At 48.6% G+C, this 288,358-nt stretch overlaps 2 protein-coding genes across 2 annotated transcripts; one reads left to right on the forward strand and one right to left on the reverse strand.

Annotated features, from left to right (window-relative positions):
• The first annotated feature begins 10,481 nt into the window (after nucleotides 1-10,481).
• On the forward strand, nucleotides 10,482-76,572 carry Pgbd5 (piggyBac transposable element derived 5). The gene is given in 8 exon segments (XM_052727051.1): nucleotides 10,482-10,511; nucleotides 10,514-10,826; nucleotides 58,522-58,949; nucleotides 63,872-64,006; nucleotides 69,218-69,398; nucleotides 71,157-71,354; nucleotides 72,836-72,941; nucleotides 74,913-76,572. Coding segments are annotated over 8 exon segments (1,572 nt in total). The 5' UTR covers nucleotides 10,482-10,496; the 3' UTR covers nucleotides 75,109-76,572.
• Nucleotides 76,573-106,294: 29,722 nt separating this feature from the next.
• Galnt2 (polypeptide N-acetylgalactosaminyltransferase 2) lies at nucleotides 106,295-239,375 on the reverse strand. The gene is made up of 16 exons (XM_052727102.1): nucleotides 239,193-239,375; nucleotides 169,194-169,287; nucleotides 158,556-158,709; nucleotides 132,919-133,017; nucleotides 132,624-132,691; nucleotides 132,343-132,408; nucleotides 125,815-125,936; nucleotides 123,973-124,060; nucleotides 122,165-122,252; nucleotides 121,632-121,735; nucleotides 118,313-118,439; nucleotides 116,348-116,440; nucleotides 116,060-116,143; nucleotides 114,786-114,912; nucleotides 111,548-111,667; nucleotides 106,295-108,758 (listed from the first exon to the last, which is right to left on the reverse strand). Exons 1-16 carry the CDS (start codon nucleotides 239,313-239,315, stop codon nucleotides 108,603-108,605), a joined length of 1,713 nt encoding a protein of 570 aa, XP_052583062.1. The 5' UTR covers nucleotides 239,316-239,375; the 3' UTR covers nucleotides 106,295-108,602.
• Nucleotides 239,376-288,358: the final 48,983 nt, after the last annotated feature.

A 288,358-nucleotide genomic window follows, 5' to 3' on the forward strand; every position in this document is an offset into this window, starting at 1 on the left:
CTCATGCAGGTGACAGCATGGAGCTGTGGCTCTGTCAGCCTTTGCAACAACACTGGTGAGGTGAACACTTCATGAACATTCTGGATTCTTCCTAGAGAAAGCTTCCCAATGGAGACAATACAGAGAGATGGGCTCTTCAGAGAAGCAAGCACATGGCTATTATTATTTTTTAACCAATTAAAAGTACATTGGTACAGAAGATACCCAGCAAATATCTTTCATTTGATAAGTTTTGGATTCTGCATGAAGCCTGTCTTTTATGTGTAAAAATAATGGAAATACTAGCAGTAATGAAAGAGACCCACAGTGGCTAGTGACATGTAATTAACCTCACCCCTGCTCTGTGTAGCCAGCAGTTAATTAGGTTTGGACGACTGCACCAAGTAGGATTAAAAACAAACTCCACAGAGATGCCCAAATGTTCAGTTCCTCTCCCTGTTAATTTTATGCTAGAACAAAGGAAAAGCCTCAGGCAGGTGTTTTCTGTCACTGAGCATAAGGTGGCCAGATCCCAAATTAGGGGCCATTGGTTTGTTTTGATTGCAGACATGTGGAATTATATGAAAACACTCTTTGTTTTTCTTCAGGAGGTTTCACTAGGAAACTATAGATATGTATTAGTATAGACTGAGGAGCACAAAAAAATTAATGTTAATTTTTTTAAAGGCACATCATTAGTTTCAATGCAATTTGCCTATTGTAAGCAGCTGAATTGATATTTCTAGCCCCACAATCCATATGCTGAAGTCAAAACTCTTGATACTGCACAAAGTGTTTGGAGACAGGGATTTTACAGAATTCATTAAGTAAAAAGAGGCCTGGAGATGTGCTCAGCTGGTAGGGTGCCTGCATACTGTACATGGGTTCAATCCATGCACCACATAAACTTGGTATAATGGCATATACCTGTAGCCACAGCACCCAGAAGGCAGAGGCAGGAGGATCAGAAGTTCAAAGTCATCCTTAATTATGTAGGGTCTTTGAGTCCAGCCTGGGCTAGAGAACTTGTCTCCTAAAAAAGTGGTTAAGAGTAATTAAGTTAATATTAGAAGCATGTATTAGTCAGGGTTCTCTGGAGTAGCAGAACTTATACAATGAATCTCTCTGTACATAGAAAGGGGATTTATTAGAATGACTTACAGGCTGTGGTCCAGCTAATCCAATAATGTCTGCCTATGAATGGAAGATCCAATAATCCAGTAGTTGTTCAGTCCACAAGGCTTGATGTCTCAGCTGGTCTTCAGTAGACATTGGAATCCCAAAGAAGTAGGCTCTAATGCCAGCGAAGGAATGAATGGACTTGCTATCAAGGTGAAAGCAAGCAGGCAAAGAGGAAAGGCTTCCTTATTCCATGTCCTTATATAGGTTTCTATCAGAAAGTGTGGCTCAGATTAGAGGCTGATCTTTCCACCTCAAAAGATCTGGATTAAAGGTGTGTCTTCCCACATCAAAGATCCAGATTAGAAGTGAACCTTCTGCTTCAACTTAAGCAAAAGTTCCTCACAAATGTGCCCCAGTTTGGGGGTTTTTTGTTAATTCTAGATGTAGTCAACTTGACAACCAAGAATAGCCATCACAGGGCAGTAGGGTAGGTCCTGATCTGATCTGACAGTGAGCAGGACACAGGCATGCACAAAGGGATGACCACATGAGGACACAGAAGGAAGATGCCATCAGCAAGGAGGAACTAGGCCTGCTCACACCTTGACCTTGAATTCCCAGTGTTCTGCTTAAATTTCTCTTCTGACTTGTTGTTGTCGTTGTTATAGAAGAGCAAATACCTCTTGGAAAACTGGGATCTGCCAATGCACATATCTCCCTGCTTACGCACATGCCTCCCTCACCACTGGATCATCAACCTCACTCAAATGACACAAGCTCAGAGTTAAACTGCTCACAACTTCAAGACAAAAACAGCAGAGCACCACCCAAGCTCCTAGTCCATCTGAGGGATAGACCTGGACCACCATGGGTTGCCCATAGCAAAGCTGGTCATGAAGCAGGATAGAAGGACAGGGAACATTATGGGGACATGAGGAGAAGACCCCTCTCCCAGGAATATTTTGAAGCAGCTGAAAGTCAAGAATTCCAACACAGTTGGCATTTGTTCAAGCCTTCACCCCCTTTCCAGCTGTCAGCCCACAGTTTTCTATAACCTCGCCTGAAATCTCTCAACACTCTTGCACTGGTAGCGAGGTTCCTACATACATGACATTTGGGGAACACATTTAGACTGCTGCTCCTGCCAGTGAGGTGATGGGGCACATTAGGAAGGGGCCTGGACACTTGGAAAGGACAGGGAAGTGGACTCTGAAGTCACCATCCCCCTATGCTGTCAATATCTTATTAAACGTGAGGTTCCACAACCAAGGGGATGGCCTTAACAAAGCATATTAATATTCTGAAAATAATATTCTTTGTTGATTCCAAAGACAGACAATTATGGAAACAAGTGCTTATGTCTCAACCTGGAGTCAGTAAGACTTCAGCTTGGCAATGGTAGGGGGATGGTGAGGAGGAGGTCAGAGTCATATAATGTGGGATGTCTTTCTGTACATTGTGAATATGTGTTGCCCTGATTGGCTGATAAATAAAGCTGCATTGGCCTATGGCAGGGCAGGATGGAGCCAGGTGGGAAAATTGAAGAGAGATAGTGAAAGGAGAAAGGAGAACAGGAGAGATGCTAGACCACTGTCCAGGGAGCAGCAAGATGCCAGCAGACCGGTAATGCCATGGCCACATGGCAACTTATAGGTTAATAGAAATGGGTTATGCTATAAGAGCTAGCTAGCAAGAAGCTTGAGCCATAGGCCATCCAGTTCATAATTAATATAAGCCTCTGAGTGATTATTTTATAGGCATCTGTGGGACTGCGGGGCCAGGCGGGATCGGAGAAACTTCTGGCTACAATTATAAGACCCTTTGGAGCTAAAACCCTACCATTGGTGACTTTGGTGACACTTTTCTTCAAACGAAGGCCTTCGTATGCTGAGGGGCCTGGAGTAGATAGCGCTATGTTGTTAAGGAGTGTCCCTGTCTCTGCTTTGGTGGGAAAATACTGTCCTCTGGGCATTCTGTGCCCTGCGGGTCTCCCAAGGCAGCATAGGGTCTACCCTCAGTTGCTGCTGGGTAGTCAGCAGTGCCTTAGGCACTATCTCCCTTCAAGACTCAGGGAGGTAGAGAGGGGTCTTGTGATGAATATAAAAACATTTGCTATTTTTTTTTAGTATATTATCTCTGCATGTATACCTTTATGACTATATTTACATATATTTGCATGCAATTTGCAAGTGTGCTTATAAAATATAATGATTATCTAAAATACTGATTTGCTCTCTATTTTGGTAAGACGGGACATGTGACAATTAAAAACATGTGGCATCTTCCCCAACTCTGTGATGTCAATTTAATGTTTTCCTAACCCTCAGAGCATCTCTACCTTTTAGATACTATAATTAAGGTACAGACTCTTGTGCACAGCAACATATCACTATGTGGCTTCCAGCTTTTGTCTAGCAGACCAGACAGGGCATCTAGCCAGGCAGCAGAGGATGCGAGGGCCAGAGCCCCTGAGCAGGAGCAGAAAGCTTGGTTTGTCTTCTTGGGCCAAGTATAGTGTCTGTAAAGAGTCTCAAAACCAAAAGGAGGAAAGGTCCCACAGGTCCTGCTTGTCTGTGGGGTGCTGTGGGAAGTCTAGGGAAATACTTCAGTGGGGAACACCAGGTTTCTGTTCTGGGGAATTGTACCTGACTCTCACCAGAGCCCTGTCTGAATCTTGTCACTCTGTCCTTAAATGGCTTTCCCAGAAGAAGGATAGTGTTTACATCCAAACAGTAGAATTTTGAGAAGTAGGGTGATGTGTTGATCCATCCTGGGAGCACTAACTATACCAAGGTTGCTATTTGTGACCCCGACACTAATATTTATAAAAAGTTTCTGGGAAGGATGCTAGGGGAATGGACAGAAATTGAACTAAATATTATGAAAGTCCCAATTTGAGCATTTCAATTTCCTTCTTTCTCTTCCATGAGGATGCAGGTGGAGGTGAAGGCCCACCTAAGTTTGGTGGCTTTTTGTAGGTATCTGGCCTTTACCACAGTGACTATGAAGTGAAGTTCAGAGATCAGTATGGTGATTCCAGGTAACATAAGGGCTGCCTAGCATGATGGTCTGGAAACCCCCCTGGGATTTCTTCCTAATGTTCCTCATCCTTCCTTCTCGTCTCCCGGTGAATGCCATGCTCTTTGGCAGTTCTTAGGGAACTATGTAGGACATAGTAAACTGAGTGTGACCCCTGCAACTTAATTGGTTCCTGAAGAACAATGCTGATGGCTCGAAGGAGCGTTCTTTTCCTGGGCAGAGCCAAGCTCTGAACCAGACTGCAGGAGGCAGCCCTTGCACTCAGGACATAAATAATTACTATTGGTAGTCACCTTTCCTGCATGATCCCTCGACTTAGGTACTGCTAAGTGTTCTTAACTGGGAGGGGAATGAGGTACAAATGACAGTTAAATAAATCCTAGGTAGCCACCATTAAGAGTGTACTATGAAGAGATGGCGTAGTGCATACAGTAGAGAGCAAAGAGATCCCTTTTAAAATTCAGAATTTCATACACATATATAACATGGTTTGACCAAATCCACACCCCTATTCCCTCCCCTCCATTCCCTCCTCTACCCCCTCACCACAACTTTTCCCTTCAAACTTCATATACTCTTTTATTTATTTTTAAAAACTCACTGTGCCCACTTATTAGTTCCTGTGTGTACATGGATATAGGGCCATTTACTAGAGCATGGATATATTAGAGAGTATCCTGAGTATACTCAGTTATCTTTAAGGGGGTGGCTACTGGGAGTTTGACCATGCTCCAGTGAGTACATGGACAACACAAATTGGACTTGGTGAATTTTTTTCTTTTTAGGGGAGGAGGGCACAAGGGTGGGAAGGTTAACCTGGGTGGAATGGGAAACAAGTGTGATCTGGGTGCATTGTGTGAAATTCCCAAATACCAATAAAAATATTGTGTTAAACAAAAGGCATGCACCACCACAGCTAGCCCATGAAAGAACTTTTAAAGGAAAAAAAACCAACAAAACAAAACACTTCCAAGGGAAGAAGCCAGACAGAGAAGGGCAAAAGTTAGCAGCTCAAATGGGCATTCTGTACAAAGAGCTGGGCTTATATGGTGCTTTAGCCATGTTTTTTTTAGCTTCTTTGCACAGTAACATAGGTTTTCTCAAGCATGCTCCACTGTCTAAAATCTAAAGATTTATTTATTTGTGTGTGTGTTCACGTGTGTGCCCCAGCTTGTATGCACACACCACATGTGTATAGGTAACTGTGAAGTTCAGAAAAATGTGTTTGATCCCATGGAGCTGGAGTTTCAAGCAGTTATGAGCCACTAGATATGGGCTCTGGCAACTGAACTCATGTATGTCCTCTGGAAGAGCAGAAAGTACTCTTAACTGCTGAGCTATCTCTCCAGCCCTTCAGTAATTCTAGATATGACTTCCTGCATCGGATGCCTAATTGGCATCTTAAATATCCAACCAGTATTGCTCCCACAATGAGACAAAGATTGCATTCAGAGCTCTAGTGTGTGTCTGTGCCTGGGCCAGCAGTTCCAGACAACAGACAGGGAGTTTCTAGTTTTCCTCTTTTCCAACTTGTGATTTCTCAAATGTTGATTCCATAAGTTCTGTGTGAGGCTTTCTGGACCTTACTGTTCACCTCATTTTTCTGCTGTAGGAGGATTACTAGGAGTTCAAGGCCAGCAGCATGGGCTACATAGGGTGACTACAGCTTAGGAGGGGGAGATAAAGGAGGAGGAAGACGGGGAGAGAAAAACTGACAGATCCACATCTAAAATGCAATGTAGGCAATGTAGATGACGCTATCTACAAAGACAAAAACAAACTTTGCAGACAGAGTTTTGGAATCAGCACAGATGCTTCAAATTGCTGTTATCTAAGAATGTAAGAACCTAACTTGGCAATATGTATTTTCTTCTTCACTCTAAACATTTCATAATATTCACTTGGAAAAAAATTATTTCAAACCCTGGGTAAAGAAAGGTGGGTTGAAACATTAATCAGTTACCTGTGCTGCCTGGCAGGGGTCTAGCTGCCCTAAGTCAGCACATGGAAATGTAAATCATCTAAATAACTCAAGGAGAAAAAAAAATCCTTGGAATGAGAAGCCACTTCCCCATCTTTTCACGTCCTTCCCTAGATTCTTGCTTACCGACCTCACCAGTGTTAACCCTAAACCCCCAAGTCTGAGGGGGAGTTTCTGTAATAGAAGGGCTTATTGATTGGTTTTGGATGCTGGTCAGAAAGGGACCTGGCTCTGGGGCACATTTCCTCAACTCCTAGCAGTTTAGCTCTATACAACATGAATGGCAGATGTGGCAATCGATCAGCTGGTAAAATAAATAAATTAAAAAAACAAATACATAATGCATACATACATACATATATACATACATACATACATACATACATACATACATACATACATAAAAAGCTGGGCATGGTAGCACATGCCATGTGCTAACTCTTAAGCTGTGAACCAGAATAAACCTGTTCTCTCTTAAATTGCTCCTGTAGGACTATTTTATCATATCAATAGGGAAAAAAATAAACTAAGGAAGTACACTATAAAAAGAGACTCAGGGGCTGGGAATACAGCACAATAGCAGAGCTCTTGCCCAAGTATACAAGGCCCCGAGTTCAATCCCAACCACTGCAGTCAATCAATCCATCAAAAATATAAAAAGTAAGTAAAAGAAGGCTCAGGCACAATTGCAAATGACAACAGCTTTTAATTTTGAAAAAGTTTGATTTGTTTTTATGTTGTGTGTGAGTGTTTTGCCTGCACACATGTCTGTGCACCATGTGCAAGCCTGTTGCCCTTGAAGGCTAGAAGAGGACATCAGATTCCCTGCAACTAGAATTGTAGACAGTTGTGAGCTACCACATGGGTGCTGGGCACTAAACCAAGTCCTTTGCAAAAGCAGCGAGTCCTCTTAACCACTGAGCCATCTCCCCAGCCCCACCAATGGTTTTGACATAAAAACATACACCTTTGGTTTAACAAAACCCAGGAAGTCTACAATAGATGAATTACTTTCACTGCCTAGAAGTCTTTCAGAAACCCAAAATCTAAAAATCCAATGTTAATCTAAGATGAATTCTTTTTGATGTTAAATTATTTGGAGGATGTTTTTAAATGACTCAAAGGTAAACAACTTCAATGTAATATCCATTCTCCAGTCATTCTCACAAATTATGTTTCAGCTATAGGCAATGACAAGGAGTCAATGGTGGCATCCAGCATCGGTACTGGACAGACCGGAACTTATTTTCCCTTAATTCTTCTGTCTCCCCTCTCTCCCTTACTTTGTGCCAGAAGCAGCTGCCTGTCTTTAAAGGTTGGCATGTTTTCACTTTTTCTTGCTTGGATAACCTTGCTGAAACAAAATAACATGTTAAGTGCTTGACTATAAGCTGAAGCAGTCATCTAACTTTAATTTTTATATGTATTTATTTGGTGTTATGGGTGTGTGGTGGTTTAAATGAGAGTGGCCCCCATAAGCTCATGCATTTGATTACTTGGTCCCCAGGTGGTGGAACTGTCGGGGAAAGACTGGGAGGTTTGGCTTTGTTGGAGGAGGTGGAGGTGGGCTTTGAGGTTGCTTGGTTGAGAAGCTGGATCAGACACTAAAACAGTCTCCGTCAACAACTGTCGTGTGAGGGCGGCAATACGGCGGAGGTGGCTCGTCTTTCCTTGCAGTCCTTGGTGCTAGTTCAAGCTAGTTCTCTGTACCTTGTGTCTGTGGCTTGAAACGAGAGCTGTCGGCTGCCCTGCTCTGATGCCTTGTCCCACCATCATGGACTCTAGCCATCTGGAAATGTCAGCCCAATTAAATGCTTTCTTCTATAAGTTCCCTTGGTCATGATGGGTTATTACAGCAATAAGTAACTAACACAAGATGTTTTAAAGTCTGCAAGTTGGAGGACAGCCTGGGCATGTCAGACACTGTCTCAAAAAGAAAAAAAAATAAAGAAAGGGAAGAGAACAGGGGACAGTAGTTTATCGAATAGAAATTAGATAAGGGAGCTGAAGAGATTGCTTAGCAGTTCAGAGCAGCAGGTGTTCTCCCATGGACATGTATGTATCCTGTGAGTGCCTGGTGCCTGCAGAAGCCAGAAGAGGGCACTGGGCCCCTTGACACTGGAGTCAGCCAGTTGGAAGCTGTCGTGGAAGTGCTGGCAATTGCACCTGGGTCCTCTGGAAGAACAGCCTGGCCTCCAACTTGCTCTCTCAGTGTGTAGCTGAGGATGACCTTGAACTTCTGATTCTAGTGCCTCCATCTCCCAAGTGCTTGGATTACAGGCTGTACCACCACAGTCACTCTGTGTGTCCCTGGGGATCAAACCAAGGGGTTCTGGCATCCTTGGTAACAGTTTGCTAGCTGAACTAAATCCCCAGGCCCATAAGCCTGTTTCTTTCCTGACCATATAATCCTCTTCCCTCTGTTACTCCCCATATGAGCTACTGGAAAGCACAAAGGCCCTGTATTTCCTTGGTATGAGCACCATATCAGGGTCAATGAATTACTGTCTGTGCTTTAGCTGTTACTGTTTGGTCCTATGCTCCCATGCTGACAAAGCAACCAGAATCACACTCACATTGGCTGCTTTTGTCATCCTTGACTGGGGAAGGGTGGACTCTTTCTTATAGACTGTACTCTCTAGTGACACACACACACACACACACCCTTTTTTTGGTCACTTCATTATTTTTAATAGGTAACACAAAATCTTACAAGAGTCCTTCCTACCTAGAATTTGACCTATGAAGTCTTATTTTGTTCCTTTAACCTATGATTCCCCATGGCTCTTTCTGATTAAGTCTGTTTATAGGCACCCTACTTTCCAACCTTTGGCAGTTTGCTGTACACAGGAATGCTAGAAACCTCCCTTTCCTTGGCATACTTTCCCAGAAGAGTTGTAATACTTTGCAAGCACTTTCTTGTTTATCAGCTAATACACACGGAGGAGAATGATATGTAAGTCCCTTTCTTTTTCCATCCTGTCTGCTTGTGATTATCAATGGATTCATGCCTGTGCAGAGACCCGGTTTGGAGGTCGCAGGGTCTGAGGCTAGGAAGACATGAGTGAAAGGTTCAGCTGGTGGCAGGTTGGTCCCAGCACCTTCATTCCATATGCACACTCAGGAATAGCAACCTCCCGTCTCTTGTTTTGTGTAATTATCATTTAGTATACCCAGTAGGGTTTTCAAGCCTTTCATATCTACGTGGATTTATTTTATTTTAGAGTGAAAGTGACTTTATGACCCAATTACCATTAATGTGACTTATTGCATGATGTTAGGGAGGAGGAGGGGAAAAGACATTCTGATGAGGGGAGGCCGGCTGGCCTCATGCTCCTGCCCCAGAAAAGAGGAAACCGAACTCTGCTCCATTGTTACCGCGCCCGAAGCCCTGGCGACCCAGCTGTTTCTTTCCTGACTATATAACCCTTTTCAAGATTGCGTGTTCCAGATATCCTACCAGATGTGCGTGTTCAAGGCCTGTGCAAGCAATACCAGAGCGCAGGTGGCGACAGATCTGGAAGCAATTTTGAGTTCAGAAGGTGTCAGCGTCAAGGACTGTAAGGAAAGACGAGCCACCTCAGTCCAGTGTTGCCGCCCTTACACGACAGTTGTTGACTGTTTTAGTGTCTGACCTAGCTTCTCAACCAAGCACGATTGGGGAAGCCAGGACGGCAGCCTGAAATTCACAGGAGCGTGCGGCCCCGCCTGGCGGGCCGCCCACCTGGAGCGTGTCCGCGGCATGAATTTCAGAACCGCTGGGCGGACAGCTCCCCGGCGCCGGGCGCGGCTGCGCAAGGGGCGGGCCAGAGCGCACGGACCACGAGGACCCGCCTTCCTCCCCACGCCCGCGGGCCGCTAGGAGCCTGTGGGAGGTGATCCCCGCGACAGCCTGGCCGCGCGCCACGCCCCAAGGAGGTGGGGCGTCCGAGTATCCCCGCCCCCTCGAGGCCCGCGATCTCCATTGGCCAGCGGCTGGAGGTGCTGGAGGCGGGCCCGGTCCGCGGCTCGCGCCGGGGAAGGTCGGCGGCGCAACGCGGCTGCCGCGGGGAGGGCGCACGGGGACGCGACGGGGCCGGGCGCGGCGGAGACGCAGCGGGCGGGGGCGGCGGTGGCGGCGGTGGCGGCGGCGGCGCCGGGCAGTGACTGAATCTCTTCCCGCCGCGGCCGCAGCTAGCGGCGCCTGAGCTCCAAGGCGCATCCCGGGCTCGCGGCCCGAGCGGCCAAGACGGCGGGCCGGCCGGGCGCGGGGCGGCGCGCGCTGTGCTGCGGGCTGCGCTGGTGGGGAGCCGCGGGCCGCGGCGGGGGTCCGGGGCCCGGCGTGTGCGGCTGGGAGGCGCTGTGGGGTGTGGGCACGCGGGCGGCGGCCGGGGCTATGGCCGAGGGCGGCGGGGGGGCGCGCGGAGGAGGGCTCCGGCGCTGCTGGAAGCAGCCCGCGCGCGGTACGAGAGCCTGCACATCTCAGACGACGTGTTCGGCGAGTCGGGCCCGGACAGCGGCGGGAACCCCTTCTACAGCACCTCCGCAGCCTCGCACTCCTCCTCGGCCGCCTCCTCGGACGATGAGCGCGAGCGCCCCGCTCCTCTGGGGACCGCCCCGCCACCCCAAGCAGCAGATCCTTTGGAGCTGGAGGAGGATGAGGCCGGTGGAGGCTGGAGCGCCGCGCTGCGGGATCGCCCGCCCCCGCGCTTCGAGGACACCGGTGGTGAGGATCGGCCGGGGACACTGGGATGCAGGGGCGCAGGGCGCGGCCTGAAGGCTGGAGTAAGAGTCAGGCGGGTTCCAGACGCTCCCAATCCACACCTGTAATTTTCTGGAAGCAGATGGTTTTGGGAGCAGGGATTTAAACTAGAGATGGTCCCACTGCCCAAGGGGGTGGTCCCAGGTTTCTCGTGGGTGGAGACCACATGAGCACTTTGCCAGAGGATTTCTGTCATCTGGTAGTGTCACACCTGTGGGGTCAGTAAAGTATGGCCTTCTTGGTGTAGGGGATCCAAATGCCTGGCAGGGCTGAGGCAGGGTCATTTGCAATACGCAGGACCTAGGTGCCAGGGGTGAGGCTGGTCACAACTGAAGCGCAGTGAGCGCCCAGTGGGAGGTCACCTCAGCATCTTCACTGAGCTCTGTTTTCCTGAGAAACTTCCTGTGGTGCCAGTCGATCTCTCGCTGAGAGGAGGGCGCGTGCTCTAAATTCGAGTTACTTTCAAGGTTTATAGACCAGACCCGGATTATCTGGAGGTGACTGGAGTTGAGCGCAGTGACTGCCACTCCAGGACCTCAGGCTACTCTTGGCTTCTGAGGGGTCGAATTCTAATTTGCAGCAGCTCAGCCCTCTGCTTTCTGAGAAAGTGGAGGCTGCATTCCCATTTGACACCCCCCCCTATCTCACCCCCCACCCCTACCCCGGTGCTGCTGTTCAGACTCCATGACTTCCAGGCAGGAGGATGTTACACCACATTCTTCTGTGAAGTGCACACAACCAGTGTGGATGCCCTTTGCATGATCCCCCCGCTACACACACACACACACACACACACACACACACACACACACACACACACTTTGGATTAACCCAGGGTAGTGTATGCTTAGTGACACTGTAGTTATTGTTCAACCCAGCAAGAATGCATGTGCCCGCGAGGCAGGCCCCAGGGACTGGATCTGGAAACCTTGCTGCAGGGAGCTGGAGGTGGGAAAGGTTGGCCCAGCTCTGGAGGGAGTGGTCTGCAACCTTGCCAGGCTGCGGTGTGGATGGGCAAAGTTGCAGCTGGATTGGAGTGCAAGGCTCCAAGTGGGTGTATTTTAAAGCAGGGCCATTTGGCCGTGATTAACCGTACTCTAAATCTTGCTGTTGTGCTGTCCTGCATTTGCCGGTGTGCCATAAAGGGCCTCCTGCCCTGGACAGCTGTTTTCCATATTGACTCTTGGGACTGTACCAGCCCAGTGCCCTGGTTTGGCAGTCTTTGTGCTGTGAGCCTTGGTGATCTCACGTTGTAGCACTTGAGATAGAAGTCTACAGAGGAAAACACAGCAACCTCATAGGTCTCAGGGCACAATAAGGACATTGTGCTGGGTTAGGCCTAGTTTAAGAATAATGAAGGTTCTGGGGTTGAGAAGTGTAAACACACCAGAGTGACTTTTTACACAGTAGTTTACTGTAGAAACCTGTAAGTCAAGATTCTGAAGCAGGGCCCTTTACTCTGTCCATTGCGCACTCCTCATCATGAAGACCAGTATTACTTGTTAGGAACCTGTAAGTCAAGATTCTGAAGTATTACTTGCCACTGGCATTAGATTCAAATCCTGCTTCCTGTCGGTGCCACAGAGTTTGCACCTGAGCCCAAGAGTCACTGCAGGTACCATAGGTAGGCAAAGGCATTCGTGGCTGGTGGCTGGTATTTGTGGCCAGTGTTGTTTTTTTGCTCTAGGAGTGGTCTTGTCTTTTAAACTTAGGTCCGATTTAGCATTTCCTCTTTGTGGTACCATCTCCCTGAGGGAAACATGGGGGAAGGGTAGAGGGGCAAAGTTGATGGCTTGAAGCACATGGAATGTGATATATCAGGGCTTAAAATAGATGGTGATTTCCAGGGTGGCTTGAGAAGATCCTCGAGCCCAGGATCGTGGAGAGGGATGGATGTGTTTATTAGGAGGCCAGCTGCTGCAGCACTCAGCCAAGAGGTTGAGCTACCCACCTCCAGCATCGGGGACAGTCCAACAATTGCTCTGCAGCTCCAGGAATGCTCCTGCATCCCTCTCCCTTCTCTGCCATCCAGTTTGACTGGGTGGGTAGGGTGGGAGAGGGAGAGGAAGAGAGTGGCATTTTGATCGGCTACCAGGTTTCATAATGGAGCATTTGCAGTTGCTGTGGCTGCTGCAGCCTGGTGAGGACTGCACAGGACTCTGGGTTGATATGGAACTTACTGACTTGCCCCACTGTAAACAATTGTATCTGTGCGTGAGTGTGACTATGCAGATAGTGTGTGGGAAGGTGTGTGTTGCCATTGCTGGTGGAGCTGGGGAGAGTGTCTCTCTGGGGGAGAATGCAGCTGTGTGTTCTCTTGACTCCTTTGATGACCTGGAGACCTTTGCTGCATCTTTGGGCAGGAAAGAGATGCATGGCTCCATGGAGATGGTGCACAGAGAGAGACATGGGTGCTAAGCTGAGAGGCAGAGGGGCGGAGAGATACCCATGGTTACTGGTGAGAGTCCTGTTCCTTCAGACTGTTCAGGTCTTCGCAGCCTCACCCCTATTTCCCATGGCTTCAGCTTGCTGGGTGGAGCATGCGTGGGGAAGCACGGCCAGCAACGGCAGGGGAGTGGCTCTTTCACCTCTCTCAGGCTCTGCTCTGAGGTGTTGGTCCCCTTGGGAAGACTTACATATACGCACTGCTGGTAGGCTGGGTGGCACGCTTTAACCCTTGCGTTGATGGGAGAGTCTTCCTGGGAACTGAACTGCTCTCTGGGAGCACAGGGTCCAGACTTGCAGCTGAAACCCCTAAAATAGCCCAGCCTCACTTGCCTTCCCGTTGTGCAGATCACCAGCGGTGTGCCCAGACGCCTTCCTGGGAGCAGTGTGGAATTCAGGCAGGCTGTGTTTGGGGCCTCTGACCTTCAGGTTTCCTCCCCTGAGCAGGCCTTCCATCACCTCTTACAGGAGGCAGAGGAGCAGGCAGCACCACGGTCTCGGCTCCCCTGTTCTAGCTTTGTTGGGTTTTTGTGGTGACTGACTATGGTTGGGCTGTTGGAAGGAGAAGTTCACAGACAAGTCCCCTCCCATCCATCCGTGATACCCTGCCAACAACTGCCTGTGACTCCAGGAGGAGCCTGACCTTGGGAAGATGAGAGGAACATATGGGGCTGGAAATTAACTTGGTTGAATTTTTGTCCTTAGAGTTTACTGTTGGCTTATTTTATTATTATTATTATCATTACCGTTATTATTATTTTTGAGACAGGTTTCTCTGTGTAACAGCCCTGGTGGTCCTGGAACTTACTTTGTAGACTAGGCAAGTCTTTTATATTTAACGTTTGTAATACTTATTTATTATATATATTTATTCTCCGAGAGTTGCATGCATTGCATGCAATGTCCTTTGATCATATTCACACTCTTCCTGCCTCCAACTCTTCCTGGACCCTCTTCCCCCACATCTGCCTCCCAACTTTGCGTTCTCTCTCTCTCATAACCTGCGGAGTCTGATTTATGCTGTCCATCTATGCATGGATATGGGACTATCCACTGGAGCATGGTCAACCTAGCAGGTAGCACAGCCCTAAAGAAAACTCTCTTTCCCAGCAGATATCAGCTCTATAGATCCTTAGCTAGGGATGGGGCAGCTGTGCCCTGCCCCCACCCATCCTGGAATATAGACTGGCTTGATCTTGATCTTATGAATTCCTGAGTATTGTGGTTCTGTCATGTCCAGAAAACACTGCACCGCCCCACTCCTCTCCAGCCTCTGGCTCTTACATTTTCTACCCCCTCTTCTGCAGCGTTTCCTGAGCCTTTCTGGCAGGGTTGTGATGTAGATGTTCCACTTATGGCTGCGCCCTCCACAGACATTCCTTGAACTCTAACCATTTGTGAATCTCTCTAATAACACCATCTAGTGAAGCCTTTCAGCTAATGAGTAAGAAGAGAAAAGGGTTTCTCTTTAAGGCTAGAGTTAAGTGGGGTCTATGACCTGGGAGAGTGGGAGACCCTCCTGTGGAATCGGGAAATCGGTGCTTTCTGTCTTGGCTCTGTGCCAGGCTGCATGGCAGCAGGAGGAGCCTGGGGCTTAGGGAGCTGCGACTGCAGTCTCAGGCAGTCCTGCCTGACAGCTGAGCAGCCATGCAGGGGCAGTGCAGCTGGCTTCCTGGGAGCTCCGTATGCCAAGGATGCCCAGGGTGGGGAGCCTGGGGCTCCCGGGTGTAGTTCACATCAGTAATTGCTCATCTGTGTGTTGGCACACGTCATGTTCACACAGACCCTGTGGTAGAGAAGTTGTCATTTCTGCGGATGAAGACAATCCTAACTTCCTAGCTGTGGGGCAGATGGAGAGACTTGGCCCGGTGGACACAAGGACACCATCCCCTAGTCAGCCCTACAGCTCTGGACAGGCAGTTCCACCCCTTTTTGTTATGGAACGTCTTTCAGCCCTGCCACCGTACCTGGCTTATCTCCACGTTAATACATAGAACTGCTTTTTCCCTAGGTGGGTGTGGGGGTTACTGTTCTGTGAGTTTTAACACATGAGTATACTTTCATAACGAACCCTTGTCAGGATAGAGCAGGAGGAATCTACATTCCCTAGGAACATAGTGCTGCTTTTCTGGAGGCGGGACTTCCTGTGCAGGAGGTGTGGCTATGGATGCTGGCAGGGCCTGTGTAAAGTCACCCCTCATTCTAGAGTGTCAAACTCTAGAAATAAAGTTTCTAAAAGCCGTGCTTGTATATTTTTCTTAACATCATAACAAGCATCTTCACTCTAGAAAATAAAAAATCTATTAAAATTTTTTTAGTCCCACACTTTTCCATTGTCTGGAGAAAACCAATTGTGATGCTAAATCCGCAAGTCATGTATAAGATTACATCATGATGGGTGGACTGAGTTTTAATTGCAATTAATGACTTGTGGACATTTTCCATTAAATTTTAAAGTTGTAAAATTTTAATGGATATGTAATACTCTGGTGATCTTTCTGGTTAGCCTTGAGCCTATGGCCTTAAAAATTATGATTGGGTATGTGTGTGTATGTGATGTGTTGGGGGGCATGTGTGCCATGGTGTGTGTTTAGAGATCAGAGGACAGTTGTATGGAGTCAGTTCTTGCCTTCTACAGTATATGGGTTCCAGGGATGTAACTTAGCTCTTTTGGCTTGCATGGCTAACACCTTTACCTACTGAGCCGTCTCGCTGATTAAATCAATGCTGTGATGACTGTTTTCAAAACTTAGGGTTTTTTTGACCCTTTATTTGACCCTTAACATAAAACCATACATTCCTGTTTACACTCTTGCCAACAGTGAGTGCCCTGGTTCATCCATGAGAAGTTTTGGTCATGTGACAAATACCTTCGAGAATTTAAGGCAGAATGGAGATTGGCTCCTGGTTTCAGAGTGTCCAGTCCCTGGCTGGCTCCACTGCTTGGGGTCTGAGGTGAGACAGGGCATTGTGGCAGAACTGGCGGTGGACTAAAGTGTTTCACCTCAGTAACAGCTGGGATGCAGGGAGAGGACAGAGATGGAGGAGCAGGGGACAAGAAACATCCCTCAGTGGCAGGCCTCCAGTGACCTGTTTCCTTCAGCCAGACTCACCTTCTAGAGTTCGTATCACCACCTCACTAAAATGCCACCAGCTTGTGATCCACAAGTGGATGAAGGCTGCTTGCCTTGGGGACCAAGTCTTCATATCCAAGCCTTTCTTGGGGAGGCGCTGTTGTAGTCCCCTTCTGTTGCAGTGATAAAACATGGACTAAAAGCAACTTGTGGGGAGAAGGTGTTTATTTCATCCTATGCTTTCAAGTCGTAATCTGTCATTAAGGGAAGACAGGGCTTCAAGGCAGAGAGCTGTCCAGATAATGCCCACAGGCCAGCCTGGTCTAGGCAATTCCTCAGTTGAGGTTCCTTCCTCCCCCGTGACTCTAGATTGTGTCAATTTGACAATGACAGCTAATCCGGACAGATGCTCAGCTCCAAAGTGATTAACATCTTCCTTTCAGGATAGCAAACCAGCGTGTGATTTTGGAGGTGCGCCTAGACTTGTGGGGAGTCTTGCACTCAATGAAGTATAGGTAGGGGGTATAACAGACTTGGGGTGCCTGTGTTCTGAATCCCCAGCAGAGTGAATTTTTACATAGTGCATTCATGCACCCACACAGATACAAGTCAGGGGCACCCCAACACCTGAAAGATCCTCCTGCTCTTCTTTTTTTTTTTTTTTTTTTTTTTTAGGTTTTTCGAGACAGGGTTTCTCTGTGTAGCTTTGCGCCTTTCCTGGATCTCGCTCTCTAGACCAGGCTGGCCTCGAACTCACAAAGATCCGCCTGCCTCTGCCTCCCAAGTGCTGGGATTAAAGGCGTGCGCCACCACCGCCCGGCCTCCTGCTCTTCTTAGCCAGTACCTTCCTCTTCTAGAGACAGTCATTAGAGTTTTATCATGTAGAGTAACTTTGCTTATATTATGCTTTCAAGACTAAGTCCTATTATTGCATGTCTCAACTTTTTTAAACAATTACTGGTAATGTTTAAAGATTTATTATTTTAAGTTATGTGTCAGTATGTGTCTGCATGTAGGTATGTGCACATGAGTGCAGGTTCCCAAGGAAGCCAGAGGCGTCAGATCCCCTGGAGCTGGAGTTAGAGATGGTGGTTAACTACCTGATATGGGTGCTGGGAACTGGACTCTGCTCCTGGAAGAGCAGCAAGTGCTCTTAACCCCTGACCCATCCATCTTTGCAGCTACCTGCATGTGTTTTTGTGGATCTGTAGTCCTGTTTCTTTGGGGCATGAATACCTAAGAGTAGACTGCTGGGCATAATCTAGATGTCTGTTGAGATTTTAGACTGGATGATTCTTGATTGTTGGGGTCTGTCCTGTGCGTCATACGACATTAAGCAGCATGTCAGGCCCACTTGCTTTTGCCCTTCTCCTCGGTGGTAACAGGCCTGTTTCTGGACTTTGCAGGGCTGGGGGACAGGATGACCACTGCTGTAGTGGGTGGCGACAGTTTTCCCGTTTACTGTCCGTCAGCAGGGAGTGAGACCTGCCAGGTATTAATTCAGCAAGCACATTGAGCCCTGCTGAGATAGGAAGCTGAGCAAGTTCAGTCTCCTGGGACTTGGGAGGTGGGGGGAGGGGGCTGACAGTGGAGGAGAAAGAGATGAGCCTCGGTGTGCGGCGATCAGGGGAAAGAGATTTACAAGGGATTCCAGAACAGGGTGGAAGAACAAGTGAAAATTAGTCAGGGATGAAAACTGTCTCAGGAGAGATGCCACAGTGGTTAAGATCTTGCAGAGGATCCAGCATCTATATAGTGGCTCACAGTTGTCTATAACTCCAGCTTCGGGGATCTGGCATCCACTTTGCAGCTTCTGTGGGCACCGCGTGCACATGGTATACTTCCATACATGCAGGAAAAACACATAAAAATAAAAATAAAAAAATAAATAAAGCTCTTTAAAAAGAGAAAGAGAAGCTGGGTGGTGGTGGTGCATGCCTTGAATCACAGGCAAAGGCAGGTGGATCTTTGAGTTCAAGTCCATCCTGGTCTACGATGTGACTTCCAGGGCATCCAGGGCTACACATGGAAACCCTGTCTCGAAAAAGAAAGATGAGAGAGAGGAGGGGAAGGGACTCCATCTTGCTGCAGGTAGCTGCGAGCTTCCCTGTGTAAAGGAACCCTGGGTGAGGACGCTTTGAGACTTGGAGTTTGTATAGTTGCACCTCAAGTAACCCTGAGGAGCTGGACTCTGAGTTGACCTTGAGGAGCACAGGACTCTCCCCGGCGGGGATGGAGGGTTTTAGGAGGTTTGTGGAGTGAGAGCTTGGAGGGGATGGTAGGGGCCTTCCAGGAAGATGGCTAGGAACTGGCAGTGTGGTAAAGTGGTCATAGTAGACTGGCGGCACTCGGGTCTCTGACCAGGGACTCTTGCTGTCTAAGCTGCGGTGTGCTGTGCTGGCCTTTGGCTCATGGTGCTTTGCTGGGGCTCCTCTTCTGCTTCTCCTTAGATCTAAGAGTTTGTTTCTTGTTTAGAGTTTCTTCGTTTATTTTTATTTGTTGGTTTCAGAGACAAGATCATACTCAGTACCTCAGGCTGACGTGGAACTTGACATGGAACCCAAACTGGACTTTCAGTTCCCAGTGCGACCTGTACCACCACACCTGAATGGGATATCATTTTTAAAAAAGTTTTGGATTTTGGGGCATTTTGAATTTTACTTTCAGATTACAGGTACTCAGTTCAGGCTACTTTATCTGTTCATCAATTAGTTGAGATTTGTTTGGGTTGTAACAACATTTTGGAATAAGAGCCCAAACCTTCAATCTTTGTGTGAATGTATCCTCATCCTTCTTGGGTCTGTACCTCAAGGGTGGAGTTGCTCCTTCCTACAGGAATGTTTTGGGGTCTCACTGACTGTTTTCCTTCGGGGCTACACTGTGCGCAGGTCTCAGGAGCAGGATGTGGCTTGCTAGGGGTTTCTTGTTGCCCCCTCACACTGGCTGTAGGTTTTGATTTTAGTCGGTCTGCTGAGGGCAGAGGAGATCTAAGAAGGTCCTGATTTGGGCTCCCCCAGTGACGACTGCTGGAGTTGAGCGTCTCTCTTATGTTTATTGTCTTTTGAATATTCTTTGTGTGAGTATACATGCTCGAGTGTACCTGTTCTATTCTTTTGCATGTAGATGTTCACTTTCTCAGCACGGTTCTTTGGAAAGACCACCCTTTCTCCATTGGGTTGTTTTGGTACCCTTGTCAAATACCTGTTGGCTGCTATTTCTAGTTATGATCCCACCCTCCCCTTCCTCCCTCATCCCCTCCCTCCCTCTGCACCCCCCTTTCTCTGGAGATTAAAGCCAGGTCTTGTGCATGCTAGGCATGCACCTCACTACTGATCTAGTCCCTATTTTCTCTCTTAATTCTATTTATGTCTCTTTTTCTTCCCATACTTTATAGTGAAATGTCTATTTCTCCACACTAATTTGAAAATAATATGCTGATTCCCCAACCAAGATCTTTTTTAGGCTGGGAGGATGTGACTTTCTGACAGAGCACCTGCTCACCATGCACAAAGCGCCAGCTTTGGTCCCCAGCACTGAGAATTAAAAAAAAAAAAAAGAGTAAGACCTTCCGTATGTAAAACTTTTAACTTTCTGTCATACAGTTCCAGGGTTTATAACTTGTAATCTTTTCATGTCACACATTCATGGATGTGATCACAGACACTAATACACACATGCACACGATAGATCAAATACACATTTTACCCAAATGGCTAACTGTTTGCTTAAGTCACGACGGAAGCTGACTGTAGACTGGACTTCCGAGATAAAAAGAATACCTTCTGAAGTTTTGTTTAAAAGCACGTACATTAAAATCTGTGAGTTGAGTGTTGAAAGGATCCACGGCATAGCTCAGGAGTAATAATTTTTCACCCTGTCAGAGCCTGGATCTTGCCTGCAGCTGCTCTACTGGGAGCTCATGAGGAGAGAGAGATGTTCACTTTCAGTGGGTTCAGGGGGTCCCCTCATCTGGGATGTGCTTCCCTTCCTCCGCTGGCTCCTCTTGCAGGTTGGAGTATAGCCCTGAGGATTTGCGTGGTGGAAGGATGCCATTTCATTCACCCAAGCCGGAGCCATGAACCTTCTCACTGCCTCAGGCGTTCTTTGGGCATTTGTAGGAGCAAGTTTCAGGTTGGCCCCCTTGTGGGTTTTGTTTTTTGTTTTTGTTTTTTAACTCCCGTTTCTGCACATCGTCGCTGTTCCTAGGATCACGTGGAAAGGCCAGGAATGTGGCAGAGGACCAATGTGCTTTTCTTTCAAGCTAACAAAAATCATTGGTTTTGTGTCTTCCTGCAGAGATAAGTGGTGTGCAGTGAGGAGCGCCTCCCCTCCCAAGACTGATCACTTGGTTCCCAGGGTTCTTAGGGACAGCAAAGCAGGAACAAGTCTGGGGGCTCCTTAGTCTGTTGGGCTGTTGACCGCAGAGGCCTGTGTGCTGGCATGTCCAAATGTCTGCTGCTCAGGGACAGGAAATGCACGTTAACCAGGAAAAATCTTCTCTCAGTACCACATTTTCCAGGAGGAGCTTCCTAACAGTGAGTCATAGAGCAGATCTCAGCGAGCCTTTGTCTCTTGGTGGACAAATATTGGTGGCCCGTCTCTGGTGCTCACACCAGCCTCATGTAGAGTGGGGCTTTAGTCTCTAGAAATGAAAATGACAAGGACTTATTCCCACCCTTTGGCAAAGTCTCAGTGTGTGGTGTGGGCTGGTCTTGAACATATGGCAATCCAGCCGCCTCAACCTCGGCTGGTATCACAGATGAGAATCATAAGAAATCGACTTCATTTGGCAGTCCTATAGGATTTGAGTAAGTTCCAGGAGTGAAGACAGTTTTTCTCTAGAACTTCCTTTTTTTTCCCTGTACTTTGTGTATTCTTTTTAGGTCTAGACTGTTTGCCATGAGTGGTGTATTAAAGAGTGTTGGATTTTTGACCTGTTCCACAATTTTCAACTTCTTGCTTTTCTGCTTTTAACACCTACTCACTAGATGAATTCCCAGATAGGACATTTCTCTGAAATAGTTATATCCCAAATGAAATTAAATGGCTATAAAATTACATTAAATTCTTAAGGGCTATTCAGTTTAGTTTTATACAGTATTAACTGTTTTAATACATAAAACAGTTCTACAAAGATTATTCTACATTCTAAGCTATTTTTTCTGCCTTTTATCATGTCAGCTCTAAAAGGATGTTCTTTAAAAAAGTGTGTCTGTCTGTCTGTGCATGTGTGTAGTTCCCCACAGAGGCCAGAAGAGGGTGTTGGATCCCTTGGAGCTGGAGACTTAACAGGTACTTGTGGGCCACTTGACATGGGTGCTGGGAACAGAACCTGGGGCCTCTGGAAGAGCAGGAAGTGCTCTTGACTCTTGGGCCATCTCTCCAGCCCCAAGGATAAATATTCTCTAGAATGTTTGTCTAGGCTTTGGGGCTGGAGAGCTGGCTAAGCAGTTAAGAGTACTTCTGCTCGCCGGGCGGTGGTGGCGCACGCCTTTAATCCCAGCACTCGGGAGGCAGAGCCAGGCGGATCTCTGTGAGTTCGAGGCCAGCCTGGGCTACCAAGTGAGTTCCAGGAAAGGCACAAAGCTACACAGAGAAACCCTGTCTCGAAAAACCAAAAAAAAAAAAAAAAAAAGAGTACTTCTGCTCTTCCAGAGGACCTGGGATCGATTCCCATCACCCACGTGATAGCACACATCTGTTTGTAACTCTGGTTCTCGTGGATCTGACTCCCTCTTTTGGCCTCCGAGGGCATCAGGTACACACATGGTTCACAGCCAAAACACCCATACACATGCAGTAGTAAACAGATTTTTTTTTTTTTTTTTTTTTTTTTTTTTGGTTTTTCGAGACAGGGTTTCTCTGTGTAGCTTTGCGCCTTTCCTGGAACTCACTTGGTAGCCCAGGCTGGCCTCGAACCCACAGAGATCCGCCTGGCTCTGCCTCCCGAGTGCTGGGATTAAAGGCGTGCGCCACCACCGCCCGGCAGTAAACAGATTTTTAAAACTTACCTGGGCAACATACTTATTACATTTTGTATTGACGGTCTAATTTTTGGGTACAGAAAACTTTTTAAAGTCTTATTTTATTTTGTGTGTGGTATGTATGTGTTTGTGGGTGTGTAGTGGATGCAGAGGCTAGGAACCTGTTAAGCTCGTATTTCTGTTCTAAATTCAGCAGTAATGAAAAATTTTAATTATTGAAAACTTCTCCCTTGTCATTGAGGACATTTATTCCTTTAAAAATTTTTATTCCACTTAAAGCCAGGTATAGTAGCACACACCTTTAATCCTAGCACTCGGGAAGCAGAGGCACGTAGATTTCTGAGTTCGAGGCTAGCCTGATCTAGAGTGAGTTCCAGGACAGCCAGGGCACACAGAGAAACCCTGTCTCAAAAAACAAATGAAGTAACAAATAAGTTTATTCCACTTACATTTTGTACATTTTGTATGTGGAGGTCAGGCAACCTGTAGGAGTCAGCTCTCTACCATGTGGGTCCCAGGGATTGAACACAGGATGTCAGGCTCTGTGGCAAGCCCCCTTGTCATCGTGCCAGCTCTGGGTATAGTCATTCTTTCAGAATTTCAGTCTGTGTGGAGTTTGAGAATGCCTTTAGTTGGAGGCATGTCTATGTTGCTTAACTGTAGTTGCCAGTGACCAGCCAGATAGTAGTAAAGGTCTGAGTCACTTGTCTGGTGTGTGCTCCTGAGGTGGGTTTACTGAGGCATGGTGGGAGGCTCCACGATTGACATTGATCACCCCTTCGGTGGGCTCCTGCTCAGGCCAAGCCTTGGCTCCGTGCTGGCCGATTGCCTCCTGACTCGTCTTGTTTTCTCAGGCATGGCTTCTGCGGTTATGACCTTCCCTGCTGTTACCCCAGCTGTGGGTCTGGGGTGTCCACACAACTCTGAAAATGTGTTCCCTACCTTGAGAGTGGGGGATTTGCAGAGGGGAGCGTCCCCAGGAGCCTGGTGTGCCATCCTTGTGGCCTGCCCAGAGCTGCCCTGGCAGGGCCGTGGCCGGTCTGTGTCTAGTTCCTTGTCGGTTGAGTTCGCTCCCCGTGAGAGATGGACCTTGTTTCCCTTTCATCTGAGATCCAGACATGTCACCAGGGAACACCCTGTGTCTTTTCTTGTCACCTCCGGGCAGAGCTTGTGCTTTGTTGCGGCTCCCTGGCTATCCCTTTCATCCCTGCATCTCAGAATGAAGCCTCGAGTCTCTGGCCTTACCTTTTGTGCTGCTCTCTTCATTCACCCCTGCTTTGCTCTTCTCAGTCTTGATCTCCCAAGTCAGTCGTTCAGCAGTCGTTGTGACCACCTTTGCGGGAAGAGCTGTTTAGGGGGGAGATCGGGTGTCATTGTGGCGGTCCTGTCATGACGCCCTTCCCCCTCCATGTATTGCAGGGGAAATCCTTTGGGTACTGTGATTATTTTAATTAAAATTCAAGCTACACCTGTACCCTCCAGCTGCTCTTTCTTCTGGGGTGTGTGGTCTGTTTCTTCTGAGCAGGCTTTCTGCCTCTGTTCCTGAGACTCTTTTTTGTTTGTTTGCTTGCTGTTGGTTTTTTTTGTTTGTTTGTTTTGGGGTTTTTGAGACAGAGTTTCTCTGTGTAGTTTTAGTGCCTGTCCTGGATTTCACTCTGTAAGCTGGCCTCGAACTCACAGAGATCCTCCTGGCTCTGCCTCCCAAGTGCTGGGATTAAAGGCGTGCGCCACCACCACCCGGCTTCCTGTGACTCTTAAAGTCAGCACTTCCTACAGGCTCCTGGGATCTAGGTTGGTAAGGAACTGGCACCCTACTCCCATGAGATTTTGCTTCTGGCAGCAGCTTTGGAATTAGGGTCCTGCTGCTGTTTGTTAAGGCAGATGGGGAGCCTGTGCCAACTCTGGTTCCTGTCTGGAGTCCATGCACCTCTAAAAAGCTACATGCTGACCTATTCCAAGTGTGGTGGAAAGGTGGGTACCGCTGAGGTGACTTTAGACACCTTATATGTTTCTTTGAAAAAACATAGTGAGTATGTCTGCACACGCGTGTGTACATGCTATGGCATGGGTGTGGAGGTCAGAGGATAACTTGTAGGAGTTGGGTTTTTCCACCATGTGGGTTTAGGGATGGAATTGAGGTCATCAGTTTAGGTAGACAGCGCCTTTACCTGCTGAGCCCTCTCAATGGCCCCTACCTTGGGTGTTTCTCAGGGTGGTGAGGGAATCAGAATCATACAGGTCTTGATACTGAGCGATGATAGCCATTGTCTGTTGCTTTACAGCTGATATAGGCATCTCTGACGGCTTCTCTCAGTGGTACAGCAGAGAATGTCGCAGCCACCCTTCCCAGGGAGCTGTGGGCGTTACAGTGTAACATCACTGAGCCTGGCACTTGGGTGCCCCGGGGGCAGCTGGCTCTTTCTTCCGCTCTTCTGTTACCTGTGTGGTGCGTGGAGAGGCATATGAGGGTCTCGGTTCTGAGCACATTATATCTCAAGTACTGATCCAGGCTCTCGGGACGTGCTTGTGAACAGAATCGAGGCCTGCCTGGGTGAGGCATGTGCTCTGTAATGAGATCGTAGCCAGCAGGAAACATGACGCATGGATAGCATGTTAGGAGAAATGTTACAGAAGAAGCAGTGGGCAGGATTCAGGGTCTCAGAAGTGACGGCAGGGGAAGGATCACACCGAGAAGACCACACTCGCAGGTAGTAAGGGTGTTGGCCAAGTGCCCATGCAGGAAGTGGATGTTGTGCCCACACAGGCAGGTAAAGTCCTTCATGAGATCTGGACTGCAAGCTCAGTGGCCGTAAGGTCCCAGGAGGGGTGAGGGGCAAGCCCACGAAGTGGGGACATAGAAGAAGGAGGTCAGAAAGTTAAGAAAGGGGAGGTGTGAAGGGGTCTTGTGGGACATGGCTTGCAGGGTAAGATGTGGAGTCTCTGGTGTCCTTTAACAAAGGAATATGGGGCCTAGCATGGGTTTTGAAGAAATGTGCCCAGTCGACAAGATGCCACAGGGCCTGTGTGTGATTGGACACTTGTAACCCAGGAAGAGATGGTGGAGGTGTTGTGCCCAGGTCGCAAGTCCCCCAAGCAAGACCACCACAGAGCCGATATCCGATGCAAGCACACAGAGGTTTTTTAATAACAAAACAAGCAAGCCCGGGGCTTGGTCCGACATCTGATACAGAGGGTGGAGGAGGACGGCCCTGAGCACTCACTTTAAGGGGTTTATATAGGAAAGGTTTACTTGCAGCTTGGGATTGGACGAGGGGGCTAGGGGTGAGGTAGTTCTTTGAAGTTACTGTCTGAACTATAAGCATGAGGTTACTGTTGACTAACAGGATTCAGGGTATCTTAGAGGCATAAATTTTTACTCCCTGTGTCCTGCTTTTGCTGAACCTAGGATATACACATTCAGATTTATTATTCCAGTCCTATTTTCCCATAAGTTCAATTTCTTGTCAGTTGAGTCCATTACTCCCCATATCCTGTTTTGCCAAGTCCAGGATATATAGATTTATTGTTCCAGCCTTATCTTCCCATGGGTTCAACTTCTACCTTTGGGGGTGGGGGGAGTGTCTCTCAAGATGGCTACTGATTTTTCCCTTTCAGAGACAGGAGTGTTTGTTTCTTGGTGTGTTTTGAGTTCTGGTGCCTTGATAGGTTGAGAGGTTGACCCTGGGAACTGAGTAAAGGAGGGATCGCCAGCACCATGGGCAAAGAAATAGTGCTGTCTTGGCGAGCTTTGGATTTAGCAGAGGTTCCGGATGCCATCAACAGTATCTTCTGGAGACTGCCCAGCCACCTGGCCCTTTTCCTGTTATGTAACTGTTGCTGTTGACAGTGTTGATTGTGTCCATCTGAGACCAGACCAGAAGCATGGCACATATGGTCCATGATGTTGAGTGCATGGATGTTGAGGCATGGGGTGTCATGGTGTTCCTTTGTGGAGTGAATAGGTGCGGCCCTGTATTGTGTTCTTTTCTTATTGTGGTGACAATAAAAAAGCAGCTTAAGGAAAGAAGGGCTTTATTTTGGCTCACATCTTGAAGATATAGTCCTTCATAGATATCGTATGTCTTTTTAATGACCAGGGGGTTGTCTTCTAGGTGATTTAGATCTTGTCAGTTTCACAATATTAACCATCACAAGCTCCATGAGAAGACTGGAGGAAGCTGGGTCTAGATGAGAATGTGTTTAAACTCTCACTAGTACTAGAGTGACTCACCCCAGTAACATCAACAACCTCTTAATCTAAGTTTGTCCCAGATACTCCTCAGGGGCACACTTGCATAGGAAAACATACACTGTTTATTGGATATTGAAATTGAACTGGGAGCTCTGCACTTTGATTTGCTAAATCTGGTCCCTCTTCCTGGCAAGTTCTTGTTCATTACACATGCCACCTTAGTAACCTGTCAGGTTGCTAAGTAACAGGACTTGACTTTGAAAGAGCCACTTGATTTCTGTTGGTTCCACTGGGCCCCTGGGTCAGCCTTTTTAACCCGGTCACTGAGCTGCATGTTGGAGAGTGGGAGTCCTCCACATGTCCTGACCACCTTCAGCTTCAGTTTCTTCTTCATGGACGAGTCGTTCTCGGGCCTGAAACTGGGTCTGCCGTCCTGCTGGCTGTGCCGGCCACAGGGAGGAGATACAGGTAGAAGATGATGCACAGAGGTGCGGAGTCCTCAGTGCCCGGAAACTGACGTGGTAACCAGCGGGGGAGTCCCATGCTGAAGCACAGAGGCCTTAGGCAGGTTCTGTTGGGGCAGACAACTCTGCCCGAGACCTGTTTGTAATTCTGTCCTCAGCATTTGGCCTGCTGATGGTTACCTCTTGTCCATTCAGGGCTGAACAGTGTGTCTATGTTGTCCCACCCCCACCCTGCACCCACATCTAAACTCATGCATTGAAATCTTAATCCCACTACCTCCGGATGGGACTTTATTTAGACACAGGGTCTTGAAAGAAGTGATGAAGTCTTAAGTGGAGTCATTAGGGTAGGCCCTCGTACCATCTCACTGGTGTTTTTAAGAGGGGATTAGGATGTAGACACACAAAGGGATGAGAACATGTGACCACATGGAGAAGATGGTCCACAGGTCAAGGGGAGAGACCTCAGGGGGAGCCTGGTTTTGCTCTTGTATTCCCTCCAGATCTGGGGAGATTCCTTATGTGCATGGGACTTCTTATAGTAACTACACAACTGATGTGTCTGTCATCCAGTGAGAGGAGGTGAGAAAGATCAGATGATTAGCTGACTCTAGGGTTCAGAGGAGATGTTTTCGAGGGGGTGGGCCCTAGCCATAACCTGCTGGGACCACAGTGCCGGGAATAAGAGGTGTCAATACAGACTTGTAGGTGATCTGGGGCTGCTGCTCTACAGCTCCTCTGGGGCACAGCTCCTGAACAGAGGAGCCTCCAAGCCAGTGTGTGTATATAGGGGCAGGGGATGCTACCCAGAATGAGTCTGCGGTTGTGTGTCCCAGCCTTGGATGTGAAACTTCCCCTGGTGGCAGAGGTTGGGTCCCATGAGGAAAATGTCACCCTACTCAGAAGCCATCAACAATGTTTGTTTGTTTGTTTGTTTGTTTGTTTTGCCTAGGGTAGCTAAGAGAGACTGTGCAGTCTGAAGACACAGCTCTCACTGAATCTGCATGTGTAACACCCATGGGTTCCTTGAGGAGGTTTGAGGAAATACCCTAGAGCGATCCTTATGGCAGTGACATCGCTGAGTAATTAAAGAATCTCTTTTATGTCATTGTTCTTAGGAATCGACTTGATAAATATTCTTAATTCCCTGGTGTTGCTTGGATTAGCGTGCCATTTAAAGATGTGACTTTCTTTATAAAAATGTCACCTCAGATTCAGAAACAAGTCTTAGAAGTCAGGGTTAATTGGAGAGGACACCATCGAAGCTGGGTTCTGGATTTCCAGTTTGCTGTGCTTAGCTCTTGTGATGTGCTGCTCATCCTGGTTAGGATGGAGGAGGCTAGCTGAGGAGGCTGTGCTTTCAATTGCCTTTCTAGGGACTTGGGCTGAGAGATTTGGCCAGCGAGGTTGGAGTGCCACTTCATAGACAAGGGAGCTTGCCACGTGGGCTTCCCTCACAGGTCTCAAGCTGGGATCGCTGGAGGGACTCCATCTACAGTGCCCAGTTCAAGGGTCAGAGTGAGTGTGCAGGTGTGTGTGCTCACACAGGCATATGTGCACGTACGTGTAGGCTTACTTGTAAGCTCCTGTGGTTGTGCTCATTCAGGCTTGGGTGTGCTCATGCAGATGTGTGCTCGTGCAGGCATGTACTTGTACATGTGTGTGTTGGTGCAGACATGTACCCTGCAACTGTGTTCCTGGATGGGCTGGTGTGGACCATGGCACAGTGTGACTCCTCCTCCTGGGACCCGAACAGACATCTGGGGTTTTGGCACACAAAAGCCTGAAACTCTATCCTCGGCTGTGCCGACATGCCTTCCAGCTGTGCCTGGAAAGGCTCAGGTGTGGCTCTTGGCCTTTAAGGAGGCCCACAGGTATGTGAAGTTGCATGGAGCCACCGGGTTTACAGAAGGATATTAAAACATTGGGGGCCATTTTACTTGGCTGGTGTAAACAGGCTTGTGACTGATCTACCTCGTGGGTAGACTCTCTCCATTGGTGTTTTATGCAGGGAAGCAGGGCTCTGAGAGGGCACTGACCTGCTTGGATTCTCAGGACAGTAAGAATGTAGGATTAGGGGTAAATTTCATTCCTCTGGGGGTGGTCCATATGAGGGACGCCTTCCATGCCTGAGTGTGGAGTGACCCCGACCAAGGGTTGGGTCTCCAAGGAAACTGAAAGGTAGTAAGCTTGTTTTGTTGAGCCCCGAATGAGGGCTGTGAGGGGCATATGTTGAGGAGCTGTGGGCAGAGTGTGGATGAGAGAATCTGGTTTTCTTCAAGGTTCGCAACCCACCCAGAGAGTGATGAGCAGAGAGTGGGAGGGAGGTGGAGGCGTCCCAGAGATTCATGGGTTCTAGGGGCCTGTGGAATCTTTTCTTCTTCTCTGTTGGGGTTGCTGCCTTGGGACAGAAGTCTGCTCTGTGAGGGACAGACCCTCTCCTGTCCCATGAGAACCTCTGGTCCTTAAAGGTCTATGGTGGAAGGTCCCAGATGGACTTACCATTGTGTGTCTCCCCTTCTCACATCCTCCCATCCCCTCCAGGTCTGGAGCAAAATCTACCCTCCCTTCTCTACCCAGCTGCCCATCTCCTGCTGTTCCAGGTGCTTGGCTGGGTGGGCTATGAGGGTACTGCTGCCATCGGTCCTCTTCCTTGGCTCTCCTTCCTACCAGCCAGTACTGTTCCCTGTGGCTCTGTCTTCCATCCATGACCCTCAGGATTTGTTTGGCGTGCCCCTCCATCAACTTCCAAGCCTCAGCAGGAGCCTGGGGGAGGGACAGGGGCTGATAAAAGCCACTGCACTAAGGGACCATGTGGGCTTCAGCTGGATGCGTGGACCAGTACGAGACAGGACCATTCAGCCAAAATTTTGGAGGTAGGAAATAAAGACAATTTTCTGGCTGTGGATGTGTCTCCATGGAGCTCGAGATGAAGCCACACGAGCAGATGCAAGAGTAGGACAGAGCCCCAGTTCCAAGGCACCCTCCCAGTTCCTGTGAGCAGAGATAAAGTGAAAGCTTTTAAACTGGGCTTTGGTGGGGGATGGAGCCACTCAGTGACATTTGAAGCTTTTGTGAGCAAGGCTTGGATGGTGGCCTGTCTTTGCTCAGAAGGGGCTTTGCCTTTGTGAGCTTTCGCTCCTGCCCAATGGGTTATAGGGAGAGAAGAAGGCTGCGGTCTCTCGGAGGTTTCTCAGCCACACCCTTGTGATATGATGCCAGTTCCCTCCACCCTCTCAGCACAGTCCAGGTGTGGTGTGGAACCAGGGCCAGCTGGGGATCACTGTCTTATAGCACACAGAGGCCTGAAAATGGGGAAGCAGGCATCCAAGGAAGTTAGGTTTCCATCTGCACATCTGGTTGGGAAGCTTTGCAGCCCAGTAAGCCTCGAGCCAGCTTTCCCCTGTGAGATGTTCATTTTGTCTCCTGCTCCTTTCTAACTTCGTCTGTCTGTGAAATGAGCGCATGCCCAACAGGATGCGTGTCTGGCTCCCTGTGCAGAAGGAAGGTAGCTGGGTCCTCCCAGCTTCTTCTCACTGCCACTGAGCACCGAGGGAAGGTACATGGTGGGGACTCATTTAGTCTAATAGTGTCAGAGAGACGAACACCTTGAGTGTCTGTGTTGGGAAGCCTCTTCTGTTTATTGCTATTGGAAATGATATGGGTGGGGTTTATCTCTGGAAAGAATGCATTTGCTTCACTGTGCTCCAAACGCCATGGCAGTGGAATTTGTGCATGACTAGGTACTACTACTCTGTGTGCCATTGGGGTCCTAGAAACTGTTCCATTGCATCAAAAGCAAGTGTCAAGGAGTGTCTGGTGTCACATTTCTCCCTGACACCAGCATTGGGTGGCAATGCATCCTGGGACAGTCCCTGTTGACACAGACTCCATCACATCCTCGTGGGTGATGATGAGGCAAATTCATGTTTTCCCTGGGACAGAATGAGGGGCAAAATGGGAAAATTGCATGATTGTCGTTCCATGTGCAGCTTCTGACTCCTTCCCAACTGCTTCAGCGACTAAACAAGAGTGAGTCAGGGCCCGCCCTGCACCTGCCCTTGGAGCTGCTGCCGTCTGCAGGAGTGGACTCTCGGCCACCCCACCCCACCCACACTCAGGAGCACAGGCTTTGGTATGTGCTGTGCCTTCCCGATAACTTCAGCCTAGGCACAGTGGCTAGTCAGTGTGAAATGAGATGGACAAGCCGGCAAGCATCCATACCGTTCTAGAGTAGGGTCCTTCCGGGTACTGCAGGCAAATGAGCTCCTTCCAGCCGTGGGATTTATTTATTTATCTATTTATTCACTTATTTATTGAGACCCAGCTCCACGTAACCCAGGCTGTCCTCAAACTTGCTGTATAGCCAAGGATAACCTTGAACTGCTGACCCTGCTGCCTGCACTCTCCCGAAGCTAGAATGATAGGTGTGCACCACCAGGCCTACTTTTGTGCAATGTTGGCAGATGATCTGCCAGCTGAGCTACATCCTCAGCCTCAACCCATGATTCTGAGCTATGGGTACAAACCGGGCAGAGAGGGGTGGGTGTTGTCTGAGAACACCACTCTGGTGATCCTGACATCATACTTATGCTCCATCATACCTGTGCTCCAGGTGAGAGGCCCAGCCATGAACTTGGGTCTGGACGCCCCCCTCGCCAACCACATTTATTCATCTTATGTGTGTGAGTGTTTTGCCTGCATGTGTATGTGTGTACCACCCATGTGCTTGGTACCCATGGCAGTCAGAAGAAGATGTCTATTCCCCTGGGGACTGGAGTTACAAAAAGTTGTAAGCTGCCATGTGCTTAACTGGGAATTGAACCCAGTTCTCTGTAAGAGCAATAAGTACTCTTAACCACTGAGCCCACTCTCCAGCCTGCCCTCACGTTTTCTGAAGCCTGCTCACAGACTGCTGGGAACACAGCGTCTCAAACATGCCTGGGTTGGTTTTGCTTGCTGTTGTCAGAAAAGATAGGCTGCAGATGAGCCGGGAAACAGTTGAGAGGCTGGGGCTTTTGCTGGGTGACATCAGGGTCTGTGAGGAAGCTGAGGCCAGGGAAAATGGGCCAGTATGTACATGTAGGTGTGTGGAGGGTTGTGCCATGTCTGGACCTTTTTGCTCTGAAAGGCAGAGAGAGCATGGACCTGAGTTAGCGGTGGTAAAGAGTAGTGGTCACTCAGATGTGGTGATGTAGGGAAGGGCGTCTAATTACTCTTCCCTGCTCTCTGCCTGATGCTGTCCTGTGATAGAGTGACCTCCAGAGTGACTTGCTATGTTCTGGGGGCATTGTTTCTGCTCGGCTGCTTCTATCCTAGCTTGGTGATTAGCTGCTGACCCCTGAGCTGGGCTATCCCACCTTAGCTGTCAGCTGCTGAGCTCTGGAGGGGCTGGAGCTAGCCCAGCTTGGCTGTCCGCTGCTGAGCTCTGAAGGAGCTGGAGCTAGCCCAGCTTGGCTGTCCGCTGCTGACCCAGGCAGTTTTCATCTTCTCATCCTCTGCCTCCCTGCTGTATGATTTGGGCAGGCCACTTTCTCTCTGGGCCTCGGTTTCTCCATTTATTTAGTTACTGTTTTGATTTATTGTTTATTTATGTATATGCTTATTCGTGCATATGTACATGTGTGCAGGTATGTGTGAAGGCCAGAGGACAACCGTGGGCGTCCTTCCTCGGGAGCCGTCTAGCTTGTCTTTTAAGACAGTTGGTCTCACTGGCCTGGAGTTCACCTGGTGGGCTAGGCTGGCTGGTCACCGAGCCCCAGGGACCCGCCTGTCACTAGGGTTATAACTAGGAACCACAGTCCCAGCCGTTTTTAAACCTGGGCTCTGGGGGTTGAGCCCAGGTCCCCATGTCTGCACAGCAGGCAACTTTACCAGCTGAGCTGGCTCCCTGGCTCACGCTCCTCCTTTCTTAAAGGACAGGGTAAGGACAGCTTTCTCATTGTAGGTACTGCCCCTTTGGGGGCAGAATGGTGCCCTAAGTCGTTGCAAATGGGTTGCACTTTTCCATCTCCCAGGTCACAGGTGAACTCTAAAGACTGAGTCGAGTTGCTCTTGTTTTGGCTTAAATTAGCGACGATGACAAAATACCCAGGGTAAATAACCTATACGGAAGAGAGGTTTGGTTTGTCTCACAGTTTCCGTTCGTGGTTGGCTGGCCCCACATCCTAGAGGCAGACACATTGCCTAGAGCAGACAGCCTTCCACGCGAACTTTCCTGAGACACTCCAGATCCAAACTGTAGTGTATCTTAAGGCTGAATTTTGTATGTTGTAGCTGAACATACCACACATGACTTTTCAGTACCTGTTGTTTTTTTAATGATTTATTTATTTTTATTTTATGTTGCATTGGTATTTTGCCTGTACATGGGTCTGTATGAGGGCATTAGATCCCCCTGGAACAGGAGTTACAGACAGTTGTGAGCTACCAAGTGGGTGCTGGGAATTGAACCCAGGTCCTCTGGAAGAGCAACAGTACTCTTAACCACTGAGGCATCTCTCCAGCCCCTTCAGTCCCTGTTTTTAATAAATCCTTTTGCAGAACTTGCACATTTCCACGGTCCTTCTAAAACTCCGGCTTCTGGGCTCTATGCCCAGTGCCTGCAGGATGAACAGCCTACCTCCCCCTCCAGACATCCTGAAGACTGTGGTTCTTGTAGGTGGAGGCACCCAGCCTGGGGAGTCTGGGCAGCCTTTCATCTGTCATGGAAACAGTACCCATGAGTACACCATGTGTGTTTCTTTGGTTCTTTTTTTTGTATGTACGTATGTGTATATGTCACATGTGTATGATTGTATGTACATGTACTGCACATGTGTGAGTGTACATGTGGAGGTCCCAGGTTGACATCGAGACTTTCTTGATCATTCTTCAACTTGTTCATTGAGGTAGAGTCTCTCAGTTGAACCCAGAGCTCCTGATACAAGCTAGTCTTGCTAGCCAGCTTGTTTCAGAGATCCCCATCTCTGCCTTGTGAGTCCTGGACTTTCAGGTGGGCCCATAGCCACTGGCCCTTTGTGTAGATTCTAAGGCTCTCAACTCCAGTCTTCATGCCTGTGCTGCAAGCCCTTACCCCCAGGCCCTGTTTGCTTGTTTATTTACTTTTGAAGCAGGGTCTCATGTAACACAGGGTGGTCTAATATGACAGAGGATGATCTTGAACTTCTGATCCTCCTTCTTTCACTCCCAAGTGCCCAGATTACTGTCATACCTAGTTTATGTAGTGCTAGGATTGAGCCAAGGGCTTTGTACGCGCTAGGCAGCACTCTTAACAACTGAGCTATAACTACAGTCCCCACCATATATACAGATATATATATATATATCTGAGGAAAATTCCATTTACTTCACAGAGCCGCAGAGGTTTGGAAACATCACTACAGAGTTTTAGTGATGCCTCTTCTTCTGAAGGAATTCATTCAGCAGGGGACTCACCTCAGCTTCCTCCCAGCCTTTCCAGAGAACTGGCCATAGCAGATAGAGAACGGGTTGACAAGTGTCTGCATAGGAGTACCCAGCTGTAGAAGTCCTTCCTTCACGCTCTCGGGCCTGACTCCGCCACAGCCTGAGGTGGTAGAGTCACTTTGCCATGTTCTTTGCCAGAACAATGACAGGTGGCTGGCTCCTCAGGAGGCCTTCTATCCTCCTGCTCACTCTGCAGTTTATTCCTGGGCCAATGTGGGTAATAAAACCAGAGGAAGCTGGGGTGCATGTTTGAATCAGAGGGCAATGCTGGGCTCATTCAACGCTGCCATGGCTGGCTGGCCCACTGTATGCCAGAGTCCTACACTCAGTCACATTGAAATTCGACTCGTAGACCATGGCATAGTGTATCATCTCAAGGGTCCCAGCCAAGCTCTATGCTGGTTTTTCTCATCTGTGATGTACAGATGTATATCTACTTCGGCGGCCATCTACCATGGTTGGTCAGGGATACCGGAGTTTGGTTCTGGGCAACAGGCCCTGGCTGGCAGAATAGTGGACTTGGAAAGTAACCCAATGGTAACATACTTAGCTAACAGTTCCTGGTTACAGTCCATCATTGTAGAGAAGTCACGGGGACAGAGCTAGTTGGTCACACTGCACTCAGTTAAGCCGCAGAGTTCAATGAAGGCTTGCATTCTGCTGTTCAGCCCCTCCCTCCACAGTCTAGGATTCCAGTTAAAGAATGGCCCTACTTGGGCTGGAGAGATGGCTCAGAGGTTAAGAGTACCGACTGCTCTTCCAGAGGTCCTGAGTTCAATTCCCAGCCCCCACATGGTGGCTCACAACCATCTGTAATGAAATCTGGCACCCTCTTCTGTATACATAATAAATAAAATAATAAATAAATAAAAAAAGAATGATCCTACTCACAAAGGGTGGGTCTCTCCACCTCTATGCCTCAGGCCCACCTTCGAGGTGATTTAGAGTCAGTCAGATGGACTGCACCACCCACCACAGCCTGAGAGTCCTCCTTGGCAAACCACTTGCTGTGGTAGGGATGTCACATGGGCCTGAGTGATCCGGGAGCTTGCTACAACTTTGAAAAGGAGGTTAAGTTTCCTGGACAGATCCTCTCATAAGCAGCCGTGGAAGGGCTGTCCCTGTGACCTTTTTACTTTCTTCACTGGGGTTGTGGACCTGCTGATCCCTGACTGTCTCCACGGTGTGCCTCAGCTTTCTCACGGTTTCTGATAGGCAGAAAATCAGGTTGAGGGCCAACCCGCTAAGTGCTTGGGAAAAGCAAGGGGCCTTCTGTCTTCCTACCTGCCTGGTCCAGCTACCTGGCCTCAGGGCCTCTGGCCTGCTCACTGCTGGTAAAGAAAATGTTCCTTCCCCCAGGGGCACAAGACAAGCCCCATTCTCTCCTTTAATCTTCATTCTGAACCGCATGGATGACATCTTCACAAGGAACTGAATCAGGGTCAAGAGAGAAAGGTGTTCTTAGTACAACCTCATTTACTGCTGGCTCAGAAACACTGGCTCTGGAAATGAGGTCGGAAAAGACTGTGCGACGGGAAGCCGACAGTGCGGTTGCTATCTGGGTCTCTGCTCACCTTTTAGAAAATTTAAAATTTCATATAAATGGCCTTCTGCATTACGACTGCCAGTCTGCCAGGCTGCGGGGTTATTAAAAAATAAAAAGTGCTTCTAGCACTTGCTTTTAAAACTCTGTCACCTGAGAGCGAAGGCCCCAAGTGAAGCCTCAAGCTCACCTTGATGTTTTGTGATTCTGGGGATTGAACCCAGTATCTCATGCATCCTAGGCAAGTACTCTACCACCGAGCTATAGCCCCAGCCCCCTCCTTATTTTCTTAACGTTGCTGGCCTTGAACTCACTGTGTAGCCCAGGGAGGCTTTGAGCTTCCAGTCCTCCTGCCTCAGCTTCCTGAGTAGCTGGGTTTACAGTCCTACAACTCCAGGCTCCTCTTCACCTTGATTTTTTTTTTTTTAATTTATATGTGTGAATATTTTACCTGGATGTTTTGTCTCTTCAACATACGCATTCCTGCTGCCCACAGAGGCCAGAAGAGGGCATCGTGTCCTTTGGGGCGCGAGTTAACAGACAGTTTGCAAGGCACCATGTGGGTGTTGGGAATCAAGTACACACACGTTTAACACACACACACACACACACACACACACACACACACACACACACACACACACACACACGGCAGGGCTAAGAACTTACAACAGTGCCTAGCATGAAGCTTTGGCAAAGGCATTTTTAACTTTTGAGTTCCTTTTCTTTGCCGGCTCTGCGCCGGGTGCCCGCTGCCCTTGTTATCACAGGGACAGTAGCCAGCGTTCTCAACTGCTGAGCCATCTTTCTAGCCTCTTCAGCTTGATTTTGTTGCCAGTTTCAGGAAGAAGGGCTCAGGAGTGAGGTGAACATGGCTCAGCCTTCCTTCATAAAACCCCCTCTTGACTTGGGGATACAGTCCAACACTGGGCAAAATGCCACATTTGAAATTTGTACTATATTGGTAATATTTCAAACATGTATGTTCTAAATATATAAAAGCATCTTGCCAACTCGGAAAAGCCAAGGACAGTCATCTCAAGGAAGAGCCAGTGGCTGGCCTGAAGACGCGGCGTGATTGAATGGGCTCGGGTTTGGCCACACTGGGGTTCCTGATGAAGTGTCCTTGAGTCTACCAGAGAAGACTTACAAAGAGGGCGGCTCAGCATGGCACTGGACAGGCTGTGGCATCCTCCTGCCACCATGTCCCTGGGGTCTCAGGGTTGGGATTCTGAGTCTCTGGACTCCGCATTAGGAAGGTAGACACTCCCGTTCTGTTTTTCCTGTCACCTAAAAATGTCTGGCCTGTCTCTTTTGGGCTCAAAATTCTCCCTTCAAAGCAAGGCAGTGACTCGCCAGTTTTCCACTGTCAGGAGCAAGCCTGGTAATTACCAGGCATCTGTCTCTTTATTCAAAGTCAAGGCCCTGCAGGCAGAGGCACTATGAATCAGCAAGCGAAAGGACAGGGGGTTGCTGGGGAGAGAGATGGGGCTGTGGAACCTGGAGGCTGAAATCCCAACTTCAAGGCTGAGCATTGGCGTACTAGACTGGCTGGCAGAGTCAAAGGCTTTCGCTGTCTGTTTTCCCGAGGGCAGAGCTATGCCGAGGGGCTGAAAACACACTTATATAAAATCAGCCCTTTAGCGGGGGCTTTGCTGCAGCTCAGCTGTAAGAAGAGTAGGTAAAACAACTGTCTGGAGCTGACGTTTTGTTTCTGGTGACGGCGTTTTAGAGCAATGAGTGGGCCAAACAGGCAGGGAAGTGGGGAAGGGTGCCACCCAACCAGGTACCAGTTTTGTTGGAGCTCTGATCTGTAACCACACATTCCCACGCGAGAGGTGGCCCGGCATCATGGGAGCCAAACCAACCTCATTCTGCCCCTCTGCCTGAGTAGCCTTGAAGAAGTTACTGCTAGGCTACTTCATTTGTAAGACTGCATAGCTTTTGAGACTAAGGAAGGGTATATGTAGTGATGTCTGTCTAGCAGAGTGCCCAGCCTGTGATGGCTGCTTAGTAGATGGAAGGCTGTTAGATGGAGGACAGCTTGCAGAGGACACCATCCCCACGGGCCAGAGCTGGGTTTAACCAGGATGGTGTCAGTCCTGAAGTCTCCATGCACCACACTGAGCCACCTAGCCGAGCCCCCAGAAACATCCCTCAAGCTTTCTGCCTTGCTGCTTCCCACTCCTTGTTAGAATCCAAGACCCCAAATCAGAGTAGTGGAAGAATCTGCATACATTCCTCTCTCCTCCACTTTGGCATCTTTTCTCAACACAATACTCAATAACCTTAAACTTAGCAGGCCACCCAGCAAACCAGCTCACTTAATGCTGGGGGCTTTCTGGTGTGTGTAGGTAGGACAGGCAGGTGCACCGCTGTACACAGAGTCCACCCACTCTGCTTATCTCTGATGTCACGGGAATTGTCCTGGCATGCTCTGCCCATCTTTGTCTTGGCTTCTCACCATCTGGCCTCTGTCCCTTTCTCTGCTTTCCTGGCCAGCCCACATAGCCTTCTGTCCACAAGGTCTGAGACCAGAGAGTTTGGGAAGCTGGAAATGGAGGTAGGGAAAGCCAGCTAGGGTTCAGGCTGCACACTACAAGTATAGAGTCCTTCAAAGGCGCTCCAGTCCCAGGCACCATACCTGTTGCCCCAGGCTCAGACACTGTGAGTCAGTGGGCTGGCACAGAAGCCTGGCACGTGGCTGCCCCAGCAGTTCCAGCCAGAGAGCATTGTAAACAAGGGTCAATGCCCCTGCCACAGTAACCAGCATCTGACACTTGAAGAGACCTGGGTGCCGGAGACACACCTTTCACACCAGGCTTATCATCTGACACCTAGCATCCTAATTTGCTCTGGTTGTTCTGGTTTCAGAGCTGAAGTCCTGGGTCCAGGAATATCTCCTAATCCTTTGCAAACCTGGGTGAGTGTTAGTCCTGTGACCTTCCCAACAGTGACGAACCAACTCCATGTCCTCATGACCATGCAGAGTAGAGGCTGGAGTCCCCACCTGCCATCAGCAAGACTGCAGTGCTGGGCTGCCTCAGGAGTGGTCAGCTCCGGATGTCCCTTACCTGGCCATGGGAAATATCATCACTCAAACACAGGGTGCCACATGTTGCCGATTGGTTCCTGCTGGCTAGGACCCTCAACAGAAAGGGACCACTTGGTCACAAGGAATGGAATTGCACATTAAAGTATTTATGTTATAGTTGGAAATCAAACTTTGTATGAGAAAGATGCAAAAGATGTGGCCTTTGAAAGATGAGGGCACCTCTGAAGTTTTCACGAGGAAGTGGAGGCTGAGCAAGGTTCGAGAGCTCTGCAGATGATGCAAGAGCAGGGTAGGGTGATGTGGAAGAGGAAGCATAGGCGTGGCCACAGGGATCCTCAGAGCACTGAGGCTCTAGGAGTGACAGGTGGGGTAGTAAATGAGAGGGAGAGGGGACAGGTCAGTTCTACTCAGTCCTGCATGCCAGCTGGGATGTCTAAAGGAAAGCCCAGTGTGTGGCTCTCCATGGACTCAGAGAAGCAGGGGTCTGGCCTGCCTGCCAGGGGTGCCCTGCTCACACAGTTGGGACTCAGATCAGTGACCAGTGAGGACTCTGACAGCAGAGAAGTTGATGGAGGTCTCACCTTGCTCTGTCAGAGGCTTCAGGCCAACAAGGTATCTGCCAAGGCAGTCGAAAACCTCCACAGAACAAATGTCGGTCTCTGCCGGGTAGGGAGGGATAGCTCCCTCCCTCATGGTGTAAGTCTGCTGATGGCTTCAGATGCCCTGGCTGTGTGGGAGGTGCTGTGCCTATTATGGACTTCCCTGGAAATGGCTGGGCTTTGAGTGGCTCTAGGGTCCAGTCACAGAGCCAAGGTACCTTTCCATGGGGATATCCAGGGAGTGGCTGGTGGCTTCTGCCATCAGTCTGCTGGCCTTGTGTGCACTATCAGGGTTTGACTGTGGCCAGGCATGCCCACTGCCTTGGGGCCAGGCTGAGAGAGCAGGCACTCTGCATTGGCAGGTAGAAAAAAATATGGGCCAGTGCAGTCAATTCTGCAGCCTAGCTTGGGCGTCCGCTTCCTTACATACTACCTGGGCAGAAGCTCACGCACTTTAAAGGCTGGTCACGTGAATGTACACTGTAAAGTAATGGGAACAAAGAAGGTACCTGCCTCACTCTCCCTCTTCCCTGAGGAAAATGTGGCAGCAGGCACTCACCTGTCCCACCCTGCTGCAACTCTGCCTTCTGTGGGCAAGGGCTAGGGCACATTCTTTGCTGTTGTGTTTTCAAAATGGGCCTCACTATGTTGGTCAGGCTGACCTTGAACTTGTGATGATCCTCCTGCCTCTGCCTCCCTGATGCTAGGATTACATAACGTGTACCACCATGCCTCATTGGTGCCCATTGATTCTCCCTCCATTTCTGCTGACTCGGCCCTTTGCTCTTGTGTGTCGATTCAGCTACACACTCTTATTTGGGACAGCTCAGCTCTTGGGTGGTCAACACATCCACGCACTGCCTTGGAACCAGGACATTGGTCTGGTGGGTAGAAGTTGAGCACCCGGGTCCCTGTGAAGATGTGACCTGGCTCTGCCCAGTGCCTTCTCTGCCAGGTGGGCTTTTGCTTGTAAGGCTTTCTTGGAGTTCTGACCCTCCCACTCCTACCCCGACCCCAGCGAGGAGCACACACAGCTCCTTTCCTTCTGCAGGGGCACAGAGGCCAAGCAAAGCTTCTATCAACTTGTCAAGTCAGCCAGACATTTGTGGACTCCCACCCAAGAGACAGGTGTGGGCATTCTGGTCTTGAATGCCCAGGCCTCAGGGTGGTCACACTAGTCTCACTGTCCAGTACCAGCCAAGCCGGGATGTTTCCTGCCTAGAGCCCCACACCAGGAAGCAGAGCACTGGGAGCCTATGTGGCACCAGTTTGGCACCCGAGTTAACCACTCCAAACAGGGCTCATGTCTCCATACAATTAAGTGAAGGGAGTGACATGAAAATACTGCTTGTCTCTTCTAGGGTCGGGCTCCACCCTCTATTTTGCCATTTTCCTTAATTATCCTGGAAAGTGCCAGGCTGCTTTTGGTATGTGGCACAGGGCCTTGGGTCCAGAGCAAAGGTAGCTGCAGAGCTGCTATGCACATCAGATAAGCAGACACAGGATAATTTAACAATAGGCTTCACTGATGTAGTGATTCGGAATTGCTGGGCAGGGGTCAGGAGATATGACTAAGCAGTTAAGAGCACTTGCTGCTCTTCCAGAGGACCCAGGTTTTGTTCCTAGCACCCACACGACAGCTCACAACCTTCTCTAACTCCAGTTCTAGGATATCTGACATCTTATGGCATATCAGGGCACTAGGCATGCACAGGGTGCACATGCAGATATGCAAGGAAAGCACTCTTACATGTTAAATAAATGAATCTCTTTAAAAAAAGTGATTGTCAGGCAGGGTCAGGTTCAGGCCCTGGGGAAGCTGCCAGGTCCCTAGCTTCAGTTTGCCTCACCTGTGAAGTGATGACAGTCAGGTTTTGTGGAGAGACCTAACTCAGCTCACACGATGGCACCAACACTGTGGAGGACATGATAACGGGCTGTAGGTGCTGTGTGTCATGTTAGGAGAGCCTGAGCCTCTAAGATCAAAGAGGGAAGAACAGGCCAGTCTTTGGACTAGATGAGAAGGCTGATCGTGACCTGGGAATGAGGTTATAGGAGGTGAGAGGTTAACAGACGGGAGCGAAATTGTCCACTGTGCTGGTGAGCAAGTACCTTTGGTACCAAATCATGAAATGACGTGACAGTTCTTGATACAGTAGACACAAGGTGCCTGCAGAACACCTGAAGCAGGAGACTGGTTGAAAAGGATTGTTTTTTTTTTTAACTAACTCTGCGTGCTGGGCATGCGGCTCAGTGGGCCCAAGGCCCTGGAAACTGGAGGCAAGAGACTCAGAAATTTAAAGGCATCCTTGGCAATGCATCACGTTCGAAGCCAGCCTGAATAACATGAGACCTTGTCTTTTTTAAAAAAAAAGACAAACAACAAAATCATGGAATTGGGGGTGCGGCTCAGTTGGGAGAGTGCTTCTCTAGCATGCACAGAGTCCTGCGTTTGATCCTCAGCAGCACATAAATTTGGTGTGGTGATGAACGCCTGTAGCCCTGGCACTTGGGGGTGAAGCAGGAGGATCAGAATTTAGTTTCTCAGCTACAAAATGAGTTTGAGGCCAGCCTGGGATACATGATCTCCCCCCCCCCCCCAAAAAAAAAAAAAAACTAAACAAGCATGGGGCTAGAGAAATGGCTTAGCAGTTCAGAGTACTTGCACTCCAGCAGAGGATTCATGTTCAGTTCCTAGCACTCACATAGCAGCTCACAACCACCCAGTTCCAGAGGCTCGGACACCCTCTTCTGGCCTCCACAGGCACCAGGCACACACGTGGTGTACATGGATATGTGCAGGCAAAACATTCATACTCATGAAATAAGTTAATCTGTTTTAAAAAAAACAAACCTAAAAAGCTGTTAATCAGATGGGTGGGAAACTGCAATTCTGGCAGCTGTAGTTTCTCCTAAAGGTGCTGGGGATGCACTGAGAAAGCAGGAGTTTGGGAGAGGCAAATGAGACCTGTGGAGAGCAGCTAGAATGTGGGTAGGAGACACTGGAGGAAGTTGTGTCTGGGAAGTTGGTGGTTGGCAGAGAGCCAGAAGCTGGTGGGCTGGAGGGCTGGGAATGAGGTCCTTCCACTCACTTGGGCATGTCAGGCTCAGCTCAGGAAGGCACTGGACTTGAATGGACATCAGAAAGGAGTGTAGGCCATTTCTCTAGGCCTCCTAGGTTGACGAGGAGTTTCTGGTCTTTAGGGTGGCTGTATGGGCCAGAAAAAAAGGTCCTTCCCGTTGGTGTTGCTTACAGCCCAGCAGGCAAGTGATTCCATCTCATGTGTAGGATGCTGGACAGCTGCTCTTCCCGTTGGGTTGGCTCACACAAAGGAGGATAATATCATCTGGTGTGGTGATGTATATCTGTCATTCTAGCACACAGGAGGATGGAGAGTTGGAGGGCAGCCTGGGCTATATAATGAAGTCCTGTCTCAAAAAAGGAGACGAAAAGAAAAAGGTGGGGAGGGGATGAGGAGGATGTTGTCCCTGTTCACAGTGGTGTTGACATGCTGCATAGCCAAAGGCCTTGAAAGGACACTTTCTCTTTTGGACACCACTGGCTGTGCCCACTTCTAGAAGGTGGTGTCACCATGCCCAGTGTTGGTAGGTGCAGGAAGTGATGTGTTAGGCTGTGAGGATGCATAAGAAAAGAATATGTAGGGTAGTATGCAGCAGACAAGGTGCGGGGGAGTGGTTCATGGAGCTGGAGAGGTGTGGCAGCTTCCTGTACACAGGAAGAGCCCCAGCTCCAGGCCATACACCATACTTGCCTCTAACCGAGTCCCAGCCTGCTTGGATTGTGTGGGTGGGATGCAGAAGCCGGCTGGCCGTGTGGCCCAAGTGCTGAGAACTTGGATGCAGGGAGGGGAGCAGTGAAAGGTTTTCCTCTGTGCTCGGAGGGTGCTTAGCAGCAGAGCCTTTTCTGGAGGTGGTTCCTGACCACCATCTCATCAACCTGCACACCGACCAACGCTCCTTAGTGCTCGGCGAGGTCATCTTAATATGGATCACAGGAGGTGGAGCACAGTCGGAGACTGGAGGCCCGCAAAGAGCATCCCCCAAATACCTTCTGCCACCATTGACTTCAGAATGTGTGCTTGGGGGTCTGTTAACCCCTGACGCTCTGTCCTGCTGAGCCCTGTGCTTGAACTTGGAGGATTAGCTAAGAGGCCTGAAGGGGGTACATCTTTCATTGTTGGTATGTAAAAACTGCATCCCTTCTCCTCAGGTGCAGAGTCGACCTCAAGGTGGATACCTAGTTTTTCCGTAGAGGGAGCCTTCGATGGAGTCACTGTGCCTGTGTTGAGGCAGCATGTTGGCAGATGACTTTCATAATAGCAATGGTTAGTGGCTAGTCCATATCCAGTGTGAACCTCATGCTACCCCCTGCTTCCTGCACAGTATTGTTTTATTCTTAAGACTGCTCGTTGTGTTGAAAACTCTTATTCTGCAGATGGGGAAATGAAGGCTTTGTGTTTGCTGTGCCCTAGCTGGAGAACCTATTTGGAAGGTAGATATGCGTGGCTGCAGACCTGGGCCTTCTTCCTGCAAGGTGACCCTGAGGCTCTGCAGGCAGCCTGAGCCACTGTGGTCAGCCTGGTGCTCCCCCAGCCTCCGGCCAAAGGGATCCACTCCACGTAGCTCTGTCTTGGCAAGGGCCCTGGCTCTGCATTCCAGGCCCTCTTGTGGGTTGGCATTGTCTTGATGGAATCTTCTCCTCTTGAGGTATACGTACATGTGTGCCTGGCACTGCAGGATTCAGCACTTCACCCCAGCTGCCGTTTCGTCTCTGCTGCCGTGGTCCTCAAATTCAGCAACACGTAGTATTGGAATTGGCAATTAGCTTCAAGGGAGTCGGAAATCAGTACCGGTATTTCTTCGGCCTTTGCTTCTGGGGGCTGCTTGTACTTGGAGTTGGAAGGGGCGCCCTCCAGAGGCTGTATAGACCAGAGTGGAGGAAAGGATCTGGAGACTTGTAAAACCGGAGTCAGGGAGGGGGACTTCCAGGGACAAAGTGAGCTTGAAGTCAGGAAAGCCTGCAGGTGCTTGTACTTGGAGTCTGGGGACTCTGGAGTCGGAGGACTTTCCCATCCTAGGAAGATGTCCTGTCAGGCCCTGTCCACAGATCGGAGGTTGTGCCTCGGCTGGCTTTTGCCTGCTTCCTAGCCATGTTTGTGACCGCCCTTCTTTGAGAATGTAGTCCGTGCCTTCAGCATGCTAACAACTCCTTTTCAGAGACCTCCAGCCTCTCTCCTGTGCCCTGGGGGTGATGGGCATTTTTTTCCCTTCCCACAGTGGGAGCAGCAGCAGTGAGTTGAGAACCCACTGACTGATTGGAACAGTTGTTCAATGAGCCAGAAAGGTACATTTTCAGCATTTTTTTTTCTGTAGAGGAGGAAACTGATTCCTTTGCCTGGCATCTGCATAGGGACTCAAACCTGTCTGCCCCTCTCTCCCCAGCCTCCTCTGCTGGCCTGCCATCTGAGAAACATCTCAGTACTCCTCGCAGTCCCCAGGCTTCAGTGTGATGACTGGGCTCTGTAACCCTTGGAGTCAGAATGAGAACTCTGAGCAGTGGTGAGGGGAATAGACTGTTAGGTGATGGGCATGGCAGCCGAGGGGCCCCTCTGGAGGGTTGGGAAGAGCACAGAGGCCAGGCCCTCAGCTTGTTTGGGGGTAGGTGAGGCTGCTGGATGACTCTATTCTATATCTATTTTTGACCTCATCATGTAAGGATCCTGCAGCCTGAAAAGACAATAGAATCTAGCAGGAAAGATGGGCCAGCCTGGAAGATAGGGCTGCTCCAAGGACTGTTAGACAAGTTGGGCTTGAAGGAGCAGCTTTCTTCCAGCCTGGGTCCTCCCCTTAGCAAGATATCCCCTCTCTAGACGTGCCTTGGAAATGTGCCTTCGTAATGGTACACTCAGTGCAGTCAGCCGTGGTGCTCTGGCTACACGCCGCTCTTGGTAGACTCTGGAGGAAATGACAATAGCAGCACTGGTAGGAATGGCCTGTGTTTCCTCTATGCCAGGGGGTCCTCACTCCATCCTGCAGCACTCCTGCAGGGCAGGTGGACCAAGACAGATGCCATGGTCAGCTGGGCCCCTGGTACCGGGAGCTGTACTCACAAGCCTCTCTAGTCATTGGGGAAGGATGAGAGAAGAAGAAAGAGATGGTACCTGGGGGCCGGTGAGACAGCCAGGCAGGCGAGGGTGCTTAGCACAAAGCAGATGACCAGAGGTGGATCCCAGGGACACAGCTGGTGGAAGGAGAGACTTGAGTCCCACAAGTTGTTATCCTCAGATCTACACATGCACTCCATCTACACATGTGCTCATGCCCACACATATACATGTATACATGCGTGCTCACACACACAGATAAACATAAAAAAGAAAACAACATGGTGTGTGGGAGCTGTTGGCCCTCAGAAGGACTGTGGAGGAAGAAAGCTACTCTTATTTGTGCCCTGCTATTTTATTGTCATTTTGTTCCCATCTACAAAAAAAGCCAGGTGTGATGGCCCACATCCATAATCACCAGCACTGAGGAGGCTGAGGTAGAAGGGTTGCCATAGTTTGAGGCCACCCTGGGTCTATGGAGTGAGTTCTAGGCCAGCCTGGGCCACAGAATGAGATCCTGTCTCAAAAACCAAATTAAAATAAATAGCAACAACAATCAAAAAAGTACACAGGGAAGGAAAGCTGAGCTGAGCTAGTTTTAGAAAACTCAAGTCCAACCTGATCTTACCGGGATGATCCATCCTGTGGTACATCTAAAGCATCCATGTAGACTTCTCCGCTGGCCGTTGGGTCTGGGACCAACTCAGAGTCATCTGGAAGAGGGTGTGTGTGAGGTGTGTCTGCTGTCCCTGGCTGTCCCTGCCCTCACTTGCTCACCATGGACAGCCTCCTCTTCCTCCCGCTTGCCATTTCACCAGCATCTGCCAACAGCTGTATTTTCTACCCTGAGTTTGACAAACAATACCCTTGGTTATCAAGAGGACTATTTATAGCCAGGGGAAAGTATAAACAACTATTTGACTGCCATAGCAACATTTTTGGGATCCTCTTTGTTTTGTTTTTACAGCCTCATTAAACATGCATCTTTTGAGGTTTGTTGCTTTCAGCCTGCACGTACACATTTGGGTGATTTTTGCCTTCCGTGCCTGCTTGCTTATTCCTTTTTGGAAACTTTGTGCAGGAGGGGGAAGCCAAAGATGTTACGGAAGCTTCTGGAAGTCTGTGAAGAGGAAAAGAGGTAAGCAGTGGTCTCTGAAAGCTGCCCAGGGCTAAACACTGTATCTGCTCCCCATGGGGCTCTTATGGCTCCTGTTAGGGAATAAATGTGGGCCCAGAGACAGGTTGGCTGCAACACACAGAATGTCCACTCTAGGAGGATGGACATCACAGTATCCTGCGCAGCTTTTGCAGGTGAAACCACCCCTTCACTTGGAGGGACAGGCAGAGTATGGGGAATTAGGACTGCCTGAGCACTTAGAGTACACCCTTGGCTTGTGTTGGCTTGTGTATTGGTCGCTTTTCTTGTCACGGTGACAAAATACCTCACAAAAGCAACTCAAGGCTTTATCTTGGCTCACAGTTTGAGGGTGCAGTTCATCATGATGGGCAAGGCATGACAGCAGGAACACGTGAGGTGGCTGGTCACATGACATCCACAGTCAGGAAGTCGAGAGCTCACATCCCCTTGTTATACAGCTCGAGACCACAGCTTGTGGAAGGGTACTGCCCACATTCAGGGTGGGTCTTCCCACTTTAGTTGATCATATCTAGAAGATCCCTCACTGACATGCATAGAGACCTATCTCTCGGATGGTTCTAGATCTCGTGAAGTTGACGATATTAGCTAATATACTGCAGCTTAGGATTCTGTTCCCAGCACATACACACACCCGCGCGCGCACATACACACACTCCATTGGGACTCCATTGCTACCTTTACTAGCCATATATTTAGTTGTGTCAATGATTTCCAGAAATCATAATTCAAATGTATAAAGAAGAAGTTAAGAGATCTCCTAGGATCCTTCTAGGCTGAAGCATGTGCGGCTCACCCTCAGCTTTACATGTTTGCAAACTCATCTTTTAAATTTTTAAGTAAGTTTGGGCTTTTTTGCTCATATTACTTTATAATCTTTTTAAAAACTGTTTATTCTGTGTATGTGAGTGTGTTGTCTACATAGTTGTATGTGTACTACATGTGTGCAGTACCCATGGAAGCCAGAAGAGGGCATTGGATTCCCCTGGAACTGCAGCGACAGTTACAGGCTGCCTCGTGGGTGCTTCCAGTCATCTGTAATTCCAGTTCCTGGGATCTAGTGACCTCCTCTGGCCTCCGACCTCTGCGGTCACTGCATGTACATGGTATGCTTAACACTGGCACACACAAAATAAAAATACATTAAAAAACGCTCGTATTTGGGAAGAAACACTCTTCCTGATTTCCCTCCTATAGGGAGCGTGACAAGCATGGCCCCTGGGCCCCTGGTCCTCATCACCTGAAGCAGGCATTGAGCTTCAGTCACAGCACCAGGGGGCTTTAGACTCCTTGTCGCACATGTGTAGACTTGGTGGATTGACTCAAGAGCAGAAGCTTGTGCCACCTCTGCACAGGGGTCCCTATTTCACCGTGGTGTGCCATGTCCCGTCTCGCTCATCCCTGGAGCGTGTGTCTGGAGAGGGGAGGCAAGGCTGATTGGGGAAGCAGCTGTGTGGATGTGTCCATAGGCCTCTGGGCACCCATCACAGCACCATGCATTGTCCTCCTGCCCTCATAGCCACTCTGTCCTCAGCCTGCCTCGAGATGAAGCCGTTTTCAAAATAAATCCCCTCCCTTTGGTCTTCACCTGCTGAGCTTCCTTCTCAGCCCACAACCTGGCAGAGCTTCAGTTGGAGCAGTGGGGTACTGCAGGGGAGGGGGCTGCACCAGGAGAAGGCCCAGTTGAAGACTGGGGAGGGAGGGCACGGCCACCTGCTGCAGGCCTTGGAGTGTCGCTGCGAACACTCAGGTGGCCATGGTGAGAATCTGTAAGAGGGATTTTGTGCTGATGGGCTCCTGTCGAGTGAGCCCACCTGCACCAGGGCACATGGGGTAAGAAGACAGATCCCTCCCGTCTCCATGGGCGTCAACTGTCAGGCATCTCTGGAGAGCATGCTGGTGACTACGAGGGATAGAAGTGCTGTGGCGTCCTGGCTGTCTACTTCCATGCACAGGGCTCTCCTTGGACAGGTGTGTCCTGTACCCTTTGTATTTGTGCAGATACGAAGGACTCTCTAGAACTGAGGAATGAGGGTGGATGGTGGTAATGTTGCTGGGGAAAGCCACATGGTGCCATGCCCCAGCAGCAGCAGTCAGGGAGTTCTCTTCAGAGATCTCCACTCGGGCAAAACTGGGATTCGTGGCTTAGACAACAAAATACATTTCAGAGTGAGCCAACTATGAAGCAAAGTTGGGTTTGTTGAAAAGAAAAGAAAAAGTGCTCTAGGAGAGTGAAGCCGTCTGATTTGACAAGCGTGGGCTCTGCATACTCAGATTCCTCTGCACATATATGGGAGATCTGTGCCTCTCAAGTTAGATCTCTGAAGGTTGCTAAGAAACCACCTTGTTTCTTTCCAACATTGCCCAGAGAGTGTAATGTGTAACAAGCTTTAAAGTTCGAGTTTTTCTCAGTAAACAAAATTGTGAGTTAGATTTATAAGGTATCTTCTACATCTGAGAACTGGAATGCTAGCAACGTTGTATCCATAGGTAACCACAGCCCTGATTAATTATGGTCTTTTGATAGTCTTAATTGAAGTGTTTTGGGGAACGCTTCATTGGGCCCTTAAATAAGCACAATTTATCGTCTTTGATAAGACGCCTTTCAGAAAACACACACTGTCTCAGTGAGTCCTTGTCAGTTGTATCTGAAGACTGCTATTTTTCATCACCAAAAGCACATCAGGTCCCGGAGCCTTCCCTCTCTCTCAGGCTTTTCTCCCTCCCTCTGTCACCCCGGACCTTTCCATCCTGCCTCAGAGGGAAAGACATCTTGAGTTTGCCGTGGCTGGCTCACAGTGTTCTGTGTCTCCTTCCCTTTTGGTCACACGCTACATGTGTGTGTTTGTGAGGTCAGCAGGGTGAGGTGTGGATTGGAGTCTTTCTAGGGTAGGATTGGCTCTAATAGTGTAATCCAGGGAAACCCAACAGCACGAAACTGCTCCAGCCACCCCAGCGAAGTCCAGCGGGCGTGCAGAGACCGGCAAAGGGTGCGTGCTGAGTACAAGGCCCCTGCTTTTCCGTCACTCACCTCCAATTGACTGTTTTCTGATCTCACCGGAATGCAGCTGACTCAGGTGTCCTCGAACATTCTCTGGAGGGCCTTGCCGCCCTGTCTCACTGTGGTGGAACACAGACCTCCCGGCACTGCATGGCCGAGCAGATGTCCTGTATCGAGAAGCCTCTGTTTGCTTCCTCCCTTCCCTCATGCCTCCCCAGCCTCCTCTCCAGGGCTGGAGTAGCTTGTCACAGGTTTTGCCAGCACCAGAGTGGGAGCTCCTGAGCACAGACTCTGGCCCTGTCCTTCGGAGGGTGCTGTGGGACGGGGTGTCTGAGCCTTGTGGCTGGCCCTCACCTGTAAAGTTTCCTCAGAGTTGTGGTAATGAGCTCTCACAGTCACTAGCAGACCTCCTGGTACATGGTAGGCTGAATTAAGTCCTCCACATAAAGTGTCACCTCACATAAAGTGCCTCTGGAGTTAAAGGTACCACCTGGCAGCTTCCTTCCTGAAGGGATGTGAAAGTTGAACAAGTTCACTGGGAGCAAAATGCTTGCCATGAGTCTGTAATCCTATGGTTTTTTTTTTTTTTTAATGTTATGTCCATTGGTGTTTTTACTTGTATGTGTGTGTGTGTAAAGGTGTCAGAACTCCTGGAGTTGTGATTATAGACAGTAGTGAGCTGCCATGTGGATGCTGGGAATTGAACCCAGGTCTTCTGGAAGAGTAGCCAGTACTCTTAACCACTACGCCATCTTTCCAGCCATAATCCTATATTCTTTTAAGCAGTGCCATGCATGTAGAGCGGACGGGTAGTGGTCATTGAGTTGCTTCTCACGACTGCCTGGGTCCCTAATAAAAGCCCCACCAGGGGGCTGTCCTCACCAGAGACTTTTTCCCATCTCTTCTTTTGTCTTTGTGCGAGCTCATAATCTGAAGAAAAGAATAGCTGTTGCCGCAAGATGGAACAATTAGAGAAGCTTTTGTGCTGGAAAGCTTCAATTGCAGTTTAAAAATACTTCGACAGACTTGGGATGTGCCTCAGTTGGTAGAGTGCTTGCCTAATGTGCATGAGTCCCCTGGGGTTAACTCCCAGCACCATAGAAACCAGGCATGGTGGTGCATGCCTGTCATTTCAGCCCTTCGGAAGTGGAGGCAGGAGGATCAGAAGTTCAAGATCATGTTCAGCTACATAGAGAGTTTGAACCCAGCCTGGGATATATGAGATTCTGTCTCAAAACTACACAGGCCGCTGTATGACTGTCACTGTACTTATAAGTCTCCCTTTTGAAGTGTGTGGGGACTGTGCCCTGGACAGGGCTGTGAGTACCTAGCTCCATCCACATGCAGAAGGAGCAAGGAGGCCTTAGTCATATTGGGGACATGTCACTCTATATTCTATGTTCATTGAGCACTTTTGTCCTGTGCCTGTGGGTTATATTCCTAAGACATGGGGTCTGATCTCAGCAGATGATGGCTTTCAGGGTGTTGGTTTTCTTCATCTAGTCGTGGGCTGTATTGTGTTGAGGTTGTGGAGTTATGTTGAAGGCCTTTGTTACAGGGGACTCTGACAATAAAATGGAACCAGCTGCAAAGGTGAAGGTGCCTTCTACAGAGCTGGGCTGTTGGGTTTATTCTGGTTATAACACTGTATTATTAGTCAGATTTCTTGACAAATACCTGACAGGAGCAGCTTTAGTTAGGGTGGGATGTGAAAGTTGAACAAGTTCACTGGGAGCAAAATGCTCTGAGTCTGTAATCCTGTGTTTTTTGTTTGTTTGTTTTAACAGATTTCTTTTTGCTTTTTAAAAAAATTTTTTTTTTAATTTTGGCTCACAGTTCAGAAGTATACAAGTCACCGTGGAGGGGAATGCACAGAGGCAGGAGCATGAGGCTGCTGGTCACATTGTGTCTCTAGGAAGGAAGGGAAGCTAATGAATGTTGGTGCTCACTGTCTGCTTCTTGGTGCATTCTGCTACCCTAGATTGTAGGGTGGTGCCACCCACATCCTGGGGATGGTCTCCCATCTCAGTTAAGTCTCTGGGAATAGCCTCCCAGATGCTCCAAGGGGCATTTCCATGATGATTTTAAATCCAGTCAAGCTGACAGTGCAGAGTAATCACCACAAACACTACCAGATGCATGACCTTGGAAATGGCCCTTACAACAACAACAACAGCAACATCCCTCTGTGACTTAGTTTCCCCTTCGGGTCAGTGGGGTTAATAACAGAACAGATTGCGTGGAGCTGGTATCCAGGAACAAGTAAATGATCATTTGTGAAGCAGACAGCACACGCCTACGTGTAAGAGCATGGTAAATGCTGTGCGTGTGTTAAGTGAAGTGAATTCGACATTCTTATATTTATGGATAAACAAGCGAAGTGTTCCCTTGGCAATGCTTTTGGAGCTAATACTCTTGAAGTATGTTGAAATGTGGCTAGGAGACGACAGTCCCTCAGCTCCCGTCCTGGGGAGACAGGAGTGCCCTGCCTGTACCTCTTCAGGCCTTTGCCCTTTGGTCTCCTGGGCCTGCTGTTCCTTGCTCTGTCCCAGCCCAGTGCTCACTATCAAATGAGGACACTGAAGTTTGTGCCTTGTCATTCTCGTGCTTCTGAGCCATGCCGTCATCTTGGGATCCGTTTCTGTACCCCAACTCCCCTTTCTCATTTTCTTCTTTCTCTTCTCTCCCAGCAGGGCGTGGGTGGGTGCACAAGGGATGGGAGGGATATAATTAGCATCCAGGGAGAAGCAGCTCCAGCCTGCATTTTTTCTGGGACAGCAGTGTGGTGAGGAGGACATGGGTATCCAGGGACCTAGCTCCCGGCTGCCATTGACCCCAGCTGTCCTGCAACTTTTTGTTCATACCCAGAGTCAAAACAAACAGAGGACCCAGTGATGGGGCAGGGGTCTCTGGGCCCCACGAGCTGGGCTGTGTGTCCTTGAAGGATCTTGGGTCTATGTGAGCTGTGATGGGCTGGACCTTTGGTGCCTCTTAGCTGGATGTCTTCAGGAGGATGGGAGGCAGCCACTTGCCCAGATGTCCAGGTGGGAAGGTGGTCCATCTGGGAAGGAAGTCTGGTACTGTCTCCACTACACACACACAGGCCAGGAAGATCCAGCTCCCATGTTGGGCAGGGAACATAAAAGCTGGTCCAAGGCAGGGGTCATAGGTCAGGTAGAGGAGGACTTGCATCCATACCTGTCTGTTATGCAGTGTGGTTGTCAGTGACATCATTTTCACCATCCCCCTGTCTCCCTCAGTCTTGCTGTTGCTGAGGAGCTGTGTTTAAACAGGGATCTGGCCTGAGTTAGAGGTCTGAGCTTTACCCTTTTGTTTGGGCTGGAAGAGCCAGACCTGTTCCTTGAGCCTTGTAGAGCCTCTTTGATTTGTTTCTTTGGACTCCCAGTTATTTTTCAAGTGCTGGGGCAGGGTTATGAGAATAGAAACGTGTTTCCTGTGTCCAACCTGTCCTGTGAACCCCTGTTACCCTCTGGTTAAGTTCGTTTGAACATAAGAACAAAGATTTGAAGCCAGGGTTTCGGAGACTGAGGTCTAGAGCAAGTTCATCCATGCCTTCTGCACACAGGCGCATGGGCACCAAGGCTTCTGCACACAGGCACATGGGCACCAAGGCTTCTGCACACAGGCACATGGGCACCAAGGCTTCTGCACACAGGCGCATGGGCGCCATGGCTTCTGCACACAGGCGCATGGGCACCAAGGCTTCTGCACACAGGCACATGGGCACCAAGGCTTCTGCACACAGGGGCATGGGCGCCATGCCTTCTGTACACAGGCGCATGGGCACCAAGGCTTCTGCAAACAGGCGCATGGGCACCATGGCTTCTGCACACAGGCGCATGGGCTCCAAGGCTTCTGCACACAGGCGCATGGGCACCAAGGCTTCTGCACACAGGCGCATGGGCGCCAAGGCTTCTGCACACATGGGCGCCATGGCTTCTGCACATATGGGCGCCAAGGCTTCTGCACACATGGGCGCCAAGGCTTCTGCACACATGGGCGCCAAGGCTTCTGCACACATGGACGCCAAGGCTTCTGCACACATGGGCGCCAAGGCTTCTGCACATAGGCGCATGGGCGCTGCACACTCTCCCCGCTTCTTCCCTGTCTGTGGGTTCCTCCTGTGTTTCAGCTGCTCCCGGTCCCAGGCTGAACTGCCCGGAGCTACTGGCTGCCCTGTTACCTTCCTCTACCCCTCATTTCCTCAGGGACACCTCTGTCCTTTCTCTGCCCTTTCCCCCTTCCATGTCCCTTCCCCTTCCTCTCCTTTCCTTGACAGGGTGTCACTCTATGTAGCCCAGGCTGGACTATAACTTGCTATGTAAACTAGGCTAGCCTTGAACTCACAGTAGTCCACCTGCCTCAGTTTCCCAAGTGCTGGGATTATAGGCACACACTGGCCTGCAGGCCTCTCTCTGCACCACCCTTCACCGAATGAGATTCCTGATGTCTCCAGAGAGGGGCAGTTTGTGGTGATGTGAGCCATTCTAGTTACGGTTTTTGAACTTACTTGATTTAGCCTGGAGAGAAGTGATTCCAGGATTTTAAATTCAGCATTTAAAATACAAATTGATCTTTAGCTGTGCCCCAAAACTATTGACAGTATCTGCCCCAAATGTGTTCAAATGGCCATCTCTACCCCAAGCAGCATGGCTGCTCCAGAAATGCAAGAAGACACTCTTCCCAGTCCAGTGAGTGGTGCTGGGGATTCGTTGTACCTTTGGGGTGCTTATTGACTACCACATTGATGGTCATGAAGTGTGTTGCATGAATGAAGAATGAGCAACCCAGTAGGTCACTTGCAGTCAAGGTTCGTCCTGCCTGTGTGAAGCTTTGTGACTCTCCTCCTATTTGGAGACTAAAGGTTGTGTTATTTGCTTTTGGCTTAGTGCTTGAGATGGGAGGAAGGCAGAGGGAAGTGAGGAAGGCCAGGAGTGGGCCTTCCACCAGGGGCTTTCCCCAGTCGGAGAAAGGAGGTTGAGAGCAGGGAAAACAAGGCTGGGCCCATTGTTGCTCCAGGCAGGCTATGCATTTACCACTTCCTGCCCAACACCCAGAACATCCCGACTTTTCAGGTGGGCTCCCTCACATGCTCTGAACCTCTATTTGTCCTGTAAGTCCTCCATGTCACCCTTCAAGGTATGGTGGACAAGGCTGACCCAAACCTGTCACCAAGCGGTGACACAGGTACTCTATTCTTCCTACTGAACTCAGCAAAGATACCCTTTGCATCTCATGGAGTGTGGTGCCCATTCTCCCCTTTGTTAACCTCTAAAATGTTGGGCACACCACATCCTGAACTTGGAGGACAGGAAGCATACGGCAGCCATGGTATTGGCCTTCTTGCTTCAATAGGTGTCAGAGTGGGTGGCACAGGCAGCCACGTCTGAGCTGGGACCTGTGCAAAGAGGGCAGTCTGTGAAGTCGGATAGAAGAAGCTCCAGTGCGGGGCTGAGCTCCTATTGGCTATCAGGAGAGTGAGGGGAAGGAAGCCTGCTCAGGGGACTGGGTGATAAAGGCAGGCCCTTAACACGGTGACCTGTGGTGTGAACTCTTGCTCTGGACTTTGGACTTAGATCTTCCACTCCCACTAGACCCTAAGGACACCTCTTTCAGATCTCCCACCACCCATGCCCCAGGCCTCCCTGCAGTCAGTGACGTAAGGTCCCTGCTTCCTTTAGCTACCCACTAGGTGCCTTTACCCTTTCACTCCACAGCAGGAGGGTGTCGCGGAGGGGAGAGATACATGGTTGTTGTTCCCATGGGGACATGTGGCATTCTCAGTAATCTCCACAGACAGCAGGCAAAGTCCCACGCAGAGCTACGAAGTCATCCAGCTATGTCACTTAGAGAGCACATGCTGTGTCCTCCTTCTAACCTTCTCTCTGCATGGGGGTAGTGCCCCTTGGGGCTGATGTCAAGTTGCACAGGCCACGCTAGAAAGCTAAGTGGCCTTATTGTGAGGCTGTAGGTAGGAGCTGGAGCAACCACTCACCTCCTTCTTCATGACAACAAACCCGTGTCACCTAATTCCAAGTGGCAGGGATCACAGCAACCATGAAAGACCACCACGGGAGCTTGTCAGTCTGCATAGGTCAGGGAAGCCAGCCGCTCTGCCGTCTGTTCAGGAGGCAAGCTGGAGTAGGCCTCCTTAGGAATCCATCTAGAAATGGCATGCATGGGAAGGAAGACAGCTTTAGACATAGCTTTAGGAGGAGAAAAATTCCATGCCTCTCAGTCAGCATGATGCAGCAGTTACGATGCTGGCCTTCCCCCTTGCTGAACGCCATTCTGAATAATTTATGGCTCCACCCACAGGAGGCTGCCAGGCCTACTGAAATGCTGAGATGCTCACCAGGGCAGTTATGGAACACCAGTAAACATAGCCCTGTGTTTCAGCATTCCCATGCCAACTGGACTGCTTCCTGGGTCAGTTTGTTGCACTGGTACTAGCTAGGCTACCTTTCTATGGTGTGGCTAGGTACAGTGGATGCGGGAGCTGCCCTGCTGTCTGGGTGGACTGAAAACAGGATTTGCTTTGCAAAGCCCTCAGTGATTTCCTTGGGTTTGTCTCTTCCTGCCAGTGTTGTGTGGGGAATCTGGTATGTGGCCTTGCTCATTTTACTTTGTAGACAGTCTTTCGAAGCTGGTTTCACTCAGTCCGTTCTACAAAGAGAATAGTAGAGCTGGGAGTGGCAAATCTGATGTACAGTGAGCTGAATTTTAAGGAATCAGGCTAGGGAGGTGGTTGAAGTGCTTACCACGCAAGTGTGAGGATTAGAGTTTGGGTCCTTATCGGTGAGCTCTGGGTTTGATTAAGAACCCCTGTCTCAATGAATAATATGGAAATGAATGATTGAAGATTCACAATTTCAACCTTGGGCTTCATTTGTATGTGCGCATGCATAGGTGTGTGTGCACTCCTGCATGTACCCACACACATGGGAACATCCACAGACACACATCACACACACACACACACACACACACACACACACACACACACACACACACACCCATATAAATGGGGAAAAAATGTAGGTAGTTGCATCCGTGGATCTGACCACTGCTCAAAAACCCACCTGTCTCATTGGCTTTATCGGTCTTTGTTTTGCTGTGAACAGCTTGGTTTTTCACAGACCGAACAAGTTGGTGGGAAAGGAAGGCCTTTGAAACTCTGGAGAATCCACACGGTTTTTATTAAAAATTGCCACACAAAAGAAAGCTTGACTCCTACAAATCAGAGCATGCTGCTTCAAGCCTGTTTAATAGAATTGCAATCAGTGGCTCCTAAGGATCATCTAAACACAATGCACACGTGCACACACATATACACATATGCTCACACACCCACAGAAGGAGAGAGAGACCTCAGTTTAAGAGTTCTTGACTTAAACAGGGCAGTGGTGGCCTATGCCTTTAATCCCAGCACTCAGGAGGCAGAGAGGCAGCTGGATCTCTGGGTTTGAGACCAGCCTGGTCTACAGAGCGAGTTCCAAGACAGCCAGGTCTACTCAAAGAAACTCTTTGAAAAAAAAAAAAAAAGAAAGAAAGAAGAGAGAGTTCTTGACTTTAGGGTAATGCAAAAGCAGTGGTGTATTTGAGTAGGAACCATATTTGCATTTAAAACTTGGATCTTTTCTCTGGCTGGCTTTATGTCAGCTGATAATTCTCCTGAGGTTTGAAGCAGTGATGTTGAGCTCTGGCTCCCAGTCAGTTGCCACTGTGAGGGGAGCAGCTGACACCCTGCCGTGAATTAGAGCAATCTGGTTAGGATGGCACATGCATTTTCCACTTAAGATGTTTTTGGTTCATGATGAGAATGTTAGAGTAAGTTGAAGTGTGTGTGTGTGTGTGTGTGTGTGTGTGTGTGTGTGTGTGTGTGTGTACGTACATGTGCAAAGAAGCTGTATCAGTTAAAATTTGTGAGGTCTGTCTCCCAATGGTGGAACTGTCTTCTTACATTACTCCCTTTGAATGACTCCACCAGTAGTTTCCAATTCTGTGAGAATCCTTAGTAAAGTTTGCTCTCTGCTGGCTGCAACGGAAGCATTATAGTTACAGAGTCCCCATACCTTCCACAGTACAAGCTGGAGAGTGACAGTGGAGCTGTGATGCCCCCTCCCCTCCGTGTCTCTCCTCAGATCAGTCTTCACTGGGTGGGCTGCATTTGGCAGGACTCCTGTTTGGCTAGATTCTTGAAAGAGTATTGCCACCGATGTCCTATAGGGTGAATGTGGGGACAGCCTAGGTGTGATGGATCGGGCAGCAGGAGGACCAGGGGACAGGAGGTCAGGGATGAAAGGAACAGAACAGAGGGCTTGGGCTATGGGAGACAGGTTTGGAAGAAAGGTGGGAATGATACCTGTGTTCTGGGAGACAAGAGAGGAGCATCTGAGTGACAAGAAGTCCAGGGGATGGGAGAGCGGGCCCATGGCCTCCAGTGGGCAAGGTGTCAGATGAAGGAGGGAAGGGAGGCTAGACAGGGGTGGTGGCTTGGGAAGTGAATACTTGGCCTGTCTTTGGGTTTCAGGTCCAATCAGAAAGATGCCTCCCAGCGCTAGTGCAGTGGACTTCTTTCAGCTTTTTGTTCCGGACAACGTGCTCAAGAACATGGTAGTACAGACCAACATGTATGCCAGGAAGTTCCAGGAACGCTTTGGCAGTGATGGTGCCTGGGTGGAGGTGACATTGGCCGAGATGAAGGCCTTCCTGGGCTATGTGATATCTACCAGCGTCTCTCACTGTGAGTCGGTACTCAGCATTTGGAGTGGAGGCTTCTATAGCAACAGGAGCCTTGCCCTCGTCATGAGCCAGGCCCGCTTCGAGAAGATCCTCAAGTACTTCCATGTGGTGGCCTTCCGTTCCAGCCAGACCACGCATGGGCTCTACAAGGTCCAGCCCTTCCTGGACTCGCTGCAGAGCAGCTTTGATGCTGCCTTCAGGCCGTCTCAGACCCAGGTGAGGCCAGTGTGTGTGTGCATGTGTGTGTGTGCCTGTGTATGTGTGCCTGTGTGTCCATATGCCTGTATGTGTGCCTGTGTGTGTGTCTGTGTGCCTATGTGCGTATGTGTGTGTGTGTGTGTGCCTGAGTATGTGTATGTGTGTTTGTGTGTGTGTGTGCCTGTGTGTGTGTGCCTGAGTATGTATATGTGTGTTTGTGTGTGTGTCCGTGTGCCTATGTGTGTATGTGTGCCTGTGTGTGTGTCCGTGTGCCTATGTGTGTGTGTGCCTGAGTATGTGTATGTGTGTTTGTGTGTATGTGTGCCTGTGTGTGTGTGTCCATGTGCCTGTGTATGTGTGTCCGTGTGCCTCTGTGTGTGCCTGAGTATGTGTGTTTGTGTGTGTGTGTGTGTGTGTGTGTGTGTGTGTGTGTGTGTGCGCGCGCACCAGATGTCATTGAATGCCCTGAGCCTTTTCTTGCCTAGGGACAGGGTTTAGGATGTCCTTTCTCCCTGTCCAGCCATACTTTCTCCAGTGACTCAAACAAGTCCCTTCAAGGTCACCAGTCATACCCTTTATGATCCAAACATGTTTGTAAGGATGGAAGGGATAGTGGGGGCTTGAACTGCAGCCCCCAGACAGTTGGAATTCAACTCTTTGCTCAGAGGTACATCAGTCTCCTCTTTCCACATCTTCCTGTTCCATGGCTCTTCCTGCACTAGGCTTTACACAGACTAGCCTTGAGATCCCTGTCATGTTCACTGAGGGGCACATACCTGGTAGTGTGCCTTCACCTTTTGGACAGTGAAAAAAATGAACTGGAATTGTAGCTATTCTTTTGGTCATTGAGACTTCTACATGCAAAGGTCCACCTGGTCACTCAGGGCAGAACCTGGAGCCTTTTCCAGGGTTTGGTGGCCCAGCACCCCTGGCACAGCCCCCCGACTCCTTCCAGATATTCCAGGAGGCAGCCACTGTTGGCTCTCAGCTCCTGATCCACCCTGCCTTCCATGTCCGCCTGTAGTCAGCCCTGTCGCGCTGTCCAACACACACAGTCTGGTGCCAGAATCTGAGACTCTGCTCAGAATTCTCTGTTGATCTAGCACATCAAGGAGGTGGCTGATACCTGTAAAGCTCTCTAACTCAAATTAAGAAGTTGTGTGCCTAGGTAAGTAAGCAGAGTTCCCTCTGTGGAGAGATCCAGTTACACAGACGTACCATTCTTTATGTCCATGACTATCTTTTAAGAGACTCCTGCTAGGCTCCCACTCAAGGTTCACTTCTGCCCGAGTCTGTAATGTTCCCTTGTTCTGCACAACTGGAAACATCAGGACTTTTATGGGGACGTTATTGTGTCTCCGGTCCATGGACTTTTGAATACCCTGCACAGGTTTCCCTTCTGTTCTAGAACTTGCCAGGCACCTTGTGAGAGCCAGAGCCGGGGTGATAGGAGGGGATGGCAAGCTACATTCTTGCCTGGGAACTTGTCTGCCTTTGCCTGTTGAGACCATTTGAGATGGTGTTCTTCCCAATGCTCTTGTCAATTGGGGTCAGACTTGCTCTGGTCCCCAGGAGTGACCCAGAGCCAGCTCCCTTGTACCATCATGCCTCCGCCCTAAACACATGCACATGAGCATACACACACACACACACACACACACACACACACACACACACACACGCACAGAGGTGCATGAACTATCAGTGTGCAATCTTGGGAGCTATCATTCTAGCAAATGTTACCCTTTGTAGAAGGCTTTACAGAGTCCTCAGAAGACCCCAGAATCTACCAGTAAACAAGCCATTTTTGTGTGTGATGTTCACATACAAGTACAAAATAGGAGGCATTACTCTCATCAAAACTGGAGCCAGATTAATCAGAGAAATATCCCTGGAGAGGGATTATGTAAATAAGTAAAAGATGTTTTGTCTACCATACGTGCTACCTGGCACACCCTGAGTGGCTTGTCGCACAGAGGGGACTCGGGGACAACGCTGTATGACAGGGATGCTGGATGTTTTCCCCAGAGGAGGAGGAGACTCAGATTCCTGCTGGCCCTGCTGTGATGCACTTATAAATGTAGTTGAAGATCATGTAGAGATGTACTTACTCACTCACTGAGGAGGAGGACATTTGGGTGGCTGAGAAACCACAGATGCATCTAGGCAAGGAGATGGGCAGGGGAAGAGCAGGGAGCCAGGACACCTCCATGCTGTCTCTCCCCTGTTCCTATGACCTCCTTAGATTGTCCATTTTTGCTAGACGGTTCCACATGGGGCCTTGAATATTTCATAAGCTGCAAGGAGCCAGGGACTGTGAGGACCTGGGCGTGAGGGTCTCAGTTGCAGCACAGGCAGGGCCAGCTTGTCCATTCCCATACTGAATAGAGGCAGGGGCACATCCTGAAGTCACTTTCAAGATTTTCCAACAATAAAAATTCAAGGGGCAGAGTATATACAGTGCATACCAGTGAGTTGTGGCTGGTGCTTTAAAAAAAAATTTATTTTATGTTTATGAGTGTTTTGCCTGCATGTCTGTAAGTACACTACATGTGTGCAGTGCCCACAGAGATCAGAAGAGGGCATTGGATCCCCTAGAACTGGAGTTCCATAAGATTGTGAGCCACCATGTGGGTGCTGGAAACCAAACATGGGTCCTTTGCAAGAGGAGCCATCTATAAAGCCCTGAGGCTGATGCTGGTTTGTTTTGTTTTGGTTTTTGGTTTTTGGTTTTTTGAGACAGGGTTTCTCTGTGTAGCTTTGGTACCTGTCCTGGATCTCACTCTGTAGACCAGGCTGGCCTCGAATTCACAGAGATTCGCCTGCCTCTGCCTCCCGAGTGCTGGGATTAAAGGTTTGTGCCACCACCGCCCGGCTTGAGGCTGAAGCTTTTTAAAAATAGAACCAAAGGCACCATTACCAAAAGAATGCTGGGTCACAAGAGCAGAGCTCACCTTCCAGGGTGCCTATGCCAGGCCATGGACTGTTGTGGCTCTTTGGGAAGGCCTCATGCCCTGAGCTGACTCAAACCTGCTGAGAGAGACACACTTGACCACCATCTCTAGGAGCTGAGATCCTCAAAACTTTCTGCATGTGGTCAAAGACTGAGATCCTCAAAACTTTCTGCATGTGGTCAAAGACTGCCTTAGAGTTCTGTGGCCTCTGTTGGATCTTGTCCCTTTCATGTGGTCACAAAGCTGCAGTGGATGAAAACAGAGGATTATTCCAATAAATTTTGTTTACAAAAGTAGGCAGTGGTTTGATGATCCTCGATCTAGAGCGTTGTGTGGTGTGGAAGTCAGTGTGTATGCACATCATCTTATTTAGCTGCAGATGTGCACTCTAACTTGTAACTGTGGAACAGGCCTGGGGAGGGAATTGCGGTGTGTACTGTATTGCCACAGTGTACTCCAAAGCCTCCCAAGCATTTTAGTTTGAAAAACCAACTTGGAGTCTTTTTTATTGTTCTGTCTTTGAAAAGGTCATAGAATCATGTTATCAAGAAGTTGACATAATGGGGCTGGAGAGATGGCTCAGAGGTTAAGAGCACCGACTGCTCTTCCAAAGGACCCAGGTTCAATTCCCAGCACCCACATGGCAGTTCACAACTGTCTGTAATTCCAATTCCAGGAGATCTGACACCCTCATATAGATACACATACAGGCAAAACTCCAAAGTACATTAAATAAATACATCTTTTTTTTTAAAGTTGACATAGGTGAAGTACAGTTAATAATTGCTTAGGGATGTCAGAGCCAGAGAGATGCTCAGTGGCTAAGAATGCTTTTTGTTCTTGCGAGGATCCAGGTTCACTTCAGAGCACACGTACTGGACAGCTCACAACCACTTGTACCCCCAGTCCCAGGGAATCAGATACCTTGGGCCCCTGTAGACACCTTTGTAGTTGGGTTTTGTTTTGTTTTACTCTTTGGGGGCCCGCCACCCAGCTCCCAGATAAATACATGGAAACTTATTACTTATGAATGCCTGGCCTTGGCTTGGCTTGTTTCTAGCCAGCGTTTTAACTTAAATTATCCCATCTACCTTGCCTCTGGGCTTTTACCTTTCTCTATTCTATATACCTTTCTTTCCTTCTTACCTTGGGGCTGGCTGGGTAGCTGGCCCCTGTCATCCTCCGCTCCTCCCATCTTCTCCTCTTTATTCTCTCTGCCTGACAGCCCCACCTATCCCTCTCCTGCTTAGCTATTGGCCAGTTAGCTCTTTATTAGACCAATCATGTGTTCTAGGCAAGCAAAGTAGCATAGCTTTACAGAGTTAAACATGCAATGTAAGAGAATGTAACACATCTTTGCATCATTAAACAAATATTCCACAGCATAAACGAATGTAACACATCTTAAAATAATATTCCATACACCTTCACTCATATGCACTTATTCTCACACACACACACACACACACACACACACACACACACACACACACACACCTCCACACACAAGGACACAAGTTGGGCCTGGAGACCCTGGGTCAGTGATAAAGGTCACTGATATGGGCTGCAGTCATACCTGGCTCCATCCCTGTGATGTAGGGTTTTGAGAAGGATCTAGGGTTCCAGACACTCACAGTCACCAAAGATGGGCCTGGGATAGTGGCTCTGAGTTTGTTGACTCATGCCAGTGAAGATTACAGGCACAACCAGTGTGGGACTATGTAAAGAGGATAGCAAGAAGCACAGTCATCTCTGCTAAAGGAATGCCTGCTGAGCATCAGTATGCAGGTGAATGCGCCCATGCTTCCCAGCTGAGCCCTCCTGAGAGCACCAGTGCAGTTACGCTAATCCTTCACAGATAAGGAGACTCCAGGTCAGTCAGAGAGGTCGGGCAGCTTGGTCATGGTCACACAGGCTTCTGAAGGTGTTGCTGAGAGCCAAGCTCACACTGCCCCGTGAGAACTTCCGTTTTCCCCTTTCTTGCAGGTGCTACATGAACCCCTGATTGATGAGGACCCTGTGTTCATCGCCACATGCACGGAGCGTGAGCTGCGCAAGAGGAAAAAGCGGAAATTCAGCCTGTGGGTCCGCCAGTGCTCTTCAACTGGCTTCATCATCCAGGTGAGCCAGGGGGCATTGTGGAGGGGATGAGAGGTTTCAGAAATGGGGGGGGGGGGCTGCTGGGGATGTGCAGGCACTGGGGAGATGGGAAGAATGAAATGGAGTGCCATGGGCCCAGTTAGTTCACTTTCTTTTTTTTTTTAATATTTATTTTTTAATGTATGAGTGCTCTGTCTGCATGTGTGCCTGCATACCAGAAGAGGGCACCAGATCTCACTATAGATGGTGGTGAGCCACCATGTGGTTGATGGGAATTGAACTCAGGACCTCTGCAAGAGCAGCCAGTGCTCTTAACCGCTGCGCCATCTCTCCAGCCCCGTTAACTCACTTCCTTCCCACTGTATGTCACACTGGGCCCCAGCACTCCAGCAGAGGCCAGTCTGGTCTCACTTGGCCTACTGTGGGGTAGCTGGTCCTTGGCGAGGACACAGTCATACCTGGCTCCACCCCTGTCATGTAGGGTTCTTGACATGACCCAAGGACCAAGGGTGCCGGACACTCAGAGGCACCAAAGCTGGCCTGGGATGCTCGCTCTGAGTTTGTCTCAAGCCAGTGAAGATTAAAGACACAGACAGCTGGAGTATGTAAAGCAGAAGCAAGCTGTGTTAAGGAGAATTAGGGAAAGGTGAGAGATTGAGGCAAAGAAAGAAAAGCCCCCGAGAGCTGGAGGGTTTCCAGGAGGGAATGCCATCAGACTCCCTTGTCTGGGGTTCGTCGAAGGTCATGGCAGAGACCAGACAACAGCTGAAGTAATTGCTTTGAGCTTGGTTAGTCCTCCTGACTGTTGTGGGCTGAGCCAGCAGAGGGCCCACATGCTCCATGCATGTCCCCTGACCCAGATATGGAGATTATCATGTGTTGTTCAGGCCATTAGGGGTGGTTGGAACCCCCACTCTGTCTATCTCTGGGTCCATCGACAAAGTGCTGACCTTGACTGTCTGTCAGCCATTGGCCATGTTACTACCTCCAGCCTTACAGGTGCCTCAGGTGCTGTTACTTACACTATGTTCTCTCTGTTCACATTTACATGACCAGCCCCCAGTTTCTAGTTCCAGGTACCTGCAGTGAATCGCCATCTGGAAATATCATGCAAAACACTCCAGAAATAACCGGCTCTAAAGTTCTGTGCGTTTCTTGAGTAGGGAAACCCACCTTAAGAAGTGAGTCATCCGTTTGCCCAGCATATCCACTCTGTGTACTCCACCTGCCCGGAGGTCACTGGGCTGTTGTCTGCCATCAGGTCATCTGTCACAGTGCTTATGCCCAAGACCAGTCGTGTTTCCTTATAGCGACCCCCCAATCAAGAGTCAGGATGCTGACCACTCAGATTTGTCAAAAACGTATGGCAAGTGCCTCTCCTAGATGCAAGGTGAAAGTTTTTGAATTGATAAGAGAAACAGTGGACTGGCAGTTGCTAAGCTCTGTGCTAAGAAGGAATCTCCCCGCGAAGCTGTGCAGGAGGGAGGTTGGGACTTACTTTGTTGGCATATCTCAAGCTGCAAAGGTTGTAGGCACAGCTTGTGACAAGACACAGAGCATAGTGCTGTCTGTCAAGTGTCTGCTGGGGGTCGTGCAACAGCCCTAGGAGAGTGGTGATGGCTGCATTAAAAAAGCACTTTTGGGGCTAGGGATGGAGCATGGTAGAGCTTTCCTAGCATGCACAAAGCCCCGGATTTGATCTCCAGTCCTGCATAGCCTGGTAGTTCATGCCTGTAAACTCAGCACTTGGGCAGTTGAGGCAGCAGGATCAGAAGTTCAAGGTCGTCCTCAGCTACATCCAAGACCAAGGCCAAGCTGTCATACATGAAACACCCTGTCTGGAAAGATAAATATTAAACAAACAAGCAAACAAACAAACAAAAATACACTTCCAGGTCCCCGACTTCACAGTGGGCTTGTAGGCTGCATGCAGCCCATCATCCTTGTGGACCAGGAAAGCAAGGCTCCAAGCATGTAATCTGCCTGCTCACAGCTACACAAGCAGTGAGTGATGCAGCCAGGCCTCCACTCTGGCACTCACGCCCTGGTGTCTCCAGGATCTCTTGTGAGGGGATGTTTACAAGTCTCAGGGCTCTCTGGCATGGCCAGACACCTCCGCCATCTCACCTGTGTCTTTCCTGTGAGCATCGGTTATGCGTCTTTGTGCCGTTTGCCCATGACTGCATCGTATATGTCCTCCCTGGCTCCTCACACAGCTGCTGACGAGATTCACCAGTTTTACGTCCCCCGGTACATTCTGTACTAGCAGCAGGGAACTCCAATTCTGTCCTATTCCAAAGGAGAGGAAGTCATGCCAGTGAATGTGACGGGGCTTCCGGCTCATTTTTCTAGAGGCCCCAGTGCACCAGACCCCAGTGACAGTGGAGTGTCAGCTGGTGCATCTCAGTGGCCTCTGCGTCCACCAGATCAGTTGCCAAAGTGGCCCTCATGTTATTTGAAGGAATCAGGGAGAAGCGGGAGGAATGCTGTTGAGTTCCAGGCCAGCCTGGGCTACAGAGTGAGACTGTATCTCTAAACAAGTATAGAGGGTCTATGAGACGGCTCAGTGGGTAAGGGTGCTTGCTGCTAAGCCTGACAATTGAGTTTGATCTCTAGGACCTACATGGTGGAAAGAGAGAACTAATTCCCCATGTTGTCCTCTGACTTCTACATACCGATGACCATGGTGCACAGTGACATGTTCACATGTAGGCATGCATGTATACACACACACACACATATACACACAATAAATAAACTAATACATTTAATTTTTTTAAGTATAGAACTTACTATTGTATACTAGTGAGTTCTCCACACTTGGGAGTCTCTGAGCACCTCTCTGGTGCTGCTTCCAGATTCCTTGACAGGGAGGAGAAGGCTCTTGGCTCAGCAGAAGTCCATATTACACCATGCCCACACCTCGAGAAGAGACTAGCTAGAATGCCCGGACTTACCCATGCGGGCACAGTGCTGAGCAATTTCAGATGGTCTTGCAAATGTGTGTCCCAAGCCAAGGGCAGACTCTCAGCTGCCCATTGCTGGTATTTGGGGAAATTGCCAGTTCCAGGAGAGCAAGATCCAGGCCTAGCTTTGAGTCCTGGTCATCTCCTGGCCTGCACAAAAGGTAGTACGCACCAATGACCACAAACTTATGTCCCAGAACACAGCAATTTCCAGCTGCACTTATCAATGCTGGTGAGGAAGGTCTTCCTAATTTAATTTTATGTTCAGTAACCCCCCCCCCCAAAAAAAAAACCCAGGACATCTGTAATTCCCGTAAATGCTTTATTTTTTTAAGATTCCTTTCTTTTCATTTTTATGTACAGGAGTTTTGTGTACATATGTAAGTATATGTGCACCACATGTGTGCCTGGTGCCTATGAAGGCCAGAAGAGCATATCGGATCTCCTGGAATGATTACAGACTGTTGTGAGCCACCATGTGAGCGCTAGGACCAAACAGAAGAGCAACCAGTGCTCTTAAACCACTCAGCCATCTCCCTAGCCCTAGTAAATGCATACTGTTCTCTGTATTAGTCACCCTTTTTTGTCACTAAGACCAAATGCATGACATAAAGCAGCTTAGAGGTTTCTGCTAGCTCAGTGCTAGGCCGACACAGTGGCAGCAGGAGTGGCCCAGGCCTGGGGCAGTGGGGGAGGTAAGTAGCTGGTGACGTTGTGTTGACAGGAAGCAGAGAGCTCAATAGAAAACAGAGACCAGGATGGAATCCTCAAGGCTAGCATACCACCCCCTTCAAGAAGGCCCCACCGCCAAAAGGTTCCGTAACCTCTCAGAACAATGCCACCCTCTGGGGACCAACTGGCCAAACACACAAATGTGGAGAACATTTTGCATTCTAACCACAACCTGCAGAGTATATAGTCAGCATGTTTATATAAACCATGCTGGCTGAAGCTAGAGGGGTAGAGGCATAGACCATCCTCACGGCTCCCAGAGAGTGATGGACATTCTCAGCCCTGTAATCTAATTGCCCCAGCAGGTTCTTGAACCCTAGGTGAAAACACACCAGCTGATGTTTTGACTTCAACCTTGTGGGCCATGAACACAAGAGCTACCTATACCTCGCACAGGCTCCCCTCCTGTAGCGTTGGGTGCCAACATAGACGTCTGTGGTACATGCAGTAATTTGTAAAAACCCTGGAGCAATGTTTCTGAAGCTAAGTGTGGATGTGTGTAGAGTCAGCTACGAATTACAGAAGATCCATGGCTGGCCAGGACCCACCAACTTCACAACCATTGCTGAACCAGTGGCTCTGGTGTCCTGCACCATTTCTCAGTGAAGTAGTGCTCATGCCTTTGAAGGTTTTCTTGCTAAGTCATATTCCTGTGCATCGACCTAAACACAGAGTTGGGCCTCAAGGACACCTGGGCTTGGTAGGTGACCTCCCAAACTCATCAGACAGGATGGATCCTGACATGGTAGCTGTGTCTTCCACATGTTCCCTCTGGGTGTTTCTCAGAGAACAATGTTGGTATCCCAGCTCCTGGCAGTTCTGGCATAGTCAGATTGCTCCAATGGCAGCGTGCTCTGCAGGGCAGGGCAGGACAGGCAGGACAGTGATAGCGCCTGCTGGTCTGTCTACAGAAGTCTCTGAGCATTCCCAGGACCTTCTCCTCTCCTTCGGGGAGGGGACTAGTCATGCCCTACATTGAACCTATTCTCTTTCTCACATCCACTCCTTTGGTGGTGATCATGGAGCTGGTATGGACTGTGTTAGGGACGGCTTCCTCAGCTCAGCACACCCTCTTTGATTACCTGGCCCTTGGAGTGTGTCTGACCTCCATTGTGTCTCTGGTATGGTGAGACAGATGAGGCCTGTTCTGCCTGTCTTTGAGTTGACTCGTCGTTTTGCCCAGTGGGCAGTACCCATATAAGAGCATGCCTAGCCCTTGAAGTGACCCTTGATTCTATTTTTTGTGACTTTTATTTATGTTTGGGAACTTAGAAGCAGGTTTGCATCATGTTGACTGCCAGTTTTGCCATCCATAACTGCTAATTTCCTGCCTAGACTCTTCCAAACAGAAGGCTCCAAGCTAAACATCCAGCTGCTCAGGTTTTGGGTTGCCGTGGTGGTGACCTAGGACCGTATGGGGCTGATGAGACAATGGGGTGATCTCCCCATCTTCTCTGACCCCATGTTTCCTGCAGCTTCAGGCTATGGTCCATGTTGCCCTTGGCTCTCTGACCTCTGTGCATTTCCATTCAAGATCTATGTCCACCTGAAGGAAGGTGGTGGCCCAGATGGCCTGGACGCTCTGAAAAACAAGCCACAGCTCCACAGCATGGTGGCCCGGAGCCTGTGCCGGAATGCAGCTGGGAAGAATTACATCATCTTCACGGGGCCCAGCATCACCAGCCTCACCCTGTTTGAAGAATTTGAGAAGCAAGGTTTGTCCAGTGGCTGTCCCAGCATGGCCAGCGCCTTGGGGAAGTGGTAAGAGGGTGAAGAGACAGGAGTAGTGGCTAGCACAGACTGCATAAGCATCTCAGCCGCCCTGTGTCTGGATTCTGCTGCTCTCAAGGTGTGTGAATCCTGGGCTCACCATCTAGAGACGGCATTGGCGCAGAGCTCTGCCAGTCTTCTGGGAACTCCTGTGTGTGTCCTTTGCTGTGTGGTTCTGGCCATCAAAGGCCTGAAGGAAAAGCCCCTAGTAAAAAGGATCTGAAAAGTACGGGAATCATCCACCATAACTAGCGAGTCTCCTTCCCTTCTGGCAGAGATCTGTGTGGTCAGGAACAATCCCGTGGGCCTCAGAAAGGCTTCTTGTGGCAAGAGGTTCTGTTCGTTCTTTGCAGACTGGATAAGCCTCCCGTGGCTTTGACAGAAGTTGGATGTAAAAATGAAGACCTAAATGCTAAGCTCTGCTTGGAGACAGCTCAGAAAGTGTCACTCATAGACAGAAGCTGCTAGAATTGAGGCATTTTGCTGTGCCGCACAGTGGACACCAGGCCTTCAAACTGATTCCTCTTGTATTGTGGAGGAATAAGCAGCCTACATCCTGGGCCTTGGAAGCTGTGTAGAAGTGAGGGAGCAGCCCACCTCTGTGCCTTGCAGGCTGGGTTAGGGTGACCCTCGGCACTGGCCAGTGCAGGCAGGCTCAGAGCTCATCTGTGGCAAGAGCTCAGCAAGAGATCAGACTGAGGAGGAACGGAAAGCTGCAGGAACTGATCCTAGAACACAGGACACAGCTGCTTGGAGGAGCTCTGGCTCCCCCGTGAAGCACAGTGGGGAGCTGGCCTGCTGCCTGAGCCCATGTGTCTGTGGAGGCATGTATTAGAGGTGTAACCTCTGATGCTGTGTGCATATGTATGTATGTGATGGTCCACTCCTGGATTTGCTATCAGCACTAGGAGTTGGACTGTGTGTGTGTGTGTGTGTGTGTGTGTGTGTGTGTGTGTGTGTGTGTGTGTGTGTGTGTGTGATGTGCAGAGCAGCATGAGTGTTGGTACCAGAGCATGGCCTGGACCACTGGGGCTGCTTCCCCAGGAGTCAGGAGTGTTGCTTCTGAGATCCAAGGGGGAAAAGTATTCCCTGGCTCAGCAAGCTAGGAGATGGGCAGAGAACTCTAGCTGGAAGAGAGTGATTGGGTATGGGGTTTTGTCTTTTTCTAAGGTTAGGCAATATAAAAGTGACAGCATTGTGAATTTTTGGAAGCATCTAGAGTTACTGAGCTCTTGGCAATGGAGTGCCATGTGCCTCGTCTCCAGTGACAAGGGTCCTAAGAACTGTCAGGTGTGTCCGTCCCGAGGACTCTGGCTGCATGGTTGGGCACAGCCACACCCCCTTTGCCACCTCAGCTGTGACCTGGGGGCCTTTCCTCCTTTGGAGCTCCTTCCTCTCTTCTTCTGTACATGTGAGAACCCAGCAAGTGCAGGTTTCTGGAAGCAGATGGGGTGATATGCCCCACAGTGCCAACAAAGAGCCCTGTCGATAAGGGCCGTGTTGTTGCATTTATCCATCGCTTACATTAGCCATGGCCTTAGTGACCTTAGGGGGAGTTCTTACAGAGGAAGGGGGCGGCCAGAGAAGAAGAGGCCCAGCGGCTGCTTGTGGAGGGTCCGCTCTTGCCAGGCTCTCCTTACCTTTGTTGTGGTTTGGAGCACCCTCACAATGGCACATGTGAGAGTTTGTGTCTTTCCTGCCAGGGATCTACTGCTGTGGCCTGCTGAGCTCTAGGAAAAGCGACTGCACTGGCCTCCCTCCATCCATGTTGACCAACCCTGCCACCCCACTGGCCCGGGGCCAGCACCAGATCAGGACCAAGGGGAACATGTCTCTGATCTGCTGGTACAACAAGGGGCACTTCCGCTTCCTGACCAACGCCTACTCCCCTGTGCAGCAAGGTGAGTAGGGAGTGGGAGCGTGGGTGTAGGAAGTGGGGGAGCATACAGGGCACGAGCCTGGAGGACCCTCATGCTGTCTGTGTCCCTAGTAGGTGGTTGTTCTGTCTGGGAAGGGGCAGGGAAGAGCCTCATGAAGCCCTTAGCTTGCCTTGGCAAGCTGGGAGGGTTTGATTGACAAGTGGCTTTGTGCCCTCACCTGCTTGTGAGGGTGTGATGATTCTATCGTTTAGGGCATGATGTCGGGCTACATTCTGGGAGGAATTTGTGGATCATTTTATCATCATAGACTCCTGGAAGCAAAGCGCCCGTGTAATCCTGGCTGCCAGGCGGCCCGCTGTTTTCCTCACTAATTCTCCGGGGATTTAAAATCGATTCAGAACAGAGGGACTTAATTAGCCCAGAGTCTGTATTTAAAGTAACTGACAGTTAAGACAGTGTTAAACTGCTGAGAGAAAAAAAATTGAGAGGATTGCAAAGGAATCTGCAGAGATGCTTCCAGTGTGGTATGCACACGAGCAGTTTGCATTCCCGTGTGTGCGTGCTGGGAGTGTGACGTGCATGTTCCTGCGGTGTGGCGTGTGTGTGTGTGTGTGTGTGTGTGTGTGTGTGTGTGTGTGTGTATGTAGTGGTACAATATACAGTATGTGTGTGTGTGTGTGTGTGTGTGTGTGTGTGTGTGTGTGTATAGTGGTACAATGTATGTATGGTCATGTTACATGTGTGGTCCACATGTGCTTCTGTAGCAGTGTGTGTATGTTTATGTTCTCCATATAGTGTGTGCTCCTGTAGTGTGACCTAAAACTGACCAGCACAGTGGGAAACCCTGCGCATGCCCAGTGCAGACACACGGTGCTAGGAAGGACCACCTCCATCTTTGTCCCTGTGTCCAGAGGCGAGGCAGACTGTGCACAGGCAGGCCCGGGGACAGGCATCATACAGCAGCCATTTGTGCAGTGGAATGGTGCGGTCCTGTGGGTTCCCTTTTGGTCCCCGGGCTCTGCGGGATGTGAATTGTGCCATGGCTCTGGAGGCGCCTCAGCTGCATTCCCTTTGTGTGCATGGAAGGGGTGGCCTCCTTGTTCCCTGTGACATGATCCCACCCACACAGAAGGGGACGCAGAGAACTAACTGCCACTGTCCCCCCTCCCGGCAGCCTTTGACCACATCCGCCAGTATGGGGAGGAAGAGAGAGCCCCGCTTCCCCCCCTTCCTCTCAGGTCCGTCTGACCCGTAGTCTGTATGTGCCTCTTAGGGTTGCCTGCGGGTGGGTCACTGTCCCTGGGCCCATGAAGCTACCGAGTCTTGGTGGCAGATGTCTGCACTTGTTTGTTCCGTGTCCCCTCCCCCCACTCTGCTAAAGCACCTGATGGATGGGGCCAGTCTAGTGCCCCACCCCACCCCACCCTAGGAGCAGGATCTGGGCAGCCAGGAACATTGTGGGTAAGTGCCTGGAAGAGGGCTGAGCGCTGTCTCCCCGACAGGTGTCATCATCAAGAGGAGGAGTGGGGAGATCCCCTGCCCGCTGGCTGTGGAGGCCTTCGCTGCTCACCTCAGCTACATCTGCAGATATGACGACAAATATAGCAAGTGAGTGTGAGCGGCTGGGGTGCACTCGGGTGCCGATGGATGGGGTGTGCAGGGTGAACAACACTACAGCAAGTGAGTGTGAGCGGCTGGGGTGCACTCGGGTGCCGATGGATGGGATGTGCAAGGTGAACAACACTACAGCAAGTGAGTGTGAGCGGCTGGGGTGCACTCGGGTGCCGATGGATGGGGTGTGCAGGGTGAACAACACTACAGCAAGTGAGTGTGAGCGGCTGGGGTGCACTCGGGTGCCGATGGATGGGGTGTGGAGGGTGAACAACACTACAGCAAGTGAGTGTGAGCGGCTGGGGTGCACTCGGGTGCCGATGGATGGGGTGTGCAGGGTGAACAACACTACAGCAAGTGAGTGTGAGCGGCTGGGGTGCACTCGGGTGCCGTTGGATGGGGTGTGCAAGGTGAACAACACCGGCCCAGTGGTGGGACGGGAGGACAGTGTTGGCCCAGACGTGTTGAAGAACATGAGTTTGGAACGTGAGGACCTACAGGGTAGTCCCTGGCCCTCACCCTGGCCCCAGGTGGCCTATACACCCATCTTACCTCTAGAGACTTCTGCACTCCACTCACACCCCAGGCCTCCAGCCCCACCTGAGGTCCCCTTCCCTGCCCACACCTCAGTGGTGGGCATCTCGGCACACAATTTAGCCTCCATCCTCTCTGTGGGCTTCGTCCATCCTGCCCCCTCAGTCAGTCCACAATGCCAGGAGTCAGCTCAAGGCCTTTTCCTGAGTTCTTGGTCCCTTTACACAAGGATGCCCGAGATCAGGTGTGGGCTTGTGCTGTGCTCATACAGAAGGCACATGCAGTGTGTACAGTAGGTGTGTGTGACTGACATCTACACAGAGCCAGCCTACCAGTTGTCCTGATAACCACACAGGAGTCTGTTGAGCATGTAGATGCCTCCACCACGGTCTTCCTACCTAGATCAAAGCTAGTCCAGCAGCTTGGCTGCCTCGGGAAACTTGCTTGCCCTATGACCTGGTCAGGAGGGGAGAATAAGACCTGTGTCTTCTCTGGAGCATCTAGCCTTCCCTCGAGAAGCCACATCTCCTACCTTGACAGGCCCCTTGCCACATCAGTGTCACGGTGTTTCAAAAATGGTGGTGGTTTAGTGGACACAGAGGGGGGGTGTCCTGGGCTAGACACCCCGGTGGTCTTCAGACATGTTGGCCAGGATGCAGAGAAATACACAGGAAAAGATAATCCTAAAATAAGCTTCTGGACTTAATAGCGTTCAGGGTCAGTCCCAAGGAAAGACAAATGGATAACAGAAACACATGTGGGAAGGAGAGAGCACATTGCAGGGCCTGGAGCTGAGGGATTAAGCACTTCAGGTGTGGCTGGGCCTAGAGAAGGGCTTTGAGAAGAGGGATGCTGGGGGCTGGGGTAGGGCCCTAAATACCTGTTTTCTTTGTCTTCATTTCCTTGAGTGATGTTCACTGTGATGGAGTCCTGCCCACAGCTGGTCCCTGGTACCCTCACCGATGGGAGTCTGCAGATACCATGGCCAAATGCAGAGCCTCTGGGCTCTTCTTCCCGGGGAGCTGTAACCAGCTTACCTGCTGTGTGACTTTTCTGAGGAGAGGTTGACAAATACCTGTCTTCCCCAGCTTGGGCACTGGCGACAGATTAAAGGAATAGTTCCACCCGAGTCTAGCCCAGTCAACCAGTGTGAGTTTATCACAGTCACTTAACAAAGGCTGTATCCCTGGAGCTCCCTCAGCTGATTGGAGAGTCCCCTCTTCCCAGTATTTGCCAGGGCTGATGTAGCCTTGGGATGGGAGCCGTGTGAGCCCCTCGGGTTCCAACGAGCTCCCCCAGCCTTATGGGTTTTGTTTCCTCCTGTGCTTTGGGGGTTTCATTTACTTCCTGAGTCTTAAAACGCTTCCCTCCACAAGGGGGCGTTCAAAGCCTAGGCAGTAGCCACCCAACATGGCCGCTCCCCTCTGTCCCCAGGTATTTCATCTCTCACAAGCCAAACAAGACGTGGCAGCAGGTGTTCTGGTTTGCCGTCAGCATTGCGGTCAACAACGCCTACATCCTGTACAAAATGTCAGACGCCTACCACGTGAAGAGGTACAGCCGGGCCCAGTTTGGAGAAAGACTTGTCAGAGAGTTACTGGGCCTGGAGGACGCATCGCCAGCCCACTGAGACTGTGCTGGCCCAGGGGTGGCGGGGACAAGGAAGGAGCCTGTCACCTGCCTGCCTAGTGGAGGGCCCACGTGTGGCCCGAGGGTCTGCTTTCAGCACCCCCCCCAAGAGGGGGGCTCCCCAGAGCCTAATACAGGTGACTGGAGGGGCTGTGACCTTGGAAGGTACCAGCAATAGGGACCAGTGGACCATGCTCTGCTTCCCAGAGCCTGAGAGCTTATGACGGGCTCAATCTCAGACCGGGCAAGCTTGCAAAATGGACCACTCAGTGCCACCACTCAGCACCTAGGGACATGTGTGTTCAGCTTCGATGGCTCCCTTGAAAGAAGAAATGCAATGTGGTGCCATTAAAACTCAGAGTCGATGAGAGGAGCGGTTGCGGGTTGCGGCTTGCTGACTACAAACAGGGTGTTCCTGCTACATCCTCCACGGGGCTAGTGGAGGGCAGGGCCGAGAGGGAACCGCCTGGTTCACAGTCAAGAGGGATGCTGGTTTTTTATTTTTCAATATATCTTCAGGTTATTTTCCTACTGTTGCTTAAGGTCTACTGTAAACAAGATGTGTCCCCCTCCTCCCCCACCCCCACACCCTCCTGCATGACCACAGTTCTGTGTCTGGCCTGTGATGGGGGAGGAAGGGCCCGATGTGGCTGCACCTCCCAAGGCCTGGGGAGCCTGCAGGCCGTGCGCTTTGTCACACGTTCGTCACGTCACGTTCGTCGTTGGCAGAATTACTTGTTTTGAGAACTATGTAGCAATTGTGAAAACAAAATCCTCCACCATCCTTTCTCCGTGTGTGGTGGTCCCCCGGAAAGGTACAGCTGGATTGGGAGGCCCTGGCTAGGGAACCACCTGGTGACCTGACCTGGGGTTGGAGATGTCCCACAGCAGGGACAGGCAGCAGCTGGTAGGAAGGCATGTGGAACCCATAGACCCAGCCCCTTCCTGCCCGAGGTTGACACGTCTCCATGGATCCTCAGCCCCAAGGTGGACCCGCTGTCCCCACAGCTGGGAAACAAGTGATTCCTGCACTCTGCAGCCCCTCATCTGATCTCCACAGCCACCTCACTTCTTCAGATACACAATGTCCTCAGCGGGCGCTTTGGGACACTCTTCCTCATACATCCGGTGAGCTGAGGTGTGGCTGGCGGTGTGCCCTCCACACCTTATCACTTCTGTGTCCTCGCTCCCACAAGTACCCTCACCTGTGGTGGGACCTGCGATGCCGTGGATCGTGGGCCCCATTTCAGATCATGTTTGAGATAACCTTTGCTGTACCCTTAATCGGATTGAAAGCACTTTTACCACATGGAGAAATATATTTTTAATTTGTGATGCTTTTCTACAAGGTCCACTTTTTCTGAGTTCAGGTGTTTCCAACACTTAGGGAGACTAATGAAGGCCAATGACTTTTTCTTTTCTGTCCAAACAAGAAAAATAAAAATAAAAGTCTATTTAGATGTTGGCTGTTAGTACGTGGCTTTGTTTCAAAGGTCAGGGTTAGAAAACTACTCCTTTGACCTCGCTTCCCCACCGTGTGGCCAGGGATGTGTTAGCTGAACTGTTCTTGGAACCTTGAACCACTGAACAGTTTATAAAAAGAAATCAGTTAGAGTTCCATGTGTGAAAATATATATATATATCTGAATGAATGACAGTAGTTCTGAGTGTAGTTGTCCACACACACACCCCACCATTATTTTTAGTCTTGGTTACCTGAGGTCAACTGTGATCCAAAAATACTAAATGGAAAATTCCAGAAATAAACAATCCATAAGTTGTAAACTTTTATTATAGCACATTGCTACAGTTGTTGTATTTTATCGTTAACTTCTTACTGTGCCTAATTAAACTTTATCGCAAGAGTGTAAGTAAAGGGAGAAACATAGTGTGTAATTCTAGCACCCACGGATGGTCTTGGGTCTCAGGAACATTCCCTGCTGAAGGGATGATGGGTAGGGACGGCCGAGTCTCCCCAGACTGTAGTGTGTATCTGAAGCCAGCAGGTGGCGCTGTTCTACAGGGTGTTCGCGCCTGTGAACTGGGGGAGCCCCCGCAGCGGGGAGGTGCTGTTTGTGGCTCTGTCGCCACCTGCTTTCTCTAAATACTGGGAAGGTGGCAGCGAGGCAGTGGGGGCGCTGCAGCCTGTGAGGCCCGTGTGGGCTGAAGAGCTTTCCTTCAGTTCACGAAGGTCAGCATGGCGTGTGGTGTGGGGTTAGAAAGCCTTCAAGCTTGGGCCTTGCCTCCCTCCAGGGGTGACCTGGAATAGCTTCAGGCACTGCAGTCGTTAAACTCACTGGATGAGGCCAGTGTCTCTTGGTCCTCAAGCAGACGCGGGCTGTGCAGGGGTTAGACATCCCTGGTGATCAGGGAGAAGTCCCTGTGTCAGCTTCCTGTCACCAGACGGAAGGCCGGTCTGTTAGATTGCAAGGACTGGACGTCTGCTTGGTTCTCACTCTGAGCACATAGGCGGCCCACTCTTCTGCTTTGGGTTAACAAGGCAGAAGGTCCTGACAGGAGGGCATGGTAGAACAAGGCTGTTGGCTTCGTGGCAGCCGGGAAGTAAAGTGAGAGATGGGGGAGCCAGGGTCCCAGTATCCTCTTCAAAGGCACACCCTGATGGCCTCACCTCCTTCCACTAGACGCCCCTCCTAAAGGTTCTGCCACCTCCCAATAGTGCCACAGACTGATGAAGATGTCTTCAACACACCCCCTTTGGGAGGACGGTGACGATCCATAGCCCAGTGCCCCAGGAAGTGCTTCTCATGAGAGGTGTAGCACAGGTCCCAGATCCTTCCTGCATATCCCACAAGCCACCACTTCCCCAGGGATTGCCCTGGCAGAATACACGAGGCTGGTGGCACCTCCACATCCCATGACCAGTGAGGTTTGTTATTAGGCATAGAAATGAAAGAACCATGAGCTCCAGACCCCTCGTGTGAAACAAAACCCCAGAATTTCTCCAAGGCAAATGGCCCCTGAGGCCCCCTGAACAGGTCATCTGTTGTTCTGGGGCTGCAGTGTGTGGTCAGCAGCGGCCTCTGGTGAACTCAGTTCAGATCGTAAGGATCTGTGTATTTGCCCTTTTCCTTTCTAGGGTCAATATTTGGCTGACGAGAGCCTCAGACTGTGACATTGTTTTCTATGGCCTTTGAGTCATCTTTGAAAACTTGGGTGGGTCGTTCTAGGCAAAGACTCCCTGGCTGCTGACTCATTAAGGAGACTCTCCACCAAGATTGAGTAACCCGTGTGCTGGAGTCAAGATGAACACTACCACGACCCAAGGCCCAAGGTTCTAAATCTCTCATCTACAGCCAGTCCATGGGCTACCACTTCCTCAGCACCTGACAGTGTGGGTGTGGGACAGGGTATGGGGGCAGTCGCCACAAGGGTGGCTGGCACCATGGGCACTTCCTATGAGGCAGGTGGGACAGATCCCACATTTTGTGGGCTCGTCAAAGGTCACGTTCTGTCAGTGTGTGGCCTACAGTGAGTTAGCACAAACAAGCAGTTGAGCATGAACAGGCCAAAGGGAGGCCCTCTGTTCCTACCCATTGAATACACATAGGTCAGGCCCAGAGTGAGGCCCCCTGTTCCTACCCCACACATACACAAAGGCCAAGTGTGTACACATAGATCAAAAAATTAACAAGACAGTAAAATTTAAGGGTGTTTTTACTCTAAGATTCCTTCTAATTTTTCTGCAAGAAAGACAAAGGAAGGAAGGGGAGGGAGGAAGGGAGAAAGAAAAAAGAATACATCCAGGGGCTAGAGAGATGACTCTGGTTAAGAACACTTGCTGCTCTTATAGAGGATCCAAATTCAGTTCCCAGCACCCACACTAGGTGGTCCACAACTACCTGTAACTCCAGCTCCAGAGATCCCACATCCTCATTCTCGACTCTGCAGAAACCTGCATTCCGACATGGCACATTCACACACACACACACACACACACTCATATGCACATAAGAATAAAATAAGCATTTCAAAAGTTCACCTTGAGTTTTGCAAGGTATAGATGGATGCATTCAGTTCTTGCATTTTTAGATAGAAGTTCAGGGTCTGGGGTTAAGGACTGTGGTGGATTTTCATCTGAAGCTTTCTTCCCCTCCATCATTTTGCTCTGATGCCCAATGCCAAGTAACATCCAAATCCATAGGAGGACAGTGTCCACTTAAACATGCAGGCAAGGCTCTCTGGGATCCTAACATCAAACCAGGTATCCAGTCCTGAACTCACCCACAACTAGAGCCAGTGCCAAGATGGGGGTTCCACATCAAGGCTAAGTGCAAGGGAGGGGTGAGAGAACTGGGGGTGATACTTGGTCAGCCCTGACCCAGGGGGGTCTGGACATTGGCCTCTGAGTTTCTTGGTCGTTTTTCAAAAGGTATTATGTACCAGGCTTTTTCTTTTGGGCCACCAACCAGCTCCCAAATCATGACATAGAGACTTCTTAGTTTGAATGCTCGGCCCACCTTAGGCTCTTTTCTGGCTAGCTCTTTTATCTTAAATTAACCTGTTTCTCTTTATCGACCTTTTACCTCCGGGCTTTTTACTTTTCTTTCCTTCTGTGTATCTTACTTTCGCTACTTCCCGATGTCTGGCTGGCTGGAGGCTGGCTGGCTTCCTGCCCCAGGCATGTCCCTCTTTCTCTCCTTTTCTCATTCTTCCCTTCTGAGCCTAGACTTCTCCTGTTTATTCTCTCTCCCTGCCAACCACACCTACCCTTTTCCTGCCTAGCTATTGGCTGTTCAGCTCTTTATTAGACCAATCAGGTGCCTTAGGCAGGCAAGGTGAAACAAATGCAACACATCTTTATGTAACTAAACAAATGCAGTGTAAACAAATGCAACACACCTTTACATAGTTAGAGTAATGTTCTGCAGCATAAACAAATGTAACACACCTTTGCCCAGTTAAAATAATATTCTACAACAATATTAGATTTGAGTGACCCCAAGGTTGGATGGAGCATGGGGGAGGAAGGGGAGGAAGTGTCTAACATTCAGTGCTGGCTAGATGGAGAAAGGGCATTTCCAGAGGCTGGGAACAACCTGCCAGGGGCAGTTGGTCCTAAAAGTTGCTCTCAAGGAGCACTGGCGCCCTGTGGGTGGGTGGGGGTTCTAAGTCCACCTGTAGGCCTGAGCAGGACACCTGTTTGAAGTACTGACCCTCAAGGAAAACGCATGTTCAGGAAGCCAAGCCCTACCTCTGGGCTCACAGGAAGAGCTAGCATCACAAATAGTGACTTAGGACAGCCTATCCTGAGTCCTCCTCCTCCTGTAAGGGGAATATGGACTAACATCATGAACAGTCTGTACCTGGGAACTCTTACAAGCCCCCCCCTTCAGGTGGAGGTTCCTGCCCTCTCCTGGGGAGCAGCCATGCATGATAAGGAAACCTGTGGTCAGAGAAGATTGTAGATCTAAATTTCTACCACTTCTCAGTGTTTTCCCTCATTTTCTCCTTGTGGTTTTTATTTAGCAGTTTTCCAGGGCAGACAATCAACTTCATCAGAACTTACATGTGTAGCTCTCCAGGATGTCATAGCCACAGCCCCTCCGAGTGACACAGAGCACGCCCTCATTGAGGTGATCCCCATTTGCACTCAAGTACATTTTGCATGATTTGTTTATTTACAAATTTCCTAGACCTTGGGCCGGGCAGTAGTGGTGCACACCTTTAATCCCAGCAATTGAGAGGCAGGGGCAGGTGAATCTCAGTGAGTTCGAGTCCAGCCTGGTCTACAGAGTAAGTTCCAGAACAGCCAGGACTGTTACACAGAGAAACCTGGTCTCGGCAGGGGGGGGGGAGGTGGGGGGGGTGGAGGGGGGGGGAATTCCTAGACCATGAGCTAAGTCTGGGGTCATATGACCCCTGTTAGGATAATTCAGGTATCCAGTGATGTTTGTTTCTTCAACAGAGTTTTACAGCCCAGAACTCTAAAATACAGTCACATACATTGTGTTTTCCACTCTTCTGGTTTCTCTTGGGGTGAGAGGACATGGGAAACATGCTCACACAAAGCACCAAGTTTGCTCGTGAATACAGCTGCTCTTACAGTTTGGATCTAAAATGTCACTGGGCACGGATGTATTGAAGACTGGGTCCCTGCAGGTGGTGCTATTGGGAGGTGAGTGAACGGTGGAGCTGCTAAACTGAGCAATGACCTAAGCTGTTGATGAGTTCACAGCTGAGTGAGCGATCGGACAGTGGGTCTGGTTAGAGAAGTCATCGCTGGAGACATGCCTTTCAAAGCTTCGCCTTGGTCCTGGTCCCTTAATCCTTCACCCTCTGCCTCCTGGTCTCCATAAAGTCACATCCTTCTACCACGGTCTTTCTGCCATGCCACGGGACCCATAAGCCAGAGTCACCCTTTCCTCCTTTAAGTGGGTTTCTCGGATGTGTTGTCATGAAAATCTGACCAATCTCTCTGGGGTTAGGCCAAGCTTGGGACCTCTGCCATGGCTGTGGGAGATGAAGACAGAGCAGGCCAGCGTCCCTTGCTGCCCCATGCTGCTGCTGGTCTCTGCATTTTCCTTGTCTCCACCTTCTACCTCCCTCTACTCATAGACTGTTCTGTGCAGCTAGCAGCTCCTTTGACCACTGATCTGCCGGCCTTTGCATCCTCTGCCCCTATGGAAATCTGGAATCTGGGGTGAGTATCACAGTCAGAAGTGCAGAGACCCAAAGGTGGTGTGTGAGCAAAGGAGATGTAAGAGGGAGCCCCATGCAAAGGACTGTGCCCAGTGTCCAGGTTCCCGAGTGACTTGGAAATCGCCTGTGATCTGGGGGATTGTGTAATGCCTTCTCTGGGAGAAATCCTGCTTCCTAAATCTGCCCAGGGGAGTCCTTCTTGACTGGAGTTCAAGTAAAGAATGAAAGGGATGTGGCTTTGGCCTTGCTGGACATCCTAGACGATCACACTGTGGGAACTGTTGCAGTTAACAACGGATATGAAGAGGAAGATTTCATTTTCCAGGGTTCTGTTTTTATACTTTATTACAAGAGAACAAAAAGATTTTAAGGGGGGCTGGAGAGATGGCGCTGTGGTTAAGAGCACTTGTTCTTGTAGAGGACCTGGGCTTGGTTCCCAGAACCCATATGGCAGCTCACAACTAACCATTTCTAACTCCAATTCCAGGGGATCCAACACTCTCTATTAACCTCTGCTGGCACGAGGCACACATGTGGTGCACATACCTACATGCAGGGAAATAACTCTTGCACATAAATCTAAAAGATTCTGAGAGGCACATGTCTTTCAACATAAAATAGGACATTAAAATATTTATTTTAATGATAATTTTTATTATTTATTTATTTATTTATTTACTTATTTATTTGTGTGTGTGTGTGTGCGCACGCGCGTGCGCCCCAGTACACACTGAGACCAGAAGAAGACATTGTATCCCCTGGTGCTGGAATTACAAGTAGTTGTGAGCCACTCCGTATAGGTGCTGGGTATTGAACGCAGGTCCTCTGCAAGAGCAGCAAGTGCTCTTAACCACTGATCCCTCTCTCAAGCTCCAGCATTAAAATACTTTTGCAACACGTTATAACAATGCTTGAGGTTTTTCTACTAGCCAAAGATAGTCCCTAAACACCCTTGAAAATTTCAAATCAATCTCCTGGTAAGGACAGAATTCACCTTCACTACTTTCTGTGAATCCTGACGTAATAACTTTTTAATAAAAGGGTGGCTTTATGCTACCCCTATTCTTTTTTTTTTTTTTTTTTTTTTTTTTTTTTTTTTTTTAAAGGACCAGCCTTATTTTATTTTTTTAGATTTATTTATTTATTATGTATACAATGTTCTGCCTGCATGTATGTCTGCAGGCCAGAAGAGGGCACCAGATCTCATTACAGATGGTTGTGAGCCACCATGTGGTTGCTAGGAACTGAACTCAGGACCTCTGGAAGAGCAGTCAGTGCTCTTAACCTCTGAGCCATCTCTCCAGCCCCGCTACCCCTATTCTTGATCCCTCTATGGCCCTGTCCACATCTCTGCATTACCTTCTTTGCTATCTCCATCTTTTTACTGTTCTCCCCCAGAATTCCTGTTTGAAAGAGAATTAGAGGGACGTAGGTAGACAAGGAAGGGAAATGGGGCCCTCTGAGAGCTTCTTGATCCCAGAAGACATTGCGAGTAGGCAGCGTGGGGGCGGGTCTCTACACAGGACCAATAGGACAGGAGGAAGACCCAGGGGTTTTCTAAACTACCCAGGCCAGCGCAGACTCCACTGGGCTTCTCCCAGCTTGAAGGAATGAAGCTGTTTCTTTCTCTTTCTCTGTGGTTTGGGCTTTAGTCTTGTCCCGATGTTCAGTTCTTTGTCCATCCCAGAGAATGAGTTCAGTGACACCCCCCCCCCCCCAGATGACCATCAACACCCCCTTCACATGTCCTGGCTTCTCTTGTTTGGATTTGAGCCGTCTACCTGACTAAAAATGGAGAAGGACTTGGAAGTGGCCGTTACAATCTGGTAAGGGCTCCTTCTGAACAAGGGGACACCCCACAACTAGCATGGTGGGGACCCAGCAAGCCCCCACCCCCACTGCAAGTTCAGAGAGTAAGGGAGCGGGCTTCAGTCGGGCGCTTTGATCTCCGATGGCTGGTCGGAGGTGCCTGGCAGAGCTCTCCTGAAAGACCTGTGGTGGAGAGTTATGCCAGGACTTCTAGGCCAAGAGATACTGCAAAGCGGACCCCAAGAAATGGATCATCTTCCCAGGGAGAAAGGTGGGGAGAGGGCAGACCCCCCACTTGGTATACCTAGAGAAGGGCCATAGGGAATGCCACTCCTCTGCTCAGCTGCTTCCTCACCCCACACTGGGCTCTCGGGCCCCTGGGCTGTGAATAGCAAAGTGCAGGCTCCTGAGGCCAACTGCGGGCAAGGAGACTTGCTGGGTTTTCCCTTGATGTTCCAGCACTGAGGCAGAACTCCAAGTAGTCGTGAGGTTTTCTGGTGGGGAGGAAAGAAGGCCTGTTTGGTTTGTTTGTTCGTTCGTTTTTTGTTCGTTTGCTTTTTTGGTTTTTCGAGACAGGGTTTCTCTGTGTAGTTTTGATGCCTATCCTGGATCTCGTGCTGTAGACCAGGCTGGCCTCGAACTCACAAGAGTTCCGCCTGGCTCTGCCTCCTGAGTGCTGGGATTAAAGGCGTGCGCCCTGCTGCCCGGCCAGAAAGCCTGTTTTGAGTTCAGGATGAGTGCCTAAGGTTCCGGGTCAGGAGGTTCCGGAGCAGGACAGCAAGTGCTGTCTGGGCAGGAGAGCTTCGTTGGGGGTTGTCCCTCTGCAGGGCTGTCTGTCCGGTGTCCACACAGATACCGCTGGGGTGGCAGGGCAGATGCCTTCACACATGTGTCCTTCTCTAGCCCAGGCTCCCGTGTCCCTGCCTGTTGTGGAGGCAGAGCTCTCTGCGGGCCTCACAAAAAGCCGGCAGGCTCTGGAGGGCTCCAGGCTGCTGGGTGAGTGGGGAAAAATAGGACAAGGGTGCGGGGCTGCAGGGTGCGGGGCTGCAGGGCTGCAAGGCTGCAGGGGGAACTCAGCCGTGCCCTGGGTTCCATCCCCAGCCCTGCAACAGCCAGTTCATGCAACCAAAGGAGACGTAGGTTTTCCCAGCCTGTGGCGTAAATGGCTAGACCTTGGAAGCTCCTGTGAATCTGCAGCAGCCAGGGCCAGGTGCTATAGACAAGCTGCTGCCAGGAACAGGTAGAGGCCAGAAAGGACCAACCTGCTTGAGTGCCAGGCTGGAATGAGGGCTCCACCAGGTCTCAGTGTCTGCTCTTTCTGCCTGGCATCTCTTGCCTGCTTTTCTCTGATTGAGATAGAATATTCTCTTTCACCTTGCCGCCTGCTTTTGCCCTACCGTGCCCTGGGTACCCCACTTCCCATTTTGTTTCTACTTCTCGGTCACATCCCGTATTCTCTAAATTACAGGTACATGTGGCAAATTATTCACACCGGGTGCATAGCACGCTTGCTTCTGCATCATAAATGTGAGAAAAGGGAACACTGACTCCAGATTTTATTTAATGGTGGATTTTATGAGGCTGGGAATTCATTAAGGTTGCAGTATTGAAGATTCACATCCGCAAGAGTAAACAATCCAAACAGGTACCCATGTCCACATCCATAAAGAAGTGACTAAACCTCCAGACTACACTTTGGCGAGAGAGACACGAACTGGAAGATGCTCCAAAGTATCTTTTTTCTTACAGATGGGTAGTCTAGGACAGGTGGATATGAGTAGCCAGTTACTGTTGAAAAATGGGGAAGAGTAGCTGGCAAATGGCAGTGGCTGGATGCAGGCCCAGCACATGTCTGAAACCTTGCAACCAGCCTGAAAGGACCCAAGAGCTGGATGTAATCTGTTTCAGTTGGATAACACTAGGTTGGGGGGCAATTCTCATGTGTGAAGCTTTCTTAAGCAGGAGTTTTCTCCTCAAAAGGCCCCTAGCCTGCACATCTGGGGGGGCCAGATAGGAATGTGACAGCCACAGAGGTCAACCTATAAGGAAGGAACAACCCTGTTCATTATCAAGAAGGAGTTGGGGCAGGAACTCAAGCAGGGCAGGAACCTGGAGGCAGGAGCTGATGCAGATGCTGATGCAGATGCAGATGCTGATGCAGATGCTGATGCAGATGCTGATGCAGATGCTGATGCAGATGCTGATGATGCAGATGCTGATGCAGATGCTGATGATGCAGATGCTGATGCAGATGCTGGAGGGGTGCTGCTTACTGGCTTGCTCCTCATGGTTGCTCAGCCTGCTTTCTTATAGAACCCAGGACTACCAGCCCAGGGATGGCCTCACCCATGATGGGCCCTCCCTATCAACCACTAATTAAGAAAATGCCCTACAGGCCAGTCTTATGGAGGTTTTTTTTTTTCAACTGAGGTTCCTTTCTCTCAGATGACTTTTGCTTATGTCAAGTTGTTATGACCTTATTGCTGGCTACTTGACACAAGATAGTCATTTGGGAAGAGGGGCTCTTAAGAAAATGCCTCCATAATATTGGCCTGTGGGCAATCTGTGGGGTATTGTCTTGATTTAGTGATTGATGTGGGAGGCCCCCACTCACGGTAGAGGGGTAGTGCCACCCCTGGGCAGCGGTCTTGGGTAATATAAGAAAACAGGCTGAACAAACCATGAGGAGCATCACCCATATGTGGTCTCTGCTTCAGGTTCCGTCTCCAGGTTCCTGCCTCGAATTCTTGTCCCAACTCCTTTCATGATAGATTGCAGTCAGGACAAGGAAGCTGAAATAAGCTCCTTCCTCTCCAAGTTGTTTTTGGTCATGCTGTTTCATCACAGCAACAGAAACATTAACTAAGACAGCCTATACAGTTTGAAAGTTTCGCAGAGCCTAAAGAAACACAGAGGGTGTTAAAATTTTCAGGAAATCTTGTCGGTTCCTGTTTTAGCCATCTGGACACACCTATACTGGTTATGAGTGCAGGTACTTTGGGTCCAGCCCGTTGTCATCCGACTCACAACAAGTCTGTCAAGTGTAAACCACTGGGTTCGGTTTTACAGAGGAACAGATATCTTTCCTATAAATCGTCAACTGCTGGTTGAGCTCCCTGAGAAGCAGGCTTTGGATTTGGCTTCTGACTTCCGACTCACGCATTTGTTATAAAATGTCCTCCAAAGTCCCTTTTGCTGAATCAGGCTGTCCCACTTCCTGTGACAGGAAGAAGAGAGGTGACAGAAGGAGACAGTCCAAGGGGATGCTACTCTAAGTACGAGATGCTATTTAGACTTTTATCATTAATGATTTCTTTTTGTTCTTGATAAGGAAAATGTGGGACACCATAACCTTGGCTCACTTCAAAACTGTGGCACCTACCTGCAGCCAGAGAGTAAAGGCCATTGTGGCTATTATTTATCTCATGACGTGAGTCTCTATCTGCTGCTTTCCTTCATTCGACATTGAAAGCACCATCATGCACTCTATGGACTGCATAAAGACTGTCTTGGGTTATCTGTAAGGTTTGCTTAGGAATGTACCGGGTCCCATAGTTTAACCACAGGCACTCCGATAATATTACGTGTGGTTACTATTCATCTTTCTCTTACTAAGGTGATGTTGCACTGTGATATTACGTGTGGTTACTATTTAACTTTCTCTTCCTAAGGTGATGTTGCACTGTGATATTACGTGTGGTTACTATTCAACTCTCTCTTACTAAGGTGATGATGCACTATGCTGTCTTCCAAGCTAAACAGCTGCCATCCTCAGGGTATCACTTGTGCCAGCTGGCATAAGAGCATCAAAGCTAGGCTTGCTGGCTGTTGAGTTATTAATGTTATTCTGTCTTATAAGGTTGATAGATATTTTTCCAGAATGGAAAAGAACATTGTAAAGCTTAAGCAAGTCACAAAGTTTACATAAACTGAAGCAAGTTGCCGGGCAGTGGCGGTGCACACCTTTAATCCCAGCACTTGGGAGGCAGAGCCAGGCAGATCTCTGTGAGTTCAAGGCCAGCCTGGTCTACAGAGCGAGATCCAGGACCGGCTACAAAACTACACAGAGAAACCCTGTCTTGAAAAAACAAAAAACAAAACAAAACAAACAAAAAACAAAAAACAAAACTTAAGCAAGTTACATACACAATGTAAAAGGTCAAAGTTCAGTACATTGCTATCAAATCTGAGCTTAGATCTATGGAGTTGTTGGGCAATTGTCTGTAACAATCACAAGGACCGGCTTAAACGGAAAAATGTGTTTCTGATTAGTTCTAAGTGTTTGGTTTTTGTCCAAGCTTTATCTACATATTACACAGTCGTTAAAGTATGAGGCTGGTGTAACTGACCTTCTGGCTCTCCTATAACCACACTTGGAGGCTATACTGACGTGGTCAGAGGGACTAAAGTGGATAGTATTCTCCACCTTGCCCTCCAAGGTCAAGTAGACACCAGGAGACTGAGCAGCATCTCAAAATGTTCTGTAACTATTGGGGAACCACTTGTTCTCTTATTTGTGGCAGCCCACGGCGTCTGCACCCAGTTAGCACTAAGCAGTGTCCAGTCTACAAATGGAACAGTCAGTACTCAGGAAAATTTTCCTTGCTGCTTTGAAGTGAAGCCATGTTCAAGCAAGGCCTTTGACTTAACCTCACCTCGATGGAAAGACTGGTCAACGGAGACCTAGAGGAGCCAGAGGCCTCCCTTAAGCCCAGGTGAGGAGAATAGACCAACTGGCTTCGGCAGTAAAACAAAAATGACTCATTTGGCCACTGACACGATCTTAAATGCCCAGCAGGAATGTATAACCGAAGACTAAAATAATGGGTATGCTTCGGCAGTCTGAGGGGAATCATAAGCCCAGATACTAGGTTTAATTGCATGAGATGTTTTAGACAATTATTTCTCACTAATGATTTTCTTCTTAATAACCAAAGTGCTGCCCAGATAGGGGACATCATGACCTTGTCTCAGTTCAACGCTGCAGCCAAGAGAGACGGGTCCACCATTGTTTCAAAAGAAGTTAACCGGTGTGTAAGATCTTGGACTGCCCTTCTCCAAGGATTTACTGGGACTGGTCTCCTCTCAGGACCTCCTGGACTGGTCAAGTCCCCATGAAAACTTTGTTCCAACATGTACATGACCTGTTGCTCTGTGGGGCACCTGACAAGAGACTCGGGGACGCCCGATGCTCTCTAGTCATTAGGGGATATGCCTAGAGGAAAGATGAGACCTGAGCTCTCACCCAGCAGAGACCCTCATCTGTTCCTCCAGATGTGGGACCACTGCCCCCTGGACTGGAGCCCGACTCTCTTGGACCAGCTCCGCCCTAGACTATGCCCCTTTGAAGTCATCACCCCTCCCCCTGAGAGCCGTTCTTGTTGATCTCTGAAAAGCAGGGACTGAAGGAGAGTTGGAGAAACACAGGTAGACAGGGAAAGTGGCAGCAGCTTCCCTGAGTGATAGTCTAGCTCTCGGAGGACATTGTGAGGAGAAATGGCTGGAAGGCGTGGGGGTGAGTATCTTAAACAGGACCAGTAGAGGAAAGAGAGGACTCAATAACCTTGTAAAGTATCCAGCCCAGGGCTGGAAAATGGCTGTTCTTCCAGAGGGCCCAACTAGTCAATTCCCAGCACATACATGGTGGTTCACAACCATCTAACTCCATTTCCAGGGACTCTGACTCTTCTGGCTCTAGTGAGTACTTGGCTCACTATTCCAGATGTCAGAATCCAGGTGCTCCATCTGGTGGTGGTTTGTTGCTGACAGCATCCCAAGATGTCCCAGTCATGGAATGGAGACAAGCATGTGTCTGTGTGTCTGTGTGTGCCCCCTAGCCAGTCTTCCTCTCCTTATCATAAAAGCCACCAGATTCAGTCAGGGGCCCCACACTGATGAATTTTCCTAACCCCAAACCTCCTTCCAAAACCTGTCTCCTAACACGACAGTCAGACTAAAGTCCCATCCTCTTAATGCCTCACAGTGGGGACTGGATTTCAACACATAGGCACGGTGAAACATACCTGTAACCCGTGTGTGTGTGTGTGTGTGTGTGTGTGTATGTGTATGTGTATGGGCATGTTGGTGTATATGTGTGTATGCATGTATGTGTGTGCATGCAGACCTGTGTGTATGTATGTGTGTGTGCATGCAGTTGTGTGTGCATATGTGTAAGGAACTTTACTTTGCTGTGAGTTTGAGGATAGTCTGGACTATCCAGGTCAGCCTTGACTACAGAGTGAGACCCTTTCTCCAAAACAGAATTTCAGCATGTAGAGCCTGGGCGTTGGGTATAAACCACACTCAAGATATAGCTGGAGCTCATCAGAATACTCAGCCATGGTTGTCCTGAGTGAGGATAGCAGTAGTAAGTGGACTATTAAACAAAACAAAAACCTGCCACCAAGCACCACCAAATCTTGGGCATTGAGGCATAAGCAAGAACTTCTGATCAGCAGAAAGCCAGAACTCTCGCTTGGTCAGAGTGATAATAGCTGAGGCTCGGGGCACATGGGCTGTCACTCACTGTCACTGGGACAGGGTATTGTAACAGGTCAGAGGCCAGGGGGGAGTGCTACTTCACAACCTGAGTAACCTTGTCCCTGTAGCAAACCCTTTGTGACACTGGAACATTTGGGACCAACATCTCTGAGCATCACTGCTGGGATGCGCTTGAGGCCAAAGGATGTGAGACAGTTCTGCAGGGCAAGAGAGCAGAGTCTGTGCCTGTGCCCTCTCTGAAGGGCGAGGCAGTGCTGGACCCTGAAGAAGCCCACAGTAACCTTGGTGTCTGGACTGGATGCTAATGGGAGGGTGTGGCCCCTGAGGGAGGGGTCTTCATGTTCCCATGCAGCCAAGCAGGATATCTGAAGAGCTGGAAAAGGAGTCATCCAGGCCAAACCAAGACTGTGGCCTCTAAGGATAGACTAGTATGGAGTATGTAAGAGTCTGAGACTGTCGTCCTGGTGTGGGTGGCCTGAATTAGGGCTGGGAGAGGGACAGGTTTAGGTGCTGCTATCTGACTTAAACAGTGTTACAGTCGCAAAACAGCAGCAAATCTAACAACCTGATCTTCCCTGGAGTCAAGGATCGCCCAAACCTAGTTTTTTGCCTTTCTTCTTTCTTGGGATGTGTCCGCACCTTTGAATGAGGTTGTTCCTAGTCCGTCCAGCAGAGGGAAGCAGAGTCTCAAATTATCACCAAACAGACAAAATAGTGTTAAGTGCAATCAATGTGGTGAACTGGGGGTTGGACTGTGGGGCAGCTGGTACTATGGAAGACGTGGCCCAAAGTGAGATCAGCAACAACAAAGTCATTGGAACTAATGTAGGGTGACAGGGAAGGAATGGGAGAGGGTTGAGAATCCCACAATCCTTCACAAGGCTAGTGATGTCTAAGTTTGTGAGGTACTCGCTTGTGGGAACCATGAAGGGGACAGAGGTCCCTGGTCCTATACTATACTTATTTTCCAGCAGAGGATTTGTGCACAGTGAGCAGGAAAGACAGCAGGACTTGGGAAGGGGCGGGGTAGTGTGTTGCCCTCCCAGGTCTGATGGAAGCTCACGGAGGAGAGGAGCGGTGGTGGTAGCCCGGTGATCTGATGAGCAGAGCCATGATCACAGGGACACTGGCTGAGGCTAAGGACCTCACCTGCAGCTGGGCTATGCTTCCAGTTTACAAGTGAGCGTGGCAATGATGCAGGCTCAGCTCTCAGGAGAAAGAGGTCAGGACTGGAGCCCAGGGCTCCTCACACTCCATTACATCCCGAGCCAGGCAACTCGACTCTCTCTTGGAAATCTTTATCTAGCCCTAGTTCTGCCTCAAAGGCATGGCTCCACAGCCTTTGGCTGACTTGCAGGAATTCAGCCAAGCAGGTAAAGTGCTGGACTGCCTGACACCTGGACAGCCCACCCCTGCTCCCACGAGGGCACTGAGGGTCACAGAGAGGCAGAGGACAACAGTGGCACACTCTGCTGTCCAAGCTGACCCAGCCTCTGAACCTTGGCTGCTCCCAACTCATAAGATATTGAGAACTCAGGGTGAAATCCCACAAAAGGTCTAAAACGAGGTGTGTTCATACCACCTCTGAAACAGCTGACCTTAGCAAAACTACAGCTGTTAGTGAATGCGTTTATCTATTTGGGGATGCGAGGAAGCTTACAGGAGGCAGCCTATAGAAGGTGTCAGTACAGGGACCATAGTGTGGTAGATGGGCTGCCTGATCCCCTAGTACAGTCCTTCCCTCTTAGCTGCCCTTACATAAGCCCTTGCAGGGTTTGGTCACTGTAGTGGCAGCTACAACCCAAAGGAAGGAGTTGCATTGTGTGCATGAAATAGCTGTGGCCATGACTCAGGGGTTTGGTCTGTGATCTTTGGACACTGTGAGGCCCACTGTCAGTGAGGTTACCACTTGGGGAAATCAGGCAGCAGTACTTGTTTGTATGAGGGGTACTATTTGGTACCTCTGTCCCAGCACAATCCACGACCATTTTTCTAGGGCATGTGGGTGACAGATGGGATATTCAGGAGGAGGCTTTCATCAGACAATATTCCCAGACAGACGCTGCCTCTGGGCCCGTACCCCAGCAATTCAGTCTGTGTCCACAAGCCTTCCCATCTGGTTCTTGACTTAACAGTTTGACTCAATGACACATCAGAGAAACACTCCGAGGCATAGGATGCTCTTTCACTCCCAGGCCTGGTGTTTTCTGCTTCTTGGGTTAAGTTTGCTATCAACACATTTGGCATGAAAACATTCAGTTGAGTGAGTTCCCTGCTTCTCTACTTCCTTTTTTTCCTTTGTTTTTGGAGACGAAGTCTCTGGAACTTGTGATGTAGCCAAAGATGACCCTGGATGCTGGATGCCCCTACCTCCATCTCAAGTGCTGGAATTACAAGTATACATCACCAAACCCACAGAAGCAGTTAATGAAATTCGGGTCTGGTATATGAGACCTACCCTGCAGGCCCAAGCAACTCTTTGGTTATGAAGAGATTCTTAACAGAGATGTCTATCCCTCTGGCGAGCTGGGTAGGAGCCCTGCTGTTCCTGGTAGGGGTATATACAGACTTTTACTCGGTGGAGAATGGCTCACCATCAGGGCTCAAGCCTTAGGCACCCTCTCCCTTTTCTCCAGCCCAGGAGCACAAGACCATGCCCTGGTGAGAATAACAGAGGATTGGTAGGGGACAGAGGACACCTGTCTGCAAAGCCACCTTCCTAATGAGAGGCAGGGTGTGCTCTCAGATGGAGAGGCAGTCCCCCCCACCCCCACCCCCACATTCACTCCTCCTCTGTTTCTGTTCAGAAAAGGGCAGGCCTCCCATGGGTGTCAACAAAGCATGGCATCTCAAGTTGAGGTAGGACTAAGCTCCTCCCTTTTATTAAGGCTGGGTGAGGCGACCCAGTATGAGGAATAGGTTCCCAAAAGCCAGTCCAAGCATTAAGGACAGGCCCTGATCCCACTGCTAGGAGACTCACAGACACATCAAGCTACACAACTGTCACACACATGTAGAGGGCCTCGGTCGGTCCCATGCAGGCTCTGTCAGTCGAGACTCTGAGTTCCTATGAGCCCAGGTGAGTTGTTTCTGTGGGTTCCCTTGTGATGACCTTGACCTCCCACTGGTACAATCCTTCCTCCTTCAACAGGATTCCCGGAGCTCGGCCCAGTGCTTGCCTGTGGATCTCTGCATCTGCTTCTATCAGCTACTGGATCAAAGTTCTCTGATGACAATTAGGGTAGTCACCAATCTAATTACAGGAGATGGCCAGTTCAGGTGCCCTCTCCACTATTTTTAGGAGTCTTAGCTGGGGTCATCCTTGTGGATTCCTGGGAGTTTGCCTGGCACCAGGTTTCTCCCTAACCCCAAAATGATCCTTGCCCCTCCCCATCAAGACCTCTCTTTCATTACTCTCTCCCACCATCCTACCCCCAACCTGATACCTCATATTCCCATTCCCCCACCCCAAGTTTACCCAGGAGATTTCTTCTATTTTCCCTTCCCATGGAAATCCATGCCTCCCTCTTTTGGCCCTCCTTGTTACCTAGCCTCTCTGGGACTGTAGATTATATCCTGGTTATCCTTTATTTTACAGCTAATATCCATTTATCAGTGAGTTCATACCATGTTTGTCTTTGTGGGTCTAGGTTACCTTACAGGGTGATTTTTTTAGTTCTATCCATTTGCCTGCAAATTTCAAGATGTCATTGTTTTTTAATAGCTGAATAATACTCCATTGTGTAAATGTACCACATTTTCTTTATCCATTCTTCAGTTGAGGGGCATCTAGCTTGTTTTCAGGTTCTGGCTATTACAAATAATGCTGCTATGAATGTAGTGGAACAAGTGTCCTTGTGGTATAATTGAGAATCCTTTGGGTATATGCCCAAGATTAGTATAGCTGGGTGTAGCTGGAGAGTTTCTCTCCAGCTCCCACCAAGCCCCAGCAGTCCCACAGCCCACTTATAAAATAAACACACAGACTCTCATATTATTTAAACTGTTTGGGCTAATGGCTCAGGCTTCTAGCTATCTAGTTCTTACATCTTAATCCATTTTTATAAATCTTTTTTTTTCCCTTGGTTTTTCGAGACAGGGTTTCTCTGTGTAGCTTTGCACCTTTCCTGGAACTCACTTGGTAGTCCAGGCTGGCCTCGAACTCACAGAGATCCGCCTGGCACTGCCTCCCGAGTGCTGGGATTAAAGGCGTGTGCCACCGCCACCGCCGCCGCCGCCGCCGCCGCCGCCACCCAGCCCATTTTTATAAATCTATATCTTGCCACATGGCTCGTGGCTTACCAGTATCTTACATGTTGGTACTCATGGCGGTGGCTGGCAGCATCTCTTGACTCAGCCTTCTTGTTCCCAGAATTCTCTTCTCTGCTTGTCCTACCTATACTTCCTGCCTGGCTACTGGCCAATCAGCATTTTATTTATACAGAGCAATATCCACAGCAGCTGGGTCTTGAGGTAGATGGATTCCCAGTTTTCTGAGAAACTGCCATATCGATTTCCAAGGTGGCTGTACAAGTTTGCACTCCCACCAGCACTGGAGAAGTGTTCCCTTTACTCTCCAACCTCTCCAACATAAGCTGTCATTAGTGTTTTTGATCTTAGCCATTCTGACAGGTGTAAGATGGTATCTTGGAGTCATTTTAACTTGCATTTCCCTGATGACTAAGGATGTTCAACAATTCTTTAAGTTTACCTTGGCCATTTGAGATTCTTCTGTTTACATTTGGGAATTCTCTGTTTACATCAGTTCTCCATTTTTTAGTTGGATTATTTGGTATTTTGATGTCTAGTTTTTTGAGTTCTTTATATATTTTGAAGATCTGCCCTCTGTCAGATGTGGGGTTGGTGAAGATCTTTTCCCATTCTGTAGGCTGTTGTTTTGTCTTATTGACAGTGTCTTTTGCCTTATAGAAGTTTTTCAGTTTCATGAGGTCCCATTTATTGTCAGTCTCAGTGTCTGTGCTACTGGTGTTCTATTCAGGAAGTAGTCTCCTGTTCCAATGTATTGAAGGTATTTCCCACTTTCTTTTCTATCAGGTTCAGTGTAACTGGATTTATGTTGAGGTCTTTGGTCTACTTGGACTTGAGTTTTGTGCAGAGCAATAGTTGTGAATCTATTTGCATTCTTCTACATGCTGACATCCAGTTATGGCAGCACCATTTGTTGAAGATGCTTCCTATTTTTTTCCACTGTATAATTTTGGCTTCTTTGTCAAAAATCAGGTGTTCATATGTGTGGATTTTCATCAGAGTCTTTGATTCAATTCCATTGATCCACCTGTCTGTTTTTATGCCAATACCATGCTGTTTTTATTATTATAACTCTGTAGTAGAGCTTGAAATCAAGGATGGTGATATCTCTAGAAGTTCCTTTATTGAGTACTATATTGAATAGACATGGAGAGTGGACAGCCTTGTCTTGTTCCTGATTTTAGCAGAATTGCTTTGAGTTTCTCTTCTTTGATGTTTGCTGTCAGCTTGCTGTATATTGATTGCTTTTATGATTAGATATGCTCCTTGTATCCCTGATCTTTCCAAGACCTTTATCATGAAGGGTGTTGGATTTTATCGAAGGCTTTTTTAGCATCTAATGAGATGATCATTTTTTTTCCTTTCAGTTTATCTAGGCAGATTTTTCTGTTCCACCTGCCAGCTCCCAAATAACCACACAGAGACTTCTTATTAATTATGAAAGCTTGGCTGATAGCTTAGGCTTGTTCCTAACTAGTTCGTATAACTTAAATTAACCTATATCTTTTCATCTACATTCTTTTATGTGGCTCAGTTACTTTTACTCTGTACTTCTCATGCTGCTGCTTCTCCATCTGGCTAGTAACTCCACCTTCTTCTTCTCAGAGTTCTCTCTGTCCCAAGAAGTCTTGCCTAACCTCTTTTCTTGCCTAGCTATTGGCCATTCAGCTCTTTATTAAAGGCGCTTTGGCAAAGATTCTTCTTCACAATGTACAAAAAAATTATTCCACAACATTCCCCCTTTTTGTCTAAATAAAAAGGAAAGGTTTTTAACTCTAACACAGTAAAACTATGTACAATAAGAATAATTACCAGGCAAGAATTACATTTACAATGTCCAGTCTATTTGTATTTGGTAAATTTGGAGAAATTTATTATCTACCTTATCTTGATGAATTTAAAGTTTTATACCGAAACCATTTTCTATCATAACATTTATTACCATTCTAAAACTATCTTTTTAGACCTAAAAACGGTTTTTAGATAAACAATTTGTTTTTATATTTCTCAACCCTATAAACTTTATATCTCTTATGTAAGTTTTTTTTTAATTTAGTAACAAGGAAAACTGTAAAACTACATAATTATCTAGTCTTCAGTCTCCATCAGAGACCCAAGAAGGATAAAATATTACTTGAGTAAACAAGAAGTGCAGAGCAAACAACTTCCAAAACTATAGAAATCACAAAAACAGCTGGCAGCTTGGAGAGTCATCCAAGGTTCCTATGCAACATTGGGGCATTCATCTTCAGCCTACAGGCCTGGAATATCTGATAGACTTTTCTATAAAGCAAGAATATTTGAAGGACTGTCCTACCCTGTCTTGGCAAAATTCAGCAGTCACTTTTCTTTGTGTCATGCTGGTCCAATTTGGACAGTATATTGTCAGCAGTCAAAGCAAGGGCAGTTTCTTGCCCAAATGACTAGATTTTGCCATAAACAAAACAAACCCCATATGGAGGTTCTTCGATACCCATCATCTTTTCTTTCTTTTTTCAAGCAGATTGATGCTGTCAAGAGCAGATGTATCTCACTGTCATGAAAAGCCTTAAGTTACTAAAACATTTTAAATGCCATATTCTGTAGGTCTCTGAAGTGTTTAAAGATCACCTATCTAAAATATATGTCTATATGACCTCAAAAACATATCTAACATGAGTATAAGTTTGATAGGTATAGATAACTATTAACCTGTATTTCTTTATTATTCTGAATAGCTTTCAAGGACTAAAACTTTACATTTTTAAATGAGCTGCATAGGTACAGTATCTTAACAATATATATATATATATATATATATATACACACATATACATACATACATATATATATTACAACCAAAATAACCTTAAATTTGTATCAATATACAAAAATCCATACCAACATAAAATATTTGAGACTAGTGGTTGTTTAAAAATAAACTCAACAATCCACCCTTTTGTCTCATCATTTTATACTATAACCCTTTTTTTTCCTTCAGAAAGAGATCCCTGAATCTAACACCTTTTTTTAGTATCTTTCCTGATCATGACCAATAACAATTTCTAAGCAACCTCCCTAAACAATGACAAATATCCATAACCCACTGAATGACCAAAAAACCACCCATCCCACCTTTTGGGAATGCAGGCATTGTATCTACCAGACTGCTTCCTGTTGTCTGTGGGTGCTGGAATCTTTGAGAGAATCCTGAGAAAATTAGGATAATGGTCAAATTCTGGCTAGACTAGTCTGTGAGGCTGGACCATCTCAGCCAGCAGTTTTTAAGCTGTTCTGAATCCAGAACTCTGAAGAAATTGCAACAGAGGCACTCTGAAAGGCTGGATCATCTGGGTCACCTGTTTTCATTGGTGTCTGGTCCCCTTGCTCTGAAAACATAAACTTTCAAAGTAACATATATATTTGCATTAACACAAGTATGGAATGTGCAGTATGCACAAGTCAGGTAAAGAGTTTCTTTTTATGTTTGAGCAGGTAAAATATGTTACCTGTTTTTGTAGGGTTTTATTTTAGGTTTATTTCTTTACATTTGTAGCCAGGATTTTCAAGTCCCCCCTTCCCCCGCATCAAACCTGATCTTCTTTAACCTTGGATTAATCCACAGCCTTTCATTTTCTGTGGAAATAAAAGCATAACCTCTTCCTCAGTGCAACATATTTTTTTGACTTCCACTTTGAAGTTAAGACATTTTAAAAATATATAGGTTGGTTTAATTTAGCAGTTTTTATAATCCAATATCTCTCAGCAGCTATCACTTGTTCATTAGCAATCAAAAAATTAAGAGATAACACAGTAACATACAGGATCCAGATTCCCTGTGTATTTCCCATCTCTACATGGCTTATTCTTTTTTCTTTTTTTTACTTTTCAAGACTTTAATATTATTTATTTTTATAACTGTCTATATCCTTTTCCTTTCTTTCTTTCTTTTTTAGCCTATGCACATTGTTAAACACATTGTAACCTGTTCAGAAGTTTTTTTTTCCCCATCTGAACCTGCTTTATTGTTTATCTGTAATCTTTTCTGTATGCATGAGCAAAATCTTAAGCCACCATGCAGCTTAGCTCGTGGTGCACTGGTGGCTCAAGCCTACAGACAGTGGCCAGAAGATGTGCCTCTTTATGGGGTGGGGTGTGGGTGGGAGGCTCCTAAGAGACGCAGAACTAGGAAGCCACATTTGGCTCTGTTTTTTGTGTGCTTTGAACTTTTTTTTTTTTTAAAGCTTTCTTTGCTCTTGGTTGGACATCAGATACCATTTGTAGGGAGTCTTTCTCGGTCCTGCCAGCCAGCTCCCAAATCATGACATGGAGACTTCTTATTAATTAGGAAAGTTTGGCTGATAGCTTAGACTTGTTCTTAGTTAGCTCTTATAACTTAAATTAACCCATTTCTATTATTCTACATTCTACTACTAGGCTCCTACCTCTATCCCATTTTGTGTGTCCAACCCATTCCATATCTGTCTGGCCTTTCCACCCTCCCTTTTCCCAGCATTCTCTCTGTCCTCCTACCTAGCTATTGGGCATTTAGCTTTTTATTAAACTAATCACAGTGACATATCTTCACAGTGTAAAGGAATATTCCACAATAAGTTTGTTTATATGGTGGATCACATTGACAGATTTTTGTATGTTGAACCATCCCTGAATCTCTGGGATGAAGCCTACTTGAATATGGTGGATGATTTTTTTTTTAAATGTGTGCTTGGATTCAGTTTGCCAGTGTTTTATTGAGTATTTTTGCATCAATATTCATGAGGGAAATTAATCTGTAATTCTTTCTTTGTTGAATCTTTGTGTGGTTTGGGTAACTGTAGCTTCATAAAAAGAATTTGGCCGGGCGGTGGTGGCGCACGCCTTTAATCCCAGCACTCGGTAGGCAGAGGCAGGTGGATCTCTGTGAGTTCGAGGCCAGCCTGGTCTACAGAGCGAGATCCAGGAAAGGCACAAAGCTACACAGAGAAACCCTGTCTCGAAAAAACCAAAAAAAAAAAAAAAAAAAAAAAAAAAAAAAAAGAATTTGGCAATGCTCCTTCTGTTTCTATTGTGTGGAACAATTTGAGAAGTATTGATATTAGCTCTTCTTTGACTGTCTGGTAGAATTCTGTGCTGAATCCATCTGGCCATGGGCTTTTTTTGGTTGGGAGACAATGACTGCTTCTATTTCCTTAGGCGTTTTAGATCTATTTAAATTTTTTATCTGGCCTTGATTTAATTTTGATATGTGGTACCTATCCAGAAAATTGTCTTGTTTCTTTTAGATTTTCCAATTTTGTGGAGTACAGGTTTTTGAAGTATGACCTAATGATTCCTGGATTTCCTCAGTGTCTGTTGTTATGTCCCCCTTTTTGTTTCTGATTTTGTTAATTTGGATATCCTCTCTCTGCTTTTAGTTAGTTTGTATAAGGGTTTGTCTATCTTGTTGATTTTCTTGAAGAACCAACTCTTTGTTTCATTGATTCTTTGTTGTTCTTTTTGTCTCTATTTTATTGACTTCAGCCCTGAGTTTGATTATTTCCTGCCATCTCCTCCTCTTGGGTGTGCTAGGTTCTTCTTGTTCTGGAGTTTCCAGGTGTGCTGTTAAGTAGCTAGTGTGAGATTTCTCCAAATTCTTTATGTGGGCATTTAGTGCTATGAACTTTCCTCTTAGAACTGCTTTCATTGAGTCCGATAAGTTTGTGTATGCTGTGCATTCATTTTCACTGAATCCTAGGAAGTCCTTAATTTTTTTTCTTTATTTCTTCCTTGACTCAGTGGTAATTCAGTTGAGAGTTGTTCAGTTTCCATGAGTTTGCAAGACTTTCTGTAGTTTGTGTTGTTGAACTCTAACTTTAATCCATGGTGATCTGATAAGATACAGGGGGTGGTTCTAATTTTTTTGGATCTATTGAGATTTGCTTTGTGATTATGTGGTCAGTTTTAAAGAAGGTTCCATGAGATGTTGAGAAGGAGATATATTCTTTTGTGTTTGGGTAAAATGTTCTGTAGATGTCTGTTAGGTCCATTTGAGCCATAACATCTGTTAGTTTTTTTTTTTAATTTCTCTGTTTAGTGTCTGTCTGGATGATCTGTCCATTGGTGAGAGTGGGGTGTAAGTCTCCCACTATTAATGTATGGAGTTTGATGTGTGATTTAAGATTTAGTAATGTTTCTTTTACAAATGTGGGTGCCCTTGTATTTAGGGGCATAGATGTTCAGAATTGAGACTTCATCTTGCTGGATTTTTCCTTTGAATATGAAATGTCCTTCTCCATTTCTTTTGATTCATTTTAGTTTGAAGTCTATTTTGTAAGATATTAGGATAACTATACTAGCTTGCTTCTTAGGGCCATTTGACTGGAAAATCTTTTCCCAACCCTTTACTCTGAGGTACTGTCTGTCTTTGAAGTTGAGGTATGTTTCTTATATGTAGCAGAAGTATGGACCTTGTTTTCATATCCTTTCTGGTAGCCTGTGTCTTTTTATTGGCCAATTGAGTCCACTGATATTAAGAGATATTAATGACCAGTGATTGTTAATTCCTGTTTTTTGTTTATTGTTTTGTTTTTTTTCTTTTTCTTTTCTTTTTCTTTTTTTTTTTTTGGTGGTGGTGGTGGCGGTAGTGGTGGTAATAGTAGTAGTGTGTGTGTGTTTCTCTTCCTTGGGTTTTGCTGGTGTGAGATTATCTATTGCCCGTGTTTTCGTGGGTGCAAATGACTTCCTTGGATTGGATTTTTCCTTCTACTACTTAATGTTGGGTTGGACTTGTGGATAGGTAAATCTGTTTTCATCATGAAATATCTTGTTTTCTCTGTCTAATTGAAAGTTTTACTGAGTACAGTAGTAGTCTGGGCTGGCATCTGCAGTCTCAGTGTCTGCAGAACGTCTGTCCAGGACCATCTGGCTTTTAGTGTCTCCAATGAGAAGTCTGGTGTAATTCTGATAGGTCTGCCTTTATATATTATTTTTTCTTTTACAGCTCTTCTTATTCTCTCTTTATTCTGTATGTTTAGTGTTTTGATTATTATGTGGCGAGGAGACATTTTTTTTTTTTTGTCCAGTCTATTTAGTGTTCTGTAAGCTTCTTGTACCTTTATAGGCATGTCCTTCTTTAGGTTAGGAAAGTTTACTTCTATGATTTTGTTGAATGTATTTTCTGTGAGCTGGGATTTTTCTCCTTCTATTCCTATTATTCTTAGGTTTGGTCTTTTCATGGTGCCCCAGGTTTCCTGGATTTTTATGTTATGACTTTGTTGGCTTTAATGTTTTCTTTGACAAATGAATCTATTTCTTCTATCATATCTTCAACACCCGAGATTCTCTCTTCCATCTCTTGTATTCTGTTGGTGATGCTTGCATCTGTAGTTCCTGTTTGCTTACTCAGATTTTCCATTTCCAGAATTCTTTTGGTTTGTGTTTTCTTTATTGCTTCTATTTCAATTTTCAAGGCTTGAATCATTTCCTTCACCTGTATGATTGTTTTTTTTTTTCTTGGTTTTCTTTAAGGGACTTATTGATTTCTTCCATTTTTTTTTGTCTTTTCCTCGATTTCTTTAAGGGAATTTTTCATTTCCCCAAGGGCCTCTACCATCTTCATAAAGTTATTTTTAAGGGTTCTTTTGTGTGTGTGTGTGTGTGTGTGTGTGTGTGTGTGTGTGTGTGTGCGCGCGCGCGCGCGCTTCAGTTGCATTAGACTGTTCAGGTCTTGTTGTAGGATTACGGGGCTGTGGTGGTGCCATATTGCCTTTTCTGTTGTTGAATGTATTGTTACCCTGGCGTTTACGCATCTGGGTTTGGGATGATTATAGGTCTGGGTGTTGATTCTTGTGTTGCCTTTGTTGGAGGGGTGTTTTGTTCCTTTATTATCTGTTTCCTTTATTGTCTTCCGGCCTGAATGGCCAAGGGTTCTGGTGATTGGCAGGTTTTCAGGTCCAGTAGGGTGTCTCAGCTGAGGTTTGTGGGGGTTTGGGTGCCTAGATCCAGTGTATCATCCTGTTCTTCTTACTGGTGTGAGCCACACCTATGCCTATGGAATCTGCCAGAGTTTCATGGGGAGGAGGATGAGGTGGGTGGTGCTGGCGGTGGTGCAGCCTGCAGGCGGGTCTCTCACCTGCTAGCCATCTGATGGGAACTGCACCAGAGCAGCAGAGTTCTACCAGAGTTGGGGGCAGGGCCCAGCTGCCTTGCTGATGCTGAGATGGGAGGAGGAGGGGCATGGCATGTGCCCTGTGGCTTAGGGTCTGGAGGTTGGGGCAGTTCAGCTGGGAGGTCAGTCACTCACCTGTTCTCCCAACTGGTGTGGGCTGTACCTGTGCCTATGGAGTCTGCTGGAGCTGTGGGGAAGGGCTGGCCATGGGACGGAGGATGAGGTGGGTGAGGTCGGGTGGCAGAGTGGGTCTTGGGGGGACAGAATCCAGTGGGTGGTGGCAGTGGAGGTGCAGCCTGCAGGCGGGTCTCTCACCTGCTAGCCACCTGGTGGGAACTGCCAAGGGCCTGCTTCTTATGAGCTGGTGGTCTTCTTGGGTCTCTGACATCTCGGGCCCTAAGGAAGCCTGGCCCATCTTTACCTCCTGGGCTGACTACTAGGCTGCCCTTTGGTGCAGACGGCAGGGCTGCCCGCTTTGCTTGTTCACTTAAGACACAGCACATTCAGGAGGGATTCAGTGTCTCGGGTGGGAATTTCCCGGGTGGCAGTCCTGTCATTAGCCACTGGAGGGCCACCTGTTAGTGGGTGTGTAACGCAGGGTCACAATGCCCTCCTCACTTAACTTCTGATCATGATGCCACTATCTCAGTGAGCAGATGGTTCCCATCCTGGACTGGCCTGAGGGTGCAAGGGGTGGGTCTAGTATACAAGTGCAAACTGACCTCTGAGGCTTCCTTGGGACCCCACTTCCTTCTCACAAGGCCATAAGCCTTTCTAATACTCTTGTCCAGTCTTGAGAGCTACCATTTGTTAGGAAAAAAAAAAAAAAAAAAAAAAAAGGACTGCTTGCCCTGGACTCTCCCGGAGGCCTGCCATCCTTCCCACCCCTCTATCACACACAGCCCTCCCCTGCCTCAGGCCAGGCTCAGGCTCAGAGATGGGGCCTCACTTGGCCTATGTGAAGAAATCAGTCACATGGCTGACTCGCCAGAGCCCTGACTTCTCCAGTGTCAAAATGGGTAAACTTTCACGGGTCATGAAAATTAGAGGACCTGACTCCAGGGCTCTTCCGTTCACCCATTCCCTCCTCTCAAGCTTTCTCCTTGTTCCTGTGTGGTACCCCTTGGTGACAGATGAGAATTCAGGACAACATTGGCCTTATTCTCCCTCCTTCATCCTCTTACTGGATGGGCCTGGATGGAACTCAGGCAGACAGCAGGTACCTGCTGTCTCCAGAGCTGGAGCCAGGCCCAGGGTAGCCCACCCCCTCTTCCCACCCTCTAACCTACCCCTCACCCTCTAGCCCCTACATACAGCACCATGGCCAAGGGACACTCACTTGGTCTTCTCCTTTCTTCATTCTGGGGTCTTGTTCTCTTTCTTGTCCAGCTCGTTTCCTATGCAGTTCCAAGGTGGAGAGAAGACAGATGGCTATAACGCCAGCCCCTCAGCCCTGGGCTCTGGGCTCCATCTGTGGGTGGTCTGAGGTTAACAGAGGGGCCTTCCTTTACACTTCTCCTTGGTTCAGCTGCCCCCGCCCCAGCACCTGCCAGCAGATGTGTCAATAAGAACACCAGTTGGCTATCCCTGGTGCCAGTCAGGGTTTCTTAGACAGACCAATAGGTACATATATGTGAGGGGACATGGGCAAGGCAGCTTACCTACCTGACTGTGGAGGCAGAGAAGATCCACACTAGGTTATTTGCAGGTAAGAGCCCTGGGACGTGACTTAGGTTCATGTGCACAGGGTCAGGAACCAGGGGTTTCTGGGAAAGTTCTGGAGCCCACGGGCCAGAGGGCCTAGAGCTCCCGTTTCCTTCTACCAGAGCGAGCGGTGCCACCTATACCAAGGACCATTATTCCCACTTGACCTACCACTCACAGGTCAGTTTCTGCTGGACCCATCTAGCATCCTGTGTCAAGGTAAGGGAGTATCTAAAATTAAGCCCACCTCTGAAAGGCAGAGATAGGAAGTCACATTCACCAACAGGGGGTGCTTGGATGTTGAGAGATGCAAGTGTCCTGTCAGCCACACAGGGGCACCCTGGAGCTCAGACAAGGAAAACTCGCCCACCCACACCAAGGTGCTTCTGAGAACCTTGATATTTTTCTTTCCCCATCATGATCTCTGCCAGAAACAGCATTTTGTCCTGTTATGACTGAACTTTGCAGACAGGGGGTATCATCTGTTTTGTTTTGAAATCAGCAATTTTCCTTACATTAATTACTGCAGAGTTCCATACACAGTTTATGCGCACTGCTGCTTTGGAACCACAGCAGTGGTGAGATGGGACAGTGTAGCCCAGTGAGCTGATTAGCAGCTGTAACAGTGTCTTGGATGACTGGCTGCTTTGTGATCTGCTGCAATGTGTTTTTTCACTTGAAACCTTCCTGAGGGGAGCCCTGAGCTACCAGCAGGTACCAGAGAAGCCAAGAGTAGGGAAAGGAAGGGGCGCAGCAGGCCAGCAGCCACCCTCCTGAGATTCACCATGTCATTGTTCCATTCATCCTGTGGCCCAAATCCTTCCAACAAGGGCAGGCCTGACAGGCTCTGCTGGCACGGTAAGCAGTGTCCGCTTTCTATCCCGACAAGGACACAAGCTGCCCATCTGCTTTCCAAGCTCCTGAGCCTACATCCTTCCTCTAGGCAAGGGGGCCCACCTAGGAGTAGCATGACTCACTGCCGGAGGTGTCTGTCCTATGCCATGGCAGTGGGGTGAGGGGAGCAGGCAGCTTGTTCAGTGTTGAGCCCATAACTGAGCTGAAATCCAGTCTCTTGGGTTTCTTGTAATACGAGATAATGAACATCTTTATGTGAACTACTTGTAGGTGACATGGTTCCAAGAGAACTCTCCAGCTCAAGGGTAACAAGGGACCTTCTGGGATGTCCTTCAGCAAGCCACAGTTTCTCCAAATTCCACATGCCTCCTAGTGGTGATCCCAAGGACTCCTCCCATGATCCTCCAAGGTCCATGCCTTTCTGGACCTCACTGAAATACTCTGAAAGAAATCACCCCATGGCTACCATGTCACAACAAAGCTGAATTGTGTGTCTGGCTCTGGGCTAACTGGGACCTCCTGTATACCCATCCTACAGCCCTCCTGCGAGTACCCAGGCTAGAGCTAGTGATATGAGCCTTTTAGAAATGTGGTTTAGAGTCTCTTCAGATACTCTGAGGTCCTGGGACATCACCAAGTTTTATATTCATGCCTTCACCTCACAAATGGCTACAGAGCCAAATTTTTGGTGTCTCAAATAACGAAGTGAATGCATTCTGTGGTCTCAGAAGGTTCAGGCATCTCCTGGTCAGTCCCTTCACTGCCTTATCTTGGACCAAACTGCAAGACCACTGGCCAGTGTTTATATTCCTGGGTATACAGCTAGTCACACAAAGGTGTACTAGAGGGCATGTGCCAGGCTAGGATGGATGGGACAGCCACAGATGGCTGGTGAGCATTTTAAATACTTAAGTGTAAAACCTTTGGTTCATCGAGGGTGTGAGTCAAATGTCCAGGGCAGACTACAGAAAGTGGGTTGCACAGGATCAGGCCAACTTTAGGCCGGTTCCCACTTGCATCACCAGTTTTTCTTAGTATCTGTAAAGTGTGAGCACATTGAAGGGGCTGGGCAGGTACCCGGCACAGCCTAACTGCCCCACACTGCTACCAATTGTTATTAATACAGCAGACAACAGCAGGCGCAGCATTGGAGGTGGGTTTTAGGAGAGTGAGGGGAAACGGCAGTGGAAGGCCCAGAAGCAAGACCTGGATTCCAGCCTTCTGCCGGGTCCCGCACCTTATAGAGACCACGAGAGATGGCAGCTTAGCATTATCTATAAAGTATCTTCTCTTTATTTAAGTTAATTTCAAGGATGGTTTCCATCTATAAAATGGACAAAGTACAAGCTCTGTACAGCAGTTCTTTTAAAAATTAACTGGAAAAAAAATTACCAAACTATATTTTGAATTTGCAAAACCTTCTCACAGCCACCATCATTTTCAGTTTCACGGAGACTGAGGACCACCACAGAAGACAACGACCTTTGCCTGCGTGCCCCAGGGCTCCTCCTGGGAGTTTTTAGTTTTAAAAACAGGAGTGGGAAGGTGGGATAGCCCCGATGACTAGGAAACAATGCAAGCATGGTGAGTCACTTTGGCACACTGTCATGTAAACATGGCTCACTGCAGGGCCTTGCCCAGTCCCCTCTCTTCAGAGGCGGGCTGAGTTGCACCCTGGTGGCCAGACACTCAGATGGTAAAGGTGACGAGAGCACAGGGTGGGGTGGGGTGCAAGTGCGTGGTGGGAAGCGCCACCTACACACCTACTTCAAAACAGCCCGTGTTGCTTCACATCTGGGGTTTTCACTCTGATAAAAGTAGTGCAGAGGTGTCAGGGCTTAACAGCATAGACTACGCTTGGACTAAACTCCCGCCTTCTCCTTGACAGCCTCGCACCTGTACCTGTGAGTGACATTCCTCAGAGCCTACCTGGGAAGGTGGACACATGTAGACTTAACCAGACACAAGGGCACCCTGTCTGTCATAATGCATCATTTGTTGGCTGCTTGGCAGGGGTTGAAAAGACAGAGGGTCAGCACCTGGCCAGGCCTTCACAGAGGGTCCGTGGTCATGGTGTGCACATACATGGAGCTCCTCAAGTAGAAGAGAACTAGCCACACCCCCTTTTGGCGCAGGTGGGAAGCAGAGCACTCACTCACAGGCTCTCGACCACCTCAAACTATGGTTCCTGTGATCTCGGGGACACCTGAGATGGTGCTGTGTGATGCTTGCAGCCCTACCGGGCAGGCACCCAGGCCATCTCTGTGGCTGACACATGCCTGGGTCCTCAGTGTCAATGCCCTATGGTCCTAACTCTACCCACAGTTCCTGTACCAGCCTGTGGCTATATCTGGGGGTATCACCTGTGCCAGGGCTGCAGACATGTGGGGTTCACCCACATGCTAAAAGGCTGGTCCTCCGTGCTCTGCCGGCAGCTCCGTTAGTGCCAAAGACCCAAATACAGGGTCTTGGACCACTACGAGCCTAGAAATAGCATGTGACAGCTGTCCAGTGTCCTGGTCTGTCACAAGGCAGTGGGGTCCTGCTGGCTCACATTAGTTAGAAGCTGTGGGACTGAGTTTTCCTAAAGAAAAGAAATCTAATTTTAAAAGAAAACTCAAAGTAATAACTTGCCAAAAGAGGTAACCTAGTTAGGTTTATAGACGACAATGGGCACAAAGTAGACGTTCTAACCCAGCCGCAATTCCCTAGCTGAAGTTCAACATTGACATTTGGGGGCTGGGGCCAGTGGTTCGGGGACCCCTGCAGCTGGCAGAGCAGCATGGACTGGCTGGTGAGGCTCCAGAGACAGTGATGTCACCTCTGGCTCTAGGAGCGCAGGCCCCTCTGCAGAGCTGTGCTGCGCTGTGGGGTTCACAAGATGACGACGTGGGAAAGCATAGGGAACTGACCGTCATTCTCTTTATATGTATCTCTATTTAGTGTCCCACTCATAGGAAAGTCCATATTCAAACACAGCAAGTATGTCAGTGGAAGAAGGAAGTGGCTGGGAGGCCAGCTGTGCCCAGAGGTGCAAGGACAGAGAAACGAGGAAGTCTGCAAGGAAAGGTCGGCTTTGTGGAAACCACTTTTTTTCCTTAGACAGGGTCTTGCCTGCCTCCGCCTCCTGAGTGATGGGATTACAGGCACTGGCCACCATGCCTGGTTCACACACATGATTTTGGATGGGTAAAAAAATGTACTGGAGATTTTTGAGTTCTTGCTGTGAGGGCAGCTGCCCCTGTTCCCTCTGTCCTCAATATAAACATGCTTGCTGCTTGTCCACTTGTTCCGGCCAGCACTGGGCTGTTCCTCTGCTGGGGAGTGAGCAGAAAGTAGAAAGTGGGAGGCAGAGGATGCCAGCCTTGGGAGGGACCCTCTGTCCCGAGCCCCAGGGGCTCATTTCCTCTTCTGCACAGCGCCAGCCCAGCTCATGCCTCGCTGAAGACTTAAGACTTTCAGACCATGATGGAACACTGAGGTATATAGTTTTGCGGAAAGTTTCAGAAACATAATAACATGATCACCAAACTGGGCTGGTGTGCAGGTGGACGGCGGGCCCTTGGGGCCTCTTATTGCTGCAGGTTGAGTGAGAATTTCCACTGCTGTGACAGGGCCGGGCCACACACCTCCACACTCAGGCCTCCGCTCTTGGCTGTGCGGCTGTCCAGGCACAGGTTGCTGCCCACGTGGCGCAGCTTGGAGTTGCCCTCGATCTGCTCCCACTTCTGCAACAGACAAGAGCACAGCAAGGGGAGGAGTGTGAGGCGGCATGGGGTCTGCAGGCCACTCTCAGGAACACACCTGCTGTTTCCAGGCTGTCTCTGTCAGGAGTCCCCACTGCCCTGCGTGCCACTCTTGGGGCACAGGTCACCAGAACAATGCTCCTGTGAATGCTCCTAGCACACTAAAACCAACCATAGCCAGGAAGCCCACCAACCCACTCTGCCACGCACAAAGCCCTAACAGCCTCAAGAAGTTTGAGGTGCCCTTATCCTATTGTTTAGCAAGTAATGTAAACATTCTACTTAAACATTTGTTTTGGTTTTTTAAATAACACATTTTCTTCCCCCGCCCCCCGTCTCTCCCAGGTCCTTTCATTAACAAGGACTATGGCTCTAATTAATTTTTTATGCATGCACTAAAGTTCCTTGGGGTAAGTATTTCTGAAAATTCTGACACTGTGGAATTAAATTTTCTCACTCTTGCCTCCTCTCCCCTTGACTGTGCAAAGGCACACATACATGTGCCTGGAAACCCGACGTTCTCATTGGCCAAACAGTAAAGCACCACACTGAGACATGCCGAGGAGCTGCCTCTCAGCAGCAGGCCAGGGGTGGGGGTCGGTGCAGCAAAGCACAGCCCACAGCACGAGGCTGACCCTCCAAGCATGGGTGATGCACCGGCTCTCTCGACCCTCCTGATTGTTGTTCCACCTGCTCACTCAGCTTCCTTGCAAACAGTGGAAGTCAAGGGCAACCGCAGCCCGTGAGGCTATGCCACCTGCACCGTCTAGTCCCTCCTTGTCCTTGTGGCTGTCAGTTCTGTCCCCTGCATTGTCATGGAAAGCATGCTTGGAGTCTGCCAAGGCCTTCGAGCTGCCTGACAGAGTGTGGAGTGAATAGAATCTGATTCTGGCTCCTGGGGGGACCCTGTCTGTCACATGTGGAAGCATCCACTAGACAGGGATGAATGTCTAAGAAAAGAATGAAGTCACAGCTGGCCCTGGGAGGAGGTCTTCAGCGCTGGTATCTATCTGATGGGATGCAGTAGTGGATTTACTGAAGTAGTTTTCCCACACCCCGACAGGTGGAGGCTTGAGGCTATACTCGCCACCCAGAAGGAGCAAGTGCAGCTTTCCCTGTCTTAGAAGCTCAGGTAAGGACCCCAGGAATACCACTGGAGCAGGTGTTTCTATCGACTCTTACAGCGATGACTTGTTTTCTTTTTTTTTTTTGGTTTTTTTTTTTTTGTTTTTTCGAGACAGGGTTTCTCTGTGTAGCTTTGCGCCTTTCCTGGATCTCGCGCTGTAGACCAGGCTGGCCTCGAACTCAGAGATCCGCCTGCCTCTGCCTCCCGAGTGCTGGGATTAAAGGCGTGCGCCACCACCGCCCGGCGACTTGTTTTCTTTTTAGTTTTTTTTTTTTGGTTTTTTCGAGGCAGGGTTTCGCTGTGTAGCTTTGCGCCTTTCCTGGAACTCACTTGGTAGTCCAGGCTGGCCTCGAACTCACAGAGATCCGCCTGCCTCTGCCTCCCGAGTGCTGGGATTAAAGGCGTGCGCCACCACCGCCCGGCTTTCTTTTTAGTTTTGGAGACCAGATTTAAGTCTCACTTTATCACTGCCTATGGCAAAGACACCTCAAGGGCACTTGGGCTGTGGCCAGGAACTGTCTTCCATGCCAGCCTGAATGTGTCTAAGTGTCTGGGTGCAGGGGACAGTGGCTTTCCCTGTTCAACATTCATTATCCCACTCTATGGGGTATGGCTCGAGTCGTACAACTGCACCAGAGACGACTGTTTAGAGTGAGCACAGGGTAGGCTGGGGCTCTGCAGGCAAGGACAGGGCACCCAGAGATGGGGGCAGTGCTTTGGAGATGGAGTGGGGAGAGAGGACCCTTTGTAAGCATTTCTCCGATACCTCGGGTCTAAACAGTAACTGGATGACGACTGTGCCGCCACCCCCTAACAGTGCTGGGCAAGGAAATTGGGCCTCTGCTTCTCTTTGTGAAATCAGGTGCATGGAATATGGCTTAGCTATGGCTCTGGTAGTCCTCATGCCTCAGTTTCCCCATATATCTGTCTTCTCGGAAGGGACTGTGGGAAGACTGGCTGACTCTCCCTGCAGTAGGCTGGAAGGGCCCGCCTGCGCTGCTGTTGCTGACAATTGCCACCCTAGGGCTCAGAAGGGTGGTGTGCCCAAGATCCCCAGGGAGTATGTACACAAGACCAGCTTCCAAGGCTTCCAGGAAGTTCTGACCCAGTGGAAGAAGCAAATACAGAGAGGCTCCTCAACTCTCACCAGGGTTAAGATTCTGTGATCTTGAGTAAGACAATAAATACACCTCCCAACACTCAGCCACACAGCCCAGGGCATGGCGGGCAAGCGGCTGCTCCCTTTATGGGCTGACAGGGAGCTGAAGAGGATGCTTGTGGCCCTGGACTTTAGGAAAATGTCATACTACATCAGCTAGCCATGGAGAGGATCAGATTTAAAGCCCCAAAGTCCATTTTCTGTGGACTGTGGGTAACTCGGCTGCTGAGTCTGTGTGCTTGCACAGGCTCATCCGTTTAAGCATTTAGGTTAGAATTTTGTGAAGTTAAGCACGAAAAACAAGTAGTTAATGTTTTTGTTTAAAATGCTCTGATGTGAGGAAGGAAGTGAAATCGGGACTCTGTGACACGAGACCTCCAGTGGATGAATGACAGCAAGTGGGCTAAGGTGTGAGGTGGAGAACCCTTGTCACTGTAAGCACCAGGAGAGCCTGGGGCCTGCACCACCTTGTCCCGAGTGACGCACCTGTCTGCTGTCATTCTCCCGGCATCCCTGCAGCCTGACGAGGGAGCCGGGCGAGCGGTCCACCACAGCGAGGCACAGGTCCATGTGTTTCACCGACTTCTCCTTCGTCAGGGCCCACTCCTGGAGGAGAGCACAAGTCAGAGGCGGGTGGGCCAGTCAAAGTGCAGTCACCCGGGACACCTGACTCAGGACCCAGGGCTAACTCGGGGGCAGCCCTGGCTGCTAAGCTCGCCCTTGGGAACTGTTATGTTTTGGTGGCTCTGTTCTGGGAGGCTGTGGGACGTCCCAATCCTGCAGCCACTCATGCTGGCAGGCCACCACTGACACGATGGACTGACTGGACTCTCAATCCAAGAGCCCAATAAACCCACCCTCAAGTTGTTTCGGTCAAGTATCTGGTCAGAGCAGCAAGATAAGGAGTTAATATAGTGACAAGAATGAACCGTATCAAGAAACATGACTAAAGAAAAAACAAGAAAAGTTAGCTAACAGAGTCATCAAGACTAACCAGATTAAGTATTTTAGCTCAAAGTGCACGTTAGAGGTCAGGGTCAACTGTCCTGCCCTCACCCACAGTTCCTCCCACATAGCTCAGGTTTGGAAACAGATTTATGAATGTAGGTTGAATTTGTGAAAACTCTGTGAGTGATATATTGCAGCTTTCAGCAAATATCCACAGGGCTGGAATCTGCAGGAACCTGCTGCTGGTACTCTCCAAGTCCCCGAACTCTGCAGGAACAATCTCCATGTCAACACACAGCATGGCTCCCTCTAACTGGATGCTCACTATATGCCAAGCTGTCTCAAGTCTTTTCACAAGAACTGCATGAGGGTTTTGTATGTCTACTTTGCAGACAAGAAAATTGAGTCAGAATGCATTTAAATATTCTTGCCTATGCTTTTAACAATTCAAACACATGTACATGCATATGTACACAGAGGGCAGGGCTGTCAATCACTTCTCTGAATGCTAAACAAGATCATGCAGAAGTAGGGAAGACTGGGGACAGAGAGGGACTGACAGAGTTATGGGTGGCAGTGGCTAGGTAGAAGGCTCTATGTAGGGCCAGAAGGTAGGGCTTCCTAAAGTCACTTAGGAACCAGATCCATTAAGGGTACAGCCACCCACAAGGTCTCCAGGATCTCTAAGTGGAGGTCTCAGTCAGCCCACCATTTCCCTCAGTGGGGAAAATGGAAGATGCATGATTAAGTGCTCCAAAGATTGCCTCTTCTTTTACAGGCCACAAGGACAGGGTGATAAACGGTCACCAGAGAAGCCTTGCTATCAATGTACAAGTAGTCTGGTAGCAGCAAGACACTGAAACCCAAAGGAGACAGGACTCACATTTCGGGGCTGCCACTGGGACATGTGGTCTCCTGACTCTCTGAGAAGTGCAAAAGGTGAGGGGGTTTGGGGAGTGGGGGAAGATGGGGGCATCCAGGACAGAGAGGCTGGGGAAAGACGAGCAAGTGAACCTGGAGGCAGGGTTCTATCTTTCCTTGCTACGTCTCTACTCCTGCCTTGAAATGGGAAGGTGTGCTCCGTGTCACCGTACATTAGAAGGAAGGAACTCACAGAAGAGAACTGGACTTGGAGTCATTGTGGGTAGGCCCTCTGTAGCCCAACCTTACTTCCTGTCTACTGTCTGCTTCCAGACACAGGGTGTGGACACAAGAACCCTTCCCTCTTATGCTGTCTTGTCAGGTACTCGGTCACCGCAGTGTGTCTGCCACCACAGTGAGAAGTAACTCACACACAGTGTGCGTGCCACCACAGTGAAAAGTCGGTCACCACAGTGTGTGTGCCACCACAGTGAGAAGTCGGTCACCACAGTGTGTGTGCCACCACAGTGAGAAGTCGGTCACCACAGTGTGTGCCACCACAGTGAAAAGTCGGTCACCACAGTGGGCGTGGCACCACAGTGAAAAGTCGGTCACACACAGTGTGCGTGCCACCACAGTGAAAATAACTCACAGTGTGTGTGTGCTTGGTTCCAGACGTGTCCAGGGTGTGGAGATGCAGCTCTAGGATGTGGCAGTCCATGACCCCTGCCCCCTCTACTCCATGCCCACCACATCTACATGTGGGCAACCACACCTACATGTGGGCAACAGCTGGAGACACACCTGCTTGTGGTCAGGAGAGTCACGGGAGCCTCTGAGCACTGAGGGTCTAGACTCTTGATATGACAAGTGTGGGGAGATGCTGGGAAGGCCATGGCTGGCCAGGAAGATCACATGTGGATGTTATGTACCTCATTATTTTAAGAAGGGCAATACACTGACTCCAAACGTCTGATTTGCCCATGCAAGCAGCAGAGCTGGCCACCTCTCTGCTGGGTCCTTCAGCAACCTGAATTTGTAAGATGTTTAAGAGATGCTGTTATGAGCTGCCATCCTGAAAAAGTGTGGCCATTAGTTCTCTCATCTCCTGTGTGCGGCTGAGGCTGAGCTGGAAACCAGGAAACAGAGTCCTCACCAGGCTGCAAGCATCGTGCTGCTTAAAGCCAAGGAAGTTCTATCTCACCCACGTGGCACGTGACACCTAGTCATGGCAGGGACTGCTGGTGTCATCTTTGCCTCTAGGTCCCCTCCAAGCACTGGACTGCTAGCCACCCGCCACGCATGGCAGACTGAATTTAAATTCAGTAGAGTTAAATAAAACGGAAGACTCACTTCATAGTGGGCACACCTCAGGGGCTCGTGTGCACAGGCGGCTGCTGGCTGTGGTTCTAGAACACTTGTAGCACAGCACACGGGTCCAGGGTAGCACTAGAGGAGGGGGCTCCTGGACCTCAGCTGGGCCTGTGGGGTGAGGTATCCCAGGCTGAGTGGTAAATTGTGCCAATCACCAAGTCTGCCAAGGATGAGCGCCCAACCCCTGCTGGCCTTCACCATCATTGCTGCTCCACCTGAAGAGGCTGAAGCTGAGCACCTCCTAAGTGGGGGCCAGTTTATGATACATCAGTGACAAACATGGGTGCAGACACAGGTCTGGGCCTGTGGGAGTGGCTATTGCAGGGGTGAGAGCTGACAGGAAGAGGCCAGGGAGACGAAGGAAGTCAGCCTGAACAGGTGCTGATGTCACCTACCAGTGTGTCCCTCGCCACTGCAGCTCAAGGTGACATTCAATACCACGGGTTCTGAGGTTGCTGGCAGTGCCAGGACTTTCCATAGGACTCCAGGGCTTCCAGCTGAGAGCTCTGGGCCTGCAGGTGCAAACACTTTGCTCGCCTACCTGGTTCCCTCCAGCGTTGTGACACTCATAAATTCCAACGACTCCATCAGCGAAGTGTCCCAGTGTGTCCAGGCAGTTGGTTCCCTGCTGCAAGGCCCCGAAAGCTATGTCCTGGTGGTCTGGAACCCTGAAAGGTATTCACTGTAAGAGTCAAGGCCTCCTCTGCAACCCTGTAGTTCCCGTTTACCCACGCCCTCCGCACACAGTCTCAAATTAGGAGCAGAAACGGGATAGCTTCCTGTCACCCCCTGACATGATATGGCTACAGCCTCTGGGTCCCTAAGACTAAGTGGGTCAGGCATGATGGCACATGCCTGTAATCCCAACATTCAGAAGGTTCAAAGAGGATTTCTGTGAGAGTTTAAGGCCAGACTGGGCTAGAGCAAGACCCCCATCTCAAAATGACAAAACCAACTGTGAATGGAGAAGTTTCCTCAAGTTCTGCTAAGGAGAGCTACTAACAGGTTGGTGTGTCCCTTAGAAAGCCACTCACAGGGCTCAGGCCTGCTTCTTTGTATTTCTCAACAGACTGAGACCTTGTCCAGCAGGGCACGGCCTGCGAGGATTTGTTAAGTGGTTCAATGTACACAAACGGATAGAGAGTATGGCGAGTGCTGTGTGCTTAGGTAGGAGACAAAAGCTTGGCCTCACCTTCGAGACTTTGGTCGCCTGATTAAGGGTCATACTCTAAACCTTAACCAGCTCTCCTGTGTGGCAATGATTAAACAGGTAGGCCCTTAAAGATGAGAATAACCTGGCGGCACCTGTTGCCAGAGACCCGCTGGTCGGCTACTGGGGCCCTTAGGACACAGAGATCCTGGCAGCTTACAGGGGAGAGTGGAAGCTGAGTGGAAGTTGAGGGAAGGCTCAGCAGAGTGTTTCTGTCATGAACCCTCCACGAGGAGGTGGGACACCATCACTGCTAATCCTATTCTACACTCACTAGAAGGCAGGGGTGGCTGAAGGGAGCTGTGGGGAGAGGTCAGAGGAGCAGAACGAACTCCTGGAAACAGTATGCTCATGGAGAGACAGCCTCTTAATAGGGGACAAACCAAATCAGGGGTGCTTTGGGATTCTTCCAGGCTCACACAGAGCAAGGGAAACTCTGTAAGAGAGTAGGGTCTGTGGGTACCTGTGGGGTGGGACCATGTACTCTCCCTGGTAGCCAGCTCCCAGTTTCACAGCAAGCATGAGGCCTGCAGCCTCTCTAATCATCTTGCTTCCTCAGCCTTCACAAAATGCACTCAGGCCCCCAGGACTCACCTAGGACTTACCTTAGCTCTGGGTAGACATTGTCCAGGTACCACTTGAAGGGCTTGCAGCCCAGCTTTTTCCTGAGCTCCAGCCTGCTCTGAATACTGGAGGAAAGGGAGATATATTCAGTTCTGAATGCCAGGGAGACTGATGTGGCCTAGGTGGTGTGGTATGGACTGTCCAGCCTCTGGTGCCCATGACCTGCTCACTAGTGCCTTGCTGGCAAAGAGTAGAGGCTCCTGTCAGCACTGCAAGCTCTCCTCACTGCTCCCACTGTCCCCCCGAAGGAACGGGCAGGTGGCACTCACTTTCCATAGGGCACGTTTCGGGCAGAAGGCACTGCTGCGTAGTAGAAGTTTTTGTATTCATCCATCCAGACCTCAGCTGCCCGGCGGGTGTTCCTGAAAACAAAGTAAGCCTTCCTGAGCTCTAATTTCATCCCTTCCCCAGAGTCGCCTGTCTGTGCACGTCTGCTCAAGTGTGAATAAGGACAGTGCCCACGAGTGTGGCATGGTGAAGCAGCAGCTACCTCAGGATCTGTGGGAAGGTACTCAGCTTAAATCCACGGAACCACCATCCCTCCCAGCAGCTGCAAGGATAGCGCAGAGGTGTACTGAGAAGAAATCTCTGCTGTGCCACGGAGAAGGAGCCTCTAGTGGAGAGCACAGCAGGAGACTTTGGTTGCCCCAGCCTCCCACAGCACGAGAGGATGCAACACCACTAGCATCCTGGGAAAGTGAAGGAGGTTCCTTCACTTCACTCTTTCATGTGGACCTCCGCTGAGGAAAGTCATGTGCAGATTAGAAATGACAGCATGAAGAAGTGGGGCTATCATACTCCAGGTCTGGGGATGGATCCTTACTGTCCTCAGCTCTAGTTCATAAAGAAAGCTCGCATCCATGACACTGAGGAAGGGCCACCGTAAGCACGGACATCAGCAGACCCTCCGCTCAGATGAAACATGGCCTATCATGCTCTTCCAAACTGAACACAGCAGGCAGGCAGTGGTCACCCTGCAGGTAAATCTTTTTCTCTGCAGTAAAGGCCTTTTAAATGCTGAACCTATCACACTGTCTGAGCTGTAATTACTAAATCCATCTCCATGTGGGGCCTCCATCTTCCCCATAAAGTGATAAATATTCCTGTTGTCCCCGAATGGGGGAGGGGCCAGACTGCTGCCACTGAGACAAGATGTTGTAAAATGCGCTCATCCTCAGACCCCTGGTGCTAACCCTAGAAATGCACCTCCAGGTTGATAGCCAAGAATGAAATACATAAATGAAATCTATGTGAGCACAGAGTACAGAGAAATGACACTGTCACCAGCTTCTGTCTCAGGACAGGTCAGAAACAGGCGAGTGAGCATGGGCAGAAGCCTCTGAAACCCCCTGCAGACTCTGGCCACTGATGTTCCCCTAAGTCTGACAGGCTGAACACACCCCACCTTAGAGCCTGGACTCTTGGGCCATCTCCACAGGGAGCTGTGTGCGTCCGTAACCTGTCAAGCCTGTCCCGTTAGCCCGATTTCACTTCCCCACAGTGCTGACCAGGTGAGCACTGGAAACATCTTGTTTGGCTTAGAGGTTTTATTGTCTGCCCCCATGAGGTCTGACTCAGTTTTTTCAGACAGGGCCTCACTATGGAACCTCGGCTGGTCTCAGACTTACAGACATCCACCTGCTTCTGCCTTCAGAGCACTGGGATTAAAGGTGTGTGCAACTGGCAAAGAGTCCCAGGAGAAACCTGGTCGGACTAAGCAGCTTTTCAGTTTGGGTTTGTTGACTAACATCTATCGCCAATCACTAATCAGTTATGAGCCCCAATGTCTTTTGGCTGGTGCGGTGTGACTCGCCTTCTGAGATGGTTTCAGAGTCTGCTCCTTCAGGACCCATGCTGAAATTTAGTTGGATTGAAATGACGACAAGAGGCAGAAGCTTCAAGCAGTGCCAGGCCACGGGCTCTGCTGTCACAAGACTGGGGCTGTTCCTGTGTGCCCTTACCCTCCTCTCTTATCTATCCTCCACTGTGTGGGGCGTCAGGAGAACCCTTGGCAGGGGTTAGCCACCAGGAGAGTTAGCAAACAGTGCTGCTTTTTACAACCTCCACGCAGCACTCTGAGACAGCTTCTCTTCCCCTGCAATACCATCTTGCACACTAGCCACTGCACCTTTTCTCAGCTTGGGGGCCACGACCGTCCAAGGACCCTGTCCCCACAGCTCCAGGACGTCTTCTGAGCAGACTGCACGCAGCTGGTCTGGCCTTTCACTACTCACCGGGCAAAGACAGTGCCACTGCCACCTGGGAATGTGTAGGGGTGCTGCTTCCGGAACACATGTCCCACACGGCTACACGGAATGATCTCAAGGCTGCCACCGCACTGCCACACTCGGAATGAGATCTCTGAGGAGGAGGAAATTTGGCAACCATCAGTCTGTTGCAGCTGCTGCCTCCATGGCACAGCTACCCCTGCCCTAGCCACCTACCATGGCTCACTTTCAACTGCCAAGGGAAACGAACGAGAGGATGCTTCTCCAGAACATGATCTGGAACTTCTTATAGAGGAGACACTGGATGCACCCCGGATAGGTCAACTCCATAGCATACCCAAAACTGAACATGCATGGAAAACACTGGGCCAGAGGGTTCCAAAGGATGGTTTTTGGTCTGAAAGCAGATGCCTGCCAGACTAAGACTACATGCATCCAGTAACACCACAGCTGACAACTGGAGACAGGTGCACAGACCATGTTCCTCCACACCATTTCCTGTAAACTGAGTACCAGGATACACTGGGCTTTCCTTCCAGGGAAGAAGAATCCTTGCCCATTGCCCTCATATATCAGCAGGTCCAGGTGCCAACCAAGTTCCCAGGGTGTGACCAGGGACAGTCCCTTAACCTTAGCAAGACAACTCGTTTAAACAGGGAGACCAACAAGTGCCATTCTGAAAGACACCATGAAGTCTGTAAGAGAGAGCTTCTCTCTAGGGCACTGGCCATATCCCTCAACACATGCTGGTATGATGAGAAATCTACGGATCCAGCACAGCTACCCATGGGAACAGAAAAGAAAACAAGGCAGGATCTTTGCAAACCATAAAGGTAGTGGAGGGCTAGATCCTCTAGAGCAGCATGCTGCTGTGGCAGCAGTGCCCGGAGTCTGACATCACTTGGTCAGTGCTGTCTGAGGACCTCCTAGGAGCAGGGGAGGGGAGGGCAAGCTAAAACCACAGGAGGAATTCCCTTGGGAAGAACAGATCCCATCAATCCCTCGCACTGTGAGGCCAGCCCCACCTGAACAGATGCAGGGGGTGGTTCTCAACTTTTCCAGCAGCCAACAAACCTTTGAGTACGACACGCTCTGTATCTCAGGAAGAACACTCATGTGAGCGTGCCTACAGGAAGTCTCAACAATGAGCTTTCTGGGCAGGGAAGCTGCTGAGCTAGCAAGGGGCAGCTTGGAGGCCAGGGAGGCTTTTTTCAACTGTGATTTCACATGAGCTCTGGGCATCCCCACTCTGCTCTTGGCCTGGAGTATGCCTTCCACAGGCCTCTCCTTTATGGCACTGGAGGCACAGAGCACCCATCCTAACATCACCAGAGCCTGCCTAAAGGATAGCTCTGTCCCGAATCTCACCCTTGCCCTTTTGCAACTGCTCCTACATAAGGTACTGTTGGCCAGAAAAACAGGCAGTCTTGTCATGTGAGCACATATGGCTCAGAGACATGGCTCTGATGTTTCTCAGACATCCTGTTCTCCTTCTCCCAACATTACAGCCACCAAACCTGCATGGACTGTTAACTGTCAGTAGTCTGGGTGGCCAGCAAAAGGAGCTGAGAGCAGAGCTCTGCAGAGGGTAGAGTCATACCACAGGCCTGCTAGTCCTGCTCAAACCCTCTGCTCAGCCTTCAAGTGTCCCCAGAGGGTACTGCCAGGGACCAGAGGACATCAGACCTCCTAGAAGGGCAAGACTTCTACTCCAGGGTCTTGCCTTCCTCCACCCCTCAGGTTATTAAACAGACTATAACAAAAGCCCATGACATCAAACTTGTACTCTTCTCTCTCTGGGCTCCAGACCAGGTCACCTTAGATACAAATCGGCCTCTGTAGGGTGACTCACAGGAGACTGGCAGAGTATGTCTGTCAATCTGCACTCTCAGAGCCACACCAGTTCCTGAGATGTGGCCTCCCAAGTTCATGACACCTGTTGCCCCACAGGGTGGCTCTAGCCCCTGGAACCCACAGGTGCAAGAGGCTCAGGGGCCTTTCAGGGTCACTACTTCAAAGACTTTCTTGCTCATAAAACTTCACCCAAGCCCACCCAAGCCCAACATCTCACTGAAACATGGGAAAGAGACTGACTCATGACTCCTCCTCCTCCTCCCTCCCATGGAGCCAGAGCTAGAAGCAGCTTTTCATCATGCTGGGCAGAGGCCTCCTACCAGATGAAACGTCTCCACCAACTTCAACTTCAAAAGACACATTCGAATGACGGGCTAGCTGAAGCTGTTCTTTTAAGCCAAGAGAAACTATCAAAGTCTCTGTCACAAGAAAATCTACTCAAAGTGACAGTGGTGTCCCTTCCCCTCCCTCTCCTTGTCCCTTTCCTCCCAAGCACACCTGGGTAAGAACGAAAGAAACTAAACTCTTGATAGTGAGGGGTCAGGTCTGAATGACAAGCACTTGAGATCAAAGACTTCAGTAAAACAAGAAACAAAACCCAGACAAGCTGACCAGAGTCTTCATCTGTCACACAAGACAGCTGAGACAACCGCCTATGCAGACCACCACCTGTAAAGTGACCATGTCCCATTCCTAGGCAAACATGACCTCCACGGGTCATTAAAAAAATTTATTTCCAAAAGTAGTGGAGAAGGTGTGGGAGTCCACAGAGGTTTCCTAGTGAGATCTGAGCTTGCTTTACCCAGCAGGGCTGCATAAGGCGATGGATTGACCACGTGTGTGGTTACTAGGTGATTGGAAGGGTCTGCACTTGGCTGTGCTGGGGAGAAATCTTTTGCTCCACCCCTTAATGTTTCTTTAAAAAGCCCTTTAGAAGAGACAGAAGAGGCTGGTGGATTAGGATCCAGGCCCTCCCGAGGCTATCCTGTGTTTTTGTCTCTCTCTCCCCTCCATATTTCTATCTAAATCTCTTATCCTTCACTCCTCAAGAGTACCCTGGGGGAAAAAGGTGGAGGCAGGTCCCCCACAAGAAGGCTCTGAACATCAGAACTCATCCATGTGACATGCGTGATTACAGCTGGCTAACCCAGCAGCTGCCCGGCTCCATTACCATTCTACACAATCAACCAGAGCCCTGGAAACGGCCATGCAGAAACCCCAGGTCAAAGGATGTGACAGCATCTGGTTTTGGTGCAGGGATGACCTGAACTTTAGTCTCCACCCTGACATCAGAGACGCATCTTATTGTCATCCCTGTGGTCAGAGTGTGTGCATTCACATAACATATAAAGAGCTGGTTTGCCCACTGAATGGCTGCTCTGGGGCCTCCCTAACTGCTAACATGCCACCCTGCCTCCCATACTGCACCACGGTGACACCGGTGGACTTGAGGCCAGAGGGCTGTACATACCCAAGTTCTCTCCTCCCCACACATCCATCATCATGTCGTACTTTCCCAGCTCTTCAAAATAGAGCTTGTCCATCACAAACAGGCCACCAGCAATCATAGGGGTTCTGAGGAGGAAGGAGAGCAAGGGCAAAGTTAGACTCATACCACAGGCTTGACATCTGTGCTCTGAGAGGGGTCTTCCATTCTCCATTGATTTCTAGTCACCGCCTGGGGTCCCACAGTGACTGAGACCCTTGGCTTTTACATGCCTCAACTTATGAGGTAACCAGAGCAGTAACATTAAAGGCCATAGTACAAGTCCCACTCTGCTACAGAAAACACTGCATCATAAACAGGAGACAACGCGGAGCCATCAGAGATGCCTTGTAAGGAATTGGACCTTAAACCTCCTTCACCGCATGACCTGCTGCAGATGCTGGCCTTGAGGGAGGCCAGGGACCAGAAGGCAGAGCCCCAGTACCTGGAAGCACCCCTGCAGGGGCCAGAGTCTGGGCTCTCCCCAAGGAGAGCTTCCTGCAGTACGCTGTACTTACTTTATAGGGGCGACTGGGTTCCCCTGCCGGGATCTCCTCTGCTCTGGTGTCATGTAATCCCACTTGAACACCAAGTTCCAGTCAAAACCTGCCGACCCAGAAGAGAAACAGCCATGAGAAGAAGACACAGTCTCTCAGACCTGCTGTCCTACCCTAGCAGCTTGACAATGAACACGTAGGCAGGACTCACTGCCAACTAACCAACCAAAATGAAGAGGATGAGGGGGGAGGGAACAACTGGGGTGGTGGGGTGGGTATAGGGCACAGTGAAATCTTCCCAACCCTCCAAAGCAAACACAGGTCTGAGTTTTCTTAAAACGACATGTATGATTAGGGATCTGTGTGTGGTTATACACATGGGTGCAAGTGCCCTTGGAGCTGGAGTTTTAGGTCGCCTGATTTGAGTGCTAGGAATTGAACTCAGATCCTCTAAAGTGTAGTGCATGTTCATAATCTCTGAACCACCTTTCATGCCCCTCCAACCGTTTTTTATTTTGACATAGGGTATTGCTATGTAGCCCAAGTTGGTCTTGAACTTGCAGCAGTCCTCCTGTCTCAGGCCCCTGAGTGCTAGGATTACAGACATATGCCGTCATGCCTGGCTTGGATTTTCTAACATTAAAATGTCTAAGAACAAATGTGAAATATGAGAACTGGTATCTGTGTGTGATGCCACTGGACCTACAAGGGCTGCACACACAAGACTGGGGACCTAGGGACCAGTCAGAGCTAGATAAATCACAACTGTCTCCCAGAACCACAGTACAGCACATAGTACCTCCGTGGGACCCATGCTCTCCAGGCCTGGACCAGGACCTTTCAGGGCCCAGTGATACAAGATCTTACATGTTGAGTGTGATAGTGTGATGGTGCGGGCCTGTAATCTCAGCACTCATGAGAACTGATAAGGCAAGAGGATCTTGGGTTCTAGGCCAGCTTTAGCTAAATAGTGTGGGGAGGGGGGCGGAGGGGGGAGAAAAAGAAAAGCTGTCTTCCACCCTACTCTTTGCTATTTGTGGACTTAGGGGGATATGGACTGCTAGAGCAGGGGACAGTATAACCTGCTCCATCTGGGTGTAGCAATGACTTCACAGCCATGTCTAATACAGTCTCCTTCCCACTGGAGCCTCAACAGTTCTTAAGAAGCAAAGGAAAATCTTGGACAAATTTCTCACGGGTTCCTGGAGGGCAACCAGAAGGTAACATTTGTAGGCTATGTAGCCCCACAACATGCTGGTCCATTCACAAAAACAAAGGCCACCCAGTGGTGAAGCAGGCTGTGGTGGGTGGCTGGGAAGGAACCATGGTCCAAGCTTGAGCACAAAGGTAGGACGAGCCCCTGGTGGGCAGGCAGTTAAGGAGGCCAGCAGCAGGATGGCAGGACTCCAGGGCAGCAAGCTGGCAGGGCATGTAGGCTACAAGAGGAAGGGCTGGAACGGGCAGAACAAAAAGAGGTTCCAGGCCCACTCTGCAAATCCTCAGCTCTATGGAGTGTTTCTTGCTGGTAGCAGCTCTGGAGCCCCTCAGCCCAGCCCAGGAGTAGTAAAGGCTCTTCTATTCCAATCTGCAGGGACGTCACACATTCCCCTAGCTCCAGGAGAGAGAGGGATGGGATGATAGGGTGGTGGGTGGGGCTGGTGTTTCTGCCAGGGAAGCTGGGCCAATCCCTTCTGTGGGGTACCAGTCAGAGCCCACACTATAATGTGAATTCTGCTGTCAATGTCACTGTTGACCACAGGACAGCAGTGGTCAGGAGCCTAGCCAGACAGAACAAGCCAGCAGGTAGACCAATCACAGCTGACACCTACCACCCTTGAGGTCAGCAGAGGCACCCACATACTGGAAGTTGTCCATGTTAATGACATCAATAATGGGGGATACAACCCGGGTCCTGTCCTGAGCAGGGACAAAGGAAGGAAAGAATACTTGTTACAACCCCAGCAAAGCAAAAGCCACCATCCCAACAGGCCTTCCCATCAGATGCCACTGTCGCAAGATGGGCAGGGGTGGTGGCATGAGAGGGGACAGCTGAGAACGGGACACCGTGCTACTTCTTCTCCAGCTAAAGGCCCAGGCTGTGCAGTGGCCCCGAGTCAACTCCTAAATGTCAACTGTGGATAGATTTCAGTGTCCCAGAAGCTAAGCTCGGTCACTTTATGGCTGCCACCCTCTCGCTACACTGGAGCAGCTCAGGAATGAACTCATGGCTGAAGTGCCTCCACCCCAAAGCCAGGAACGATTTCTGGGTGCAGACGGCATGAGAGGTGGAAGTCATCACCTCCACAGCAACTGACTGGAGTTTTCCGACCCTAACTCAACTCCTGTGATTCTACCAGACATGCCTATCTTCCACCGACCCGCTTTTTCATGCCACAGTGCCACTCTGCTGAGACCAAACACAAGGCCTTTGACCTCCTCGGACCTTCAAACTCAGCTCTGCCTCATGCTGACAGTTGATAAAAGAGAAGGCGTGTGGTCTCTGAGTTACAGAGAGTATTGTTAGACAAAGAAAGACTCAAAAGAGGTTCAGCAACAGGACTGGCAGAGCTCCACACTGCTCAGGGGTGGCACAAAGTCCCACCTGCCTGCTTGCAGGCTGATGGGAAACAAGCCTTAGGAGATCAGGCTGGCCCTGGAGTGTTACTGCTTTACACTCCTTCTGCTGAGAAGAGATTACAAGAACCTCTCAGCTATGGGGGAAGGAAAGGGAAGGGGAGTTTGACATCTCCCGTGAGCTGGCAACCCCATGAATCTCCACACGGAGGGAAGCTAGCCCTACCTCTGCTTTCTAGTGTGACGGCCTAGCAGAGTGAGAAGCTGTGGGCTAGACCACCAGGATGGGTGCCTGACAGATGGGTGTGGAAGAGAGGGAGGAGCCTGGCTAAGGGTTGAGTAGAGCCTGCGCAACAGCCCGACACCTATGTGATTCTGGATGTTACTCAAGTCCCCTGAAGCCCAGTGACCTCGCTGATCAGATGAGGGGAAGCACAAAGTGTGCCACCGAGTCCAGTAAAGCCAGAGACAGGACGTCCAGCAACCTTTGGTCGCTTAGTATTTTGTCACTTGTTGCCTGTTGCTATTGTGCTGTGTGGCAGGCAGAACGCGTTCACTCTGTTTCCTTTCATTCGTATGTTCGCTTCATTGCCCCAAGGAAGCACTTCCATAGCAGCCAGGAAGGAAAGCCAGGAAGGCAAGCAGAAGTCAAGAGAAATAACACAGCTAAACACAGAAGGCAGAGTGAGGCCAAAGACCACTTGACAAGCCCACCAAGGGCACTGTGGTAACCTGTTTGCTTCTCCTTGTAGGTCTGGAAGAGGTGGTCAGTCAGTCCTTACCAGGGTAAAGGACTGTCACTGCAACCACCCCCATCCTTCCCCAGACATCCTATCAGATGGCACTCCTACCAACAGGCTACCCTGCTGGCCACATATCTTCCTGCACATGAACAGGGAAGGTACTTCCCCGTGACCGGCCACTTCTTCTTCCCAGGCTCCAGGCAGCTTCAAGGAACCTGTGTTCCTCAGACAAAGTGACTGTTCTGCATCAATGGGACACCATGAAACAATGTCTAGGGCATCAGCTCCCTTGCCAGTGTCGAGAAAACCCGCAGCCAGTGTGGGCAGCACACCCTCCGTGTGAGCGAGGCTCACCTCAGCAACCCGCTCCAGCAGTGGTTCCAGCCATCGCTCGTTACATTCGCAGTGACTGTCCAGGAAGGTCAGGACCTTGGCCTGGGCAGCGTCGGCACCCCGGACCCGAGAGCGCATCAGACCTGAGAAGATAAGTTCCAAGTACATGAGAGAGCTCCACCTGAGAGCCTTCCTGGCATGGCCAGCGGCACCAATGCCCTGTCACAGAAGAGCTGTCCATCAGTTGTGGGTGGAACAGCACTGCTCTGCAGTCACTGGGGTAGATTCCCAGCAGGACTTCAAACAGCTCATCAGATGACGGGAAAGACAACTTTCCTAAGGCTACTGATCCCGAGAAAGGAAGTTACCCTTAGCAAACACCCAAAGCATGATTTGAAAACATTTTGCTGGCATGACTATAGTTCCCTTCGAGATAAGGAAGGTGCCATTCCACACCCTGAGAGATAATGGTGCCAGGTCTGGTGGTCATAATACCTGCTGCGATGTAAACAGCTTTGTTTTCATAAAACAAGAGCATCAAGTCAAAACCCAGCTAAGGCTTGTGAGCAGTTGTTGACAAGTACTTCATCACAACACAGTCTTATCGTTAGCCTTGTACTGACCCTGGGAGACACTCTACATCTGGATGGGATGTGAATCCTCATGGTGAGCAAGGATGACTGCTTTAAGTTCCTTTTTACATTAGCAAAATGGAGTTTTGATTAATCTTATTGTGGTGGTTTGAATAGGAATGGTCCCCAGAGACTCATGGGTTGGAATGCTTGGCCCATAGGGAGTGGCACTATTAGGTGGCGTGGCCTTGTTGGAGGAAGTGTGTCACTGTGGGGGTGGGCTTTGAGGTCTCATGCTCAAGCTGTGCCCAGTGTGGGATAGAGTCTCCTTCTGCTGCCTGCAGATCAAGATGCAGAACTCTTAGATCCTTCTCTAGCACCATCTACCTGCATGCTGTCATGTCCTGCCATGATGATAATGAACTAAACCTCTGAAACGGTAAACTAGCCCCAATTAAATGTTTTCCTTCATAAGAGTTGCAGTGGAAATGTCTCTTTACAGCAGTTGAAACACTAACTAAGACATTAACTGAATGTTACATCAGGGAAAAAGACAAGATTTTCAACTCCAAGCCATATGAACCCTCACTCAGGAAATGGTTACAACTGTGGAGCTGTTTGAAAGGGCTTCCAAGAAGTCACTCAGGTTAGAAACTTGGGGAGATTCAATGCTTGAAAGTGGGAATCGCAGAGTGAGACCAGGTCTGCATGGGCTTGCCCTCACTCCCCAGAGCCCCCTCCCACCTGCTGCAGTACAGTTCTTCCAGCTTCAGGTGTCAGGGGACCAAGTGCAGGATTTCTGGAATGGCTGCAAAGGAAAACAAGAAAGCCCCAAATCTGGTGATAAGCCCCTGACACCTGTCGCTGACTCTTGGCTCAGGTAGCCACAGGAGCAGAGCAGCTGGAGAAGAACAGTGGCCAGAGGAGCCGAGGCCTCAGCTGCTCTCTCCAGTGGACACAGGCTTTGGAATGTGAGTCTTGCCGAGTAAACAATGTTTGGGAAACACCTCTGCCCTCCTACAGAAATTATAGAAGGATCACATTTAGAATACAATTGTTTTGTGAATAAGGGATCTACTCAAAATGCACCTGTCTGAACAGAAAGTACAGAGAAGCACCTACATCATGTGTAAATCCGAGGTCTTTAGCCAGTGTAGGACTTGGCTATTAAGCTCACCCACACCCTCCAAAAGCTCCCATGTTGAAGCCTTGGCCCCCAGCTGTGGTGCTGAGAGGTGAGTGGGCCATAAGGCTGCCCGTCTTATCAGTGAATAACCCATCCATGTCAAACTCATCATGTGGTGGCACTATGGGAGTTGGAGATGGTGGGAAGTAGGTGGGGCCCAGCTGGAGGAAATGGGTCACTAGAAGGGTACGTCTTCCCAGACCCTTCCCTGCTTTCTGGTTGAGCAGAGATGAGCAACCCCGCTCCACCACAGTCTTCTACACTGTGGTACTGACCTGACCTCAGGCCCGAATGACAGGACCAAGTGACATAGGTTGAAAGCCTGAAGCCATGAGCCAAAATCACCTTTTCTCCCTTTAAGTTTCTTTTTTAGGGATTTTGTCTCAGAAGTGAAGAACACAGCTGGTGATTGCATTTCCCTGAATTCCAAAGGCTAATATTCTATGGAGAAAAATGAAATGACTCAGAATATCTACAGTACATCATTCAGAACATTCATCACACAATGAGACATCAGTAGACAAGAGAAGGAATAAGAGAATGTGTACCACACCCAAGAGGGGGAAAACAAGCTTCAACTGAAAGTCACCCTGAGATGACTCAGATGTTGGAATTAAAAGATGGAGATTTAAAAATGGCTATTACTATGTTCAAGAGCTCATGGGAAATGATGGCTTTAATGAGTGAACAGGTAGGAAATCTCAGAAGAGAAATAGAAACTGTAAGAAGAGTTAACTGAGTATTCCAAAAATGAAATTATCTCCAATGAGAACTCACTGGGTGATCTTCAAGGCAGGGCAGAGCTGGCAGAAGGACCAGGGAACTTGAAGACAGTCAACAGAAATACATTGCCCAGGAAAATGAAGACAGAAACATGAGGAGCAAAAGGCTGAAGTGACCATGAGAGCATGGGATGTAGTTAGATGCAGCCAGAGTCCAAGAGAGACACCAGAATTGCACCTGAGGATGCGATGGCCAATCCTTCTCTAAATCTGTGGAAAACAGCAACTTACATAGTCTAGAGGATTTGGGCAGACCTGAAGCAGGACAGACATAAAGAAAATGAGGGCTAGGTGGAGACACCAATAAAGACTCAGGAGGGCAACAGGTGCCAACGACCTGTCACATGCAAGGGATGACAATATGAATTATGACAACGTTCTGAAAAATGGCTCAGGTTAAAAGTACTTTCTGTTCTTTCAGAAGACTGAGGTTCAGTTCCCAGCACCCATGTCAGGTAGCTTTCCAGCTCTAGGGAATCTGGTGTTCTCTTCTGGCTTCTGAAGGTGCACGCACACACGCGTGTACACACACACACACACACACACACACACACACACACACACACACACACACGAAGAAAAAAGTAGACAAATAGAAGACAGGTAGACCCTGAAACAACATTTTAAAGAGCTGAGAGAGGAACTCACAGTCAAGTCAGAACTCCCGGCTGAGAAAACACCCTTTAATAACATAGGAGAAAGTCTTCCAATAGAGAAGCTGACGGAGAGTCCTCGAAGGACGTGTCTGGGCTGAAGAAGTGTGAACATGTAAAGGGAGCAGCAGACTTGTGGCAGTCTCCCAGTCCAGCTCTCTACTCTTTAATTTCTTCAAACAGTACCTGAGGGTTTGAGGTGAGATCTCTAACGTTCCATTAGAGTTTACAACTCACTAGAGGAGAGGGAGCAGTATTGGTACACAGGACAGGGGAGGGGAGGCGGGGAGACTAGCCTCAGGGCTTACGATCGGTGGTACCAACTCCAAGCTTACTGTCGTGAGCTGGATCTGTTTGTTTCCTTAGAGGAGCTACAGACTTGGCTCCTTGGGACCACATTCTCTGCTGCTAATTAACTGTCATCTGTGCCATGGTTCACATGTGGGGCTTGAGATCGGTGTGCACACACAGCTTTGTCATGCATCTGAGCTGCATGTACTTTTGTGCTCAGCTGCCACACATGCTGCTGTCCCATACAGGCCATGATCTGGCTTCCCACATCTCACCACCGGAAACAGCACAAAGGTGCAGCTCTTCCCAAAGAAGCACCTTAGCTAAAATGACGCGAGGGCTAACATTTAGACACTGTTCTGAGTGGACTGAAGTGATTTATCAGTTATTCTTTCTTCCCCTTCCATCCCTACTCTTCCTGCTTCTTTTCTGACCCCTTGTTGACCTCCCTTTTTAGGTGGGAGAGTAGGGCAAAAACCGAGTTGGAAACCAGTTATTTGGTAGGTTGTTTGGGGAAGAACTTGGGGATCAGATGCTCTTTGGTTTACTCCAGGCTTGAGGGACTGACTTGAGTCATGCAGCAGAGCTGTTGAGGGTGAGGACTTCACTGTCTGTGTGGGATGGGCTGTGTCTGATGGGCTGGTAGCAGTGGCCTCAGCCACTGCACTGATGTGAGTCCAGGGAGCCTTCTGTTACTGGCCTCTGTGCCTTTCTCATGAGATTCTTTTTTCCTTAGGCTATTCTTTGGCCCCAACTGAGGACTGTCCTTCTCTACAGAGCCTCATTTCCTTTGTGTCTGCTGAATGAGCATTTTCTGACTGATGTCACTGTGCACTGAGCGCCCCCCCATCCCCCCACCCCCCACCCCCACCCCCCCCGCTCCCCAACATGCACTAATTGCTGCCCTGCAATTTCAAGCAGGCTGCATTCTAATTTCATGTTCATATTTATTTCCAAAATTAAAATGCAAGCAGCCCAAGGGCAGGAATAAAAGCCTTCACACTTATCCTTGTGCCTTCTAGTGTCTAGCACAGTGTAAAGCACATACTGAATGTTTAATAAATGCATGATTTTTTTTAAAGATTCTGGGGGCTGGAGAGATGACTTAGTAGTTAAGAGCACTTGCTGCTCTTCCAGAGGATCTGAGTTGGTTCCCAGCACCCACCTCAGACAGCTCATAACCTTCTGTAACTCCAGCTCCGGGGAATCAGATACCTTCTTCACCTGCACACATGTGACATTACCCACACACAGACACACATAAATTTAAAAAAAAAAAATCCTTGCTGGGATGGAGAGTTGGCTCAGCAGTTAATAGCACTGGCTGTTTTTCCAGAAGACCTGGGTTTGGTTTGCAGCACTCACATGGTGGTTCACAACTGTCTATAAGTCCAGCTCCAGGGGACCTGACACCCTCCTCTGGCACCAAGCTCACATGTGGGAAAATATCCATAAACAAAGTTAAAAAACAACAAACCCTTGCAAGAACACCTTCCTGTCTTGCCTGGAGCTGCATATGGGGACCTGGAAGAGAAAGTCTGCACTGACTAGGGATTCAAATGCCACCCCTGGGTCCTTGTCAGCCTCCTAGAGGGGAGTGGCAAAACGCCATCACTCTGATTGCTGGAAAACTGGAAGAGGACTAGCTCAAAACAGTCAAACACCTGAGTCTCGCCGAGAAGCTTCCAGACTCTGCAGTGGGAAGGCAGTCTTTTCCATAACTGCCCACACAGATGAGACTGACAGCTGGTGAAGAGCTGGCATTTGTGAAATCACATCAACAAGAAATGACAGCTCTCTCTCCCTATTTGGGATGGTTCTCCTTCAGCGGGCTGTCAAACTTGAATTTGTGATTATATCACATGCCTGGAACATGGAGACACTGTACTCCTTAGAACTAAGTCTTAATGCTTTTTCTAAACTTTTGCAGTCAAGGGACTGATAGGACTTGTCGGCTGTGAGTCAAAGACAGTAGCCAATTTTCCCAATGTGTAAATACCAATGTGGTTTGAAAATTTGGCCTTACATATCAACAGCTCCGATTAGTTAAGCTGTGACTGTTCTGCATCTGCTGGGACAGGACTCTGGTGGAGGGAGAGAAACAGACAACTGCTGTTCCCCTGAGTAGTTCCACTGGGCCAGGAGAGATGGGAACAAGAATCCCTGAAGAAGCTGTATCTGTGTGGAAGGCCCTGCAGACTGCCCGACTGACTAGAACTTCATAGAAAGTTTGAATGTTGCAGATCACAAGCCAAAATTATCTTGGCTCCTTTTGTTTTTATTAAATTTTAATTTCACGTGCATGGGCATTTTTGTCTGCATGTATGTATGTCTGTGTACCATATGCACAGACAGCTGTGACCTGCCATGTAGGTGCTGGGACTTGAACCCGGGTCCTCTGGAAAAGCAGCCAGTACTCTTAACTGTGGAGCCATCTCTCCAGCCCCACTGGCCTATCTGTTCGTACCAAGGTGACAAAGCATCCTGGTGACTGCAGATTTTCAGGAGGTCACTACATGCCAACCTCAAAGCCAAGAATATCATCAGAGACTCTGTTCCCTCTGCTCTGCTGTCACTTGTCTAATTAATGTCCCCACTCATATACTTTGTAAGCACCCTGACTTATGACTTTAAGCTCACGACACCTCTTCCACAGTAGATGTCATTCAGAACAATCTGACTCCTCCAGAGCAAGAGTGGTATATAGCACTAACACCGGAGTCTGGCGTGTGATGGCCAATATTGACTGTCAACTTGACAGGACTTATGAGTCACCACGCGTGTCTGAGGGGACTTTTCTAAGATCAGGTCAGAAGTGGGTGGCCCGCTCCCATGGGCTGGGTCCTGGCTGCACATGGAGAAAGTGGGCTGAGCACCAGTACTCATTTCTGTCTGCTTGCTGCGGCCCACTGTGACCAGCTGCTGCACCTTCCCGCCATCATGACGGACTGCACCTTGGGAACTAGGAGCCCAAACAAACCCTTCCTTCCTTAAATTGCATCTGTCACACCAATGAGAAAAATATACACCATCTCAAAAGTGCTGCAAGAAAGGGACTCTCTTACCTTCCCGTCGGTCGTTTCTGAGGACCCTCACTTTCTCAATTTTCCCCAACAGGGCCCCGTCCTCAGCTAAGGAGAGAAAAGAGGCAGAGAACGGTGAACCCTGAGTCTACACAGGGCTCTAGGCAGGAGGCCACATACTCAGTCACCTTTCCCTGGGGCCTCTGGAGGACATCTCTTCCCTGCACCAGGTGCCTACTCCGTGCTATACTGCATTAGGTCACTCCTCCCAGATACCCCCAAACCAGGAAGGCTGACACCAGGGGTAAGGCTGTGAAACTCACGGTCATTGCTGTAGTCGTCCACCAGGATTATCTCCTTGATGAGATGCGGTGGACTCCTCTTAAGGACACTGAGAACAGACAGAGAGACAGAGCCTTGTAAGGGCAGGGCTCTGCTTGAAGCTGCCTCTCTCTTGTGGTCCCCAGCCTTGGCTAGAGGAGCCAATAACTACCCCATACCCCATGCTTGGCAGCTGGATGACCTTGTCTGTAGCCCCTGCTGTCTGGGCCTGAGAGCAGCTGTTGTTAGGTACCTCCACCCTTCCTGTGAGATACAAGAGCTATCTTTTAGCCTCACCTCACCACCGTCCGCAGCAAGGCTGATCTAGCTTCATTGTGAAATGTGATTACCACGCTGGTGGCTGGCAGGTCCACCCGCCACTGCTTCCGCTGACACCTGAGGAAAAAGAAAGACTATCCTGTGGACAAAGGACACAACCAGCTAGGATCATCCCTGATTGACAAGTAGAGTGGGCTGCCAAGACCAAAAGACTGTGGCCAGCCCATCAGCTGTGGGAGGTTCTGGCAGAGATGGGACATATGGAAACAGAAGATACAACCAGATTCTGCTTACAGACAAGGGAGTTCTGCAAGCTGTATGAAGTGGAAGCAGGTTTCTAACATGCAAATCGTGTGTTCTGAAGCAGTGAAATCCTCCCACATTCAGGCAGACACACCTCAGCCACACACACGCCTGCCTCAGTTCTCAGCAGTTATTTGTGGGGGACTGGTGCCATTGTTTTCTATTCTCCTTGTGCTTTGTAACCGGTATGTGCTGCCTGGGTGATTGGCTTTCACAGTAACAACCCACCGACTGCTGTCCTCCACAAGGTCTGCCAGGCCTCCAAGTAACCTGGCGACTGTGTTCATGGAAACAGCACTAGCAGGTGGGCAGGCACATTAGGACTACCTGAAGCACAAGGGCATAAGGACCTAGGCTGGCAAAGATGCCAGGGGGCACAGGACCTCTTCGCTTGACTCTGTGGATGCCTGACATGTGAAGACCAGTTTTAAAGACACCTCTTCTGGGTCTTGGCTGAAACGTTCAAGTATCACATGGTCAAAATACCCAGCATGATAGGATCCAGCTCAGCAGAACCCATGTGAGGACTCCTTGCAGGCCAGTCTGGGGATGCCAGCACAGAGCAGTGTCCCAGTCTCTACACGGCCCTCTAGGGAGGGTGGAGGACTTGTCAGAGCCCCAGGAAACTGTCAGCTGTGTCTGAGTGCAGCCAGATTCCTGAGTCGCCAACGGTGATGCCACTGACTCCAGAGTGGGAGGGTTGAGAGGGTGTACTGAACTGAGGAGGGATCCAGTCCCTGCCCCAAGCTCCTCCATGGCCCTACACACTGAAGACTCAGTTTATCTGGCAGCTTCATCATCGGTCCCAGTTAGTATCTATCTTGAATGAGAATAAGTGGGAGAAGGAGATGGACTTCGGAAGAACCCTAGAGCTCAGTCATGGCTCAACATTCAAACACTGAGCAATGAGGTGGATGCTAGAGCAGCAGCTGCCGACAGCAGCAGAGACATTGAGAGGGCAAGCGCCAGGGGATATGTGCTCCCCTAGGACTGACAAAATGAGCTCTGACCCACAGACTTGAGCACAAGCAAGAAAAGCAGTGCAATTAGAAGGCAATTAGGCTAGGATTGCAGAAGGGGCGTCTTTGGTTAATTTTAGTCATTAGAGTAAGTTCCTTTTAATTAATCACCAAAAAAATGTGCAGCAGTTGTTTGGGGGGCTAGGGGAATAAATTCTACAGTTAGTATCTGGTCTCACTGTAAATGAGCCTTCATGGACAAGCAAACTGATAAAAAATGAGCAGAAAGTTGTATTAAAGATTCTGCAAAGCTTCAACTGTAAACAAATCACCGCATGATGTCACTGTCAAGAAGCCAACCTGCAATGCTCTAGGAAGAGGGCTCCGTGCTTGAGGCAACTCACCCTCTGCAGCCAAGTCTCCACTTACACCAGCAGGAATGACTGAGCCAGCAGATCTGGGCTGAGAGACTCAATAGGGCTTACAGGGCTGGGTGGGAATGCGAGAAACACAGGGCAGCATTTTTCATTCTCAAATCGCTGGATTCTAGGTCCATCCAATCATGCTCTATTCTCTCGTTTTCCTTCTCTCTGCAGGAGCTCATCTTCCAGGAGCTTTTGGAAGTCTCCTGGGGCTCTGGAAGCATTTCTGGAAGAAGCAGGCTGCTGCTTCACACCATTTTATTAAAGCTCCTCTACATATTCATAAGGCATCGGGCTCTCAGTCTTAGCAATCATGAGGCTTCAGCAGGATCCCATCTTAAGGTAGAAGAGTAACAAGAAGAAACCGAAGGATCTCACACCCCATGGGTTGGAGTGTGTGTATGAATCCAGATAAGTCTCACACTCAACCAAGATGGGGCCCCAGGGGAATCTCTTTAAAAAGAGAAAAGCAATGAATTTTGCATTTAAAGAATCTTCTTGGCCCTGTCAGCCAGCCCTTGCCTCTCCAGAGGCAGTGGGAGCCAGGGTGGCAGCTGTTAAGAGTCACCTGCGGGTGCTTCGTCCCCAGCCATGCAGGACTGAGCAGGTGACAGTAAGGAGGCTGCAGCTGGGGTCCCTTTTCCCAGAGCCACACCACTAGAAGCCTACTCTGGGCCTAGCTCACTTGAGGCTCCAAAGACTTGGTATGACATAGTCATTCTGGAAGCTTCCTGTCCACTGAAATGGCAACTTGACAAACCAGACACATAAAGAGAAAATACACACACACACACACACACACACACACACACACACACACACACACACACGAGCAACACTAAATAGATTCAGCTGGTTGCATTTATATATATTCATAAATAGTAACAATAATAATTAAAGAGAAAGAGGCCATGAATTTGAACAGGGGGCAGTGGAGGGGCCGGGGAAAACTACATAAACACAGTATACATATATGAATTAAAAAAGTAAACTTAAAAGATTTTTAAAAATCTGTAGTTTAGCTAGAAATAGGTCCAGAAGAATCCTGCTTCTCCAGGACATGACTCTCACCTTTGCAAATACTGGGCCTTTTCCCTTCTCTGCTTTACTTTTCCCAACAGCAAATCAAAGCTACAGCTGACTCTCAGGGACAGACTGAATTCACAGTCTACATTCACAGACTGAATAATCTGAATACTGTTGGGCCATTTGTAAAGAGTAATACACGTCACTGTGACCAGACCTTGATATGGTGGCCTTATTGATCCTGGCACTGTCCAGAGGTATCACAAGGGTAAGGCTGAGGACACACAGTAAGAAATTGGCCAGAACATGTCACATGCCTATGGTGGGGGTCAAGTCCTGGCTACAATAAAGTCATCAAGGTGATGAGGGCCCCCGGGTCTCTTGGCAAGCAACATCAACTCATGTGACATCAAGACATTCGTTACGTAGCTCATTAGTTAATGTAGAGACCATAACTAACAAGCAGGCCTTCACTCTCTAGTCATGTCTTAACAGTCTGAAATATTGCCAACTGGTTCAGAATTCTCATATGAAATGGCAGGTGACAAGCAATAGTTATCATTCTTCCACGTCCCTCTACACCTCAACCCCCATTGTCAGTGGAGGGAACCACTACCCCAGATTTGGTGCTCAGTCATTCCTAGGAATGTTTTCAATAAATCACATACATAAAAGACATAATACATTTTCCTGAACAACACATGGTATCAGTCTACACAGGCTCAGAGTTGATATAGAGGATACACAGAGAATCACTGGGCATATCAGCTTTGCCACACAACCCTGCTGTGTTCAGGTCACACTGTCCCATCAGGAATAAGGAGAGAGCAATCTGTGTACCGAGTCACTCCCCTGCAAACCCGAGGTCACCCAGCCTCCTAATTCTCACCCCGAAGTGCTGAGACAGCAAATACGCACCACCGTGCCCAGCTCATGGTTTCTATTTCTTGAGTGATTCTGGTAATAACATTTTCCTAGAAAATTACCCATTCCCTTTCAGTTTAAAACTCCTTTGCTTAGAAGTGTACTTGCCATTTTCTTATGCTCTTAGCTGCTCTGGTTATTTTCCAGCAGACATTATTAAACCAGGTGTTATGTTTTGGTTAACAGCTAGCCTTGGAGATGTATTTTTAAGATGAAGCTGCACACAGTCCTCCGTGTTGTTTCACTTTTCTAGTGTGCTCACCTTCCTCCCTGCCTCCCTTCCTTCTCTTTCAGGTTTATCCTGCTATCCTGCCACCTTGGGGAGGAACAGACCAGGCTACCCCATATAAGGAACAAAGTTGACTTGGGTTATTTAGTTCCCACCTGGAGACACGGGAAGTTCTGCTCTGGCCAAGAGGAATTCGGGGCAGTGAGTGCCACCCTGGCTCTGGGAAGACAGCGGGGAGGTGCCTGCCTCTATCCTGAGCTGAGGTCTGCTCCTGCAGTCAAGTGGGAAGGTAAAGGGCTGGGAGCCCCGTGCCTGCTCTGACTTCTCTTTTCCCACCCACCCAGCACTCGTACGCATGGGAGTCTCCACAACATGCTAACAGCCAAAAGTCTTGAAAGTCTGAGGAACTGAAAATAGATCCTCTGCTTCCTAGCTGGCATATGAAATGCAGGAAGGGCTGTTCCCACCCTGACACTGGGATGTCGGCTGTGAGAAGAGCCAATGGCTACTGGAGGCCTGAATCTCCCGTCCTTCTGCTTGCCCATAGAAAATGCTGGGTCAGTTCCTCTCGGTCAGGGGAAGATAGCTCTGTCAATCTCAGTGGCTGCCATGGCAATTGCTACAGTGCTCCCCAAAGGGTCTGGAACAGCACTGTCTACCACTGTGTGGCTAGGGCTCTTGCCTAGCCAGAGCTGACCACTGATATGGGGCTGGAAACTTGTTGCCCATTCAGGAGCTGGCACAGGGCAGGCAGCTGCTAAGACTACAGACTGCTGACCACCACAAAGCCAAGTTGGCCAGGAGTCACCAGACTCGTGTGCAGAGCTTAGTAAAATGCGGTGCCTGGCTCGGCAGTAGACCTGGACAAGCAGGCCAGGCAAAAAACCGAAACAAAACAAAAAACCTGGGCTATGCCGAAGCAGCTGTCCTTAGGTTCATTTTTAAAAAATACTTATTTTTTTAAGTTTTCATATACACATGTACTTGCTTCCCAAGAGTCTCCTTTGTTTCAACCTAAACAGTTTCATTTCTACTTTTATGTTATACATATATGATTTTATGTATTTATCTAAAGTCTAGGATCCGCAAATGAGAGAAACATATGTCTTTCTGAGGTTGGCTTAATTTACTTAATACGATTATCCCATATTGCATCCATTTTCCTACAAATGGCATGACTTTGTTCCTTCTTTATGGCTGAAACAATCCCAGTTTCCCTGTCTTTTTCCACGCTGGTGGCACGTGGGCTGCTATAACCAGAGCCGCAATAAAAGCCAATGTGAAAGTGTCTGTCTGTGTGATCTTGACTTGGATGTCCTCTGGGTAAATCCCCAGGAGAGGTACGGCTGGGTCATCCAGAAAACCTAGTTTTTGTTTTTTTGTGAAACCCCCATACTGACTTCCTTTAAGAAGCCTGTGGAGAGATGCTACTCTGGCAGCAGTGTTCTGCCATCCCTGCCTCTGACCACAGTCAACAGCACACAGCGCAGACCCAGCCACCAGCTAGATGTGCAGCATGGGCATGCTGGAAATGGTCCCACCCATCCCCACCTAGGCCACATGCATGTCTCAAGCTTTTTAATCTGCCTACCAAAGCAACACAGGGCAGCTCCATATTTTCAAGGTGGTTGCTATGGAATCTTCTAGAAGCCTAGGTGAGCAACTGGATAACTTGTGAATTAAAAATGGAAGCAGAAGGGAAAAAAACAGTTAAAAGAACTAAATCCGCTGTTATATAATGTTTGCTTAATCGAAACGCTCTTAGTGACCCTCCCAACAGCAGGGGCAGGATATCCAGCCACCATCTGGCTTCTAGCCAGCCCCGATATCTACTCAGACTGTTCTGAGTCTTCTAACACCAGAAAGCCAAACCCTAAAATATTTAATGACCTTTGCAGGCTGCTCTGAAATTAAGCTTCTTCTAAAGGTCAGGCTGCCAGCAGGTCTGACAAAGCCCTATTCACCCTGGGTTTGTTTGTCTCATGTCACCATGATTAACCTAAGACAGCTTTCTCACGTCCTGGAGCCCAGCACCACACACTGCAAACATAATAAGAGCCAAGTTCAAAACCACAACATTCATCATCTCATGACATAAGACACAGCTTATCTTACTGGCTTGCTCTGCCTCTGAAAGCTTCCTACCCTTTGGGAAGCTGAGGGTACAAGAAGAAAGCATGTCCACATGTGTGCGCTCACACATACACACACGTACACACACGTACACACACGTACGTACACACACACACACACACACACACACACACACATGCCAACAGAGCAGCCCAGCCCTCCACACACTTCAGGGTGGATGGCTGGAGAGGTGGTACCCAGCTCACAGAACAAAGTGTGCACCTGCAGACCCTCATCTGGTGCTCTCAGCAAGCCGAGCTGTGTGAGGGAGGGAGACTGTTCAGGACTATTATCCACACTCTCTCCACTGTCTCATGTTTTCCAGACACTAAATTCTAACTGAAATCTTTCAGAAGAGTCAAAAGCTATTGGACACTGAGAAAATAACAGCCTTGGACAGAGCTGTGCTGAAGCTCCCTTAGCCTCCCCAGGTACACCTCACCAGCAGTGTGCACTTTCTCTTAGGGCTGGAGTCAGTTCTCAGAGTCCTTTACACTCCTTCTTCCTGATGACAGCGACCCCTTCCAGAAGCTCAACTGCAGAGCAGCCAACAGGAACCACAATCCAGTCCTTCCCCTTGCTTGACCAGACGCCTACCTTGGTCCTCAGCTGTAGACTCCCTCTAATTGCAGCTTCCACAGTGTGGGATGGCCCAGTTCTGATTTCCAGAGCAGCCATGCCTCCATTTGCTCTAGTTCTCTGGTCTCCACGTGGCTAAGTGCCAGAGCAACCTTCCCAGGGGCTGTTTGGGTGAGTGGCTTACTTTCCCTCCTCCACCTAGCTCCTCCAGGCCAAGTGCCGGCACCTCATGGCCGTGGCAGTTATTCTCCCTACATGGAGCTGATGGGCAAGATCATGAGTTCTGCCCAGCAGGTGGTCTGGGAACCGCCTGACCATAGATGCCCCCAATGTTCTGTATTTTGGCATGTTTGGCAAATAGATCAGCTGGCAACTGCAGGCTGTTGTTGGCCCCTCTGTTCTCAAAGATGAAGGACAGACAGGCATTTAATCATTGGGTGTGTGGAGGTGACCGTGAAGCAGGAGGCTGTCAGCATCATACTGTGGACAGGACAGCACCACTGCCCATCTCTTCAAACACAGCCTGTGACCCGCTGAGCTCTCTCAACCCACTCACGGTGAGTGAACAGCATTTCTTTGGAGTCTTAGGGAAGATCAAGCTCCCTTTGATGACAAAATGGCAGGTACAATAACAAATAAACTGGACCTGGGCTCCTAGATATCAACAGCTGCTGTCCTTCAGTTTTCACCCAGGACACTGGGGCCTCTGTGGATCCGCAGGCAGGTGTGCCTGTCCAGCAAGACAGACTCAGCCCTGTCACCTCCCTTCTTGTGGACTCTGATTTGTGAGGGTGAGCCTGTGATCGAAGAAAAGTTCACTTGCTTCTTGGGTCATAAGCAGCCACAGCTGATGTCTGGCCCCAGGACTATAGCAGCAAGTCCCGGAGGCTTCTGGGACAGATCAGCTTCCAGATCAGAGAGGAGAGCCACTTCTGCCCCTCTGTGGCTGGTCTGGAAACGATCTTGATGTATGGAGCTGTGGCAACCTTCTTACAACCACACAGGCAAAGACGATGAGGCAGAAAATGGCACCCAGACATGGGGCAAGAATTTCCACCCAAAACCTGAGAAAGCTTTAAAAAAAAATGGGTTCTAAAACAGAGCCAAGAGCAACTTCCTATATGGGTTTGAGCCAAGCAGCATGGCAAATTCCTGCCATGGTACACAGAGGCATCTCCAAGCCACACAGTATGCTGCATGGTGGATTTAGCTTTTGCTAGTAATAAAAAAAAAAAAAAAGAGGTTTCTGGGCTACATGTTGTTTTAATGGAGGCATAGACCCACTGCTGCCGAGAGTTGGTGGTACACATGGCTCCCAGAGCCAGAGCTGGCAGTAAACATACCACCGCCATGTTGGAAAGCTGAGGGGGGGTGGAGCCAGCAGCCAAAGCTGCCATTTCAGTCCTAGCAATGCTGCAGTTTAAAGCAATAGACTCACAATAAGGCAGGTTCAGATGGAATAAGTCTTTAAATGGTTTACAGTGTGTATAAAAATGTATGTAGGCTTGGAAGAGAGAAGAAAATGAATATAGACAATTATATAAAGAAATAGAAAGTTTTAAAAAATAAAGTCTTTAAAGAGATAGTAAAAATAATATAAAAAATAAGCCATGTAAAGATGGAAATCACACAGAGTCTGGATTATATTGTCTTTGGGATTTTAACTGCAGAGAGACATTTGATTGTAAAAGCTGCTGAGTTAAATCAATATGTATATTTTAAAGGTATCTCAATTTCAGAATTTATGTCTAAGAATACATTGCTTTAGAAAGGAGGTTCTGCTTTTGTTTCCACACAAGATGAGAACCTGTGGATTGCTTCCAGGCTAATATGTTTTGACCAGCCAAGACCCCTTGAAAGGTCTCTGATGACAGCATGGCCCAGATGATCTAACATCCAGAATGGTTTCAAGGCAATTGGCTCAGACAATGCAGCCTCACGGACTAGTCTAGTCAGGACTTGACCATAATTCTTAATTTTCTCAGGATCCCCATAAGAATACAGTGCCCTTTATCAGCAGGAAATAGCCTAGAAAACTACACCCACATTCCCAAAAAATGGATTATGGTTGTTTGTCTTTGTTTAGATTGTTGGTTGCAAATTGTTATTGGTCATAGTCAATCTCTTTCTAAAAGAAGAAAAAGGAATATGATATAGAAATGTAGGATATAGATAGGATAAAAGGGTAAATTATTGAATCTACTTTTAAAGAGCAACAACTTATTTGAAATGTTTTATATTGCTATGGATTTTAATTTACTGATAAAAATTTAAAGTTAATTTTGTTATACTGTATGTCTATTTCTACTCTTGTTTTAGGTGTTACTAAGTCATTTAAACTATAATGGATAATTATGAAATACAGATTAATAATTAGTCATTTATGATAATCACACTTGTCATATTAAGTTTTCTAGGTATACATAGATATATTTCAGTTAGGCAGGTAATCTTCAAACACTTCAAAGACCTACAGAATATGGCATTTAAAATGTTTTTAAAACTTAAGACTTTTCTGAACAATGAGACACATCTGCTCTTGGCAGCACCAAATACTTCAAGGAAGATGATGGGCATTGAAGAAACTCATTATGGAGTTTGCTTTCTTTGTGGCAAAAGTTAGCCACTGGGCAAAAAAGTACCCTTGCATCGACTGATTGACAGTATGTTATATAAACCAGACATTCAGGACCCATAGGAAGGTGACCAATGAACTTTGCAAGACGAGATGGTCCTGCAGGTTCCTGCTTCACAGAGAAGACTGTCAGATATTCAACAGGACACATGGAGAAGTGACTAAAAAACTCTAGGCCTAAAGGCTGAAGATGGATGCTCCAACATTGCAGAGGAACTTTGGATGACTGTCCAGGCAGCCAGCTGCCTCTGTCATTCCAGATTTTTTGAAGTTGCTTACAAGGCACTTCTTATTTACTTAGGTAATATTGTATCCTTCTGGAGTCTTTAATGTAGTTGAAGACTAGATAGTTATAATTTTCCTTGGTTATGATAAAAGATAAATTAGATATGAAACTTTAGACTCACAAATATAGGATAGACAGAATATTTTCTTTAATTTTGCCAAATGCAAATAGACTAGATATTATAACTATAATTCTTGCTTGATTCTGTTTTGTTATATGTAATTTTACTATGTTGAAGTTAAAACCTTCCTTTTAAATATAAAGAAAAGGGGAAATAATGGGTGATAAATAAAATGCTGATTGGCCAGTAGCCAAGCAGGAAGTATAGGTGGGATAAGCAGACAAGGAGAATTCTGGGAAGAGGAAGGCTGAGTCAGGAGTCACCAGCCCGACACAGAGGAAGCAAGATGTGAAGGCAGAACTGAGAAAAGGTACCAAGCCACATGGCTAAAGATAGATAAGAATTATGGGTTAATTTAAGTATAAGAGCTAGTAAGTAATAAGCCTGAGCAAATGGCCAAGCAGTTATAATTAATATTAAGCCTCTGTGTGATTATTTTATAAAGGGCTGTGGGACTGTGGGTGAGAGATTTATCCCAACCACAGGCCAGGCGGGACACAGAAAAACTTCCGACTACACAGACAATCAAAAGCTTGAGAGAGTTAAACAAATGTTAAAGCATTCCCAGCCCAAGACACAGTCTCTGTCGTTCACTTCCAGATTCCTCACTCAACAGGGCAATAAAGTGTCTTTTTTTGCATCAAGGATCCCCATACCCTAAATGCCTGCCATGGGGATGGCTTTTAGGCTTCCCTGATAGTGTTCACTAGGGAACAATGACACAGTGTTACCAGGCACACCCTACATTCAAGGAAAACCACAGCTTCCTTGAATCTATCCTACGTATTGTGAACTTAGTGTTTCCATGATGCAATGCAAAGCCATCCTCAGGAAAGCAAAGGCTCTAAAAGCATTACCAGTGATATAATGAACAGCCAACAAAACCGCATGAAGCTCCAGCCTAATCCAGATAGAGAACCTGGGGCACAAGCCAGGGAGATGGCTCAGGTAAAGGCACTTACCACCAAGCCTGACAACTGGAGTATTCCTAGGACCCATAGAGTGAAGGAGAGAACCAAGTCCTGCACGTTGTCCTCTGATTTCTACATGTGCATTATCACGCGCGCGCGCGCACACACACACACACACACACACACACACACACACACACACACACACACACAAAAAAAAAAAATTAAAAAATTGACAGATGTAATAAAGTTGGAGTACACAATAGAAAGAAACAAAAGTACCTCACACCAGTGCAGTCTAACCTGTGTGTACAAATAACTGTGCAAATACACATTTAAATTACGTGTGTGTACAGTGTCCTCAGGTCAGGAGAGAGTATCAGATCCCCTGGAGCTAGAGTTAGAGGCCTTTGTGAGGCACCTGATGTGGATTCTGGGAATTGAACTCAGATCCTCTGCAAGAGACATATGTGGAATCTCTCCATTTCCCCAAATACAAATCTCTTAAAAGATGATTACAGGGCGCTGGAGAGGTGTCTTAGTGACTATGAGCACTGGCTGCTGTCCCAGATGACTAGGGTTCAATTCTCAGCACCCACACTGTGGCTCACAATCCACAACACCTGTGGCTCCAGTTCCAGGGTATCTGAATGCTGGGCCTCCAGCAGCATTGCTCTCAGAGTGGTGCACAGACATACATGCACGCAAAACACCCATACACCTAAGGAAAGGTCACAGACAATTTTAAGGTAATTACAATCATCTATCTAATCCCAGATATCAAACAAAACAAAAAGAAGATGGGACAGATAAAAACTTATGTGCTCCTCATTAAGAACAGGCACAGTTTTATTCTCAGTATCAAACCAATACTTGTCTAATTACTACTTTTGCTTAAAGTGGCAACTTCCTGAGTTATAAGTAGGAAAGAAAACTTTGTTAACCAATTGGAGGGGAAAATAAAGTGAAGAGCAGCAAGTAAAGCAGCAGCTGCACTGAAGCAGGGGACTGGCCTGGCAAGAAAACATGGAGGGGTGGACCCTCTAGGAGGAGGAGGAGGCCAGGCGCATGCGTGTCCGGCCCACTCTTCCACGATGGCTGCCTTCTGTCACAAGCTGAACCAGCAGCACAAGGCTCTCGGAGGCCAAGCAGCAGCCCCTCTATGCTCTTGACTGGGCCTCTAAAACCATAGGCCAAATTAACTTTCACCTTCAGAACTTATCCAGTCTCTGGTACTCAGTTACAGGAACAAAAGAAGAATCAAGATACAAATTCAAGGTAAATGGTACTCTGAAATGAAAAATAGCAGAAGACCTAAATACACAGCAAGAATGGCAGGCCTGTGAGGCACACTGCTGTCTCCACCACCAAAAAGGCTGCAGCACAAGAATGGGAAGCTTAAGGTCTGCCTGGGCTACAGAATGGGAAATCTAGTGGGCTGTTTCAAAATTAAAAGCAAAAATAGGCCTGGGGATGTAGCTCAGTGGTAGAGTGCTTGCCTAGCATGAGCAAGCCCGGGCTCAACCCCCAGTACAGTGCAAAAACAAAATAAAGAAAAATAAAGCAGCGTATTAGTGCCACGCAGGCTAAATCATGTGGCAAAATGAAAATGTTACACAAGGGGTGATTTTATGCTGATAACGATCTAACCCATGAATATATCCTCCCCATATGCCAGATAATAACACTGCAGTAGGTTAAACAGATGTTCTTGAAATAAGCACAACCCGGTGATGACAGAGGGGAGTGTAGACTGACAGAGGATCCAGGTTTCCAGCGTGATCAGCCAGGCTGCAGCAGCAGCACTATTTTGCACTCTGAAACAATTCTGTGTACTTTAAAATGTGTTGAACATACCTAGAAAACATGTAGAGGAAGGAGACATGGAGGCTGGGAGTATGGCTCGGTCAGTAAAGCGCTTCCACACAAGCCTGAAAACTTGAGTTTAATCCCTCGAACCTATGGGAAAGCCAGGAGCAGGTAACCCCAGCACTGGAGGAAAGAGGGTGGAGACAGGCAGATCCATGGAGTTCACTAGCCAGCTAGTCTAACCAACTCAGCGAGCTGCCGGTTAAGTGAGAGACCCTGTCTCAAAAATAAAGTGGAGAGCAGTTAAGGAAGATACCCGACCTCTGGCCGCGACAAGTTGAACACAGGTGCATGTGCACCTGCGTGCACACACACACACACACACACACACACACACACACACACACACACACACACACACACAGAGTGAGGACATTAAGACATGGCCCCTGCAAGCAGGACTGTTCATGCTACCCCCACCTGCTTAGCTAGAGGTGTGCGATCTCTCTGATTCTGTTTTCTCACTGACACGGCGCAGGAATAATAATGAACGTACCTACCTCTAAGGCTGCTGTGGGAACTGAATGAGAAATGTGTGTGTGTCAAGTGTTTAGTAGAACATCTGGAACAAAGCCCCAACCACAGAGAGCCAGAGATGATGATGCTAAGGCCACCAGTACCCGGCAAGAAAATAACATCACAAAGCAGTAACATCTGCCTCTCAAGTGATAAAATGAGGAAAAATACCAACAACTTAAGTTTAAACTGACAGGAAGGGGAAAAAATTCATTACAATTGTGAAACTGTTGCCTAAACACACACTGGATTAAAAAAAGAAACTCAGAGCAGAGCTCCAGACAAGTGGGAAATAACAATATTTTAGTTATTTTAAAGTAGACGTAAAAATAACTGAAATGATAACACTCCATTTCATAATACAAGGAGGGACTCAGCACTGTGTCAGCTAAACACAAAGCCAGCACTCAGCACCCAGCACTCAGCACCCAGCACTCACAGGGTGGGTGTGTGGGAGAAAGCACTAAAAGGCTGGCAGACCAACGCACTGGGGTTATGAACTTCCCCACGGAGAGGTGAGCAAACATCTGTTCACCCCAATTATGGCATCCATGGCAGACCAAATGTAGGTGGAGACCTGGTGAGTTTGGGGTAAGTTACAGGAATGTGGGCAGTTTCCTGGAAGGTATACAACTGAAGAGGTCTCCATCCCTTCAACTTTTAACTGCTCATGTATCTTTGCAAGCTCCTCCCAGGGAATATTAAAAGCCTGATCTTGGCCGGGCGGTGGTGGCACATGGCTGTAATCCCAGCACTCGGGAGGCAGAGCCAGGCAGATCTCTGTGAGTTCGAGGCCAGCCTGGGCTACAGAGTAAGTTCCAGGACAGGCACCAAAACTACACAGAGAAACCCTGTCTCGAAAAAACATCCCCCCACCCCCAACCCCACCCCCCAAAAAAAGCCTGATCCTGTGAGGGTCTTGGAGTAATCACAGCTGCTGGGATTTCAGAGGACAGTTCTGCAGAGGGACACACACAACACTAGAATGCATATGCAAAGTAGAGTCTGTGCAGAACCCAGGGGCGTGAGCAGGACTTCCCCTTCCACTGTGGGCAAATCTGAGAGAAATGGGAGCTTGGTTCTCAATGAGGGAAAGGGGAAAGGAAGAGAAGGAGGACACACTTGTACACAGGGTGAGACACAGAGGTTTCATGGCTGCTAGAGACCCTGGTGCAGGCATGTTTGGCACTGTCAGGAGGGTTTACAATCTTCTGGGAGGACAAAAATCCCCAGAGCTGTTCAGGTAAAACAGAAAAGTTTACCATATGTCAACATCTATGGGCAATCCTTTAGAAGTCATCAAAGGATTAGCATGTAAAACAGCTACAGGTGTAGATGACGTTCCCAGATAGAGTTTAAGAAACAAGCCTTTTGCAAAGAATCTTTTTTTAAGCACCTAAAGAGATGTATGCCTTTGTCCTGCCTTCATGTCTCAAACTTTATTGACAATCCTGAAACTGAAGAAGAAGAAGAAGAAGGCAAGGGCGTTGGCCCCAGAAAGTCTGAATTAGGAAGTTAACTCAGAGCAGCAGCCTTGATCAGCACAGACAGAATAAACGCTGGGACCCTGTCAGAACCAAACAACACACTGCCCTTCCAAATGATATCTTCTTTTGAATCAGTGAGCGAAAGGCATTATTACAAAATGTTCACTCCACATAGTCAGCACTGCAAACAGAAAGGGACATCACAGTCCACCCCAGAGAGTCACTTACATGAGCAGAGCTGTGTGGCACAAAGCCACACAGAGCAGAAGCTACAGCAACAAGAAGACCCCAGGAACCGCTTCCCACACGAGGCACAGGAGCAGGTGAGCACTGGCTGGCCTGGCAATAGCAACAGGAGCATGGGGACAAGTCTGAGGGACATTCTGAAGAGACTATGAGTACTTTTCAGCTTGCTGATGTGGCTTCCTTTTTGCTTTTTAAAAATACAACAGATGCACCTACTTTAAAAAAATGCTCTCAAAATAATAATTTAAAAAGCAGTCTAAGAAACCAGGAGTATTTAGAGAAAGGAGGACAAGAGGAGGTTGCCACGCAAGGCTGTTGCACACAAGATGTAACAGATCCAGCTCATATCTGCCCGAGATAAGGTCCACGGCAATGGGGGCTGCCACATCCTTGTCACCAACACTGTCACTGCCACCATCTTACCCTGATTTCCACGGATTGGCACTGCTAAGCCCAAGCATGAGACAGGGTGTAAATCCTCAGGCGAGGACATGGAGCCTCTGTCTGAGGACACCACTGTGTGCAAGCCTCCAGAGGGCATGCCATGCCAGAGGAACTAGAGTCTTGGGTGGCCGAGGCACTTTGCTAGTGGTCAAAACAAAGAAACGGGCCATTAGCAGGCAGCGATCAAGGAAGACGTCAACATGACGTCCGTCCGAACCACAGGCTTTCCACCATCCCTTAGAGGAGATGCTAGCTGTTCTGTGCAAACCAGAGCGACCCTATAAAAAACCACCATCCCTTCTCTTCTCATTACCTAGTAAGGACCCAGTTTTCCATTACAACTACATCATAACAGAAAGGAAAAAAAGCCATGGGTGGGTAACTCTTATCGTATTTGGCAGCAAATTTTGATCCAATCCAAATGCAGGAGAAGGGCCTGGAATGCTGGCAAAAGTCCTGCATGCAGAAGCAGTGCAAGCCCCATGTGTCTGCACTGCACCATCTGCCACCTATGCCACACATGTCAGCCCTAAGAGAATGACCAGGTGCATGGGCAGGCCCAGGCACCACTGCTCTTACTGTACACATTATTTCACAGGAAATAATGCACCCCTCTACCTCCTGTTCCCTCTACCGGAGCACACAGCACCCAGGGTGCATCCTGGGAGCAGAATCCAGCTCTCCAGACAACAAATCCCTATGCCCTGATCTGTGATCCTCTGCAGCAGAGGAGAGAGAAACACTTCTACTTCGGGCAAGCACCCAGCATTCTGTGACTGTGGCACAAACAAGCCTAGATGGGCAGGGCAAGCCAACAGTCTCACAATGTGCCTCTGTATCTCACTTCCTTATACCCATGGCATGTGCATATGCATGCACACATTCATGCATACAGTATACATGTATATACACATACATTCCAGCTTCCTGTGGTTAGCTAGATATAGTTAAGGTAAATGGCTGTTATTGTATTAGTCTGAACCTTTTTTTAGACTGAAGTGGGGGTTCTGGGTACTCATGGATTCCATCACCAAGACCCAGTATCTCAAGAGCACATGTCTACAATAGAGAATAGACAGGTATCATTCATTAACCAATGTCATTGACTGCTCACCAGCAAAAGATGATGTAATTCTAAAACGACATTCAAGTGTGGAATGTAGGTCAATTGTCCCAGAAAGGCAAGACCCTTATATTATTTTGTCACCTTCCTATACTACACGAAACTTTTCCATTTCAAAAACAAATGAGCAGGGCCTGTTGCTATGTATCTGTAAGCCCAGCTAGGCTGAGGCAGAAGGAACTCAAGCTTAGGGTCTGTCTCAGCTACACAGTAAGTTCAAAATCAGCCTAGGCAAGTGAGACCCTGTCTCAAAACGAAAAAGTGAAAAGGAGGGCTGGAGATGTGCCCCAGTGAGGAGCACTCACCTCGCATGTGTGAGGCCCTTGGTTCAATTCCAGTACTGCAATCAAACAAACAAACAAACATCCAGTTGCTCCTCTGGTGATGGCGAAGTGAAGGCTCTCTAGTGGGCTGCTGGTGGAGGATAGCTTGTATTGACCTTATTTATCAAGTCATCCTGCTGAGTCTGCTTTTCCTGCTCTGATCCCCTCGGTAGTAGGCAGGGTCATGGTTTCAAAGGTATTCCCTCAAACTGTTTTTCTGTTGATGTGCTGCAGAATGAGCCACATACTCATGAAGCAGCACAGCATACTCGGGGTCTGTCCGCAAGGTCAGCTTGGCATGCCACATGAGTCAAGAACAAAGCTTCCCAGAGCACAGCTTGGTCTACTCAAGCTGATTCACACAACACAAGTGGCTGGTCACAGGACAGCAAAAGATCAACACCTATACAGTGAGGGGTTCTTGTGAACCTTTTCATATTTCCACGGATGTCCAAGCTCACTGACAGCACCAAGAGACAGTCACAGCTACACTGTGACTGCTTTGCAAATAAAAACTAAGGGTCCGAGATCATCCCCACCTTGGTCTCAGAGTAACAAGTGACAGAGCGACTGACAAAAGTCACATCATCCCTCCCCGTGTCCACGACACTTCTGTTTACTCATTCACTCACATCAGAGACAGATACTGCTGCTCAGGGTGAGATGTAAGAACCATTATAATTTCAGGCTGGATTAGGATTCCAAATGAAACACTTGGGTATTCCTCTGCATTTAGTGACAATAAACTCTTTTGCTCTGAACAAAAGTGCTCATGGAAAGCAAAGAGGTAGGGATGAGATGCATAAATTGCCTTCAAAATTCTGGAGAGACAGTAGGCAGCCAGATGCATCTGAGAGTGGGAACAGATGGACAGATGCACCCAGAGAGTGGGGTCAGGTGGACAGATGCACCGGAGAGTGGGGCCAGGTGGACAGATGCACCAGAGAGTGGGGCCAGGTGGACAGATGCACCCAGAGAGTGGGGCCAGGTGGACAGATGCACCCAGAGAGTGGGGTCAGGTGGACAGATGCACCGGAGAGTGGGGCCAGGTGGACAGATGCACCGGAGAGTGGGAACAGATGGACAGATGCACCGGAGAGTGGGAACAGGTGGACAGATGCACCGGAGAGTGGGAACAGGTGGACAGATGCACCGAAGAGTGGGAACAGGTGGACAGATGCACCGGAGAGTGGGAACAGGTGGACAGATGCACCCAGAGAGTGGGGTCAGGTGGACAGATGCACCGGAGAGTGGGAACAGGTGGACAGATGCACCGGAGAGTGGGGCCAGGTGGACAGATGCACCCAGAGAGTGGGGTCAGGTGGAGAGATGCACCGGAGAGTGGGAACAGGCAGACAGATGCACCGGAGAGTGGGGCCAGCATTTTTGTTGCCCTCCCCTCACCTGTGAAACCACCAGGGCAAAATACATCCAACAGAGCAATGACCTTGTGGACAGGAAACAACTCAAGTTTTGGAGGTACCCTGGAGGCTGGGGAGGTCAGAACTCAAGTCAGGACTTGAAAACAAAGGGACTGAAATTAGGGTGGGAATCCTAGGGGCTGCTTCCTGGAAAGAGAAAGTCCTGGAAACTTCCAGACCTCTTCCACTCAATGGAACCCAGCCTGTGGTTCAGTTCTGCATGGTATGAAGGTGATCTGCCTATCTTAGCTAAGTATATCTTCCTTGGGAGATGGGAACAGCAGGTATAGCCTTCAAATAGCTCTACACCTGTTCACTACCAGAACGCAGCAATTCTACACGGGAATTCAGCAGACAGATTTCAGGCAGACTTAATACTGACATGCAGGAGTCACTGAGCAGGAAGCAGGCTACACGGAGACAGAGGAATAAAAATAAGAACATAAGAGGGCAGAGGGCCAGTGGAAATACCCAACAAGGATGTGATGAGGGACTTAAGAAGGGGCACACAAGGGAGGTTACAGAGACTCATATCCCCCAAACCCTTCAAACCCCCAAACAGCTTAAATAACAAAAAGCAATGTCCACAAGTTGTTATAAATTACTAAAAAGCAAACATGAGAGATATATCTTAAAATCTAACTGTAATCAAAGATAAACTGACCAAAAGAAGAAGTCACAGTTAATGCTCACCAGGAACAGTGGGAGAGAAACAGAGTAACTGGAGGGCAAAGACAGATGCAGAAGCAGCAACTGCCGTCCAAGAGCCCTGCACTCTGAACTGGGGTGGCGGGAGCATCTCAAAAATGAAAGTGAAACAGACGTCTTCAGACAAACAGATCAACAGATCTACTGCCAGTGAACTGGTACCAAGAGGAGCCACTGTGACATGCTTATGGGATACAGATGGACAATGGTCCCAGGCAGGAAGAGGAATGAGGATAGGAACACAAATGTTGGATGAATCTGAAGGGTATTTACTGAAATGAAGGACATTTAAGACATCCTGAGCAGTTCTGTCTGTCCCATATATACACACCCTTCTCATGGGGTGGGTGGTGTGTGTGTGTGTGTGTGTGTGTGTGTACAGAAAACGGGGTGGGGAGGTGTCTGCTCCAGAAGTAACAAATGCTCATTCATCTTGGACTCTGCTAGTTGATCACAGTTGAAACTTTAACTAGATGATAAGACGGAAGCACGCACCCAGAAGGATACGTGGAAAGGATACAGCAGGCAGGACTTGGAACACAGTGAGATACTGGCCTTAAACTCAGTTCTCCAGAGCACACATCAAACACACAAGGACTAAATGCTCCTGCCAAAAGACAAAGCTTGTCAGAGCAGAAGGAAGTCCAGAAGTAAATAAGAGGCCACTCTACACACTTCACAGAGAAGGTTCGAGAAATGTGCACAGGAAACAAAATGAATAATGAAGAGACTTCATATGACAAGGGTGTCAGCCCACCAGGACGAGCAGAAACTTACCAGCAAATCTCAAACAAAAGCACAGGGATTCAGGTAAGTGTCCCCAGCCCTGGGCTGTTTAACTAGCTGTAGAACTGGGGGTGTGGGGGTGGGTGGGAGATGTACTCACTGCTATCACGAAGCCCAGGACCCAGGAAGAAAGGAAGGACCAAAGAATAAGAAACCTAATCTGCATTACTGTTTTAGCACCACCTATTTCTGCCCCGCATAACAGATGGGGAAACTGAGCCACATGTGTCGCTAGGCATGTGGGGGATAAGCCTTGTAACCCTGCTGAAAATCTTGGAGGCGGTGACTCCCTGCAGGCCTTTAGAGAGGCTGGCACAGTCCGAGGGAAAGTGCTGCCCAAGCCACACACTGCCACGGCCACGTCCTTTCTCCAGTGCCTGTCACACCTCGAAGGGTCCAAAGGGGACGGTGCTTAGACAGGAAAGTGGCCAAGAGCAGGCTGTGGCCAGGACATAAAGGGAACCAAAAGGAAGACACACTGATGGATGGCAGGCCCTTCCCTGCTGGCCTGGAGAACCTGAACTGGACAATGATGGCCAGCCTTCCTCCAGCTTCTCAGGATCCCTCCATCTGTGCCAGAGAAACCAGTTTCCCTTGGGAGTGAGTTCAGCTGCCAGCTGTCAGTATTCACTGCTTCCTGATTCTGGGTGCATCAGGTCACATGGCAGAGGCCCACGACTAAAGTTAGGACCATAAAGGATTCTGGAGCATGGCAGCAAGGCCGCTGCACCCAGCAACAGAGCACAGAGAGGGCCCTGAAGCTGGGTGCTCAGACTCCTGTGGGTACTGGGTTTAACCGTGGCTTGGTGTTCGTGGCATACCGCAGACATATAAATAACCTCATAACCCTTCTGGTTTCCCAGGGACAAGGGCTACTGAGATTCAAGGTGGTACCCTAAAGGTCCCAGTTGCCTACCCTGGCCAAGACCTACTGGTGGTATTAGTCAGCCATCGGTTACTATGACAAAAGACCCACAGAGTAAACCCAAAGAAGGAAAGGTTTATTTTGGGCCCCCAGTTCTAGAAGCTTCAGTCCATGGTCACATGGCCCATCGCTGAGGATCTGTGGTAAGGGAGAAGCGCAGAGTGACAAAGCTGCCCACCTATGGCTGTCGGGAAGCATGGGGGAAGCGAAGGGAAGTGGAGTTACGCGATACAGTCCACAGCCTCCCTTTCTTCAACTAAGTCCACTTAGTAAGTTTCCACCCCTCCCCCCAACAGCCCGACAAATGGTGAAGCCATCCACAATCACTACCTGGACAAAGTCAGAGTCCTCATGATCCAGTCACTTTCCCAGGTCTCCACCCAGCTCACTGGGGACAACCAAGCCTTTTTAACACACAAGCCTAATCCAAACCACTCCAGAGAGGGAGAGAGGGATGGGAAAGCCACCTAGGCTTACCCACCAAGGCCTAATTCCAGTTTGCTGCCTAGGTGAGCTCTGAGCCAGGCCTTTGGGGAACTTAGGTATGAAGTCTCCAGACAGACCTATCTACCTCACGCCAGTGTACACTGAGTGAGAAAACTAGTGCACACGAGACTGAATACAAACTGTGAAGGCTTACCCCGTGCTTTGGCCAAACTCCACCTCACAGGGGATGGGGCCCGCAAGGCCGACTGCCTAACAACATGAAGCGGGAGCACACAGGTGGCTCCCCCCCTCCAGAAAGGTGACAGCCCTCCAACTAAAAGATGTTAGCTCAGCAGTACACATAAGATGTTGCAAGACCAAGCTTAAGGTGCGCTGGTCCCTCAGCTACACTAGGAACCAAACTGCCCTCACCCAGGTTTTACGCCTCACAACGGAAAATCGTAGGTCCCATAATGAGTATCTTGCCAAGGCCTCACTCACTCTGTGCTGGCAGGCTCCTGAGAGCCTTCTCCTGGCATGAGCAGTGTTTACTCTCCAGAGGGACACTGAGAGTCAGGGCTATGTCTAGACCACAGTTCCAATCCTGGCCGTCCTCTCAGAACATGGCTAACACTGGTGACCCAGGGACAGTAAAGTAAGCACAACCAGCAAGCCCAACACCCAACTAAGCTGCAGTGTCCTGCTGGAAGCCAGGAACATCCTCAAGAGAGTGTCCTCCCCGAGGGCTGCGAGTATGACCTCTTTGTTCCCAGTCAGACTTTCTGAAAGTGGTTGTTTAAGTCCGAGCTCTCCAAACACCAGGGCTGAGCAACCCCACTGTGCAAAGTGAGCAACGGTGAGATGTTCTAGTCAAAAGCCTGCTGGACAAACAGTTAGGTCTGTCACTTGGGCAGCCCCTCATCAGGTGCTCCTCTGGGGCACTCAGCAGGACACCCTAATCTCAGGACCATCTTTTAGTGTGAGATGCAAGTACATTTCAAAGTCCCAACATTTGAAATTCAAGAGAAGAAGAAACAGGAGCAACCGGGAAACTGACTTAGCACAGGAAAGCCGGGGAATCTGCCTTCACCAAACACATTTCATTTTCATGGGATTTGATGAAACAACACAAAGTGGGGCTCTTGACCAGCAGGGAAAAGAAATCCCCGACAGTGTGTTTCCATGAAGGCTTTAAAGTAAACAGAAAAGACTTTAAAGTAAACAACCTTGAGCTCCTGGCAGAGAGGAGATACCCCAAAACTTTGAGTTCTGCTTGGAAGCTGCACACTGTCCTCACAGAAGCATTTCTAAATGGCCACACAAGCTAAGAGACCTGCCTGGCTCAAACCCCATTGCTGAGGGATACAAGGAAGACTCAAGTATCCAGAGACAAGGTGCTCTCTGAGTCATTCAGGACCTGCTGGGCCACTTCTACCCATGGCTGCCCATACAGGTGGCCTTCTCGACTGTCTGCTTCTGTTCTGCCAGATAGTTTATCTCATATGGATCTTCCTGTGATCAAGGGTTGGCACTCAGTATGGTCTCCTTCTGGGCTGGCAGATGGCCACCTTCCCACCATATCCTCTTATGGCCAAGGGGAAGATCGTACTCTTAATTCCTCTCAGTCTCTCTCACTCTTACCTGTCCTCTTCCTGCCCTCCGTCCTCTTACTGGGATACCTGTCCCACTGGATCAGGACCCCATTCCCAAAACTTTATTTTACCTTAACCATATCTAATAAAGAACCTATCTCCAAATACAGACACATTGGAGACTTGGGACTTCAACATGTCGATTCATCCATAACCACGCATGCTTCTCCTGGCTGCCGGCCAGAGGGAATGAAGACTTCTGGTGGGGCCCTGTGAGCCAAAAGCACACGAAAGAACCACAGTCACTTTGCAGGGGACAGAAGTCACAGATGGAAGCACTGAAAGAATCCAGGGCATCAATCCAGGCCCAGAGGGTTCTGGGCACCATCTCCCGAATCTGCTTTCACAGGGCCTGATTTCTGCAGTATGAGGGCTTCAGCCCACACAGGAGGATACTGCAGAGTTAGAAGTCAGACACTCAAAGGGTCGTGTTAACACTGCTTTCCCAGAAACTTTGTGGGGGGCGGGGCAGAGAGAAAGCCTGGTGTTCTCCACTGATGCCATGAGATGGCTTCCTGGGGCCAACATAAGGAGAGTGGTCAAAGTTCCCTGGCAGGAGCTGTCAGGCTTCGTGCAGATTTAATTTGCCTCAATCTAACCAATGGGGAAGGCTCCCAGTGGCTGCTGTAACACAGGGAAAGGAGGCCAACACAGGCCAGGCAGAAATCAACCCATCCTGAGAGAGGCAGTCCAAGATCGGCTTAGACAAACAATCATTCCAAAGATATTGAAAAATAATATGTCTGTAGAGTTTGAGGGAATTTGAGAAGCTCACAATGGAGGCAGCCGCTGAGAAACCAAGTTCCATGCTGACAAGCCCCAAATTGCACCTTTTCCTGCTCAAAGAAGAGTGTGCCATGGTGAAATCTTGGTGGGAAAATCAGCTCAGCAGCAGCTGGTGACACAAAGCTCAACGATCACACGGAGATTAAACTTCAGTCAGCTCAAGTGGCCAGGTGACATTTCTACTGTAACTCCACTGGACTCTATTTCCAGAGGCTGAAACCCTGTATCAGTTACCTTGTCACTTCTGTGACCAAATATCTGACAACACAAGGAAAGAAGGGTCTATTCTGGCTGACAGTGCAGTTTACCATGGCTTACCATGAGGCAGCTGGTCACATGACATCTGCTGGTCACATGACATCTGCCAGGAAGCAAAGAAAGATAAATGCTGGTGCTCACCTTGCCTTCTCTTTATTCAGTCTGGGACCCCAGCTCATGGGTGCTCACATTTGAGGTGAGACCCACCTCAAAGAATCTAATCTAGAAACTCCCTTGCAAATGTGGCCAGAGCCTTGTCTCCTAGGTGAGTATAATCCTGTCAAGTTGATAAGCACTGACCCTTCCTGCCTTACGTCAGCAGCTCCTAATCCAGAGACTCTGAAGAAAATTTTGCATGTCCCATCATGGCTTGTGAGGATCCTGAAGTGGGTCTGAGGGGCATCTTGACATCACATGCTATTAGCTGCAGAAAGGGAGTGGGGATACACTCTGGACCATCCGTAATGAGCAAAGGGCTGTCCCTAGACATGCACACACCTGTGACCATGTATAGGTCTTCGAGCTCAAGGCTGTCACTGTCTGAAACTCCACTCAGAATTCCCAGGAGCCCTGGGACCGAGGCCCACTGCCCTTGTTTTAGAGAGTGAAACAGGATGGTTATAACCAGAAGGACAACAAAAGAGCAGAACAGAACTGCCTTTAAGAGAAGAAAGAAAAAGAAATGAAGTAAGGCAATCATCTGGTGTGGCTGGAGGATGAAAGTTGATACCATGAATCTGTTTCAGTGTGGTTACATGAGTCACATAGTAAATAACCCACAGGTTTTTTTCCCTGTTCCCAAAGGACAACAAAGCTATGTTTTCTATATAAAAACTGTTTTGAGTACCAGTGCTGACCACTCCCCAAAGATGGTGGAGAAGGAAGACTGCACCCCTAGCAGTACCCACCACCTGATCCTAAGACAGGCAGGAGGGGAACCCTCCATCAGGGCACAGAGCTGTCTTCCAGTCCTCTAGGTCCATGTGGTCCCGCCTCCTGCTTTGCCATCTTCGGTCTCTGGACTCTGATGGCAGATACGATGAACTCAACAAAGCACACCTGTGGTACTCGGTGTCCGTGCGTGTCCAGAGATGACTGGCACCTGGATAGCAACCAGGAGGAAGACCAGCCCTGCACGTGTGCGGTTACACCTGACAGGCCCCTCTTCCTGGGTGTCCTAAATCCCTGTCCCGACACCTGTAACTGGCATGCAGAAGCAGAGATATGGCTCCCAGGCGGATGGTGTAAGCTCTGGCAGTGCTTCTGAACATGCACAGACCCAGGGTGCACCCAGTCTGACCACTGGCAGATGTGAGATCCACAATATGCCCCACTCCCCAAGAATTCAGTGGCTCTGGAAGCAACTTTGTTTATAGAAAGATCCACCTACTCAGGACAACAGCTGCCCTCAGGGTTCAGAGGTATGAGAAGTGACTCCTCATTTCTCAGTGATCCCAAACAAAACCAGCCCACCACAAGGTGCCAGAGTGGACAATGCTCGGTCAAGGTTTCTCCAGTAAAACTTCAGGACATGGAGGAGAGGACCAAGGCTGTGGAGATCTCTTTCCTTATAAGTGGTGCCAGACTAGTCTTCAGTGTCTGAGGATGCCTTGAGCTGAGCTTGGTAGTCAGCCCACCCTCCACCCAAGTCTTAAAAAACAAAAGAGTGTGATGGCCCTTCCCCATTAGTGCCGGCAGTGAGAAACAAAAGAGACGGCCCTTCTCCATTAGTGCCAGCAATGAGAAACAAGAGTGTGATGGCCCTTCTCCATTAGTGCCAGCAGTGAACTGCTGTCACCTGTCCTGCTCCTGGCTCCTCCCAACTCTGCTAAGAAGTTAACCTCTTCTCTGATTTCCAGTTCCCCCGCTAGAGCTGGCCCAGTAAGGGGAAGTTTAGATTTTCTTCCTTCCAAGATTGTGAACAGTGTTTATGAACACAGCTTCAAAATACTAAATGATCGGCAGATACAAGGCCCGTACAACTTTCTCCTTCTGATTCCTCTGCTGGCCAACAGCCTGCTGCCTCTGCAAACTGTCAAGAGGCATGAGCCTCACTTCAGCATCTTTCCTGCTTAGACAACACTACATGGGTGAGGAAATCCAGGGGCACAAGGAAGCGTTTCTCCAGCTCTTTTCCAACATGGGGAAGGGACTTACTGGTCATGCCGGGTGTCAGGAATGCCTCGATCCATACGCAGCTTGTCACTCTCTACTTGGTTGAACTTGTTGCGTGCGTAGGGGTCCTGCCCAGAGCGAACCATTGTCCCACCAACATACGCCTCCTGGTTAAAGTCTGGCCACCGGACTTTCCCTGGAAAAGGCAGAACAGAGGGTATGGGACAAGTGGATATAAAACCAGAGTGTTGCCAGAAATGGCAGTGAATGTTAAGTCAGGAAACAGTGGCCTTGGCTTATTCATAGGATGATAATTTCAATCAAAAAAAGTAGCTGAAAACAGCCCCAAGCATTGTCATATGGGAAGCTGAGAGTCTGCAGTTTGCAAGACAAGAGTGAAAGGCCTGGCCGTCTGTGGAGGCCCACAGAGGCTTCCTAGGAGACCTAAGTCAAGGTCAGAGAATCTGAGCTTGCTTTATCCAGCAGAGCTTCATGATGGGATGATTTGGCCACAGGCGTGGTTACCAGGTGTTTGGAAGGGTCTACACTTGGCTGTACATTGTGCTTTGATCTTGAAAGGGGGAGGTCTTTTGCCTCGCCCCTCGACATTGTATAAAAAGCCCTTTGGAATAAACCTTGAGGTGACTGGGTATTGACCCAGGGCCCTCTCGAAGCTATCCTGTGTCTCTGTCTTTCTCTGTCGTCTCTGCCTGTATTTCTATCTAATACTTCCTTATTCCTCTCTCATCCCCTCAAGAACCCTTCGACAGGTCAGAGCTGGACTCTGATGGACTCCTACAGCAGTCAGGCTCCATCCAAAGCTCCCAAGACATTGCTGGCAACTCTGGCACCATTTCTCTTTCTGTGAAAGGACGTTCTCTGTCCAGCTTCCTACGGACTTTGGTCATGTCCCCAAAGCATTCCAGGCAGGCAAAGGAGACAGTGTATGCATAAATTAACAAAGCACTCCGCCATGCAACCAAGCACCACAAGAATAAGTGTTTGGACTATTGGGGTCCCAAACCTACGCCCAGAACAAAGCCACCTGGAGATGGTACTGAAGGTCCTCAGCAGCGCAGAGGTGACAGTCAAGGCACCTCCAGACTGAGCCTCCAGGAGAAGGTCAATGGCTAAGGCCAAGATGGCAGAAGGGGAGGTGGGCTAGAGTCACACCACCCAGGGTGCTGTCTGTTCTTTTGGTTGCTTGGTTTTTAAGAGAGTATATCACGTAGCCCAGGCTGTCCTCAAACTCACTAGGCAGCTAAAGATGACCCTACCTCCTGCCCCTCCCACCCCCATGCTCAGCTCTGCTATGTGCTCTCTGAGCTCACTAAAATCATCACTTACTTCCCTCTTTCCTCCCTGGAAAGAGGGTCCTACGCTGCTAAATACCACTGGGCTAAGGGTATTCATGATTCATTCCTGCAACTCCCCCCGCATCCAATATACCTAAACATGCTTCCCCTATGAATACCATTACTGTCAGCACAATCACTGAACATCAGGAGAGGGACACATTCCCATAGTGTAGAAAATACCACACCCTGAGAAAGGGTATTGCCACAGCTTCCTGTGAGGCCTCTTCGGGGTCCTCTATGCAGTTGTCAAGATGCCTGACCTTATGGAGAAGTAAAGAGTGTGGCTGCCAGAGACACCCCATGACAGACAGGACCCAGTCATTCCTCACATACAGGTCTTTTCCTAGGGAGGTCATTAGAATAGCCTGTCCACCCCCCAGACATTTCTTAGTCTTGCTTCAATTCCTTCCTGTTGGCATCTTCCCTGTAGTCCAGACTCCTATGCCCTCTCTGGGGGTGCCATGTGGTCATGGAGAGGGTTTTATGTGGTATATCAGGCCATGAAATTGTAGGGCACCTCACAGCCTTGCCTCAGTGTCTCTGAGGCACGAGTCACACGCTGGCATCATGCTAGATCCATAGGCACAGGTGACAAGGCAGGTTCATCCAGCCCCACTGAAGTGTGCATGTTCTGAGGGTGACGAAGACGGACTAGCGAGCCACAGCTAAACCTGCAGGCCAGAAAGCCCCCCAGAAGGCCTGTCTGCGCTGAGGTCAAAAGCCTGCGATACCTCAACGAATGCCATTACTCTGCAGCAGCTCCTCCCTCTGACCATGACCATCTCCAGCTGGACACACAGATCCCACCTTGCTATGATGCTGACTCTCCCCAGGGCACAAGGCCCCAGGGCTAGAGACTGAAGTAGCCTTTCCTTTCAGAAAGTGAGTTAGGATGTGAGAACACCATGGGGGCTGCAGATGCGTTCAACTGTGACATCATCACATCATGAATCAGAAGTCTCAGGCATTCACACAAATGGCTAGGGTCTAACAGTGTAACACTCACCCTCGCTAGAGGGGAGGCACAGGTGTAGCCTGTGTTTTCGTGTGGGTGTGACAAAATATGGCTTCATCACCTAATAATGGTTCAAAACCCGTAATCTGAAAAACACTGGACTCAAGAACATCATGGAAACTGGTCTGTGTCATGCAAAATTGTCAAGTTGGAGACTCCTGGGACAGTGGCAGCAGAAACCAGAGGAAGGAAGCTCAGGGGCCTGTGCTCTAGCCTGGCCCACTCCCTCTAAGCGAGGCTCACACCTGAGCCGCTGCCTGAGTCCAGCCCAGCCCACACAGACAGGCAGGCAGCCAGGTGCGGAGAACTGAGAGCTGGGCAGCACAAGCCCCACAAAAGAGCAATGAACTGAGTCCTGAGAGTCACAGGCCACCTGCACGCCTAACAGCTTAAAATTTCAGTTTTGGAGATTACAAGTTCCAGAAAAATAAAACAACAACAAAAAACAACCCCAAGAAAACAAAACATCAATTTTGTGATAGGTTGGAAAAGGCTTCAGTCACCAGTCACAGCCCTGCTCCCCCACTGATGGAAAAGCCCGAGATAACATTTCACAGGAGGCAGCAGGAGCTAGCTCCATCATCAAAGTTGACAAGAAAATAAAGTGAGCATCCAGACAGTGTGAGAACCACAGAGCACATCCAAGCTGGCTGTGGAGCAGGCTCACTAGGCAGGGCTATGAAAACATTCAGCAGCAGGTTTGCTTAGGAGTGGACTTCTCTCAAGCATAGCCTATGAGTGGAGCTGTGTGTTGCAATGCATGTTGAGACCAGCCATAAAAATGAGGTATGACAGTGACCTAGAGGCAGGAGGAGCTATCTGAGACCACACTGACTGGGCTGGTATGTCTTTACCCGCAGCCCAGGCAGTCCTGAAGGTCCTGCCTCTCCAGAAATTGTGCATAACCAGTCTAAGGCCACCTTCAAGACTGTCCTCTGAGGAGCACTGGCTCATGCGGGTTCCCACTGACCCTGCATTACTCCAATCTTCCATTCCCCCTTAAGATGGGATCCAGACTTCTTTGGTCACAGCATTCTAGGTACCCAACCAGTCACAAACCCCTGCCACCACTGCTCCACTACCGTTGTCTCATCCTGGTGAAGCCGAGTGTAAAACTGGCCAAATCCTAGGCCTGACTTGGAAGAGCACAGCTTCACACTGGCACTCACTCTCCTGCAGCAGCAGACCAGGAAAGACCTCCAACTGGCAGTCAGGAAACAGGAAGCCTACAACCAAAGCTCAGGTTCTTCAGGATGAAAACAACCGCCACCTACATATTTCTTTCTAATGCTATCCCCAGGAACTGGAGATGGGGAAGGGGTGGCCTTCCTCTCCTGACCATTCACCACTGGACAGTCTCAGATGGCCAGAAGCTGGAGGAAGGGCTGGGCTAACAGCAAGAAGAGGCATGAGTGCTCCTTGCCCATCATTCCCAGCCCACAGCCTGCAGCCATGGAAACAACAGCCCAGAGTCAGGAGAGGGATGAGTCAGTGAACATGGATCACCATGCCCTTGGGAGAGAAAGGATGAGTCTCTGTGGGCCCTGAAGAGGGGACCCAGGGATGGTGCTGTGAAGATGACATCCTCCACCTTTGTCTTCCCTACACTGTTCTGTCCTGGCCACTGCCTACCTTTGCTTACAGGCTGTGTCACCCCCTGCCTCCTGACCACCCACATCTCCTTTCACTCTTCTCACAGATGACTTTCCCAGACTGTCACTGACATTCAGACTGCAATAGGTGTCAGTCTTGAGTTTGGGACTGCAACTCAACATTTAGTTAGACATGGCTGGACTCCAGAGAGGCCTCTCTATCCCAGAGCCTCCTGTGAGGCTCATGAGTCACTCCTCTGACTGTGATTCTTAAGTTCCCAGTTCAGTTCAAGAAACTTCCCATATCACCTGCCCTTGGGCAGAAGCACCCAGAGGCCTGCTGCACACAGGGGCAGAAGCCCAGGGAGGCTATCTACCCAGCTCAGGGCTTGGGTGACCAGGACAGGGAACTCCTCAGGGCCAGAGGAAAGCTGATGTCAGGTTTCTAATAACTCATCTATAAATGAACCTGAAAAGGCCACAGAGCTTTTCAATCAGGATATGTCAGACTTTACATGACTTGTATCAATACATTTAACTTAAAATAATGTAGATTTCTTTCTTAAAAGTTTTGTTTTTACTAAACCTCATTCCTGAAAGAAAAATCGCATCAATCTATAATGAGTTTTCACAAAACCAACAGGCCTAGTGCATATTTGAAAGCAGGCACTGTAAGACATGTGCACATGCTCTTAAGAGGCTTCTGTGTGCAAGGACAGGGTACCTGACACATGCTCCTGAAGACGGGTGTGCCATCTATCACCACAGGTGTCTGGGGAGACAGGAGCCTGCACGTCAGGGGCTCCGAGTTCTGCAGAGATGTGGACTCTCCAGCAGAGGCAGCTCAAGCAAATGCCAGCACTCTGGATAGAATGCTTGTCTAGAGTAGAACCACCTTCTCCTGGGACAGCATGGGAAAGGGGGCATGCAATAATCCACAGACAGATACCTGTGCCCATGAAGCCCCTGAACTCAAACTGAACCTAATATTCCTGTGCTTGAAAGAAAACCCTCATGATGCCCCTGCTCTAGCAAGTGCCCAGCACAGAAGCGAAGGCCAGGACAAAGCCAGGACTGCAGTAAAACAGGCCTGCTTCCACAATGAAGGGTGCAAGTGATATTATTCCTCGGTATCTGGTATGGCGGGAATTTCACTGCACTGTGAGAAACTTCTCTTAAAATAAAGCATCCTAAAACAACATATTATTAGGGATAGAAAGCAGGAAATTCAAAGCAATGAAAAGTAACTTATCAATAAATCTAAGGAATTGCCAGATGTTACAGGAGAGCTACACAGAATTTGTTTAGAATTATTGATGCTATCGAATGAGCAGTTTCAAACAGCAATGAGCAGGAGCAGCTGCTCTACATTCATAAGGTTTATGTCCAGCTCCAAATCTTCATGGGCAAATCTTCAAAGAACTCTTCTCTGAATTGTGCATGTTTTTTTGTTTGCATGTTTGTTTGGGGGCTAAAGTCTCACTATGTAGCCCAGGCTAACCTGCTGTCTATTTTCCCTCCTAAGCCCTCTGCAGAAGCAGTCACAGTCACTGCGGGATCCACACCCAATGCTGCCTCCACTCACTTCAGTCATCACCACCCAAAAGCAATGCTAATCGGCCAGGATCTCTGAAAGCCCTGCTCCCAGGAGAATCCTGGTGGAGTAGGTCAGAGTGCAGAGGACGCCTTACTATGGACATCCTTCCTCTGCAGGGAGTGTGGACTGTGGCAGCTTCCAATGTGCAAGTGAGTGGCTCTGGGAGTTTGGTGGCTCTGTGATGGACGCCTAGCAGTTATGGGCAGTAAGTGGAATGAACTGGCCCAACACCAAAGCCAGAGGACAACAGAAGAAAACGAAACTACAGAACAGTTTTTTTCATGAACATATACAAAAATCCTCAACGAAATATTAGCAAATCAAATCCAGGAATGTACAGAAAGAATTCCATTCCACAGGTGAAATTTACAATGGTTATTTAAGGTTGGATGGACAAATAAAAATCAATGAAGCACAGACATGACCATATCAAATGATGCAGAAAGGGTCCCTGACAAAATCCAACAACTCCATGACAGAAACGCTCAGCAAATTAAGTCAACAAAGAATGTCTGAAACAAATGTATAGCTCAAATATGAGAAACTCAACTGTCTCACTGATGAGAAACACGGTAAGAGGACTATCCCCTTTCACACTGCACCCAAAGTCCTAGTTAATGCAAAAAGACAGGAAACGGGAATAAAAACTAAATGTATAGGAAAGGAAAAAAAAATCTTTGCACATGCCATGCTTATCTATGTATAAGGTATGAAAGAAACCAAAACAAAGTGTCCGGAAGCAATTTTAGCAGGACTGAGACATGAGACTGATTGAGAAAAGGCTGCATCGCTGTCTATCAGCAACGAACAAGTGGAATCTGAAGTCAGAAACACAGTACCATCTACACTGGCACTCCCCAAATGAATCTTACATTGAAATCTAGCCAACTAGGTAAAACACCTATAGGACGAAAACTACAAAGCTCTGATGAAAGACACTAGAGAACAAGGGAATAAATGGTCGCCGTATACTCCACGCCTGTGGATGGGGACCTAGGACTGTCAAATGCCAGTTCTCTCAGCCTGATCCAGAGTCAAGCAGTGCCACTCAAGTCTCGGTGAGCTGCTTTGTGGCCATTACAAACAGACTATTTCAAGTGAAAGCAGAAGACCCGGAGGGCCAGTGCTGTCCTGAAAGAGAGAAATGTCACAGAGGGCTAACATGCCCCAAATTGAAGACTTTTATAAAGTTGCAGTAATTATGGTTTTGGTAAAATACACAAATACATCAATTGATCTGAGTAAAAAGCAAGAAATACATACACACAGTTGGTTGACTTTTGACAAAGGAAAGATAACAGAAAAAGTAAACTTCTTTCCACTTCTTTTTTCTTTTTGGATGCTGGAGACAAACATCTTTATTAAAGACACTACCAAAATTTCGGCAAACATTTCAAAACAGATTTGTAAACAGAATGCTTCCCTTCCCGACTGGCAGCACTGAGAAGACGATACAGGACAACACAACTTGAGTCAGCATTAGTTCAAAATCCTTCTATTTGATCCCATAACTTACGTTCCCACATGGTAAGACAAGTGACAGTTTAAATCCGTGTTAACAGATAAACTTCAAGAAATGAAAGTTCGTGCTGCTTGATGAATCACAGTATGTTATGGTTAAATATACCCACTTGTTTTTATATTTCTGGTATCCAGGATAAAAAAAAATCTTTAAATATACATCTAATGTGGGTAATAGCTTCTTTGCAAATTTCTCTTCAAAAAATACTTTATAGCAGTATATAAGTAGGTTACCTACACATGTAATTTTATCATTTTTCAAAAAATTATATATCTGTTTCATTTTTATAACATCAATTCTTTTGCCGAACATTAATAAAATGGACACACCGTTGAAAAGGAAAAGCTTGTCCTCCACAAGAGAAGTAGAGATTTGACAGAAGCAAACAAACCACGCTGACAGCCTGCAACAACACTCATCTGGTGCTAACCTGAGCGTCCCGCCTACTGAGGAGTAGCAGCTTTTTTTTTTACCTTCCTGAGGCTGACATCCACATCAGCTCTGCAGACATACAAGCTGAATACACACGTTCTGACGTTTTGACGCTGGCAGGTCACAGCGTGCTTTGCATGGCTGTTAGCACTGAGAAGTGGAGCTACTGATTAACCACACGATGAAAATACCTTAAGGCAGCCGTTGCAATGGGGTTTAACTGCAGGGCAGATTGAACACTTCAGAGCCAGTCAACCCGTCCATATGTGTGGGATAGAAAACTACACAACTTTCTGTTTTTTTATCCCACCAAAGCAATGTTTTGATTTGTTTCTATTTTGTGAATCTAAATTTTCTACCATTTAAGGCGAAGAGTTTGCATTTAAAAAGGTCAGAAAATAGGCTTATGTTTATCCAAATGCACATTACTGTTTTGCTATAAACACATGCAGCTCTTAAGTATGGACATTGCATCCCTGATACCTAAAAACTCATCTCAAATGACAAACACAAATTTTCAAGGAAAAATTGATTTTATGCATAGATGCTGGATCCCCAATATCTAAAATACTTCTATTAACAAACAAGTGTTGGTGTGGGGCGACCAGGAAAAAAAAAAAAAACAGCTTCAAAATGCAGGGAAGCAAAGTAAAATGGAGGGGGAAAGAGTAGTTTACTAATACTGAAACCTCCAACAAGCAAAGTTTCAGCTTTTAGAATCTAGAGCAGTGGTTCACAACCTATGGGTCATGACCCCTTTGGGTACTGAATGATTCTTTCATAGATACTTACATTATGATTCCTAACAGTAGAAAAATTAGTTATGAAGTAGCAACAAAAATAACTTCTGGTTGGGGTCCCCACACCATGAGGCACTGTATTAAAGGGCTGCAGCATTGGGAAGGTTGGGAACCACTGCTCTAGGACAACTTATCTAGACCTTTAAATAAATAAGCCTAAGTTTCTTCACATCTTCTGGGCCAAGCAGAGTTCCAGTGCCATGACTCTGCTTGCTGTTGGTCAAATTCACCTATCAGTCTTCGGATGTGGGCGGCTTGTTATGAAGACCCCCCGATCTGGGGTTTTCTTCATGGTAGCGGAGGCAGTGAAACCTTCTGTAACCTCTTCACTGGGATCTAGACTGGAGCTCCTCAGCTTGGCAGTTTCTTCTCTCTGAAGGTCTTCTTCCTTTTCCTCCATGCTCTTAAAGTCACATCATGTCTTTTTTTTTTTTTTAGACAGGGTTTTTCTGTGTACCTCTGGCTGTTCTAGAACTCGTTCTGTAGCCCAGGCTGGCCTCAAACTCAGAGAGCTGCCTGTCTCTGCCTCCTGAGTGCTGGGATTAAAGACGCGTCACCACCGCCCAGTGAAAAAGCAAACCTTCAACAACTGGACACAAACAAATCAATCCAGAAGTCTAGACAGGCACTTTCCATCTCTCACAAAAACTAACTCAAATGGGATCAGAGATATAAAGATAATTCTAGAAAGTAACACAAAAAATTTCCAGATCCATAGCCAAAATCACAGCTGCTTACTAATCCCTGTATCTGAAAAACTGCATGGAAAACCTGAGAGGAGATTCCTTGATCTGCTGCAACTGCCTACCAGCTGTCCTGACTGGTGGGTTTGGTGAACATCTTGTTTCACGACCATTTCTTTGCCATAATTATAAAATCTCACAGAATCTCTTCCATGGTAGGACATGTCACTTAGGGCAACCCAAATCCATGTTCCTAGGCCACAGTCACTCACATTTCACTCAGACTCAACCACCTTTGGGACAAAAGTTGTGTTTTGCATTACCACTATTTATACAGTAGCTTTATTCACAATTGCCAAAACTTGGAAGCAACAAAGACACCATTCAGCAAGTGAATGCAAAATTAAACTGTGGTATATCTAGGCAATGGACTGTTACTCAATGCTAAAAGTTAACCAGTTAGGGCTGGAGAGATGGCTCAGTGGTTAAGCGTGCTTTTTGCTCTTGTAGAAGCCTGGAGTTGAGTTCTCAGAACCCACATCCAGTGGCTTACAAGACAAAGGACCTCTACAGGCATACACACACACACACACACACACACACACACACACACACACACACACACACACACGGGGGGGGGGGGAGATAAACCTAAAGAAAAGAAAAAAATCAGCTATCAAGCCATGAGAAGACATGAAGGAACTTGTGTGTATTAGTAAGTAAAGACACCAGTGTAGACTCTGATCCAATCATATGCCACCCCAGAAAAGGTAATGCTGAAAAACACTAAGGAGATCTGGGACTTGGCAGGGGTGGGGAGAGGAGAGGAGAGCAGGCAGAGCATAGGCAGTTTCCAGGACAGTCACTCTACTCTGACATTCAATGGGTCTGTCACACATCTGATAGAACTCAAAGAGAGATGGCTCAAGTGGATAAGAGCACTTGGGCAATCATGAGGACCCACACACGTTAGGTATGTAATGTATACCAGGACCTCCAGCTCCAAGGAGGGCAGAGACTGGGCAATCACTGGGGCTTGCTGAGAAAAGACCCTGCCTCAAAAGAACAGGTTGAGAGTGACAGGACACCCAACATCCTCTTCTGACCATTGCACATGCACGTCATTCCTTCCCCATGTGTGCATGTGGCACGCACACGCACGCGCGCGCACACACACACACACACACACACACACACACACACACACACATCTTAAAAAAAAAAACTCACAGAATGTGCCCTACCACCAAGAATGACCCTCATTGTGGACTTTGGTGGTGACCCTGGGTTAATGTAGGTCATGGCTTGTTCCCAGTGTCCCAATCTGGTGAGAATATAGATGGGAAGCGGGGAGGTGAATACATGGCATGGGAACATTCTCGATCTTTTGACAATTTTGCTATGAACCTAAAACTCCTTAAGAAAAAATTAAGTCTATTTAAAATTTTTTTCATGAACTAAGACTTCAGGTCCTGTGTTTATACTTGACTCTTTCTCTTTCAATACATTCTGCTGCCCACTCACCAATGTCCTGACAAGAAAATCAAAAGTGTGCTCTCGGGCAGCATCCAGTAGCTTAAGGAACTCAGTCTCTGCTCCGAGCCACTGCTCCTAGCACTGCGCTCAGTCCATTCACAGTTAGGAGGGCCACGAAAGGTTGGCCCCGGCCCAGATACAGTACCTGGGGGGAGGGTCTCCACACTTTGTGCTTTCTCATCTCCATTGCTGTGGTGAAGGTCTTTCTTTTTAATGGAGTCGATGTCATTCCAGTCATCCTGGGGAAACAAAGACACTGAGTGAGCTGTCGGTCTCTGCTGGCTCACCTTCACCCACTTCAAAGGCTGTGTCTCATGATGCCACCACCCTGGGGGGCTCAGCAACGAGCAGGGAGGGCCCCAGCATAGGACAATCTTCATGACCACCCAGAAGTCCAGACTACACTCTAGGGAGAAAGCAGGGGACAATCTCTGCAGAAACACACTTGCACTTCCCTCGGGCTGCGGCCTGACTGCACACCAATGGAAAGATCACTCGGAATTCTGGAATCCCAGGCTCTGTGGTGAGGACCACAGCAACTATGTACTGAGCACGGCATTGTCATCGTTATCATGGTGGTTGAGTTATGGAACCAAGGTAGGCTCTGGGAAATCTCCGAGGTTTGGGCCCTCTAAGATCCTAATATGTCAGAGGGCACATTAATCCTACTGATAGTAAAGTGATATGGTTGGGTTTATCACAGGAGCTCACAGGAGACTGCCAGGGAGCCAGCCTACAGAGCAAGACATAAGCTCTGGTAGAATTTATCCCACCCATATGGGCAAACAATTGGCTGTCATTTATCAACATTAAATCAAACTAAATAACAGCTCCACAGCCACATAGCTTAATGCATTTTCCACCCACTTCAATCTGATTTCTGAGAATAAAAAGTGTTTCTGTGCATAACCCAAATAGGAAACTTCCCTTGTGGAAGGGCACTTCTAGAGCAGATGAAGATGCCGGGCACTGGGAACCCCGCTGGCAGCCCAGCCTGCTCTCCATGTAGTGACATTCCTTGGACTAGGCTGCCGTGTGCGCTTGCTCTGCTGTGCTGGCTCTAAGAAAGACGTCCTTGGGCCCTCCAAATGTTACCTGCCCTGCCCATAATCTGCATCTAAGGGACGTCGTCCTGTCCTCAGCCCCTCCTCTCTCTGTCGCCTTTCCTTCCTCCCATGGCTTCTGCAGTACAGTGATATGGTTGGGTTTATCACAGGAAGGGCACTCAGGGGTGGGAGGAGGGGGGACAAGGACACACTGACCACCTCGGTCTAAATCATGTCCTGAACTGGCCACCTAGCATGAAGCTTCTCAACCTCACTGACTCCTGGCACTTTTTGCTCCACATAGCAACAGATGTTTTAACATTCATCTGGACACTATTTACAAATTTTCTTGCAGCCAGAAGGTTCTAAAACAACGCTTGTAATCAGCTCTTTTGATTATTGAATTATAAATAAACTTTCAACCCACCACTGGCGAGGATTATGCAGTGACCCTAAAGACGCAGCCGACTGTGCTTCACAGTAAAGGGAACCATTAGCGCTAGACCAGCCAGCTACGGCCCTGCGGGGCTGCACAGTGCCATCTTCTAATTAAGCGCCCAGTTCTATTTCATAGCTGGTTTGTCAGATTTTGTGACTAATAATACTTCCCTCCCACCAGGGCACCCGACCTCTCAAATACTCTGGCTACTGGATCAAGCTATTTCACCTTGAATAAAATTGAATGCTGATGCCGTCTCTGGAGCTGGTGGTTCCAATCAAGTCCTAGTCTACGGCTGTCACATAATCAACACACCCAGGTCAACTATCAGCATTTTTTTTCCAAAATATACTTTCTCCCCACCTAGCCCCCAACTTCCCCATCTACTGTGTCTACCATAACCCTAATTCTGGAGGTGGTGGTAGTGCAAGGCCACGGTGAGTATGAACGATGAGATAGCTCAAGGACCTGGGTGGGGGGGGTGGACCTGAGCAGAGGGAAAGATTACTAAGGCTGTGCACTGTCAGGGAATATCCATCATGTACCAGCCACTGCTCAGCCAACAACAAACAGGCAGTCATTCCTGCCTTACTCATATGGTTGGAGATTTTAAGCAATTACAGAGGTCACCCAGCTGCTAAGAAGCTGCCCCAAACCCTAACCCTCCAGTTAAGCAAGTCACCAGGGGCTCATTCTGAGTATGTCATTAAAACTCAAAAATACTTTTCTGAGGGTCAAACAGGACTGCTTTGTAGAGGACTTCCACTCAAAATCCCCAACAGTGAGAAGGAGAAAGAGGAGGGTGGGAAGGAGCAGGAAGAGTCCCAGCCTGGGCTGCTGCCCTGGAAAGGGACCGTCTATGCAAGCATGGACAATACTGCCAACACAACCATCACCAACCCTATTGTCAAAGACCAAGCTGAAGCACACTCTGAACCCAGAGCCCGAGGGCTGGAGTCCAGGCAGGGCATCTACTGTACCACCTTCTAAAGGAAGTGGCTTCCCGCTCCGCCCACTAACCCACTGCAGTGACGGGATGTGGCTTATGAAGCCACATCTCAGAACACACATGGCCACAGTGACAGGCTCACTAGCTGAGACTCCCGGGCACTTCTGTCCTCTCTCCTTCGAGCCTACCAGGGTTGTGGGTGCAGCAGGCACAAGTGGCATCCCCAGGCTGTATGAACTTGGGCAAGAGCAGAGAACCAGCAGGCACTCTAGAAGGGCTCTGGGAGAGACTGCGCCCACGTACAGAGGAAGGCCTCAGGGAAACCTGAGGGAAGAGAGGGGAAAGGATGGGGGTCAGGCATCGTGGCAGCCCCCAACACGAAGCAGACGACAAGGCTCACAAGGTGTCTTGAGGTTGGTCTAAAAACTCTTCTTGGAAGAGGCCAGCCCAAGTAGCCAAGACACAGGTGCAGCATAAAGAAAGGTCACACTGGACAAGGAAGTCTAGGACAGAGAGATGAAAGTTAAGTCCCACTAGGGGAAAAGAGATCAGAGGTGGCACCAGGAGTCCAACTGGACACCCTGGACTAGTGAGTGAGGCAGGTGGCTCCCGTCTGGGAGCAAGGCGCCTATGAAGCCCTGAAGGAGGATCTGGAAAACAGGTGGAGTTCAGGGACACATATATATCATCCACGCTCCCCTCAAGCAGAGATCACAGGTGGGTGAGAGTAGAGCAGGAAGGGTCAGTCCTGACAGAGAAGCAGGACAAAACCATGCTGAGGTGAGAGTTCTGGCTTAGGCCTGAGCCCAAGCCTGGAGTTCTAGGCAGGGCCCAGCCAGTGATAGCAGGACCTCACCAGCACTGAACTTCAAAACTGGGAGGCTGGGTGAGCTACCACAAGCCCCTGTGGCCCAGGTTTGCTGTCACTGGTGGCCTTTCACACTAGCATGCAAGACCTCCAGGTCCTCTGTGATCACAAGAACTGTTCACATCCCTTTTGTGTGCTCGTGGCAGTGTGGTGAATACCTGGTGATGACGGTAGCTCTAGCATGCTCCACCCTCACTGGGTCTGCCGTGATCACTTTAGGGCTCCCCACATCTAAGGTGTTAACAACACAGCTAGACCAGCAGCACTGTTCAAATGTGAGTGTCCTAATGCCACCATGTGGTGAAGCCTTGTGCTCGGGGTGCTTGTGTCCAGGCTCGGGACCAGGCACTGTGCTTCTCCTGCTATGAGGAAGGAAGACAGAGTCTGCATAGCGGTGGGTATATGCCCATGAGGTGGGAGCAGTAACCACATGGTTTGTGCCATGTTTGTAACAGGCATAAAAATATTCCTCTGGAAGAAAAGAGAAAATAAACAGGCTGTTGTAAATCTCCCCTCCTGAAACATATTTTGTCAATGTTAAATCCTTTCAGCTACTAGACCATATGGCCAGGCACAGAACAAGTCCCCAAAATACTCTGAATGTCGGGTTCCTCAGTGTCACCTGTCAGCATCATTTAGAGACTACTTAGTAGTTGTCGCCAAGGCTGATCAGAACAGCAACACTTGCGTTTATAAAAAGCTAGCTTTCCAGAATCTGACAGAGGCGCTTACTTGGACTTGATCAAGGCTGATCAGAACAGCAACACTTGCGTTTATGAAAAGCTAGGTTTCCAGAACCTCAAAGAGGCGCTTACTCACACTTGCGTTTATAAAAAGCTAGGTCTCCAGAACCTGAAAGAGGCGCTTACTCAGACTTGCGTTTATGAAAAGCTAGGTCTCCAGAACCTGACAGAGGCGCTTACTCGGACTTGGAGCCCATCTCTCCAAACTGAGACGCTCCAAACCCACTGAGGTACCGTTCAGCCAGAACCAGGTTCTCAGGGCAGACCAGCTCCCAGCTAGACCATACCTCCCACAGGCAAGCAGTTCTACCAAGGCACCCAGAGGGACTCGGGGACTGCTGGCCGTTTCTGATTCCTTGGGGTGGGTGTTCTACAATGGTGGGGCAGAAAACCCCCACAGGTTCTCCCGGACAGGATGAGGCACCTGCTGCCCACTGTGTCACGGCCTCACTGTCACTGCCAGCCATTTCTCTTGTTGTCACCAAACACCCAATAAGCAGCAACTCAGGGAGAGAGGGCAGATTCGGCTCACAGTTTTAGTGGATACAGTCCATCACAGCAGGGAAGGCATGGCTGGGACAGCTTGTGACTAGGGGTGATAAGAACAGAAGGCTGCCTGCTCACGTCTCCCCAGAGAGCAGACACAGGACAGAAACAAAGGCTGGGTTGTCTTCCCCAGGGCTGCACTGTAGAGATGCACTTCACCATCTCCTAAAGTTTCTACAACCTCTCAAGAGTGCACCAAACCAACCAACCAAATGGACAATGTACTTCTCATCCACTGAGAAAGGGGGCCCACAGAGTGGGAGAGACCCCTGGGCAGGAGGATCACATTGTACATTACAGGTTTCCCAACACAATCTCAGCACACACTGATCCCTCTGCCTTAGAAAGCAGACTGAGCTTTGCTTGTAAGTGAAAGGGAGCATGGGCTGGGCTGAAGAAAAGGGGCAGCCCTCCTAACCATCACTGTTGTTCAGAGGCAGCCTAGCCTCATAATCATGCTTAACAGATCCCTCCTCCATCTCGGAAGCTGTTTTGCACCACACAGAATGGTAAGTAGTGACTCTTCTGGTCCCACCATGTAGGAATGACATTGGGACACATCTGAGGAACAGTAAGAGCCCACAACAAACTTCCCAGCCCACAGTGATATCCCTAGAACCTTCACTCAGCTAACAGCCAAAAGACATGAAAGTGTAAGAATCAGGAGTGGAAGGGAGATGAAAAACCAAGTTCTTAAACTTAGTCCCAATGGCTGGTCCTAGTCAATCACACCTTGAGGGTGGGACCAGGTGGGGTCTGAGTGGTCCCAGGCAGCCTTGAGATGCTGCTTCACCCTTATGCCCACTGTACCGACCAGCTTGTAGAGCTCTGTCCTGCTCAGATGGGCAGAGGACAAGGTTCTACTGTGAGGTCTAAACTAGTGTGCTTTATATACATACACTCAGTTAACCACAAACAATAGACACATCATGTCAAAGGTTATCTGTGCATTTATTTTACTGTGTGCTCATAGAAAAGGTGCTGAGGAGTAACACAGGCACTAATCCTCTGGAGTATTGTAACCAGTGCTCCACCATGTAACCTTTCTCCCATACTCAAAATCTGGCATGGTACCCTGGGTGCTCACCACACAGATGCTCAGAGCTCTTTTATCTAAATGTTCTCAGCCACATGCAAGAGCAATGGCTGCCAGCATCCCAGTCTTCCAGGTCCAATAAGCCAAGGGCATCTGAGACACACTGGGGAAGATCGGACTTGTACTGGTCTGTCACCTCAGGCAACTCTGGCTACATCCTTGAGCCTCAGTTTCCTAAAATACCTAACACAGAAATTAAGCATGACTCTACCCTTTCTCCATAAATGACATTCTGATGGGCTCAGTGACTGCAAGGCCTGATGCCACCCAGACCACCCTGAAGACCCTGCCTGGCTCCCTCCACGTGAGGACGCCTTTGCTCCTTGTGCAGTGCCTAGGCAGGCTATTACAGCACTACACTTCCTCCTTTCCTCATTGATTTGTTTTTAAAAGGACGTACACTTTATTTCTATAGTCTTCTCTCCCAAGTATATGACCCCATGAGAAAAAACACCAGACAGCATGAGGGACATTCCACAAAATCTTTGATCAGGACTCATAAATAAATGCAAAAAACACAGAAGGAAGTGTAAGAGGAGCCTAAGAGGGCCAGGGTTAGATGTGGTGTCTTGGCCACGTGAGGATAAGGTGCCACAGGGCCATGTTGCAATGCCACCTTGCTCCCAGTAGGAGCCACCAACTACACGATTCCTTGTCATGGCCTGGGTCCTGTAACATGGTCCTTGTCTGGGCAGTTCTGTGGACTGTGTGACTTAAAGAGCATCTCTGAGGGAAGGAGCCCAGGGGGTCGGGGTTAGAAACAAAAGGAAAGCATGACCTCACACCCTGTGTCCAAATACACATCCCTCATGAGTCATCATACCTGAGTGTGGATTTGGGCACCAACAATAGAATAAAGCAAGAGCTTTAATGAATAAAATACCCATATTGGCATCCTATGAATGCAAGAATTGAATGGGGAGTATGTGGGAATTTACGTAAAGAGAAAGTGGCTCTTAGACCAGTATCAGTTTAGCGCAATCTTATTCACACTCCCCTTCAAAGACACTAAAACAGAAATCTTGGGAAAACGCTGAGTTACTCAACGTACTATAAGACAGATCAGCCAGTCTCAGGAGATACTAAGGGTGAGGCCTAGGAGTGATCTATTTCACGTTGTGGCCCTTTCTAAAAAGAGCAACTGGTTTCCCCCAACCATGGCAATGACATCCACAAGAGGACAGTGGGAGGACAGTACAGGTAAGTGGTTCACATGCAGTGTGACCTCACTCTGGATTCTGACTAAGAGTCTGGGAACCAAGTCAATTTGCCGTCCTGTCTCTGCAGGCAGGGCAGTGGCCCTAGGATAAGGTAATGGAGTCCATGGGTGAGCTGGGCGTGACTTGGGCTAGGCATCCATTCTCTTCTTTTTTCTTTTTTGGTTTTTCAAGGCAGGGTTTCTCTGTGTAGCTTTGCATCTTTCCTGGAACTCACTCTGTAGCCTAGGCTGGCCTCCAACTCACAAGAGATCTGCCTGGCTCTGCCTCCCGAGTGCTGGGATTAAAGGCGTATGCCACCATCGCCCGGCCATTCTCTTCTTGTAAATGGAAATTCTGCATATATAGCAGTATGGACAGCCATTTCTCAGGCTCCATTCTGCTTGCTCTGGGCTTCCAACTTCAGCCAAAGCAGATCCTCTTACATTACAGATGTGACACATGTCAGAAGCTTGACTAGAAAAATGTCTTCCACATAAAAAGGAGGAATTTTAGCAAATGTTTCCCCCTGTGACTCATATTAGTCAATCACGTCTTAAAATAAAGTAAAACTTCCAGACAGACGACAGGACCGTGGTGGAAAGGCCCAGCAGTCAGACAGTACCTCACAGGGTACAGCCAAGGGTGAGGGTAGCAGCAGAGTGCAACAGAGCAGGAGACAGGGTCTCTCCTGTTGGCGTGACAATGGCCTTACACACCACTACCTGCACATTCACACCATGCTGCTTCCTGCCTTATTCACCACCAGGATTCTGTCTGTCCGTGTCAGCCTCAAACATCCACAGGCAGTCCCACTGTCTCTTGGCTGATCAGGTCCTATGTGACCACGATGCAATGCCGCCTTGCTCCAGTAGGCACCACCATCCATGCCACACCTTGAGTGGGCCTGGCTTCTACACCCTGGCTAGTTCTGTGACCCAAACCAAAACCGGTTGCAGATTATCTCTGAGGGGAAAAGTGAGACTCAGGGGAAGAGCTAGGAGCCCTGGGGGCCAGAGGTTAGAAACATGAACACAGGTTGTCTCCTTGTTCCTCACAAATCACCATGGACCAGACACCCACAGTAAAGTCCAGGGAGGCCATCCCAACATGAGTAGAAAGGACGGGTATTTGCAAATGCCCACTAGTTCCAAGCTGGACCCAGCCGGTCCTTCAGAAGAGTGCCCTCTTCAGAGGACCTTGTGCTTTCCCCATGGAAACATCACTTCTATCTAGATTCTGGAATACAGAAGTGCGCAGTCAGGAGAGCGGAGGGGCCATCCCAACTCTGCTCACGGAGACAGAGCAGAGCCAGCATACTCCAGCAGGTCACAGCTAAAAGGGGGAGAAGGTGCATGTATACTTGGACATGTCTGCTATGAACATCCATGATGTTTTGCAGCCAGGTGGAGGACTGAGAGGAGACGTGTGAAAAACACTCCCAGCAGAAAGAGGGTAACCTCGGGAGTCTTTCAGAAAGACAGGGAGTGCAGCAGAGGAGCAGAAGCAGGTGTGAGGCAGGCCCTACACAGCAAGGACTGCCTACACTAAGAAAAAGACCAGGACACCTCAGGGAGGCTGTGGGAGGGGCTTGCCATGGAGGGGCTTCAGTATATGAAACCTGAACACTTAACTTCTGATCAACCTCAGCTAACACAGCTATTTTCTTCACCCAGTCCGGTCTTCCTTTGACTAAATACAAAGTCTTCCTTCACAGTGGGCTGTGGTTTGCGGGCCTCCTTTCCCTGATGAGGAAGCACACGTGGTGAAAGGTGGCTGATAAAATGTAATCAGTGGGAGCAGGATCTACCACGTCTGATCCAAAGGCTGGCCTCTCAGAGTGCCAAGCTCTCCTTGCGGTTACTCTGCAGTGTTCACATGTCTCCTAAGAGAGTGACCAGTGAACCCCAACCCTAAAGACAGATGCAGCTCTGAGACAGGACCTCACTCCCCCTGAGGTCTACTCAAGGGCTTCTGCAGAGTTATCACCATGAACTAATCCCAAATAAGGAACACGTTCTACGCACAAATACTACAGTATTACTTATACAAGTAGAGAAGAAACTTAAAATATTCTCCACTAAGCAGTTAATTTATGTTACAGCCCCTTAAGATGATATTATGGATTCATTAAAAATTATAATGATAAAGACCACATCAAATATGCAAAATGCTTATGTTAAGCAGGAGACCAAATTTTATGTACACAATAAAACAACTATCTAAAAATACGCATCCATATGGACTAGCCTGGAATGAGACGCAGGGAAGTAGAAAAGCTCATGTTGGCTGAGAATGCTGGGTGGTGTTTCCACTTCTCCAACTTTCTTTCATGTTCTTAAATTATTCTCATGAATAATTTTTAAATCCAGCCCAAATATGTTACAGGTGGAATTATGAATCTACATAGTGCTCAGCATTACTAAAGCAACAGACGAGCTGGTCAGGTCCTGGCCAGACCTGGCCTAAGGTTGCCAACAGTACCGGGCTGGAGAGCTGTTTCCGGAGATGCTGTGAGCCCAGCCTCTGCTCCTCAGATGTAGTCCACACAGTAGCCCAGAATCCAAAGGTCCCTAGGAATTCACGTAAGTATCCAGAGACAGCCCTGTAGCCTGAACTTCAGCAATGCTGGGCTTGTCTCTATGTCTTTTTGGTAAACAGCATATCCATAATTCTGTTTTCTTCGGAAAACTGGCTAAGGAGAGGCCAAAGTAGCCTTGTGAGAACATAGTCATTACTATGAGCTCATGGCCATTGCCAAACTAAGCCTTAGAAATGCTGGGTGCTGATGCCCTGTGAGCACACAGTCATTGCTGGACTAAGTGTGAGGGGAATACTGGATGCTGATGTCTTCACAGGAGGCTGGTCATGTGCACAGAGAGCCAGATGCTCCCACCATGTTTCGGTGAGAATGACAACACTCCTCCCTGAAGCTGCTTCCTGTGAACATCCCACCTGCTGAAACTATCAAGCTCTCGGTGCCCTTTAGTCAGTGCGTGATCTTTATCATGCCTGTGGAGCAGCACCAGCATCCCATTCAAAAAAGGAGAAAACTGAGACCCAAATAACAGAACTGAGGGCAAACAAGTATACATTGAAATCAAGGCTGCCCAGGCCAGGGTGCCAGCTCTGTTCACATCACAGGGACAGTCTAGGATTGACTGGCAGACCAGATGCATGGTCAGTCCCCCAGCACATGCTGGCCATAGCCTGGGCCACAGCTGTCCTGGCAGCACAGGGTCCTGCCCGTCTTCTTCATTATTCTCAGCATCTCTGGAACTCTGTGACCTACTCATGCCTGTCTTGAAAGCCACCTCTGTGGCCACACATTATCATGCCTGATCCTTATGAGGCACCAGGGGTGACTGCACTCAGCTTTGAAGTGAACTCAAATCCTGCCCCAGGCCCAGAGCCACAGGAGTCATGTTTTCCATCTACGGTGACACTGGAGGAATGAAGATGGCACATATGACGGTAGTAGGGGACGCTGACAAAACCCACAGAGCTGAAGTCACAGACCCACAGTCTACTGCTCAAATGAAGCCAGAAGTCTCCTGCCCAGGATCTGAGGTCTGGCACTAAATCCTGAAATGTCATGAAGAACACTGGTGTGGAGCAATGGGCTGCAGTGGGTTAGAAATGGCCATGCTGCTTTGCCCTTCCTCCATCGACAGCTGCTGTGAGAAGCTGCATGAGGCCTCGAGGGCACTCTGGCAACTACACCAGACTAAGCTGCCACGTGGAGAGCTGTGAGACCCACACAAGAGCTGGAGAGTGCTTAGATGTGTTGTGGCTATCTTGGATGAGGAGAAGATGGCACTACCAACCACAAGGCTAGGAAGGAAACCCAACTACCCACATCTAGGGTGGTTTGCTGGGTGGAACAGATAACTGGACATGGGTGTGACATGAAACTGTGCAGGAAGTCATCAACCACAGCTGCTCCACAAGCAGGAGCAGGTCCTAGACTGTTAAACAGCCTGCCTGGAGTGAAGGCCAGTGGCATCCCCACAGCTTAAGCCAGCAGCCCCACTCTGGGCACTACACTCTCCTGTAAACACGGCAGACCCAGGAGAGTGGGTGTGCATAGAGGCCGACAACAGTCCTTATGTATAGACGCCATCTCTCATATGACCAGCCAGGAGGACGAGGCCAGAGACACTCTTCATTCTGCCCTCGAGCTGTCGGACGGTCTAAGCTGTGCTGTGTGGTCCTGGACACCTTGACTCTTCCCTGAGCTTGCGTTCTTGCAGCCAAATCCAGATGAGGGCTAACAGTCATCACACAGGACTTCCCACAACCTCCAGGTGCCATGTCTAACATGTACCGCATGGCAGTAACACCAGGTGCTGCGACTCCCATGGCAGAAACCTAACACCAGGAGGAGCGCTCCTTGCTGTGATATGAACACTGGTGGAAGGAAGTGAGGGAGAACCATTAGGAGTAGTGGTGGTCCTGGGACACAAAGGATACCTGATGGGGGTGATCACTGGATTCCAAAGACATCCACAGGCAGTCTCCCCTGTGTCTCTCGAAAGTCACTTTGAAAGGTCAGCCATCTTTCCAGAGCCAAGAGTTAGCTTTAACAATTAGGGATCCCCCAAGAGCCACCCAGCCCAATGCACAGCCTGTTCAGGAGTAACTAGAAGGGAAGGGAGCCAGCCTGCCTACAGGTAAGTGGGTGGACTCACTGCTTCTTCTTAGACTGATACATTTGGCCACACTCTGCCCATGACCAGAAGTTCATTACATCAAAGAGCAGTCTGCCTAGGCCAGTGGTTCTCAACCTGCCTAATGTTATAGCCCTTTAATACAATTCTTCATGTTGTAGCAACCTCCAACCATAAAATTATTTTGTTGCTACTTCATAACTAATTTTGCTACTGTTATGAATCATAATGTAAACAAATATCTGTGTTTTCTAGTGGTCTTAGGTGATCCCTGTGAAAAGGTCATTCAACCCGCAAAGAGTCACAACCCATAGATTGAGAACTGCTGGCCTAGTGGGAACCAGAAAGACACTGGGCAGGGTGGCATCCTGAAGTCACAGTACCCCATATCCTAGATGTGCCCCTCAGGGACCAATCAAGAAATAGAATGGTCTCCCTCTCCCTTATCAGGAAAGCCTGGTGCATTTGAACGAGATTACATCCCAACTGACTTCTTCAGACTGCAGGGAGGCAGAGCAAGAGCTAAAGATATGAAGTAACCAGGGAAATTCCCATATCCCTGGGCTCACTAATTCCTGAATGCTGCCTTTTTCTGATGCTTCTAGTGAGCTCCAAGGAGCACTGAACATTTTGGCCTCAAAGATGGAAAATCAAGCAACAATAAATGCAGAGAGAAGAGCAACTGGTTGATAGACTATGGGTAACTCCTGAGTCAAGAGCTCACGGGAGACAGCTCAGGGCAGTGGGCGGCAGGACCTTTCCAGACCACATGATGTCAGAGGGACACTAGCAGGTGCTGCTCTGGATGCTCCGCTTCAGCCACTCAGCAGCCATGGCAGAGGAGGCCCCTGGCCAACCTCACAGGCCTGCCCTGTGGCTCGTCAGACACCTGCAGGAGACAGCACAGCCTCCAGAGGCTGAAGGTCCTCCTTATCCTTCTGTTCTCACCCATGTAACAATCCACCCTGCCCACGGGCTTGCCAACAGGCTGATGGCATTCCACCTTCATCTGTAAGCAGTGGCAAACCAAAGCCTTCTTGGAAGAGACGGGATGGGGCCTGCAGACACTGGTTCACAACCTGTCTGCAAGAAAAATGACCTGGACACCTTGGCAGGTCTCACCCTGCAACCACTGGGAGCTGCCCAATATGGGCAGGAAAACAGATACAGTGAAGGGAGCTGTTACACACACCGTCCTTCTCTCTATTACTCCAGAGCCAGGCCCCTGCCAGTCCTTCCTTCCACTCTCCGGCCTCACTCCCTGGGTCACACACACCACCCAAGATGTGGTAGGCCTCCTTGCAATCCAAGTCAATAGCCAACCCTCCACAGAAAACAATCACATCCATCTCTGTGGTTACTCACACTGTCACACCCATGCACGCACATGTTACCCCCAGGCACTAAGCTAGCACTCCTTGCCCCAACCAGCAGTTGGTGCCCTCTCACCCAACACAGACCTTCCATTCAGCAGGGCATCCTTGTTCTAATGGGCCTTGTCTACACTTTGACACAGCTTCCTTGGTGTGTATACATGTGTGCACATGTTTGTGTGCATGTGTGTGTACAGAGGCCAAAGATCAACTTCACATCCTTCTACCTAATTCTTTGAGACAGGGTCTCTTGTTGACTTGGAGCTGTCCAGCTGGCCAGTAGACCCCAACAATTAAAAGGATTACCAATTTTAAAAAAGCAATTAAAAGGATGTGCCACCATGCTTAGCCTTTTCATATGGGTTCTGGGGACTACATTCGGCTTCTCATGCTTGTATAGCAAGTACTTTACCAAGTAAGTCATCTCCTCAGGCCTTGTGATAGACAAGAATGTTCTTCTGCATGACCTATATATAACCTATCCCTTCTGGTGGAATTTGATGTGGGGTTATAAACCCTCTGCCCCTCAGAAATGGTGTTTCATAGACAAACTTCAGGCCTCACAAAGCCATGCTCTGCCCATAGCTGGGAGAGTACTACCAGCCCCACAGAGGAGGCTCTGTGTAACTACACAACCTATAACACTGTGGGAACGGAGACATAGCCACTAACACCCCCAATTCCCAGTCTATTTTTAAAGAACATGGGACAACTGAGAATGTGTTTATCTTAACCTCTGAACTAAGTCATCATGAAAAGCCTCCCAGTGGGATTATATTCTAATTTTCAGTTTATGGATCACCTGCAGTGATCCCAGGGAATGAGTGGTCATGACATCAGAGGCCTGTATCCTAAAGGTCACAGCAGAAACCAAGGACCTGATCCAGTGAACGGATCTGGACAGGGCACCAGAGGCAGGTAAAACTAGCACCCAACTTTCCGGCAGAACCTCAGCCAAAGCCGAGTGATTTCTACAGTAGAGAGAGGCATGCTCCCCAGGACCTGAACTCAAAGCCGCTCAGAGCTCCAGCCTGCCCAGAGGATGTGCTAGAGCAAAGCCCCAGACAAAGGTCTAACAGTAAAGTATTTAGTTTGGGTTCAACTAGGAGAGGCTGTAGTCATGCCAAATAGTATAACTACATGGTTCATGTCTTGAAGTTAATTTATAATCCAGAAGATATTACTTGAATCTGGGGCTGCCCTAAAAGGACCCCAATCTGGGAGGTTCAAACAGCAGAAGTTTATCTTTCATAGCTCTGGACAGCCAAGGCCTAGGGGTCACAGGGCTGGTTCCTCTGGCGGCTGAGATGTCTTCTCCAGGCCCCTGTCCCTAAGCCTGCAGGTGGCTGCCTAATTACCGTATCTTCTCATCACTCCCTCTAAGAGTATGTCTCAGTGTCTAAGTTCCCCCTTTTATAAGGACACCAGTCACATGGCTTAGAGCCACTTTGATGACCTCATTGCAACTAAATTTCTTCTGCACAGACCCTGTCACCAAATATAGCCCCATCCTGAGGCCTGGGATTAGGGCTCTAGCCCACATTTGTATTTGGGAGAACAACCCTTACCCCAGGATTTTCCCAAGAGACAGATGATATGAAAAGAAGGTCCCAGGGGCCTCCTTTGGCTCTGGCTTCCGCCCCATCCTCAGTGGCTTGATCTTAAAAAGCCTGGCAATTCTGGCTGTAGCCCAGCCCTGGGAGGGCAGGTGCAGAGGCCAGCAAGCTCAAGGGACCATGCTCCTCTGTGCAATGTGCCCCACACAGAGAAGAACACAGCCCCATGTGACTGAGGGTCTCTAGCCGCTTGATTTCTGCCAGGACTGAACAGTAAAGTATTTTAAATCTTCAGAATACATTTTTCGGCTTCAGGAGGAGGTGAGTTCTTGGCCCAAGAGCTCCACAGACAGCTACTATTCAGCTTTGAGTCCCAAGAAGCTAATCTGACAGAGACTTATTATTCTCCTCGAATAATGGATGAGAAAGAACCCATTTTGTTGTCTTTAATAAGTTAGACACTCAGGCAGACAGACCCACACAATAAATCTGCATACGTGCGTAAGAGGGGCTGGGCACCAGGGATTTTTATTAACGTATCAATTCCAGAGGCCAAGTGAATGCAAACCAGTGCCTCTGGGGAGCCTGGGCCTCTACCTAACCCTGCCTAACCCTGCCGTCAGCTGTGCCAGGAGGCCTCAAGAACAATGGATGTAATCTATCTCCCAGGGGTGGGGAGCAGCCCAGACAGCCTGAGCTCATGGGTCTGACAAAAGGAAGCTCAGACCCAGACCTCGGGGTGGAATCCTAAAAGCAAGCATGGGAGGGCTGGAAGCAGACTTCAGACTGGTGATTGGTGGGTTCAGAAGGCGTCCTCAGACAAAATGGGATATTGTTTTCAAAAGGCCAGAACAGCAAGGTCGCTGTAAAGCCTATTTCCATATAGAAAGTGCTGTGGGTTTCGTTTTTGCTTTGTTTTGTTTTCCTCTGATTTGTAGAAACGTGCATACAAAAGAAAGGGAAAGGACAAGCCAAGCCAGGCCCTAGCGGGTCCAAGGATGAGTTACAAGCTGAACTGCTCCTGTATGCTTTATACACCCATGGCTAAGACAGCCACAGAAACACCCTGTGGTGAGGGAAGGATATCAAGGCTCTCTGCTGCGCCTGTCCCAGGCAGAGCACAGCATGCTTCTCTTGATTATATCATTTAATTTTAGCCCATTTAAAGAGATTCAAAAGACAGTCCACACTGGGACGAGTCACGCATGTAAAGAGGGTCACTTTCCTCACCCCAGCGCCAGCGTGGAGGCAGCAGGCACAGAGGAAGAAGGGCTGTGCCCAGCCTGATGGGGATGAAGGTCCAGGAAGAAGAAGGAAGAGGCCCCTCCTGGTGTGCACCTGGAGTAAAGGACGACAAGGGTGAAATGCCCTCTATTCCGGGAAGACGGGACATGAGAAATCAGGACTCAACAAGAGACCAAACCCAATTACCTAGCATGCACAAGGCACAGAGCTTTTCAGACTTCACCAGACTCACAGTAAGTCAGATTTGATGCAGAAACAGTCAGCACACTGTACGAGGCTCAAAGACCACTGTCTACTTACACACACAGAATGTGTGTGCTCTGGGCTTACTGTCTGTTTTCTACAGCAGTTTCATGAGCTACTTACTGGGTCACAACTTTCAACTGGAAAACTTTGCCCAGGTGTCTGGACAGCATGTGAGGTTCCTGCCCAACATCAGTTGCAGTGAAGCCAGGAGGTCATGCCTGAATCAAGGGAGCAAGGGAGTAAAGCTCCCCCACTTCAGGGGAGGGGGTGAGCCCTCCCAGCCTCTGTTCACAGGTGAAGCCATCCACAGACTTTGGACTCCACTCTTGCTCCTGGAGTCTGTGTAGTGGGCACAGGGCCAAGCCAGGGAGCTCTATAACACATTCTCCCAGGGCCACCTTATGGTATTCCTGCCTATTAAGGTACAAAGGTACTTTAACAAGCAGCCTCCATGGCAATCTGTGCTGACATTCCTTTAGTAGGTATCATCTGCAGCCTCCTGGAACGCCAAGGTGGACACAGACCACCATGCTCGCCCAGACCTAACCATGCAGGGCTGTATTCAACAGGTGGCAGCCAGAATGCAGTAATAAAAGTCTATGATGACTCAGCCCCAGTGGTCCACTATCAGGAAGACATTCTAGAACATCCTGCAAGTTGCAGGGGACAGAGGAACTGACCCCATATCTGCCTGTGGCTCTGAAGAGTGATACCAAGCAAGGAAGCAGGCCCCGTGAGACTGCTGCCCTGGGACTCTAAGGAGGCCAAAACCTGCCCACTTAGAATGTTTGGTTTTGAAACAAACACAAAAAGGGTAATTCATAAATATTCAGAGAAAACTCCAGCCTCTCTGATAGAAACACGAGCACAAGTGTCAAGCCAGAAAGTGTGCACAAATGATCGGCAAACAGACAAAAATATCCTCTTACCAGCAGGCTTCACTCCATCCATGGAAGCCAAATCTTAGATCTCTACCCACACTTAGCAGTGGCCTGAGCTACACTCACTCTGTATACTCATCTTACCCACAAGAGAGTGGTCATTCAAGGTAACCCACCTGCCCCAGGTTCAGTAGCCAAATGGCAAAGATGATTGGCATTCCCTAACCACTGAACAACAAAGCCTGTGCCCAGAAAGCATTGGCTCACCTCAAAGATTGTTGGGTGAGTACCACACTGTGCTGCACATGGTGACATAAACCCGATCTAGCAGCAGCGCAGTCCTAAGAGGCCTTTGCTGAGCTCCCATGCCCCACTGATGGGGTATCCCACTGATGGGGCATCACACTGATGGAGAATACTGCCACACAGACAAGTACTTTGTCAGTTGCCACAGAGAATAGTCTTCCACATATAACACCACCTTTGCAAGAAACAGGCTGGCTGGTTTACCCCTTCACCCAGACATTCCCATGGATGTGCAGAATTTATGACCACAGAACTTCAGAACTTGACTGCCCAGCATATCCACTTTTCCCAGTTACAAAGCCTGAACCACTTTCCCTCAGCAAATGCAAGTGGGTACAACCATACCTGTGCTTCTAGAGTACAAATCATCTCTACGTCTGAGTGAAAATGCCCTTTTATTGTGATGTCTTGGTTCACAGTGGAAACAGGACACAAGTGTAGGAAAGAGAACTGGCCAGGAAGAGAGGAGACACTCCTGTCCGACATGGGTGTCTACAGAACTTTTCCTCCACCACCACTCCCACTCCCCAGCTCCCAAGCGCAGCTCACCTCTGGTTGAACAGAGTGGCAAGGACTTCCCTGTCTGACTGAGATGATACCAAGTATGACTGTATAGTCACCATGACTCCTCCAAGAAAACATGGGAAGAATGGACAGTGTGGTCTGGAAGAGGATCTCATGCTGTATTTACAGTGGAATTATACCAGCAGCCCTGTATCCATCAACACATGCAATGAAGTGTGCACTTCCACAGCCGAGTATTATCCATGCCTAAAAGGAGACCAATCACACACACACACACACACACACACACACACACACACACACACACACACACACACTATGGCAGGTAAATCCTAAAGATGCTGGTCAGCAAAGCACACCTCAGTAAAGGACAGTGTGTCCACCCACACGAGGCTTGCTCAGTCAGACAGTTATGAAGGATGAGCAGAGACCAAGGAGAGACCACAGTAATGGCAGCATAGCAGTGTGAATGTGACTAATGTCAGAAAACTGTGTACTTCAAGACAGATGAGATGGTCTGATGGTGTGTGCGCTTTAGCACAACTTAAAAAATCATGCACATCTGCACATGCATGCACACACACACACAGAAGCACACCAGAGCCGGATGTGCCAGAGCCAGCCCAGCTCACATCCATATGCCTTAAATGATGTTAAGGTCTCTTCTTCCAGCTGTAATATTAGGTACCAACATTTCTAAGATGAATAGCTCCTTCCAATCTCTTGGGGTGACCTAATTTCTGTTCACTCACAGCTTCTGAAATTACAGGTCTTCTGGAAATGACACCAGAAGCCTCTCTGTCCATACTCTGAGGTATTCCTGTTCAGCCTGTGGTCTGCCCAGGTGTGTGTATTTCAAGAGAAGTTAACACTTTCTGGTGACATGTGATCAGAGACAACAGAGGACCCCATATTGATGTTATTTTTTTCCCTTCAGCACTATCCTCTGGTAATGTAAAGGAGACCCCAGAAATACAGGCTACAGCAGGTGCTGTGAGGGCATACATTGCTGCAAGTCACCCCACTGTGTTATTCTGAATGACTTAGCACTGGGTAAACATGGGCTGTTCCTTAATAGTTAAGGAACAGGGTGAGAGGGCAGCAAGAAAGAGGATATGTAACCCTTGACAGAGAGAATGCAGAGTGAGAAAGAAGCAGAAACCATGACACATTTGCAGAAAAGCCCTCACCTGGGAACGGGCCACTGCAGCACGCCCACGGGCACTGTCCCTCGCTTCTAGATCTGATCCCAAATTTCTACAGAGATAGGAAGTGGTTTCCAATGGGAAACCAGTCACCATGGTCTCATTATCTCTGGAAGGGCAGAGTCCAGTCACAGCTACCCAGCACTCTGTCCAGAGGTGATGGCTGTGGACAGCATGGCAGAGCCAGGCATTGGCAGGGCAGAAATAAACACATGGTTCTTGGCTGAACCTCCTGGCCACACTCTGTTTATTGATGGAGTGTCATCTAAAGACTCCGGAACTGCCTACAATGTGAGCAAAAAATCCCCTAGACTGCCCTGTTCCCAGCCCCCACCACACAGCCCACGATCCTAGAGGGATACACTGTTATGAGGCTAACACCCGAGAAGGACAGGAGGTCTGGAGGAATGGCCTGTTGGGATCTAAGGGATGCTACACTAATTTCTTTCTGGTCCCTTCCAGTATTCAACTGAGCTATAAGCCTATGAATCCACAACCATTACAGGTCTCCAGAGTTTAAAGAGAGTCATGCTGAGCAGATATTTCCACAATGACTCAAAACAACCCAGTTCTCCAGAAACCTCAGTCATCTTCAGGTTATCAGAGCTCCACTTGAATCCTGTGGGTTTTCCCCCCAGGTTTGCTGTGGTGTTTGGAAAGACAAACTCTTTTCCAATGTGCCTCCGCACCATAGGTGGAGGTGACTAGGGGCCCCCAGGTCGGGGGCAACGGGCCATGGGCTCCATATACGGTGCCGAGATGCAAACAAAGACCTGGAAGTCTGTCTGTGTCATGCTGTGCTGACTCGGCCCAGGACCTAGCTTCATTCTGGCTGGTGTGGCACAGAGGCTGGACAGGGACCCACATGGGGAGCATCTTACCTGAGAAACACATGGAGGGGAAAGAAGCTGGCCTCCACACTACCACCAGCACACCTCAGATGTAAGAACTGACCTTGGAGCTCTCACTCAAATTTCCTCATTTCAATCATACCCAGAGACAGGGGTGGACAGACTCTTGTACCACGAGGGACATGACTGCTGGGGATCTCTCGGGCAGTGAGCACTGGCAGCACAACAAACGCTGGGCACTGCTCCTACACATGGTGTTGCAGGAAGTAGACGGTAAGTGGTGAGTGACAAGCGGGTACCTGTTCCCACTACATCATCACTAAAGAAAAACCAAGGAGGAAACGGTAAAACGGATTCATGAGGGATCAAAACGGGGTACAACTCTAAAACTAAGAACCTAGGAATGAGAACATCAGAAGGAAATTTCCATTTTCTTCCTTAACTCAGGAAGCACACATCTCCACTTTTGTTAATGAAAGACAATAAAAGCTGAGGCACACAGTCTTGCTCCTTAGCCGAACGCTGTTTTCTCTCCTCTTAGCTTCTCAGTGTGGGCTGATGACTGGGTAATAAATAACATAGTACTGGCCCATCCTGAGGGCCTGTGTGAGATGCTGAGCATCTGTCCAGATCAGTCCTGAGGCTACAATAGGGGGAAGGAAGAATCCATGAGGCGCAATCCCCATATACCCTCAAAGATTAGATTCTCCCATGGCCACCCAGCAGAGAGAACCCCCTGTAAGTACCTTTGAAGGTATTGAGACAAAGGTCAACAAGCCTAAGGCCTATGGGACAAGGGGCACCCCTGGGTAATGGGCCCTTCTCAGTGGGACATCTGCTGACAATCCTAACTGAGAAGTAGCCTTTGCAGATTTTCCATGGAGCAGAACCGGCCCTGTCTATGTCAGACTCCCAAGAGACCTGGCACAAGAAGACAATTAGGAGCCTCCCAGTATCTACTTGTGTCCAACAAGCTCTGCCTGACTCCCCCAGCAAAGCCTGGGGACTCCCAAGGGAAAAGTGGTTTAAAACAAGCTGGGTAGGGAAGGATCTGTCTGCCTTTGGTTTGAAGACGTTCTAAGGAAGGCCTCCAAACCCCTCTCTTGATAGCTGACAGATGTGATGTGGGTCACCACATCAATCCTTCTTTAGGCCCTAGATCTCACCGTTATCAAGACCCAGCCCTGCCAAACCCCAAGGGTCTACACAGGTGGACACAGCTGTGCCATGGGCAGCTGGAGGGGGGCAGACCCAGTTCCACAAGCTTTTCCAGGGTCCTATCTCCTCTGGGACAGTGGTGACTACTTGGGAGCAGGGATATCCACAGGATACCTACTTGGATCAATCAAGCCATTGTAACTCTCTCCAGGCCTGGCTCTCCACTTCCATGCTCTAGTGACCAGAGGTTCAGTCCCAACACCCAAGGGCCCATCCTCCTCCTAGTATGAGTCCCTACCTTTCAAGTTGCTGAGTCTCCTGATCTGGTCTGCCATTTTGCTGCTATTCCATGAACTAATAAGGTGGCTTGACCAGGGTCCACCAAACTCGACTCTGAACACACAGAAACCATTGCTGACACATCCATATCTACTTGAGTATGAATTCCAGAGTCCCCTGTGGGCATAGCTGTACAGAAGCACCCGCCTGCCTATCCCACTCTGCACAGGACTTCTCCATATAGACAGGCATATGATTCACGCTGGCTGCCTTTCCAGTGAAATCCAAATGGCTCTGTGTCAACTCCTGTCTCCTGGGGCACCTCACCCAACAGTGGGGCTAAACAGCAGGCTTCTAGATCTTCACAGCAAAGCATGGGCTCAGTGCATCTCTAGCTTAAATTATGGCATTGCAGCAACTCAGAAGCAGGTATTAAATGAGCGTTTCTAACTGCCAGGGTTGAGAAATGCTGATCCCAGAGAAAGCAGGAGCAGCTCTATAACCCAAATGGCACTAGCAGGCACCAATGACAATACATACTGCATGCCATAAAAAAGGCATGTGCAAGGCATTAAGGTGCTATTCCCAGCAAGTGAACCACTGAGCCAGTGGAATTAGAGTTTATTGTGGGGTTGAGGGGGGAGCTCTCAAATGTCTCCAGGCAGTTGATAGGTTTCTATGTACAAGTAATCCTCAGTCTATTATGGTAGTTTGAATGAGAATGGCCCCATAGGCTTATGTATTTGAATGGTTGGTTCCCAGTTGGTGGAACTGTTTGGGAAGGATTAGGAGGTGTGGCCTTGCTAGAGGAGGTGTGTCACTGGGGGCGGCGTTTGAGGTTTCAAAAGCTCATGCTATTCCCAGCTAGCTTAGCCTCCTACCTTGCCTCTTAGTTGTTGTTTCAACACATTAAGTTCCTAGCTACTGCTCTAATGCCATGCCTGCTGCCATGCTCCCTGCCATGATGGTCATGAACTCTACTCCCTCCTGGAACTGTGAGTCCCAAATTAAATGTTTTCCTTCATAAGATGTATGGTCATGGTTCTATTCCTCTTCATAGGAACAGAAAAGTAAGAGAACTATAGTGGGCTAAAGCCACTACAAGGGACCTCAAGGATCATCTGCCCTCATTTCCCATTTAAAAGTAGGAACACAAGGCTCTGACCACATTCTGGGGTGTACTCCCTGCTATTTCTCAGAATCCTTGGAATCTGCCCTCAAGTGGCTGCAGAAGAAACACCTACCTGCTGAGTCTTGGGCCAGGGACTGTCTGTGCCTCTTTAGACCCAAGGCTCTGACACCATAGATTTACACAATACAGAACCTTCTGGTGTTGGGTATGTGGCCACTGCAGGACACTTGGACTCACGGCTTCTTTCTGAGAGCTCCCTGTCTGTATTCTCTCCCCAGTAGTAGGTAGGCAACAGGACAGGAGAAACAGGCATTAAGAACAGCAACAGCCCCAGCAGATCCACACTCAGATTTTGGCTTTGATTCCTGGCAACATAATCTATTTTGAGCATGAGACAAATTTGCTAATTCCAAATGAGCCAGCTTAAAAGCAGACTACAAACGAACAGCAGGCACATTGTGAAGCTGTGACAGCGCCCCGAATATCCCCATTTCCCGGGGCCTGGAGCAGGGGCACAGGACCAGAGGAAACACAACTGCTTCGTATGGGCAGAAGGGGTCTGCTGGGCATCCCTCCTGATTAAAACATCTGAAACGTGCCAGAGTGGGTAGTTGGGACCATGCAGAGCCACTAGCTATCCCTGGGCACTGCTCAGTCACCAGCACATACATGAGGGACGGTGGTTCAGGAAGGCTGGTGATCCAGTAGAGAAGAAGGGCTTCTAGACATGGGAAGGCTGGGGAAGGGAAAGACCCATAGGACAGCTGTTGAGTTCTACCCAGTCACAGCTCAGGCTTCTCTGACCCTAGAGGAAACACACCAGAAAGACTGAAGTCCCACCAGAATCCTTGTCTAACTCTTTTCTCTGCTAAGAGTTCCTTCTGCTTTTTTGGAAACAAACCCAGAAACCAAAGACCCCAACTCACCACAGAATTGAGTGGGGCTTTTAATTAACAGACATAATGCAGCACTGGGCTCCACACCCTCTACAGACTCACAGCACAAGCCCACTCCTGGTGTCTGGTGGAGCTCCTGGGAAGGTCCTGGAGCCCAGAAAATCATTGTTTGAGCCTGCCACTTGAACATGGTAGTAATCAAGGCCCAGGTCATTGCCTGAGCCATGTGTACGATCTCCTGCATTCATGAGCCAAGAAGATGGCTCAGATGATCAAGTTTGTGCCGCAGCATCCATGGAAATAAATCAGGCTGGTGGTACACACAATTCCAGTGCTGGGGAAGTGGAGATAGGTAATTCCAGGGACTTGCCAGCCAATCAGCCTAGCCCAACTAGGTCCCAGTGAGAGACCCTGTCTCAAAACACAATGTGGACGTTGTCCAGCTCCTCTGGTGTAGAGGAAACTACACTCTGGTTTCTATGAGCACACATACAAAACCCAAATGCATTCAATAATGAGCTGGGATGAGAGGCCTGTGGAGAACAGCAGCACCTGTGGTAGAGAACTAATGTCCCTGGGTAGCCAAAAGGACACTAAGTAACTCCAGAGACACTAGAAAGGACTCAGAGCCGATCTTGTACCCAACAAATTTGCCATTAGCAGCTCTAGAGAAGACAAGAACTGCATGTATGTGACCCATCTACTTCACCATGTGCTGGGCTGCAGGATCCTCAGAGGGCACTGCAAAGTAGGGCTTTGTCTGAACTCATCAACGCGACTCGTGTTTCATGCCATATAAGCAATACCGCAGTAACAAGGAATGAGTTATAGCACCAATAATTCACACCTCGAAAAGGTTCCCACACCCAACAGAGCACACAGGGCAGACGACAGAGCGTTATGATGGATTCTAAACAGAACACATCACCCAGAAACATTACAACCCGCCGCAAGGTGCTCAAATACATGCCATTCTTCAAAATAAAAGGGCCTTTCACCATGAATTTTAAATCAAACTATTAAGACAGGCTCCCAAAGCAAGCAAATGAGGAGAGCCCGGCATGTGTGGAGAGGTGACAACACTCCAGAGCACCAGCTGGGCAAAGCTCACAGTAGGGTGTGGGGGAGCCTCTCACCCTGGCTGGCAGTGATCCTCTTCCCAATAAGTCAGGAGGGGCCTGCACCCCTGCCTCAGCCACCAACAGGAGACATGTGCTTAACAAATTTTTCCAGATTCTGGAACAGCACAAATACTAGCATCCATCCTGAGGAGGGAGAGACTATCCCTCTATCCCACCACAGGCCCTGACTGTGCAGTGATGGCTTACCTGTGGTCACCTGTGGGAACAAGATCAGTCCTAAACACGTCTCTCCATTCAGTTCTGAGGGGCACAGGGCTGACGCCTACAGAGAGAATAACTGCTCCCCTGGGCCTGCAAGGTGATAGCCTGAAATATTCCTATTCAGAGGCCACTCCTAACATGTCAGGAGAGTTCCTCCTCCTATCTCAACCATCCCAAATTCTCCCAAAGTATCATTTCTCACCAAAACCTGTCACTCTCAGCTCCTACCCTTAGGACCCAGGCCAAACGGTGGTTTAGTCCCCTGGTCAGCAGACTCCAAGGTTGCTCCATTCCAGACCTCCTCACAATGTTCCAGGCAGCCCCCAAATTGTGCACATCGTCCCCCTCCCCTGACTATACTTTACACCCACTCCTCTCCACAGTCCAGTGATCCCATCTGCTCTCACCTGACGTCAGCCATCCAGCAGTAAACACACTCCCATCATGTGGCCCTTTACCCTCTGGGGTGGCTCTGGGGTCATGCTCCAAGCTGTCTCCCTGCTCTTCTCTCAATGAACACCGCATACACAAACCCTGCACCTGGCCTAGCTGTTTCATAGGGTCTGCATGGATATGCATGTGACCTCCATATGGTTAAGCACCAGAGAGGCCACCATCCCACCCAGCACCTGTCAGTTTGGTCCCTGAAACATGAAAGTAGGTTCAGGGAGACAAACAGGAAATAAAGATGAAAACCCTTCTAGAAACCATGTAGGGCCCAGTTTTGGAGACACAACATGGTAGAACAGATGTAAGTGCCAAGAGCAGTTTATCCACTGAGACAGAAGCTGGGCACCTGACTCCACGCTCTGAATGTCATCCAACCTAAAGTTCTGCTACCCCTCACACCAGACAATGTTCTCCTGCTTGAGGCAGCTACTAAACCCTTTAACATCCAGCTCTCTTGCTGCCCATCAAAACTGACACCATCCAAGGACCAACTTGTGCACAGATCTGAGCTTTGTCAGTACTTCTGATATTCCCTATTAGTATAACACTACACAATACGAAACTGAACACACGATCTTGGCTGAAAGGCTCCTGATCCTAACAGCAAACCCCTCCTCTCTCCTTATCCCATCTGCCTTTGATTTAAAACATGTTCCGCTCTCAAACTCAAGCCAAACCGGCTGGCACTCTCAGGAGGGTGACTTGCAAACTGTGAAGTGGACTAGGGCAGTACCTTCTGCAGCTGCTTCTGCGCCTCTGTGTGCCACGCCCTCCTCCATTACACATGGGCCCGAGACCCTCACTCAACAGCTTCCAGGCTCCATCTGAGCTCTGACCCAGTAGTGGCTTCTGACCTTTCCCATACTGTGGTGCTAGGCAGCCAGCAGATGTGACCACTTGGGTCAAATCTCACCTGCTAAGGACAGAGAATGTAGGCTCAGGACAGAGCAGGTCACAGGTTACAGGCGGCTCTCGAATTTCCTCCGCCAGGAAGGCCACATCTAGGAGACTGGCTGAGAACAGTTCACAAAAAAAAAAAAAAAACAGCAGAAAAGTGACCTCCTAGTGTGGACAGTAGGCTGTGTCTAGCCACCTCTCACCAAACCTTAACTAACTGCCCCCACTACCACCAAAAAAAGAAAAACCTGGGTACTCAGGAGTAAGACCACATCCCCAAACCCAACTGACTATACTCCATCCTGTCACAGAGTGAACCCAGGTGAGTGTAGACCACCCAACTCTGACACCACTGTGACCACTGACACCACAGGAGAGTTCCCCCATTTCTCAAAGGATCTGAAGGAACTAAGTGCTGTAGGATGTTCTGTATGTCAAATGTGTTGCTGATTGGTCAATAAATAAATCACTGATTGGCCAGTGGCCAGGCAGGAAGTATAGGCAAGACAAGGAGGAGAATAAAGCTGGGAAGTGGAAGGCTGAGTCAGAGAGACACTGTCAGCCGCCATGATGAGAAACAGCCTGTGAAGATGCCGGTAAGCCACGAGCCATGTGGCAAGGTATAGATTTATAGAAATGGATTAATTTAAGCTGTAAGAACAGTTAGCAAGAAGCCTGCCACGGCCATACAGTTTGTAACCAATATAAGTCTCTGTGATTACTTGGTCGGGTCTGAGCAGCTGTGGGACTGGCAGGTGAGAGAGATTTATCCTGACTGTGGGCCAGGCAGGAAAATTCTAGCTACAACTGAGTGTGCTCGGAACCACTGAGAAAACACAGCCTCTCTTCAAATCCCTGAAGATCACGTCTGCCTCCTCTGTACACCAGCTCCTGTCATGCCCCACCACGGCTGCTTCTGAGCATGACTCACATCATGGGCAGATTTTGGAAGAAGTCCAGCTTACTTTTTGTTTTCCTGCTTCTTCATAGTATCAGGCATACCACTAGTGACAAGGGGACATGTTAGTTAAGACCACCCAAAGCCGGGGTCAGAGGGTAGCCCCTTCAGCAACACTTATCCACCGTCTAAAGCACACACTCAGGCGTTGCTGTCTTCTACTTTCCTGTCTTCTTCTGTGCGCCCAAGTCAGAAACAGAAATAAGAGAATAAACTCCAAGAAGCATCTGGTAGGCAATGGATTCCATTTGACTCAATCTGAATCAGGGCTTGATATTATACGGATCTGGTGATAATCATTGTGTTTGTCTCTTTGGTTTTTGGGGTTTTGTTTTGTTTTGTTTATTTTAGGCAGAGTCTCACTATATAACTAGCTGGTCTGGAACTTGCAACCTAGACCAGGCTAGCCTCAAATTCAAGAGTTCAACCTGCCCTTGCCTCTCAAATGCTGAGGCACCTTGTGAGGAGTCCAGAGGACAGTGAGCAGAAATTCTTTCAGGCCAATTACATGTCATCCCTGGAGACTGGACTGTGTGGAGAAGGTGCATCTTGGCAGGGGTGGGGTGTGGGGGGGGGGTGTGGTGGTGGTGGTGTAGAGTTCACGATGGATTATCACTTGAGTCTTTATTTGCAGAATGTCGGACGGTTCGGTTTTATATCATGCCTGTCAAGTGTACAGTCCATTTTCAGAATTACAGATGCTGAGAGTCTAACAAAACTGTGGCCACATAGCTCAAGTAGAACAACCCACCAATAGCGGTTAGAAACTTCTATGGGGCTAAATACGGCTCAGTTAGCAGAACACCTGCCTAGCATGGATGAAGCCCTGGGTTCCATCCTCAGCACTGTATAAAAAGGGCATGGTGGCACATGCTTGCGATTCCAGCACTTGGGATTGGAGGGAGTAGGATCAGAAGTTTAAAGTCATACTCAGTTATATAGCAAATTCCAGATATAAGACCATTTCAAAATGGGCAGGGTGGGGGGCCAAAACATTTCTATGACTTGTATTACAGGAGGACACAGCCCTGTTGCTTTATAATAAACACATTTTTTCCTTCCATGAACAGTAGAAAACCAGGAAAAGAGGGTTATTGAGTGAAGTAAAGGTTTATCTCTACAGGTGCTCCAACATAATCATGCTGATGGGAACAATAAGAAAAGACCCCCCAAGATCCAGCTATACCACTCTTGGGCATATACCCAAGAAATGCTCAACCACACCATAAGAGCACTTGTTCAGTTATGTTCATATCAGCATTGTTTGTAATAGCCAGAACATGGAAACAACCCAGATGCCCTTCAACTGAAGAATGGATAAACAAAATGTGGTACATATACACAATGGAATACTACTCAGCAGAGAAAAACAATGGCATCATGAGGTTTGCAGACAAATGGATGGATCTAGAAAAAATCATCCTGAGTGAGGTAACCCAGACTCAGAAAGACAAACATGGTATGTACTCACTCATAGCAGGATACTAGACATGAAACAAGGATGACTTGTCTGCTACTCACATCACCAGGGAGGCTACCTGGAAAACAGGACCCCAAGAAAGACACAGGGATCACCCAATGACAGAGAAATGGAATGAGATCTACATGAACAGCCTGGACATGAGTGGGGGTAATGAAAGGCGAGGGTTGAGGGAAAGAGAGCTTGGGAGAGCTGGGAGATCCCAGCTGGATCAACAACAGAGAGGGAGAACAAGGAATAGGAGACCATGGTAAATGAAGACCACATGAGAATAGGAAGAAGCAAAGTGCTAGAGAGGCCCACAGAAATCCACAAAGATACCCACACAACAGACTGCTGGCAGAGGTCGAGAGACAGCCTGAACTGACCTACTCTGGTGATGGGATGGCCAAACACCCTAATTGTTGTGCTAGAAACCTCATCCAACTACTGAGGGATCTGGATGCAGAGATCCATGACTAGGCCCCGGGTGGATCTCTGGGAGTCCAATTAGCGAGAATGAGGAGGGTTTATATGAGCGAGAATTGTTGAGACCAAGGTTGGATAAAGCACAGGGACAAATAGCCAAATGAATGGAAACACATGAACTATGAACCAATGGCTGAGGGGTCCCCACTGGATCAGGCCCTCTGAATGGATGAGACAGTTGATTGGCTTGATCTGTTTGGGAGGCACCCAGGCAGTGGGACCAGATCTTGTGCTCATTGCATGAGTTGGCTGTTTGAAACCTGGGGCCTATGCAGGATTGTTTGGCTCGGCCTGGGAGGAGGGGACTAGACCTACCTGGACTGAGTCTACCAGGTTGACCTCAGTCTGTGGGGAAGGCTTTGCCCTGGAGGAGATGGGAATGGGGGGGGGGGGGGTTGGGGGGAAGGTGAGGGGGACCGGAGGGGGGAGAACAAGGGAATCCGTGGCTGATATGTAGAACTGAATTGTATTGCAAAATAAATTAATTAAAAAAAAAAAAAAAAAGAAAAGACAAGACCAGAAATCAAAGGTGAGATCTGCAAGGCTCAGATGTCTGAACCTCACTGTGTGAGTCAAACACTCAGACAGGATGGTATGAGTCAGTTATCTTCAAACCCTGGAACTCCCACAAAGACCTGAGCATCAGCTGTGCCCATTGTGATGGGTCCTAAGCAGTCACCATAATGGTGCCATTAGCTGGTGGAAGCTCCTGAGATATACGGCCCCAAAGCCAAAATCATGGCTGTTGATCTCAAAGGTGTGTTCAGTTTTGGAAATTTCTGGCATTTACCCATAACTAAGAGTCATGAACACAGGAAGTAATCAAGTTTGGTAACTTAATTTTGATCAGAATTCACAAAAGAAGAAAATAAGCCAAATAACCAGCACTCCAACTTGCTCTGAACAGGGCAGCGTCAGTCAAGCAAGAGGCAGAGCCAACATCCCAAACAGTGTTTTGGGAGATCAAAATTTCTCCAAAAAGACATGCTGCTAAGAGGATGAGACCCAGTGTTCTGACTTCATAACCACCTCCTGACAAGTTGTCCCTGGACATAGCTCCTTAATGTAACCCCAAATGAGCTGTTACTGATGAGACATGGGGCATCTCAGCCAACCAAGATGACGATGAGTAACAGTGTGCACAGCGACAAGATGCCAGCATTCTGTGAACAGATGCCAACACTCAGGATTGGGGCAGACATAAATATGTATCACGTGTACAAATCATACACACACACACACACACACACACACACACACACACACACACACACACCATGGACTCACAGCTTATTCATCAGCATTATACTAAATGTGGATAACAAATTCATGTTAATAATACCAGAGACCTTTAAAAATGCTCTGGAGGAAAACACATCCACATGCCCATGCACACACATTCCTGTAGGCTGACTAAGCAACCATGACTCCAGGCCTCCTACTCTTGGGAGGAGAACAGCTAGAGCAAAGAGAAGGAAGTCATCAGCTTTGCAGGTAAATGGATGGAACCAGAAATGCTCATATTGAGTGAGGTAATCAGACTCAGAAAGACACACATCACATGCTCTCTCTCATCAGAGGCTCCTAGCTCCAAATGATGCGAGTACATAAATATTCTGGAGCAACTACAGAAACCAGGAAAGTAAAAAGGAACCATTGCCAGGGTAGAGGTAGGGAGCAACAGAGAGGGGAATAGTGGGGTACAAGTGACCTAAAGGGGAAAATGGGAAAAACAGAGCAGCTCTATTTAGGGAGGAGGAGGAGGGAGATAGATACAGAAAAAGGAGGGAGGAGGGTAAAATAACAGTACAGGTATCTGCAAAGGTCATAAGGAATCATACCATTAACCTCTACCTAAAAATACCTACAATGCCTAGATACCTATAATACATACACCACACCACACCACACCCCCGTGTGTGTGTGTGTGTGTGTGTGTGTGTGTGTGTGTGTGTGTGCGCGCGCGCGCGCGCGCGAGAGAGAGAGAGAGAGAGAGAGAGAGAGAGAGAGAGAGAGAGAGCGCCCCGCACATGTGTGCACATAAAGTAGTTTAAATTGAATTTTCCCTTCTGGGCTGACAATGCTCCCTCCAAGATCCAAAGACTACCTAACAAAAACCCCAGCACCAGTTACTGGTCAGGATTGTACAAAAGACTCCCAAAACATTATAAGCTATTGCCATTGCACCCCAGAAGTGGAAGATAAGTCCCTATTACTGAAGACATCATGTACTTCAGACACAGGACCCAGAGGCTTCTGAGCTAGAACTTGTTGTGGAATACTATTTTAAGGTGTGTTACTTTTGTTTATGTTGCATTTGTTTAACTCTGTGACGCTGTGTTACTGTGCCTGTCTAAAACACCTGATGGTCTAATAAAGAGCTGAATGGCGAGGCAGGAGAAAGGATGGGTGGCGCTGGCAGGCAGAGAGAATGTATAGAAGGAGATATCTGGAAGGAGCAGGTTGAATTTCTGTATTTATGAATATATATATATATATATACACACAATATATATATGTATGTATGTGTGTATGTATGTATGTATATAATAACAATGAAAAAAGAGACCATGAATTTGAAAGAGAACAAGGAGGGGTATATGGGAGGTTTAGGGAAGAATGAGTGGGAAGGGAAAAATGATATAACTATAATCTCAAAAAATGAAAAGAATTTTTAAAAAGCACAGCTAGAAACATTAGATGGAGGAAGTGGCAACGGCGGCAAGGAGTGGAGACGAGCAGGGAGAGCAGTGGGGGCCATGCGGCCACCACCAGTCAGCCTCAGGCTTGTGACCTAGTCCCTAGCCCTCAATTCGATTGAGAACAAACACTGTTAAGGGAAAGCTATGTAGCTCACTTAAATAAATAAAAGCAGAAGATCTGGTCCCCTAATTCATGGAATATGCCTGGGAGAAGCACCCACTATCCACAGTGGTGGCGTGGGGGTGGGGGTGTGTTAAAGGTTTGTGAGGAACACAGCACTCTGCAATTCCCACAACCAACCTGTTTGAGGAGGCCACCATCCTGTTCAGGATCTCAGGTGCATGCTTGACCACAAACCCAGGTCTGAATTCAGCATCCTCTTTCTGCTTTTGCAAGTTCCTCTCAATATGAGTGTCTTAGTTAGGGTTTCTATTGCTGTGAACAGACACTATGACCATGGGAACTCTTACAAGGGAAAACATTTCATTGGAGCTGGCTTACACAGTTCAGAGGTTTTGTCCATTGTCATCACATGCAGACAGAAATAAATGGTGCTGGAGAGATGGCTGAGAGTTCTACATCTGGATCAGCAGGCAGCAGGAAGAGACAGACACTGGGCCTGGCATCTGAAACCTCAAAGCCCACCCCCAGTGACACACTTCTTCCAACAAGGCCACACCTCCTAACAGTGCTACTCCCTATGAGCCTATGGAGGCCATTTTCATTCAAACCACCACAGGGTATTAGGGGGTTCTTGTCAAGTGGAGTTCATGACGGTACTGACCTTCTAGAGTTGTCATGAGGCCCAAGCAAGAGGCTTCGGAAAAGTTCCACACACAGGGCCTTGGATACAAGCAATAACTGTTGCAAATGATGGATCTTACCCTCTGCCTGCAATTCTCCTGCAGAGGAGGGACAGACAGACGCATGAAGAGACAGATACCCACCTCCAGGAAAGTCTGAAAGAAACACCTGTCAGGACTAGGGTAGGCACTAGTGTCCAGCAGCAAAACAAAGCCCTGTCAAGTATACTCGTGCCTGGGATCCTGTTGCCTGGCTGAGTACCTGGCACTGGCAGGTACCTGCCTTATTACCAAGATAGAAACTGACAGGAAAAGGCCCGAGAACCGAAGCAACAGTCAGCACAAACTTAGGAGAAGTCCAACAAATGGGTAGGTGGGACAGCATGGGACTATCTATACACATTGGGCGCCGTGGGCATCTCTTCTAAGCCAGGAGCTACCCCGCAGGTGCTATGCCAGTGCCGTTCTGAGTGAGATCCAAGGATGTGTTTGAAGCCCTTGGTACCCATGGGCTCTCGGAAGCACAGAGCAGGCACATGGAGGCCCACAGCTCTGGAAGGAAGAAAAGAAGCAAAGGCAACAGTTGGCCTGTGCTCAGGAGGGCACAGGTAAACGGCTGCATTCATGTGTCTGCTGGCTCTTCCTCATGGCTCTGGGGATGACCACAGGGGGCACAACATAGGGCAGTGACACCCGTTTAAGTCTGAGGGATGCTCCCCACAGAGCAAGCAGAGGTCTTAACTAGCCAAGACTAACTGGTTCATCTCTAGCTTGGCATGTGCAGGATGCTGTTGTGTAAGTTTTCTCCTAGATTGAAACATCCATCCTGCAGGGAAGCTCTTTAAATAGAAAGGAAAACAACTCAAAATAGTTTCAGGAAGTCCCTGAATCTGACCAAATTCACTAAGCCCCTCCCTGACAGAGTAAGCAATAAAAGCTGAGAGTCCCTCTCAGACTGAAGGAAGCTGAGTTGCAAAGAAGACTCTGGGATCAGCTGCCTGGAAGGAGCAGAAACCAGCTGACCTGCCCACATGAGATTTAAACCAACTGAGGCACCTGGAAAGGACATTTCCAACCTGCTGAGCTGCCTGCAGGCTGTACAGTGTGCTCTAGGTTCCCAGTTTTGTGAGCTGTCACCCGTGCTGGGTAGGTCTTGGTGATGCAGCTGTTTCTGAATCGTTTCTTTTCCTGTAAGTAACCCCAGTAAAACTCATTGGCTCACCAAGCTGGACTTCAGTGTACTTTGGTCTGTTATGGACTCCCTATGTGGGGTGAGTAGACATATGTTGCAGCTCCCCAGGAAAAGTTTTGTCACACACAGACACTCACTTGTAAGGTCCTTAGCCTATCAAGAAGCTGAGGAAGGGCCAGAGAGATGGCTCAGCCAGTAAAGGCACTTGCTGTGCAAGTCTGATGACCTGAGTTCAATCCTCAGAACTCATGTAAAGGTAGAAGGAGAGAGCTGATTCCACAATGTTGTCTTCTGACCTCTAAACAAATGTTGTGCCCCTGACCATAATGTACACAGATATACAACATAAGAAGAAGAGGCTGGAGAGCTAGCTCCTCTGGTTAGAGCACTGGCCACTCTGACAGAGGACCCAGGTTCAATTCCCAGCATCTACATGGCGGCTCACAACCATCTCTAACTCTATTCTAGGAGTTCCCAACAATTTCTTACCACCACAGGCACCAGGCACACATGCAGTGCAGACATACATGCAGGCAAAAATAACCATACACACAAAATTAGATAAATTTTTTAAACAGCTGAAGAAGCCATTGGAAATTTTACTATAACTGAAGCGGGGAGCCATGCTGGCATCAGATGGCCTGGTCATAGCATGCCTGGTAAGGGTGATGACCAGGGGACCCTAACCCTGGAAAGAAATTTTGAAAGGGGCTTGTGTAAGTGGAAGGGCAAGAGGAAGGCAGTCAAGGAAAGGATCCCCTGAGGGACAGGGCTCTCATCCCTAGGAGAGCATGAAAGATCAAGGGCTACAAGCCTGTCTCACGACTGCGAGCTAGAGGGCTTGGTGTTCAGCTGGCACAGAGACACGGTGACACAGGGAGGGAGGCACGTGGATCCACTTAGAGCGGAGTTCTGATGGGTGGAGGCACCATAGGAAACACCCAGAGGATCAGAGGCCGGCCCTTTCCAGGAAGAACTTGGTGATAGCCAGCTATTCTGCACACAGGTGAAAGCCACAGGTGCCAAAACCTGACCTGTTGACTGACACCCATGCACTGCTGGGAGACAGGAGAGAACAGTTCTCCCAACTGTATCTCATGTGACACGGGCTGGCAAGGTATAGACAACCAGCATTGCCGTCTACTCCACAAACACCTGCTTTGGTAAAGGTCACGTGCTATGCAGCAAGACCACTACTGAGGCCAAGAACCCATATGACCCCCTGGGCCTGACTCTGGACACTGCCCCCCACCCCAAAAGGAAGGGCAGAGCAGCAGCAAATGACAGTCACACCTGGTGGTGGCACTCTAACTGTATAGCTAGGCCAAGTGCACAGGAGTAGAATGGGGAAAGGGGGCTGCCTGGCCTGAGGACCCTGGGCTCTGTGAAGCAGGAGACTCTAAACCTGGGCAGGAAGGACAATGAAATCCTATAATTAAGACAGAAAGACGTGACTCCAGGGCTAGAGGGTCACCAGACAAACCCAGGGCCACGTCATGTAGTGCTCATAGACCAAAGCAGAGCACTTCAAACACTGGGAAGAGCAAGGGTCAGAATGGGCACAAATGACTCAAAATCAAATGAAAGCCCTCCTGGGTCACCACTGCCTGTACACTGACCAGTGAAAGCAAAGCACTCAGCTGTGAGCTCACACCCTCCAGAGACAGGACTACACACCACACCGACGTGGATGGCAGCATGCTTCACAGGTCCTTCCCAGCATAAAACTAAACAACAATGGACAAAACAGCACCACAATGAAAGCCTGAAAACCTTGAGCCCCAGCCACTGTCCACAGGGCTTCCCACAGCACAGAAAGTCAACCAGTGCCAAGGGGCCCCCACCCAAGAGGGGACACACCTCACACAGGAAATAAATCCTGCCCACCACTGAGAAAGGAAAAGGGACATAAAGAAAATAATTTCTATTCTCAACAAGCCTCAAGTCCAACTTCCAACTTGCATAAAGGAAGGATTTGAAGGACCCCAAGAAATTATACCATGGGGATGCCACCTACCAAGGGCAAAAGCCAGGTCCCTAAACAAAACACACAAAAGCTCACCAGCAAACAAGCAGCAGGTATTGAGGGGAGAGAAGACTAAAGGCTGTGATTAACCACAGAGGGAGCCTGATATGAATGCTGGATTAAGAAAAGTTCAAAATAAAGTTAAAACGTGTGTGAATTGATACCTAATGATGTAAAGGTGCTCATTCATTATATGGCGGGTGCATTTGTGGAACTGAGTGTTTTTAAGCAACTTTCATAGCCACACAATAAAGTACAGATAAAATTCCAGTTTTGGAGTCCACTTCAGAAGGATAGGGACAGGGTAAGACTGTCCACCAGCTGCTGGGAGGTTGAAGTAGGAAGAAAGGCATTACGATTCAGTCTACTTATGTACATTTGAAGTTCTTTGTGAGGATGTCTTCACAAGAGTATGAAGACTTTGTCTGTAGAGCCAGGTCTTGCATGATGGAGACACAGGGAGATATGGTGCCCTAAGACAGAGCATGTGGAAGGAAATGCCAGTCAGTCCTTGCACGGCAAAGGCGGAAGAGCAGAGGGTGGGGGCAGAGAATTTGCCATACTGTCTCCTTGATTGTCCTAGACAGAAAACTGCTCAGAAAAAAAATAAAACCTATTAAAGATCGGCTTGTCTTTTCCACAGAGTGCATGCCATATATCTTTACCATTCTCACGGGGGCCGCACTGCATACGTCTGTAAGAATCAGAGCTCATCAGCCTGTGAGCCAGACAGGAAGAAGCATCAGGCACCCCTGTAATCACAACACTCTGTGGTGGCTCTCCACCCCCATCCAGCATTCCAGGCCACTTAGCAGTCCACCATGCTCTTCATGCTGTGCTGCCTGTTCCACGGGAGTCTCTCCTGCGTCACAGCACCCAGACGCAATAGCAGCAAGGTCAAGGGGGGTAAAAACCTGGGAATGAACCCCAGGCAGCCCTGAACTTGACCAAGAAATGTACGTTTGGGAAAATTCTTCCTTGGGGAGCAACTCTGAAGTTGCCAGGCAACAGCAGGAGACAAGCAGGCTCAACCAGACATGGACACGGCCAGGCATGGACATGGTGGGAAATGGAGTAGAAACATGATCTTGACAGAGGTCTAACCAAGTGCCATGGCCCAAGAACCTAATGACCAGGGACATAGTGAAGCAGGTCAGACTCTACAGCTGTAGCTGACGCTAGCTTTGCACTAAAAAGAAACCTGTATCAACCCCAGCCTGTCTTAAATGAGACAGAGACCCAGGCTTAGAACAAGGTTAATGGCCCTCATGTCAGACATGCAGGAGGATCTGGTCCTCTGTCCACTGTCTCTCTCTGCGAGTCAGACACCTGGCATATGCTGACAGTACTCTGCCAAGAAAGGCATGGGACAACTTGCCTCTAGGCATATGATGAGAATAGGCATGTTTCATGCTCTAGGTTGCAGATCATATACTAGGCCTTCCCTAAGCGCCCTACACAGAGATAATGACTTCCTCCATCCAACCAGGCATAACATACCAGTGCATTACTCTGTGGACCTCTGAAGACAAGATCTCAATCCTGCACACCTGACATGGGAAAGGTCTACAGGCACCATCATAACCCAAAGATCTTTCTGGCTCCCAACTCTTTTGGTAAGGATTGTCTCATCATTTACTCAACACATCACATAGATGCCATGCCAAATTCATGTACAGACTGTGCCCACGGTGTTCTGCAGCCTCACTATGGTACCAAGGAAGGCTGGCCCCAGCCTATCTCCATACACCTAGGCATGGGAAGCTGTGCCCTGTAGCCATAGATACAGCCTAAACCTGGTGCCGGAAGTGCGGTGCAAACCAGACTGCTAAGCTGTGAAAGAAGAGGCATGGGGAAGAATGGGGCTGAAAAAACAAAGCTCATCTTGCTGCCTGTTCTGAGTGGGTGGTGCTCTGGGCACCACAGGAATTGTCCCAACAAGGTCTGTACCATGGCTTGGGGCTCTGCCTCTCTGGCTGACCATGTGGGGTGACATCTCCTCATGCCAGAAACTTAGCAAGCATGCTCACAAGTGTGCTTAGAAGTCATTAGGTGCTCAGGCCCTGATGCCATGACTCTGGCTCCCTGGGGTGGTCACTAGTCAATGCTGAAGGGGCAGCAGAATTCAGAAGAAAATCCAGAACACAGCCAAGACATCCCTGAGCACCCTAAAGTCCACGAGGACAGTTTGCTTTCTGGAAAAGATGCTTACTCAGCGTGAGTTTTCATCCTGGCCCCCAGTCTAAGGGTAAACCAGGGCCAGCCTGGGCTTTACCAGCTTCCCGCCCTAAATGCCCACAGAAGGCAAGCTTTGATGGAATTTCAACAATACAGTACCCTCCCCACACTACGACCCCCTCACTCTGATTTGCACTGTCTCCAACCCCACAGAGAAGCTCAAAGGTCTCTGTTTAATTCATGCAGGAAAGAGCAAGTCCCAACCCAGAAAGGGACCTCCCAGGGCAGACTGCCTGCATCCTAAGACCTGTGCTGCCAGCCCCTTCCTTCTCTCCCTCCACCACATCCTAGCTGTTCAGGTGAAGACCAAAACACCACACAGGAACAAAATACTTTCCTATCTGAGACCCTGAAAATAGAACCTGCACGTGCGATACCTGCTCTACACAGGCCACCTGACGACTGAAGTCGCATCCTCTAACAACTAGCCACATCTGCACGACATTCACCCTTTTCAGCAGAGGCCCATATTAAACTGGGCTCCTGGGCTCCCTCAAGGAGGCTCAGTCCAGGCTGAGAAGCTGGGCTAGGGACAAACAGACACAGGGTCCCTGAGTAGGAAGTATCTCCACAGAAAAAGAAGCAGAGCCACCTGTTCTGGGGGCACAGGGCCAGGCCCTGTGACTGTGGTGGCCCAGGCTGATGCCAGGTTCTTCCTCTAGTGAAGTGAGATAGCCTTCCACCCCAAGCACTGCCTTTGGCTTAAGCCTGACCTAGGATGTCTTTACTTGTAACCAAGAGGCTCTAAAGGGAGACACACCTGAAACAAAGGACAAAGGAGCCTGCTGGCCTGTGTGTCCTGCTTAGGGAGCAGGACAGGCAGGTCCAAAGCCCCGGATTCCACATCAGGGGACCTGGCCTTCCTCCACAGGAAAATCTTTCATTCTTCATCTTGCATAAATTTCCCAAGTGAAACAGTTTTCATTTTAAGAGGCTTTAGTTCCAGGCAAGCTGACAATTAATTTAATCAAACGAGCTAATCAAAGCGAGAAGCATAACAGCAAACATTTCCATTCAAGTGCAGGCGCTGGGACTCAGCGGAGTGAAAATGGGAGTTACGACTGGAAGGATCCCTGGTGATTTCTGCAGGAAGAGAAAACACATTCACTCAGGCTTCGGCATAAACAGTGTGGCCAGGCTGTCTCCTGGGGAGTTCACCTGGAATGTTCATGCGTGCACACATGTCACAAACACATATAGGTCTGAGCATATACAAATAGGCATGTACATGTGCCATGTGCACACATACATGTACACAACATGCTATGAACACACATAAAACACATGAACATGTGTGCAAACACAAATGGGAGTACTGAACACATATGCATATATGTATGTAAATGTACTGCGTATCAAACACATGTCCATGCACACGCACAAACATACACATCAAATTTCCATGTGGAACTAAATGCAAATGCATGTTTAGTGTGCACACACTTTTGTGAATGTGTACAGTACATACATGTGTACATGTATGCATCCCCATGAGCCAAGCATGACCAATCCTCCTGCTTCATTATATTTTGTCTGGTGTGGGTATTATCTTGTATTTACAGGAAAGAACCTGAGTCCTCAGAGATCAGAGGGCCTGGCAGGAATTCTGCAGTCCTTCCTAGCTGTCCAAGGTCATCACTTTCTATTCGTCATCAATACAACCACATCTCTAGTGTTACTTTGCCACAAAGTCCCTAGAAAATTATGTTGGGGATATAAATACCAGAAAAGTAGAGCTGAGTAGGAACGTCAGGCCTAAACACACAGATACTGTAAACCGTAAATAAATAAATAAATAAATAAATAAATAAATAAATAAATAAATAAATAAATAAGAGTAACAGTGAGCCACCGAGCACACAGCCTCCTCGGCCTGTGCCCAGCACTGTGTTCTCACAACCACACAACCACACGGGGTCCTCGCTCAAGGCCAGTCAGCCCCACTTAGAGTTCCATCTGGAAATAGAGTGTAGAGTCAGGCATGACCAAGACAGGACTGGGGTCTGGCTCCATTTCCTGTCCTGAGGGATGACACTGGGCTTCCTCCCGGTGTTAGTGACAGCCATTGTGACTTAGACAAAGCACACAGTAGAGACAGGGATGCTTTTACCCCTAACACACAGGAGAAACACAGTCAGGAAGGGAGGAAGGAGTCACAAAAATTAAAACCACCAAAATACTCTCAGTGATCCGAAGGCTCAAGAGAGAAAAAAGGGGACATGATTCAGGAAGGGACCCTGCCCTTCCTTGACATGACTGTCACTCTCAGCAGGCCTAGGGCACACAACACAGAGTTGGTCCCTTTCCCATCAGTAACACACAGGAAGGACACACAGAAACAAAACCACAGGCCCTGCATCCACCAGCAGCAAGTACCAATAAACTTGAAGGATTATCATCTGCCTCTGACGGCTCCTTCCCAAAGTAGACTCCAGCCCCATTAGCACACATCTCTGTGGGCCCTGGCATCTCCTTCCTTTCCAGTCACCCTAGCCATAACAAACAACATCAGCCAAGTTTCATGACTGTAGCCTATGCCCAGGCCTTTCTCTGTGGCCCATCTTGTGGCCTCTGTACCCCACACACAAATGTCAGCATCCAAACCACATCCCCCTTTCCTCCCAGCACTCTTCAAATACCTCCTGCTTCTTCCTCCACTGCCCTCCTCTGGGAGGCCATTTCTGTCCCATGAGCTCACAAATGTATAGCCCAGTGTGTCTGGGAGGCTTCCTGCTTGCTCTTTGTGTGTCAAAGGCCATTTCTATCAATGATAGAGCAAAATGTAACCTTCTCCAAGTTCCTTAAAACAGTGCCCTCAAGCTGGTGATACACCTCAAGGTGTGGTGGTACACTCCCATAATTCCAGCACAGGTGGAGGTGGAGGCAGGAGGATCAGAAGTTCAAGGATAGTCTCAGTTACATAACAAGTCCAAGGCCAATCTGGGCTACATGATACCTGTCTCAAAAGTCAAAATCAGGCTGAAAAGATGGCTTCCAAAATTAGCAGTGCTTGCTATGAAAAGAAGAAGAAAGACCTGAGTTCAAATATCCAGAACCCACACTAGGCAAGACTGCACATGCCTATAACTTCAGCATTGAAAGGTAGAACACATGAATCCTCAACGCTCACTGACCAGCCAGCCTAACTCAAACAGCAAGCTTCAGATTCAGTGACATACCCTATCTCAAAAAATAAGGTGGAAACCAATAGGGAAGACATTCAACATCCTCTTATGGCCTCTGCTTAGTCACACATGAGTGTATACCTTCACACATACACTCTCGAGTACACACACACATGTGCATGCACCACACACATATGCATACACACAACAACAAAATCAAAATAAAACCAACTAAATACAGTGTCTCTGCGGACAGTGCAGAGGCATAGTGATGTAGAATCAACATCTTGGAACACCTGGACCAGTACACACAGCAAGCAGCCTGGAATCAGCAGAAACCTCACTGACTCTCTGCAACCAATGCCCAGGCTCCACATACCCTTCCACCACCAGCATGAGGGCTGATGTCTGCAGACTTACCTCTGCATGTGAGAGGAGAGAGACGTCTAGGGGCAGAAGTCCCTCAGCATGTTCTGCTAGCTGATAAACATGGCAGGCAGCCACTGGATGCCAGTGACCCTGTGCTAGGGTAGGATGAACAGTGAGGGTCAAGACACCCCCAGTCTTGGCCTCAGAGGCAGCTCCTCCCATGCACCCTGAGCATGGGAGGCCTCCTTCTGCTCCCTGGGATCCAGGTATAGCAGCTTCCAGGAATGTCACAGTGACAAGAAGGACAATAAGAATCCTAAGTATCTTCAGCAGTAAGCCTTGGGCTCTTCAGATGTGGTGCACATGGATATTGAAAACCCTCTTCAATGAGAAGAACAAGGCTCAGAGCGCAAACAGGTCAGACTTCAAAGCCCACTACCTGAGCAGCACATCCACCACAGAGATGAAGGTTGGATCTCCAGCTACAAGGAAGTAAGTGGCCACATTCCATTAGACATTAGCCTCTCTAGTATCAGGACAACCTGCCCAAATAACCAGTTGGGACCCTGTGCTACAAGAATCTGAAGCAAGAAATCTGTGTGGGGCTGTAGGAGGGATCAGGGGGGACTCTCCCCACTCAGTGAGAAAGCAAGAGAGCAGACAGAGAACCACAGAAGACGTGGACCCCATACCTTATTCAGGCTTTCTACCCAGTGGTCCAGCCCCAGGGAGAGTTTGCTCCTCCAAATGAAACCTCTAAACCCAGCCAGACTCACTGAGGAGGAATACAGGGGGGAAGTAAGTGGGTGGGCACCTGTGCTAGGGACAGTAACCAAGTGTGTGAGTGTGTGAGAGAGAAAGCAGCAGGGGAGGGGGGGTGCTGACAGAAATGAATCCCAGGCAGCACATTCTTCTGTGTGAGTACATGCTCCAAATGCCTCAGCTTGCACATTCTCCTACACAGAACCTGCACCTTGTCCTGTATTCTCTCTCATCCTGAGAACACACTTCCACATATATACCATCACTTATCTAGCTCATTATTTAAGGAACTATACACACATGTCATGCACATATAGATGTCACTTTCAAAAATAAGGAAGAAAGGAAAGAGCTTACTAAAGAGCTTGTTGCAAAAGCAGGAGGACACAAGTTTAATTCCCATGTGAAAAAGTTGGGTTGAGGGCTGCAGAGATGATTCACGGTTGAGAACACGTGCTGCTCTTGCAGAGGGCTGGAGTTCAGTTCCCAGCACCCACATTGGGTGACTCACAACCATCTGTAACTTCAGCTCCAGGGGATTCAGTGCCCTTTTATGATCTCTTTGGGCACCCACACACATGCATGCGTGTACACACACACACACACACACACACACACACACACACACACACACACACACACAAAATAGTAAGTCTTTGCCATATACTAGGCAGACTCCTAGGACTTGGGGATGGCACCAGAGAAACAACATCTGAGACTGTCCTCTGGCTTCTCTACACATGGGCACAGGCACAGATGAACAGAAGAAGGAAACATGTCCTAGGCTGTCGTTTTCTGTAGTTCTTCCCTGCCATTTCATGGGGTAACTGGTGTCACAGCAGTCAGCTGAGTTCCTGTGGCACAGCCTGACACAGCCTTCAGTAAGGATCTTGGTCCAGCATCCCATTCTCAGCCAAGCCAGAAGCTCCACCACGGTATCTGTCTAAACTATGCATTATCCTATCACACCTCACAGGGTAACATTCTCCTTCATAGTTGCACAAATAAGAGGACCCAGAAGTCCCAGCATACCAACAGAGACAACTCAGAAACCCAAGCTGAGCCCAGGAGCAGCAGCTCCTGGCATAACCACCCCTAGAATACAGCCTTACCCCAGCACTCCAAAGGGACTGCCATGCCTGCATCTCTTCTCCAAGCTTGTACTTCCCCAAGTTTAATGAACACCAGCTATGAAGATTGCTGGCTTAATCACTCAGAAAAAAAAACAAAACAAAACAAAAACAACCTCCTCCAAAAGCTCTGTGCAGTGAGGATGGAAGTACTCTTTTTTTTTTTTTTTTTTTTTTTTTTTTTTTTTTTTTTTGGTTTTTCGAGACAGGGTTTCTCTGTGTAGCTTTGCGCCTTTCCTGGGACTCACTTGGTAGCCCAGGCTGGCCTCAAACTCACAGAGATCCGCCTGGCTCTGCCTCCCGAGTGCTGGGATTAAAGGCGTGCGCCACCACCGCCCGGCTGGAAGCACTCTTAATCATGGCAGTGTGGGAGTTTAGTGCTGTGATTCTCCTTTCTTTAATCAATGGCATGCATGTGTGTACACACACACACACACATACACACACACACACACACACACACACACACACACACACACACACACACACACACAAACCGTCCATGACCTGTCTTTGCCCTCCAGACACCAAGTCTGTTTGTACACCTGGTTTTCCTGTGTAAGAGTCTCCCCTGGCTGCCAGCTAAGCAAGGTACCTCCCTGTAGACCTAAGGCCTTATTTTTCAACACCACCATTCTGAAGGGACACAACCTCCTGCAGAGAAGGTCCAAAGAAGCCAGGCCTTGCCCTGCTTCGGGAGCTGCTTTCTCCTCTAGTACCAGGTCCTCAGCAGAACCCTTCAGTGCTATGGAGTAACTGTGAAGTAACTACTGCCTAGTTCGTGGTGTTACCGGAATTAAGTGAGATGACACACAGGATGGACTTACCAGTACCATCCAGGCTGGACTGGATTCCAGTCCCACTGAAGGAAACACGGCAGGCTCATTCCTCACTGAGGCAGCAGCCACAATGCCCTGCAGCCTGCCTTCTGAGGCTCAGCAAAGAGCCAGGTAAGAGCAGCTTTATGGTTCCACCCACAGGCCCCAAGCAAAGAGAAGAGCATCAGTGTGGCACTTTTGCCCTGTCCACCACATGGCAGATGCTCCAGCATTACTCACTGCTGGTGTATAGTCCTGTGCCTCGCACATATGAAATGAACTGTACCTGCTGCTTCACAGGGGACTGAAGCCAAACAAAACAAAAGGCTCTCAACGCACCACCTCAGGCAGCTGGATTTCCAGGCAATGTGCCAAGCCACTGTCAGTTCCAGCACACTAAAGGACTCAGAGCCTCAGGTGTGCAGAGATGCATGGCTCTAAGCAGGCACTCTGCCCAGTGTTCCCACCATCCCTTCTTCTCATTGAAACCCTCCCGCAGTGGCCTCCACAGGCCTGGCTACCTTGTAAGGGACTTGGCATGCTATCCATGCTATCCAGAAACACAAGGCCTGAGCAAAGACTACATGCAGAGCTGTGAACCAAAATCCGGGAAACCATGGGCAAAACCTGGAAATAACACCTCACAGAGTGAGCAACCAACTGTGTATCCAGATAACCATGCAACCATTGCACAAGTTTCTGAGAAGGCAGGCCCTAAGTTAGCAGGTTGAAGAAGTGAATAATCCTTATTGTATTTACTATGGTCACTATGGAGGCCTAGAAGGCCAAAACCGCAGACAGAATGGAAGGACAGAGGCCTGGACAGAGGAGACGGAAGGACAGGTACTATCTGTTGACTCTTCTCTGGGACTGACACCTAGTGTTCACAAAGCACATGAACAAGTTCAATTGTCAGCCAGATGCTGGCCCCCAGGGAGCTCAGAGGCCAATATCTGAACTGTGAAGATCCTTGGGGACTGGTAGGCCCTATCACTACAGGGCTGCCACCTCTGCCACTCTCCCTGTCCGGGCTGCTGACAACCATGTAGGGGAGAGTGGGAAAGGGAGAAGTGCCTGGGCTCAGTGAGCCTCCAATGCAATCGCTGTAGGGCAGGTGCTTAACACTACCTTCTGGAGTGGTGTGTAAAAGCATCAAACCTCTTAACACCAGCCACTGACAGAGGCATCACAATTTCAGAGGTGCCAAAATGTGGGGTGGGGAATACTCCTGGGAATCTGTGAAAGACTCGGCAAGAGCCCCAGGGCAGTCCAAAACTCAAACTCTGTTCTTGCCTGGGGAGTGTCAATGAGAGGTAGCACTCTGATAGACTTCCCCTCATTTATCCCTGGGACACGGCTGAATTCAGATCCTGATCTCACAGAGACTTGCTGGGCTGCTACGGATTAGCACTCCACACATCACACATTGTACCCAAAGATGCAGGTGTCTCTGTCCTGAGGCACACAGAGCAGGGTAAGGGGAGCCCCAAAAGTAAGAGGAAAGACCTCTGAGCTGGAGTAACAACCATCAGCTGAGGCTGTCAGAACTAACAACCTGTCCTGTAACAACAGAAAGGCAGTTCTCCAGCCTCCTCCTCCATCAACCCATCACAAGACTTTGATTTTCTACAGCAGCGGTTCTCTGCCGGTGGGCTGAGACCCCTCTGGCAAACGTCTATCTCCAAAAACATCTGTGATGCATAAACAGCAGCAAGATTACAGTTATGAAGTAGCAACAAAATAATTTTCTTTTTTTTTTGGTTTTTCGAGACAGGGTTTCTCTGTGTAGCTTTGTGCCTCTCCTGGAACTCACTTGGTAGCCCAGGCTGGCCTCGAACTCACAGAGATCCTCCTGGCTCTGCCTCCCGAGTGCTGGGATTAAAGGCGTGCGCCACCACCGCCTGGCGCAACAAAATAATTTTATGGCTGGGGTCACCACAACATGAGGAACTGTGTTAAAGGGTCACAGCATTAGAAGAGTGAGAACCACTGTTCTAGACAGTAGTTCCTTTGAGGTTTAGAAAGGAGGGGGAGAAACCGCAGCTGTGTAACAGCCACAGTGACATCTCAGCCTCGTGGCCCAAGCAGGTCTGGGGTTTTCAGCTGTATCCAAAGGACAGGTACAGGATTAGCAGCTGGAGGAGCACAGACCAGCCAGCATGGTACATCCTCAGTAGGGTAACCAGGCCTTGCATATATGGGCTTTCTAGCAGAAAACCCTAACCCTGAGTGAGGGGGAAGGTATGGTCCCCTAGAAATGCTACCACCAAGATCACTTCCTGCCAGGAGGCAGCAACTGCTGAAGGTAAATGGCCGGAGGAGAGAACAGCACTCCAAGACCTTAGAGTCTGAACCAGGGTCATTCCAGAATCAAGGTCCAAATCAGAGCAGAGTGGTTATGTGCTGGGGGAGGGGCGCTTTCTAAAACCGCCCACCACTTGTGTTCCTGGAGTCACACACCTGCCAGAGTTTCACCTGCTTTCTCCCCGGCCCTTCCTTCTCTTCCATTTCTGCCTCTGTTTCACTTTGGTTCTAGGAACTTGGTTTACAGTGTAGGGACTGCACCTGGAACCTCATCCTTGCTACACGCACTCTCCACTGAGCTATTCCCATCTGTCCTGTTTCACTGTGTTTAGAGACAGGTTCTTACTAAGTTACCCAGATACCTGGAACTTGCTCTGTAGCCCAGATAAGCCTTGAACTTGTGATCCTCCTGTCTCAGCCTCCTAACTAGCTAGAATTAAGGTCTAAGCTGCCACAGTCAGCTTCCTGGGAGCAGAAACCCCCTCAGAGAAGCGGATGGCTGCAGCAGCCCACATCTGCCCAGAGCCAAGCAGAAGACTGCATTTTTCTTTCAACACCCAAGGTGTAAGATAGAAAGCTGGACACCCACTGGTTTGTACGGTTACTATATGCCAACCAAAGTGTTTTTAAAGTCGGAAACTTGTCGGAGGTCAGGCTTTCCTAGGGAAAGCAAGCAGCCCTTCAGCAGGAAGGCGTTTCGGTTCTCATCTCTAGCTAATTCTTCCAGGAAATGAATCACCTCCCACAACCGCTGCAAGGGAGCCACAGAGGCAAGGTCTGAACAGAACAGGGAGAGAGCCACACAAAGGTCTCAGGAACATCATTAAAGTCTACAGGTTCTGGACTCCCTGCCATCCGAGGAACCATCACTGACGCCCAAAGGTCCACACCTGCCGCCTCTGCCCGCAGCCCCGCCCAGCAGCCCCTTTCCTGCACACGGCTGGCAGGGAGGCAAGGTGCTTACGAGGTCTCCAAGTGCAAACTGAACTTGAGTACGAGACACCTTCTGTGAAGTGCAGCTCTAAATGCAGTCTTGGGAAAGCCATCATTCCTCAGACTTAGCTCAACATGACATGCCAGCATACTGTCACATCTGCCTTCTGAGTGGTCCCTACTTGTTCCTCTGGCCCAGTCTCTTACTGCCCCTCAATGAAAGTTTTCACACCTACACTATCAAGGCAGCCAGCTACTTTCAGCCTCCACTACCCAAGACTCTGCTGTCTACCATAGACTCTTCATGTCTACGGTGACTGTGAACCAAAGGGAAAGTGTGTGGTTTTCCTGCTCTAAGAAAGGCCACGGCAGTCCCGGGCTGCCACTCTGGTGTCTGCTGTTCTGACTGGTGGGGGAGGGGTCCTGACTAGGCACTGTCTGCTTGTCCCTGTGTCACATCTAGGAATTATTACTATCTACACTTTGCAAACAGTGATATTCTAACCCCAGGCTAGACCCCTGTAGTGTAAACTCCTCACAGAACCATATCAGCCACACCCTCCCAGGAACTGCACCCAGAACTAGAAACTGAAGTGAATGTCCACTTGGGTCTCTCCTCTGACTTCAGGCCCAAGTCACTGTGTTTCTCTGAAGCCGTGGGCTGCCTCTGGCAGGAGCTCCCTGTCTCTGTCCTGTTTCCACACTCCAGAGAATCAGATCTACCAGGCCTGCAGGCGGCCAACGTGTCAAGTAGCAGCCAGAGGTCACAGTGGGCACGGAAGATGCCTCAGCAAGCAAGTCTGGCTGGCCAACAGAGAGTGTCATCTGCTCTCCCTGTTTGTTTTAAAAGGACAAGGCAAGTTTGTTTTCAGGAGGGAAAGAGTGCCTCTTGTAAAAGAACAACCAAGTTGGGAGTTTTGTAAGCTGCTGTGTCTGCAGCCCTTCATACAACACTGGAGGGACCGTGCAGGGGCCAGCAGGGGTGGTACTGGGGAAATAAGAGTGGCATGAAACTGTCACACACTACAGAAGCCCGTGCTCCGGGACGATCCCCTCAATACTGCCTTCTGAGCCAGAGCTCAGCTGGCTAGAGTCTGATACCACCGGCATGTCATCAGGAGCCTCTCCTATCAGGATACTCCAGGCTTAGGAGTCTTGCCCACAGTAACATGCCCTAGAGCATGTGTACTCAAGGTGAGAAGCCCTCTGTGGAGACAGGCAACTGAGAAGGTCAAAACCATGGCATCCAGAGGGAGCTGGACACAAGCCAGGGACCTTAGTTTCCCTAAAGGAAGGAAAGGGTGGGGGTAGGCAAGAATTACAGTGAGCATTCCTAGGACAGCAAACACTTAGGTGTAAAACACACACACACACACCCCTGTGCACATAAGTATATCTGCCCCCCTGCACTTCCTAAGGGTGTCTACATGCACGAGTATAGTTACCAGGCTCATAGTTGCCGCAGACCTGCCTAAGTTCCACCCACGTCCTTTGGACCCATTCAAGAAACACTTCAATATACTCAAAAAATCTAGACAACATGGTGTTTGGGCAAGCTGCCTAGAATTACAGCGAATTAAAACTGCTGCCAGGACCAGACTCTTCACTTTTTAATCATTTGCTGAACAACCTGGTTTTGTAATTCTAACTGCAAGATCTGGGAATTCATCCATAGGGGAGCATGCACACGGGGAGCAGGGGATGGGGTCCTTGCCCAGAAGAGCCTAGGCCTCTGAGGGAGGGAATACGCCACTAGCTAACAGGTCACCCCTGTAGTGCCCAAGACACCAAGCCAAGGGAAAGCAGCTCCTCAGAAGGCAGATGTTTCAGGAACACTGCAGGGAGGGATGGTGCCCTTCCTGTAGGCATCGGACCCAGAAGGACATTGGTACATCAACAGCTTCTGAGATTAGAGGAGCACAGCGTCCACCCAACTCTGCACAGGCCAGATTCCCAAAGATACCTGGCCACAATGCTGAAGGCTAAGGCCAGCCAAAGGCCAAGGCTGTAAAAGTACAATAAAATACAATAAAAACTGGAAGCCCATGGCTGAGTGAGCCTGCCGGAGAGCTCCAACCTCAGTCTATGTATCTAGACTAGGCAGACCAACTGCTCCAGGCATGACTGTGTACACGCCTTAGCATCTGGAACCTCTCACCTGCTTCACAGATTGGTCTTGGAGTGAACTCCCATCTTGGTCAGCCATGTGCATGTAGTCAGTGTTCAATAAACACATCCTAGAAATGGATTCAGCAAACCTACATACAAGCTATACAGTACAGCCTGTATGTAGGAGGTCTAAGAAAGACTGCTCCCCTTCCTTATAAAGGCATACTTGTAAGGACAGAGTTACATAAAAGGAGAAAGACAGGAGACAAAGAAAGCCAGTTCTAAGTAGGCACCAGTGGTCCTTCTACCCTCCTCCTAGAGAACACCCAGAATTCAGACACAGCTTCAAACCTCATTCCACATACAGTCCGGGCTTAAACAGATAGTTTAAGCCCAGGCTAAATAGAGTATAAAGTACTTGAAGTACTGATGCAATGTACATTTGGTACATACTACCTTATTTCTCCAAAACAAAGATACCTTCAATTTTCCCAAGATAGTAAGGACATAGAACATTTCACTTTAATGTGAAACTATAAGAAGTGTAACTTTTAACAGTCAAAAAAAAAAAAACAACCCTAGTTAGTTAGTGTCCTCAGCTGGGTCACCTGGATAAACAAAAGAAATATAGCCCATCTGCAAGACGCTGTATTCCCCCTTAGCGCAAAAAAAAAAAAAAAAAGCCTACCATTCATGAATCTTTTTTTACAATTACATTTTAGTTTATTTACTTTGTGTGTGTTTATTTTAGTTTATTTTGTGTGGCTCAGTGGCATAGCACTTACTTCATACACACAATGGCTGTTCGATTTCCAGCACAGCAAATAATAATAACCATTTGGTGTATATTGTGACAGAAGCCATCTGTGACTCTAGGGCAGAATTCTGCAATGCCCAACAAGCCATTTCCCTTTCTGCCACTATCTGCCTTCTCCATGAACTCTAGACAGCACTCAGCATGATTTTGAAATCCTCACAGCAAATGTTATAGTAGGAGGGGCCATTTGTTTGTGCCTCACCAACCATGAGACACAAGAAGGAACCACTCACTGTGGGATGCACTCATCAGCTGAGGCAGCCTTTCTCACAGGAGGCTGGGCAGGAGGAGCCATGAGGATGAAACCCAGAGAGAAGCGTGACTTCTAGGTTCAGCCACCAGCATCACTCCGCGAGTCACTGCACAGCAATCTCTGAGCAGTGAAGGGGAAAGAGGTCCTGGGGAAGACAGAGGGGAAGAAGGAGCGGTAAAAGAGGAGGGAAAGGCAGGGGGAAGCGGAAGAGAGAAGCCCAGAATAGAAGAACAACGGAGTAAGAGGGAAAAGGCGGGGTGGGTGGGTGGGTTGTGGGAGGGAAGTGAGGAGGAGGGAGAAGAAAAAGGAGGGGGAGGGAGAACAGAAGGAAGGAGTAGATGGGGGAGAGGGATGGACAGGCGGAAGTAGGGCAGGCAGGGAAGGAAGAGGGAGAGATGAGAATGGAAGAAGAAAAGGCCAGGAAGAAGGAAGAGGGAGGGAGGGAGAGAGGGAGGGAGGAGGGGAGGAGGGAGGAGGGGAGGAGGGGAGGAGGGAGGCTGCCAGCACTCCTCGAGCTGCCCTGCCCTGGGGTCCCGATAAGCTGTGCATTCACACTCTCCTGGTCATTTAAGCAGATGACTAAGCTGCATGACCAGACTGCTTTAGTCCTAATCACCGCAGATAAGCACACGTTCATATTTCAGCTCAGTAATTAGAACCTTCTTAAGAGAAAATTCTCTCTCCACCTAGCGTGGCAGGTACTAGAAGAGAAGGCTCATGCAGCTAGCTAGGGTCCCTTCTTAAACCAAAAGCAGCTAGGCAGTACCCAGGCTGGTATGCACCCCTGCGTGTCCAGCTGAACAAGGTCCCATTCTGCAGCTGGGCTACCCCATTTCACATGAACACTGGAGTTCATCACAGCAGACAGGAGTTCCAGCTGCCCTTCTCACACACACACTCTGCAAACTGACTGGCGTGAACAAAGGTCTGTATCTCAGATCCTTGGCGAATGGGTGGGCCCGCAAATCTACCAGGGAGACTGCTGGTGCTGACACCTGGCCTCTCACTGTCTACAGCCTCAACTTACCTGGCCCTCCACAGGGCTTCCTTCCCCATTACAATGGTGGAATGCCTAAGCCTGGCAGCTGGGCTCCTAGTTATCACTGCAGGGAAGCCAGGCCCAAGGTCACATCTGTTCAGACAGGCTGTCCCAAGTCCAAGGGGCTTAGGCGTAAGAAGGAGCACCTGGATAGAAGTAGCAGAAAGTACCAGACCCAATGTGGCAGACCATTCACCAACATGGACCCTAGGGTCACCTTCTGAGGCTAGCCAATCCCCGAGAAAGACACAGTCCTCGACAACTCCTTACACTTGTCTGGAATGCAGACCCAGCTCTCTCAGAATTCACACTGAGGTGAGGAGCAGAGCAGGTAGGGTGTCCTACCCAAATACCACCTGTGCCCTAGGCAAGACCCTTCCTCCCTGCCAGCAGTGTGTGCCATTAGATGAGACAGGAACAGCAAGAAGGCCACCAAAGGTTTGGTTTGGTGAGAGATTTTTCTGTGAGGTTTTTTTTTTTTTTTTCAGGCAACAGGTTTAAAACAGGGTCAGGCTGGCATGGTACTCACAGATATCCACCTGCCTCTGTCTTGGATTAAAGGTGTTGGGGCTCCATCTGAGCCCTCATGCTCACGGTCCTTCATGAGCATGTAGTATTGGCCAGCATTTACTCATGTTCAAGGGCACATTCTTTACTAATCCCAAGGCCAGTCATACCCCTGTGATTTGCTGGTCAATGCCCAATTCAGGGGCAGCTCTCGGCTCCAGTGGCTACCTCACTACCTGCCAACACCTCACAACTACACAATTGGAGACACTGGGGACAATGTACTGACAGCACACCTGAGTGGAAGAGTCGGTCTGCAGCAGCTGAGGCCGCCAGGTAACCATGAGCTCTGGGCATCTCCAGTCTGTGCCCAGTTTTACCTGCATAGTGTCACCAGGCCCTCACCACCTCGTGAGGAGCTATGAGCACATTTGGAATCTACTTCCCATCTGTGAAAAGAGGGACCACTGGCCCCTGGCAGCCCAGGCACCTTGGGGAAGCAATAAATTTTAGTACAAACCAACAAGATACCGTTGCCCCAAGTTAACAATGAATGAGCCTAAGGGTTTAGAGTTTATGAGGCTTACAAGCTTCTGATTGGTCCAGTGGTGATCTGTGCTATTCACCAAAGCTTCCTGGCTTACTAGAGCCAAGTGGCAGCAAGCGTCACCCTGGCCTCAGGCAGAGCTATAGCATCAGATCCAGGCACTGCCTTAAATGAACAGGCTGCATGAGCACACCTTCACTCAGTATCACCCCCCATTAACAATAACCGTTACTGTTTCATGACCTTGAACTCAGCACCCACAATGATTTTTATCAAGTTGAAAGGCTACCAAAAGTGACTTCACACGGAGATGCCTCATCTTCTGAGAAACGGTGAATTGTGCAGCCCAACATGTTGGCTTTCTTGTTTGGGCTACCTAGACATACTATGCTTAACCAAAGCGGCTTTCTTGGACCCTGTTGGCTGATAAGCCAAAACCAGGGGGGTCCTGGAGCCCCTCAGGTTGCTGCCTGACCAGGGGGACAGTATACCATGCTAGACTGTGCTGAGCACTTAACTAGCCACAGAGGAGCAGCAGCCCCAGGATCAGTCCAGGGGCTGCAGGAGCGCCGGGACCCCTCATCAGTTCTCCACCCTACTCTCGTTAGGCCCTCGCATCATACGATCCTACAGTTCCTGTTTTGGTTTTAATTTGTATAGAAAGTTTTAGTTGTATTACTATCATACATGTGTAGGATGTGTGTGTGTGGCATCAGAGAACAACTTCTAGGAGCTGGTTTTCTCCCTCCATCATGGGTTCTGAGAACTGAACTCAGGTCATGAACACAGGCTTGTACATTGTGCTGGCTGGTTTTTGTCAACATGACACAAACAAGACGGTCCTTCAATTGAGGAACTACCTACATCAGACTGGCCTATGGGCAAGTCGGTGCAGCATTTTCTTGACTAATGATTGACATGGGAGAGCTCAGCCACCTGTGGGTGATGCTGTCTCTGGGCAGATAGTCCCAGTTTGTATAAGAACGCAAGCTAAGTAAGCTATGGGAAGCAAGCCAGTAAACAGCCATTCCTCCATGGTTAAGCTTCAGTTCCTGCCTCGGCTTCCCTTGAAGAGGGACTGTAACCGTAAACGAAGTAAACGCTTTCTGCCCCAGATTGCTTTTGTCCAGTGTTTTGCTGTGGAACAATCTTTTTGTACACTGTGAGTATGTGTTACTCACTCTCATTGATTTACAGAGAGCTGACTGAGCACTAGCTGGGCAGGAAAAGGTTAGACAGGACTTTCAGACAAGAAGGAAGCGTGGGGAGAGGAGGGCAGAGTCACCAGGAGGTGTGTATAGAAGCAAGATGAACATGCCACGCTGAAAAAAGGTACCGCCACATGGCAGTGTAGATAAGAAATATGGCTTAATTTAAGTTGTAAAAGCTAGTTAGTAACACGCCTAGCTATTAGACGAGCGTTTATAATTAATATTAAGTCTCTGTGCGGCTATTTTGGAGCCGGCTGGCAGGACAGAGAAAGTCTGCCTACAGTGTTTTATCACAGCAACAGACATGCAGCCAGTGCTTTTACCCACTGAGTAACCTGGATGGCTTAGTCCTATAGTTTAGACTCTTAGTGAATCTGTTTTTACTCAAACATTTTTTTTTCCCTAACAAGCTGCCTGGAGTCTCTTTAGAAATATTTGTAGTGTGCTGGGTGGTGGTGGTGCACACCTTTAATTCCAGCACTTGGGAGGCAGTGGCAGGTGGATCTCTGAGTTGGAGGCCAACTTGGTCTTTATAGTGAGTTCCAGGGCAGCCAAGGCCTACACAGAGAAATCTGTCTTGAAAAACAAAACAAACAACAACAAATAATCTGTAAGCATCTGAAGCTGACGGTAACTATAGTTACTGAATGGACAGACTCTGGAGGTACAGTTGAAACCATTGTTCTTTAAAAGTAAAGCCAAAAGAGAATGGATAGTGGCAGCCATCTACAGTGATCCTTTCCAGGAACCCACCCAGTCTCACTGAGGCTTAAGATCGTGGCTAGAGAGAAGAGAATGTCTCTGAGACACACATCAGTAGTCCTGTCAGGAGCTAGCACAACTCCTGTGAGCATGAACCACAGTCTAAATAAGTACAATCCACCTACTACTGTCCACTACAGTGTTGGAAAGCAGGCCACATGAATCAGCCAGAACCTAGTCAGAACTACAGGCATTTCTCCAACAGAAGGATTTCCATAAAAATGGTCACCTGGGTAACATTGGCAGCCAGGTTACTCATAAATGTGTCAGGGAGGAGGCCACACCGGTAGGAGCAGCCTCCACCTGGGTCTAAGGAAACCCAGGAAGGAGATCAAACTAAGCCTCTATACCCCCAGGGCTGGGACATCAAGGTTGGGGCCCTTGGAACAGAGAAGCATAGGGAAAGATCTTCCTTGCCTGAGGCTGGCATCTCCAAGGGTGAGGGGCCATAGTGCCAGGAAAACTAAAATCTGAGGCACGGCAACAGGAGCCAAAGAGGGACCAAGTCTTCACCTCCCACCTCACTGGTCCCTCTCTCTCATCCCCTTTCTGTGGAGGCTGGCAAGGTATTTCAACAAAGCTTATCATAGTCCTAGCTTCATGTCACAGCAGGGCCAGATGGGTTAGGATAAACAGCACACTGAGACTCTGGGGAGGAGGTACCAGTTCTTCAGGAAGGCGCTCCAGGAAAGGAAGCTAGTTCATCAAGACTCCAGCAACAGAGCTAACTCTGACTGTAGAAGCCAGTAACCAAGTCTTCCAAACCAGAATACCAAACAGCACAAGAGCATCACACAAGGCTCTGAGCAACCCCTCCAAGATGAAGCCACAGAAATGCATCCCAGCTGCTCCATATCTGATAGTACTGGGATCCAACATGAGGGGTGTGTACAGAGTACACATGGGGACACAGACCCTCTTACTGAACTGCGCAGGGTAGGTCCCGGGCTTCTGCATTTTAAAGCCCTGCCCAGGTATTTCTAAGTGCACCCACACTGAGAACCACAAGACCACTATGGGGGCTAACAGTAAAAGAGCCAAGGGAAGGGCAAGCTGGGCAGGAAAACCAAGATGGGGTGGGACAGGGAGAACAAGATGGGGTGGGATGGAAAAACCAAGATGGGGTGGGACAGGGAGAACAAGATGGGGTGGGACAGGGAGAACAAGATGGGGTGGGATAGGGAGAACAAGATGGGGTGGGATAGGGAGAACAAGATGGGGTGGGACAGGGAGAACAAGATGGGGGGGATAGGGAGAACAAGATGGGGTGGGACAGGGAGAACAAGATGGGGTGGGATAGGGAGAACAAAAAAGGGCAGAGGGAGGGAATCAGAGGCTCCTGCTGGGCTTAGGATTCAAGCATAGCCAAAAGGCAGATTCTTCACCCTGCTTACCTTCCATTTAGGAAATTCAGTAGTTAGTACTAGGCACCAGACGAGGCAACTCTTAAAGTATGGAGACAAGGATGCTTTGGCAGGCCAGACCCCTGCCCTCCAGGGACAGCTGCACTAATTGAAAGGGGTTGTACCAACACTGGCTTAGAGTCTGCATACAGGAGGAGGGTAGACGTCAGCAAGGTGCCAGGACCCTTCACAGGTGAGAGGTATCACCAGTGTTGGGAGGAGACCACCCATGGGCTTTACCAAGGGCTTTTCTCTTTATCTTGGTGTTCTGAAACAGCTTTCTCCAAGACTGAAACATTCCATCCTGCAGGAAGTTTCTTAAACAGGAAGTCAAACAACTCAAAATAATTTCAGGAAGTCCCTGAAACTGACCATATTCACTAGGCCCTTGCCGACAGAATAAGCACTAAAAGCTGAGAGTGCCCCTGGGCTTCTCTAGCTTCCCAGCTTTTGTGAACTGTCACCAGTGCTGGGGTGGGCTTTGGTGATGCAGCTGTCTTTGAGTCATTTCTGCCCCTGTAAGTAACCCCAGTAAAACTCATTGGCTCACCAAATTGGACTCTGGTGGCATTGAGGACCACCTCACACGACAGATCCTGGTATAAAGGGTACAATGACTTAGAACCCATAGGCTGGGTCCAGGGGAAGGGGACATAGCCTAGTCAACAGCATGCACACAGCACCTGGGAACGGGGAGTGCCCCTTTTCTGCAGGTTGGAGAATGTGGACAATAGAGCTACCAAACGCCTGAGAAGGCTGACAGGCCACAAGGCTATCTACCACCTTGGGCCATGAAATTAAAGCTAGTCCCAATCAATCCAGATGCTGAGTCAACTGAGTAAAGATGAGTCCACAGTGCTTTTCCCCTGGGAAAGCTCAACCCTGAATACCTCCCCCTCAACACAGCATCACTTAACAGCAAGGCGGCTTTCTGAAGGATGGCCCAATGCCTTGGAGGAGGGATCTAAATCTTGAAAGGTCTTGATACACCACAAGCACTACAGGCTGCAGATCACCTACTCTAGCCCACTCCTGCTCCACTGGCCCAGCTGCTAACTGGCCTTTTCCTGTGTGCCTTCCCACCTACGGCCTTCTGACTGTCAGCCAGGATGGCCAACTTCCCAGACTCTGTCAGCTAGACTTCTCTGTGCAGAGGCCACCTCTTGACAGACACGCTCCCTGCCTGGAGGTAAACAGAAAATACGGAAGGTGTCTCAGCCTGACACTCCTGCAGCTCAACACTGGGAAGGGACAAACAGCCACTTGGGGTTAGGACACACAGGTGGTGTGTGAACTTCCTTGGGGAGATGTAAACAAACATCTCCTCGCCTGGACAAGGCACCAACAACAGGCTAAAGGGAACCAGGCCACCTAAGTCAAACCTGGTGAACCAAGGGGTTTGTTGGGCTCACTTAGAGAGCATAGGTGACCCCCAATCAAAGCCTCACCTTAACATGGATGCTGACTTCCCTACGGCTACACAGATGGAGTTAATGCTCAGTCAGCCTTCCAAACTCAGTCTAGCATATCCCCTCCCAAGACTACAGCACGCATGCAGCTGGGACAGACTACACAGAGTTAGCTGGGAGGGGGTGTAGGAAGGAGTGGCTGGAATACGAGATGAGGGTCATTATCTTAAACTCCTTCCATGAAGAAAGGTCAGGCGATCGCGGATGCTCAGATTCAGATGGTAATGGTTGTTATGCTTGAAGGATAGTTCTACACTGGGCTCTCAGGGTGGTGTAATGAATTAAGGACCTGGGGGGACACCTAGAGGCAGGGGACAACTGGGGACAGGTGTGGTGCATCAGAGAATCTCAGGAGTGGGCCACCAAAGGGGTGGGCATGGACCATTGGAGGACCTCATACAACCAGCCTGGACACCTGTGGGACCAGAAAGGCAAAGCAAGCCAGATACATATGTTCAGTTCATCCAGCTTACCAGAGCCATCTACTAATCTACAAGGCCTTCAATTTTCATTGCCCTGGGAACATCATTACACTTTGACTCGTGGAAATACCTTAAAATAGGGCCCACAAATGACAGCCTCACAGAACCATAGCAACAGGAACCTTCCTAGATCCAAGACACCACCAGGAGGCCCAAAGGAGAGAAGCAATCTAGGAAGATAAAAATCCTGTTCCTCACCTGACAACACACCGGCATCTGCTCCCAGAAAGGCCCTCTCCAGCAGAAGGGCCTCACCGTTCACAGAAGCGCGAATGAGCACATGGGTAAGTAGGGGCAGCAAAAAAGCCTCACTACACCCTTGGGCACCACCTCCATCTCTCATGGACCCTACCACATCCATCTTCACCAAGAGCAGTACAAACAGGGATCCAGAGTCACTCAGGGGCTGAGTGGTGGCCTTCTCATACCCAACATCCTCACTGTGGTAGTTTGGATAGGAATGGCCCCCACATACTCATGTGTTTGAATGCTTAGCCCAGAGGGGATGGCACTATTGGAAGTGTGGCTTTGTTGGAGGAAGTGTGTCACTGTGGAGGCGGGCTTTGAGGTCTTATATGCTCAAGCCAGGCCTACAGTCACAGTATCCTGTTGCTGCCTGTGGATCAAGATGTAGAACTCCCAGCTCCTCTCCAGCACCATGTCTGCCTGCACCCTGCCATGTTTCCCACAATGACGATAATGGACTAAACCTCTGAACTGTAAGCCCACTCCAATTAAATGTTTTCCTTTGTAAGAGTTGCTGTAAGCTGAGCATAAGTTGGAGGTCAGCCTCATCTACAAAGTGAGTTCCAGGACAGTTAAAGAGAAACCCTGTTTCAAATAAGAAAAAAAAAAAAAAAAAAGAGTTGTCATGGTCATGGTGTCTCTTTACAGCAATAGTAACATTAACTAGGACACTCACCAACATTCAGATTTTAGGTTATTTTTTGCTAGAAGTGAAAGTTTGTTCATCTGAGATCCAGGAGTAAACGTGGAAACTGCACCAATTGACAGAACCAGTTCTCCGCCCTTGGAGGCAGCTGTATTGTATTGCTACAATTATTAATTTGTCCTGCATGTGCCACTCACCTACAGTTTCAAAGACAAGCAGAAGCTGAACTAGTGAAATGAAAAGAATGTCTACCAATCAGAACCTTGTGGGAAAGTTTCAGGTAGCATGCAACACTCAGATAATAACAACTCAAGATGTTGAAAAAAAACAATTAACAATTAGTTTTAAAACTTAATTATATAGCCACACAGTTAAAACACACATCCTGATACAAATTTTCCAGGACAAGTTACAAGGGAGGGAGGGAGGGAATTGGGAAAGAACTTTTGAGAAACCCAGCGTTGGGGATGAAGGCTGAGGTCTATGCATTGGTTCTCACAAAGGAACACAGCCCAGCCTGCCATCCTCTTGGGTCTCAGTTTCCTCGGGTGAAGAAGAAGCAAGAGTGCAGAGTCCTGTCATCTCAATTCTTCCAAAACAATCCACTGTGTGGGACAACATCCCTACTGTACAGAGGCTCCCTTCACAGTGCGTCATCTGGCTCCCACCTTTAACGTACCACTTAACACTAACAACCGTCACGACACTGAGCATTTGCTGTGTGCACATCAGGATCAAATCCAACAGTGTAGACATGCTAACATGCTCCTCAGTGAAAACTGCTGAGACAGACACAAAAGGAAACCACACAAAAAGGCTAAGTGACTTGCCTGAGGTCACAGGGCCACCCAGGAAGCCAGAACTCATACCCAGGCAGGCAGCCTGGCTTAGGCCCAGGCTCAGCACTTTGCTATGTCCTCTCTGCCACATCACACCAGTCCTACAGAGAAACCCAGAGCCAGCTCCAGTGCAGGATCCAGGCGGTTTCCAAACTCCCCCCCCTCCCCCATGGTCTTCAGAATTTCTGTGCAACCCTCTGGTATTGTGATCCCCATGCCCTGGTGACCAGGTGGCAGGGAAACCACCGCTGCCAGCACTGGACTGCTCTCAGTTCTCACACCGGACCTGCTTACGGAGCCTGGCAACCCGGAGGCCAACAGAGGCCAACAACATTTTGTGCCATCCACGTGCTGTTAGGGGTAAAACTCTAACATAAAACACTGCTGTAACGATGACAACACCAAGCAGGAAGGGGACACAGTTCATTCTTTCCTAAAACAAAGGACGCGAACTAGTTCATGCCACACAGTTCATTCTTTCCTAAAACAAAGGACGCGAACTAGTTCATGCCATGGTAGGCAGATAACGGGTGGCCCACACTAATCCCTGATGCCTACTGATATGTGTTCTTGGGTTCTCTGTATCAGGAATGAGACACCCCAGCCCTTCCCCGTGCCTCTGAGGTCAATGGCGAGCCTGGGTAGCTGTAGTCACACCCCTTTCACAATGCCAGGCTTGGGTCTGTCCTCAGACCACCCAGAAACCCAGACACTTGAACTCCGGGCTTTCTGCTCATCCACATCAGCAGTTTTGATGGAGGATAAGCAGACAATAGCCCTGTAATCAGCACCCTCCTGGCCTGAAGCTGTGGCTCTGAGTCCCAGAGAGGGAGACCTGCTATTTGTGCCTGTGTATCAGGGACACTGTTGGAAAACAAGCCAGCCAGTGCTGCCTTTCCTAGAAGCCTTACTTTAGGCAGCTGTTGGGACCTTACAACACCCTGCCTTTGCTACTGCATGACCTGGGGGATAGTCTGGTAACCTTGGGGTTTTCTAGGAATTAAATGCGTGTACAAAGGAAAACCTTCCCAGCCCAGTATTGCCCTAGGCCTAAAGAGGAGCAAGGTAAACATAGGGGCTCAGGCCCTTCAAGAATTGCAGCGACAGACTGATATAAATTGAAGTCACCAGGAATTACACCTTACAGAAAATATGCAGTATCACATCCTTGCCAAAATCGCCAGTTACAGACGCAGCATAATATGTGGGACTTTTGCAATAACATCCTGGTGGAGGAACAAGAAGGAATAATATATATTTATTAATCGTCTCCCGCTCCAGCTTCCTGCTGATGATAAGGCAAGGTGTTGACGCAGATATACAGGGCAATCAAGAAATCACCATTGAATAGCCACGTCAGCCTTACTGGATAAGGGGCTGTGAGTTGCTGATGGCAGTTTAGGTGACAGGGGCTTGTGCCTACCTTCATTCACACTCTGCCACCAAGTGCTCCTAGAAGGGTATCAAAGGCAGTCAGGTGATTCTTACAGGAAAAATTGGCGACAAATGGTGCGTGCTTTCCTGTCAGGATCTTACAGCATTTCAAAGCAGCCCTGATAAAACCTTACTGGTGTTTCTAAACCACAGAAGGGACTCCTCAAATTATGCTAGCTGCTTGGTAACTGAAATCTCTATGTAAGACAGGATTGCCCCTCTGTAACTTGGCACCCAAGGAAACCTCTTACATGGTTAATACTCCAGAATGTTTCTGAATGGGCATACACTCACAGCTGCTCTTTGAAATAACAAGTACCTGTCTATCAGGATTCTGGAAACGGAGTAGACAGAGACCAGCCTCCTCTGCCAGAGAGAGACCCAGAGAGCAACTGGACTCTCATGGGTGAGGAAGAGCAGGGCCCTAACTGGTCCAGTCTGAGATGATCTTTGCCCACAGTTGAACTTGAGAAATTGGTATGTCTCTCAAAAAAACACCCAAGTCTCTGTATGCCAGGTTAAGGTCCCAGTACATCACTGCACTCAGCATCTCAATCTGCTGGACATGCCAAAAGCTTAAAAGAAAATACAAAACCAATAATTCCCAGAAATCCCATCAGGATGAGATGGGAACAGACAGTGAAACTGAGAATTCAGCAGGACTCAGGGGAGGGGTCTAGGGTTGGGGGTGGCTAATTAAACAACTGCCAAGCTACCTTAAGGGTACAGAGCCAATAGCCCTTAGCACTTTTATGGTTTGCCCCATCCCTTGGGAAATGCTGTCACCACCAATTTTGGTGATAGAGTGGACAACTGAAAAAAGCAGACAGAAAGTGACTTAGAGTAGCTGGGCTCAGAAAAAGTTTTGGGAACACCTTACCCAATATATTCCACTTATATTTTCCTTTGTGTCTATGTGCAAGAGGGATACACAGAAAAATCAATGTCTAATTAAGTCTGAAGGGCTTTTTCAGTGCGTAGAAAATAAAAGCTTTAACTGATAGAAACCATGTTATTCTGCTCAATGGACAGTTTTTTCTTTCCTAGTGGCACATAAACTACAGAGTATTTTACAAAGAAGGGAGCCAGCCTTAGAGTTGATGAAAAAGGATTACAGATGGAGGGAAACTAGTGGGAACCAAAAGGGAGCTAGGAAGGCCAACTGCCAAGGCAGGGTGGGAGGGAACAGAGAGGAGGTGGCCTCTGGAAGCAAAGGGTCAGCAAGTGGGTCAACAGGAAAGCCCAAGGCCCTCAGAAGGACAACCAGGCCTTAAGGCGTCCCATGCTGGGCCAAGCAGCTCTGCACCGAGGCAGCCACACAAATTCCCAGCACAAGCGTCTATACTCCTCCAGACCTAGAGAGAGCCTAATTTACAGGCAGTTTCAAGACCAAGTCTTTAATTTGCACGAGCTCCTCAAGCTCCCAACCCAAGTGATTTGACTGAGAAAGACCTTTCATCTGAAGCCTGTTGCTTTTCCAAAGCAAGGAATAAAAGGTCACACCTGGGCTGGCCTTCCAGGCAGATGTCAGAAGCCACCACAGCACTCCTGAGCCTGAAGGCCTCCATACTGCCTGTCCTGGGCTGACACATAGTCACTCTAGCTGTTTCCTCCAGAAGTACCCAGAAGCCCCCATGTAACAACCCCCTCCCCCATAGATACCTGCCAGCCCTGGGAATACAGCTGACAGACAGCTCTCACCTGGGGAACCTGCAGGAATTATGTTTTTTGCCAGTGGATGTCCAGACAGTGAGGTCATAGCTTCATCTTGTTTTCCAAAAACACCACAGATCAGAGCCTACACTACCAAGTGCCACCTCTCCAAAGCAGGGCACCAGCAGGTTCTGGCTTCTGCCCACTTGCAATTGTGAGTGATGAGCAACCCCACATGCACCTCCAGCTGCTTCTGGGGTTGGAGCAGTAATGGAGACCCCGGACCACAAAAAGATGACTCCCTGAGCTCTGACATGTGGGGACAACTCTGTAAACTCACACTGTCCTTTCATAGACCCTAAATCATGAACTGCCACCCTGCCTGCCCTGCTGCACCTCACAGACTAGCTCAGGAATCCAGAGACTATCCCACAACACAGCCTAGCTAGTCTACCACACACTGAACTATAGGTGTCTTTTGGAACTGGGAGCCATATGAGAGTAAGGGGCCAGGGTGTGGCAGGTAACTTGGCATTCAACCAGGTACATGTGATAACCAAGTGAACAGGAACAGAAAGACCAGGCTTCCCTGTGATAGAGGAGCCACTCTGCTGGCAAACTATAGGCAATGACCCCTGGAAACTGGTTCATTCTATTCACTGAGCAGAAGATGAGGATGGGCAGACAGGCTGGCCATGAGGAACCTGGGGGCCTCAGGAGCAAAGGAAGCCAGAGGCTGGATTCACACTCTCCATGACCCACATGTCCTCTGCCCCCATCCCCCTTGCACTGCTCTTTATGTTGTACTGTCTGCTGTCTGAATCCCCACCCCACTCCAGTGGAGTAACGGATCACAGTCTCCTGGGTTCCCAAGAGGATTCCAGACACAGCTGTGCTGGGCACACAGGGAACCTCAAGAGACACTTGGGAAGAGAATGAAAGGCACAGACCCTGGTCTCATTCTCCTGGGCAGTGTGGCATCGAGGATAGCTACTTCAGGTAAGGCCAAAGCCTGCGGGGAAGAGGGTAAATCTATGGTAGACAGGAAGTCACCACGGCAGTAAGAGAAAGGACACTGACAATCGAGGAAGGGGGTCTAGGAAGCCTGGGGGGGGGGGGAGTCACACTCACATCCTGACGATGGGAAGACCTCAGAGACAGGTGCCACCACAGTCCACACACCACAAGCTCTGTGACCCTGGGAGAGCCTCTTGCCTTCCCTACCCTTAGTTTCTTCAGTAATAGGATAGAAACTGTAAGGACATCCTTGGCATGCAGCAGGTACCAAGCATGCATCTGTTAGATTTTAAAACTTAGTACTCACTCAAGCAGCCCCTAAAGGGGGCCCACCACAGACCTCAGAGAGTAGCCCAGCCACAAAGGTGCAGGGAGAAAAGCACAAAGTTAATAGTGCCCTCAACACGTGGGTCAATTCTGTCCCATGCCCTGGCAGCATCTGGTATAACCTATGAGGGGTATTGGTACCCAGTATGCAGAGGCTGGCAATGCTGTGAATCTCCCATGGTGGAGAGGGTGGACCCTGTGAAGATACATCCTCCAGCCCCAAAGCTAGCCCAGCTGGATATGAAAAACCCCAAACGATGCAACCACTGCCCCCACAAAGACAAACACTACAATCCAATGGCCCTGTGTGCCCCTTTCCAGGCACCCCTCTTCCTGGAGAGAGACGGGTCCTTGAAAGACCAGGTGGCAGCAAGGTGGCCTGAAGGAGACTGCTTACTCCACTGGGCGCTTTTAGGAGAAGGAACCAAATGGAAGGGGCCACTCACCGGGATGACAGCCTGCAAGGATAGCTTGGGCCATGGTGACAGCCACCCTCCACTGAAGCTTTGTCAGAACCAGCTTCAGAATGACATATGGCTCCTAGGAAAACTCAAAATACAGCTCCCCAAAGGAGAGTTCAAGTAAGAGGGCCTGTTTTTCTACATATCAAGTCCAGATGAATCACAGCTGTCTACATGTCAGCATACTAAGAAACTCAATCTGTTCATCATGACACACACTTCCTAGGCCCACACTACTGGACAGGATTAAGTATAGACATGTCAGCTTTACAGTCTAAACCATGCCAGAAGAGGGCTGGACGGCTCCAGAGCCACTCCAGGAACCAGAACCTAAGGAAGCAAAGGGTTCCAGCAGGTGAGTTGATTGGTGCTGAAGCCTGATACCCCACCCCCAATGCCACCCCCACCTTGGAATTGAGCCTACAGTCTCTGGGGAGATAGGGATGGAGGCCTTCTAGACTAAGGTATGCACTCCAGGAGAACCTCTGAGCCTGAGGTTAGTCCTGAATATAATGCTTAGGGTCAAAGGTTGGGGAGTCTTCCAACCCAGAGAGAAGAAGGGCAAGTTCTGCCCAGGTCAGGAGAGGCTGTGGTGAGCTCCTCTGGCATATCAGAGTAACAGTGGCCATCCAGCTAAGACAGCTGCCTACCTGGCTCCGCCTGTCCTGGCAGCTCGTCGGCAGCCTCTGTGGCAGGAAGGAGCTGAGACCATGTGGGTGGAGGAAGCACTTCTCAGGGAAGGCCAGGCCTCAAGTCACTGACAGGGGCGGGAGCTCCAACAGTCAGCGCCTATTCTGACAGGACAGGGAAGTGACAGGAGCCCTCCTGGGTGACAGGGTTCACCCTTCCTGCTGAATGTGGGAAGAAGGGCCAAGAGGGAAACTGACTTTCTCAAAACTACAGGGGAGAGTGGGCAGGGAGAGACAAGCAACTAGAGCCTAGGGGAGGGGCTCTAGGTGCTTAAGACAGTGGCAACCAGACTGTATGGCCTGGCGCCAGCCATGACTCCCTCTGCCTAGCCAGCAAATCTCAGTGTCACCCTCAAGCCGAGCTCTCAGACAGGCTGCGCGGGGAGGAAATGACGAGGTCTTGGGGGAGTGGGCTTGGCCAAGGCCCAGGTTTCTCCCTGTGCATTCATCTGGGCCTACAGGAGACTGTCCAAAGCCTCCTCAGAAACACCTGTAGCCTTCCTGGCCTCTGCCTGAGCCTCCACTCAGTGCCCAGGCAGCCAGCCACCTCTGAACATGACTCTGGGCAGGGGCATCACAGCAGCCTTGGGCTGACATCATGTTCCTCTCAGAGAAACACAGAACCCCAAAACCTGAGATTATAGCAACAGCAGAGAGGCTACAAGCCTCTTCCCAACCTAACTGTCCTTCCTATGAACAAAGGGCAGCAAACAAGCCCCTCCCCACCCCCTCACCCCCGACCCCCACCACTCCCTTTCTTCCAGTCATGCTGGGGAGATCACAGCAGGCTAAAAGCCTCAGAAAAACTCCCTGCTCCCAAGGTCCTGTCACCCCACCACCCCACAGTGGTTAGCCCTGCACTCCGAACAAACTGATGGTCCCAAGCCACTGGTAAACAGGTTCATTTTCACCTTTGCTGGAGGGCCCAGGGCACAGTTCATCATCTCTGTTGTGTTTACAGGTCACAATCTGTTTCTATTGTTTGCATTCCCACAGGCAGCCAAACAGAATTACTGAACAGGGGACTTCATTTTCTTTAAGGAGGTTAATCTTACTACGTAGATGTGGCTATTGCTGGACTTTCCCTGGCAATCTTCCCACCTCCACTACAGTCCTCATTGTTGATTTGAAGCAGGATCTCATATAGCCCAGGCTGGCCTGGACTTGAATGTGATAAGTAAGAAAAGGTGACCTTGAATTCCTGATCCTCCTGCTGCCACCTCCCAAGTGCTAGCATGACAGGCCTATGTCATCATACTTAGTGCAAATGGCCTTTCTGAAATTGCACACTTATCACTGGTAACCTGCTGGCACAGGTAACAACACTGTGCACGGCAGCCTCTTGCTAGCCTTCAATAATCACAGCTACGCTTCCTGACAAGGGATCAGGGAAGAGTGCGAGCTTGGAGCCTACCTATCCTGCCAAAACTCAGGTGCACCTCCAGCCCTCACCATCCTGGACTTTACCCTCCACACCTCACCTACTTTCTGTACTGGCAGTTGGCTACCAGGAACCCTATTATGACACCACAGCTGGGTACAGAGCGGGTGTGAGTGTCCCCAGGATTTTCCCATAAATGGCTAATTAACAGCATCCAAGATTCCAGTGCAAATCCAGAAGGAACCCTGCAGACCTGTTCCTCAGGAAGTATGCAGAGAAGACATCAGTGCATACAGTCAGACACCCTCACATGATTCTGGCTCACTCCGTTTTCAGGGTTGGGGGGTTTTCTCTGCTGCTTTCTTTCCTTCTGTCTGTATCAATTATTCAGCACTAATCAAAAAAAAAAAAGCCATGGTATAAGGATGCTAATCTCCCAATGTTATGATGAGAGAACTGAGAGGCAAAGACAAGCAGAGAGGGAGGGAGGGTCCCTAGGCAAAAGGAAGAAAACAAGATGTCACTTGGCACCAGTGGAGTCATTGTGCCACCTCCTTCCAGTTGCATGTCTAACTGCCTACTCAAGATGGTACTGGTTCCTTCCAAATCAGCCAAATGAACTAGGAGCCAGCTTGTCATGGGAAGCCCTCTACAGGCGGCATAGCCCCAAGTCCCTTCTCTACTTTTATATCCTTCTGTTCTTCCACTGAGTGTCCCCACCAGAGGTCCCTTCCTAGTTCTAAGAGAAGCCCCTCCCCAGTGCTTCCTGCAAGAGCCCAAATGCCAAACACCTGCACCTGAGACCCAGAGCAAGGGTGCAGCACAGGTCCCAGCTCCCAGGAAGAGTGATGGGCAGTCCACCAAGGGGCCCTGTAGTCTCAGCAGAGCTCACTGCTCTCCTACTGGGAACCCTTCCTGTCACTACACTTCAGCCAGAGGCAGCTTCCTTTCAACAGAAATCCTTTCCTCTCCTCTGCAGCTCCATCCACTGCCAGCATACCAGGGCCCCAGGGAAACTTAACATGATTAAAATTTTAAAGCATTTAAGATGCTCAAAGGGAAGGCATTCTTGAAGTGCAAATCATCAGTTTAGGAAGGAAGAGTAAATATGGCAGGGGGAGATACCTATACAAATGAAATGCAATTTTAAACATTATGCATAAATTGCTTTAACGTGGAGCCTCAGCATTGCGGAATCACCGCATCGAGTCCCCAGTTTTCCAGCAAATGCTGACAGTTGGTTTTCAACTCCTTAGTTCATTCAATCTGTAGTCTGAGGTGAGCGGACTTTCTGGGTTTTGCTAAATGGAGAACAGTAGTTCTGAGAGGAGTTGTTTAGCAGGCCGGGCACACAGTGCAAAGCCTAGTCTGGCTGCTGAAGCAGCAGAAATCCTAACAGGATGCCCTCAGACAGTCCCCAGAGCACAATCCTGAAGCTTGGAGCCCCATGGGAAAAAAAACACCAGGGCATGAAGAAACTAACTGAAGATAGAACAAGAGCCAGGCTATGAACAGTACCAAACACAAGAAGAAACGCAGCCTTCTTATTTTAAAAAAAAAAAAAGCCTACAGGCTTTCAATAACTCCGCTCTTCTTTTCACATTTCACATTCATGATGTACAAACTAAACAAACCACACATTTTCTCTCATCATGAAGATGAACTAACTAAATGTGGGGAGCCTTCTAGTGTTTAAACCCACGAAGGGATTCAAGATGGCACTCCACAGTTTGAGGGCATCCTCTGCCTCTATCAAGGCCCGCCCTGCTTCGTTAATGAAAGCACTACTGAAATTTCAAAACCTCCTGCGTTTCCACACCTCCTCCTCCCCCTGCAGAGCACTAAGCCGTGGTACTTCCAGGCAGGATTACATTTTATGGCTCACTGACAAAACAGAATCCCGGGTCCTCAATCCATGTACAGCTGTTTATTTCCCCCCAGTTTTTTCTGCGGGGTCTCCATCAGATCACAAAGAGGTCTTGGGCTTTCTTCACACTTAAAGCTTATCAGAGGCAGAGGGCTTTAATGGGGAGACCAGCCAACTGTCTGCCCAGTGAATCCCCTCTAGGTAGGGCGATAACCCCTGGGAGGCTGATGCCACAGGTGCCTTTCTACATACCTGTGCTGATCCAAGGCTTTGTCAGTTTGCTTTTCTCTGTGTGCATATGAAAAAGCATTGTCAGCAGCCAGGCTATTCCCTAGGTGGGGGACGTCTACTGGGGAAGCAAAGGTGGTACAAACCACACCTGCTCAGAGCCACTGTCGGTCTCAGAAAAAGAAAAGAAAGAAAGAAAGAAAACCGGGCTGCTGCCACCGCCACACGTACCAGACTTCAAAACTAGCAGGGGCTCGCAACACACCAACCACTCAGAAAGCAGAGCTGGGACTAAGTGTCAACTCCACACAAGCCAAGCACAGAGAAACACTGTTTCCACTTTCGCTACTACAAATAAAAACGAATCACGAAATCCTTCAAGAGCGGAATAAGACACTATCAGCAGCTGGGAATAACTTAAGATGTCAGAAGGAAAAGGGAGTCAGCCAAGTGCCCTTGACATTCAGGGTCCGACGAGGGGTAAAGTCGGACCAGTAACAGTCCTTCCTAACTCAAGACCCTATCCCCTACCTTCCGCAGCCTTGGTCTACTTCCATCCGGTCTTTTCCGGTCATGTAGTGTCACTCACCATCAAGAAGGTTACAAGGCTTTGGAAAAGATAACTATGCTTTGAAGCTCATTAGCTAGTAAAACATCACAAACCCCTCCGGAGAGGATACGGCAGCCCAGAGCAGACAGCACCAACACAACGGCAAGGACCTCACGCTCTATGCCCACTCGGCACCCAAGCGAAGCCGACTGCCGAATCGGGACCTTTGAGTTCTAAGCGACCAGTGGTCCCCACGGCCTCACCGCTCGGTCCTCGGCGCCGGACCCATCAGAAACACACACGGAGGACAAGGGACTGGGGGCTGGGAAAAGCAAGTGCAAGAGGCTAGGCAGTTCCCGCCGCTGTGCGGGGCCAAGAGCCGAGGTGGGCAGTGTGGGAGGGGAGGTCTGGCAGGACCGCGGTCCATCCTCGCTGCCTGGGTGCAGGGTGAGGGGCATCGGGTGGAATCATGCCTGTGATCGCTGGAGAACCGGGGTTCTGGCGGGACCGAGATCCCCAGGATCCCGGAGCAGGACATCGAGGGTCGGGGTTCGAGTTGGGCGGAGTGTGGCTCAGGGAGCACCGGGTCTCGGGTGACAACGATTCCTAAGATCCCGGACTAGGGAGTGGGTGTCCTGGGGCGAGCTGGGCGGAGTGAGGAGCAGGGGCTAGGGAGTCTGGTCCCTAGGATCCCGGCACATGGAGTGGAGCGCAGAGGCTCCAGCGAGACAACAGTCCTCAAGATCCTAGCGAAGGGCGGTATGTGGCCTCGGGGTGCCCGCGCCCCGTGTGAGGGAGGCAAGTCGCTGGACCCAGCCAGAGCCCCGGGTAAGCGGAGCAGGGCCGGAGCTCGCACTCCTGGCCTGAGGGCCCGAAGGAAACTTGACTCGTGCGTCCGGGCCAGGGTCCCCGCGGTTGCTGCCCCGAGCCGGGAACCACTCTCCACGCACGGCGCCTCCCAGCCGCAGGCCCGGGTCGGCGCACAGGCCTCGCGGCACTCACCTTCCTGCCGGCGCCGCCCGCGCCCGCGGCCAGCGCGGAGCCGCCCCCCGAGTACATGTAGTAGGCGATGCCCAGCACCCAGAGCAGCGCGAAGCACAGCAGCATCCGCGAGCGCCGCCGCATCCTCGCACTGGGCGGCCGCCGGGCAGCTGGCGGCGCGGCGGGCGGAGCGCGCGGCGGGCGGAGCGCGGGGCGGCGGCGCGGGAAGACGCGGCAGCGGGCGGCGGGCGGCGCTCAGCGCCCGGCAGGAAGCGGCGGCCCGGCAGCGAGGTCAGGGAGCAAAGGGCGACCAATCGACGTTGAGGGGCGGGGTGCTCGGGGGGGCGGGGCCGCGTCTCCATGGCAGCAGCGCCCCGCCCACCGCGCGTCCCCGGGAGTGGCAGGTGGCGGTCTCTGAGGCTTGCACGCGGGTTCCAGAAGACCTGGAGTGGTCCGAGTCCAGTCTGCAGAGGTCGCTCTGGCCCGGCGTCCATCTCATTTACTATTTGGGCAGTAGTGGGTTATTGGATTTTTATTTTTCCTTTTTTTTTTTTAAGTACAAGGTTTCATTCTATAACCTAGACTGGCCTCGAACTCACCATCTAGCCCAAGCTAGCCTCAAGCTCACAACACTCCTCCTGTATCAGACTACTGAGTCTTGGGATGGCAGGCATGCACCACCCTGCGGTCTGAACAAGACTGAGACAGGGAAGGTAGATTTCAAGGAACTTGCTTGTAAAGATGACCCCACCTGGTCTAAAGAGCAAAATAGTGATGGATTTTAAATAAACATGAAAACGAGGGGAGAAGGATGGCAATTTATGTAATTTATGTTTTTACATCTTTTCTTTTTCATTGGTTGCTTCCCTGAAGGAACGAAGTGAGCAGAGGAGTCCACTTAATAGAGCAGGCAGCCAGTTCTCGGACAGCAGCTCTCTGGTGGCTGTAACCTTGGCCATGCCCTTGTGACTCTGAAGTCCCTGTGTCTGAAAAAGATTGTCCAGTACTTGAGAGACTGCAAATATTTCTGAGCTCTGCACAGACCTCAGGAGGTGAGGACTGCCTAAGAGGTGTCTACCCAATCCGGAACAAACCAGGGGCACAAGCAAGTCTTTGCTACTAGGATTTTGAGTCTCTCCTGAACTCCAGACTTCTCAGAAATGAGGAGGAGGAGCCACTCAATTCCAGCAGACACCCCACTCCAGCAGACACCCCATTCCAGCAGACACCCCACTCCAGCAGATACCCCATTCCAGCACACACCCCACTCCAGCACACACCCCACCCCAGCACACACCCCATTCCAGCACACACCCCACTCCAGCAGACACCCCATTCCAGCACACACCCCATTCCAGCAGACACCCCACTCCAGCACACACCCCACTCCAGCAGAAACCCCATTCCAGCACACACCCCACTCCAGCACACACCCCACTCCAGCAGACACCCCACTCCAGCACACACCCCACTCCAGCACACACCCCACTCCAGCAGACACCCCACTCCAGCACACACCCCACTCCAGCAGACACCCCATTCCAGCACACACCCCACTCCAGCAGACACCCCATTCCAGCAGACACCCCATTCCAGCAGACACCCCACTCCAGCACACACCCCACTCCAGCACACACCCCACTTCAGCACACACCCCATTCCAGCAGATACCCCATTCCAGCACACACCCCACTCCAGCACACACCCCACTCCAGCACACACCCCACCCCAGCACACACCCCATTCCAGCACACACCCCACTCCAGCAGATACCCCATTCCAGCAGACACCCCATTCCAGCAGACACCCCATTCCAGCAGACACCCCACTCCAGCAGACACCCCACTCCAGCAGACACCCCACTCCAGCAGACACCCCATTCCAGCGACACCCCATTCCAGGAGACACCCCACTCCAGCACACACCCCACTCCAGCAGACACCCCATTCCAGCACACACCCCACTCCAGCAGACACCCCATTCCAGCACATACCCCACTCCAGTAGACACCCCATTCCAGCACACACCCCACTCCAGCAGACACCCCATTCCAGCAGACACCCGACTCCAGCAGACACCCCACTCCAGCACACACCCCATTCCAGCACACACCCCACTCCAGGAGACACCCCATTCCAGCACACACCCCACTCCAGCAGACACCCCACTCCAGCAGACACCCCACTCCAGCAGACACCCCACTCCAGCACACACCCCATTCCAGCAGACACCCCACTCCAGCAGACATCTTCACATTCAGCAGATGTCCTTCACTGCTGCCGAGATCTTAAGGAAGACAGGCTTGTTGCCACCGTAAGGAGATGTCCAATTCTGAGAACTAGAGCCTGAATGAACACTGTAATGACCAGGGAAGAGATTTGCAAAACACCGAACAACAGAGGACAGGCTTGAAAAGCCCAGAGTCTTGGGGGCAGTCAGATGAGTGGGAACAAGTGTCACCCTTCAGAGGCCTGGTAGTGAAGGGAGTGAAGGGAGTGAGGAGGAGACATGACAAACCCAGGAGAGACAGAGAAGAGCAGCCCTCCTCCAGCACCAGCATCATCTTCTTAAAAATCGTACCTCAGCGGAAGACAGAAGGGAAAGCCCCCCACCTGGAGCCCTGTCCCCAAATGCTTCCTAACTGAAAAGCTGAAAGACAGAAAGAATGCCACTGAAAAAAGAAAACAGAAAAGCAATCATATTTCTGATTGTGGAAAAGGAGTCCTAATATTTCATCTGATATCCCCCACCCCATTGACTGGTGGTGGTTGTGTTCACCTGTAATCTCAGCGCTCAGGAGGATGAGCCGGGGGATTGCTATTAAGACCAGCCTGAGCTACAAAGTGAAACCTGAGGAGGTGCAGAGACAGAGACAGAGAGACAGACCGAGAGGTGGTTTGGGGAGATGGCTCAGCAGTTAAAGCTTTGTCATGCAAGTGTGAGAACTAGCAGTTTGGGTCCCAGGAACCCACCTAAAAGCTGGGTAGGCTCGGTGGCCTGCTTGTAACTAACTGTTCATGGAAGTAGAGGCAGATAGTCCCTGGGGCAAGCTGGCTAGTTAGGCGAGCTGAGAATCAGCAAGTTCAGGGTGTAAGTGAGAGAGAGAGACCTTGTCTCAGTCTATAAGGTGGAGAGCTATCCAGGACCACACCATAGATCAACCTCTGGCCTACACACACACACACACACACACACACACACACACACACACACACACACACACATACACACACACACACACACACACACACACACACATGTTTACATGTATACACATGCACCCACCAAACAGGAACATGTAAGTTCTGGCCTTCACACATGTACACTATATACATACACGCACACACACATACACACCCACACACAAACATGCATATATACTTGTGCACCCCATACAGATATTCACATGCAAAAAAAGGGAAGGATGGAGAAGAGAAAAGAAAGGAAGGGGGAGGGAGGGGAGAAGGGGAGGAGATTGGAAATGAGATAAGCAAGTACAGAGGTTCAAATAGAAGTTGTTGGAAGCCAGGAAAGAGAAGTAAAGTCCATTGAATTGGACTCACTAATGAGGAAACTCCAAAAGCAAAACAAAGTCAGTATTAAAATGTTAATCTCTGAGCTTTAAAACCTTTTATCCCAGCACTTGGGAGGCAGAGGCAAGCAGATCCCTGAGTTCAAAGCCAGCCTGATCTACAGAGCAAGTTCGAGGACAGCCAGGGCTACACAGCGAAACCCTGTCTCAAAACCACCGCCTCCCCCCAAAAAAAGTTAATCTCTGCTGGGTTGTACCTCAGGGGTAAGTTCTTACCCGCCATGAGCAAGGCTCTGGGGTTGAGTCCAGCATCATCACCACCCAACAGCACTTTCCATTTTTATAGATATTTTTCAACAATTATCATCTGGAAATTTTTCCAGGAATAATGGAAATGCAACACTATACATGAAAGGTGACTTCCATACACCTTGGGAAAATGGTGTGGAATAACCAAGGCATAGCCTAGTACTTCTATTAAATACCTATTACTTGAACTAGAAGAGGGGTTGTGTGCCTCAGTGGGTAAAGTGTTTGCTGCACAAGATTGAGAAGCTGAGTTTGGATCCCCAGCACTCACAGGAAGTCAGGTACGGTGATGAATGATTGTACTCAAACTGAAATTCTTTTCCTATTAAACAGTAACTCCCCTGCCTGCTAGCCCTAACAATGTCCATTCTACCTTTTGTTCTGATGATTTTGACTGCCCTGTCAACTCCTATCAATTAAGTCAGAGCTTTTCTCCTTTTGTGTCTGCCTTAACGTAACATCTTCAGGGCCATCCACACAGTAGGAGATAGCAGATGTTCCTTCCCTTTGAGGGTGACAAGCACTCTGCTGTGGCACTATGCCAGCCATTGTCTGTTGATGGACACTGGTGTCACTTCTACCTTTGGTTATTGTGAATAATGTTGCTATGGACATGGGTGACTTCTTTTTTATTCTTTTAGGTATATACCTAACAGTGGAATTGCTGGATAATATCATAATTCTAGTTTAATTTTATGAGAAACAGTCTTTGACCTTTGTAGTATGTAAAGTGTGGTCCCATCCCAAGCTGGAGAGGTGGTTTTATGGTTAAGAGCCTGAATTGCTCTTCCTGAGGATTCGAGTCTGATTCACAGCAACTCACATTAGTGTGGGAGCCCGTTTTCGGGTTCCTTGTGGCTTTACCCAGCAGGTCCGCATAGAGGATGATTAGGACCACTGGCCTGAGTGCAGGTGTCTGAGATGGTCTGCACTTGGCTGTGCTGGGGGAGGAGGTCTTTTGCTCTACCCTTTGGCGTCTTTATAAAAACCCTGGGGCAGAGACAGTCGGGGGCCGTTGGAAAAGGTTCCAGGCCCTCTTGAGGCTATCCTTTATTTTCTATCTGTTTATCTCCACAAGATTCTCCGCAATAAATCCTTCTATCTAATATTTCCTGCTGCTCGCACTCAAGAAAACTCTGGGGAGCTGTGGGGTTGGTGGGTAAATGCCCCACACATTAGGCAGTTCACAACCACCTATAACTCCAGCTCAAGGGAATCCAATGCCTCTGTGGGCACCTACACACATACACACTTTATTTTTTTTGTTTGTTTGTTTGTTTTCAAGACAGGGTTTCTCTGTGTAGCTTTGGAGCCTGTCCCAGAACTCACTTTGTAGCCCAGGCTGGTCTCGAACTCGCAGAGATACACCTAGCTCTGCCTCCCGAGTGCTGGAATTAAAGGTGTGCACCACCACCGCCCGGCTCACACACACACTCTTTAAAAATTAATCTTTTATTGTTGTTTTTGTTTTTCAAGACAGGGGTTTTCTGTGTAACTTTTAGAGCCTGTCCTAGAACTCACTCTGCAGACCAGGCTAGATTTGAACTTAGAGATCCACCTGCCTCTGCCTCCCAAGTGCTGAGATTAAAGACGTGAGCCACCACCGCCCCAACTAATATAAGTCTTTAAAAGAAAGAAAAGAAAAAAAGCCCAGTGTGGACATGTAAGCCTGTAACCCCAGTGTTCTGGGGACTACATACTCAAAATAATAATAATAACAATAACAATGATTAGTGATGTAGTTCAGTTAGTAGAGTACTTGCCTAGCATCTCAGTACTGCATAAGCCAGGCATGATGACACGTATCTATAACCCGTAGTACTGTGGGGACAGGAGGATTGCTGGCTGCCAGCCTAGCTCAAGGTCTAGTGAGATACCCTGTCTCAACAGAACAAGGCAGAGAGTGACAGAACAGGACACCAGATGTCCTCCCCTGGCCTCTGCAAGCCCATGCATGTGTGCATATACCACACTCGTGCACCTTTTTAAAAAAGTGATTGAAATGGTCAGGTTTGGCTATGTGTGTCTTACAAAAATACACACACACAAATGACAAATTGAAGGAAATTATGTCCATAAACACAGGTAAGGGAAAGATATCCCTGGTATGTAAAAAACTTAAACACTAAGGGGGGGGGCATTTCCTAAGAAATGGGAAAACTGTAAACAGTCCCCAGTGATGCTCCAAGAAGAGCCCATCAGTGTGTGCAAAGATGTTACATTTCACTCCTTTTCAAATTAAAACTACAGAGATACTATTTATCCCCCTACAAACTGGCAAAAACTCAAAAGCTTGACAAAACACTGTCAGCAAGACTATAAAAAGAATAAGTCAGACTTCTGTGAACAGATACACAGTGATTCCAGGACATGCTATGCTAGGAAAAGACGTGTCAGAGAGCATTATCATAGGCTGCTTTTTATAGAAAAGGGAAGGAAAATAAGAAAACACAACTATATCTGCTTGTTTGGGTAAAACACACACACTAATGATAAATCAGAAAACATTCAGACTGGTGAGCCAAAAGCTAGATATAGTGTCTCATGCCTGTGAATTTCAGCCCTTAGCTAAGGCAGGAGGATTGAGGCCAGCCGGGACTACATAGTGAGTGTCAGACCAGCATGGGCTATCATGTGAGACCCCTGTCTCATAAAAAAGAAAGTGACTCACGAGGACCCCTGGAGAAGACACTGAGATGGGAGGAACAACTTCTCTAAATCCCTTTTCTGAGTTTGATAATGATCTGCATATTCAAAATCACAAGTAGGGCTGGGACTGTAGTTCAGTTGGTAGAGTGCTTGCCTTGAACGCATGACCTGAGCTCCATCCTAGCCCCACATGAACCGGATCTGGTGGTGCACGCCTGTAATTCCAACTCTGAGGAGGTGGAGGCAAGAGAAGCATTCGTGCAAGGTCATCTTCGGCTACATGAAGTTGGAGGTGAACCTGGGCTACATGAAATCTTACCTCAAAAACGAACTATAAAAATGCAAAAATAAGCCGGGCGGTGGTGGCACATGCCTTTAATCCCAGCACTCGGGAGGCAGAGGCAGGCGGATCTCTGTGAGTTCGAGGCCAGCCTGGTCTACAGAGCGAGATCCAGGAAAGGCGCAAAGCTACACAGAGAAACCCTGTCTCGAAAAAACCAAAAAAAAAAAAAAAAAAAATGCAAAAATAAAGCAATGGAGATGGGGAGGGGAATAAAAATGAAATCCCAAACCATGTATTTGGACCCAACTATGTTGCCAGTGAAGAACATAAAAAGACCGAAGACTAGCCAGGCGGTAGTGGCACACGCCTTTGTTCTCAGCACTTGGGAGACAGAGGCAGGTGGATCTCTGTGAGTTCGAGGCCAGCCTGGTATACAGAGCGAGTTCCAGGACAGGTTCCAAAAGCTACACAGAGAAAACAAACAAACAAAAAAGACCAAAGAATGAATGTTTGTCATGGTTATGCATATTTTGCTATGTAGCTGAAGATGACCAGGCACTCCTGATCTTTCTGCCTCAGGCGTCTCTAATTCTAGGACTGTTGGTACACACCACCATGCACAGCCTTTTTGTAATGTTTAAACAAAGTGCTTGGACCTTACATCTCAACCTCAGGAATAAAAGAACTGCAAAGAATTTTGACCCTTCGTTATATCGTCTTTTTCTCTAGTGGATGGATTTAGAAATTAAGCTATCTTATTTATCATGTCATCCAGCAAATTATAAAGGTGTTTTTTGGGGAACTAGGACTTTCACTGTTGAAGAAGAGAGGTACAACATGGAATAGAGAAAGGCAAAGAATGTTCCTACTGACTAGATGCAAAGCTAAGGATAAGGGCTGGAACTCAATTCACACACATCCACCTCTATGCTCAATATGCAAGCAGTTTAAATACATGTTATATAATGTTATGTATGGACTTTGGTCAACTGCAGCCGGCAATGATGAACATATCTCCCATTCTGTGATCGTTGACATTGTCAGCTTGACACACTCTAGAATCACCTCAGAGATCAGCCTCTGGGTATACTCTAATGTGTTATCTTGATTACATTAATTGATGTGCTAAGACCTATCTTAATTGTAGGCCTAGTTCCCTGGGCAGGGAGTCTTGGACTGTGTATAAAATGGGTACAGTGATGTAAGTACAGAACTCATTCATTCCTCTCTGCGTCTCAACTCTTTCAAATACCCATTACCATGGTTTCTTTGCCCTGATGGACACCTGAACTGTGAGGCAAACAGACCCTTCCTCCCTTAAGTTGCTTTTGTCAGAGTATTTTATCACAGCAACAGGAAAAGAAACGAAGACATGCCCGGAGCTCCGTCCCCCAATACCATACTGTGCTCTACTCTGAGCTGTGTTCCTTTGGAGAATTGAGTGACTCTATTCCTGGAGGGTTCTAGATGAGCCAAGGACATCTTGCTATAATAGAAAGTCAAAAACGGCAGGAAAGAAAGGGAAGGAGCTAGCATGTCAGAACAACATGGGAGACAGCTTGCAGCACCAATCAGCCCCACGAAACCTAGGATCTGCTCCGCAGAGCAAGTATTGAAGAAAACCTACATCTTTGAGTCCACACTGGTCAGCAATGGGTAAATATATGGGCGAGAGGCAAACTCTCTTTCAATGACTGCACACTGACACTTGGGAGAGAGTGGAGTGTCACCACTGCAGCAGACACAGTGAAGGGGCTGTGGGTGTGATAAAGGATGACGTGGATAAAACGCTGGCTGCACTAGCATGAGGACCTCAGTGTGGATCCACAGCATCCACACAAAAAACCTGGCATGACAGCATACATCATAATCCCGGCAATGAGAAAACAGAGACAGGCAAACCCAGGGGCTTGCTGGCCAGACATTCTCCAGGTTCAGTGTGAAACCCTGGCTCAAAAGTTAAGGTGGAGGGGCTGGAGAGATGGCTCAGCGGTTAAGAGCGGTTAAGACCTCTTCCAGAGGTCCTGAGTTCAATTCCAAGTACCCACATGGCGGCTCACAACCATCTATAATGAGATCTGATTCTCTCTTCTGGTGTCCCTGAAGATAGGTCCCTCATATACAATAAATACATTATTTATTATTAAATAAATAAATATTAAAAAAAAAAGTTAAGGTGGAGAGGGTTGGAGAATTGGCTCAGTGATTAGGATCACTTGTTGTGCCAGGCGGTGGTGGCACACTCCTTTATTCCCAGCACTTAGGAGGAAGAGGCAGGCAGATCTCCGTGAGTTTGAGGCTAGCCTGATCTACATAGTGAGTTCCAGGACTGCCAAGGCTGCACAGAGAAATCCTGTCTCCAAAACAAACAAACAAACAAACAAAAACAAAAAAACACTTGTTGCAGAGGACCCAGATAGATTCCCAGCATCCACACTGAGGTTCACAATCATCTGTAACTCCAGCCTCAGGGGATCTGGGTAAAATGTGTGGGTTTTCCACACTATTGTAACAACCTTCCTTTAAGTTTTAAGACACTTGCTTTGAAAAGTGATTTTACTAACAGTGTGCTGAATTCTGACAGCTTGCTTCATTGCAAACCTGATTAAGACGGAAACTATCCTTTGAAGGAACTGCAACCCTGCCTCTCGATGGCATGCTCGGTCGTTCTCCTGTGTGCGGTTTTCCGTAGTTTTGATGGGTCACGCAGTGAGTACTGTTACTTTGTCCTTTAGTCCCCTGCAGGGCACTGCTCTCTAGCTGTCACTTACCATTGTAACGTTTTCCTGCTAGAAGCCCAAAGGGCTGTGCTTCCTGACTGTATAGTAGTTGGGTGGAAACTGTTTTTTTGTGTTTAGTAACGCATGAACATAGCTCCAGAATTGTTGCTGCTAGCTCACTGACCACTTACTGTTGCCTGAGGCTCAGGGTCTTAAAACTGTGGATCAAGAATGAATGTGGGGATCACCAAAAATCTGGCTCCAATAAAAGTTTTCAAAATGTACAATGATCAAGAATTCAGAATCAAATGTGTTATGAATCAGGTGTTTCTGGTAGTACTTGCCCATGTTGCGTCATGAGACTTCACAGCAGCCTTGGTTCTGGACACACAGCACATGCACTTGTACTGTGCATGATATCAGGCCATGACACAGCAGCCAAACCCTGGAACACCTAGGCTCATTCAAGACTTTTGTATGCTATGAACTGAAGGACATTTTCTGTACGTGGTTTTCTGATTCAGTGGAAACATGATGGTTTAATTCAGGGAGCAAAGACTTTTAGTATTTTTCTACTGTCTTTCCTCAGCATGTGTCAAATTGGTGTGATCTTTGGGTTGCACTGGAATGTTGATTTTAAAAAATTTCTGTTTGAGCTACTAACTTCAGTTTCATTCAAAAAAATTATTAAATGAATTTTGGCTTGGGATTAGGACTGAATTTCCACCCATTTCTGAAATGTCTCTAAACATTCTCCCATTTTGGACTATGTGTTTATGTGAAGCAGAGTAGTCCTTAGCATTGACTACTATAAAATCAAAATATTCATCAACTCTGAAAAACTCTGAAGATGCTCAGTGTCCTGAAGTATCAAATATTCCACCAAAATGTAGTCTTTACGTAAAAATAAACCAACACATTAATCTCATTAGTATGAAAGTTTTCTCTTGTCGTTAGTAAATGGTAAAATTATGGATGGATAGATAGATGATAGATAGATAGATAGATGATAGATAGGGAATTGTTTTCAAGTAAATTTTTTTATAATTTATTATTAGCACATGTTTGAGTTGTATATCTATTCTATATACCTGTATCTCGGCTTGCATAGAAACCTCTCAGATGAAAAGTGGCCAGTCACAAGTGGAAAAGGTGAAGTAGCCCTGATATGAGCCATGAGGAACCCTGAATAAACAAGCCTATGTGGCAGAGCTTTCCATAATGGCTGTCTTGTTTTTCCTTTTCCTAAAATATTTCCATGGAGGAAGTAGATAAAATTATGATTGTGTAGAAACCAAATATTTCGTGGATGTAGGAGTGTGTGGGTGCATACATCCCTGTGGAGGCCAAAGGTCAACCTCAAGTTTGTTCTCAGGTTCCATCCACCTTATTATTTATTTATTTATTTACTTACTTATTGAGACAAGGTTTCTTACCAGGACCTGGAACTCACCAAGTGGGGTAGGCTGGCTGGCCGGGGAGCACAAAGGTTCCACTTGCCTTCATCGCCCCGTGCTGAGATTTCAAACATACACCACCACTCTTGGCTTTTTCCCTGTGTCCTGGGGCTAGAGCTCAAGTCCCCACACTTACTGCCTGAGCCACCTCCCTAGGACCAGAATATTAAGCACGGATACTGGTAATCAGAATTTTCCCCCTCAGAGTCTAAACCACATGTGGACAGAGGCTTTTGTCAAGATATTAAAAAGTCCTTCCCAGGTTCTACGGCGCTTGCAGAGCTGCTGTGGCTGCCGTTCCCGGGTAACTATTTAATGAGTAACTATTAGGAGCTCCTAGTGACACCAGGCATGGTGTGGACCACCCTCTGTGCCTGCTCAGAAGTTTCCTGTCATGCTGTGAATGAGAAATACTTTATCACCAAGATTGAGGCTAAAGATTGCCATCAGCCTGAACCTGTGGACATGGGTGATGGGCTCACTGTATGCTGGGCACTGTTTTCAGGACAATGTGGCCACTGCTGCTATTAGGGCAGTGAGGTGCTAAGCCACTTCCTGAAATTGGCTCTAAGGGTGATAGAGTCAAAGAACGTATGCTGTTAAGTGAGCACTTGACCACACTGCACTGCTCATCGGCACTGCTAGGCATTCTGACCAGAGAGACCTGAAGCTGGTGCATAGATGAGCCCAGAACGGCCAATGGGCTGTACAATGAAGCGATACGCACTTGCCATGGACAAATTGCTCTTCAGCAAGAATAAAGGATGCCAAATCCTGCTCCTTTCACCCCAATGCTCTGTGACGAGCTTTGAGAAAAGTTATGCTGTGCGCTGGAGTCTTAAGTCACATGGGCAGTTAGCCAGTCGCTGGCCCCCATTCTCGGAGCCCTGCAACTGGAACTCTCTGGTAGGGACACTATTATCAGCAGGATCTGCAGCCTCCTGGGATTGAGGAAGCAACACTGCTCCGCATGTGAGGGCTGTCGGGCCATTAAGGGTGTCAGGTAAGCCCTGAAAGAGCTGTTCACGCACTGGAGAGCTGCTTTGTTTCCAGGACCTCCCAGTGTCCTTCCTGGAGCCTCCCTAGGTCCAAGGCTGTGGGGAGGATGTGGCTGGAAGCTGAGTGGTCAGCAGCATGGTCCTTGTAATTCTGAATTGCTCTTTCTCACTGAATCATCCAGGCCACAGGCCATATGGGCACGAGATGAGAACCCATCCACAACAGCCCAACATTCTGGCCAGAGAGGGCAGTCATCAAGAACAAGGCAGAGAAGATTTACTTCTTTGGAACTTTCTGGGTTCTGGGAGGTGACCTACAGCCCCCTCCATGTCCTCACTAGCTATTCTTGCCTCTCCCCCCTCTGCCCACCCCCCCCCCCCGCCCCGGGCCAAGTTTGTTGTTCTGAGGGGTTTTCTTGTCCACTCTCTTCCCAAGACTCCTCCCTGCTGTGTTCAGGACTCAGAGCAGTTTTGCCTCCATGGTGCCCAGAGGTCTGGGATACTCTGAACTGGGACAGGAGTCAGGGTTGTCAAAGGTGCAACCCCCTGCTTGCGTCTACATTCAAAGATGCTTTGCTTGTACAATATCTTCCTTTTCTGTATCCTGAAGCAGAGGCAGGACCCTCCTGGCCATGGGCTGACATTCCCCCAACATCAGGAGACTTTTTACTCTCTCCTCCCCCTGCTGTAGAGCCACCTCCTTTTAGGATGAGCTTCTTGCTAGGAGACCCTAGTCTATGCAGTGGCCTGCTTCCTGTGACTCAACCTACATCTCCAAGTGAATCTACGATCCAGATGACTCGTGGAGACATGACTGGACTCCTGCTCTGTGCTCTATGCAATGCTTCTTCAAAATGCAGAGCCTTCCTGGAGGGTGAGGAGATGAGGCTTCATGGAAGCTTTGGGCTGCCATCCTGGAAACTACTTACCTGAGTCTGAGCAACTCTTTGTTGGCCCGGAATCAGAGAATGTGACTGGCCTGTGTAAACTGAATCTGAGATAGGTGCCTACACACTCATGGATCTGTAGAAACTAGAACTGGAATTCAACAAAAGGTTGTCACTGTCTTACCCAAAAGTAAACTTCTCCAACTGGAGAATAAGTTGAGGGCCATTGGGTTATGTTTTGAGATGATTATTAACTCCTTGGCTGGGTCAATGTTATTGTGGTTACACAGAAAATGTCCTCATTCTCAGAAACTGTGCGTTGGCATATTTATGAGTGAGATGTCTTAATGCCTGCATCTTACTTTCAAATGACCCAGCAAAAAAGGACATTTATAGAGAACATTGTGAATATACTATGTAGAGACAGAGAAAGAAAGAGAAAAAAATGCATGTGGAAAACATTTATTGTTGAGTCAGGTAGAGAGCAGAAGGGAGTCATCTCTATTCTACTCTTCCAGCCTTTTATCTGCGCCTTAAGCATTTCAAAATGGAAAGTTAGAAGAAAGTCAGGGACAAATGCGGGGAATCTGGTGCATAGCTGCAATGAAAATAATTACAATTTTTACTGAAAACGAAAAAATCTCAGACATTGTGGCCAGACAGAAACATCCGGCAGGCCCAGCTGGCTGTCAATCAATCAATTATTTTAACAGGTGTTTATTACTGGTCTGTGCTGGGCCTAGAATGTCTACAAATAATGAGACAGAAACAAAACTACACACTATGGGGTTCTCGTTTTTGAAATGCTGATGATCAAGTTCAGCGCCTGAAGACTTGGCTCTGCTTGACATGTGCTGGGGGTGGGGGGTGGGGGTGGGGGTGTTCCCAAACCCACCAGCATTGCACCTCTGTTAGCAAACAGGCTTTGTTCCCAGGAAGGAGACTTTCCTCAGTAGCTGCTTAACCAGAAACAGAAATGATCCAGGTTGTTTCAGGATGCCAGACAAGATGGGTTTTATGAGGAAGCGGCCTTCGGTCAGATTCTCTAAGCAGGGCCAGCATGAACATTACAGCCAGAAGTCTAAGGCAGAGGAGAGAACAGAGGTGGTCACGGTTATAGGCAAGTGAAGAGAGCATTTGGCCTCTGCAGGGTGGTGATCTTGGAGAGCCCTGGAGAGAGGGACTCCATGCAAACTGGAAGTGCCACAGCTGGTTCCAACCAAGGAACAGGCAGTGAGCCCTCAGAAGCCTTGGTGAGCAGATTCATCCAGAGCCGTGTCAAAGCAATTACACGATCAGTTTAATGGGGTAATTACTGGGCATGTTTGTTTAAAGAGGTATGGAGGAGACAGTCCCATACCAGGCACTCAGGGCTGACTTCTCACTTGGGCCTGTAGAGCAAATAAAAACAGGATGAAGCCTGGCCCTCTGTCTTCACTGCGTAGCTATCTCTCCCGTAATTTGGGTCACTGCTTGATTCTGTATAGGCACTCATGGAGTCTCTGTCTAACCTACCCTACCTCCCTTTAAGGCTGACATAAGCCGTTGTCCCAAACTGCAGTCACTCATTCTAGGAACAGTAGAGCCTCAGGACAGACACCCCTGCTATGAGGGCAGTTATAAGGGTGAGGCTTCACCAGGAGCAGAAGTGATCATTTCCTAAGGACCATTGTCCCTTCAAGCAATAAGGACTCCTTTGGACTGCCTTGCATAAGCAAAGCTGAGATAATGATGGGTGGGACCATACCTTGACCAGGACAGCTTAATTAATACAGACCTCTGGCCCTACCTCAATTCTTTCTCTATTGAAACCTAAAGTTCGTGCCAATACCTCCAAAGACAAACTTGGGGGTGAGCAGACCTTTGTCTGTTCACTCTTTCCCACACACAGATTAAATCTCTGCTCTCTGCCTTCCACTGTTAGCTTGTCTCGTTCATTGGTGTTTTCAGACAGGTGGCTGAGTCTTGCCTGTTGGGGCGGCTGGAGTCTGGACTCTTGCCCAGACTCTGGATTGGCTACAATTGCGGAGCTTTTCTTTGAGTAGCTAAGGGTAAAAGATTCAAAGTATCACTTCCACTGAGATAACACCCAGATAACTGCAGGAGCAGTTACTAAGTACCTGTCAAGTTCTAGTCTGTTTTGTTTGCTTTTGGATTTTTTATTTTTTATTTTTTATTTTTTATTTTTGTATTTTAAGATAGGTTTTTCCCTCCGAAATCCTGTCTGGCCTGCAGCTAGCTAAATAAACCAGGCTGGGCTCCAATTTTGGGTGAACCTCCTGCCTGGACCTCCCACGTACTCGGATTACAGGTATGGACTACTATGTCCGCCCCAAATTTCACTCTACATGACAACAATGTATCAGTGAAGAATGCAGAAAATAGACTGCCTTCCAGCTGTGTACACACGCAGGCAGGGTGGGATGGTGGGTCTTCTTTAATTCTTCAATAAAGACTAAGGACAACCTCCCGGATTTATTCACCATGCAGGAGCCAGGTGCCTGAGAACCAGAGATACACTCCTTTGAGATGCTGCACTATTGTTTTGCCCAGGCCAAAGATGGAGAATTTGAAGAGCGAGGTGCCCAGGGCAAACTCCCAAACTGCAGAATCCACATGCAACAGTCCTGTTGACAAAACCACCAGAGACAGATAGACACTGTGCACTGAAATGTTGACATGCAGTTTATGAGCGGGCAGATTGCTTAGAACAACTGATGCTGATGTTCTCCTCCCCCCTCCCCCTTTTTCTAGCATGGTTGACTTTGAAATAAATGCATCTTATTCCTGAGAAATTTCTAAGGTACCAGTTGATAAACCAGCCCTTTTCCTCTAGGGGCTCACCTCCTGGTGCCACAGATAAAACCTGTACAGAAACAGATTATGGTGATGCATAAGTGTCAGTGCCGGACAGGGACAGTGAAGAGGTCAACAGAGATTGTAAAGTGTCATCAAGGGCCGGGGATGTGGCGTAGTTGGTCAAGCGTTTGTCTAGCATGCTCTAAGCTTTAGGTTTCATCCTTGGCACTGCATCCTGGAGATGGAGGCAGGAGAATCAATAGCTCAAGGTCATCCCTGGCTACAAAGCTAGCTGGAGGTCAGTCTAGACTGTATGAGGCTCTGTCTCAAAAACAAAAACAAGGTTTGGTGGGATGGCTTGGTGGGTAAAGGCAACCTGAGTCAGTTTTATTTCCAGGACCCACATAGTGGAAAGAGAGAATTGACTCTCACACATTGTCTTTTGACCTCCACACGCATTCTGTGACATGTGTATCACCCCAACAACCAGCACTACATATATAAACAAACACCATGGAGATGATGCGGTACAAGTCAGGATGCTACCTGCCTCTCTGTGGGATTTCCCATTGAAGAAGTTTCCCCTGCCCCTCCGACACACTGCACTGCCCTAGACTTAAGTCAGTAGCTGATCTACCATGTCAGATGTTGTGGCGGTTTGAAAGAAAGTGGGCCCCAGAGGGAGTGGCACTATTAGGAGGTGTGTCCTTGTTGGAGGAAGTGTGGGGTTGGGCTTTGAGGTCTCTTTTGCTCAAGCTTCTCTCAGTGTGACTCTCAGTCAAATTCCTGCGGTCTTCTGCACAAGATGTAGCCAGCACCATGTCTGTCTGCATGTCGCCATGCTCCCTGTCAAAATGATAATGGACTGAACCTATGAAACTATAAGCAAGCCACCCCAATTAAATGTTTTCCCTATAAGAGTTGCTGTGGTCACAGTGTCTCTTCACAGCAATAAAAAATTCAAACTAAGATAGATGTTGTCTAGCAGGAGCTGAGAGGGACTTTGGCATCAGATGCCCATGCCACCTTCTGTGATACCCACTACTTGCTCAGGTACCCTCTGCTTGTGGCATTGCTCACCCTCATTAAGTTAGAAAGAGTAAGCCTGTTCTTTCATTTGGATAATAAAGTGAGCTTTATTCCCTTTTCCATGTATTCAATTAAAGTCACGCATCACTTAAAGATAGGTGCTTTAGGGAATGCACAGCTAAGCAATTTCCATTTCATGCTGTGTGCACACAATGAAGCAGGGCTTGTGTGCACATGAAGCCAGATCTGGCATCATCAAACCATATAATTTCATGGGGACCACCATCCTGGGTGCATCCCACTATTGGACCACATTATGGTCTCTGGTGTTGGGCAGTTAGATGTGGCAGATCTGTAACCTGGGTGGTGCACCCTGGATATACGCTGTGACCAACACCATATACACACTCCGGTTCTGAACTGGGACTTTGCATGGACATCCTGGCTGCTCTGCTGCTGGAAGAGAGAAGTGCACTCTGTCAGGCAAGAGCTGTACCAGTGAGAAACACCTCAACCCTTTTCTTTAGTCTTTAAAAAAAATATGTTTATTTGTTTATTTTGTGTGAGTGTATGTATGTGAGTGCACACATACCACAGTGTGCTTTGGGAGGCCAGATTCTAGTCTCTTCTTCCACCATTGTGGGTCCTGGGGATTGACCTCAGGTCATCAGTCTTGGTGGCAGGTTCCTCAACCTGCTGAGCCATCTTGCTTTTTTTTTTTTCCTTTGAGATAAGGTTTTCTATATTTTGGGAATCATACTCAGGTTGTACTTACATAGCAAGTAGTTTCCCATCTGAGCCATTGCCCCAGCTTTTTGTTCTTTACTTTAGGTAGCAACAGAATGAACGATCCAAGGATGGCTTCACGGTCAGACCTGGGATGATTGGAGACACAGCATCACTCACGGATGGCATTTCCTCTCCGAGCATCTGTCTCACTCTAACACCGGCTCAGAAATAGGATATCAACGGTGCTTAGGTATTGAATCTTGTTGTCATGGCCAAGTGCATCATTTCAGACTGTATTGCCTCCACTGGAGTCTTGTTTTTGGTTGGTGTCTTCACAAGTCTGTGGCTGGCAGTTTGAGCTTCTGGCCCCCTTCCTCTCCAGTAAGGTCTTTTCAAACTCCTACCTCCTCCAGGGACCTTTCATCTTCCACAGTGTTCTCAAGCAGCACAGCCTCCCACATCACAGAGAGAATAAATGTCACCAGGAAGTGCTTCTCAAAGCTTTCTGTCAGAACCCCAAACTGGAGCTCTGAGGGCATCTGTCTGTCGCCCAGCCTCTCTTGTTTGCTGAGGCCTGAACGTTTTTTTGTTTATTTGCTTGTTTGGTTTTGAGACAGTCTCTCTTATGTACGTCAGGCTAGTGTCAAGCTCCCATGTAGTCAGGGATGACCTTGAACATCTGATGCTCCTGCCTCTATCTCCAAAGGCTGGGTGGGATTACGCACACAAGTCACCACACACAGGTGTATGGAGTAGTGGGGATAGAGCTCAGGGCTTTGTGCATGCTCTATCACCTAAGCTACATACTCAGTCCTTCAACAGTTTTTGTTTTTTCAATACAAATTCTTCCGATGTAGCTCAAGCTGCTCTTGAACTCAATTCTCCTCCCTGAGCCCTCGAGTCTCAGCTCTCCAATGCTGAGATGATAGTATGTACCACCATATCCAACTTTATGTCTTCAAGAGAAGTATATTTTCCACCATGAATAGAGGAGTCCCTAATTCTGTCTGACCTTCAAGATGCTTCTTTCTTTGCCAAGAAACATTCACAGTGTATATGCAGACTTCACCTCTGCCCATGATGAGCTACAGGGGGTAGACCTCCCCACTACACAATAGACTGGACAAAGAACTGGACAAGATCATAATACAGCGTTTTGGTAGCCTGTGGAAAGCAAACAGTAGAAAGACTGTTTGGACTAGATCCAACTCTGCAACGGCTCAGCATGGCACTTGGGGCAGTTTGCAGCTCTAGCGTAGGGTGCTCCGACCTGAGGTTCTGATGACTAGAAGAGAGATCAGGCCTGGGAAGACAAGGTGGCTAGAATCTATGAGGCATGATCTTGAAAGAACAATAGCATCGACTGCAACAAAGAGCATCCAGAGAAAGTTCTGGAAGCCTATAGAAGGAACCAGTCAGGTTGTTAGATGAACACTGATCTTCATGTGCCTAGAAGACTGTGGAGTCTGGGAAGAGCTCTGCAATGCAGTAGTCCAAGCATTTCTAGGCTCACATGTGAGAGGGAACAACCCATGTCCCAAAGAGGACAGACCTTGTAGCACACAGGACATCAGACATGGTCTTCAAGAAACGCCACCTGAGAGGTCAGGGTGAATCAGTCTGAGGCCCAAGGCTAAGCATAGGCACTTAGCAGGAAACTTAGGCGGCAGCAAACTGATTCAGAGTAACTTGATTTCCTGCCAGAAGGAAGCCTAACACCTGAAAAGGTCATCAAAAAACCCAATACCTCAAAAATAGGAATCCCACAATGTCTGCCATGTAACCAAAGATCACTAGGCAAGCAAAAAGCAAAAGCATATAAACCATTATCTGGAGAATAAAAAACAACAAGAAAACACAGCAGGAACAGTTGGGATGAGGAAATAAGACACTGTTACTTACAACAATATCCATATAATATATAAATATAGTCTACTGTATAGGGAAGTAGAAGAAAAGGCAAACATACCATGAAATTAAAGAGACGAGGCCTGAGTGGAATTTGGAAAGATGAGAGCACAATGTCTGAAATAAAAATACACTAGAGCCTGGCAGTGGTGGTACTTGCCTTTAATCCCAGCACTTGGGAAGCAGAGGTAGGCAGATCTCTGAGTTCGAGGACAGCCAGGTCTACAGAGCAAGTTCCAGGACAGTCAGAACTACAAAGAGAAACTCTGTCTTGAAAAAACAAACAACAAAAACCCACTCGAATACTAAATGAGCAAAAGTGATTGCTTTGTCATAATAAAGAGGCCAAGGGATCAAGAGGAAGCCATAGCTCAGCTTTAATTGAAGAAAAAAAGTGAAAGCGGGAAACCTGGAAGGGGAAATAGACAAGTTCACAGCCGCAGTTAGAGCTTCAGTGTCTCGGTGACTAACATAGCTAGAAGCAATAGTGTAGGTGAAATACAGATGATTTCAGCAACACCATCTATCAACTCTTCGTTTATGTAACACTCCAACCAAGAATAGCACAACATAGCCCGTCTGCTGTTGACTGAAGACTGCACAAGACACAGACTTAAAGAAAAGGAATTAGAACTGGGTCTGGTGCTGCAGTCCTGTAACCCCAGCAAGAGGGGAGGACAAGGCGGGAGAAACCCAAGTTCAAGGTCTTCTAGGACAGAGTCGGTTCAAAACCAGTGTGAGCAACTTAGTGAGACCCTGTCTCAAAATAAAAAGCAAAAAGAGATCTGGGGATGTAGTTTAATGGCAGAACACTCGTCTAGCATGTGTGAGGCCCCAGTGCCAGTCCCCAGGACCTGGAAAGAAGAAAAGAGATTTACTGTGACCCACAGTTTTGGTTCAAGGTTGAGAGGACGCGTATTGAATAAATCCTTTTGTGGCCCAGGGCATCACCTTTAATGAGGTATTTTGAAACCTCATTTAGAGAATTTAAAATATATTAGAAAAGTAGGGTCAAAGAGTAAATATTAACAAGGAATTAGAAAATTAAGGGCCCAGAAAGATGCCTCAGCAGGTCAAAGGACTTGCAGTACCGCTAGCTGACCGGAGTTCAATCCTCAGAACCCATGCTAGAAAGAGAAAACTGAATACAAAAGTTGTCCTCTGATTGCAATACCATGCTGTGGCAATCATATGCCTATATAGTCATATGCACATTCACAACTGTAATAAAAAAGTTTAAAAGATACACACATGCGCAGACTTTTTTGTTTTGTTTTTAGAAGGGGGTCTCACATAGCCCAGGCTGGCCCCAAACCTGCTGTGACCTTGAACTTCTAATCCTCTTGTCTCATTTCCTGAGTGTTGGGGCTGCAGGTGTATGCTAGTACCTTACCTGGTTTGTGTGGTGGTGGGCTTTGTGCATGCTAGCCAAACACTCTACCACTTAAGCTACACCCTCAGTTTCCCACTTTAGCCTTCTTAAATACAGGCTGAGGATTACCTGCCCCCTTGACTGCTCCTGGGCTGCCCAGCCTCCTCTCTCCTCCATTCCTTTTCCTGCATACTCCAGGTATTTACAAACCCAGAAAACGACATCATAGAGCCGCATGGCTGCTATCCTGTATGATTCAGAGCAGCATGTCACCATGAATTTAAGAAAAGAAAGTCACAGCCCAGAGCAAAGTGGATTTAATAGTCACAGAGGTGTCCATAAGCCCTTCCCTTTGCTTCGCAGGCTCACGCTTTAATAATTTAATGCTGTTTCTGCATGACAGCAGGGTTTTATGAACCAAGGAGAAAGCTACAATAAGACACAGCCTCTCCCTCACCATTTTCACAGCTGCCGATACCATGCCGTACCCACCACCTGGGCAGAGAATGCCCTGGCTGAAGAAGCTGCCTTTTCCAGCCACTGTGCTAGAGGCCCTTCAATCCTCACCTACAGGGATGGAAGCCTTTGTGCTCAAAAAGTTTATCAAAGCAAAAGAGGTGCCACTCTGCTTGATGTAGTGTGTTTAATTTCATCCATTTTGGGAATTTCGATTGAATGGTGACACTCCAAGACTGTTAAAGTTCACCTTGAGTCAGGAGGCAGAGCTAGTGACCAGCTGACCTTGCCCTTTGGCTGGAGACCCAGCAAGAGATGTGTCTCTTCACTCTGCCCAAAATCAAAAAGGAAGTGCCCAACTCAAGTCCTGGCTCTTTCCTTCTTGTGGGTCTTCTCTATCCAAATTGCTGGCTTCTCCATGGCCAATTCTGGCCCTAGTCACTAACTGCACCTGCTGACTCAAGGCAAATTTTATTTAACAGTCTTAGAGTGTCACAGTGCTATCAAAATTCCCTCACATCCATCCATCCATCTGTCCATCCATGCATTTTGTGGTACTGGGGATTAAGCCCAGAGCTTACATGCCAGGCAAACACTGTACCATTTATCTGTATCCCTAACCCTCTTTTTACTTCCTATTTGGGACAGGCTCTCACTAAGTTGCCCAGACTGGTTTGAAATCACTCTACGTGATTTCAATTTCATTTCTTGAATTTACAATCCTCCAGCCTTAGTCTCTGAGTACCTGGGATTACAGTGTGTATCAACAGGCCTGGCCTTATCTAGCTTGTAAGTTATTTTAAATTCTAAAATCCCTACCCTACAAACTAAATAGTTAACATATGACAATATCAAAACAAAATAAAGCACCTGAGATCCTGGCAGACTGACCATATGACCATATTGACCATAATGGCCATAGTGACCACCCTCCTGGTGGCTTTATCAATGCTGCCCATCTGGGATTTTAAAAGCTTATAACTTTAAGCTTTATTTTATGTATTGTTATTATTGTGTGTAGAAGAGAGGGGGAGGGAGGGAGAGAGGTGTGGGGCTGGGTGCTCATATTACAGTGCGTGTGTGGAGGTCAGAGAACAACTTTGTGGAACTGATTTTCTCCTTCCGCCCTTTTATGTGTTCTGGGGATTTAACTCAGGTAGGAGGCTTGTGTGGCAAGCACATTCATCTGCCAGTTCCCCAATTTTCTTATATAAAAAGCAATATATGGGGCTGGAGAGATGGCTCAGCAATTAAGAGCACTGGCTGTTTTTCCAGAGGACCTGGGTTTAATTCCCAGCACCCACATGGCAGCTCACAACCATCTTTAACTTCAGTTCAAAGGGATTCTTCTGGCCTCTGCAGGACCTGCACACACATGGTGCATAGGTACACATGCAGGCAAAGCACCCAGACACATAAAATAAAAATAAATCAACCTCTTTTTTAAGGCAACATATGTGTACTCTGAAATTTCGGAAAATGAGGTATACTCAAATAGGAAACTAAAGTTAGCTACACCTTCGCTAGCCAAGAATTGCTTGGGTGATTTTTTAAACATAACTGTTTGGGCTTTTAAGTGTTTGCTCCTAGGTTTGTGGGTATTTGAGTTCATTCTATACACAACTTTATGGTTCATTTCTCTTTTGACTTTTTGTTTGTTGGATGGTTTGACCTTTTTTTTTTTTTTCCTTTTGAGATATGGTTTCTCTACGTAGCCCAGGCTGGCCTCAAACTCCTGGCAACATTTCCGCCTCAACCATCACATGGCCCCTCCCTCCCCTCACAGCCACGGCCCCTCCCTCCCCTCACAGCCATGGCCCCTCCCTCCCCTCACAGCCACGCCCCTCCCTCCCCTCACAGCCACGCCCCTCCCTCCCCTCACACCCATGGCCCCTCCCTCCCCTCACAGCCACACCCCTCCCTCCCCTCACACCCATGGCGTTCTTTTGTGCTGTTTTTCTTCAGTCTGTCATGTAAGAGTCCCGTGTATTCCTGCAGGCTTCCTCCTAACCCAGATGCTCCCTTAGGGATGATAATTGTTCTAGGAACCATGCAGAGTCAAAGGTCAGCAAGGTGGAGTGAGAGAACTATGTTTAATCTCCCAGCCTGACCTGTGCAGGTCCCTTTCCTACCTCAGATAAGTTGTTTGTCTGAGTGTAGCCGTTTTTCATCTATGAAAGGCCCTGCTCTGTGGAGTTGCTGGAAAGACCAGGGGCATAAGTCCACTCAGATTTACACTGGAGCATAGTGTCCACTCCGTAAATGCCAGTTACTGCAACTTTACATAGTGGGAGAAGCTGGGGAGTCGGGGGGCGGGGCATGTTGGAGGAAGGGATAAGGTGAATTCACCAAAACTGTAATTGTATGTAGTGAGCTCTAGGAAAGGGTGGTTGAGTTTGGATTGTCCTCTCTCTCAAATCTGCACATGAAGTTCGGCACACTCTCTGGTTTCTTGGTGCTATGAGGAATTACCTCCTGTCTGAGGTGGTAACAGGAGTCAGAATGGCGTAAGTGTTGCCTCTGTGTTAGTGACTTTGTCCTCATCATAACAGAATGCCTAACTTAAAGGAGGAAGATTTATTCTGGCTCATGATTTCAGAGGGATCGGTCTTGGTCCCAAAGTAGCACTGTCAGCTGAGGACCAGACATTCAATATAGACATTCCAGATTTAAATCATAAGAGGCTGGGCGTGGTGGCACACATGTGTGGTCACAAGCACTCAGGAGGTGGAGGCAGAAAGATCAGGGGTTCAATGCCAACCTCAGCTACACAGTAAGTTTGAGGCCAGCCTGGGCTACATGAGCCTCTGTCTCTAAATAAACTAACCAAAGACAACATAACTGAAGAAAGCTCTTTCAAGACGATACTGGACTCTCGGGCCCAGTCTTGAGCTGCAGTTTCCAAATGGTGACAGACAAAACTGATGGAGAACCGTCAGCATTCTGGAGCACCGTTCTAAATTCCCTTCATCCTTGCTCCATCCAGTTGTCTCACATTCAATACCTAAGATGTTCCTGCAGCAGCCAGTTTTATTCTGCCTTCCACCTGACTAATGGTATAAATTTAATTTAATTTAAAACTTAATCCAGGCAAATAATTGATAAATATGGAATGCCAGGATTTCCACCCTGTGCATAAGGCATACACAAGAATAAAGTATATTTATTAGAATAATTACTAGTTTCGAAGAGTCTAATAATTACTCCTTGCTGGGAGCAAGCTCTTAGAGAGAAAGGGAGGTGGAATTAACTTGGGCAGACAAAGAACACACTGTTTGTGGCTCAGTTGTCAAGGAGAGATGAGCATCGCTTGCTGGCCAGAAGCTGTTCTAACAGAAGAAGAGAGTAGGAAATCCTGGTGGGAGAGTTGGGCCTTGGACCAAGTGACCACACTCCTCAAAAAAGTCCAGAGTAGCAATCAGCGAGAGAGATCGCTCAGTACACAGAAGGACTGCACTGAGAGGAGCTGGCTCACAAGAACACAGGCTAAGAAGGCCCTCCACGCCGTCCTCAGGGTGGAAGCCCAGAGAGTAGCCAATGTGAATACGGGGGCTGGAGGCCAGGATGCCAGTGGTACCTGTGCCAGGAGGTCACACCAGGAGCATAGAGTTTGATAGTAAGAAAGAACAGGTGTCCCAGCTCCAGCAGAGAAAGTATACTCACCCTGCTTCTCCCCTTGTGGTCCATCTGGGCCCAGGGGACTAGATACTATCATAGCAATGAGGGTAAGCTTCCTCCCTCAGCTCTCCAGCTCAGGGGCTTCCCAGAGAGACCCCACAGACAGACCCAGGAGTTATGTCTCTCCACCAGTGTAGATGATACAAAAAGAACCATCACAGTGGCTATCTGTCTGCTGCTGTCTAGCCCCTGGGGTGAGGATGAGTTTTGCCTCCAATTCACCCACGGCTGATGGGAAGTCAACCCCAATCACCCTTGGTTGCTAGAGGGATCCCTTGAGGACACTGTGAGGGTAAGCTCGCTGTCACTCCCGAGTGTTGCACAAACTCCTATGGTACTTCAAGGAGAATGTTTTTGTGGTGAGCAGTCGTGGAAAGCAATGGAATAAAGGGATCAACCATGGGTGCACCCATGCTGGTAAATCCCCAAGAACATGGACTGTTCTGGGTGGTTTGCCTAGCCATACAGAGAAGAGATGGTAAAGCCTGGAGGAGGCGTATGTGTGTTCTATCTGTGAGATGAGGAAGGAGGTATTTGGGCAAGTCTCCATCTTTCTTTCATTCATTCATTCTGAAAACTGTTTGCTCCACAAAGAGCTATTGCATGTTTGGTCCATATCACTATAGGAGCAAATGCCTTATGATGCTTGTTATTATTGCCACCTTGGCAGGATCTAGACTCACCTAGGAGACAAACCTCAGGACGAGTCTATAAGGAAGTTTTTAGAGTGAGTTAGTTGAGGTGGAAAGACCCACCCTAAGCCTGAATGGCATCATTCTGTGATCTGTTGTCCATTAACAATAAAGAAAAAGTTGGGCACCAGCATCTTCTCCGCTTTGTGACTGCGAATAAATACACTGTGACCAGCTGCCTCAAGCTTCTTCTGCCATGCTTTCTGTTGTGGGATATTTGTACACTGTGTGAAGATGTATTGCTGTGATTGGTGTAATAAAAAGCTGGAAGGCCAATAACTAAGTAGGAGGTATTGTCGGGACAGAGAGACAACTCTGGGAAGAAGAAAGGCAGAGTCACCAGCCAGACTCAGAAGAAGTAGGATAGGCAGTGTGGAGATGAGGTAATGAACCACCTGCCAGAATGTAGATTTTAAAAAATGGGTTAATTTACATTATAAAAACTAGTTAGGAACAAGCCTAAGCTAAGGCTCAGCTTTTATGATTAAAAGTAAGTCTTCATGTCGTTATTTGTGAGCTGGTGGTCCCAACAAGAAAGTACGACTCCAGCCCTCTCCGCTGTAGTGGACTGAACCCTCAAACTGAGCAGAAATAAACCCTCATCCCTTAGTTGCTTTTGTCAAATATTTGTCACGGCCATGAGAAAAGCACCGTACACACTTCAAGGCAAGAGTGTGTCGTGCACACTCGAAGTCTCTGAAGAGAAGCTGGAAGGAAAGAAGAGAGGGAGGGGAAGTGAAGAACAGGAAGTGTCCTGAGCCCCATGCTGTGGGCAGACTGAGGCACATTCTGAGTGAAAGCAGGACCTTCTCTTTGGATCCGCAGAGTCACCGCCTTTGAAGACACACCAAGGAGAGCGGGCAAGCCCTCCCATCTGTTCACGGTGGCGGTGGCTGCTGGCCTTAGGAATGCAGCTGCATTTGAAGAGTGGATTAAAAAGCTCTGCACAGCATGGTGCTGGGATCAGAGCTGCCCTTGAGCCCAGGTGCCTGGGAAGGTCCCAGAGCCAGGCTGGCTTCTAGCGATGGAATTACAGAGGAAGGCAGCCGGTAGCCCTGGTCTACCTCTGGGACCCTAAGCTCCTTTCTGCAGGGGAGGGGGTACTGTTCCAACTCCCTGAAGCCTCTGTTCAGTCAAACCTTCCTGGAGTGGTGAAGAATAAATTCAGGAAGGTATCCTGATGCCCATCTCTAGCCTCCACATGTGTCTGCATACATACATAAACATACTCAACACATACACACATCCATGTATGCCTGAGGGAGGAGATGGAACATGGGAAAAACAGGTTCTGCAATTATTTTACTGCTGGGTCCACTGGACTAGCAGGACACTGTCGCACACTGCCCATTAAGAAACATGCCCAGTGAGCCCAAGACAGCCTATCTGAAACTACCCAAGTGTTTATTCTTCATCTCACCATCACTATAAGGACTTTCCTCCCTGGCAATAGGCTGGATTGGATAACACGAAGACTAGCCTGCTTTTAGATGCCTGTGAATTAGTGAGCAGAACAAGTGTGAAACGTGCAGCTAAGCTTTCAAAAGAGAAGAGACTCCCAGAGGTCAGGTATGATGTACACCTGTCACCCCAGCATTTGGGAGGCTCCCAAGTTCAAGGCTAGCCTATTCTACATAGCAGGACCTTTATGGTAAAATAAATAAAAGTAAATACCATCTAATAAATAAAAATACGAACAAAGAAAAAAGGTGATGACCCAAGAGGTGAAACTGTCAGCTAAGCTGGGCTGTGACACCTGCCTTTACTGCCTTGAATCCTAGTACTTGGGAGGTGGAAGCAGGAGGGTCAAGGCTAGCCTCAACTAGCTACATAGTGGGTTGCAGGCTAGTCTGGGATGAGTGAGACCCGGTCTCAAAACAGAACAAAATATCAAGCAGATAGACGAGCGGCTCTAGCTCATCTTTACTACCTGCAGATTTCTCACCCCCTACTTGCTAACATCCACCCCTAGCGGCCGAGACCGAGGCTTGCAGCATGTTTGCGGTCACTCTCGCCCGGTGCTGAATTGTGAAAACTGGAGTCGGTTCCCGCTGACGTCCAGCAGAGTGGTGCTCTGTCTTCCTGTGCCAACAAACATATCCTTTCTGCAAGCCGCTCGGCACATGCATTCACACGTCTGGGCTTTGTTTTGGCAGCTTCCGTGTTTAAGGTGTCCCCCGTAGGTGCCAAAGTGCTGCTTCGGGTCCTCGAGTACAGGAGGCTGGGAGGTGCCCGCCGAGGAGAAGCCGTGTTGGCTCAACTTTACTGAGGTGGGATTGCAGCCCTGCCGGCTGTGAGTTCAGTCTTCCTAAGTTGACAGTCATTAACGAATTCACAAGCACAAACGTGCATAGGTCCATGTCAAGGGCTGACCAGTCAGATGGGAAAGCTGTGGGTAGAGTCTGCAAGACCCTCACCCCAGGCTTCCCCAGGAGTAGGAGTCAGTAGGCTACCTCAGTGTGGGGTGACTTGGGAAGACAACTACTGCCAGTAGTGAGAAGTCCCAGGAGAGAGTAGGGAGAATGGGAAAGAGGAATGTTTGAGAGCTGAGAATTTTCTAGACTTGCCATAGGACACAAATCTCAAATTCACAAAGTGCAAAAGGACCCAGGCAGGATTAGTAACAGCAAGCCAACAGACGCAGCACAGTGATCCTGCAGAACACACCTCAAACTCAAGCCATTAAGCAAGAAGACAGATGATCCCAGAAGCTCATACTGTGAGCTGAGTGTAGTAGTAGGGCACACTCCAATTTCAGCACTATGGAGGTGGAGGTGGGAGGATGGAGAGTTAGAGGCTAGCCTGGGCTACAGGTATCTTCTCCAAAGAAAACAAAGCACATCAAAACTAAAGCACAAGAAAACTAATCAAAGAAGTCAGAATTACATCCTGTGAGACAAAAGAGGACTGGGGTTCTCAATATCAGAAAAGGAGAGTCGGAATCCATTCAGAACAACTGATAGCCTAGTGACCTCTGCCTACAAACACTATGCAAGAATCAGAGGAAGCCAGGTTGGTGATGTTGCTCATTCAGGTAATCTCAGCATTTGGAGGCTCAGGCAGGAGGACAACTGGGGTTGGGGGTCAGTATTTCAGGGATGCAAAGCAAGACCCTGTCTCAACAAACAAATCAGAGGAAAATGAAGTTATTTTCAGAAACATAAAGGTGAAAACAATTTTCTGATGAGAAACCTCACTGAAAAGATGAATTCCAAGAGTCAGAAACTGAACTCAGATGGAGAGGGGGATCTTCATTTGCTTTCTGGTGCTGTGATAAAGACCAAAAGCCATTTGAGGAGGAACAGGTCTATTTCAGCTTACAGTTTATAGTCCATCGTGGAGGGAAGTCCAGGCAGGAACTCAAGGCGGGAGGAGCCTGGAGGCAGGAACTGAAGCAGAGGCCATTGAGGAGTGCTGCTTACTGCCTTGCTTTTCAAGGCTTGCTCAGCCTGCTTTCTTACATAACCCAGAACCGCCAGCCCAAGGGCAGCACAGCCCACAGTGGGCTGGGCCTTCCCCCATTAATCAGTCAAGAGAACGTCCCACAGACTTGCCTACAGACAATCTGACAGAGGCATTTTCTCACTTGAGGGTCCCTCTCCTTAGACGATACCAGACTATAACAAGTGATGAAAACAAACAAAACCGACCACCACTACAACCACAACCACAACCACAACCAGCAGAGGAATTCTGCAGGAAAGGAGGGGGAAAGGGCCATTCATGAGCAGAGGCATGAAGAGATAGAAATCTTCCCAGTGTAAAGCAAACATAGACAGAGCTTGAGCAACGTTCTCACCGTGCAGTCATTGAACAAATATTTGTTAGCATTCAAGGTGCGCTGGCAAGAGCCTGCCATGACCGTTGGAGTGACACAGGCCCAGAACGGCTGCCTTGTGAGCAGCTAAATGCTTCCTCCATGATGGGATGATATCTGTGATGGAGAAGAAGGACACAGGGCAGGGGGCTGGGGCGGCCGGGAGCACGGTGAGAAGACAAGTCTCCATTCTCACAGTCAGCCTGGCCCATCCGAGGAGAGCTTGGGCTCCCAGGCCACAGTGGAAGAGCCCGGGGGTGACTGGGGAGATTGGTCTGCACTATTTGCTATCTCTAACTCTCCGTTGCTTCCTCCTGTTTTCCAACCCAGAGAGGTGTAATGAGGCTGAGCTTGTAGCTCAGTCAGTAGGCTGTTTGCCTACTGTGCATGAAGCTGAGTTCAATCAGAACTACACAAATCAGCCAAGGTGCTGCACTCCTATAATCCCAGCATGTGGCAGTCAGAAGCGGGAGGATGAGGTATGGAGAGTCATGCTTGGCTACGTAGCCGGTCTAAGGCCAGCCTTGGGTCCATAAGAGCCTGTCTTTAACTCTCACCCACCAAATAAGACTATAATATAACGTGGGAAGTTGGAAGGCCATGGCACCATAGCCACTTCCCTGACTAGCCTCGAAAGGGACAGTTGGGAAGGGTAGTGAAGGTGATCACAGGGGAAATCAGGGAAACCACCTACCTACCAGCGGGATGGAGGGTAGTTTGCTGCCAACTTGAACCTTACCTTTGGGGAAAAAGATACAAATCTAAAGGAAAGACCCATTAGAATTGATGTAATGTGTTTGCAGAGCAATTTAGCAATCTCTGTTGAGATCCTGGGATGAGAGATTGTGGTAAACCAGAATGTTATCCCAAATTAGAAAGAAGTGGATTTCAGTCCACACCACAGCAGTTAAGAACACAGGCTAACACAGAGAAACCTTGTCTCGAAAAACCAAAAAAAAAAACCAAAAAAAAAAAAAAAGAACACAGGCTATTCTTGCAGAGGACCCAAATGGAGTTCCCAGCACCCACAGTGGGTGGCTCATAACCACCTGTAACTCCAGCTCTGTGGACTTCTGATACCTCAGGTCTCTGCAGGCACCTGCACTCACGTGTACATGATCACACACACACACACACAATTAAAATTAAATAAAATATTTAAAGTGAGACAGAATTTTGGATTGTGTCCAGGTGTACATTTAATGATAGAGACTTCAAAAGTAAGTTTTACAATCTGTAAATCAGTTTTACTCATGAGTTTAAATTTGTCTATCCTTCCTTCTATTCTTCTTCATACATATGCTGAGCTTGCTGTTATTCCTTGGAATGATTATGCAACACCAGAGATCCCAGTTTATTAAACTCAAAGTGGCCTGACTTATAAACAGTGTTTTAAAAGGGTTTTCAGTTATGAAAGCCTCTCTACTCTGTCATCAGGCCACTTCTGGGAAAGACCCTCCTTCCTGAGCTGGGAGAGGGGGTTATACCACTACCCAGCTCACAGGGACTTGCTCACCCCATCACTGACCTCGGCAGAGAAGGGGACTTTTGTAGGCGATGCTGGCATCTGAACAGGGTATGCACTGGGAAGTGAACTCAGTTATAAACAACAGATTTAATCCATGTCTGCAGCTCACGCCTACGTGGGATGGATGTAAACCAGATGACAAGGATGATCAGGAAGAAAGGGTCCGTGCTAGGTCTAGAGAAATTAGCCTTCTCCTCACCACCAGAACACTTGGCTTTCTCTTGAAGAACTGGACTTGGTTCAGGGTGGTACAGAAACTGAGGCCAAGGCCAGATGCAGATGCTCTAAGGAAAGAGGAGAAGAGCCACCTCTCACTGTCCAGAGCTGGAGCCTGGAGGCTCACCTTCTGCAGGGAGAGGCAGCCAGGAGAACAGGGAACTCTGAGCTGAGCACCTGCCATCTCTGGGCTTAGGTCAAGTGAGTGAATCTATCTGGCTCACATGTCCTCTTTCTGAAATAGCATCCTGGAAGGCCACAGTAGACAATTGGAAGCTTGATAGCACAGACCATTCCCTGTAACCTCTACAGATGAAGACTGGCTGTGTTGATTGTTGATAAGCTAGACACCAAAGAATCTAACCATAAGTGTCCCCTAGGGACTTCTACAAAGAAGTCTGAAGAGCTGAGAATGGCAAGACACACTGTAATCCCGGCAGGAGGATCAGGAGTTCAAGGTCATCTTCATCTGTGTATATTGAGTTGGAGGTGAGCCAGGGTTCCTGGAGTCCCTGTCTCAAAAACAAACAACAGAAACAAAACTCAAACCCAAGATGCCTTCAGATCTTGGTGCCCCACACCATGGTCAGGAACCTGGAAAAAAGTCCAGGAATATTGGCCTTTCTAAGTAGTGCTGCATGCCAGGGCTACCTATAGGGACCAAGACCGGGTCTTCTGATGACCCAGATGAGGAGCCAGGTCAGAGAAAACCTGACACAAGGAATTGAAAAAGGATTGTTTTGAGTCCACTGCTTTTAAGTCATGAGAACCCTTTTCAACATCTAACTCTTCCAATACAGAAAATGAGACAAAGCCATCTTCCTTTGAAAGAGTGTTCAGACATGAAGCATTGGAGCTGCCAGATGGGAACGCTTTCCCACAACTAGAAAAGTTGAAAGCATCCTCTACTTCTGAGCATTGCTCTTAGGAAGAAGCCCACACCCTTACACCCTGTTTGTGGAAGCATGAATTGATGCAATGTGTTTGCAGAGCAATTTAGCAATCTCTGTCAAAATCTTACAGGAATATGGCTCTCATGAAGTGATTCCAAAGCTTTTGCTCTGTTAGCTTGTGTTTGCAGAAGCAAAAGGCATATATGCATCACAATGGCTCTCACAGGGCTGTTTATAATAGCAGATCCAGAAACAGCCCTATGGTGTCAGCAAGACATTTGTGCATACTGTGGTGTGGCCACACAGTGATTCTTGCTTGGCTGTCAGAGGAACCATCTAGATCTCTATCTGCTTGTCTCTGAGACGTGTTTTGTGGAGTGGGGGGGGGGGGGCACTTATGTATGGTGAGAATTTATTTCAAGTAAAACAAAAATGAGTATCTGTGCTTTTATGTGCATGGGATATTTAGAAGGAAACCAGAGTCATAAAAGAAAGTTCCTCTGGTGCTGGGGTAAAGGTTTGGGGAGAGAATGTCTTTTTTTTACTTTTTATCTGTCAATCATAAACTATTTAAATTTCTACCATGAGCTTGTATTACTTTTACAAATTCAAATTGAGCAAATAAAGCTAAAATAAAGGAGTTGAAGACAGGACTGGTGGTGCAAACCTGTAATCTCAGCTACTTGGGAGGCTAAAGCATGAGGATTGTAAGCTCAAGGCCAGCCTGAGTAACTTAGCCAGACCTTGCCTTAAAAACCAAAGGGAGGGCTGGAGACATAGTTCAGGGGCAGATTGTTTGTCTAATAATAATGAAACCCTAGGTTCAGTCTCCAGATCTGTAGTACTGTAAAAAGAAAAATAAGTAAGTTGAAATGTAATTTGCAACTGGAGTGTACATGGTGACCTTAGTTCCTGGTCTTGGTCACTATAGGCAGCCCTGGCATGCAGCACCTACTAGTTACAATTCTGAGTTGCCACCTCCCCCGCCCCCAGCCTCATGGACCATCCACATGACCTTACCTCCTGCATTTAGTACCTACCCAGGCTCATGCTGGTCCTGAGTCTACATACTAGAGAAAGTACATGCATTGCAGGGTTCGCAAGGAGCAGCCATGAGTGGGGACAGGAGGTGCTATCACTCACTGCCCAGCTCCATCCCCCAGAAGAGCATGTGGGCATTCTGTGTCCTTCTCCAGATCAGAAATACAGACTCTGGGTGCCACTTTCCCATAAAGCACGGGCAAGCCATGCTGAGAGCTGTGCTTTCTCCAAGCCGCAGTGGCAGCAACACTGATGTAGTTTCCTGGCAACTGGGCACCATGCTGGGCTTTACATGTACCACCCATTTCTTCATCCCAACAACCCGCTAAGCTGATGCTATTTTGATTCCTATTTTACATTTGAGAAAACTGACTGGCCAGTGATCTTCAGGCTGGCAGATCTTGCTTCCAATGGGCCACCCTGACTAGTCCCTGGGGCCCATGTTTCAGAGTCTGGAGCTCACAGACCCTTCCTGCACTTTACAGGTTTGTAGTAGATGATGGGTACAGATGTTGAGGGACACATCTGGACTTCTAGAAAGAAGCCAAAACAGCAAGAGCAAGCGGCAAGTGCCAGTGGTGTGGGAGCAAGGGGTAATGAGCAGAAGTCCTTCTGTACTAGGAAGGGAAGGCACTCTGAGGGAGTTCCTGAGCTGGAAACCAGCGGTCACCTTCATGAGCTGCTGTGGGAGGAGACACCATTCACTGAATACTGCCCTCCCGCAGCAATAATTCATATCAGAAAGCTTCCTCCAAGTTGATAGTATGAGCAGGTAGGGACTTTGCAGTGGTCTGTGATCATGAGTTTGGAGCCTCATGAGCTTGTCCATGTCCTTAAGGAAGACCTCAGAGAGCTCTACCCTCTTCCTGCCCTGTGAGAACCATCAAACAGGCACTGCCTCAGAACAGGAAACAGCTATACCAGATGCTGGGCCAGCCTAGCTTCCATGTGGGACACCAGTCTGTTGTGAGGATTCAACTGCTCTTTTCTTTTTCATACCAGAGACTAAACTCAGGGCCTAACTCATGTTAGCTGAGTGCTCTCCCAACTCAGCTATACCCCAACACTCTTCTTTCTTTTTTGGCTCGAGACAGAGTCTCACTAAGTTGCCCAGAATAATAAACCTTAAGCTCACTATGAATCCCACGTAGGCCTTGAACTCATGACCTTTCCACCTTTGCCTCTTGAGTAGCTGGGATTGCAGTCCTGTGTCACCAGAACAAGCTCCAAACTTGTTTTTTGTTGTTATTGTTGTTTAGTTTTGTTTTAGGTTTTTTGAGACGGGGTTTCATTGAGTACTCCTGGCAGTCCTGGAACTAGCTCTGTAGACCAGGCTAGCCTCAGACTCACAGAGACCTGCCTGCATCTACCTCCTGAGAGCTGGGATTAAAGGCATGGGCCACCACTGCCTAGCTAAACTTGTATTCTTTTAAGCTGCCCACCAATAGTGTTTTGTCATATAGTTCCAGCTGGCCTTGAACTTACTGAGAAGCTTAGGATGACCTTGAACTTCTAATCCTCCTGCTTCCGTTCCCCAAATATTGGTGTTAAAGGCATATGCTACCACATCTAGTCCATGTAGTCCTGGGGACTGAATCCAGGGCTTTGTGCATACTAGATAGGCACTCTAACAACTGAATTGGCTCTGGGAAGGAGGGCGTCCAGGTTTTCCCAGATGACTATACTTAACTACTCCCCAACCAAACTCTCGCTCAGCACACTCATCTTTCCATGCCTGGCTCCTTAACCTTTTGCCTCATTGGAGGCCCCAGTTGAAGTGATGACAAACGTTGCTAAGACCCTGAACTTCTCTCATTTCTTTCCATTCCACTTGGCTCCTATGGAATTCGGGTCTTCAAGGGCCACCCTCGGGTCTCTCTGAAGCCCCCAGACTTCACTGCAGGTGGGTGGCCACCCGCCTTCACCGCTGGGTCATCTTCAGCAAATATAGCTTGGGGGCTGGGCCTGCAGCTCTGTGTACAGTGCTTGCCTAAATACATCAAGCTCTGGGTGCAGACCAACACAAAAATTAAGTGTTTCAGTTTGCTTTCTATCAGTGATAAAACACCATGACAGAAAGCAGTGTGGGAAGCCAAGGGTTTGTTTTTGTCTTACAGCTTACAACCATCCAATCATCGGGCGAAGCTGAGGCAGGAACGGAAGCAGAAGCCATGGAGGAACACTGCTTACTGGCCTGCTCCCCATGGCTTGCTAAGCTTTTTCATACAACCCAGGACTACCTGCCCAGGGGTGGTACTTGAAAAGTTTCTGCACCCCAATAAGCCTCTCCGCCAATGCAGCAATCCAAATCAGACTGAATTAGAAAAAGCCCCAGTTTAATGGGTAAAGCATTCCCAGATGATTTTCTGGCCCTGCAAGAGAGGAGACGAGGAAGAGAGACCGAAAAACCATGTGTCTGTTTTCTGGGGCGCAGTTTAAATACCCCGTGGGAGTGGTTTTAAGCATCCCTGGGGGAGGAGCCGTGTTTGTCAGGACTTTCTGAGGGGCAGGATCTGGGCAGAGAAGTGGGGCTTCCACCAGAACATTCCAGACTCTTTGCGTATATGGATGCCAGGGTGCCAGGGGCTGAGGTGGAGCTTCCACCAGAACGTTACTGTCCACAGTGGGCTGGACCCTCCCATATCAACCCTTAATTAAGAAAATGCTCCACAGAGTTACCTACAGGCCAATCTGGTGGAGACATTTTCTCAATTGGGGTTCCCTCTTCCCAGATGACACTAGTTTATATTAAAAAAACAAAACAAAACCAAAAACAGACAAACAAACAAACAAAAACCTAAGCAGGGCACTAAGTAAGATCAGAGTCAAATAACCTAGTGCAGGTCCCCTGCCAAAAGACAAAACCCCAAACCAACCAAACAAGAACTCCAGAAAGCACAGCTGCCCAGCTCAGACCCTCACTGACTCGTCCAATTGTTTGTGTCTGGACACTCCAGTCTGCACTCAAGGCCCTGAGATGCATCTCAGCTTGTGTAGTAGACACAGGGCCCCAATCTTGTGAGGGCTTTGGCAAGAGGAAGAAACGACTGTTGCCTGTTAGCTCTGTCCTGCCCCGAGTGGGCAGTGGGCAGTGGTGGTTCCGGCTGTACCGCTCGAAAGGCATCTTTTAGAGCATCATGGAACGAGTGCAGGAAATGCTTGCCTGCTCTTGCTGCAGCTGCACTTTCCCAACACTTGAGGCTGGCAAGCTGTTTAGAACTTGGGACCAGGGAGGCCATGGGCCTGGCTGCTTTCTTGGAGGATGCCAAGTCATGGTAACCTGAGCAGCTTGAACTCAGCGGGAGACTAGCCCTGTGGTTATTTTGCACTCTTCATACAAACCTGATCTTAGTTCTCCCAGTCCCAGAGGCATGGGCAGTGCGGAATATGTGTTAGCTTTGTTTTCTGGACCAGGAATAAGGCTCCCCTGTTACAGCACCACCATCTATGGGGCTAAAATCCACCTGCACCCCAAACTAGGACCCATTTTGTCCAGTCTGGCCACAGCAAGGTCCCACACACTCTTTGGGGGTAGGCTTCTTGGTCTGTCTCATCTTTCTTATGGAGCAGCAGCTGCTCCATTCTGAGGCCCTGAGACCAGAAGCACAGATGATCTGGTTCATAGCCAAGTTGTCTGAGCCCCCAGGACAGCAACGAAGCTGGAGACAGTACAGCCGGCCTCTGGGGCCTCCATGAGGACCACTCCCCACCCCCACTCATCTGAAATGACGTCTTTATTTCTTTTCAAACTCGGCTTTCACAAACCACTGGAGAGATGAAATCAGTCTGGAATTTTAAGCCTCTGGGTGTTTGGCCCTGCCCCTGGTGGGGGCTGGACCTCAGCAGAGCCTGGATGGTGCTTCAAGGCCCTCTGTTGGCCCTGGTCATTGGGCAGCTGTGGTTCAAGTCAAGACCTGAGGCTGCAGCTGGGTGTCCCTGGCCTTGTTTCTTCCCCTTCTCCTACTCCTGAGGGTCCTGGGAAGAGACATCATCCCAGGATTAATCACAGGACTTAAAAAGTGGTTCTCACAGAACCCTCTGACAGGCTCAGGGTCTTCCTCATGAAATGATAGCTGATACCGTACACTGACCTACCCATGGCACTTCTGGGCCTTCACTCCAATTCAACTGAGTGCCTAACAGAAGGGAGTAGGATGCAGAGGCTCTCTGGGAGGGATCTGACCCAGAGAACCTTGTCCTCTGGAACCTTTTTCCTGCTTCAGATCAGACAGATGGTCTCCTGAGGCTCTTGGTTCATTTTCTTGCTCTGGATAGAGATGTTGAGCTGGCTCTGTTCCTGCACCCTTGAGTCTCTGCTCATTCATTTCCTGATGTCCAGCATTGTAGCCCCAGGATGAATGGGTGCCCTGGCCCAGTGTGAAAGCCTGGTATAACAGGGTAGAGGTGGATGGTGGACACCTTGGACTGGTATGCCTGGATCAAAATGCTGTGTGATTTGTCTGCTCTTTAATTCATTTTCCTCTTTTGAGAAATATGGTGTTATGGGCTGACTTATGTCCCCTTGAAGTTCACGTGCTGAAGCTTCAACCTTGAGGACCTCAGAAGGGAACTGTATTTGGAGACAGAGTCTTTGCAGGAATTATTTGTTAGCGTGAGTCCCTTAAGGTACCCCTCATCCAGTGGGACTAGTGTTCTCATTTGAAGAGATCAGGACAGAAACATATACACAGAGGGACAGTGTCTGAGGGCACAGATAAAAGGCAGCTACCAGCCTCCAGGGAAACCAGCCATTCTCACCCCTAAGGCCTTGGATTTTCAGCTCTCAGAACAGTAAGGAAATGTCTGTTGGCCAAGCTCCACTAGCCTGCAGGACTTTGTTATAAAAGCCCCAACAGAAGACACAGAGGATATTTATAGTCATAAGTATTCTACGGTCTGGCTATGTTCACTCTAGAATTCTACTCTCTTGGATCAAATAGTTGTTATGCATTTTCTAAGTCTGGAATTCTGAGTAAGTCAATTCCAAGCATTAGTTGCCTAGTCTGGATAGTGGGTTTACTCACAGTACCTGCCTTGTAAGGAACTCAGGGACACTGAGTGCTGAAGGTCACAGCAAAAGTGATGCAGGGTTTGACAGAAAGCAACCTGGCACTAAAACGAATAAGGCCAGATCAATTCTAGATAAGCCTGTATTTTTACCATAAATTATACCTCCCTAGACAAACCAAAGTGGACACTGTAAAATGCATAAGCAAACGTTGAATTGCTCTCTGGACATGATCTCCAGGGAGGGCTTGAATCTTCTTCAGTGGACAAACTTCAGCAGAGCAGGACTCTGACACTGGAGGGCTTCCCACTGGCTCTGGCAGTCTGTATTGCATATGGCACCCCTTGGACCCAGGCCTCTGTCGCCCTCCATCTAATCCACAACCCAGAGCTTCCAGAGAAAACAACAGCAGAACCTCAGGATAAACAGCAATGATTTACTAATGTTAGGCAAACATTGGAAAGGGGACCAAAAATAGCATTGGCCATTGCTCATCCGTCAACCGGAAACAGCTTCTCCAATGGCTCCTCAGGTGTTCCAGCGTTGGAAGCTGTGCTCACTCTTCCAAACCATCTATCAGAGGGCTTCAGGGCCACCTGACAACAGAGGCAAATAGGAGTCCTGTATTACCTGAGCTGGGGACAGGAGACTTCGGTTTGAAACAGGCTTGGTTATGGGTCATGTATTAGATCCTGTGAAGTTAGGGCTAGCCCTTGGTCAGCTCATGAAAGGGGCACTAGCCCTTAATGAGACGCTGCAGTCCATTTGTGCTGGTCAGTTTTCTTGTTGTGACCAAGCACTTGAAGAGGGCAACTTGAGGAAGGCAAGTTTTATTCTGGCTCACAGTTTGAGACACCATCAATCATGGCGGGGAAGGCATGGTGGCAGGAGCTTGAGGCAGTTGGCTACGTTGCATCTAGAATCAGGAAGCAGAGAAATGAAAGCTGAGGCTCCACGCACTCTTTCTCTTTCTTTCAGTCTCGGTCCCCAGCCCATGGAATGGTGCCATCTGACGGGGTGGGGGTGGAGGGTCTTCCCTCCTCAGTCAACCCTTTCTGGAAACACTCTTGTAGATATGCCCAGAGGTGGTTACCATGGTGACTCTAAATCCTATAAAGTTGGCAATGAATATTAACCATCACTGTCTATTAGCTGGGAAACAGCAAAGCCCAGCTCTTTCTCAGCTCTGCCAGGCAGGTTCACAGGGGAAGATTTAACATCCAGTTATGGAAGCTGAGCCTCTGCTTGCTTGCCTGGGATACAGTGTTCCCCAGGATCTGTGCTTCGGCTGACTGACTACATCCTGTCAGGTAGTGCTTGAATTGGCACATTTATAAAGCTTCAAGTTGCTGAGCGTGGTGGCTCAAGTCTGTAATCCCAGTACTCCTGAAGCTGAGGCAGGAGGTTTGTGAGTTTGAAATCAGCCTGGGCCACATATTGAGACCCTGTCGTACACGGGGAAAGGATTGTGCTGTTAATATCCTCTTACATTCGCCTTGTTCCCACTTCGCTCTCAATAAATAGTTCACTATGGCTTTGATGACTATGTGTAGTCAGAAGACGGGATGCCAGGAAGTAGACATCCTACAGCGAGAAGCACAGCACTTGCTTCTGTAAGACCAAGACAGGATCTGTGTGGGCGGACTGCCACCAGGATTCCACTGTCCACAGCTCTTCTCATTTTTGGCAATGGCATTTCAGACACCAAGTGGAAGGCAGATATTTCTGGAGGAGGCTTGACCAATCTGTTTGACCTTTAGGAGAAAAGTAAGAAAGCAGGAACTAGGAAGAGGAGAAATTCTTCAGGCTTGATCCCCCTCCTGCCTTCAGGAGAGAGAACAACGCAGGAGTGCCGTGCCGGCTCCAAGTGTAGAGATTTAGTACAAATTCACCATTTCCTTCCTCGGCTTCCGGTTCGGTTAGTCATGGGGAGGTCTGAATTTTCCTTTTCCAGAACCCTGGCCCAGAGCTTGTCTTGGCAGCTGGTCACAACTCCTCTGAAAAGCCTCTTGTGTTTCTGTGAGGCTGAGCTCTGGAAAATGGCTCCTACCCAAAGTGACTCAGGCCTCCTGGGGCAGCCGGTAAGGGTTAGCTCTGCCATTTCACAGCTGCGGATGAGAGACAGGATCAAAGCCTGGTACAGGCAGCTCCAGCTCTCACACCCAAGGTTGGGTGTATAAGGAGAGGCCACAAGAACAAGCCCTGGGTCCCAGCGATTGCCATTCAGCAGCTTAAGCTCTGAGGGAATCCTTGCGGAAGAGCATCAGGGCTTAGGCATGCTGCCTCCATGAGATGGTTCCTTCCATTGATGAGACCACAGAAGAGCCACTAGACCCAAGGCTGGGGGACCTTGTGGGGTCCATGTGAGGACCTAGTTCCCCACAGCCTCACTTCTGAAGTCCTAGGGAGACTTAGACCATGCACTACCTCTTTCTTAACCCTGCTCTAAGAAGATGGACCATCAAGGAACCCAAAAGATCTACACAAGAGTTGTGGGGCACTGAGAGACGGCCTTTTCTTTCACCTGTACCAGTACCATCCATATTCCATCCATTTATTATTTGGGGTTCTAGCTGTGGCTGGTTTTTTGAAATAGTCTTATATGGCCCAGGCTGGCCTCAGACTCACTCTGAAGCTAAGATGACCTTGAACTGCTAAACTTCCTGCCTCTACCCACTCAGTGCTTGGTTAATGAGCATGAGCCACCACTCCTGGTTCATCCATTTTTTTTTCTTGAGCAGCTTGTCATAAAAGCACCATGCTGGGCTCTGTGTCAGGCCCCACTCCAAAACTGTGTGTATATTACTTCATCTAATCTTTCAGCAGCCCGAGAGAGGGGTGTCATAAGGCCAGCATTACCATTCCATCTGCAGAAGAGGACATTTGGAGCAGAAAGAGGGAGAGACTCAGGCACAGGGGATCCCGCTCCTAAGGATGTGCCTGAAAGGGGAACAGGGGAGCCAGCCCCACACTAGGGCTTCTGTGTGCCACATCACTCTGGTACTCTGTCCTTCAGATTGAGCTGCCCTTTGGACAGCTACTGTAGACAATGGTAGCTGTGTCTCTTTCTGAAACCCTGTGCGCATTTGCTACGGTTTGGGTATCTGGGGCTTCATGTGTTGACATCGAACCCCACTGTGAGGTACTAAGAGGTGGAGATGTCATCTGATCAGAGCAGAGCACCTGGGAGCTGATCAGGGGGAAATGCTTTCTGGTTGAGGAACACACCTGAATCTTAATGGTTTCAGAGGAGGGAGCAAGACCCAGGGACACAGTCAAGTGCTTTCTGTCTGCTACCCTGTGACATCCTGTACTGTCTCCGGACTCTGCCAGCAAAAACAAAACAAACAAACAAATAAAAAATACCAACATATTCAGCCCCACAACCCTGACCTCCAGACCCATGCACAAAAATAAACCTGTTTCATTATAGGTCTCCAATACTGACACAATATTATTGGCAACAGAAAACAAATATAGCACTTATAAATACACTCATATGTACACAGAGTGTGCTATCTATAATGTAAATCTATAGTCTTTCTTTAGAGAAATAGCATTTATACTTTTTTGTATCGTGTATAGAAATACATTCATTCCACTAATACTCATATACACCTGTGTTCCTTTTTTTATTTATTTTTAATTTTTTGTGTGTATTTGTGTATGGTCACACATGCACCGTGACATATGTATGGAGGTCAGAGGGCAACTAGTGGGAGTCAGTTTTTTTTTTCTTCCTCCCACCACATGGGTCCTGGGCATTGAATTCAGGTCACGAGGCTTAGTGGCAAGCATCTTTACCTGCTGAGCCCCCTCATTGGCCCTGCCCCATTCTTTTAAAGCTGCCTCATGTGGCCTATCATGTGACCATGGCTTGTAAACTGTTCTTCTGACACGAGCGTGGGCTATCCCCATTACGTCATGTTATAAAGCTGTATTCCCACACCGAAGCAGCTCCTCTCAAGACACGGCTTTGCACAGTGTGGGTTGTGACAGGCAGGGAGGCCACCTCAGTGATAGCCACATCCTAGTCCCTAGAACTTTCCCTGTTTTATGATATGTGGCAGAAAAGATTCTGGAATTGGAATTGAAGCTATGGACCTTACACAAAGAGTATTCCAGACGACCTGGATGTAATTGCTGGAACCCACGCTAGGTGTGTATGCTGCCCGGCATCCTATGTTGAACCTGCTCCCCGGTGATAGTATTGAGAGGTATTAGATTATGGAGGCAGAACCCCATGAAAGAGATTGGTGCTGGGTGTGGGGCTGCACACCTGTAATTCTGATGGCTGAGGCAGGAGGATCGCTTTGAATTTGAGAACCTCTGGAGTTACATAGTGAGTTTCAAGCCAGCCTGAGCTACAGCGAGAGACCTCCAAAAACAGAGGGAGGAAAAGGGGAGAAAGAGAAAGGAGGGGGTGATGGAGGACAGGCCTTCCAGGAGCCCAGGGTCTTGTGGGATTATTCTGTGAGGTAGGGCTACGGTCTTGCAGGTCCAGCAAGAGGCTGGGACACAGCTCACTAAGAACAGAAGCTCAGCACACATGGAGGGTGAGCTAGGAAGGAGTTGGATAGATTATCCTCTATCCAGCTAGGCTGGGACCAGGAAGCAGACGGAAGATGAGGAGGTGAACGTGCATGATGGACCTAACGGGAGGAAGATGAAGACCACACACGGCAGGAAGGAGAGGCCCAGGGTGCAGTGCTACGAAGGGCAGAGCAGCTTTAAGCAGGTCTCAGGTCATTCCGGCAGCATTCTTGATGCAAGGAGCCCCACAGTGCAGTGAAGATCTGGGACACCAGGAAGGTGTGCACTAACTTTGACTCCACACTGAGCTCAAGCCACAGTCTACCACGAGGATCTGAACAGAGCAAAGGTCTGAGGGAGAAGGCACCCAGTAGTGGACATAGGAAACACAGAACATGTCTGCTGGCTGACTCTGTTGCTTGTCTGAACACTATCATCCTCACAGCCTCACTTTGGGTATCAGAAAAATGGAAATAAAAGTTAGGGATCTCAGCCGGGCGGTGGTGGCGCACGCCTTTAATCCCAGCACTCGGGAGGCAGAGGCAGGAGGATCTCTGTGAGTTCGAGGCCAGCCTGGTCTACAAAGTGAGTTCCAGGAAAGGCGCAAAACTACAGAGAAACCCTGTCTCGAAAAACCAAAAAAAAAAAAAAAAAAAAAAGTTAGGGATCTCTAAGAATGAGGAAAACACATGCACACATTTATAGGTCTCTGTATATACACATGTACACATGCCTATATTTATAATGTGCCTCAGACTTATTAGAAACATGTGCTCATATGTGCACACATGTGCATGTATGGATACACATTTGCAGCATACATTGCAGTCATTGTATCCTTCACTCAGAGGAGGTTGTTCCTAAATGACCATTGCTGTAATTTCAGGACTAAAATGTATCTGAGAATTTACCCTGGACAACCACTAATGGAACATGAAACTCTGGCCAACAAGGACCATGGTCCCTTCTGTACCAGCATGGTGCATTTTTAACCACACAGGGAATACCATATCCCTCAGGGTCAGGGCACAAGTCCACCTGAGCACTGGCACTGTATCAGAGCTGTCCTTTGGGCAATGAGAATGCTCCCAACAGCTCCAGCAGCCTTACCTTCTCTGTGGATTGAGTATTCAGGTGATGGATATGGAACTCTAGGAGAAATGTTACCAAGATGAGTAAAGGTTATAGATACAAGACCTTTCCTGTCTCAGAAAGAGCCGCAACAGATTACTGTAATTTACCTCTCCTCGGGGCAGCAAATGCTAGGCAGAACAAAGCCTTTAAAAGAATCATTTAAGGTAATTTATCTAAGTGGTTCCCAAATGTCATCTGCAGGCTGCTGTGACAGTCATCTGGCCTTTTAGGAGCTTGAATTCTGGCTACTATGACCCACTAACTCTGAGTGTCTGAAGCATGGCCTAGAAAGCTGTTGTCATGAGCTCCTTTGGGTGTGGACACTGTTGTCCAGCATCCTGGACAGAAGGCAATGATGTAAGCTGCTTGAGCTGAGAGGCAGAAGTACCCATACCAGGAACCAGCATGCTGGGCCATCCTATCACCTTAGTGAGCAGCTCCTGACCTATAGCAGGTCACCCCTCCAGCCACTGTAGGCCAGCATGCCTTTCTGAGAAGGACCCAGTATTTCTACCTCTGTGATGGCCTTTTCAGCATCTGAAGGCAAGCACGCTGCTGCACGCACACTGAGCATGCCTTCCTTCACACAGCGTAGCCCGGGTTTCTGCTGTGGCTCTGGTCCAGCTGAGGTGACGGCACAAGTGGATAGCTCATCACTGTCTCACCATGCAATACCCCCTGCCTTGGTCACCACCCTGTTTCCATCACCCTGCACTGTTCTTCCACTGTCCATTTTCACTTCCTTTAGCTCTAGGACTAGACGTGTCTCTGTCATCCATGTCCCTCTCTTCCTCCATGGGCATATGGTGGGAACATATTCTGAAGTGGATTATGGGTCACATTCTCCAGGGACTTCTGGCCCTGTTAGATACTAGATATAATACAATCCAGGAACAGGCAGAGTCTGGCTGCTGTGAATAGTGAAGCAGATAAAAGTAGAAAATGCAGGCTGGTACACAGACCAATTAGTTGTGCTTTTCTTTATTTAAAAATGTATATAAGCCGGGCGGTGGTGGTGCATGCCTTTAATCCCAGCACTCAGGAGGCAGAGCCAGGTGAATCTCTGTGAATTTGAGGCCAACCTGGTCTACAGAGCAAGATCCAGGACAGGCACCAAAACTACACAGAGAAACCCTGTCTTGGAAAACAAAACAAAACAAAAAACTCCAAAAAGTGTATATGAATGCCTTGCATATCTGCATGTGTGTATCTGTATGTATGTGTGCTTATGTCCACATACATGTTCACACACATGACTTGTGATGACCTAGAAATCAAAGGGCAAGGGACTTTTTCTACTGCATAGAAGAGAAAATTGAAATTCAGAGAAGTAAAAATGAGATTTTAAATGGAGACCTCGGTAACCAAGTCAGAATCAGAGCATGCAAAAACTTAATCATCTGCTGTGTTTTTACTGTATCTCTTACTAGATAGTAAATACACATGTGCTGAGGGATGTCTTTCTGTATGCTGTGAATATGTGTTACTCTGATTGGTTGATAAATAAAGCTACATTGGCCTTTGGCAAGGCAGCTTAGAGGCAGGCGGGAATCCAAGCAAATAGACAGGAAGAGAAAGGAGAGGCAAAGAGACACCATCCCACTGTCCAGGGAGCAGCATGTAATGGCACACAGGTAAAGCCACAGAACATGTGGCAACATATAGATTAATAGAAATGGGCTGAGTTTAGTTATAAGAGCTAGCTAGCAAGAAGCTTGAGCCATAGGCCATGGCCATACAGTTCGTAATTAATATAAGTCTCTGTGTGTTTATTTGGGTCTGAGCAGCTGTGGGACCAGGCAGGACACAGGAAAACTTCTGAGTACACACATGGTTCAAAGTCAGAGTGGTATAACAAAGAGACCAAGAAGACATCTGATGACCCATCTTTCCTCCGCAGCTGCCCCAGCCACTTTCTGTTGCTGTGATTAAACAGTAACCACAAGAACTTGGGTGATGAAAGTGTGTATTTGGTTTATACCTCGGCATCCCAGTCCATCATTGAAGGAAGCCAGGGCAGGAGTTCTATGAAGGTACCTGGAGACAGGAACCTGGAGGCAGGAACCGAAGCAGAAATCGTAGAGAAACTCTGCCTACTGGCTTCCTCCCTGGCTCATGTTCAGCTACTTTTCTTGTACAGCCCAGGCCCATCTTCCTAGAAATGATACTTCCCTCATTGGCCTGGATCCTCCTATATCGATTAGAAATCAAGAAAATGCCCACACTATAAAATAAAATGAAAAAAAATTAATTAAAAAAAAAAGAAAAAAAAAGGAAAATGTCCGCAGACATGCCACAGTTCTATCTGATGGAGACAATTCTTCAGTGAAGGCTCCTTTTCCTAAGTAACTCTAGGTTTGTGTCAAGTTAGCAGCTGATGCTAACTATGACACCATCTACCCACTCTCATGTTTGATTCTTAGGTATCCAGCTAGGGTCCACCTCTGGAGATATAAACAGACATGAATGCATATTACCTCTGATTCCATTTTTACACCAAATGCTGAATGCTGACTACGCTACTTTCTATTTTGTTTGGTCACTTATGACTCTGTGGGGAGTGCTCGTGTGTGTGTGTGTGTGTGTGTGTGTGTGTGTGTGTGTGTGTGTGTGTGTTGTGTATGTGCGTGTGTGTGTGTGTGTGTGTGTGCTTGTATGTATTCATCTGTGTTTGTGTGTATATGTATGTGTGTGGCAGCAGATGTCAATGTTGGGTGTCTTCCTCAATTGCTCTTACCTTACTTTTTATACTTTTATTTATTCTTTGAAAATTTCATGAATTTATACAATGTATTTTGATCACAACCATCCATTATTACCTAGGATCTCTCACTGAACCTGGAGCTCACCAATTTGGCTAGACTGGTTGGCCAGTGAGCCCCAGGGGTCCTTCTGCCTCTGCCTGCACAGTACTGGGGTTCAGATATGTGCTACTGCACTCAGTTCTTCATGAGGATGCTGGGGATCCAACTCAGGTTTTGGGGTTTTTTTGTTTTTTTGAGACAGGGTTTCTCTGTGTAGTTTTGCGCCTTTCCTGGAACTTGCTTTGTGGATCAGGCTGGCCTCAACTCACAGAGATCCGCCTGGCTCTGCCTCCCGAGTGCTGGGATTAAAGGCGTGCGCCACCACCGCCCGGCTCAAACTCAGGTTTTCATGAGTGCATGGCAGGCACTATATCAATTGAGCCATCTCGGCAGTCTCCATTGTTTTTTGTTTTGTAGCAGTTGCCTTGCCTGTTCTTATTGTTACCTTTACATTGAGAGTAGTTGGTTTTTACAACAATGCAATTGAGATATAATTCACAAACCATAAAATTCACCTGCTTAAGATTTACAAGGCCAAGTACAGCCATCTCATAGCGCCAGCGCTTGCTAACCAGTTACCTGTGACGAAACAGCTTCAGTTATTTCTTGCCTGTCTCCATCACGCTCCCTCCCACAGTCAGCCAGCGTTCTAGTTTCTGCTTCTTCAGGCATATCCCCATTCTTCCTTGGGTTATAGCTTTGTGGGTAGAAAGGCGGGAGGGTTAAGTTGGGCCAAACGGGCCCCCGTCCACCTGGTCTCCTGCTCTGTTCTGTGAGACTCGTGTTTCTGGGGGGTATTTCTGGGTTTGTGTTGGGTAGGGACCATACACCGATAAGGCTGTTTCCTTCCAATCAGAACAGAGACTGTTTCTGCTTCCAACTGCCTCAACCCTCTTCTCCTTCCCTGGACTGTCCTCTCTGGTCACTTTCTGTGAGGTATTATGTGTTTCATGCTTATGTGTCCAACTGACCAACAAGTGAACAGTGAACCCGAAATCAGTGGACTCTTGTTAGGAGAGTCACAGCAGGGCTTTTCCAGCACTGACCTCTTGTCTCCCGAGAAATGACTCTGGGCATAGAAGTGTATAAAATACACACGCCAATCACTTTCTGGTAACAACTCATGAAAAGTTTATGCTTTGGTCCATATATATAGTTTTACTATGTCTTTTTTTTTTTTTTTTTTTTTTTTTTTTTGGAGACAGGATTTCTCTGTGTAGCTCTGGCTGTCCTGGAACTTGTTCTGTAGACCAGGCTGGTCTCAAACTCAGAGATGACTGAATGGCTGGGGTTTGCAGTGTTGGTGCACCGAGGATGTTTCCAGGATGACGGGGTTTGCAGTGTTGGTGCACCGAGGATGTTTCCAGGATGACGGGGCTTGCAGTGTTGGTGCACCGAGGATGTTTCCAGGATGATGGGGTTTGCATTGTTGGTGCACCGAGGATGTTTCCAGGATGACGGGGTTTGCAGTGTTGGTGCACTGAGGATGCTTCCAGGATGACGGGGTTTGCAGTGTTGGTGCACTGAGGATGTTTCCAGGATGACGGGGTTTGCAGTGTTGGTGTACCGAGGATGTTTCCAGGATGAGGGTGTTTGCAGTGTTGGTGCACCGAGGATGTTTCCAGGATGACGGGGTTTGCAGTGTTGGTTCACCGAGGATGTTTCCAGGATGACAGGGTTTGCAGTGTTGGTGCACTGAGGATGTTTCCAGGGTGACGGGGTTTGCATTCAAATCCTGAATGCTGGGATTAAATGTGTGTGCCACCACTGCCCGGCAATTTTGCCATATCTTTTTTTTTTTTTTTTTTTTTTTTTTTTTTTTTTTTTTTTTTTTGGTTTTTCGAGACAGGGTTTCTCTGTGTAGCTTTGCGCCTTTCCTGGAACTCACTTGGTAGTCCAGGCTGGCCTCGAACTCACAGAGATCCGCCTGGCTCTGCCTCCCGAGTGCTGGGATTAAAGGCGTGCGCCACCACCGCCCGGCTAATTTTGCCATATCTTAAAGAAAGCCAACTTACAGACTATTGAGTTGACTGTGCTTGTTTTGCTTGTTTTAAAAACATTCAGTCTGAGGGCAGGCGAAGTAGTTCAGTAGGTAAAGGTGCTTGTCACCAAACCAAGGACCTGAGTTCCATCTCTGGGACTCACATGGTGAAAGGAGAGAGCTGACTTCTCCAAGATATCCTGTGACCACAAGTGTATCATTGTGCACAAGTGTAGCCGAATTTCTAAAGGTCTTATTAATAAAAACAGACCTGATGCCAGGTATTAGGGTGAATGCTGGAAGAAAAATCTGCTGGAGAAGCAGAACAAGCCACAGCTTCCTCACCTTGCCAATTCCTCAGCTGATCCTGTTTCCTCAGATTGGAAGCTTCTGAGTCCTCATCCAGAATGAATCTCAGCTAAACTGCTGCTCAAAGCCTAAAAGCTTAACCAGCTCTAGTTCCTGGTCTCACGACTTAAATACCTTTCTGCTTTCTGCCATTACTTCCTGGGATTAAAGGCGTGAGTCACCATGCCTGACTGTTTCCAGGGTGGCTTTGAACTCACAGAGATCCAGATGGATCTCTGCCTCCCAAGTGATAGGATTAAAGGTATGTGTGCCACCATTTTCTGGCCTCTATGTCTGTCTAGTGGCTGTTCTGTCCTCTGACCCCAGATAAGTTTATTAGGATGCACAATATATTGGGGAACACAATATAGCACCACACACAAGTA

The sequence above is a fragment of the Peromyscus californicus genome, unplaced genomic scaffold (assembly GCF_007827085.1).
Source record: "Peromyscus californicus insignis strain IS unplaced genomic scaffold, ASM782708v3 Scaffold_8__1_contigs__length_139910024, whole genome shotgun sequence".
Lineage (NCBI taxonomy): Eukaryota > Metazoa > Chordata > Mammalia > Rodentia > Cricetidae > Peromyscus > Peromyscus californicus.

Excerpts from the sequence above, each read along its gene's own strand:
- Galnt2 (XM_052727102.1), bottom strand. The coding sequence starts at position 239,315 with ATGCGGCGGCGCTCGCGGATGCTGCTGTGCTTCGCGCTGCTCTGGGTG. Across the intron at positions 158,710-169,193 it reads TGTGGAGACCCTCCCCCCAG|GGAAAGTCCGGTGGCCAGAC; the intron begins GTACTGTATCTG and ends TGCCTTTTCCAG. Across the intron at positions 122,253-123,972 it reads CTCTGCTGACCTCAAGGGTG|GTTTTGACTGGAACTTGGTG; the intron begins GTAGGTGTCAGC and ends CTGGGTCGGCAG.